The sequence below is a fragment of the Magallana gigas genome, chromosome 7, assembly GCF_963853765.1.
Source record: "Magallana gigas chromosome 7, xbMagGiga1.1, whole genome shotgun sequence".
In the NCBI taxonomy this organism is placed as follows: Eukaryota; Metazoa; Mollusca; class Bivalvia; order Ostreida; family Ostreidae; genus Magallana; species Magallana gigas.
In genome coordinates this window covers 19,027,949-19,315,448 of record NC_088859.1, presented here as the reverse complement: position 1 = coordinate 19,315,448, position 287,500 = coordinate 19,027,949, and the positions used below count along the sequence as shown (strand labels likewise).

At 33.1% G+C, this 287,500-nt stretch overlaps 11 protein-coding genes, 4 long non-coding RNA genes and 1 other non-coding gene across 76 annotated transcripts in view; 5 read left to right on the top strand and 11 right to left on the bottom strand.

Moving 5' to 3' along the window:
• Nucleotides 1–3,254, bottom strand: part of LOC105342352 (very long chain fatty acid elongase 4) — a 4,339-nt gene extending 1,085 nt beyond the window's left edge. The window contains exons 1-4 of the mRNA XM_011449274.4: nt 2,870–3,254; nt 1,628–1,815; nt 1,310–1,390; nt 892–948 (exon numbers count right to left, since the gene is read on the bottom strand). Of these exons, the coding sequence (XP_011447576.3) occupies nt 892–948; nt 1,310–1,390; nt 1,628–1,815; nt 2,870–2,924 (381 nt within the window). The 5' untranslated portion in view covers nt 2,925–3,254. The remainder of the gene's footprint in view (nt 1–891; nt 949–1,309; nt 1,391–1,627; nt 1,816–2,869) is intronic.
• A 1,482-nt stretch (nt 3,255–4,736) lies between these two features.
• LOC105342353 (uncharacterized) lies at nt 4,737–12,056 on the bottom strand. 3 transcript variants are annotated; one of them, XM_066066352.1, is made up of 9 exons: nt 11,700–12,056; nt 9,866–9,953; nt 9,117–9,159; nt 8,468–8,740; nt 7,570–7,791; nt 6,890–7,430; nt 6,486–6,576; nt 5,941–6,100; nt 4,737–5,697 (listed from the first exon to the last, which is right to left on the bottom strand). In XM_066066352.1, the coding sequence occupies exons 2-9, from the start codon at nt 9,929–9,931 to the stop codon at nt 5,438–5,440; spliced, it is 1,656 nt and encodes a 551-aa protein (XP_065922424.1). In that variant the 5' UTR covers nt 9,932–9,953; nt 11,700–12,056; the 3' UTR covers nt 4,737–5,437. The 3 variants fall into 3 exon arrangements, with proteins under 3 accessions (XP_065922424.1, XP_019928556.3, XP_011447577.3); XM_020072997.3 differs by having other exon boundaries at nt 11,708–12,056; XM_011449275.4 differs by having other exon boundaries at nt 4,740–5,697; nt 11,704–12,053.
• A 499-nt stretch (nt 12,057–12,555) lies between these two features.
• LOC105342354 (uncharacterized) lies at nt 12,556–47,257 on the bottom strand. The gene is made up of 23 exons (XM_066066313.1): nt 47,097–47,257; nt 46,449–46,577; nt 34,544–34,726; nt 30,662–30,868; nt 27,861–29,501; nt 25,394–25,499; nt 25,163–25,263; nt 24,814–25,067; nt 24,597–24,684; nt 24,188–24,264; nt 23,915–23,951; nt 23,735–23,835; nt 23,491–23,607; nt 21,717–21,865; nt 20,312–20,447; nt 19,879–20,028; nt 19,529–19,628; nt 19,040–19,104; nt 18,706–18,837; nt 17,609–17,737; nt 17,080–17,234; nt 16,562–16,697; nt 12,556–16,335 (listed from the first exon to the last, which is right to left on the bottom strand). The coding sequence occupies exons 1-23, from the start codon at nt 47,152–47,154 to the stop codon at nt 16,261–16,263; spliced, it is 4,326 nt and encodes a 1,441-aa protein (XP_065922385.1). The 5' UTR covers nt 47,155–47,257; the 3' UTR covers nt 12,556–16,260.
• Nucleotides 47,258–58,020: 10,763 nt separating this feature from the next.
• LOC136270057 (uncharacterized) lies at nt 58,021–58,725 on the bottom strand. The gene is made up of 2 exons (XR_010707694.1): nt 58,397–58,725; nt 58,021–58,119 (listed from the first exon to the last, which is right to left on the bottom strand). It is a non-coding gene; the product is annotated as an uncharacterized lncRNA (long non-coding RNA).
• A 3-nt stretch (nt 58,726–58,728) lies between these two features.
• LOC136270058 (uncharacterized) lies at nt 58,729–61,201 on the top strand. The gene is made up of 2 exons (XR_010707695.1): nt 58,729–58,884; nt 59,280–61,201. It is a non-coding gene; the product is annotated as an uncharacterized lncRNA (long non-coding RNA).
• A 15,495-nt stretch (nt 61,202–76,696) lies between these two features.
• LOC105342357 (multiple epidermal growth factor-like domains protein 10) lies at nt 76,697–160,849 on the bottom strand. Of its 18 annotated transcripts, none has more exons than XM_066066354.1 (9): nt 138,397–138,781; nt 136,969–137,097; nt 132,160–132,342; nt 131,881–132,084; nt 128,255–129,965; nt 127,917–128,024; nt 127,675–127,779; nt 125,922–126,041; nt 124,244–125,769 (listed from the first exon to the last, which is right to left on the bottom strand). In XM_066066354.1, the coding sequence occupies exons 1-5, from the start codon at nt 138,452–138,454 to the stop codon at nt 128,890–128,892; spliced, it is 1,650 nt and encodes a 549-aa protein (XP_065922426.1). In that variant the 5' UTR covers nt 138,455–138,781; the 3' UTR covers nt 124,244–125,769; nt 125,922–126,041; nt 127,675–127,779; nt 127,917–128,024; nt 128,255–128,889. The 18 variants fall into 18 exon arrangements, with proteins under 18 accessions (XP_065922432.1, XP_065922427.1, XP_065922426.1 ...); XM_066066353.1 differs by having other exon boundaries at nt 127,675–127,766; XM_066066368.1 differs by lacking the exons at nt 124,244–125,769; nt 125,922–126,041; nt 127,675–127,779; ... (4 more) ...; nt 136,969–137,097; nt 138,397–138,781 and adding exons at nt 150,847–151,169; nt 151,318–151,438; nt 152,043–152,110; ... (4 more) ...; nt 159,664–159,792; nt 160,552–160,849.
• On the bottom strand, nt 76,857–97,890 carry LOC136269737 (multiple epidermal growth factor-like domains protein 10). Of its 7 annotated transcripts, none has more exons than XR_010707686.1 (8): nt 97,752–97,890; nt 97,110–97,238; nt 83,150–83,332; nt 82,706–82,912; nt 79,661–81,295; nt 77,906–77,955; nt 77,396–77,592; nt 76,857–77,237 (listed from the first exon to the last, which is right to left on the bottom strand). XR_010707686.1 is itself a non-coding variant. In XM_066066314.1 (7 exons), the coding sequence occupies exons 1-7, from the start codon at nt 97,807–97,809 to the stop codon at nt 77,485–77,487; spliced, it is 2,370 nt and encodes a 789-aa protein (XP_065922386.1). In that variant the 5' UTR covers nt 97,810–97,890; the 3' UTR covers nt 76,857–77,484. The 7 variants fall into 7 exon arrangements, 5 of the variants coding, with proteins under 5 accessions (XP_065922386.1, XP_065922388.1, XP_065922387.1 ...); XR_010707687.1 differs by having other exon boundaries at nt 77,396–77,548; XM_066066314.1 differs by having other exon boundaries at nt 76,857–77,592.
• A 12,126-nt stretch (nt 160,850–172,975) lies between the features above and the next one.
• On the bottom strand, nt 172,976–202,383 carry LOC109620461 (multiple epidermal growth factor-like domains protein 11). Of its 33 annotated transcripts, XM_066066329.1 has the most exons (12): nt 201,301–201,408; nt 198,600–198,760; nt 197,951–198,079; nt 179,748–179,930; nt 179,229–179,441; nt 176,637–177,701; nt 175,391–175,482; nt 175,054–175,096; nt 174,185–174,252; nt 173,740–173,901; nt 173,447–173,566; nt 172,976–173,298 (listed from the first exon to the last, which is right to left on the bottom strand). In XM_066066329.1, the coding sequence occupies exons 2-7, from the start codon at nt 198,655–198,657 to the stop codon at nt 175,445–175,447; spliced, it is 1,686 nt and encodes a 561-aa protein (XP_065922401.1). In that variant the 5' UTR covers nt 198,658–198,760; nt 201,301–201,408; the 3' UTR covers nt 172,976–173,298; nt 173,447–173,566; nt 173,740–173,901; nt 174,185–174,252; nt 175,054–175,096; nt 175,391–175,444. The 33 variants fall into 33 exon arrangements, with proteins under 33 accessions (XP_065922401.1, XP_065922418.1, XP_065922400.1 ...); XM_066066346.1 differs by adding exons at nt 175,605–175,717; nt 175,985–176,039 and having other exon boundaries at nt 173,740–175,482; nt 176,203–177,701; XM_066066328.1 differs by having other exon boundaries at nt 175,054–175,482.
• LOC136270193 (uncharacterized) lies at nt 180,489–189,473 on the top strand. Its single transcript, XR_010707933.1, has 4 exons — nt 180,489–180,841; nt 185,651–185,731; nt 185,992–186,074; nt 188,756–189,473. It is a non-coding gene; the product is annotated as an uncharacterized lncRNA (long non-coding RNA).
• LOC109619064 (uncharacterized) lies at nt 190,414–194,255 on the top strand. The gene is made up of 3 exons (XR_010708034.1): nt 190,414–191,064; nt 192,076–192,358; nt 193,077–194,255. It is a non-coding gene; the product is annotated as an uncharacterized lncRNA (long non-coding RNA).
• Nucleotides 202,384–208,779: 6,396 nt separating the features above from the next.
• On the bottom strand, nt 208,780–215,421 carry LOC105342358 (tubulin alpha-1A chain). Its single transcript, XM_020072999.3, has 3 exons — nt 215,280–215,421; nt 213,044–213,266; nt 208,780–210,007 (listed from the first exon to the last, which is right to left on the bottom strand). Exons 1-3 carry the CDS (start codon nt 215,280–215,282, stop codon nt 208,878–208,880), a joined length of 1,356 nt encoding a protein of 451 aa, XP_019928558.2. The 5' UTR covers nt 215,283–215,421; the 3' UTR covers nt 208,780–208,877.
• Nucleotides 215,422–221,495: 6,074 nt separating this feature from the next.
• Nucleotides 221,496–241,681, top strand: LOC105326245 (dynein axonemal assembly factor 6). 4 transcript variants are annotated; one of them, XM_066067255.1, is made up of 7 exons: nt 221,496–221,706; nt 237,276–237,386; nt 237,861–237,933; nt 238,736–238,835; nt 239,156–239,252; nt 240,436–240,521; nt 241,491–241,681. In XM_066067255.1, the coding sequence occupies exons 1-7, from the start codon at nt 221,677–221,679 to the stop codon at nt 241,615–241,617; spliced, it is 624 nt and encodes a 207-aa protein (XP_065923327.1). In that variant the 5' UTR covers nt 221,496–221,676; the 3' UTR covers nt 241,618–241,681. The 4 variants fall into 4 exon arrangements, with proteins under 4 accessions (XP_065923327.1, XP_034313027.2, XP_065923329.1 ...); XM_034457136.2 differs by lacking the exon at nt 221,496–221,706 and adding an exon at nt 236,366–236,512; XM_066067257.1 differs by lacking the exon at nt 221,496–221,706 and adding an exon at nt 236,392–236,435.
• On the bottom strand, nt 232,009–233,979 carry LOC117684541 (heat shock protein 68). The gene has a single exon (XM_034457137.2). The coding sequence runs from the start codon at nt 233,953–233,955 to the stop codon at nt 232,072–232,074; it is 1,884 nt and encodes a 627-aa protein (XP_034313028.2). The 5' UTR covers nt 233,956–233,979; the 3' UTR covers nt 232,009–232,071.
• A 1,549-nt stretch (nt 241,682–243,230) lies between the features above and the next one.
• Nucleotides 243,231–247,299, top strand: LOC117684540 (uncharacterized). Its single transcript, XR_010707811.1, has 4 exons — nt 243,231–243,339; nt 244,533–244,728; nt 245,080–245,187; nt 247,187–247,299. It is a non-coding gene; the product is annotated as an uncharacterized protein (transcript).
• A 4,302-nt stretch (nt 247,300–251,601) lies between these two features.
• Nucleotides 251,602–260,288, bottom strand: LOC117684539 (bone morphogenetic protein 10). The gene is made up of 3 exons (XM_034457133.2): nt 259,053–260,288; nt 255,557–256,245; nt 251,602–252,661 (listed from the first exon to the last, which is right to left on the bottom strand). The coding sequence occupies exons 1-3, from the start codon at nt 259,519–259,521 to the stop codon at nt 252,425–252,427; spliced, it is 1,395 nt and encodes a 464-aa protein (XP_034313024.2). The 5' UTR covers nt 259,522–260,288; the 3' UTR covers nt 251,602–252,424.
• Nucleotides 260,289–274,693: 14,405 nt separating this feature from the next.
• Nucleotides 274,694–280,820, bottom strand: LOC105337391 (DCN1-like protein 3). Its single transcript, XM_011442099.4, has 2 exons — nt 280,636–280,820; nt 274,694–277,870 (listed from the first exon to the last, which is right to left on the bottom strand). Exon 2 carries the CDS (start codon nt 277,833–277,835, stop codon nt 276,957–276,959), a length of 879 nt encoding a protein of 292 aa, XP_011440401.1. The 5' UTR covers nt 277,836–277,870; nt 280,636–280,820; the 3' UTR covers nt 274,694–276,956.
• Nucleotides 280,821–287,500: the final 6,680 nt, after the last annotated feature.

Genomic DNA, 287,500 nt, shown 5'->3' with positions numbered 1-287,500 from the left:
TATCAATATTATTATTGATTACTGCTGTTTGAGAAATAAAACACAAAAGGCATAATTTTTTTTCAGTTGAAAAACAAAAGGCGATATGTTGGGTTTTTTAAAGGTTTTGTTTTTTTTAAATTGACCATCAACTAAAGCGATCTCTACGGTAGAAAAAAAGAAAGCATCTCATATTTTGGTAAATATTTTTTAAGGGGTGGGGGAGGGTTGGGTTAGTACCGTAACGTTTCTTTCATTCAGAGTTTAATACCAATGATGTATGAAACACTCGAACGTGAAATGTACTTTATCTATCAATTGAATTTTCTATTATGAAAAATAGTTTATCGTTCTTATATTGTTTTACATTCAAATTGGACGTGTAAAATAATTGTGACACGTTCACAAGTACATGTAAAATCAACACCAAACGCAGAGTATCCGACACGTGTGTGACCTACATGGTAGAAAACGTATACCTAACACATTTTTGCAGTGAAGTCCGTAAGGAAAAAATCGATACCATGCATTTATACCTGGAGCTACCATTAACACTCTCCAGAAAAACAGATCAGTTACATATTCAATGTAAACAGAAGGACTATTCCATATTAATCTATAAAATTATGTTTCATATGTGTAAACCTGCATATCGTATGTAATTCTTAAGCTTATAGTCATATATATTTAATCATTCTTATTAAAGTTTGAACAACAGAGCTTCGAGCAAGCATTGAATTAATCATTCTTATTAAAGTTTGAACAACAGAGCTTCGAGCAAGCATTGAATTTCGCCGAATACACCAACGTACTGAGATGAACATGAAAGATGTGTATTTCCGTTTGCCAGAAAATTCCGAAAAGTGGTGACTGATTAAGAAAACACAACCACGTTGAAATCATGTTACGTACCGTGTCAAGAAGCTCTATGATTTTGGAGAAGAAATACCACCAACATACACTAGCCATCTGTGAATAAAAAATGTAATAATTTGTCTGAGGACTTCACCCGTAATGAATGAATGAATGTATCACTGAATAAATGAAGAAATGAATGGATGAATGAAATAAATGAAGAAATGAATGGATGAATGAATGAAAGAACCAATCAATCAATCAACAAATCAATCAACCGATCAATTAATCTATAAAGTAAGACAACAAATGGCTTTTAAGAATAGTTTGTTTCCTTTGTATAAAGTTTGTCACTTAAAATTCTTCAATAGATCTTCACTTTTATCAAATGTTCTTCGGTTACCCATGAAGCTTGGGCGTTTTTGCTACAACATGGCTTTTTTTTACCTCAATTTCAAGGTATTCATTTCCTTACCCTTATAGCTAAAGGATCTTCTGAGTAGTCGACAGGCTGACATCGCAAACTGTAGGAGGACTTTATGGCCGTCACTAGAAACTAAGAAAGGAATAATTTTACAACTTGTCATAAACATCTTGTTATGAAACGTAATTATAGATATCACGCGCTAACAATTTAATTTCAAGCTGAAACACGTTTGTTAACCTCAAATTGAAGTGCTTTTTAACTTGTACATGTATGATTATCATAATACTTCTTGTACATCCTATACCCCCTCTCCTGCTTTTAAATACATTCCTCCATAATCACACAAGTCCCAGTCATGTAACTGACCTCTTCAAACATGTAAACTGAGAGGCCAACCAGAGCTAGATTGTAGATGACCAGCCATCCTTGTAATTGTAAGGGTTTGTATTGTTCCATCCAGTGCGGCCCTTGCTTGACCAACAACAGGTATAGGACAAATATTGTCAGGATCGGCACGGGAGACTCCATTAGTAGCCATTTTTCTACCCTAGAATCTACAAATATAATATGCAGAATAAATATCCTATATCATATTTCACATGGAAATATCAATACGGCATCTCTCTCTCTCTCTCTCTCTCTCTCTCTCTCTCTCTCTCTCTCTCTCTCTCTCTCTCTCTCTCTCTCTCTCTCTCTCTCCATTATACCCAGGAATGTCATTTGAATTATAAAATAAGTTTTTGTCAATGAAATGTACCATTTTTTCACAAAAAGAAAAAAAAAAATCTTGATGTGTCTCAAAGCCTTTCGTTGTCTGTTTCATGAAAGAAAATACATAATTATTGATCCGAAACTATTGAAATCATTCAGTAAGATTGAACTGGTATCTAGGAACGTATTATACCTGGAAATACCTTTGTACACAATAATTGAAAGAATTTAAACATTTGTATTGTCTGTCTGATAACGTCTTTGTTCTGACCATTGTTTACATATTATATTGACTTTCAGATTAGTCTAACCTTGCGATTAACTTGACCTACAGGGGTGGGGCTTTAAGTTTTATTCATTTTTTTTAAGCAGCTATTATATGACTGTCATTTCTCAAAGGCACTTGTTTCTGTGATTAAATTTAGCCCATAATGTACAGTCCCACGGAATTATATACCTTGTGTTATTCTTATGTATAATGGCACTATGGGTAAACTTTGTCACAGAAACAGTTGTTTATAGAAAGAAACTCCATTCGTGTCGGTTCTTCTCTCACTCAATAACCCCCGCTCTTTAAAAATAAAGAAAAGAACATATATATTCCTAACATAGCCTAATCAATGCAGAAATTGCAGCAACCTTGGGGTGATTTAATTTTTGTTAGATGTTAATTGTATATCTGTCGCAAACGTGTCGCTACATGCACAATTGAAACAATTTTTGTATTAACTATAAATTCTGTACTATATGAACTATTATCTCTGCAACAACTAGATTCAATTTTACAACTCTAACAGAAATAATACACAATAATATCTAAGATATTCACAAATCATTGAAAAAGTTATTTTCAATTAATTGATTAAAAAAACCAATAGAATTTCATAATTTCCTTACCTCCTTTAGAGAGGAAAACTTCGTACGATCTTTTCAACTCTGCGACCGTCAGCATGGCTAGCCTCTATATTTCCTTAAATGCAGTGAACCGTGACACGTTCACCCGAGTATATCCTGGTCAAATGTAAGTATGTCAAGCTATATAACAACATTCACCTTTGTAGATTCTTAACGAATGCCAAAAAAAAAAATGCACCAGTTTGCGTAATATGGAAAACACGTGTCTTCAAATTGCACATCACGCGTGTTTAAAGTTCCACTCGTGACCCATTGCTAGCTACCTGCACATACGACTTCGTTATAAAACGGGTAACACCACAAGCTAAAGGTTTAAAGCGCCCCATGTCGTTTAAACCTTTCATATGGACCATTGAACCGCTCTGTTTACGTGTGTGGACTATTTAGCTAGTGGACAATACGTATTATCTATGGAAGAGCAGAACATGTACCTTTTTTTAAATAACTTATGATTATATTAGGCTGCATCATTTTATGGTGACACGTGTTAATCATTTGGTACGAACACAATGACTGCAATAATCCTTATTAAAAAAACAAAGAAATTTTCTTAATACATGTATATACAGTGTATCGTTACACGTATCATACTTAATTGTCTTCTTAATTATCTAATTAAAGAACCTCGATCTAGCCACCTTTTTTTTGGGGGGGGGGGGTATGTATACCCACATCCTTTTCAATGCATCGAAGTATTCCACAAATAATTTTGGCAATGCGGCATCATTTCATTTTACATTTTATTTGTTGTGAAAAAGTTATTAAAACTTACATTTTTTATCGCGTTTTTCCCCATCGTCTCCCAAGTGTTTTGGTCAATAATAATTCATTCGTGAGAGTATTCAGTTGCTTTTTGCTTTGCTTTTTTTCTCTTTTCCAAACAATATTATATAGCATGAGAAGAATTGCCAATTCATATGCGATAAAGAGCAAACCAATAAAAGCCCAAAACCGAGTACTTACAAGGTAAACTTCTACTATTCCACCTACCTTGCCACACCCATGTATCGACCTTAACCTTTTATAACGCATATGGTGAAAACAAAGTCTTACCTGAAAATTAGTTACAGTACAGATTCCACTTTGCAACAGAATCACTGATCAAAAACGTTACTTTGAATTAAACTACATATAATTGAACTATGACCGATGTACATGTACATGTATATTATATTGACGAGCATACACATAAAAGTGTACAAGATCCAATACACATCTTCATGTATATGACTGAAGAATTCCAATTATCTCAGCTCTACGCACGTCACCTGTGGAAATTACTTGGACACGCGTGCGAAGATGCTATAGAGCGGTACGTGGTTTTAGCTGATCAATCATTGCCAGAAGTTACCATAGATATCGATATCAGTTGTGGGTATAAATCTTTGAAGATTTGAATTCAAGGAATTAATTACTTGACATGTCCTAATTTTTAAAATTATCGTTTTTAACGACTTATTATTCATTCGCAAATATTTCACAGATTTTTAAAAAGAAATTTAATACTAATAAACAATATAGTTTCTTTGTTCAAAGTGTCGCTCTATATTTCCCATTCGAAAAGAGATAAGAAAACTGTCAATTTTTGAGTGATTTTGATTACATTTTAACAATTGCGCAACTTCTAAAGTCATAAACTGCCATTGAATGCAAACAATTAAAATAAATGGGTAAAAAAATGTTATATCAACTTTTCTAAAATAAAACGTAACAGTTTTGATTTACTTGAAACACTTTTAAAAATGGCGAATTGTGGGGGCCAAATTTGACCGATATCATATATAGTTCATTGGATGACATGGTCAAAAACTTTATCCATTTTATCTTAAAGTACGTGCATTCAAAGGTTCCATGCTGACCTATAAATATGCTGAATATTTTTTCATTGCCGTAAAAAAATATTTAAAAATAATTAATAAAATTTGCGTGCATCAATTTCTTTATTTTCAAAAGAGCACCATTCAGAAGCAGTCATAAGCATCAACTTTAACATTTATTAAAGAATTTGTTAGAAATAGCAAAGAACATTTACTCAATGGGCATACGAAGGCAAAAGTAATGTTAACAGTACTGCATGAGGTAAGAACTACTGGACCCTAGAAAGTCATGGGCATGGGAGGGAACATTTAACCGTTGCGTGTAGATCTAATACAGTATACAGAGAGGGAAATATTCGCCCCCGTTTTTTTTTTCGCCCCTTTCGCCCTCGTTGTCAGCGGGCTAGTTTTAGACTGGGCGAATTAACAACAATTTTTTCAAATAACTGTATTAATTATTAAAGAGTATCTTTATTTTTGTTTGTGTCTGGGCGAACTTAAGACCGTGTGAAACAATTTGCAAGTGTAGAAAGGCAAATATAACACGGCAGGGCGAAAACAACCCTGTATACAGTATGCTAATGAAAATCACATCAAAGTAAAGATGATACAACGTTAACATAACAATGTAATCAATAAAATGAAATATGGTACATGTATATGAAAAACTGTGTAAATGAGCGAGGAATGAAATATCCATTTCAACTAATATTATTCCCGTGGAGGCGCCTCTCTAGAAATGAGTATTATCGTCATCTGATTCTACATCACTGTCCTCCATAGGAATATTATAATTGCTTTGAATCACTCGGATTAAGTCATGTCTCTCCATGTTCAGAAGAATGATTTTTAACATGTCGTGATTACATGCAGGCACGGACCTCCTGCGTTGATCCTGGAAATACCAATGGGAGAACACCACATCCATGATGACAATTTTCCTTGTGTAACAGAAATGCTGGATTAATTCTATTTCCAAGGTCTTTTTGATTCCTGTTAGATATTACAAAAAAAGAGAAGAAATATAACTCCCAGGTTTCCTTGTAAACGTAACAAAACTGAGATCAAATTAAAAAAGAATAATCTTATAAAATCATTTCATTATTATCAAGTGAAAAATGCATTTTAAAAATTTGTATATTTGTGATAGTGATATATCAGAATCCGATATCATTGTTGGGATCGTTGTTAATTCAAACATGCACGAAATTATCATATTAAAACAGAATTTGGTACCTGTCCATTCTGCAAATTCTGTCCAGTCTCTTGCTCTAGGTCCATTATTTCTCAAATCTAATTTCATGGACAGCTCAAGATATTGATTATGAGTGATGTTCAGAATACCCCACATCTTTGGTACTCGGCCCTCCAATACTCTTTGTATACTCAAATACAGCTGAAAGGGATATCTTGATTTTAGAAATAGTTGTAACATCACGATACTTATTCACCGTTTTGAAAAAAAGATATTCGGTTATTGATCCTCTGAATAATTTTCACGAAACGTGCATATAAGATATTCGGTTATTGATCCTTTGAATTATTTTCACGAAACGTGCATGCAAAACACACACACACACCCACCCACCCACCCTCTCTCTCTCTCTCTCTCTCTCTCTCTCTTTGCGTTCATGCATAGATTTTTTATATCAAAATTGATTTTAAAAATCTCAAATTGTTACTGAGTTGAGGAACTAAACTGATAGCCATAAGGAATACAATCGTACAATGATGCTGTTTAATTAACTGCAGTTACTGTAAAATAAATATTATTTACTCACATCTGATTCCCAGTATTCTTGAGCCTCATATACCTCACAGTCACTTCCTGTTGGTCTTGGGTCATCATACATTGGAACCGCGTTACATATCCTTAAAATATATAGAGGGTATTCTTTGTTATTTGTTATGTTTCTCTTTCACATCAAATTATTGTTCTTTTTCGGTAACGAATTATTATCATTTAGAATTTTCAATAAAAATGCATCTGAGACAAAAGGGCATAACTTTTACATTTGCATGTATAGTACATGTTTGTTCTTAACCATGAACTACTAGTATTTTAAAAGATGAATCTACAAGAGATTAAAATGTCTGTATAACATAGGGAACTTGTAAATTGTAAAACTGATATTTTATATATAGAATTTATATAAATATGCTATTACATAAGTATAATGCATACTTTCTATATGAATGATCAAATGATCGATGCTGGAACTGATTATCAAAATATAACCAATGCTTGGATGCGGTTTCTTCATCAACTTGTTCTAGCTCGTCACTCAGACGGTTCCAACGGTCAATCTTATGCTCCATTTTTATACGGAGCGGATTTGGGAACCGTTCGTTAATGTACAATCTGTCATCAGATTGGAAAATGTTTTCGTAGAACACATAACTGTGGGACCGTTTGCTGTTGTCGTCACATAGCGCCATGCATGCTATGCTCTCCGATCGAATCAAGTAGGTTTTACGACAAAGTTTCGGCGGCCGTTCTAATAGAGGACTGGGAGGACATACTGGACAAAGAGAGGAAATGGGACAGGGTGGAGGAGGGGACTCGTGCGATGATGACGTCATTCTTGCAGATGGAGCATCCGGGTGGAAATCAAGCATATCAGCTACCGGATTTCTTACCAGACAGCGTCGAACCATCAGTTTTCTTAGGTCATCAGCAAAGCTGCTATTTGCTTTGAGATGAATAGCACTTTCATATACAAAATCTGATGAAAGAAAGAAAAAATATACAAGAAGGTGAACAAGAAATATAAAAGACTTGTGTAATATATATTTTGCTCAAAAATGTTTGTTTTTTGGCTACTAATTTTGAAAAAAATAATAAAAATAATTTCTATGCTTTACTTGTTTGGTAAACGCCATCATCAGTGTAAACTTTAAGTTCCACCATGTCTGTTTCTATATCAAATGATACTTCACACTTCACCATCCTAAACTTATGGTCGTGATAAATATTATACGATGAGTCCAACACACAAAAGTTTGCCCTAGTCATGACGAACCGTAATCTCGAATTTTCAGATTGACTGATTTCTGGAATATTTACGAACCAACTTCTTATTTCGCCTGTAAAAATACAAATGTTAGGAATCATGACCATTACATTGTTCTGAAGAAAAAAAAATGAATTGTCACACTTTGTTCACGTTCGAATTGTGACGTCTGACAGAGTACGCATTGAGTCAGTAAAGACGACAACCAAGTCTTCCATTTGAAATATATTGACATAGAAATTAACTTAACAGTTGTATGCATCAAACGTGAACATATCCATGTGATAAAACAAAGTTTTATATTCTAAATTTCAACAGGAAACACACTGAAATTCTCAATGGTTCTTCATAATAATATAAAAGATCAATATTTTAGTATGATGTGTAATACATGTACTTTGATATTTTTTTTCTTGGATATTAGGTAGCGACAACCTTAAGTGCATCTACATGAAGTACTTAACTTGCACAGAAATACTGCAAAACAATTTTTACACAAATTCAAGACATGTGAAAATTCGAATTCATAACTTGAATACTACATGTAGTATCTCTATGTTTACAGTATTTTAATACGGAATTGGTTGAAAAGACACCTTAGCATTAGCAATGCAATGGGGGCATTCACGGACATTTTTTTTTTACCCTAAATAAATACATGTAAATAAAATGTTTAAGAAAAAGCTGAAAAAGCGTTTGGCGTGTTAATTCATTATTGTGACTGTGAGCTGACTAACGTGCAATCTTACCAAATTCTCTGCGGAGAGCATTCCACAATGTTCCTATAGACCTTTCACGTAAGTGCATTTGAGTTGGACCACACAAATTGATACGATGGATCAAATCATCAGTCTTTATAAGAAGCGTCACGCTTAGGCACTGTTTGTGTTTTGAACATGGTATCCTTGTTGATAAGCATGACAGAAAAGCATGGCCTGTCTTGAGTTCAATTTCATCTTTTTCAAAGAAATATAGATCCTCCGCGGAAAATATCACCACCTCTTTTCCAATTTTCAGCTTATCTGTTCAAATACATGAAAACATTTATCAAATCGCGCAAATTTGTGGGATTTTTTTTTAATCTTAAGAATTAAAGTGCATTTACACGGATACAAGATCTGATACGCTTTGTTACAACGCACTTTGAAAAATTACGCACTTTGAACAAAATTTCAACAAAGTGTGTTAACTTGGTTCCAAATTTAACGCACTTTGAATTTTTTTTTCAAAGTGCGTTGCCACAACGCTTTCAACAGATATCCAATATTGTTATTATTCTTCTATTTAAATATGTGATGATCACTCCCCGTCTCGAACTTGTCATTCAATGAAATGAAAAAAAAATGTTATGAATTTTTGAAAAGTCAACCCTAAAATCTTAGATCTATTTTAACTTACACTTAACACAAGGAATAGTGGTCTTGGTGAGGGTAACTTTAACCTGTGGGGAATAGAAAAGAATCAAAAACATTAACATAAACGCAAAGTTAGGACCGTCCTGTTCTCGGTCTGACATCAAATTTCATTTTTTTAAATACATGTATAAATCTTACTATTGTATTTTTTTCATAATTAACCAAAATTTTAATGTTAAAGGTCAAGTTACTAGATAAGATAAACTGACTAGATTAAACGTGTACATAAAAATATATTATCAAAAGAAAAAAGCAACATTTGTTTCAAACTTATACAAGACAATCACAAGACTCGAGCTTTGTTTACAAAACAAATCTCTGTATCTTCATTTCAAGTATATTTCAATCTCTGTATCTTGCATATGCATGTACATGTAACTCAATGCTTTCAAATTTTAGTGAAGCATTAAGCATATGGTTTATTATTTAATTGGGAGTATATTACATTGATTAGGCATTATCGAATCCACTTGTTAAAAAAACATTGATGTCTCCTGACAAAATTTTCGCGATTGTAATAACACCCACCGCTTCGCAATTTTGTATGTTGCTGTGTTATATATCATCAACATAAAGGCGAATTTATTATTATTTATCAAATGAATCTCGACCGGGCATATATACAACTAAAGTATAATATTTGATACATAAAAAAGTATGTTTTTGGGACACCTTAATTTGACAAAGAATGATTTTTTGCAAACATTAATTAACAAATTATCAATTGTTTACCCTTCTTCGCTGTCGTAAATATAAATATCCCTGGAACAGTGTGATTTCAGCTATAGTAGGTTCCATGGCTGCCCCGTTCTCTCTTTCTCTACATATAAAAAAAAATGAAAAGATTGAAACACATACAAAATAACGTTCGTTAAGTTGGATCGGTTTTCAAATTATTTTACAGTATCTTATTATTATTATACATTATTATATTATATATTATAAAATATTATTTTACATAGTTTATAATGAATTTCTATGTGCATTTTTAAAATTTATTTTGCGTGTCATTTTTAAACAAATAACATATATATATATACTCAAAAAAATATTTTTAAACGCTCGTTTCTTAACAATTCCTTTACATTTCGATTGTATCAAGATGTTTTCATATTAGAACTGATTTTATAGTTAATTTCATTGGTATTAATGGAAATATCATATATATTTATTGTAGATTTACGTACATGTATAATTTTCATGTTACCGTTTCTCTGAATACAATCATAATATAGTCAGCAGTTAAAACATTTTAATAATAATCACACATGATATTCACATCATTCTTGAAACTGTCACAAGCTCATGTAATCATTCTGTATCTCTAACATAGAGATGTCTGTTTGATTTATAACTTTGTTTTCAGTAATAAAAATAAACATTTTATTTTGTGGGTCATTGAATGATTTATTAAAGCAAATGTACACACATTTCTTCTTTTAGATATGCGCATAGCCAGTTTATATCACTTTGTTTCGCTTTATATTTTCATTAAATTGAAAAATGTGTGTAAAAAAATGCGAGATACATTCAATTATATATTCCGGATTTTAAATTTCAAAATTGCGCAACAATAAAGCGGTGATGTAGCTCATGATTACTCTTCGATCAAACTTTCGAATTCAACAGGGAAGTTTAAAGGAGAGAAGTTTTCAACAACGTATTAAATAAACGTTTGGCATTATGTTAACATATATGTGCAACCACTTTTATATATTATTTTTATATTTTATTCATTCTAACAGGTTAATATGAATGTAAGGAAATATCACTCCATTTGATATGCTCCACCAAAGTTACATTTTAGTCCAAAAATACATTATTTACAGAGTAAGTACCAAATTGATTTTGAATAGTACATGTATGTATGTTTAAGACTGTAAAAAATGTTGATTATGAATTGAGAAGTTAAGGTTGCAATATTTTTTTTAAAATACACTAATTCTGAATGAAATTTATAGACGTTTTTGTTAAAGATATGCAACTTGATTTAGAAATACTCGCATTCCATATTATGACACACATATTTCGATGTTTATACATAGTCAACAGATTTATCAGCAGGTCATATATTCACGCTTGACTGCATTTAACCTTCTCAGGTAAAAATTTAGGGCTACAGAACAACTCTAAAGCTTATCGATCTTTGGGAATTTTTCACACAGAATCTTTTTTTTTTTAAAAAGCCAGGAATTTGAAAAAATACATGCCAAATACGAGCACAAGGACTGTAAAACATAATGTACAAGGCCGCTGTACTTGCAGTTTTAAATTGAAAAACAAAGTAACGAGGATTTTATCATTAAAATTTCACGTTAATCAGAAACAAATTTTCTCTATAAGTAAAGATTAGATTTTATCTAGAATCTTTTCTAAACGATCTAATGCAGTAGAACATTAAGATTATCGAATCCAAACTTGATGTGTTTTTTTTTCCAGATCTATTTTTATCGTTTGTAGATGATAACGTCAATTAACCCGGACCCGAGTCCATGTATTTACTTAGCATGGAATTTCCATGTCAGAATTAGTCATCATACAAATGAATAAGTCATTTTCGTCATACTTACTAACTTGTCATGTGGATTTTCAGAATCCTCTTTGGCACCACAGATGATAAAAGAGGTTTTCTACATTTCGCAAAGTTTCTCTTTAACTTCCGGAATCTATTCACTCAGGTGTAGATACCAATAACATTTTGTGGAATTTAATTTTGGCAATAACTAAAACACGGACTGGCTCCCTTTATATTTACCCGTATGTTGCGTATATCTTTAACAAATTTGCTATCGATATGCATATTTTGTCATGATGAACTATGGACGTAAAATTCACTCAACAATTACCAAAGTTAATGAATATCAATCGGACCAGGTATTTGTATTTTATTTTAATTTGCTTACGAATCAATCCAAAATTTACATCATAACATGTAAGTATCTACTTTTTTAATCTTGTTTTAGCCAATTGTCTCTATCGGCTGAAATTTCTGGAAAGATTTGAACTTTGATAAAAAAAAAATTAAATTGTACATTTTTTTGTTTATATTATCTATTGATCATAATATAAAAAAACTCCAATTTTTTCATTCTTAAAGATTACCGTGAATAAAGTTTTGTTTTTGTATTTTCAGATATTCAACTTATGAACGTCTTCTTTCAATTACATTAGACAAGGTAAAAATGAAGGTAAACCAAGAATTGTTGTTTTTCGGCCAAGAGTTTTATACATCTAAGAAAAGTCAAATCACATTATATCATAATTTAATAATAAATTGTATAACAATAATCGAAATTTGAAGATTGTCACCTATTTGTTGTTTCGTATTAGCATTATTGATTCAAATTCTAAATCAATTGCAACTTTTAAAATAAAAAAAAAATTGTCAGCATGCTGTGGTTCGTTCACACAAACATAAAACATTTACTATTTCATTGTTTTAATATGCTTAAATATACAATGTAAGAAACAGATTTACAATAACACATGTAAATGTATAACTATATTGAACAAAAAAGGATTTATAAAGAAATGATAAAAAATATATACACAAAACAAAAAAGACAAATTGGGGGGGGGGGGGGGAGAAAAAATTCCAGTTGCTTTGCTACAATGTAGCGAGAACTGTAAAAGATTCAATAAAACTTTTGATTTGGAATATCTATGTAAAAACCATTAGATTGAAACATCCTTTCAAAACACCTGGAGCAGGAACATTGCATAAATACAAGAGTTAATTCATTCACCGTGACCCATGTGACCCATAAAACACAGTAAAACAAGCAACATAACCTATGACGTAAATTATAGTAGAATTATTTATTTGTATTTATTTATTAACATTATGAGTAGTCTTATTTCTAAATATTATAAAGTTTATATATTTCATAAAAAATGTTTCTGAATGATTTTTTTCAGGTTAACCCATTTAATTTTCTGGAGAAGGTATGTATGTATTTTATTAGTAAATGAGATATAAAATTACGGTTTCGGGAAAATAGCGATAAAATTTGCCCCCCCCCCCAAAAAAAAAACCCATAGAGATACAAAAAAGTATTATTCATCAGCTACCATTATACATTTGGGTATTAATAGCAAATTAAAATAAATCACAAAATAATGTGTTATGCCTGATTTTCTTGAAAATATGACGATACCATCTACCTTACCCGCACTGCACAGAAATGTACATGGGTATAGGAAAGAAAACAGAATCTTTTGGGCAAGCATATAATGTTATAATATAGTAATGGCAATTTCAAAATTGGATGCATATAATTTCACCTGACGATTAAAATGTGTCACGAATATAATGATATACAGTGAAAAACTGTAGCAAACCATTTTCCAAGCATTTCTTTATTTGCAATTGATAAATGCATCATTTTTAGCCGGGCTCTGCTGAAAGCAGTGTCCTGGCTGTAGACAGGCAAATCGTCAATGTTACTATAAATAGCACAACTTCGAAAGTAAACAAAAAAACCAAACAGCGACAAAGTAAAAGCTTCCGCTATACCAAATAGTTACACAAAGAGCCACGTTTTGTCAAAAGTGTTGGCATTTTGTTTCTTTTTTTTAATTTCGAGAGAATTGTCTATCTTTTTTAGTTTTCTTATTAATAACGTGTTTTAAAAAACAAGACTGTGCATATTGGACACATACAATGCGCATGGATTTCCATGAACTACTTTGCTGAAGGTTGAAGAAATGGGGATTGAATATAAAACGCTTGTTGCAAAATTCAAAACAGCAACTGTTTAACTTTTTTCTACTAGACAGACATATTTTTGTTTATAGCCGCTTACAAAATTTAGTCGCTCTCTGACGCTTTGCCGACATCTAAAGCATGAGAGAGAGAGAGAGAGAGAGAGAGAGAGAGAGAGAGAGAGAGAGAGAGAGAGAAGAGAGAGATAGATAGATAGATTTTCAGTCTTTACAACACAAAATGCACAGACACACCAAAAGAGCCCGACTTTCAGTACTTCAGTACTTTGATTTCTAATAGTGACCTTGAACATACACAAATCGGGTCAAAATCATGACAAACCCTCAGGTCATAAACAATTTTTAAGTGAAGTACTTGTAGTATAATTTAATTTTAAATCATAAAGAAGATATAGATTAGACACGATTGCACAGACGAACAGCAGGTGGACATGAGGATTCGGATTCCTTAACCCCCAAACTTTGTTTGCGGAAGGGGAGGGGGGGGGGAGTTAATGACAAAAAAGCACCCATTTCTAAGTAGATTTTAAGCGACTCTCGTACGTAATTGAGATCGCGTTCTTATAGTGTAATTTAATTTGTGTGGTGTAGTACATTTAAAAAACCCCAGTAGCAAAATGGCAGGATTCATGCGATGGGCATGTGGTAAAGAAAAAATACGCAAAAATAATATCAATAGAGAGTCAACAAAATATAAATTTGAAATCAGCTGCACAAAAGATACGAAATACACCTAAGTATAGGAAAATGTTCAAGAAACGTGTACATTACTTAGTCAATACAGCAAGGCCATGTATTTATTAATAAGTGTTACTCCGAAATCTTGTAAGATTGAGTGACAAAGTCATTCAAAAAAGTAATACGGACGTTAAAAGCCTCTCACAGTTTAAAGATGATGCACATTGAGTTAACGTGTTCAAGCACTGTTATTTTGGACATCGATATACATGTATATGATCATGAGTAGCACGTGAATATATTTGACCGTTGAGTTGACACATGTTAACGCATGGTGATAACAGTTGAGTTAACACGTGATATAATTGAATCTTAGGTTTGCAGACTGACGATTGTAGTGAGTCAAAAAAAAAACCTTGCATTTAAAGAAAGAGTATCCCCCAAAAGATACGAAAAATTGAGGGGAAAACAGGGGATTTATAACAACATACGGTACTTCCTGGTTCTCTAAATTATGCTGTAGAATTTACCTCCGCTTTGCTTTGACTTTTCGTCATTGAAAAGCGGAAGGAAAAGAGAAACTTGGGTCCAACAATCAATCTTTTATCAAACTTATCTACTTATAAAACTATATAAGACGTGATAGACAACGTGAATAAAGCACATCATATTTACATTTTAACAAATGCTTATTAAAAAAATCAATTTTCATATACAAAACTATTGAGTAAATAAAAGTAAAAACACACCATGCAGTTCATTTCTCAAAGCTGTGATATCTTTTGTCTGAACGTGTCATAGCGATTTGATAGTATTTGACAGCAAGTATTTGCTAGGTTCACCATGAAGAAACTACAAATAAACCTTTAAAAAATTCTTTTAAAAATGTTCAAAACGCGACTACAATGTTATTGCCACAAATGAATGATCAATGATAGTCATTGTTAATAGATCAAATTGACATACTAATATTATGTAGAAAATTAAGTACCATATAGGGATTTTTTGTTGCGAGTGTTGTAAGGACAATCTATGTACACTTGATTCTATTATTCACCATTTACACACTTATGAATAATATAACCAGTTTCATAATGCATACGCAAATTAATAATCAAATAAAATCGGGTTTCATGTGCATTCAGAAAAAAAGTCATATTGCACTATACATATGTTACCAATAGACTCAAATGAGATATCCATAATTACATCACAATGATACTTTGGGACGACAAAAATGTAAAATGCTTATTAATTCAAGTTACAATTGAATATATTGTATGTTTCATGGACCGATTCATGCAGAAAGTTCCAAGGTTTACACTATAAATTTATATCATTTCTCAACTGCAATCACCGTTTTAAAAACTTATATATTGCGTCAAATCAAATCTGACATTGAAACTGTATATACATGTATGTACAGTAGTGACGAAGAGTTTTTGTTTACTTATGGTAGTGAGGTGGTGATAGGTACAATACTGGGGTGAACAACACGTAGTCTGAAGAGATAAACTAAGAATCATTTTCCGTTACTCTAAGTACTAACACAACTCAGCTAGTATACTTTATTTCCTTTTTTAAACAAGCCCGTTTCCTCCCACTTATAAACCTAAGGGGAGAAAAATAGGTCAAAATTATACGCTTTCGTTACTTATAATTTCTGGAAACAGTTTTTGTTATCTCCTCTGGTGATTTTTATATTGCGTTTCCTGTGGAAAATCTCAATTCACATTAGAATACGTATTGAACATATTCAAGTAGGCACAGACAGCATCATAACAGAACATCAGCTGCTCCTAAAAATGACAAACAAAAGATCTATGATTAATTTTCATTTTCAGCATTATCTTGTAAAACGGTGTATACAACGTACAATGTAACTATTTATTACTATGCAAGTTGAGTGGGTTTGTAAAAGATCATACCAATCACTTAAGTGCATTTATTTCAAAATTTATAATTGTGAAACACCGGCTGTTAAATTTGTTAGTAACTCTGTATAGCAGCCAAATATACACTCACTTTACTGGCCACGAATTGGGGGCGCCGTGACCTCATCTGTACTACAGTTTGCAGGACACTTACTTCCTGTTCTGCGCGAAGTCTTTCAATTATGGTGGCGATTGTGCAATACAAACCACTTTTCTTTGCACCATTCCTGAATTGTTTAAAGCAAAATCAACATATAAGATAAACGATACAAGTTTAATTCTATAAATAAAATAATGACACTAGCATGAGACATTCTTTAAGCTAAAATTTACGACATTCCCGTCAATCCTCTTGTCGCTAATTACTATCATATCAAACCAGTGTTTTTATCTTTGTTATACACATATCTGCTTAAGAATTTATACAATCTTTTCCAATATTGATCACTTTCAAATAGTTCAACTCTGGGAAATCGCAAAAGTTGTCGCTAATAAAAAAAAAGAGCTATCCACATAATATAAGGATGAAGACTGAAATACGAAACACGTGTTTAATAACTGTTGACTAATTATTTATAACTGTTGTCATTTAAAACTAATTAATCATACATGCAATGTACAACGATGGTTGGATTTTGAACTTGACGTTGCCAGGCATTGACCTCCTCAATCATCTCCAGCATAGGATCTGGTGATTCTGGAACAACGGCATCCTCAGACCAGAACTTACATTGAAATTGTTTCACTATCCTTTCCTCTTTTGACTACAATTATCAAAGATATAATATTAACTTCCGTGTTTTGTTTGTTTCTTACAGATTCATAGTTTATTAAAAAAGAAATCACACTTAAAGTTTATTGCCAAAAAAGTCCATTTTACAATAAGAGCAAACCTTTATAAAAATGAAATCGATAACAGACAGAACTACAGTTATTTCCCTTTAACTGTATAGCTTAGTAATGTTTTCGTTTTAATTAAAAGTTTATGTACAGTAACGAAACGACGAAAAGAGGCAAATACAATTGAATGTGATTGGAAATTTTTAACATACTTAGTCTATATGATTAGTGAAAAATTCCAACTTTATTCACATGTGAACGGGCATATATAACGCGGAACAACGGAAACAAATTATACCTTATTATTTACCACCTTGAATTCTAAAACATCAAATGAGCTGTTTCTAGTTTCTGCTGCTAATAGGGTGATTGCAACTGCTCCGAAACTGGCCTCCTTTGTATTGACTGGCCAATAAATCCCGACAGTCTACAGAGTTTATAGTTATGTTACAATGTAATTATGAAAATAATGTAAGATGTTGTGAAGTATATTTATACAAAATGTTGTGTGTTTAATGCTACACAAATATTTATATTGATGATGACAATGATGATGATGATGATGACAATGATGACAATGATGATGTTAAACTGTTTTCGGTGTGATAAAAGATTTGTTTGTCTCTTAACTTTACTTCTTCCTGTTTATGTACGTCAAATTACTGCTGAAAAAAACTTAAAAACACCACATAAATAAGAGAATGCTGTTCTCCAAGGTTTACGGAAGGATGTGGCTCGAATATCAAGATAAATTTTAAAATAAGCAAAGGGCCGGAAACAGAGCATTGAGGAAGTTAAAGCGTCTAACGATAAACATGTACATGTATTTATAAGAGCATTTCGTTGAACCTTTATAGTTTGTCACAAAACGTAGTACATATCATCTTAGTAAAAAAAAAGATCGACTGATTTTATTCAAAATTCCTTTTTCTGATGAAATGAAATCTGTGCAAATAGGACATTACCAATTACTTTTTGAAAAAAAAAATGATTTCTTTGTCCAAAATATATCATTTAAGGCCCTCTCACAATTGGTGCACAAGCATATGGAACGCCAAATTAACATATATTCAAATATTTGTACCCATCTTCAAATAATTGTACCTATCTTCAATTCAATTGTACCTATCTCTAATTCAATTGTACCTATCTTCAACTGAATTGTACCTATCTTCAAATTGAATTAGAGATAAGTACAATTCAATTACACCTATCTTTAATTCATTTGAAGATAGGTACAATTGATTTGAAGATAGGTACACATATTTGAATATATGTTAATTTGGCGTTCCATACAAGCACTTTAAGGTCCCTTTACGATAAACTGTTTAGAAAAATCAGACTATCTTGTAAAAATCAGACTATCTTGTAAACAACTTTTGAGAGTAAATGTACCTTGTCTTTCTTGAAAGAGTTCATCATAACAATGGTGGACACATCCTGCTCAAGAACAAGGCACCAAAAATCCTGGACGGTATCGGCCAATGGCATTTGGGTAATTGCATAAGCATTTCTGCTTTTGTATCCCTTGATTGTGAAAACGATAATTATGATAATAGGAGTAGCAGTTAAAAATAAAAACTCTCTACATCGTTTCATGAATTTTTGTAATTAGATACATAATTTTTGAAAAAAAAATACTGTATCATTGAGATTCGTGTGTATTAATATTGGTTACTTTAAAAAGAATATCACAGTTTTATAGTTTGTCGAATTTTCAAAAACTCACTGGTGCTTGTATGGCATTGATATAGTTGCTGTCACCACTGGTGATGAAAATTCGGTAACTCTCAGCTAGATTTTACCAAAAGATATATTAACTAAAGTTGAATTTCAAAAATCTGAATAAGTGTGCTATTTACATGATTGTAGTAAAATGTATCTATAAAACTATTCATCAATATATGTTATCAATTTTGTTTTAAAAGTGAAGTTTCAAGAGTAGTTTCAATTTTACATAAATGACCAATAAAGATATGCACGTTTTTAAACTTGTTTTGTTTTTTGTTCCTGACTTAAAAGTGAAACCAAATTTCTCCATTTTCTGTAAATATCGGCTTCAGTATTTAAAATTTTGACTAAACAAAACACTAAGAACAATAGAGATCATTGTGGTTTTGTTTTCTTTTTGTAAAATACGCATCAATTTTGTAAAACACAATTTTAGGGGCATCCCGGACGGTAAAAAACTGGAAAGAAGAAGTAATTTAAAACTCACCAGGCAATATATTGCTGTATCGGTTTTTACTTCTGTTTTCCTTCAGTTTTGCTGTTTCAAACTGCTTGACATCAACAGTTGTCGATAACTTGTTGATAAGCTGGAAAACAAAGTTAACATTTCTATTGTTATAAAACCTATCAACAGTAAAAATTTTAACTATGAAAATTGAATTGGTCCTTTGTATAAAATGAAAATAATAAAAAAAAACTTAAAAAATTATTCATTGGTAGGACTTTGTGTTAAAATTAATCTACTATTATATTCACATAAGTTCTGAAATTTGCTGTTAATATAATACATTTTTTATAAAATCATAGATTTATTCCATTAAAAGATCTTAATTCTACCTGAAATTGCTCCAATATTCCACTTTTTTGTGTAGCAGGGTTTAGATGGTTTAAACGTTTGTAATATTCCGGGAACTCTGCGGCTGTAACGTTACTGTTTCCCTCCGTCAAACCTTCCACCAAAGCATCATGGAGAAACACATACTGCTCCTGCATTTAAAAAAAATGACCGTTAAAAAGAGCTATATAGGGTTTTATTACTGCGCATCTATAAAGTTAAGGCCCTTCAAGATTAAATTTTATGGTTGTTTTTTCTTTAGCGAACAAAACAGACACAATATAATCTCTTCTGTTTACTTACTTAAAACATAATGGAAAATTTGTGTATCAATAACATATCCTTTTCGATAAACGCATTTCTTTTAATTCAACATTTATTATAAATGCATGTATGCCTGCATGTACTTTTTTTTTTTAAAAAGCGGTTACATACCACTGTTTGCACTACGTGGACTCTTTGATGGCGCATTGAAGCTACGCAACTAATGACGTCAACAAATCCTTCTCGTTCACCTTGCTTAATGAGGAAATCTAGGGCCATAAAAGTCCCAGTTCGACCAACACCAGCACTGAAATATACAAAAATTAAAAAATCAGATGGTCTTCTAACCTTGTCTTCGATATTAAATCTATACAATAAAAGCCATAAACAAATTTTACATTCCAAGAAGTTTATTATGCAGTATTTGTTTTAATGATGATGATTTACTGTAAATTAGTTAAAATATCCTTATTTATTAGAGCCTAAAATACAATGGATGATTAATCAATTTCTTAATATATCCAAAATATTCCTCACATATTAAAGTTCCGTTTCATTTATTTATTTCATTTCATTAATTTTAATAATAAAAAAGTTCCATTCATTATAAAAAAGAGCTAACTCTGACTCTATTAATACTAAAGCCTTAGCGATAGGTGATATAAATATCAGTATTTAATTTTGCAGATCAATATTGCACATCAATGTAACAGCAAACCGGTTTTTCTTCTGTATGAATGGTATCTATAATCCATTTGTTAATTAAAGAGAAACCATTTCAGAAATTAGTTTGTGTTTAGACTGTTTTGCACATTGAACAACGTAGGCCTTACGATTTTGAATTTATATATATATATATATATATATATATATATATATATATATATATATATATATATATATATATATATATATATATATATATATATATATCCTCTTAGCCCAGTGTTTGCTACATGACAAATAAATAATGATGCAACTTCTTGAGATATGCTTTCTGTTAAAGACAAACATGAAAAACTAACCAAGAAGTTGTTTACAAACTAGGCCAACGCAATATGATTCAGGAAGTAAAATGGGATTACCATATTAGACGCACACTTTACTTATCATCATTCTATTACTATGTAAATTGTATGACAAACCACTTCATCTATGTGTCATCATGTTATTCATTCATTATCAATACTCTGCTCCTATACCTAAACTTACATTCGCTCGCCGTCTGTAAAAATTTCCTACATATAAGAAAGTGACTACTTCCGTTTGATAGCCACACTAACGTTAGCATACAGTTTTACTTTGTGGTATTGTTATGAGTACATAATATTATTCTCGAATACAGAAAGCTGTTTTTTCCTCTTTCAATAAAAAAAAAGAAGGGCTTGTGTAAATGACTAAACAAATTTAGCAGAGGAGTCAAGATTACAATAAACATGTCTTGATCATTAATAGTTAAATACAAGTATGCATTTTGTTAATCATATAAGCTACAATCTGATTATTTTATAGGTGGCACAAGTATTGGTGTTAATTGCAAACAAATTTATTTTAATTTTTAAAAACAAAGATGTACCTGCAGTGAATAAGCAATGGACCTTTTAAATCATCCTCATAGTTGACAACTTTGTTTCTGAAATCTACAATTGACGTCACGTTTCTAGGGACACCTTTATCTGGCCATGCAGTAAAGTGGAAATGAGTGACTGTCTTCGCTTTCCCGCTCTGTGGTAATTAAAAGCACAATCTTTCATCAAGGTGCAAAAACTTAATCTGTTTCATCTCTGAATATTAAGTTAGATTTTTGTAATAATGTTGGTATCATTACAAAAAGCTAAAAGGACCTGAACAGCCATCTGAGTATCATACAATCATGCTAAAAAATCACACACTGGCATTTGATAATTATCTGATTAATTCACAGTAAAATAAATAAGGCTTATATATCATGTTGCCAAAAAATATTTAGAAGCGATGACAGATCAAGAAACTAATAGTATTTAATATTCAATGGGGTTTAAATTATTTGATTCCGTTTAATAACAAGTATTAATGGAGGATTAAGAATAAATCATGGATTTTACAAATTTAGGAGAGGCTTCCTTGCTCATCATAACGATGAACTGAGTTTGCCTCCTAAGCAGTAGACAGGCAAATTCTATTTTCTATATGTTCACAATATGACCAAGAATCCAACCATAACAACAGAACATTTGACCCTGGGGCCTGTGATTTCACAATTATAGCAGAGGTTTCCTTGCTCATCTTTACATTGCACTAATAAGTTTGCCTGCTAGATCTCATAAGTTAAATTTGTTTTAATAAGAAACATATAGTCACTACATTGCCACTAAGCCACAACCTTTGCTCAAAATCCGTTGGGCCATAAATTTTATAATTTTGGTAAAGGCTTCCTTGCTTATCAGATCCATGTGCATACAGTTTCTCTCTGCTTCACTGTTTTAATTATAAATCTGTTAAATGTTCACTGGTAAAAAAGAAGATGTCATAAAATTACCAGTGTTTAACCGAAACTCTATAGTCCCTGGGTGTTAGGGTAATCTTACTACTATGTTCTATGTATATTGAATCTATCTTTACCAAAAAGAATTATACAAAATCAATACAACTGAAATTTTCAAATATAGAAGAGTAATAGATGTACATGTATGTCCTTAACACATCAACAACATTTAAATGCATACTTTTGCAAATTAACTTACTATACTCTGTCCCAAGATATTTTGGATTCACGTTTGGCTTAATTGTTTGATATTTATAAATACCTCAGGATCCAAACGATGTTCATTCAAAAGTATGAAAAATTTCCAAGATTTCTCAGTCAAAACGCCCCTGTTAGCTTATCAGGTTTCAATACAATGCTAAAAAATGTGATGTCTACGGAGATTTTTCATTGCAGCAAGCCCGGATGATAACGTTGAAATATTGCGCGATGTATTCCGAGTGTATTCCGAATGGAGAAAAGATGTAAACATTCCCCATTATAAATCTCCGTAAGGAATCTGTTTTCGTTCCTGTGAATTTTTCCGAGTGAAAGATGATAATGTGTCAATGAAATTATCTTGGAAAATATCCCTTTCAACTATTTCAATTGCACTTCTTTCACAGGTAAGTGTATTTTTATTAAAAATCGTCCAAACGTGAATCCAAAATATCTTGGGACAGAGTATAGTAGTTTATTCAATATAAGTTAACGTCAACTGTTAACGATAACTGTTGTTGAATCAAAACTGACGTTCAATTCTACAAAAACCCCGGGCTGCCAACATTTAAACCATAATGTCAGCTAAACAAATAATATTGTATGCAGCGAAAAGTTGGTGTCTTACCAAAGAAATGTGAAATGTTCGCACTGTGTAATTAGCAGAAGTTTCTTCCTTCTCCATTTTGACGTGATAAATACCATACATATCTTCGGTGTCTGGCCAATACTTATTACATTTCATCTACAAAGGAATAAGGTAATGTTACAAGTTTTAAAATACTACGAATTTTCTTCTAAATTAAACTTTTAGATGGCTGAATTGTATAGGACAAGATTTAAAATGTGTTCATCTTGATACTTGTTCATACCACGCCATTTTCCTCAACGTTAGTCAACATTATGATCTTCGCACAGTTCTGTTGCCATATCATTCTCCAGAAATCACACACAGTCTCTTGGGTAAATGGACCTATCAAGGACAAATAAACTGAATGACATTTCTTACTGATACATTTATTAATTAATTCGTCTTTTGGTATGAATCATACCTTGAGCAGCAATGTATTCATTTTTCTTAGCGAACCCCTGATAAAAAAAAAAAACATTTTGAAATTGATGACAAAAAGTTTTGAATGTTGTTTTTATTTTGACATATAATTTGACACATTTTAAAAATAGCGATCATAAATGATTGGGGTATAGTATTACAAATCTTTTTTAAAATGGTTTGAAATGGATGAAATTTTAAAGCGGGTATGTTTTATGTTCACAAGAAAGCCATACTCTACTGTGAATGTATGTGAAACAATTGTAAAACCTACCTGAACATAAGATGCATTGATATATTCACTGTTATTAGTCCCTTCCTCCACTTTAAGTATAACTCTATTTGCATCATCTGGAAGAAAAAGTTGTTGACTCGTATATTTAATGGCATACGTTTTCATAGATAACTGAAATGCATTTTATTGTTGCTGTAGTGTCGTTGTATATAAAGTTTCGACATTAAATAAGATAGATTTGGTTTCATTAATGTTTTTATGCACAAAACAATACCCAAAACCTATTTGTTTTTATACTCTGTCAGTCAAAATTTCTGTGCAGTTTCAGTGTTAATCCATTATTTCTTAATATAAAATAACTCCTTTAAAACGAATATACTTTTGTGCAAGTCATGTGCGCCCACTCCCTTATCACTAGAGAAATGCAAAAAAACAAACTATAACTTACATGGATACATTTTCTTGTATCTATTTCTAGAGCGGTTTTGTTTTTTAATTGCCTCTTTACATGGTTCTAACAACCCATTTGGAATACTCTACAAAAGAGGAATAAAACTGCATGTAAAACATCTCTATATTAATGATATTTTTTGGCAACTGACTGAGAATTAAGATAGATATACAATATTATAGTTTGATCAAATTAGATTATTAAGAACAAAAACCTCATATTCCATTTCGAGCTCTCCTTTAGATCGCTTATTCTGAATGGTCTCCCAAAGCTGATCTACTGGAATCCTGGTCACTTTAACGTTGTAATATTCTGATTCCTGCCTATTTGGTAACTCAACCTCATCTACCTCATTGGGATCAAGTTCGATGAGGTATGCTTGGGACCCCCGCAGGTTGTAAGGAGAGTCGTCTCTGTACAGAGACCTCTTCTGAATGCCTAAGTTGGAAGTAATGTCAGGTGCATTTTCTGTTAAAGTATATATTATTTTATTACCATAATTAATTAATCTTTGAAAGAAATAGATAGCTTAAGGATATTTTAAAACATCGGATATTAAATACCATTATTCGCGTAAACATGATTTTCGTCTTTCAACAATTCGGTCAATTTTAGATCTTTCTCTACATTTGTTGATAATTGTTTTTGTTTCTCTGCAAATTTTCTAAAAAAGAAAAGCAATATATGTAATATATTTCAAAAATAGCATTTAATATGTTTATATTTTGATACCTTGAGCATTGGTCAAGTCGTAAAGCAGAAGATTAAATATATTAAAAAAACACTAGACTTACCTTTTGAAACAGAATACAAAAATGACCAATATTATAATCAAAATGAAAGTTCCAATTCCTATCAGGATAAAATATGTTTTCATAGAGTCTTCTCTGGTATTTGCATCTGAAAAAAAAAACATATTTTGTCTGCAACTGTTAAGGAGGTAAAACAAATTGTTGAATATTCGTATACTTTTATTAAAAAATCTGTAATATATTTCCTTGCTGATAACTTACGGTTTATGGTTAAGGTTCGTTTTATATATCAATACTAAAGTTACTCTTCTGGTGTAAAATTTACGCCTTTTGATACAGGTCTGCTTAAAGTTAAGTAGTCCAACTATCGCACTACATTACAATGCGGATTTTATTATATTGATTTGACTTTTACATTGCGTTTTAAATATCTAGTATTGATTCAATCGCAGCTTCTCGGGCCTTTCCGGCAGAGCTCGGTAGCTCTGCATTCCGGAGGGGCCCAGAAAGCTGTGATTGGTGTTGGTTTTGCCCTATGTAGCTTCTGTGCGCAATGTCAAAAAATAAACAAATTAAATGGGCATTAATTTGTAAAAGAAGCGATAGAACAGATTGGTGTTAAAGTAACTCGATAATGTTTAAAGTTAAATGAAATTTTTAATAATAAAAATGTACCCTTTATCAGGTAAGCTTTCACTTCAAATTTGAATTGGAGCAGCTGTGAGCAGGCAATTTGATAGCAGTAGGGGAAAAATCGTAGCATAATGCTAGTCCTAAGCTTTTGTATTATTATTTATTACATACTTAGTAATAAATACATGTTTTTTTTGCATATGTGATACAGATGACATCATAAAACACATATCGGCCTCCGGGACTGATATAGGTTATCAGTTCTAGGGCTGATACGGATTCGAATCACATCCCGTGCAGAACCCATCTGCCTTTTTCCGTTTGTGCATGTTCACAGACGAAAAATAAAACATTTCTAACTGTCGACATTTCTGAATGCAATTGAAAACTTCAGTTTTGGATAACTTAATTTTAAAACACGAGGAAATTCCGGTTCTGTAGCTGCATGTAAGATCTCATATTTTTGTACAGACTACTTTCAAATAATATTTAAAATCGATTTGTTCAAATTGATGCTTTGCAAGAATTTCCTTACCAAGTAAATGTATGTAATAAATATAATTATACATACCCTTTTCCATATCACAGCCTGTATCAGCCCTCGACCAATATCATGCCTCGGGCCTTCGGCCCTCGGGCTAATATTGATGTCTCAGGCTGATATTTGCTGTGATATCGAAAAGGATATGTATTATTCTCTATTAATAACACTGCAGGAATGCTTGCAATAAAGGATACTTTTTGTTACATGTACTATATAACTACACCAAACACCAACACCTAGTTTACCCGAAGCTTAATCATAATCAGACTTGATCTGTAAATGTCGTCTTTAAAATATATATATATATATATATATATATATATATATATATATATATATATATATATATATATATATATATATATATATATATAATCAATAATCAATATACTCATCAATAATCTAGTGGATTATTGATGAGTATACGGGTTTAAGTGTATTTGCGCGGAACAGAAAGTTAACCTGTGTCCAGGTGTTAGAAAATTAAAATCATTCGGGGCTCATTGCTTTACGTGCAACAACACCCCCCCCCCCCCCCCTTTACGTTCACTGTATATCTAATTTAATTAAATCAAATTTATATTTTTTATCTTGTCGAATGTTGATAATGCAATCATAAGATTAAATTTGAATTACATGTAAATATGAGGTCTGTTGCACAACCGCAGGCGAACCTGTTCCGACATATGTTTTTAATTTATAAATGATTTTAATAATCATAGTTGTTTGAACTGGTGAATAAGAGCATGTTGTTTGCTTTCATAATAAAATCAATTAGATTTTTTAGTCAGAAGCTATTTATTATTTGTAAATTGTTATTCATCAAAATAAATGTTTAAGACATGTCCATAACCGTTTAAAGACTTTAGAAAAAAATGTTACCAACTGGAATTTTTTACGGAAATTTTAAGTATGGTTAACTTGGCTAAAAGCTAATAGCGTTAAAGATATTTCATTCTCTGTTTTTATATATTCAATATTAATTTCTTGAAAATTGATAATAATTGAAAATAAATAAACGGACGTCTTGCAATTCATTAATTACAATGATTTACACGATGGGTGTATATTGCTAAGAGATAATTACAAACAATTCTGCATGTAAATATATACTTTTCTTATGTCTATGCATTGTTAAAATAACATCTATCCCTTAAAACCCAAAATTTCAGTGAGTCTAATTAGTGCCAAGTAAAAGAAAACCTTATTCAACATGTAGTATATTCGACAAATATAAATATGATACATCTTACATTAAGGCATTCAGTTCAGTTTTGTTAAATATATTAATCATAGACAAATCTATTAAACATATCTTTGTGAATAACGTACTGATTTTAGTGCATTCTTTTCCATCGAAGCCATCCTCGCAGCCATATAAACATGCACCGGTCATATTACAGGTGGTTCCCAAACACGACCCACTGCATCTCTCAGTACAGTTTATCCCATACAGTCCTTTAGAGCACTCTGTACAGTTGCCAGACATTTGTTCACATTTTTGACAATTCTTCGAAGGACAAGAAACATCACAACGTTCCCCATAATATGAACCGTTACACCCGCTCTGGCAGATTCCATCGCCATCGCAATCTTCATTTATGCAGTTTTTGCTACATTGGCATAAACGTCCGGACCAGCCGTCCCTACAGGAAGTACAGGACTCTCCTGAGTCACAGGTCAGACATTCTGGACGACAATAATTTTGACACCAGTCACCGTAAAAACCAGGTTTACAGGTATCACAGTCGTAATATGAAGTACAATTGACACATTGAACAGGGCATGTTCCTCTACAAGTTAAACCGTAAATGTAGAATCCAGGTAAACATTTTTCACAACTATCTTTGTTGTGACAGTGCATACAGTTAAGACTACAATTTTCGGAACATCCAGCACCATACTTGGAATTATTGCAACCAATAGTACAGGTTCCATTAATTTCGCATAAACCATCGACACAGTTTTTGTTGCATTCATCATTGCACCTTTCCCCATAAAAATTTGGTTTGCACCGAGTGCATTTTGTTTCGTTTTCACAAGTTATACAGCTAGAAGGACATTTCATACAATTCCCATACGTGTAATCCACATAGTAACCCATATTGCATGATGCACAGGAAACAGCGGACGATCTTAATATACATTTTGCACAGTTTTCTATCAAACAATTTCTATTACACAGTGGACCATACCATCCATCAACGCATCCAGAGAAACATTTACCATCTCGTTGACACACAGTAGGATTTATACAATTTTGACTGCAGTGTTCGGTGCAATTTGGACCGAACATTCCAGAAGAGCACTCAATACACTGACCGCCTATCTTAAAACAAGATTTATTACCACCGCATGTGTTTGAACATGCATATTCGCAATATGTACCGAAGGTACCAACTAAGCAGGAAATGCAAGGATCATCAGTACTACAAGTTGTACAGTTGGCTCTACAACGCGTTTTACAATTATCGCCCATATACCCGTTTATACATCCATTTAAACAGGTTCCAAACTTGTTATCACAATTACGATCTCTGCAACCTTCTGAGCATGTTTCCTTGCAATCGTCACCATAAAAACCAGTTGAACATTCTATACATCCATTTACAGGATCACAGTCAATACAATTTTCACATGTCAAACGACAGTTTTTTCCGTATGTTTTCTTGGGACATTGATAACAATTTGATCCGAAGTATCCCGCTGCGCAATCTGTACATCCCTCATATCTATCACAAGATGATTCGCATTGTTTGGGACACTTCATATCACACATGGTTCCATACCAACTAGATCTGCATCCCACGGAGCATGATTCTGAAATTAGCTCACATCTATAGTCAAGACATGTTTCGTGCCAGCCAATGTTGCATCCATTTTCACAGAACCCCGTGTACTGATCACACCTATTGTCTATACAGTTCTTGCATTCAAATTCACATTGATCTCCATAGGTACCTTGGCTACATTCTGCAATTATACAAAAACTTTGATAACTATCAATAAAAAACCCCACTTTCTTTCCAAAATTTCATCAAGCCAAATTAAAGCATACCTTTAAACAAGGAAAGCTATGTTGTACATAATCATTATTATAGAAAAAATACTTGCTGATGGAATTTATACAAAACGGTCTTTATATGTATTTTTAATCTTGAAAATTAGAAATAATACATATATTTCGATTCTATGCATAATTATGTTAATGACACAAATCATTGCCTTCTTATCCTGATCAGAATTTTATTGTGTAATTTACGACTCAACCCAACCTGAGGTCATGAAATTGAAGTTTTAAACTTTCTTATCCACACTTTACAGACTGTCATCTTAGGGGAAACACAAAGATTTCGCACAGAAGTAATGTAGCTGATCATTTTAGTTTTGTCTTTTTTTTTTTTTTTTTGGTGTTTTTTTTTTGGGGGGGGGGGAAGGATTTTGGTTTAGGGGGGGGGGGGGGGGGTTTGGTTTTTTTTTTGGTCATTTGAAGACAAAAATCTGTTCTGTCTTGTATTTGTATTGCACCAGCATGGGGCGATCTGCACATCTAAGGAATAGTGTAAAACCAAATCAATATCAAGACAGAAAACAATTTTACAAAGTGTAGATTGGGCCGTAGTTTCACAAAGTCCAGCCTACCTCAAATAAGAGTTTAATTTTCTATCAAGAAACTGATTTTTCAAGGATGTAAAAAATTCTTAAAACTTTTTTTTTCAATTTTGATATCATTACTGTTACACAAATTTACCTCATATCTTCTATAGATCGATTTTGCTACTTTAGAAATGTTGTCTGTCTGTCTGTCCGCTTTCTTTCTTTCTCTCTCCCTTTCTCTCTCTCTTTCTCTATGTCTCTCTCATATGAAAATTTTCTGATAAAACATCAATAATTATGAATCAGGATTGGCGTCGGAACCGGAGAGGGGGGGGGGGGGTTATGCCACTTTTTGCAAATATTGACATAACTATATTCTTCTTTTTTTTTCAGTGATTATCAATATTAAGAATAAGTCTTCCCCCTATCCCCCATCCTCATTAACTATTTACTTATTTCCGACGCCGCTGAGGGTCGTACGTAATGTTTATATTGTACATTATTGTGTTTTTAGTATTTCATAAAAAGTAACTTACGATAAACTTGTACTTCGAAGAAGTATAAAGTTCCCTGGGTTTGGACTGTCTCAATGACAATCTGGTCACCAGTTAAGATACTACTGCAGGTAACATTTCTTTCAAAATAGTTTTTGGCAGACACGAAGATCCTGCTGCAGCTGTTGTCGACAGATAGTTCACGTGACTCCGGGTTTGTAACGAAAGTATAAAAGGTGGTATTCTGGACTGTAAGCGAATAAAATGATTTTTGCAGCTTACTTAATTTTGAAAAAAGGGTTTAAGACTGCTGAACATAAAATAGAGTCATGCATCATTCAAAGCATACAATGTTTGCAATTTCCACTTATGTACAACATCGATGGTGTCTGTGAAAACTGTTACTTATTTCAAATCTTGCATGTTTGATGTATGGACATACACTTCAGTCGATACAGCAAAGCGTTGAGTGAGGACACTATTCGGTTTAACATTTAAACAGGTCGAATCACTGATTGCAGTTTATAAAAGAAGCGTTTTAATTGGCCGATTGGTACCATCCCACTCTTACGCGGTATTGATACATGTATTTCATTCACCAACTGCCAGTTGTGACGTTTAACTTTGTATCAGGACTGCACAATCTAAAATCACTGCAATAGATGGCCACAATTTTGTTTTGTTTATGATGTACAACAAAAACACACTGTTGTCCATATATAGATATTATAAGCCGGATCCCCATTTCATTTTTCAGCATAGTGCTGCATTGCTAAATTCGATCATTTTTACCATCAATCTATTTTGAGGCAGTATTTATTTTTATTGTAGCTTATACCAAATAATTCACACCAGATACTGACAATAAAATATTACATAAAATATTACATACATGTAAAATGTATTTTATTGAACTTTAATCGATCAGTGGTACACTTACTTATTACAAGTGTGAATGTGTATTCAAACATACAAAACTGGCAATTTACGGCGCTAACTTGTTTAATTTGGGCTGATATGTGATTTAAAAAAAAGCTTATTTTGTAACTCACTCTATCTGTAGGAGCATTAATTTACCTCAGCATTCATTAGACAATATTTACTATTGATGTGGTCAATTTACTTGTCGCTGACTTTCTTTCAAACACGCTAATCGACCTCGGATTGCTACATTCATGCAGATCGAGACGCCATCTAACACAGTTTTTATACATTTATATTAACAAAACACACGTCTTCATTTAACGGAGCTGATAACGATGTTTCAAAGATTTTCCGTTTATGTGTATTGTAAGTAAATAAGTGCATGTTAAATGTCTAATGGATTTCACTGAATGTCAACCCGAATCTCAATAGAATTTTCTATCGCTAAAATGCCAGATGTCCAACGGACCCGAATCCCGTAGATCTACATTTTGCACCAATTAGCACTATTACAGTCTGTTCAACTCATGCGATATTCCATATATAGAGGATATCTATATTGCGTGATTTTATATTTGCTTTATGCAACGAGTTGAAATGGTGTATATATTCGCGAGCTTGCCGAGCGAATATAACCATTTCAGCGAGTTGGATACAGCAAATATAAAATCACACAATTATAGATGTTCTATTGATCTCTTACAATTTGATTTATATTATGAAGCTTTTGACACAGTCCCTTGTATGACCCGAATTGGGTTTTTTTTCAAAGATTAAAAACGATGATGCAATGTTGTGTTATGCAATATTGTGACCTTGCGCAATACAATTTAGCAGGCACGTAGCATCGTTTTTGAAAGTGGGGGGGGGGGGGGCAGACTCATCCAAAATATCTTGACAAGCAAAATAAAAAGAAAAAAAAAAGGAAAATTTAAAATTTCCCAAAATCTTCAAAAAAAACAAGAGGGGGGGGGGGGGGGGGGGGAATAGTATATAACTCATTTCCTTATTTCCAAAAAAGTGGGGGGGGGGCACCTCCATCATTATTCAACTTTTTACATATATAAATTTTAAAAAAATTGTTGCTGCGAGAAAAAGTGGGGGGGAGGGGGGGGGGGGGGCTTGCAACTCCATGAATAATCATGGAGTTGCCCCCCCCCCCCAACACTTTTTTTGGAGGATGTAATAAATTGAAATAAAAATATGGAAATTAGGATAGAAAGTGAAGTTATCTACTACGCCAGCCCCCCACCTCCCCCCCCCCCAACGGATTAGGATTTTGAAGATTTTGAGAGTCTTATTTCCCTTTTTTTTTTTTTGCTTGTCAAGATTTTTTTGGATGAGTTCCCCCCCCCCCCCCCCCCACTTTCAAAAACGATGCTACGTGCCTGATTTACACGTGTACATAAACGCTCCGTTTGTTCTCCAGTTAACTCTGAGATTTTTAACTTGCAAGCACAACTTTAATTGAAGTTTTCTTTCTTTGACATTTGTTTCTACGTGTTAGATTAATGTCCACTGCATTTGACAGATGGGCGGGTCTACAAAAATGCACCAATCAGAATCTTTGTAGTAAATCGCAATTGAAACACCGATTCGAAAGTGTCATCATTCAACGCATCGCTATATCGGGCGAAGTCTATACATAAATGCTAGAGTTGCGATGAAGATTTCTCTACATACTTCGAATAAATTTTTTTGCACACAACCTTTCAATAAACTTTACAGAATGTTTTCTTCTGGAACTCGAGTTCGGTATCTAGTCGCCAGTTTTTGAGATAAACAGCGAGAGTTTAAATCCGAGTTTACACCTAGTCCGACTCGATTTCGATCTAAAGAGGGTAAGGACTCTCCAACATGGCGGGCACGGATGCATCAGGCGCCTTCAAGATTTTAAATTTACGTATAATATCGATGAGTACATATGTTATTATAAAAATAAACACGTAAGCTGCATAGTTAAAGAATAAATTGAAACTCATATTTTTACTTTATCATTTGTTAAAAGAAAAATCTTTCAAAAAGTGTACAGATACCGAGCAATGTATGACGTTTCTATGTCCAGTTTAAATATAAGTTATTGATTCTTAAAAAAAATTCAAACCTATTATTTTTTTATTTTGATTATTGAAGATACGTTTATTACTGACACCTGATGTTCCTTTTTAATGTTAAAAAGGGGAAACAACTTTCAAATATTATATTGCAAGTGTAAACACAACAATATGAAGTAAAATATATTTTTTTGTTGTTTCTTGTGGGAAAATTCATGAAAAAGAACATACGCATTTCATTTTCATTCGAAATTTTAAATTTCTAATTTACGGTGCATAATGTTATTGACAACCTCTATTTTGGAGAGTACAGAGAGTTATGTTTTCTGTTCGTCTTAATTTGTGCGTGCGCATCAAGAGGTTGGTATCTTAAATGAAAACTGGAGTTCCGGGAGAAAGCGCTCATAAAGGTATAAAAAAATCACTTCATATTCAGGTATTTTAAGGGCCGCTCTGGGTACAACCACATGTAGCTTGATAGATATCAAGATAGATAGATAGATAGATAGATAGATAGATAGATAGATAGATATCAAGATAGATAGATATCAAGATAGATATCAAGATAGATAGATATCAAAATAGATAGATATCAAGATAGATAGATAGATAGATAGATAGATAGATAGATAGATAGATAGATAGATAGATATATTGTAGATGTTAAAGTTATTGACAACCTCTATTTTGGAGAGTACATAGAGTTAATTTTTCTGTTCGTCTTAATTTGTGCGTGAGGTTGGTATCTAAAGTGAAAACTGGAGTTCCAGGAAAAAACGCTCATAAAGGTATAAAAAAAAATCACTTCATATTCAGGTATTTCAAGGGCCGCTCCGGCTACAACCACATGTAGCTTGATAGATAGAATCAAGATAGATAGATAGATAGATAGATAGATAGATAGATAGATAGATAGATTGATTGATTTTGAAGATTCATTTCTTACATGCATATAAATAAAAGAAAATATGTTTGATGTTGAAGATATTGGACAAGGTTATTGTAAGCTGAGGATTCTTTAATCCGTCTGTCGAAGCGTACGATCCAGTCTTCTCGTCTACAGCATTTCTCACATCGGAGTTAGAATGAATTGCAGCAGAAGTCACTTTTGCATTGTATGCGACGTTCCCTGTATGATAAAAATTACATGTGTAAGTTGTTTAAAACAAATCTGAGCAGTTCACGGGTGACATATGACCTGTTAGAGGGGAAGGAAAGTCATAATATGTTCACATCGGAATTAATAAGTGGTTTAAATGTAGCTGCAGGTCTGTAGCCTCCGGTCTGTATGGACAACCTGGGATTTGGAGCTACAGCGCCACCCATTGAATAATTGTATATTTGTTGCGCACAAAACTGTGCGCTAATTTTGGACTTATTAAGCTTACTTTTACGCAAATTCTGTACCTTTAAATTCTTCATGCAATTTACTACTATTATCGTCTCTTTACTTGCCTCAGACTTTTTCCGGAACATACTACCGACCTCGAAAAATCAAGTATGTCAATTTAACATCGAGATCAATAGTCGTCATTTTTTACATTTAATCAAACTGCACCAATTCAATTTACATAGCTTATTAAGGTTAATAATTCCAGAACTAGCGCACATTTTTGTGGGCAATAAATATAGAACAATTTTAACAAGACCTTGGACTTTGGGTAGATGTGTAAAACAGCAATGTGACGTAGGCCTCTCTATTTCATCGCTGTCCACTCAGCCAAGGCTCTTTAAAATCGACAAGATTTGTCTGGCTTTTGAGCTAAAACTACGCAATCGGTGCATATTTCACTTGATACCGCGTTATTTTTAACATGTAATGACTCAAGAAATAGATAGCTACGTCCAACCCAAAGTCCAAAGTCTTGTTAAAATGGTTCTACAATTTTTTTTTTCAATAGGAGGCACTGTAGCTCCTAGGTCGTCCATCCATTTTTTTTCAGACCGGGAGCTACAGACCTTCAGCTACTTTAAATGTTAACAGTTGTTCATTCTGTTTTGCAGATAAAATTCATAACTAATCTATAATGCTCGTTTTATGTAAGAAAAATTGCTATTTATTGGAGACTGACATGATGAAAAACTCTTTTGTAATGACAACCAAACAAATCAATTATTTTGACGTCACACCATCTTTTCCGATTTACCTATACATGTAGGTCTACAATGTACATAGTGCTATGAAGTGAACTCTAGATTATGCCTTTCTAATTCTCAAGTAATCAACTAAATCAAAATTAATGAGTACATGTATGTCTATGTTTATAGCGACAGCAAGCACTTTCTTCGATGCTTGGCATCTGTTTACAATTCCTACGGCTAAGGGGAGATTCTTCTAAAACACTATGACCATATGCACAAATGTATTTGTCAAGTCAACGAACACGCTGTTTGTCATTGGTTTGTTATTTAGTAGACAGTCCAGGCAAAAGCTCAAATCAATTTTGTTACATATTTAGAACAACCTGTTTGTTTAGAGCGAATATCAATTAAATTATTTTTCTCTCAAATCTTTAAAATACAATGGTGCATGAGTACAGAGTTGTGTTATTTGCGTTAAATTTTAATGTCAAGGGTCTATTAAATTGCATATAATATTTTAACACAACATAGTAATACATACGTCAAAAAACATAAGTAAGAGAAAAAATAGTAATAATACAGAATGTGGTAGAAAAAGTGGATGATCATGTAGAATACATAGTTTCATTCATATTAAATAAGCGGGGAATAATAGTAAATCATCAAATCGTTTTATACTGGACAGCAGACTTGTTCCTGGATGTTCAAAATAAAGTGATTAATTTTTTCAATGCTTTTAAGTTTGATGTCGTCAAAAGTTCCCCAAAGTTTAATGTATTTGGTTTGTGACAATACCCGGTACATGGAAATTGTTCACGTAAAGTTGAGGGGGGATTTGAACTCGAGAATAAAATGAAAATCGTCCGCTTATTTACCAATATTACAGAGTGTGCAACTTCTGTCATTTATAGGAATTCCACACCATCCATCAGTTTCAATTATTCACGTATTGACTAAATATTTATAAACAGTAGACACAATATAATTGTCTTGATCTTGGATCATTTTTGTCCAGTAAGAACTTTTTCGAAAATATAAAGTGACATACAATGCGTGACGATCTGATTCACCATAGACCATATTTGATGGCGCTTTACTTTTCAAATATAAACACATTTTGAAAATTTCAAATGGATGTTTTCAATAATATCTTTATTTTCTTAAACCCAAGTTTCACAACCATAGAGCAATATTGGTACTACTACTTTATCAAACAGATCAAACGCTTGTTCTAAGAGTGGATTAATGAGTCTTATTTTTCTTATAATACCGTACATAGATTTCTGTGCTTGCTCGACTTAGTCCTTTTTAGCGTTATTAGAAGATCCACTTCTGGAAAATACAGTACTCACAAGTACTCAAATATTTGAATTCACTCACAATTTCAACAATGTTATTATTATAATAAAAATATTTTTAGGGTTAGGGCCTTTCGAAAAAAAAATAATATCTTTTTGGGAGTTGATTTTAATCAACTCTCCTATGCAGTTACTCTGGCAAACCGAAAGTGAAACAGTGTTTGGACCTAAGCACAAATCATCACCGCTGAAAAGACTTAGTTCTTGAAAATAATAGAAAAATTCGATGTAATGTATGCTGAAGCATTGTTTTTCAAGAAAACTTATCTATAAACACTTTGAAAATAGTCAGAGTTTATATAATACGAACAATTTAGATATTTTTGTAGTCTTATGTATTCCTACGCCAGAGTTTAATATAGTCTCGTTCAACGGCTGTCTCTGTAAATCTCCGACAAGCAGAGAGACAGCCGAGCGTTAAACGAGACTAGAGTTCGATATCAATAGTAATTTTTAGAATTGTTTTGATTACTAATATATAGTTTGAAACCTATCTTTAAATATTACACAACATGATTCATATAAAGTTTCTCGAAATTCTTGTTTGAAAAGTCTAAAAATTCATATTATAAAAAAGTGCGCAATTCAAATACAGACTAGAAGCTAATTGCCATGCAAAATAAGTTGATTTTAAGATAAATGATAATCGATAAAATCAACTCCCGTCAGTACTTCAGTACTTTGATTTTTCTTTATTGACATATAGTTTCGGACAATACACATTGAATTCATCTAATGCTTTCTGAAAATCATCAGCTGTCTCAGATATGATAATGGTATTGTTATTGATTAAAGTTTCCAAATGATTAAACTGTCGACCATCTGATACTTAGATTATCCTTAGTGGATTGTGTGTTGTTGACACATTCATTCTTCACAGTAAAGAATTTATTGAATGCACAACTAATTGGAATAAATTATTCAATTGATTTCAAACTCTTAATAACAATGCTCAAAAGTATTTTCAATTGTGTTGTTATCGCTAGTGATATTGACCTTTTTAATGATAAAACTAGACTATTTCTATCCCAATAATTATTTCTTTCTTCTTTAAAGGGATTTGGACACGATTTGACTTAAAATTTTCAAATTCTATTTTTCCATTTTCAATTTTTATACTGATAAATATAGAAGTTTATAATGCTATGTCCAAATTTGAAAGTCAAATATCAAGTTATAAGCAAGATATCGAGTTCATAATTCTTTGTTTATAAACAAAGCTCGAATTTATTTTACATGTGTTGTATTGGTGTAAGTTTCAATTAAATATATCTTTCTTTTGTTGATAATATCATTTATGAAAATATTGAATTAGTTTAAATTGTTTTTTACATGTCATTTTGTCTACGAAATGGTAATTCTCAACATGACATTTTTGTAAACAACTATAAAACTCGAGCTTAGTTTACATAACAACCACTTCTTATCTCAGTATCTTGCTTGTAACTTGACTTTAACATTCAATATGTTGGTCAATCATTTAAAATGCACCAGTTAACCATTTTATATATAAAAAATAAAAATGAAATATTTGATCTCAAATCATGTCCAAGTCTCTTTAAATTAATTTCTAATCAGGTACAATTCATGCAGTTCTTCAACTCACCACAATTTTAAAAGTAAGCATAGTAATGCAAAGTGATGCCTTGTAATGATAGCATTACACTATATTTTGGAAGGTAATACATTGCATTACCATTAATTGTAATGCTGTAGAAATACATATTTTTTACAAGCATTTGCATTACTTTAAAAACACGCAATGCACTGTAATGCATTACCATTACATTTAGCATTATCCTAAACTTACTAGTAAATCATACTTTTCCCCAGCTTCGTTCATATGTTAAATAACAAAAACGATGTTGTCGTTAGTGCCATTGAGAGTTATACCAGATGAGTATCTTATAAACACGAACATTACTTGTAACATTTTTAATAAAAACACAATATTGAAATGTGTAATTTTGCACCAAGGACTGCATAAAAAATCAAACGTTGCTCAAAGTTATATACATTCGCGGATTAAAATATGGTGCGATTGACAGTGAATAAAGCATTATCTTATAGGACATTATAATTTTAAGAGCATTCGACTATCGCTTCATAAAAGCATCAAATTATAAAATTACGCTGCCCGAGCCAAACTATCTATTTTAAACACTTCCTTTGTGAATCATTCTTTCCAAAACCAAAACACTCAACAAAGGGTAAATAAAAATTGGCTTGATATATGTGCACTCTGATGTTGAAAAAGATATTGCGGAAGTAAATGTTTGTTGATTTTTTTTAGGAATAAAAGGTAAAGTTTGTATTGGACACCTCCATATTATGAGGTACTTCCTATCGAAATAAACAATGATACATGTATAAAGTATTATTTATTTATAAAAAAAAAAACGCTTTCCCAAAAGTGTTACCTAAAAACGTAGTGCAATGGGTTAGAAAGTTGACTACGAGTGTAAATTAAGAGTTCGAATCCCGTTTGGGATTTTACAATTTTTACCTTTTGAAAAAAAAAATTAAAATATATTTTTTTGGTCATTCTTAAGTATTTTAAAAACTTGAAAATTCTAGACAGGTGAAAGTTTTTTGTGCAGGATTTACTTTTATCCACATAAATATCGACAAGTATACCATTCTACTTTAACTATCACTGGGTTTTAAACTTTTTTATATTAAAATTGTATCGATTGGAACCCCCTGAATTGTATAGGGGGGTCAGATCCCTAGACCCCACGCTTCCTCTAGATGTGCGCATGGAACTGCCCATCCGCTTTTATTAACACCTTTTAAACGCTTCGTTTTTAGCTCGCATGAGTTGAAAGCTCAAGTGAGCTTTTCTGATCACATTTTGTCCGTCGTCCGTCCGTTTATCCGTCCTGCACATGTCCGTCTATAAACTTTTTACTTTTTGAACTTCTTCTCTAAAACCGCCTAGTCAATTTCAACTTAATTTGGCACCAAGCATACTTTTGGGAAGGCAGATATAAATTGCAAAAATAAAAGGCAATTTCGCTTAAAAAGCGGAGAAAATCTCGAAACTGTAAAAAAAAAAAAGAAGAAAAAAAGGGGGGGGGGTGCATTTTGAAAATCTTTTTAAGAACTATTGAGTCAAATGAAATTCAAAATCATTTAAAATTAATTATCCCTATGGAAAGGAAAATTTAAATTGCCAAAATTAAGGGCTAATTTTGTTTCAAATTTGATTATTGGTTATTACGAAAATAATAAAAAAGGAAATGGGATAGTTCAATCAGTTTATAACTTCGGGTTCGGTATTCCATATTTTGAAAACAAAGTTCTTTGCTTAAAGCAACCATGTTGGACGTAACTACATGTATGATAAACGGGTCGGTCCCACAAAGAGGAATTTTCTTGTTTTGTAACAGTTCGCGTGCAAATGGAATCTTTGAAACATGCAAGATACATTGGTGCCGATGTTGTGAAGTAAATTGAGGATAACTATTTCAATGCGTCGACAGCTTTCACTTTTGACGGTGGTGTTAGCTTGTTTTGATTTTTGTTTAATTTTCATTATTTATGCTATGTAACCTGGGGAACTATCGCCTGTATTTTGTGATTTTTACGTATCAAATCAAACATAGACATCGGTAAAATCAGACAGTTGACTGCTTACCTGCGCACAATAAGCAACAATTCATTTTATTGGTAAATCGGTATGATCTTTTGCGTTATGGTTGATTATTGAAACGTGTTTTGTTCAGACGCTCAGCATTTTCTCGAGTACATTCAATTTAATAAGAGTTTAATATCGCTGACGGAAATATGTAGGTATATATATGATTCATTTTAAAAATAAATAGTGCCCTGTATTTCTTTTAGGGCATGTTTCTTTATTTTTGATTTTTAAACAATTTTCTAATTATTAACCATATTTGAGTGTCAAGCTTCAAATTATGAGCAAAATACAGATCTTTGCTCACAATTCTATGTTCGTACATGTCATGTATGTATTCACGAAATTCAACTGAAAAATATGAATGAAGAGCCTAAAGGAAACTCAGCTGGAAATGAAAGCGAAGTGAATCAAATTGAAGCAAAACACCTTCACAGAGGATGACAGTGTGAATATTCTTTATTCCTGGGAATGATTAACCTAGATGTGAACATAATAGAAAACTGGACCACGACTTTACAAGTAGGAGACACTGAAGTACAGTTTCTTATGGATACAGGTGCAAAATGTAATGTACTCACTAGAGACACTTATCACAAATTAAACATTACTGCGCCACTCGAAAAACCTGAAGCATCACTTACTTCATATTCATGACACAGCATCGCAACTGATGGCATGGTAACAATACCACTATAAACAATGGCCACGTTAACCCTGTGAAATTTTATGTTATTCCCATAATATTTTGGGAGCCGATACATGTCGTAAACTTGACTTGGTGAGATGTATGAACACCATTAGCAAAGCTGAACAAGTTAAGAATCACAGTAATTCACCTGCAAATGACATTTTTAAGAAACTACAATATGCAGAATTGTTCAAAGGCTTGGGATGTCTACCTGGAAAGTATTCTTTTCGCTGAAAGGTAAAGTTCATCAATAACTCCAAAGAATGGAACAACGGAAGTCATTGAACATCAGACGGAACCAACAGAATGAGTGAACAACACGACAATAGTGAATTAGGGATCCAAGATTCAAATTTGCATTGATCCCAAGGATCTGAATGCCATACAACGTGAACACTTCCCACCGAAAACTGTCGATGTCATAGAAAACATGTCTCAGACAAGGTTCTTCATGAAACTTGATGCAGTGGGTTGTTAATGGCAGATTCAGCTAGATGAGTCAAGCTACAGACTATGCACGTTCAATACACCATTTGGGCAATATAGATTCAATCAGATGCCATTTGGTATAAGGTCGACGTCTGAAGTTTTTTGGAAGATCATGTCGCAGATGTTGGAAGATAATATTGGTGCGGAGGTTATCATAGATGATATCCTTCAATGGTGTTCAACTATTGAAGAACATGACCAGAGACTTCGCAGTTTTGCAACGCGCGAAGGTGTATATCTGAATCTTGGCAAAGAAAATATTTGAAGATCGAAGTTAACTTTGTAGAACAAGTATTCACCCATAATGGAGTGAAACCAGATCCAGAAAAGGTTAGAGCTATTCTAATGATGCAGAAACCGAAAAACCGACAAGAATTACTTCCCTTTCTAGGACTAGTGAAATATTTCGGAAAGTGATTGTCTGATGAAAGTGCATCACTACGCAAGTTGACAGAAACATCGTCAGGCTCTAAATGGAAGTGGACTAAGGAACAGTATGTCAGTTTCAAACTTTACAAGACCATGATCACAGAAACTCCAGTCTTAGCTTTATACAATCCAAAACTACCATCGAAACTTTCTGGAGATTCAAGTTCAAAAGAACTGTTTACCACCATTCTTCAACAAGGTAGAATAATCGCATATGCTTCATGAGCACTGACATCATCACAAGAAACTACGCACAGATAGAAAAAGAGGCCTTAGCCGTTGTCTTTAGATGTCAAAAGTTCCACCAGTACATTTATGGTAGAACAGTTACTGTAGAGTCTGACCACAAACCCCTAGAATCAATCACTCGTAAACCACTACTTTCAGCTCCTCTGTGCTTACAGAGACTATTACTTGCCGTCCATAAATACGTCTTAAAGATTGAATAAAAACCTGGAAAAATTATGTTTGTCGCGGATGTCGACAATATCTCAATTACACCAAGAAAACACTGGTACCGGAAGCAGAGGTTAACAGCATTACACTCAACCAACACTTTCCTATAACATCGGACCGCTACAAAGAAATTTAGCGTAAAACTTTATGTGACTCGACCTTACAGAATCTTCTTAATACCATAGTGTTAGGCTGGCCTGAAAACAAACTAAGCTTACCTTCGTGTTTACTTGGACATTTTGTGATGAGATATCTCACGTAGATGGACTATTATTCAAAGGCAGCAAACTCATCATTCCGAAATCAATGCAACAGAAAATGGTAGATATAGTTCCTGAATCACATCTTGGAATCGTAAATCGCAGAGCACGTGAATATATGTACTGGCCCGGCATGGCAACGCAAATTGAAGACAAAGTATGCAAGTGTCATATTTGTGCAGAAGTTCAAATTCACTACCCTAAAGAACCTTTGATATGTGTGGGGTTACCAGACCGTCAATGATCAAAGATTGCATCTGATATATTTGTGTATCAGCAGAATCATTATCTACTTATAGTCGATTACTACTCAAAATGGTTTAAGATCATGATCCTAAAGAACCTGTCATCGCTTCAAGTTATCAACTCACTGAAAAGCATTTTCTCCAAATATGGAATTCCTGATGAATTAATATCTGACAATGGTCCTCAATATGCAAGCGCAGAGTTTAGAGACTTTGCTAAGGAATACTGTGGAATCATCAGATTTCGTGGGGGCAAATTTTCGTGGATTGCGGAATTTTATAGGTTCGTGGGGACGTTATTTCGTGTATTTTCTTCAAAACGAAATATGACTTTATAACCCTAATATATAATTCGTGGAGGATGTTAATTCGTGGATGAGAGGTACCCACGAATTCCACGAAAATTGAGCCACCACGAAATCTGATGATCCACAGTATGCATTTGTGCACAGAACGTCAAGTCCTGTATATCCTAGATTAAATGGACAGGCAGAGAGAATGTTACAAACTGCCAAGCGGATCCTCAAGAAAAACACAGACCCTTACAAAGCATTATTGGACTATCACAACACTAAAATTCAAGGGGTTGGAAAATCACCAGCGCAGATGTTTATAGGACGTCGTCCGAAAACAAACGTACATGTAACCGCATAGCTTCTTCACCTGGTAGGGAACAACCAGCATGCCAAACTACAAGCCCGACAGATGCAGTACAAAGAATTCCATGACCACAGAGAAACAAAGAATCTTCAATTCCAGATCTGCACCCAGAAGACAATGTTATGTTACAAGATAGCAACACATGGAGACACGCTACCGTGGAGTCCAAACTTCCGCTTCCAAAACCTTCTTGGTATCGTGTGATGGAAAACAGTGTAGGCGGAATTGAGGTATGCTGATACCGATTAAATCAGAGAAACCTAAACGAAAAGTCAGTGAGGATTTTGATCTCTGGATTCCAGACAATGATGGCCCCACAGACATTCGTTCGAAACCTGTACAAGGGTCCACAAGTGCAAGCGCTAAGAAATCTGAGGAATCGAGACAAACTCGTTCTGGACGTACCGTTAAAATTCCTGGCAAATTTGCAGACTTTGTTACTTAAACAATTAGCCATTGCGTCGTTTTAAAGTGTTTACAGCAACATTTTCAAAGATATTGGAAATGTTTATATTGTCAATGTTGTTCTATTACAAATGCTTCTTAACATACCCCAATTCATTATTATGCTCATAATTGAAGTTTAGGATTGACATGATTGGCAGTAACGCTATCTTTTTAAAGAAGGAGGGTGTCATGTATGTATTGTTATACGGATTTATATGTGTTACACAGTACACATAGCTGGTGCCATTTTTTGTTTACATTTTAGGTGCTGAATAGGAAATACCAAGTTAAAAAATCTTAAGTTGAATGTAATAAACGCATGTAAACAAAAATGATTTAAACCTAGCAGAATTGTGAGCTATGTATCTTGCTTATAATTCTACAATTGACACTGAAATTTTGATTGATCATTAGAAATGTCTCGCTAAACTTTTTATACTGGTACAAAAAATTACAAGGATGATATGTTGTAACTACGTTCTGTGGCCCCCTCCTTTTACGATGATTTATATAAAATCTACATCAATTTAGAAAGTTTTTCAGACACGAGTAAATAAAAAAGACTCTATTAAAACAGTTTCCATGTAAACCCCGTGTTAACTTTCTGGGTTTACTTTGGGTTTACTCCGGGTTTACTTTTTGAAAATTTGGGTCCACTTTGGGTTAACTTTAGGTTTACTCGGGGTTTACTTTGGGTTTACTCGAGAATTGATTTTTGGGTCAACTATACGCACTGAAGTGTTAAGCAGACCTGTATTTTATCTTACCATCTTACTGTCTGTAATTCCTGCCCCATGTATATTCCGAATACACATGTAGTGTCTGCTTTCAGGGATTTACTTCTGATCGGTTTACTTTCTGTGTCCACTCTGGGTTTACTTTGGGTTTACTCTGGGTCCACTCTAATAAACATGTAGTAAACCCAGAAAGTAAACCCAGGGTTTAGTTGAGGTTTACTTTCTATTCAGTTGGGTCTGATCGGTACTCTATATATCCTACTTATACATACGAACTTAACCCAGATCAACCTTTTTAGATAGCTAATGAAATCGCCGCTGAAAGAGTTTGGTTGATATTTAGGAAATTAGTTCCCTATTTTAGACGATCTAAATGCCATAAAAGTCTATCTATCTATCTATCTATCTATCTATCTATCTATCTATCTATCTATCTATCTATCTATCTATCTATCTAAATATATCGGAATGGTATCTATCTATCTATCTATCTATCTATCTATCTATCTATCGGAATGGATGAGTTAAAACCCATTTTAGCTATGTAAACCTAAACAGACTACTAGTGCATTTTTTTTTACAATATCGAGCCTAGCTTTTTAAGATAACTTTACATTTTTATACAGTCGTTTTGTTTTTAAAGAGCGTTTAAAAGTAGCATAAAAACATTGAATTCATGCTTTGGTGAATTTAGTTAAATGTTTTTGCAAATTGTCTTTAAATTAAAAATTTTAACAAGTTCTTATTTGTTTTATATATACAACCTTTAAACTACTTGTATTTCAACATGCATAAATAATTTTCTCCTTAGGGTTGCAGTTTTTAAATTAAACATTATGGTGATTTTTTAAAAGTGTGCATATCTACATTAAAGGTCATCTGCATCAATTCTTCACAATGTTCCATATTCTAATTTTCTGTAAGTGTCATTACAAGTGTTAGATATCATTTTCAAATATATTGCTTTAGGGAACTAATTTTGTTCATGTTACCTAGGTGATCACGTTAAAATTACTAATATTGATATTATATGGTGTGAGGGCCAAATTGCTTTTACTGTGTGATTTCAGTGCTACTATCTGTTTTATTGACAGTTTTTCCCAAAACATTTTATGCAATACCATTAATAAATCATTTTGTTTACATGAAGATTAGTAGGTGATTAATGCAAATATAAACTGTATTAATATCTACAGTGTATCTATTTATTTATATATTTATCTATCTATCTATCTGTCTATCTGTCTGTCTGTCTGTCTGTCGGTCCGTCCGTCCGTCCGTCCGTCCGTCTGTCCGTAAATCCTTATGTTATAAACATGTTACATAGGTAATTTTTTAAAAAAAACATTCTTCTTACGTCTTTGACAGCCATTGTTTGTTGTGCCGCTCCATCCTTTAGCGCAAGAAGTGCAGTAGCGAGAACCCCAGCATACGGTGGAACAGCACTCACAATGGCAATCACAGGTCGTACTGCCTATACACTGACCTTCAATATTTAAAAATACACACTTATAGAACGTTCTACCGACAATAACATAATTTCTAACACTGAAGATAAAATGTTATTTTTATTAAACTATCAAGTAACAAAGAGATATGTATATTTCGTTCGTATATTCTATACATTTGCTATATAAACAAACATAAAATTCAAGAGCAATAAACTTAAATAAGTTAAACCTTCTTACTGAATCAAAGCATGTATATATGCTTAGGAGTTTGATTGCAGTTTTTATTCATAGTAATCGTACTTTGAAATTGTAATTCATATATTTCGTTATTTTTGTACATGGACATTACTATAAAACAAAGAGCAGTACATTGAAATACGCATGATATTATACACTTTCTCGACAGGAGACAATTATCATTTACAGATACACACTTGAAGATCTATTTACTTTATTTCGCCAAATTTTCCGATTTATAAGTTAGATCAGAGATGTTATATTGTTTCTATACTAATACATGATTACACCTTACAGACTTTATATATTATACTTACTCGCAACACATTTGACAGATACAAGGATCACTACCATGTATATCCACAGGGACTTCATTTTGAAAGTTCCATTTGTAATATAAACACACTTAAAATGTCTTGTTTATATTACTTCCTGGATCCTTATATCCTGTGATGGATGATAATCACATGGTATGAGGCTAGAAAATGAAAAAAAAAAATTAACATCCGTTAGAGGTACTAAACTAGCATTGAAACAGTCTAACAATATGATTTATTACTAGTTAAAGGGGAAGGAAAGTCAAAAACATAATTTATTTATTTTAATAAAGTGGTGTAAATTATCACATGTGGTCATGCTGTTTTGAAAATAAAATACGTAATTAAGCTTTAATGACCGTTTGAAGTTGGAGAAATCGTATTTACTGGAGGCTGACATGATGTAGAACTCTTTTGTATTAAAAACCCAAAAAAATAATTATTTTGACGTCACACCATCTATTCCGGTTTGGTTTACATATACAAATGAATGTACACAGTGCTCTGAATATAATTAACGCTGGTTTATGCCTTTCTGTTACTCAAATAATCGACTAAAAAATTGATAATGTTTGAGTTCATACGTCAATCTAAAGAATAAATACATGTTTCATTGTATGCATATATGCATTTTCATAAGTAAATGACAGCTGTTAATCTGCTATCATTCAAAGTTGAAAAAGACCTCGATTAAACTTATTTTGGCAATGTTCACGTTACATGAAGCTTAAATGATAGAAATAATTTACTTCCTCTGTATTAATGCGACGAGACAAATGGCTGGCTATGAAGAAGCTGGTGTGCATGACAATCAATTATTTGGAATTTCAATGAATTTGAACGAATCTTACGTTAAGATATATAATAAGAAATTGCATGTAACTTGGAAAACATAAAATATTTGAATTGTATGTGCCCGAATCTTATGTGCCTATTTCGTCAAAAGTAGGCGTTGCATCCTCTCCCCATTCCTCTACATCATGCTTATTTCCGCACATTATATGGCTACATATGCAAACACTTCGCCGATCACCACCACCCCCAAATTACTGCAGATTGAGGGTTATAACCAGATTGAAAGGAGGCCACACCAGACAATGAAAACTCAGGTGAAAAAAAAACTTTTTCGATGATAAGAAAATATTCAATGTATTGTCATTTCTGTCAGGGAGTCTTAGGCCATACAATTTGCAAAAAGAAAAGAAATGAGAGAAAAATGAAATTCTATAAACATCGGTATTTTTACAATCAATTTGTTGTGTCACACTGTCAGTAAATCAATAAAATGTTGTAGACTAAAACATGTGACCATGAATCAGTCGACATTAAAAAAACCCTACTATTTTGAGCAGATTTTACAAGATTGAGGATAGGTTGATATCAGGAATAAAACATGTCCTATAACACACGTTCTTTCTTCTGTATAGGCCAAGATTTTTATTTAAAATACAATTTAGGTCAGGTTATCCTACATGTATAAGTATATAATTTTAATGACATTGAATATAGTTTTTGTAGGAGTCCTTTTTGGATTACAGTTCTTCAATAGCAAACCTGTGGGTATTATATCAGTAACACGTGTGGTGTTAGAAAAATGCAAGTTCACGGGACTCATTGAAATGTCGTTTTTGCATGTTGATTTGTGGTTTTTCTTCCGTATTGTACATTTGCAACTTAAAGCTTCGAAATTCGTCTGTACATGAGTACATTATATACATGTATATACACTTTCTGGAAAATTAAAAAAAGTTGCTAATTAAATATTTCTGTCTCCGGAATCGTATTTTGTATCATAATAACCTTCAATAATTTTTTGTCAATTAATTCATTTTACGTGAATACTAATACTATAAATAACAATTTATGAGAAAAAATAATTATTACACGTAGTAAACAACTCATGATTCGAAGCAAACGAAAAAAAGGACAAAAAAAAATGTTATGTGCCAAAAGTTCTATAACTCGTGATCTGAGTTGGAAAGATATATACATGTAGATATCGGTATTGTATTATACACGATAGAGGTAACTGAATTGGTCGTTGATTACATTTCATATGTTTAGAATTCAACACTTTTACATGTATTAGCAAAACATTTGTAAATAGCGCACAATAGCTTGTCAAGATAGCTAAACGATTAAAATCACATCACACACGCCAGTATATTTTAAGAAACAAAATCATAAAGTCTACATTTTGTATTATAATATATTTCTATTTAGAACAACATGAATAAAACTAACACTTTCTTGTATAGGTGAATCGAACTTTCTGTTTGGATAAATCATTATTGATTAGTTTCCTCTCTGTTTTTAATTTCTCGTTTTGTCTAAAAAGAGATGAAAAGAATGGACGAGCCTTTGTACAATAAAACACATTTTATTCTGTGTATTATTGTCCTTTATATCATATATCAACTGGTATATGTAAGAGACAAACTATTACAATAATAGGTCATATTGTTAATTACGGAAGAGGACAGATACTGAATTTTGTTTCTAGATTTTAATTATACATCATTATTTTTTTATTATCATCGTTTTTAACGATAAATTACAATACAAATTATGATATAAATAGATGACTTCATACTATATTTGTTGATTCAAGTGCTTATCAAATTGCCAATTATACACGCAAATGTTAAAAACATTAAAACCTTTCCAGTAACGCGTTTGATAGTCATAATCTTTAGGAGAGTCCTATGTCATATCTGTGTGATTTTAAAAGCCTCCATTTATACAACCAATCTTTCAATCATAATGTTAGATTAATTGTTATTATAGTCGTTTCTATTTTCCGTTTCTGTCACTTTTTGTTGATTTCCTGAACATACATACCTATTTTAGGGAATCCAGGATTTCCTCTTTCATATTTCTCGTTTTTTATCTCGAAGAAATTGATAGTGAGAAGGAAAACAATGCTATAGCCTGGAATTAGACTCTAATGTTATTGTACAGTTGTTATGCACTATGTCAGCTCAAAAATTACATTGAATAGTAATTTTATCAAATTTAAAAGTAAAATGGCTGGATATTTTGTCGTAACAGTCCAATGTTCAATTTACAAGAAGGAAATTTAATATGCTGCTAAACATTGGGGATTCTTTTGATGTAATCTAATTTATTTTAATTTTTTTTTTACAAACTAAGATAAAGTCATCCTTGGGCAAAAGATATAACCTAAAACGGATTTTGATTTTTAAGTTAATGAATCTTACAAGCCCTTGAACTACAAAGACTACTTAATCATAAATCATAGTACCCCCCCCCCCCCCCCCCCCCGCCCTCAACCTAGTTACGTTCCGGCAACATAATTTGTGAAAGAAAATAATTAACAATGCTCATAAAATTGCATCTTATAAAGACCGATCGAGATGTGAACAGCAAATCGTGGAAATACTGGTTATCAATGATGTATGGAAATTCAAACATTAAATAATTTTTGGCCTCTTGGTTTACATAATATTATGTTGTAAATCAAATGTGGTTACTTTTTCGAAAGAATTCTTTAAAAATGTTGAAAAAATACAGAACCTTAGAAATGTTAGAACATTAATACAAAATAAAACATACCTAAGTTTGAATATTTAACTGTTATTTCAACAAACCATAAGCATACCGTTTTTCAACTCTACTTACTCGTCCAATTGGCTTTAGTCGAGCTACCTGCCAATAAGCTACCTGCCAATAACAAATCTTAGCGTATTTTTATCGACTATTTTTAGAGACGTCCGATCCCGATTGCATTGTATAATAAGATTAAAGGGCGCCAAGCGCCCAAACTAGGAGGTGTGCCATCTAGCTGAGACCGGTTCTTTGGGGGTACGGGTGTCCCCTTACGGAATCCGGTCTCAAATGAGGCGATATAAGCACAGATTTCCGGCGCCAGGGCGCTGAGTTGACCCTATCATACAGGTTCCCTACATTATTGTAGGGTCTCTATACAGGGCGCCTGGCGCCCAAACTGGGAGGTGTGCCATCAGGCCGAGACCGGATCCCCGGGGGTACGGGTGTTCCCTGACGGAATCCGGTCTCAAAAGGGGCCCAATTAACACCGATTTCCGGCGCCAGGGTGCTGAGTTGACCCTATCATACAGGTTCCCTACATTATTGTAGGGTCTCTATACAGGGCGCCTAGCGCCCAAACCAGGAGGTGTGCCATCTAGCTGAGACCGGTTCTTTGGGGGTACGGGTGTCTCCTGACGGAATCCAGTCTCAAAATAGGCGATATAAGCACCGATTTCCGGCGCCAGGGCGCTAAGTTGACCCTATCAAACAGGTTCCCTACATTATTGTAGGGTCTCTATACAGGGCGCCTGGCGCCCAAACTGGGAGGTGTGCCATCAGGCCGAAACCGGATCCCCGGGAATACGGGTGTCCCCTGACGGAATCCGGTCTTAAAAGGGGCGATATAAGCACCGATTTCCGGCACCAGGGCGCTGAGTTGACCCTATCATACAGGTTCCCTACATTATTGTAGGGTCTCTATACAGGGCGCCTGGCGCCCAAACTGGGAGGTGTGCCATCAGGCCGAGACCGGATCCCACGGGTGTTCCCTGACGGAATCCGGTCTCAAAAGGGGCCCAATTGACACCGATTTCCGGCGCCAGGGTGCTGAGTTGACCCTATCATACAGGTTCCATACATTATTATAGGGTCTCTATACAGGGCGCCTAGCGCCCAAACCAGGAGATGTGCCATCTAGCTGAGACCGGTTCTTTGGGAGTATGGGTGTCCCCTGACGGAATCCAGTCTCAAAATAAGCGATATAAGCACCGATTTCCGATGCCAGGGCGCTGAGTTGACCCTATCATACAGGTTCCCTACATTATTGTAGGGTCTCTATACAGGGCGCCTGGCGCCCAAACTGGGAGGTGTGCCATCAGGCCGAGACCGGATCCTCGGGGGTACGGGTGTCCCCTGACGGAATCCGGTCTCAAAAGGGGCCCAATTGACACCGATTTCCGGCGCCAGGGTGCTGAGTTGACCCTATCATACAGGTTCCATACATTATTGTAGGGTCTCTACACAGGGCGCCTAGCGCCCAAACCAAGAGGTGTGCCATCTAGCTGAGACCGGTTCTTTGGGGGTACGGGTGTCCCCTGACGGAATTCGGTCTCAAAAGAGGCGATAAAAGCACCGATTTCCGGCGCCAGGGCGCTGAGTTGACCCTATCATACAGGTTCCCTACATTATTGTAGGGTCTCTATACAAGGCGCCTGGCGCCCAAACTGGGAGGTGTGCCATCAGGCCGAGACCGGATCCCCAGGGGTACGGGTGTCCCCTGACGGAATCCGGTCTCAAAAGGGGCCCAATTGACACCGATTTCCGGCGCCAGGGTGCTGAGTTGACCCTATCATACAGGTTCCATACATTATTGTAGGGTCTCTATACAGGGCGCCTAGCGCCCAAACCAGGAGGTGTGCCATCTAACTGAGACCGGTTCTTTGGGGGTACGGGTGTCCCCTGACGGAATCCGGCCTCAAAAGAGGCGATATAAGCACCGATTTCCGGCGCCAGGGCGCTGAGTTGACCCTATCATACAGGTTTCCTACATTATTGTAGGGTCTCTATGCTGGGCGCCTGGCGCCCTAACTGGGAGGTGTGCCATCAGGGCGAGACCGGATCCCCGGGAGTACGGGTGTCCCCTGACGGAATCCGGTCTCAAAAGGGGCCCAATTGACACCGATTTCCGGCGCCAGGGTGCTGAGTTGACCCTATCATACAGGTTCCATACATTATTGTAGGGTCTCTATACAGGGCGCCTAGCGCCCAAACCAGGAGGTGTGCCATCTAGCTGAGACCGGTTCTTTGGGGGTACGGGTGTCCCCTGACGGAATCCGGCCTCAAAAAGGCGATATAAGCACCGATTTCCGGCGCCAGGGCGCTGAGTTGACCCTATCATACAGGTTCCCTACATTATTGTAGGGTCTCTATACAGGGCGCCTGGCGCCCAAACTGGGAGGTGTGCCATCAGGCCGAGACCGGATCCCCGGGGGTACGGGTGTTCCCTGACGGAATCCGGTCTCAAAAGGGGCCCAATTAACACCGATTTCCGGCGCCAGGGTGCTGAGTTGACCCTATCATACAGGTTCCCTACATTATTGTAGGGTCTCTATACAGGGCGCCTAGCGCCCAAACCAGGAGGTGTGCCATCTAGCTGAGACCGGTTCTTTGGGGGTACGGGTGTCTCCTGACGGAATCCAGTCTCAAAATAGGCGATATAAGCACCGATTTCCGGCGCCAGGGCGCTAAGTTGACCCTATCAAACAGGTTCCCTACATTATTGTAGGGTCTCTATACAGGGCGCCTGGCGCCCAAACTGGGAGGTGTGCCATCAGGCCGAAACCGGATCCCCGGGAATACGGGTGTCCCCTGACGGAATCCGGTCTTAAAAGGGGCGATATAAGCACCGATTTCCGGCACCAGGGCGCTGAGTTGACCCTATCATACAGGTTCCCTACATTATTGTAGGGTCTCTATACAGGGCGCCTGGCGCCCAAACTGGGAGGTGTGCCATCAGGCCGAGACCGGATCCCACGGGTGTTCCCTGACGGAATCCGGTCTCAAAAGGGGCCCAATTGACACCGATTTCCGGCGCCAGGGTGCTGAGTTGACCCTATCATACAGGTTCCATACATTATTATAGGGTCTCTATACAGGGCGCCTAGCGCCCAAACCAGGAGATGTGCCATCAGGCTGAGACCGGTTCTTTGGGAGTATGGGTGTCCCCTGACGGAATCCAGTCTCAAAATAAGCGATATAAGCACCGATTTCCGATGCCAGGGCGCTGAGTTGACCCTATCATACAGGTTCCCTACATTATTGTAGGGTCTCTATACAGGGCGCCTGGCGCCCAAACTGGGAGGTGTGCCATCAGGCCGAGACCGGATCCTCGGGGGTACGGGTGTCCCCTGACGGAATCCGGTCTCAAAAGGGGCCCAATTGACACCGATTTCCGGCGCCAGGGTGCTGAGTTGACCCTATCATACAGGTTCCATACATTATTGTAGGGTCTCTACACAGGGCGCCTAGCGCCCAAACCAAGAGGTGTGCCATCTAGCTGAGACCGGTTCTTTGGGGGTACGGGTGTCCCCTGACGGAATTCGGTCTCAAAAGAGGCGATAAAAGCACCGATTTCCGGCGCCAGGGCGCTGAGTTGACCCTATCATACAGGTTCCCTACATTATTGTAGGGTCTCTATACAAGGCGCCTGGCGCCCAAACTGGGAGGTGTGCCATCAGGCCGAGACCGGATCCCCAGGGGTACGGGTGTCCCCTGACGGAATCCGGTCTCAAAAGGGGCCCAATTGACACCGATTTCCGGCGCCAGGGTGCTGAGTTGACCCTATCATACAGGTTCCATACATTATTGTAGGGTCTCTATACAGGGCGCCTAGCGCCCAAACCAGGAGGTGTGCCATCTAACTGAGACCGGTTCTTTGGGGGTACGGGTGTCCCCTGACGGAATCCGGCCTCAAAAGAGGCGATATAAGCACCGATTTCCGGCGCCAGGGCGCTGAGTTGACCCTATCATACAGGTTTCCTACATTATTGTAGGGTCTCTATGCTGGGCGCCTGGCGCCCTAACTGGGAGGTGTGCCATCAGGGCGAGACCGGATCCCCGGGAGTACGGGTGTCCCCTGACGGAATCCGGTCTCAAAAGGGGCCCAATTGACACCGATTTCCGGCGCCAGGGTGCTGAGTTGACCCTATCATACAGGTTCCATACATTATTGTAGGGTCTCTATACAGGGCGCCTAGCGCCCAAACCAGGAGGTGTGCCATCTAGCTGAGACCGGTTCTTTGGGGGTACGGGTGTCCCCTGACGGAATCCGGCCTCAAAAAGGCGATATAAGCACCGATTTCCGGCGCCAGGGCGCTGAGTTGACCCTATCATACAGGTTCCCTACATTATTGTAGGGTCTCTATACAGGGCGCCTGGCGCCAAAACTGGGAGGTGTGCCATCAGGCCGAGACCGGATCCCCGGGGGTACGGGTGTCCCCTGACGGAATCCGGTCTCAAAAGGGGCCCAATTGACACCGATTTCCGGCGCCAGGGTGCTGAGTTGACCCTATCATACAGGTTCCATACATTATTGTAGGGTCTCTATACAGGGCGCCTAGCGCCCAAACCAGGAGGTGTGCCATCTAGCTGAGACCGGTTCTTTAGCGGTACGGGTGTCCCCTGACGGAATCCGGCCTCAAAACAGGCGATATAAGCACCGATTTCCGGCGCCAGGGCGCTGAGTTGACCCTATCATACAGGTTCCCTACATTATTGTAGGGTCTCTATACAGGGCGCCTGGCGCCCAAACTGGGAGGTGTGCCATCAGGCCGAGACCGGATCCCCGGGGGTACAGGTGTCCCCTGACGGAATCCGGTCTCAAAAGGGGCCCAATTGACACCGATTTCCGGCGCCAGGGTGCTGAGTTGACCCTATCATACAGGTTCAATACATTATTGTAGGGTCTCTATACAGGGCGCCTAGCGCCCAAGCCAGGAGGTGTGCCATCTAGCTGAGACCGGTTCTATGGGGGTACGGGTGTCTCCTGACGAAATCTTGTCTCAAAATAGGCGATATAAGCACCGATTTCCGGCGCCAGGGCGCTAAGTTGACCCTATCAAACAGGTTCCCTACATTATTGTAGGGTCTCTATACAGGGCGCCTGGTGCCCAAACTGGGAGGTGTGCCATCAGGCCGAGACCGGATCAATATCCGAATAAACAAACATTACATTGCGTACTATATTTTCTCTTAAAAAATCCTAAAGCAAGGTGCCCTGTATAGAGACCCTACAATAATGTATGGAACCTGTATGATAGGGTCAACTCAGCACCCTGGCGCCGGAAATCGGTGTCAATATGGCCCCTTTTGAGACCGGATTCCATCAGGGGACACCCGTACCCCCGAGGATCCGGTCTCGGCTAGATGGCACACCTCCTAGTTTGGGCACTATGCGCCCTGTATAGAGACCCTACAATAATGTATGGAAGGGTCAACTCAGCGCCCTGGCGCCGGAAATCGGTGCTTATATCGCCTCTTTTGAGACCGGATTCCGTCAGGGGACACCCGTACCCCCAAAGAACCGGTCTCAGCTAGATGGCACACCTCCTAGTTTGGGCGCTAGGCGCCCTGTATAGAGACCCTACAATAATGTATGGAACATGTATGATAGGGTCAACTCAGCACCCTGGCGCCGGAAATCGGTACTTATATCGCCTCTTTTGAGACCGGATTCCGTCAGGGGACACCCGTACCCCCAAAGAACCAGTCTCAGCTAGATGGCACACCTCCTAGTTTGGGCGCTAGGCGCCCTGTATAGAGACCCTACAATAATGTATGGAAGGGTCAACTCAGCGCCCTGGCGCCGGAAATCGGTGCTTATATCGCCTCTTTTCAGACCGGATTCCGTCAGGGGACACCCGTACCCCCAAAGAACCAGTCTCAGCTAGATGGCACACCTCCTAGTTTGGGCGCTAGGCGCCCTGTATAGAGACCCTACAATGATGTATGGAACCTGTATGATAGGGTCAACTCAGCACCCTGGCGCCGGAAATCGGTGTCAATATGGCCCCTTTTGAGACCGGATTCCGTCAGGGGACACACGTACCCCCGAGGATCCGGTCTCGGCTAGATGGCACACCTCCTAGTTTGGGCACTATGCGCCCTGTATAGAGACCCTACAATAATGTATGGAAGGGTCAACTCAGCGCCCTGGCGCCGGAAATCGGTGCTTATATCGCCTCTTTTGAGACCGGATTCCGTCAGGGGACACCCGTGCCCCCAAAGAACCGGTCTCAGCTAGATGGCACACCTCCTAGTTTGGGCGCTAGGCGCCCTGTATAGAGACCCTACAATAATGTATGGAACCTGTATGATAGGGTCAACTCAGCACCCTGGCGCCGGAAATCGGTGTCAATATGGCCCCTTTTGAGACCGGATTCCGTCAAGGGACACCCGTACCCCCGAGGATCCGGTCTCGGCTAGATGGCACACCTCCTAGTTTGGGCACTATGCGCCCTGTATAGAGACCCTACAATAATGTATGGAAGGGTCAACTCAGCGCCCTGGCGCCGGAAATCGGTGCTTATATCGCCTCTTTTGAGACCGGATTCCGTCAGGGGACACCCGTGTCCCCAAAGAACCGGTCTCAGCTAGATGGCACACCTCCTAGTTTGGGCGCTAGGCGCCCTGTATAGAGACCCTACAATAATGTATGGAAACTGTATGATAGGGTCAACTCAGCACCCTGGCGCCGGAAATCGGTGTCAATATGGCCCCTTTTGAGACCGGATTCCGTCAGGGGACACCCGTACCCCCGAGGATCCGGTCTCGGCCTGATGGCACACCTCCTAGTTTGGGCGCTATGCGCCCTGTATAGAGACCCTACAATAATGTATGGAAGGGTCAACTCAGCGCCCTGGCGCCGGAAATCGGTGCTTATATCGCCTCTTTTGAGACGGATTCCGTAAGGGGACACCTGTATCCCCGAGGACTCGGTCTCGGCTAGATGGCACACCTCCTAGTTTGGGCGCTATGCGCCCTGTATAGAGACCCTACAATAATGTATGGAAGGGTCAACTCAGCGCCCTGGCGCCGGAAATCGGTGCTTATATCGCCTCATTTGAGACCGGATTCCGTAAGGGGACACCCGTACCCCCAAAGAACCGGTCTCAGCTAGATGGCACACCTCCTAGTTTGGGCGCTCGGCGCCCTTTTATGTTATTATACAATGCAATCGGGATCGGACGTCTCTAAAAATAGTCGATAAAAATACGCTAAGAATTGTTATTGGCAGGTAGCTTATTGGCAGGTAGCTCACAGGGGCTCGTCACGAAGTTTTTTCTATCTTTTATATATACCACCTCTATACTATAAAATACACAAGGGAGGAATCAAAACTCGAAAAAATCGCTACCTCCCGATTTCGGTCGCCTCGTATTAATTCTTCTCGGACGTTAAACCCTGCACTCTAGGTATCATTAGATCGGGAAAGGACCATAGTTTTTAGGAATACCTGCAAAATTTAAACATCGGTAACAATTTTAGAAGTTTTCACGCATTTTCTTCCAGTTTACTCTCCGGTGACACTTTCTTCGATCAGATGTCGCGCTCTCATTGGTCAATTCAATGTTGCTCAAGATAACTCGTACGCGGACTTGTATTTTAGAAGGATTTTCAAACGATATTCAAACTTACTTTGATGCTAGAAATACATAGTCACGTCCTACCGAATGTCCGAAGTATGGTTAAAATATTTCTACATAAATATGAAAATTAATAAATATACTCACCACGTAATAAGAACTTCTTCACTCATCATTTGAATATCCCTCTAAAATACGAGTCAACGTACGATTTATCTTGATCAACAAAATTAACCAATGAGAGCGCATGAATAAATTTGGTGCGCGACATCTGATCGAAGAAAGTGTCACCGGAGAGTAAACTGGAAGAAAATGCGTGAAAACTTCTAAAATTGTTGCCGATGTTTAAATTTTGCAGGTATTCCTAAGAACTATGGTCCTTTCCCGATCTAATGATACCTAGAGTGCAGGGTTTAACGTCCGAGAAGAATTAATACGAGGCGACCGAAATCGGGAGGTAGCGATTTTTTCGAGTTTTGATTCCTCCCTTATGTATTTTATAGTATAGAGGTGGTATATATAAAAGATTGAAAAAACTTCGTGACGAGCCCCTGTGGGTAGCTTGACTAAAGCTTGCATCCTCTGTTCGGTGATTCGGGTGAATGTTTTGACCAGCTGGACGATGTGAACGCAAGGTATTGGTTTGAAATTGATTATTTTCACCATTAACTTATACATGTGTTGGATGTTTATAATTTACTGTAGTAATTTTTGGGAAATCCAGGTCTAAGTTCTTGAAAAGGAGGTTGATGGGGGGGGGGGTGAAACACACTTATTGTTGATAAGTTTTTCCATTGTTCAACAAACAATAATTGAATGAAAATAACATAGCTTCAAACATAAAATGAAACATTTTAGACCAGATACTACTGTAGTCATTACATGACATAGTTTAAACAGCAACTGGCAACTGCATATAGTAGCTTCTGTATTCAGAATTTTATTCAGAATGCTTTTATTACATGTTAGGCTGAATGACTTATGTTTATTGTTTAAAAATCTAAATGAAACTTTATTATTCATGTTTAAGATAATTAGAACAGACATAAAGTACAGCCCAGTGAAAGGAACAAGTTCATCGCAAGAAGAAGAATTTTAATGCTACCACTGTCCAGAACTACTAAGTCTGCTGTAGCTATGATGTGATCATATGAGTGCTTCATCGGTCTGGACAATGCTCGAAAGTCCCCAAAAAAGGCCTATTTCCATAAACTACGACTCGGGTTACATCAACAACAGCCAAGGACACTCCTTATTGATTCGAATGGACACATCTCTACGACCCGACTAAACCTCTGCAGAACAAGACTTTTTAACTGTAAAGTATTCTCATTTCAAAAACCTATAAACTATAAAAGTATTTTTTTTATATGATCAAATACCAGTATATTACAATGTCTGTCTGTAAGCTAGAATCTTAGAAAATCACATGGTTTTGACTTATTAAATGATTGATTAGACCTTGCAGATATTAACTTTCATTTTCTTAAATAATTTGTTATATTTGCAAATATTGCATAAAATATTAGACTCCATGTAACATATATTCTCACACCTCCAAGTTAATAAGTGTTAACTACTTTTTTTTCCATTTTCTTTGTTTAAACATTTATTGATAACTTAGTTTTTATTTGCAGCAATATATGAAAAATTAAGAAACCAATCTTAAATGTAAAAACACTGCATTAGGAGATGAATGCATGGGTCATAGAAATGATAAAATACACCAAACAATATTCAATTATGTCGTATATGAAAATATATAAAGACAACATATACCCCATGTATTACAATTTTTATATAACAAAATTACATGGATGGAAAGTTGTTTCCATGTGGGTTTTATTTTAATCTGTGTTATGTAACTTATATATAATTGGAATTAGCTTTTATATCACATTAAGTAAAATGCTGGTATTGATGAGAATTGTAAGGTGAATGATCTGTGTGATACTTTGTATTTTATACATTCATGCTACAAAAAGCAAGTACATGTACATGTAGTAATACTTGTCATATATAAACAATGTATATTTTACTTCATGTCTTGGATTTAAAAATATTAATGTAGGTAAAGTAGTGAAATGAAGGAAGGTAAACCATGTGTAAAGAAGAATATTCATCAGGAATGAAGTGTGTTGCAATCAGCATAATTAATTAAATGTGTACATCATATTTTTGCACATGATTTGACAGACTGCACCATTGTTAGCTTTTTATTGGCTAACAAGCTTTTCATATCCCACTCTGGGTCATCTATTAAATACTGACAGGCTTATGATATTAAAATCTGATCAGTTGGTACATCATGGGTGGAAATGAAAATTTCACTTTGGACTTAATGGATTATCAAAAAAATGATATCAAATCCTGTTCTATTGTAAAACATTAGATTATATTACTAACAAAGAAAAGGTTTATTCCAACTTGTAAGTGGGTCACTTTGACCTCATTTTGGAATTTATTGACATATTCAAATCAAATCTGGGTCATACCTCTATAGTCAACTACTATCTTGTAGTGTATTTTTTTTTTTTTAAAGATGGATACTTTAGACTTTTGAGAAATATTTTATGGTGTACATATTCATTGTAGTTCAAAACAAATTGAGACAAGTGTATCATGTTCATGTAACAGTGAAGTTTTCTTTGTTTATTCATGTACGTGCAGTTATTTTGTAAATTGCATTCATATTTTTTAAAAAGTAAGATCTTTGTTGCATTTTTAAAGGGAGATTTGATAGGCATTTAATCGAGATGAAAAAAAATACAAATGTAAAGATTTCTATGGGAGTTTTTTTTCTTGTGCAATTTTATCATTTTTTAAATAAAAGTCCCTAATAAGGGAATTGCCATATGGATGTTTCTCCATTATTGTATCTTGGCTGTATTTTATTTATTATTGGAAACAATTTCAGATTTTTGAACAAAATAAATTTGGAACTGTTTGAAATTGTTTTGTTTTTACATAAAGTAGAAACCTTGCTCAGCTTTTGTGAAAGCAAAAATATAAAAAGTTTCAGTAAGTTTCAGTTGCGGAAACCCTTTGTAAACAATATGTTTCCCAATTGTATATGGAGGTTGAAACTATGCAGAAACTTCAAGTTTCAGTAAGTTTCCGTCGCGGAAACCATTTGTAAACAATATGTATCCCAAACGTATATGGAGATTGAAACTATGCAGAAACTTCAAGTTTCAGTAAGTTTCCGTTGCGGAAACCATTTGGATTCATGGACAGCCTAAGTTTCAGCACTGCGGAAACTTAATGAAACTTGAAGTTTCCGTGCTGAAACCTGTCGGAAACTTAAAGTAACCTTAAGTTTCCGCAGTGTTTCCAAAGGGTTTCCGCAGCGCTGAAACCAGATATTTCATCCAGTGTTGGTGGACATGCTTTGGCGGATCCAAGTCAGTGGAAGTAAGCTTTAAAATATATCCTTGCAATGAAATAATTATTGACATAAAATGCAATGTTTTTACTATATTATGGAATAAGGCTTTAAACAGAGGAAATTCGGACTAAATTTTTCATATTTTGTTTTCCATTGAAATATTTATGGTACTACTCTAATATTCAAAGTTAAGATTTTATTTTTTAGGCAACATGATTTTGAATATTTTTCTTTGGTTTAGTCTCACTTTTTCTTTAAAATAATCGTACTATACATACTACAGAAATATTGAAAAATGCTTAAAAACGATAAAAGACACCATATCTCAAAATTGTGATCATTGACCTCATATAAATTTTATGCCAGCAGAGTTTGGTCAATATACTAAGTTTAAAACTATAAATGTTTTAGTATTATCATCATTCGGATTTTTGTTAAATTGATTCAAATATAAGTAGGAATTTGAAAACTGACAGAGGAAATTCGGACTGAAATATATATAAAACCTGTGAATGAAAACTTGGTGTTTTCTATTTATTTAGTGCCACTGCTACTTATAAACTGTATTTTATTTTTAAAAGAGTTTAGAAACTCGTATTATCTTTACAATTAAGAAAATCTCAATCATAGTGTAAAATTTTTTATTTTTCATTATCATCAGTGGATTTTTTTTCATTGTGAGTATAAACGTATACTATACCTTAACCTGCCAGATTGCCTTAATTTCATTTTTCTCCATTGAAGCCTCCGTGGAATCTCTTTTCTTAGCGTGTAGTGAGTTTCATTATTGTAGTATGAACATTTCATAGGCGCTCCATTTTCTCTGCCCAAATGATGATAATGATTTAAAATATTGAAGTACAATAAGTGTTACGAATTAGTTTTTTTTTGTGGTCTGAAGATTACGCGTACCAAATTTAAAAGGAAGCGCATTAGAAAATTGCTCCATTGATTTTAATAACATACTGCTATACAATATTTTTTTCATAAGAACTAGACCAAAGCTATCTACAACTCTCTTATTCATGTATTTGAAATGCTACGAATATCCAAAACTTAAACTGACTATTTTTTTAACTATCATACCTTACTAAGCAATTGGATGGACTTCTTCTCTGGATCTTTTTGGTTAAAGTAATTTCTTTTTATTTGATAAAACAATACCTTATAAAAAAGCTATAAAAAATGTTAAGAAAGTCATAACCTCTATCACTTTTATTCATTGATTGATTAAAATGAAAATTGGTGTGAATATGTTACAAAACTGATATTTCAAAACTTTATATTTTCAAACTTATCTTCAAAACAATTTCTTTACTTTAGAATATCAAATCAAATGTATCCCTGTTGCAACTGAAGTGCAAAAAAAAGCACTTAACAAGCTTTCTTCCACGCCCAATAGAACATGTATATGTATATCACTCTATAAATTACATCTCGAAAAAAATCACTTAAACATTTAAATTAATGTGAAACTAACACATACTTCATTTGCTCTCTTTAAAGACATTGGAAGTCTTTTTAGTAGATACTTCAAAATTACAAAACGGGAAATTCTGAGATCCACTGTAGATATAGAGTGCATTTATAAATCTTGTGTCTAAGTGTGAACATTTAACAGGAATTCAAAAATTCTAAAAACTTTGTTTATCACTTTTGCTGATATATAAGTACGTATCCTGGCTCTAAGGACCTGATGCTGACTCACTTAAAACATTGCAAATGTCTTCAAGTTGGTCTCTTTTCTGAATAAGTTTCAATTTACTCATACACGTTTACTGGGTAAACATGAAACAAGTCTCTGCATAAAAGAGATGAAATAACTTCCTTGCAAACAAAAGGTTCAGTAGATGAAATTAATGACTTATTACTGTAACATGCTAGGATAAACACATCAGTATCTTCGCAATGAATTGTTTCATGTAACTTTTCCTTATGAAGCAGCTTAAAACTGATACCAACATTACAAATCATATTTGCATAGTAATCTACTACTTAACATCAATGTTTCTCTTTACAATATGATACAGTTGACTTTTTAAAATCTTCTTTGAAAGTGGCATTCAGAAGTTGAAGTTCTATTTGCATTTTGCTATTCACTATTCGAAAAGCGAATAGAATTCTGTTGTCGGTTCGCTATTCAAATTACCGTAAATATGCTAATAAACGTAAATTTCATATAAACTTCCCTTTTCAATTAAAAAAAACAGTTTTATAGTAAAAATTATTACTTGATGACCTAACCTGAACATTGACATAATAAACACGACCAGTAACAGGCTTAGCTAGCCTGGCGAAAATGCGACATTTCGTATAATACAGTTATAGTGGGATTTCTTTCAAGGGGCTGGCTCACACCCTGTTTCCCATATTTGGGCCTTTGTATACGGTGAGGATGGGGCCCCGGGACAGCCCAGTTGACCCTAAAAAAGAATTGGGTTTACACGACTAGTAACAGGCTTATATTAACAAGCCTGGCGAAAATGCGATATTTCGTATATTACAGTTATAATGGGATTTCTTTCAAGGGGCTTGCTCACACCCTGTTTCCAATATTTGGGCCTTCATATTTTATGGGGCCCCGGGAAATCTCAGTCGACCCTCATAAGGATTGGGTTTACACGATCAGTAAGAAGATAAGCTAGCCTGGCGAAAATACGACATTTCGTTAAATACAGTTATAATATGATTTCTTTCAAGTGGCTGGCTCACATCCTGTATCCCATATTTGGGCCTTCATTTTTGGTGAGGATGGGGCCTTGGGACAGCCCATTCGACCTTCAAAAGGAATTGGGTTTACACGACCAGTAACAGGCTTAGCTAGCCTGGCGAAAATGTGACATTTCGTATAATACAGGTATCATGGGATTTCTTTCAAGAGGCTTGTTCACACCCTGTATCCCATATTTGGGCCTTCATATTTGGTGAAGATGGGGCCCCGGGACAGTCCTTTTTTGTTGTTGTAGCAATTAAAAATAAATCGAAAATTAGTAATTTACATCTTATATTACACGTTGCTTTGTTATTTGAAATTTGTGTATTACATAGTTATGTCTAATTATTTCTTCACTCTTTGCTGAAATGCGAGATATTAATTCATATTAATTTTAAAGATGAAGATGAAAATGTTTCTATATGTGGAGGAAAGGTAAAGCTGATTCTTGTTGTATTTCCGGTTTTCTGTTCCGTTGATTTTTAAAATATGTTTCAACTCGTTTATATATATGGGAGACATGATCAGGGCTCATTTCAGACATTGCGGAATAAAAAATGTACAACTTACATAAAACATTTTTTTAGATTAGCCTGGGTCCATTTCAAAATATGTTGAAGAATTGTCCCTTATTCGCTTTTTTCATATACGTAGGTCCAATTATACTCTCTTGTCCCTGGCGACTCCCATAAACTACGATAGGATTTGCAGCCTAATGTTTATTAATTCAAATATTCAAGAATTGTTTTGAAATTATTCACGTTCCATTCGAGTGAGAGAGAGGCACCCCCTTTTTTCCACTGTAAAATCGAAAGTGAAAACTGAGGGCACAGTTTCGCATCTAAAGTGTCATTTGTCAATGATAAAGACATAAGCCCTTGATCCACAAAATATAAGAAATAAATATTTTAGAACATTTTTTACCCCTAAAATAACCCAAACCTCATGTTTACATTTTTTGGGTAAAATTTGACGGGATCTTTCCTGCGAAACCAACCCATGCCACCATCCAAGTAAACAAAACGAGAAAGCGTATCAGTTTGTTAACCTGAAAGTCAAGGTTGCCCTCCCTCTATATTTAGAAAAAACGTGCAAGACACAAAAATGCCTAATCGTGTTTATTTTATAATCAACACTATGCATCGGATCCAAATTGGTTTTTATGGAGCAATGACCCCCCACCCTCCCAAAAAAAACCCCACCCCACCCAAACACCTGGAATATGCCTCTGCTTCGCCTAATAACTCAATGGGTTACAACATTTAATGTAAAGGAGGCGGTGTGTATATGACATTCAACAGTCAACTGGCATTATATATATTTTTATAGGTACCAAAGAAAACCCCATTTTACAAAGAGTTGGGAATTATATGTGTAGATCTAGAGGGAGGAAGTCAGACACCCCCCCCCCCTCCCAACAACATTATATTTCAGCCCCCTCCTTTTGGGTGAATTTTTCTAGATCTTGAAGACATCTTCTCTATAAATATTATACAAACACATTCATCATGGATAAACATGTGTGAAATGCTTAGTGTACGGGACGATGCCCGGATTCAGAAAAGGACTATGTGCGGTTTTATGCAATTTTTGCCCCCCAAAATCAAAGTTTCAGAAAGAGCTTTAAAATAAGGTGAAAGATAGTTAAAATCATATTGGAAATAAAGGTGTAAAAGGTTATCACCACAGTGACGTCATAATGTAGAAATGACGTCATGAATATTGCATTATTTTGATAAATTGATGTTTTGTAGCAAAATATGGGTGTTTTCCGATGGTTTTTCGACTGGGAAACATTGAGCGCAGGCTTGCTCAAGTACCATTTTATAGTATAATATGTATAACTATCTGAAGAAAAACATATGTTAAAATCGCACTTGAGCAGACCTGCGCTCTATACTTCCGAATGCAAAATATAGAGCAAAAATGAGAATATCTTCATTTGTTTGCAAATTTGCGGGAATTAGGTCATTTAAGTGACGTCATAGATAAATAGCGAGTGAGCAATGATGACTAAAATCAAGATTACAGTTATAGGCATCTTCTTTACAATGATTTGTGAAGATTTCATTTTTATACGATACTATTTAAAAATTGGTTGAAATCGGGGGAAGATATTTGACCATACCGCACATAGTCCTTTCCCGTGAGGAAGGAGGCTCTGAGAGATAATTTTGTTTGACATGAGGTGGGCGACTCTCTCCTCTATGTCCATGCACGGACTTCTAAGGTAACTATATGCTAAGCCGGAACTAAGGTTACCACTTTTATCGACTTGCAAAATTGTGATAGATTTAAGAGAACTGAACCTAAATTCCGGCAGCAAAATGTCAGATATTCTATAACTATAAATGACCATATAGTACATGTATGCAGATATGTGTACATAACAATTTATTGTTTGAAGAAAAAAACAATCCAGGAAAGGTGTGGCTTGACTACAGCCCCCCTCCCCCGCTGTACATACCAAAACATATTTTAAAGAAAAAAATTGGTGTGTAAATATTTATTCCTTGATCTTAATCAATGTTGCACTATTTATTTAAATCAATATCGATGTTATGAATCTATGTTTCTTTTACAACCACCACCACCTCGCTTGGGAATCCAAAGTTTTTGCGTACATTTCAGTCAACACTGATGCGCTGTCCTGTGCTATACTGTAAACGAACTACCTTTGGCTGTGGTTTTTTTGCATTTTTTGGCGGAATGCAGCAACCGCTAAATCAAGTACATTGCCAAATTCACTGTTTCACTTTCCGTTTGTCAGAGTGACTGCATAGGAGAGTTGATTAAAATCAACTCCCAAAAATGAATAAAATTTAGATATAACCAAAACAATATTATACACTCTATAAAACTTTTAAGTGTCCATCCAGTATGATGTATAATATTTAATTTAACTTAATTTTCAAATAGTTAAAAACTATGCTTTGAACTTGACACTGGTTGCGACCCGAAACCTTGACCTTTGCTTTATTTCACAAACACTTCCGGTTTTGTTGATTTTTGCTCAGTGCTTTTGGATTGTTTTAATTTGCCGATTGAAATGACGTCACACTTAAACAGGAGAAAAATTATTACAAAATAACGTTTCCTTCAGATTGCTTGATATTCAAAAAAAATGCCGAGGACAAAATAAACATCAATTTAAGTTGGTACAATCTGTCATAGAAACAATGCAGACACCAATATTCCAACAGGTCTGGCTGTTTTCTTTTTGGTCATTTTGGTCATGTTAAATGTTTTTTTTATACTATTGCAAAAGACTAATATCAGTCACAAAAAATTAAACGCGCAGAAAAATACCAATTTAATGTTTTGACGTTTCGTCACGGGTAATTGATTTCAGTCGGTGTTGTCTTTAGTTATTATATCAGTGCTAGCTATTGATGAAAAGACATATATCAATTATGAAATGTTGAAAATTTCACATTCTTTTATTTCGTAATTTTTCAAATTAAACTATTTATCAGGGTGAACACTTAGTAATTTTGTTAAGTGTATATTTATAAAAATTGAAATGAAATTAAAATGTGTGTAGATGAAAAATAAGATTAAAGTAACACTTCACTTCATGTATATTGGATTCAGCAACAGTTACAAATCGTGTTGTTTCATGCCATGGAAATTGATTATTTGAAGAAGTCAAACAAATATTTATTGTTAGAACTATTATTTAGTTATGATTTCAATACAGTATGAAGTTGAACACATGTAGTGACTATAAAAGTAATGCCTATGTCAAAGTTTCAAAAACCTTGCTTTACTGGTGGTTTCAAATGCCAGTACATAATGAATACAACAGGAAATGTAAAGATTGTTGCAAAATTTTGAAGTAATTAAATTGTAGCGCAAATAAAAAATATAATCGTAATGCCAACTTTCCTAATCTAGGCATACAAATAGACACACATTTAATGTCTCATAAAAAAGTTTAAAAAAAAAAGGTAGGGGTCACATTTCCAATAATTGATATATGACATAAAATAAGCCAATTTTGGGCAAAAATTGGAGTTAATATTTTCTTGACTTCTACGAATAATAAGCTAGATATGCACGAATAATAAGATAAATATGCCAAAATATATCGATAGAAATATCAAAATATTGTTCAAAAATGTTTTTCAGAACAAAATGAATTTATCGTAATACACAAACTATCTGGAATTTTAGTTTGCGTTAAAATTTTGGAAACTAAATAACAGTACTATAAAGATATTGAGTTATGACAATTCTTCATTTTCTTTTTGAAAACTTTCCGCCACAAAATATAGTCCCTTACTAAACTCTGAAAATATATAATTTTCTTGTGACACTTTAATTCAATGTGGTTAATTTGGCATTGTGTTCGAGGAGGTCTAATATATTTCAGAAGAATTAAAAATGTTGCAAGAATAGAGGATCAAAACCTACTGCATTAAATACTACAATTTATTTGCAACAATGTCCTCCAAATCGGCGAATTTAACAAGTTTCAACCTACAGGGATTCGTTAGATTTATTGTTTAACGTTATAACTTCCTTCAGATTCTGTTTCCAGCTCTTTGGTTTTTTTCCCTTCCTTTTGGTGGTATGAAACACTTCCATGTTGTGACGTTTTATTTGTCGAAGTAAACAATAAAATGAGATGTAATTAAAGAAACGGGTTCTTTCCCAATTTTGTCATCTAACAGCGTAGCGCAGTGGGTTAGAGGGTTTACTGCGAATATGTAAGTCATGAGTTCGAATCTTGATCGGGGTTATACAACTTTTACCTCTCCAGATATTTTTAAAAACTTTTTTTTGTTAAATATTGTAAAATCTGAAAATTCTAAACCGATTAAAGTATTTCAATTATAATATATTTAATTAAGAAATAAAGTGAAGTTTTCGTGAATGTTGCAATATAACCTTCGAGGTCGAGAAATGCTGTTTTGAAATATAAAAGCCGAGGCGTTAGCCGAGGCCTTTATATTTCAAACAACATTTCGAGACCGAGGAGGTTTTCCTGCAACATTCATGATAACAAGAACTTTATTTATATTCTTTAACAGCCCAGTATTTCTACAGATCGTTTCTCCTATAGAGAAACGATTTAGGTCATTTTGACGGCAGTTCCGTGTAACACCAATGGTTTTGTTAGTAATGTTAACGTGTGTATCGATCAAATGAATCACATGCAGACGTAAGGAATTTTTATTTGGATTTTTAATACTCTTTACTTATTTATAAAATATCTTTGAACCATGTTCCTAATATTTTAAGGGCAATTTAATACGATTATTACTACTACACGTTATATATTTTATGTAAAAACACGCAGTGAAAATGTGCAAGGGAGGTCACAGAAACAGCCGCATTGATCTCTTAAAAATAAACATTTGAGGCAATACACATCGTTTTGACTGGAACTAACACGTGAAATTGACATAGTTTTAAAACTTTTTACGGTTTGAAGTTGTACTTTCATGGTCAGTGCGAGACAAATAGGTATTTCTGATCTAATAATTTACTGATGACGTTTATGGTATATTGGAGAATAATGTCCGCGGCATCTCTTTGATCTCGGCAATAAATGTTGTAGAATCTACATTTATATCGACAAATGTCCTATACCACCTTAAACCTTAATTGGGCGAACAGATTTCTCTTTAATTTGTGGTGTTTTAAATGGTTCAGTAATTAAGTTGTAAACTATTCATCTGTTTATATAATACATCGTGAACTCTATGACATTACCTTTTCTGATACAACTGTCAGCTATAATATTTCTTTTTTTTAAAACCAGCAGCTGACTTTTAAAAGATAATACATATTAAAGTAAGGAAAAACCTATCATCACACTAAAAACAGTAAACAGTATTATCATCATCATGATAAATCTTTGTGTAGTGCTAAACACAAATTGCCTTTTGCATGAAAATACTTTACAGCGTCTTACATTTCTTTCATTGTAATACTATACTTATAAATTAAGACATTTCGCCAATTAAACTACAAAACGCCTACACCAGAGTAACTGCTTAGACCTTTAGTATTTCATAACGTAGGATATGATGTCGGTAAGCTGTAACTGATTTTTACCTGTTACATAATTATTGAAAAATATTTACATTCAGTGAAAATTTCCCCTTATGTTTGCATTTGAAATCTGCGACGTTCAATTTTTTACGAATACACTTTGGTAATTCATGCGCCATGAGCACAAATATAAACGTCATCACGTGTTTTGAGTATACATATTTTTGTAAGATAAAATGAAGCGTTCTACCTTACTTAACCAATCTGATATATACTTTTGAAATTAATCATTAAATTATGTCTACTTCTTGATAAAAAAGATTTTTCTGTACAAAGTTTCTGGCACTGTATTTTTAGTCGCGGAAGCGAACTAAAAAAAATGTTAATATGGCTGTTACATGCATCTTTCATATCCCTGACTGAGAGCGTATATAATGGGTCTGAAGCAACGCGTCATCGAAAATTTGTGGACACAGTATTTCCAAAAATGAAAAAAATTGGTTCTACATATTTAGCATCGTATCATTTTAAAGAGTAATTTGTTAATTCCCGCGCTTGTGCGGGATATCATCTAGTATCTTTATTTCTAAAGACGGCCAGGGATTATTGGTCAGTAATTGTAGTTTTGGTGTAGTTTTCTTTAACCTTTTACCAGCAGAAACTAAAACACCTAAGTAATAATAAACAAACGTTTTTCTCATAATATCTGCTATGTTCACATTCTACTTTCTTGTTGTGGAATGTAATTTTTAAGCAATTTATTTCTGGAGTGTTTCCGTTTTTAATCAACTGTGCAAGTACAGCTGTACAAAACAATACTTTGCAAATTAAAATTATTTGGATTGAACTCATCGAAGTTAAATCGGTTTATCAAAGCTAAATATCTTCACCATAATGATAACCCTCCAACCCTTGGGGACTTTACGCATATTAGCTGGTCATCGCGTGCACTTTGGGATATTAGCTTGAACTTGTGACGTCACAGACTCCCTGCAGAACATCCCATCAGTCGCTGCTTTGAATTTGACCAACCCATCTCTCCCCTTCATATATCCGGTGGCCCTATAGGATTTTATGTTATTTAAATTGAATACAATTTCATAGTTCGATGTTTTCTGGCTCTGCAGATTAAATTTTTCAAGATGAAGCTGCCACCATAAGAGTCGACCCCATTCGTCACGGCTGCCTAATCTGTGGGGACAACTGCTGAGCTTGCCAGCGAATATTTCAGCTTACCAGTAGTGCTCAAATGGACTTTTAATGGTTTATATAATATGTTTAAGTATTAATGAATAAGGTATAATTTTTTACGGGTGAACAGCTGATCCCAGGTTTCACCTTGTATTCTGTATTCATTTTAATATCAAGCAGCCGTGGCCATTATCGCCAATAAATCTATAAAACGCATGTATAGTATTTTGTTGTTTATTTGTTTGATCATTTGACATCTACTTAAGCAATGTTTTGTCTTTGATAAAACTTTTTGGTAACTCTAGTCATTAACTAAGGCCTGCAAAACAATTTCAGTGTAAGTTCTGGTCCGAGGATGCCGTTGTTCCAGAATCACCAGATCCTATGCTTGAGATAATTCAGGAGGTTAATGCCTGGCAACGTCAGGTTCACGACCCAACCATCGTTGTACAGAGCATGTATGACTGATTAACTTAAACTGACATCAGTTAAAATACTTAGTCAACAACTACGTGCTTCGTAATTTAGTCTACATCTTCATATTACATGAATCGTTAAAGTAAGAAGTTTTTTTGCGACATTTTTCTGCAATTTCCCAGTGTTACATGTAATCTAGTTCATAGTGACCAAATTTTAACCAAAAACTGTATATACTCTAAGGCATACATGTTTATTAAAGAGATAAAAACACTGGTTTAAAAAGGATAGACTCAAACTTCGCAAATTTTCAACCAACGCAAATGAAAAGAATGCCTTATACTTGTGCACATATTTAACTATATTAAGCTTCAAAAGTGTATATATAGTATCGAGTAATGATTTTTGTAATAAACATTTTAGGAATCGTACAGAGAAAATGGTCTTCACTGGGCATTTGCCACCATAATTTAAAGAATTTGCGGAACAAGAATTAATTTTCCTGCAAACTATTGTTTAGATGCGGCCACGGCGCCTTTAAATAAGTGAGTAATCGGCTTGGTATATAAACTTACTAACAAATTTACCAAGCGGTGATTTACAATTATTAATTTTGAAATAAAATTGTTCTTTAATGATTGAAATATTCTTCAATAAAACAATTAACTTACACGGTCATAACTATGATACATAAGGAAGGTTAAAACAATCATATATACTCTTTCATTTATTTGAACAATTGTTTTATGCTACTTTTTTGAAGCTTCATGAGCCTATTAAAATTTATTTTATACCTATTCCAATGAGAATTGAGATTATTCACAGAAGATGTGAGCAAAATCGCTAGAGGAGATAACATAATCTGTTTTTGGAAATTGACGGATTTCCCAACTTTCGTTTCAAAGTAAAACGCCGGGTTTGTTAAGAAAAACCTGTTTTCCTCCACTTAAGTTTATCCGTGAAAGGCAACGGGCTAGTTTGGAAAAGAAGAAGTATACTAGCTGAATTGTGTTAGTACTTAAAGAAACGGAAAATGAGCCTTAGTTTATCTCATCAGACCACGTCCTGTTTATCCCAATAATAGTCTTGTTATCATCTCACCATCTTCGGTAAAAACAGAAAGCTTGATCATTGTCTTTTATGTATACAATTCCAAAGTCAGTTTCGATTTGACGCAATATACATGCAGAATTTCAAACGGTGTTAACAGTTGACAGATGACATACATAAATTGTATAGAATATCCATTTTGACATGAAGTGGTCCATGAAACATGAATGATGCCTTTATATAAAATCCTCTTAATGGTAAAGAAGCTAGCATTATTCTTTTTTCGTCCCAGATTATCAGAGTGATATAATGGAGATTGCATTTGAGTTATTTGGTAACATTTGTACACTGCAATATGACTTGCTAAATCCCATTTTTTTGGGTTGATAACTGCGCATGCACTATAACACTCATTATTTTATGGAGTGTGTAAACGGTGTTTAAGGGTACATAGAGTGTCTTTAACAAAGTTTAACATACCCATGTAAAGTAGATGAATAGCAACGTTTATTGTTTTGAACACATTTTATTGATTAAAAAAAGAATTAGAAACAGGTTCTAATACTAGTAGGTTCTAACAACTTACAAGTTCCTCTCCTTTTAACGTTTATACATGTAAATTAGTCAAACCACATTCCTGAGCAACCCATTCTAGAAAATAAATTCCATTAAAATTAAAATCGCATCAAATTCTTCCGGGGTTTTTTTCTGGGTTTTTTTCATTAACCAAAGAGTCCCATCCAAGGTATGACTGTCTGCCCGCGATGCATGACCAACCCGTCCTACATTTTTCGCCATGACGTTTATTAGTTAAACCGTGTTTTTGGTAACCCCCTTCTGGAAATTTCTATTTTTTTCGCTCGTGAGAGGTCGCGCTTTGCTAGTTTCAATCTATTATGACTAAAATTGCACAATTAAGAAACGAATTACCTTATTTCATTTATTCAACATTTGTAAAATCTTATTTTCTATGTATAATCTAATTAAGTTCCATATTAATTTATTCATTGTTCATTTAATATTTCATTGCAAGCATATATTTTGATGATAACTCCCACTGACTTGGATCCGCCAATGCGTGTCCACTACCTTACTCTCATACTAGTGTATCGAAAATGAAAGTAGGTTTTTTAAAATATTAATTTAACAAAAATTACTAATCAGGTACAATTAATTCAATAATAGCTTACGGAAATCATCTCACATGTGTCGAAATACCATATGTAAAAGTACTAACACTGGTGCAGGCATTTCGTAGTTTATTTACAAAAAGCCTTAATTTATAAGTATAGATGCTAATTGGATCTGACCAGCTCGCAGTCATGGGTCAACTTCGTTTGTGTGAAAGCGATTTTAAAAGCAATCATGTTCGAAAATTACTCCATTATTTGTAACAAGGTATAATACTGCAAATAGCATTTTCATTGAATGTATAAGGGGAATACCATTGTCTTATACATATCCAAAACTTAAACAAGGTTAATTTTATCTTCAATGGAAAAAAAATCACAACATTACGTGATTAAGCAATAAGGAGGGTTCCCACTCGATATCATTTAGTAAAATTACGTTTTTACCTGAATAAAAAACATCTTTTTCAATATAAAAAAAACTACAAAAATGCATGTTTTAATTAGCAACTTTTTTATCGGTCTCTAGATAATGAATGTATACTCCCTTCTTTACATAATTTTAACAAAGTCATTATTTGGCTCTCATACAAATTTATTGAAGTAGAACAAGTTTCAAATCTATTTGTTCATCACCACATTTCAGAAAATATTAAAAAATGTCATATTTATTATTTAATTGGTTTAATAAAAGGAAGATATATGAGAATATGTTATAAAACTGATATTTTAAAATTGTACATATCGAAGTTATAATGATCTTCCTTAACTTAATATCAACTTTATTCCTGTTGCAACTTATACATAAAATGACACTTTAAATAAGCTTTGTTTTTACGCTCTATAGAACATACTTAGATCATTACCACTCAATGAATAAGTGCTCGAAAAAAACCCACAGAATAATTTTTACAAAAAATAACACATACACCTTATTTGTTTGCATTTTGAACACCTTACAATGCAAGTCTCTTTGTAGAAGATGCACATGTATTAAGTACGAATTGATTTTTCAAAACTTTTGCAATTAGCAGAACACATAATTATATACATATATTACAAAAAACGTCTAAAGTATCATTGGAGATCTAAACGTAATACCGACATTATTCGCACTAAACTGATTCTATTCAATTCAGTATCATGAATTCACAAACGACATTCACAAAATTTAAACTACATCTACGTACATAATAATGATAAATGTACATGTATAACTCAGATCTATGTCCTGTTAAAATTACAAAACGGGACGTACTGTAGATACTCTTTCTATATATAGAGTCCATTCATAAACCATGTGTTCATTTGAAAACATTTAATATGAATTCTCGATCAAACATTCTAAATTTTTTTTTATCACATTTGTTAATCAAGAAATACGTACCCTTTAGGGCATGATAGTGACTCACTCAAAACAGTGCAACATGCCAATAATGGTGTCTCGTTCGTAAATAAGTTTCAATTTATTTATTTATATACACATCTTTACTGGGTGAAAATGAAACAAGTCTCTGCACAAAAGAGATGAAATTACTTTCTTGCAACAAAAGGTTCAATTGATGACTGATGACTGCAACAAGTTAAGCTAAATAAATCAGTATCTTTATACTGGATTGCTAATTCTTCCCTATATAGCAGCTTTAAACTGATAACAAAAAACATATCATTTTTTGCATCGTAATCTATTCGTAAACAGAAAACAATAACATTTCTCGCTTATAATTTGATACACTTGACTTTTTAAACATTTTTAATAGTCTATATATGTCATTAAATCTTGCACTTTTATCCTTGAAACTTTCAATAAGATTAGATCTTAGATTTGTGTATTGTGTATAGGATGATACAATAAAAATTGACAATCTGATTTAGTCTCTCATCAATACTGGCTGCCCACGCCGCCTCAGAATGCTACCTTTAAATGTGAATCCTGTTTGATTGTTTCCACCTTCACTTATTTCACTGATTATGCTCATATGAAAAAAAGGGACTTGTCCAAAAATTACAGGTAACTGCATGCAAAGTATCTGAAGTTCGTTCTATTATAAAAAAGAAAAGAATGAACACATATTTTATTATATAAAAATGTGTATGAAATTAGAAAGTATGTTAATGAAAACCAAGATTAAAGTTATCCTTTACTTTATGTTTACTGGTTTCAGCAACACTTACAAAATCCGTGGTTTTTTTTTGTCAATTAACCTTTTTGGTGATGTCTTTAAATGTTATAATATGATGTCTTTCATATCAGCAGCATCATTGAGAGGGTTTATATAGGCTTTGCCTGTTGCCCAATCCATTTGATTACTCAATAAAATATGTTTAAATTAAAATATCAGCAGCATCATTTATGCCTTTTTTGCATCTATATATTTTACCTATAAAAGAAAACAGAAGATAAACATTCAGGAATGACAACGTGAAGACTTTCATGTACATGAATTCACTGCTTAAAGCTGACATGAATTCATGAAATATGCATTACTTTCCTATTATCGTTTGACAAGCGGCTAATTAGTTTTACATGTATAGGCTGATAAATTAAAATTTACCTTTTTAAAACTAAGTGTAAAGCATCTTTGGAAAGGATCTCTGTCATAGCTCCAAACGCCTTTTTTCATTGATTGCTTGTTTTGTTGTAAGCTTTATCTTTTCAGTGTGATGCCTATCTGTCTGTGTGCTTTGTTGTGAAGTATCCTGGCGAGACAGCCAGCTTTTTTTAAAGATGTTTGAAGAAATTATTCATTTTTACACATCACCATATTTACATTATTCAGATAGGTGTAGAAAAGCATAAAATACTTGCATCATTAAAATCCAAATTATCAATTTTAGTAAGACTAGTACTGAAAAAAATAAAAATCAACATCAATATAAAGAAATTAGAAGAGAAAAAAAATCATGTTAACATAAATGTGCAATAAAAAGTGTACTATTACAAATCCAGCATGCTTCAATTAAGGAAAGTGGCAATAATGAATGATCCATCTTCAACTACAAACCTGTTTTCTACCTTTGTTTCATATCTGTAATAATAACCATCGTTCTTTTGCCACATAGTTGCAAAAACACGTTGATGTAAATTCTTTAAGGCTAAAACAGACCCCCACATTATGAATAATACACTGCATGGAAATTGTACAAAAGCGACTTTTCAAGTCGACCTTTAAAAATTGACTGTTCAGAAGACTCAAGAATATTTCGTGTTCGCTTAGGGAACAAAACTGACGAAGTGTATCTGGTGTACCTACATTTGCTTTTGGTGCTTTCATTGAATACTTCTCGTACATATTCTCTACCGTTATATGAAGTAGACTGCACGACAGTGGTTTACTATATTTTATGTTTCAGGGTTTATAATCTGTTTTGACTCTTGTATCAGGTACCACAAAAATGATTTTCTCCTGAAATTTAAATATCTTTTTCTTTGCATAATGTAAGGACGATCCTATAAATTTAAAGAAATTCATTGATATATAAATGTTTCTTTTTCAGTAAAAGTGTCTAATCATATAATGGCGTAACAATATTTTTAAGATCTGTTTCAAGCTAAGAAGGATTGCAAGTAATGTCTAAACTCCATTATTTACAATGATGGAACATGCAAAATTAGATAAATAATTTGAATAATTCATTGACACAGTTAAAATTTGAACTTTTTTTGATCATTTTCATATTTGATATACAGAAATGAGTTGCCATAACCCTAATATTCTTAGGATTGTTTAATTCCATATTACATGTCAGCTGGTTCAACTTACTTGTGATCCATTGGGGCGAAAACGGCCATATACCGGTATCAATCCTGCAACTTACAAAAACTTACAAGGAAAATATCATTAAAATTAAAGGATATTTACCGTAAGTATAATTTACTCGAGAACAGTTCTTAATTCAATCAATTTTAATTGAACGTCATGAATTCATTTTACATTTCACATATGACCAAAATATGATTTCATATCAAACCAACCGGGTACTTAAGTCGTACAACAATACTCACATCTGACGCTCAGTTAGTGATTGTCTTAAACTGGTTATGTCACCGTCAAATAAATTTCGGTACGTACAAAAAACAAAGACGGAATCCGATTCAGTTAATTCTCGCGACATATCAGGATGATAATTTATACAAAGAGCTAGCATAATGAATTTATTGAAAATGTTTTTGTTTTATTTGTTTACAGTGTATCGATCGATCGATCGATCGAGAGAGAGAGAGAGAGTGAGTTACTAACTTAATCATTTATTTCAAAGCTAATATTTAACAACTGTATGTGTATGTTAAGAACTGTTCATTCCACTTTTTATTTATAGGTTAACAATGTGCAACCCATTAAATAGTGCTAAGTATGAGTTTGATGACTCTAAAATCTAATTAATAAAAATTAAAAAAAAACTAAAGAATATTATAAATGGTTTGATCTACCTAATACTTACATTCGGTACAAAATTGTCCAGCAAATCCATCCTCGCAGCCTTGCAAAGATGCGCCATGATAATGATAATGTGTGAATGAGGTTATCTTGGGGGTTTTCCCTTTCATCGATTTCAATTGCATTTCTTTCACAGATATGGGTATTTTTATTAAGAATCGTTCATATGTGCAGCAAAAATATCTTGGGACAGACTATAGTTAACCTGTGTCTAGGTGTTAGGAAATTAAAACCATTAAGGGTTCGCTGCTTTACGTGCAACAGCCCCCTCTCCCCTCCCTTTACATTCACTGTATATCTAATTTAATCAAATTTTTATTTTTTATCATGTAGAATTTCAATAATGCAACCAGAAGATAATAAATGTACTTGTTGTCCAATTTGAATTACATGTAAATATGAGGTTTGTCGCACAGCCGCTGGCGAAACAGTTCCGACATACTAGTATGTGTTTTTACAGTGTAGTTTAAGAATAATTTATATTTGTTTGATCTGGTGAATAAGAACATAATGTTTGCTTTCATTATAAAAACAGTAAGATTTTTGTAAATTGTTATTCATCAAAATAACTGTTTAAAACATGTCCAACATCGTTTATAGACATAAGAAAAGGTGTTACAAACTGTGATTTTTTACGAAAAATTTTTTTTATGGTTTACTGGGCTAAAAACTAATTGCGTGAAAAGTATTTTGTCAACATTATTATTTAATTAATCAAATCTTTCTTCTAAGATGATTCATGTAGTTTGTGGAATAAATATCAAAGTATTTGCACAGCTTTGACTCAAAACAAGTTGTTAAAAATGATCTAAACTCACATATGCAGCACATTTACATGTAAATATATACTTTTCTAATATCAATGCATTGTTAGAATGTACATTTATCACTTAAAACCAAACTTTCATTGAGAGAGTCTAAATAGCACCAAGCATAGGAAAACCTTATTTATCCGAAAAAAATCGAAATATGATACATATTTTTGCAAATGACTTACGTGTACGGCATTCAGTTCAGTTTTGTTAAATATTTTAATCATAGACAAATCAATAATAAAACATATTTTTGTTTATAACTTACTGATTTTAGTGCATTCTTTTCCATCTAAGCCATCCTGGCAGCCACGTAAACATGCGCCGGTCATATCACAAGCACTCCCCAAACACGACCCACTGCATTTCTCAGTACAGTTCATCCCATACAGTCCTTTAGAGCACTCTGTACAGTTGCCAGACATTCGATCACAACTTTGACAATTCTTCGAAGGACAGGAAACATCACAACGTTCCCCATAATATGAACCGTTACACCCGCTTTGGCAGATTCCATCGCTATTGCAATCTTCATTTTTGCAGTTTTTGCTACATTTGCATAAACGTCCGGACCAGCCGTCCTTACAGGAAGTACAGGAATCTCCTGAGTTACAGGTCAGACATTCTGGACGACAATCATAACCACACCGGGGTCCAAAGAATCCAGGATTACAGACTTCACAATTGGAATTTGAAGTACAATTAAAACATTGACCAGGGCATGTTCCTCTACAAGTTAAACCGTAGAATCCAGGTAAACATTTTTCACAACTATATTTGCTGTGACAGTGCATACAGTTAAGACTACAATTCTCGGAACATCCAGCACCATACTTGGAATTATCGCAACCATTAGTACAAGTTCCATTAATTTCGCATAAACCATCGACACAGTTTTTGTTGCATTCATCATTGCACCTTTCCCCATAAAAATTTGTTTTGCACCGAGTGCATTTGGATTTGTTTTCACAAGTTATACAGTTAGAAGGACATTTCAGACAATTCCCATACGTGTAATCAACATAGTAACCCATATTGCATGATACACAGGAAACATCAGACGATTTTAAAATACATTTTGCACAGTTTTCAACTGAACAATTCCTATTACACAGTGGACCATACCATCCATCAACGCATCCAGTGTAACATTCACCATTTCTTTGACACACAGTAGGAGTTTTACAATTTTGACTGCAGTGTTCGGTGCAATTTGGACCGAACATTCCAGAGGCGCACTCAATACACTGACCATTTATCTTAGAACACGATTTATTACCACCGCAGGTGTTTGGGCATGCGTATTTGCAATATGTACCGAAGGTTCCAACTAGGCACAAAGTGCAAAGACCATCAGCAATACAAGTTGTACAGTTGGCTCTACAACGCGTTTTACAATTATCGCTTATATACCCGTCTATACATCCATTTAAACAGGTTCCAAACTTGTTATCACAATTACGATCTCTGCAACCTTCTGAGCATGTTTCCTTGCAATCGTCACCATAAAAACCAGTTGAACATTCTATACATCCATTTACAGGATCACAGTCAATACAATTTTCACATGTCAAACTACAGTTTTTTCCGTATGTGTTCTCGGGACATTGAGAACAATTTGATCCGAAATAACCCGCTGCGCAATCTGTACATCCCCGATATCTATCACAAGATGATTCGCATTGTTTGGGACACTTCCTATCACACATGGTTCCATACCAACTAGAGCTGCATACCATGGAGCATGATTCCGAAATAAACTGACATTTGTTGTCAAGACACGTTTCGTGCCAGCCAATGTTGCATCCATTTTTACAGAACCCCGTGTACTGATCACACCTATTGTCTAAACAGTTCTTGCACTCAAATTCACATTGATCTCCATAGGTACCTTGGCTACATTCTGTAATTATACAACAATTCTGAAAACATTCAATTAAACTTATTTTTCGTAGCTCCTTTTCAAAAATTCAGCCAGCCCACATGATGCATTTAAACGGCAGAAGCATTGTTGTACAAAATCATTATTACTGAAACAGAAACGCATTGTTCGAAAATCTGCTAAAAGATTAAGTATATTTGTTTAAATCTTGAAAAGTATTTATACACATAAATTATCTTGATTCTATGCATATGTTAATGCTAAAAATGATAGCCTTCTCATCCTGATCAGAAATTTATTAATATGTAAATTACAACCCAACCCCAACCTAAAGTCGTGATTCAAACAATCTTACAAATGTAAAACCTCTGGTACTTCTGATTTCAACCATTGTGAAACTGTTAATGTGAAAAAGATTGGGTGTCTATCTCTGTAGCGTACTGGGTATAACTTCAGTCTACTACCCCGCAGGTCCCGAGTTCGAATATAGCAGTTACGTTTGTTTTTATGAAAAGTAATAAATTTTTAAAAGTTGATTTTCACTCGAAACTGAACATTTCTCCGTCATTTTCAAGTCTAATGTATGCTTGAATTTCATATCTTTAAGGAATATAGAAAATCAGACTTGTATTACAAACCTTTCTAGAGGGTGTGGAGGACCCTTACAGGGGTGTGATCACGATTCTGGTCAAAATTAAATTTTTCCGCCGTTTTTGATGTTTACATTGCTTTATTAAGGTATTTCTGAGTTTTAGTCTTCGAGTTATAAGATACAGAGCTCTTTATTCTTTACAATACAAACAAAACAGGTCTTTTTTGTTTACATTTTGAATGTTGACAAGAAAATTCTAGGATTAGACCTCCAATGAATGTGGGGAACGTTAAGAATTGTTTATTCAAAACGAATTAGCATATAGAAAAATAAGCTTAAAAGGAACTTTTACCGGTATATTGAACCAATGTAAACAAAGACATGACACGAACCTTGTTTACATAATACAGAATTGTAACCTCTGTTTCTTGCGTATAGCTCTACAACCAGACACTCAAATTCTGGTTGATATTAGAAATTGATTACTAAAGCATTGTAAACAATAAAATAAAATATAAACTGACCAAAACCGTGACCCTTTAGTAACAGTTTTTACCTCTTATAACATTTCACGAAATTGAGTTATCAGTAATGTAAAACTATTATCATTGGCATTGATTTATTTTTTTTACTGTTTTTCAATTTGATATTATAAATAACTCGCACTTAATTTAGATTGATTTTGCTACTTTGAATGCTCTCTCTCTCTCTCTCTCTCTCTCTCTCACATATGAAATTTTTTACGATAAGACTTATAGATCAGTATAGGCGTGGTACTGAATTAGTTTACAATGCAATGTTTAGAGTGAATGTTAGAAGAAAATGAGAAAATGACTTACGATAAACTTTTACTTCGTATACCACTAAGGTAGCTAAGGTTGAGACTTTTTGAACGACAATCGTATCACCAGTTATAGTTCTGTTGCATCTAACACTATCGGCATAATAGTCCCGTTCATCCACACGGATCTCGGTGCACTTGTCGTTACTAGCTGGTACATTTGACGTAGAGTTTGTGACGAAAACATGGAAAGAGGACGTTTGGTCTGCAAGTGCATATAATGAAATTTTTAGACTATTTTATTTTTAATAACTTGATAAGACCGCGGGAGATTCATTGAGGTCTAGCAAGATTCAAAACGGAACTTTAGATCTATCTATTAGATATATCTAGATATACAGATAGATAGATAGATAGATAGATAGATAGATAGATAGATAGATAGATAGATAGATAGATAGATAGATAGATAGATAGATGTCGTTAGTGATTCATATCTTACATGCATACACTTTTAAAAAAATATGTTTGATGTTATAGATATTGGACAAGAGTATTGTCAACTGAGGATTTGCTTCATCGTTTGTTCTAGCATACGTCCCAGATTCCTCATCTATAGCCTTCCACGCATAGTTGCTGCCAAAAGTTGAGGAAGAAGTCGCTGTCCGATAGTATGCGACATTTCCTGTATAATATAATAAAACAAATCTGTCGTGAGTATTTGTTAACTGTCGTATGATATAACCTATAAATGCATTTCGATTGAATGGCACAAATAGCTTAAAAAAAGCTTCATAAAGTTGTTTTTCTCTGAAAGTTAGGTTAAAATCCTGAAAATAAAAATTTATTCACCCGCAATAGACCGTATGTCTTGTCTATCACCCTTGACCCGAATGATTTTAAATTGTGGAAACGCTTTATAATGTATACATGTACCCATATACAGTCATATCAATGAAGCAACATACACTTCAATGCATCATCACCTATGGTTTAGAAAGGGTCCAAATTATAGTGGATGGGTGTGACGCCAGGGGAAAAACAAAACAAGAGGCCCCTGAGCCACATCGACCATTAAAGCAACAATAGGTATGATAAAATTAGCTTGATTAACAGAATCTTAATTCAAACTATCTTGGCAATGTAGTATAATATATGTAGATCCTGTAGAAGTAAGAGTTCATTTTTTTACCCTGGATATTCTTATGTTTATAATCAAGTCCCTTTTCTAAAAGGATGATTTTAGAGTCATATCACCTTTTGAACATTGCAGTTCCCAAATAATCCTAAACAATTGTTTAAATAAAGGATATAAACCTACACCAAACTCTGAACCCCTTGTGAGGCCCAAGAACCGTCCAGGGGCCAAAGTCTTAACAAATTAAAAGAAACAGCAATGTGTCAAAATGCTTGCATATAAGTAAGGCCATATATCATAACAATTTTATTTTTTGTGAATAATCAAAATATTTTCCTTTGTAAAATTGGAATCCCAATGTGGCCCCACATTGAAAGAATTTAAATCTACATTATCTGAGGTTGCTTTCGGTAAATTAACAGCTTCTCTGGGCAAATGGTTTCTAGAAAAATATATTTTAACACCCAACACCCCCCCTTCGTGACCATGATATGAACAAACTTGAATCTACTCAAACTGAGAATGCTTCCACACAAGTTTCAGCTTTCCTGGCTGATAAGTTTCTGAGGAAGAGATTTTTAAAGATTTACACTTTATATTCCAATGTAAAAATTCAACCCCCCCCCCCTCATTGTGGGTTCAGCTCATGCTAAAAACTATATAGCTTAAAGCAACATAAACGTGCTTTAAGGGTTAAGGACATGAAACGGACGTCTTCAAGATATTTAATATTTATTATCGTCTTCCTTGAAATAATTTACAGTCTCCGGGCTGTGCGCTGCCTCTCCTTTCTGATTGGTTGAAAATACATGATGTGAAATTCAAATTTATTTCATTGGTTGAAATACAGTTCTGTGCGAGATGATGAAGAGATTTTCTGATGATCATTTTTACGTACGACTTAACAATGCTCGCAGATTTCGAATCTTAAAAAGTGAAAAAAGGAGAAAAAAAAACAATAAAAATTGCTATGAATGAAATTCAGACTTTATTTTTTCACTGCAACTTGTTGAAAGCAATATTCTATAATATCTTTTGAAATTTTTTGTTCTTCTCTTTTTGTATTGTTAATGCAAATTTAAAACAATGTGAACTTTTGATACAGTATGGCTAATATCAGTAAACAAGTTTGCACTTTATATACGGTAAAACTAATATCAGTAAAACAAGATACTGTGGTATTAACTTTGATTTTTTTTAAAATAATACGACCTTTTCTAAGGTCTCTTATATCTACTATAGTCGATGTCAATCAAAAAACACGTGGCACGCATTTCTCCATTTCAGGCCTCCAGAAAAGAAGAAAGTCAGCATTTTAAATGGTTTATAAAATTGGAAGTGATTTTCAAGCCTCCAGAGATCATAGATCGAAAGTGACTGTATTTTGCTTTAAAATTTGCATATTTGTCCTTTCTTTAGGAAGAATGAAATGGTGTAATGGATTAGAAACTGTCTTATGGATTGGACATTGTCCTGCATATCCATGCAAACTATAGTTCATTGAATGGTTCAAGAACACAGCCAAGAGGAGGGGATATGGATGTTGAGCACTTCTCAAAACTTTAAGTTCTTTTGATACTTAGATTATCCTAATCACCACTTGAAGTAAAATTTCAAATGATTTCTCTTCATATCAACACTCTTAAAACGATATTCAATTTTGTTGTTATGGCTAGTAATACTGACAATTTAAAAAATGTTTTTTTTTAATAATAAGACTTAACATTTCTATTTCAAGAATTTATTCTTTCTTTTTTTAATCAAGTACACCCCTAATTGACACTCAGATTATCTTAGTAATCCGTTAATTGAAGTAACTCTTTATATTTACTTTTCTATTATTCTCTATTGTTAAGAATGTTTTGTTATCTAAATGTAATTGTTGGCCATGTTTAATTATTCGGCAGTTTGGAGAGCGACGGTCAAGGCGCTCGTACCAACGACTCTCGACCTCGCAGAATATTGTAATAAGTTGCGGAGTTTAAATAAATCTTGTAAAACGAATACCGATCAACTTATACATTTACCGTGGGTCACAATACAAACATTTATATCATCAAGGGTTGAATTTGCACTTTTAATGATATAATACTATACCTTAATATATCTAAATGAAGAACACTGGTCTACAATGAACGTACGACTTGTTGTGAATGTCTTTAGTGGTTATTGAATCAATAAAATGCATTCTTTAGGGATTCATTCGGGATGAATACATAATGTAATTTTTTCCTGCAATGATCGCTACCTTCATAACCTGCATGAATCATCAAAGAAAGCATTTTATTGTTTATATTAACATCTCTCTTTCAACTAATTAATAAATTGATTACGAAAAATAAGTACAAATCAATAAATTATTGTTAATGTACATAAGTACGTTAACTTAGCTAGAAGAAACAGCCAAATCGTCTCCTGTGAGACTTTGAGTCTGACATCATCATGATTACTTAGAGCAGTCCGTGATATTTTGTAGGTCGCTGAAGGTTTAGACTTATCGATAAACAGGGCGTGTCAATTTCAAACCTGTCAATATCTTCTCAGTTTCAGTCGCTGTAGATTTCGACCAATCGATAAACGGGGCATGTATATTTCAGTATGGCTGTATCTATAGAGCTATGATTTAACTATAAGTTTTCGTAAGAAATAGAGGGAATAATACTTGGTAGATGTAAATATAATACAATATAAGTAAACGTTATACAAATTTATAAAACTCAATCAAAATCGCATTTTATATCAAAGAACTTATCCCCCACTTAATAATAATGCAATATTAAATGGTACTGTACATGAATACATGCACGTGTGTATGTGTCTTTGGGCTGTTACTAAAATCTTTAGTAAAGAGAACATCAAACATTAAATTCATTTAAAAACAATTACAATGGTACATGAATGAAATTGAAATGCGTATGCCTATAAGTCTAATTAGAATACTAATTCCTTTAAACAATACTTTAAACGGTAGAATGTATTTAAGTAGAGATAAGTTAAAGCAGGTGTTTTTTTTTTAATTTAATGCACATTTAATGCACAGTGATTTTAAAATAGCATTTTTATGTTTCTAAGAAAATAAACAGAGATGTAATCATTTTATACCCGTTAAGTGGTAGCACCAATGATCAATTTAAACCCAATCTTAATCTAAAAATACTGGAACAAGTTGCCAAATAGCAATCGATGTTGCAGAATAACAAATTTGTTTTGATTTCAAAAATTACATAAGAAATGAGTGTCCTATCCAGAAGAAAAATATTGTCCCCAAGCCCTTTGATATAAATTAAATATATCATTAGAGGTATGATACAATGCAAAGCTCGCAGAGTTAGAGCCACGTAAAGTAATATCATGCGCATACTTGATTGACGACTAGTAGTTTCATCAACAAGGAAACAGTGGCGGATCCGGGGGGGGGGGGGGGGGGGAGGGGGGGGGGGAGTTTGTTCCTTCCCTGTCTCTGGGACAAATGATTTTTTTTTTTACAATTTGAAATGCTAATTTAAAGGCAATTTTTTCCATCTGAAATCTAAATACTATAATTATCTAACTTAAAAGCTTTAGAAATCACTTAATATCTTAAAAATGTTTGTACAACCGACCGTAATTTTTTTTCTTATAAACAACACCCTTTCGATATTTTATTGATGTAAAGTAATCTTTCGCAGCATCCGGTGTTTATTTCTTTGATTAAGCATGTTGAATGTTTTTTAAAAACAAGATATCTGTGAGCCAATGCTCACTAGTGATACCCCCGCTCTGATGTGAATATGCAAAATAAGCAATGTCGACATTTAACAGAAAGCTGGCATCCGATTGGTACAGAAATATATCCCACAATATGGCATGCCTAAACAAATATTAGTGTGTTAAAATTTCAAGCATCTGCGATAAATAGATGCTGAGAAATTTTTGAGGAAAATTTGTTTGAAAATTTTGGCTAAAATAAACAAAGTACTCATTTAACAGGAAGTTAACGTCCGATTGGTACAAAAATATATCCCACGATAAAACATGCCTTAACAAATACTGTGTAAAAATGTCAAGCATCTGCGATAAATAGTTGCTGAGAAATCTTTGGCGGAAATTTGTTTGAAAATTTTGGGTAAAAATAAACAAAGTACTCATTACACAGGAAGTTGACGTCCGATTGGTACATAAATATATCCCACGATATGGCATGCCTATACAAATACTGGGTAAAAATTTCAAGCATCTGCGATAAATAGTTGCTGAGATAAATGCGACAGAAATTTTTGTTACGGACGAAAGACAGACGGACAGACAGACGGACAGACAGACAGACACACAAGGGTAAAACAGTATACCCCCTCTCCTTCGGAGCGGGGGTATAAAAAAAACTACATGAAACATCATTGCTAAATACACACATTTTTAAATATTCACCAGATATTTTCTTCTTTATTTCCTAAGAAAATCGATTGGACACACCAGAAATCTGCGCGATCAAGTAGAACGACGTTTGCATATGAGCACGAACTTCACGGACTTAAACGGACTGATCCCACGGCGAGACCTCCAAGTAATTTCTGATACATGTCCTATAATAGTAACCACATATATGCAGGAACTAGCTGTTCCATCTGTGTAACGTTCTGTCGACTATATTGATAATTTACGTATTTTTGATAACTCTTTATTGGTGATTTATTAATGATACAGAGGGAGATGTAAAAAACAATAAAATGATTTGTTGGCTTTTCATACGGGCTATAAAGATGCATATCAAGATTTTTAAAAATCGGCAATGCTAGTTATTTTCATACCCGCATGAGATACGAAAAACAGAGCATTTTAATGTTTAATTGTTTACAAGAATCGAAAATCTATTGCGGGAAGACTGTGATAAAGGTTTACATGTTACATGTAACCATGATAAAAAAGTACATTTTTTAAAGAAGTTTTCCAAGTATGATATTGCATTGCATCTGCATCTGCATCAGCTGGATGATGTTGGGCACCCATTTCAGAGACCATATCTAGTTCCTGTGGACGGCAATTGTATTACATATGTACCCTCTATCTAACAGTTAAATTATCCCCAAGTTTGGATATACATCGGATCATATATAGACCTTTATTTAAATGGTTAATAGACAGACTATCAAAACTTAAACAAATTTTAGAATAATTGAAACTTTAAAGAAAAAAAAATGCAAAAATGATCCATTACTATAACAGCTTTAAGGAGTTTATCGGGGGGGGGGGGGGTATCATGTGACCTTTTCTATTAAGCACAGACGCGCGTTCCCATGGTTGGAGACATAATTAAGACTAGAAATTGTTCAAATCATCCTTTACAAAACCAAAACACTCAACAATGGGTAAATTAATATCGACTTGATATATACATGTATGCACTCTGATGTTGAAAAAGATATTGCTGAGGTAAATGTTTGTTGATTTGTTTAGGAATAAAATGTAACGTTTGTATTGGACATCTCCATATTATGAGGTACTTCCTATCGACATAAACAATGAAATCAAGAATTTTTTTTTTTTTAAATTCTTTCCGAAAAGTGTTACCTAAAAGTGTAGTGCAATGGGTTAGAAAGTTAAGTTCTACGAATGTTAGTTAGGAGTTCGAATCCTATTGGGGATTTTACAATTTTTACCTTTTGAAAAAAATGTAGATACATTTTTGTTGGTCAAGTATTTTAAATATTTGAAAATTCTTAAAAGGTGAAAGTATTTTGTTTAGGATTTACTTTTATCTACATAAATATCGACAAGTATCCCTCACTACTTTTACTATCACTGGATTTTAAACTTTTTTACTGTAACATTAATTTTATCGATTGGAACCCCGTGAATTTAATAAATGTAAATTTTTGGGGGAGGGGGTCAGATCCCTAGACCCCACCCTTCCTCTAGATGTGCGCATGGAATTGCCCATCCGCTTTTATTTACACCTTTTAAACACTTCGTTTTAGCTCACCTGAGCTGAAAGCTTAAGTGAGCTATTCTGATCACATTTTGTCCGTCGTCCGTCCGTCCTGTCCGTCTGTAAATTTTTTACATTTTGAACTTCTTCTCTAAAACCGCCTGGCCAATTTCAACTTAATTTGGCACCAAGCATCCTTATTGGATGGCATATATAATTGCAGAAATAAAAGGCAGTTTTACATTTAAAGCGGAGAAAATCTCGAAACTGTAAAAAAAAAAAAAAAAAAAGGAAGTGGGTGCATTTTGAAAATCTTCTTTTCAAGAACTATTGAGTCAAATGAAATTCAAAATCATTTAAAATAAATTATCCTTATGGAAAGGAAAATTTAAATTGCCAAAATTAAGGGCTAATTTTGTTTCAAATTTGATTATAACGAAAATAATAATAAAGGAATGTGATGGTTCAATCAGTTTATAACTTTGGGTTCCGTATTCCGTATTTTGAAAACAAAGTTCTTTTTTAAAGCAGCCATGTTGGACGTAACTATGATAAACGGGTCGGTCCCACAAAGTGGAATTTGTTGTGCAACAGTTCGCGTGCAAATGGAATCTTTGAAACATGCAAGATACATTGGTGCCGATTTGGTGAAGTAAATTGAGTAAAAACATTTCAATGCGTTGACAGCTTTCACTTTTGACGGTGGTGTTAGCTTGTTTTGAATTTTGTTTAATTTTCATTTTTTATGCTTTGTAACCTGCGGAACTATCGCCTGTATTTTGTGATTTTTAAGTAACAAATCAAACACAGACATCGGTAAAATCAGACAGTTGACTGTTTACCTGCGCACAATAAGCAACAATTCATTCTATTGGTAAATCGGTATGATCTTTTGTGTTATGGTTGATTATTGCAACGTGCTTTGTTGAGACGCTCAGCATTTTCCCGAGTTCATTCAGTTTAATAAGAGTTTAATATTGCTGACAGAAATATGTAGGTATATATATGATTTATTATAATTTCTTTTAGGGATATGTTTCTTCATTTTTTAATTTTAAAACAATTTTCTATTTATTTACCATATTTGTGTGTCAAGCTTCGAATTATGAGCAAGATACAAAGCTTTGCTCACAATTCTATGTTCGTACATACCATGTATGTATTGTTATCCGGATTTATATGTGTTTATCATGTTGGACTCTAAACTTAATAAAGTAGTTGTACTTCCGGTATATAAATGGCTGCTTCCATGAGACACAGCATGGTGTCAGAAGTTGAACGAAATCGCACTTAACACTAGCAATCGATTCTTATAAACTCGATAATCTTTGACCCAAACACTCAAAGAAGAAGATATGGAATCTTTTATTGGTGCTACGCCGAAAAGCGGTGCTCTTCCTTGGGTATGGAAGAAATTCAAAGCATACGCAGAGTTTCTGTTCAATGGACCGTTAAAAGAGCAAATCAGAGAAGGAGAAGTGTAATTATCTCATGATTTGGGTTAAAAAAAGGCAGGGATGTCTATAATCCCTGGCACATAACAAATGAAGGGAAAAGGAAACACTTGAGACATATTACACGTAATTTCAAGCATATTTTGAACCCAAAAGCAACAAAGTATTCACGAGATACAAATTTCAGTGTATGACTCAAAATGAAAATGAAACTTGTGAGGAATTTGTCACAGCATTGAACGTGTTAGTGAAAGACTGTGCTTATACAAATCCTGATGAGATGATAAGAGACAGGGTAGTGTTCGGGATACGCTCAGCGAAAATCAGATAGAAGTTAATTACGACAGGAAGTGACTTAACCTTTACTAAAGCAATAGACATTGCAAACCTATATGAACTTTCTAGAATTCAACTGAAAACTATGAATGAAGAGTCTAAAGGAAACTCAGCCGAAAATGAAAGCGAAGTGAATCACATTGAAGCAAAACACCCTCACAGAGGACGACAGCCTGAATTTGAAACCTGTAGAAATTGTTGTCGTAGAAAACATGAACGCAGTGAAAAGTGTCCAGCAATTGGTGAAAACTGTTAAGGATGTGGAGAGAAGAATCATTTTGAACGTGTGTGTGAATTTATGCAAGCAATTACGGTGCAAACAATTACAGCAATTACAAACCGAAGCGAGGTGAACCGAGCAGATTCAGAGGGAAATTAGCTCAGCGAGGGAGATTTCAAAAGAAACATCCAGGAAAACCAAAAAGGCAATCTGTGAATATGTTAACTGAATCTAGTGAAGATGACTTGGAGTGTGAAAAGTCTTTATTCCTGGGAATGATTAACCTAGATGTGAACACCATAGAAAACTGGACCACGAATTTACAAGTAGGAGACACTGAAGTACAGTTTCTTATGAATACAGGTGCAAAATTTAATGTACTCACTAGAGACACTTATCACAAACTGAACATTACTGCGCCACTCGAAAAACCTGAAGCATCACTTACCTCATATTCAGGACACAGCAATGCAACCGATGGCATGGTAACAATACCATTACAAAACAATGGCCAAGTTTACCCTGTGAAATTTTATGTTATTCACAGAAAAACACCAAATATTTTGGGAGCCGATACATGTCGTAAACTTGACTTGGTGAGATGTATGAACACTATTAACAAAGCTGAACAAGTTAAGGATCACAGTAATTCACCTGCAAATGACATTCTTAAGAAACTACAATATGCAGAATTGTTCGAAAGCTTGGGATATCTACCTGGAAAGTATTCTATTCGCTGAAAGGTAAAGTTCATCAATAACTCCGAAGAATGGAACAACTGGGAGTCATTGAACATCAGACGTAACCAACAGAATGAGTGAACAACATGACAATAGTGAATAAGGGATCCAAGATTCAAATTTGCATTGATCCCATGGATCCGAATAATGCCATACAACGTGAACACTTCCCACTGAAAATTGTTGATGTCATAGAAAACATGTCTCAGGCAAAGTTCTTCATGAAACGTGGTGCAGTGGGTGGTTAATGGCAGATTCAGCTAAACGAGTTAAGCTCAAAACTTTGCACGTTCAATACACCATTTGGGCGATATAGATTCAATCGGATGCCATTTGGTATAAGGTCGGCGTCTGAAGTTTTTTGGAAGAGCATGTCGCAGATGTTCAAAGATATAATTGGTGCGGAGGTTATCATAGATGATATCCTTAAAATGGGGTTCAACTATTGAAGAACATGACCAGAGACCTCGCTGTTTTGTAACGCGCGGAAGAGTTTTTCTGAAACTCAGCCAAGAAATATTTGAAGTGAGGAAGATCGAAGTTAACTATGTAGGACAAGTATTCACCCAGAATGAAGTGAAGCCAGATCCAGAAAAGGTTAGAGCTATTCTAGATGCAGAAACCTGAAAACCGACAAGAATTACTTCCCTCACTAGGACTAGTGAAATATTTCGGAAAGTTTCTCCCGAGATTATCTGATGTAAGTGCATTACTACGCAAGTTGACAGAAACATCGCCAGGCTCTAAATGGAAGTGGACTCAGGAACAAGATGTTAGTTTCAAACTTTTCAAGACCATGATCATAGAAGCTCCAGTCTTAGCTTTATACAATCCAAAACTACCATAGACACTTTCTGTGGATTCAAGTTCAAAAGAACTGTGTGCCACCATTCTTCAACAAGGTAGAACAATCGCATATGCTTCATGAGCACTGACATCATCACAAGAAACAACGCACATATAGAAAAAGAGGCCTTAGCCGTTCTCTTTGGATGTCAAAAGTTCCATTAGTACATTTTTGGTAGAACAGTTACTGTAGAGTCTGACCACAAACCCCTAGAATCAATCACTCGTAAACCACTACTTTCAGCTCCTCTGTGCTTACAGAGACTACTACTTGCCGTCCATAAATACGTCTTAAAGATTGAATAAAAACCTGGAAAAATTATGTTTGTCGCGGATGTTGACAATATCTTAATTACACCAAGCAAACACTGGTACCGGAAGCAGAGGTTAACAGCATTACACTCAACCAACACTTTCCTATAACATCGGACCGCTACAAAGAAATTTAGCGTAAAACTTTATGTGACTCGACCTTACAGCATCTTCTTAATACCATTACCATTAATATCGTTAGGCTTGCCTGAAAACAAACTAAGGTTACCTTCGTGTTTACTTCCTTATTGGACATTTTGTGATGAGATATCTCACGTAGATGGACTATTATTCAAAGGCAGCAAACTCATCATTCCAAAATCAATGCAACAGAAAATGGTAGACATAGTTCATGAATCACATCTCGGAATCGTAAAGTGCAAGAGCAGAGCACGTGAATGTATGTACTGGCCCGGCATGGCAGTGCAAATTGAAGACAAAGTATCCAAGTGTCATATTTGTGCAGAAGTTCAAATTCACTACGCTTAAGAACCTTTGATATGTGTGGAGTTACCAGACCGTCCATGGTCGAAGATTGCATCTGATAAATTTGTGTATCAGCAAAATCATTATCTACTTATAGCCGATCACTACTCAAAATGGTTTAAGATCATGATCCTAAAGGACCTGTCATCGCTTCAAAGTTATTAACTCACTGAAGAGCATTTTCTCCAAATATGGAATTCCTAATTAATCAATATCTGACAATGGTCCTCAATATGCAAGCAAAGAGTTTAGAGACTTTGCCAAGGAATGTGCATTTGTACACAGTACGTCAAGTCCTTTATATCCTAGATTAGATGGACAGGCAGAGAGAATGGTACAAACTGCCAAGCGGATCCTCAAGAAAAACAAAGACCCTTACAAAGCAATAACGGCCTATCGCAACACTAAAATTCAAGGGCTTGGAAAATCACCAGCGCAGATATTTATAGGACGTCGTCTGATAACAAACTTACATGTAACCGCAGATCTTCTTCGTCTGGTAGGGAACAACCAGCATGCCAAACTACAAGCCCGACAGATGCAGTACAAAAAATTCCATGACCGCAGAGGAACAAAGAATCTTCCAGAGCTGCACCCAGAAGACAATGTTATGTACAAGATTGCAACACATGGAGACACGCTACCGTGGAGTCCAAACTTCCGCTTCCAAAACCTTCTTGGTATCGTGTGATTGGAAACGGTGTAGGCGGAATCAAAGTATGCTGAAACCAATTAAATCAGAGAAACCTAAACGGTAGTCAGTGAGGATTTTGATCTCTGGATTCCAGACAGTGATGGCCCCACAGACATTCGTTCGAAACCTGTACAAGAGTCCACAAGTACAAGCGCTAAAAAAATCTGAGGAATCGAGACAAACTCGTTCTGGACGTACCTTTAAAATTCCTGGCAAATTTGCAGACTTTGTTACTTAAACAATTAGCCATTGCGTCGTTTTAAAGTGTTTACAGCAACATTTTCAAAGATATTGGAAATGTTTATATTGTCAATTTTGTTCTATTACAAATGCTTCTTAACATACCCCAATTCATTATCATGCTCATAATTGAAGTTTAGGATTGACATGATTGGCAGTAACGCTATCTTTTTAAAGAAGGAGGGTGTCATGTATGTATTGTTATACGGATTTATATGTGTTTATCGTGCTGGGTTCTAAATTAAACTTAATAAAGTAATTGTACTTCCGATTTATAAATTCCTGATTTCATGAGACACAACAGTACACAGAGCTGGTGCCATTTTTGTTTACATTTTAGGTGCTGAATAGGAAATACCAAGTTAAAAAATCTTAATTTGAATGTAATAAACTCATGTGAACAAAAATGATTTAAACCTAGCAGAATTGTGAGCTATGTATTTTGCTTATAATTCTACAATTGACACTGAAATTTTGATTGATCATTAGAAATGTCTCGCTAAACTTTAAATACTTGTACAAAAAGTTACAAGGATGATATGTTGTAACTACGTTCTGTGGCCCCCTCCTTTTACGATGATTTATATAAAATCTACATCAATTTAGATAGTTTTTCAGACACGAGTAAATAAAAAAGACTTTATTAAAACAGTTTCCAAGTAAACCCCGGGTTAACTTTCTGGGTTTACTTTGGGTTTACTCCGGCTTTACTTTTTGAAAATTTGGGTCCACTTTGGGTTAACTTTGGGTTTACTCGGGATTTACTTTGGGTTTACTCAAGAATTGATTTTTGGGTCAACTATACGCACTTAAGTGTTAAGCAGACCTGTATTTTATCTTACCATATTACTGTCTGTAATTCCTGCCCCATGTATATTCCGAATACACATGTAGTGTCTGCTTTCAGGGATATACTTCTGATCGGTTTACTCTCTGTGTCCACTCTGGGTTTACTTTGGGTTTACTCTGGGTCCACTCTAATAAACATGGAGTAAACCCAGAAAGTAAACCCAGGGTTTAGATGAGGTTTACTTTCTATTCAGTTGGGTCTGATCGGTACTGTATATATAGTACTTATACATACGAACTTAACCCAGATAAACTTTTTTAGATAGCTAATGAAATCGCCGCTTAAAGAGTTTGGTTGATGTTTAGGAAATTAGTTCCCTATTTTAGACGATCTAAATGCCATAAAAGTCTATCGATCGATCGATCGATCTATCTATCTATCTAAATATATCGGAATGGATGAGTTAAAACCCATTTTAGCTATGTAAACCTAAACAGACTACTAGTGCATTTTTTTTACAATATCGAGCCTAGCTTTTTAAGATAGATTTACATTTTTATACAGTCGTTTTGTTTTTAAAGAGCTTTTAAAAGTAGCATAAAAACATTGAATTCATGCTTTGGTGATTTTAGTTAAATGTTTTTGCAAATTGCCTTTAAACTAAAAATTTTAACAAGTTCTTATTTGTTTTATATATACAACCTTTAAACTACTTGTATTTCAACATGCATAAAAAAATTCTCCTTACGGTTTAAGTCATTATGGTGATTTTTTAAAAGTGTGCATATCTACATTAAAGGTCATCTGCATCAATTCTTCACAATATTCCATTTTCTAATTTTCTGTAAGTGTCAAGTGCTATATATCATTTTCAAAAATATTGCTTAAGGGAACAAATTTTGTTCATGTTACTTAGGTGATCACTTTAAAATTACTTATATTGATATAATATGGTGCGAGGGCCAAATTGCTTTTACTGTGTGATTTCAGTGCTACTATCTATTGTATCGACAGTTTTTCCCAAAACATTTTATGCAATTACCATTCATAAAAACTTTTGTTTAAATAAAGATAATTTCGTGATTAATGCAAATATAAACTGTATTATATATCTATCTATCTATCTATCTATCTATCTATCTATCTATCTATCTATCTATCTATCTATCTATCTATCTATCTATCTGTCCGTCCGTCCGTCCGTCCGTCCGTCCGTCCATCCGTCTGTTCGTTCATCCTTCTGTCATAAACATGTTACAGTTACATAGCTAATTTTTAAGAACATGACACATTCTACTCACGTCTTTGACAGCCATTGCTTGTTGTGCCGCTCCATCCATTAGCGCAAGAAGTGCAGTTGAAAGATGTAAGGCATACGGCGGAACAGCAAAAACAATGGCAATCACAGGGCTCACTGCCTATACACTGGCCTTCAATATTTAAAAATACACACTTATAGTACGTTCTACCGACAATAACATAATTTCTAACACTGAAGAGAAAATGTTATTTTTATTAAACTATCAAGTAACAAAGAGATATGTATATTTCGTCCTAATTCTATACATTTGCTCTACAAACAAACAAAATTCAAGAGCAATAAACTTAAATAAGTTAAACCTTCTTTCTGAATCAAAGCATGTATATGTGCTGAGGAGTTTGATAGCAGTATTTATTCGTACTTTGAAATTGTTTATTCATATATTTCGTTAGTTTTGCACATTGACATTACTATAAAACAAAGAGCAGTACATTGAAATACGTATAATATTATAAAATTTCTCGACAGGAGACAATTATCATTTACAGATGCACACTTATAGATCTAATTGCTGTATTTCGCTTTTCTGAATTTATAAGATAGATCACAAATGCTATATTGTTTATATTGTTGTTTTACTACTACATGTTTCGACTTAACAATCTTAATATATTATACTTACTTGCAACATATTTGACAGATACAAGGATCACTAACATGTATATCCACAGAGACTTCATTTTGAATGTTCCATTTGTAATATAAACACACTTTAAATGTCTTGTTTATATTATTTCCTGGATCTTTATATCCTGTGATGATTAATAATCACATGGTATGAGGCCAGAAAATGAAAAAAAATTAACATCCGTCAGAGGTATTAAACTGGCATTGAAATAGTCTAACAATATGATTTATTACTAGTTAATTAACAATTCTTTAGAACCTGGAAAAGTTACATTTGAAGAGAATTAATTTGTTTTGAAAAAAATGAATCATTTGCAAAAACAAATTACTACAAGATATATATATATATATATATATATATATATATATATATATATATATATATATATATATATATATATATATATATATATATATATATATATATATATATTTATATATATATATATATATATATATATATATATATATATACAATGCATTTCTTAGTAAAAATTAATAAAATACAATGTATGTCATGAATGGGATTTTTCTATCGTGGTTGGTAAAGTGAAGATTTTTTTTTTTAAATAATGTATCTTAGGACAAAAAAAAACAACAACAAAGTATTGATATCTTTGCAAGTTGTTTTGACGTATTGTACTTAAATAAACCCTTTTCTTGACATTTGATTGTTAAGATAAACTTATTTTGGCAATGTTCACGTTACATGAAGCTTAATTGATAGAAATAATTTACTTCCTCTGTATTAATGCGACGAGACAAATGGCTTGCTATGAAGAAGCTGGTGTGTATGACAATCAATTATTTGGAATTTCAATGTAATTTGAACGAATCTTACGTTAAGATATATAATAAGAAATTCCATGTAACTTAGAAAACATAAGATATTTGAAATGTATGTGCCCGAATCTTATGTGCCTATTTCGTCAAAAGTAGGCGTTGCATCCTCTCCCCATTCCTCTACATCATGCTTATTTCTGCACATTCTATGGTTACATATGTAAACACTTCGCCGATAACCACCACCCCCAAATTATTGGTGATTAAGGGTTATAACCAGATTGAAAGGAGGCCACACCAGACAGTGAAAAATCAGGTGAAAAAAACATTTTTCGATGATAAGAAAATATTCAATGTATTGTCATTTCTTGTCAGGGAGTCTTAGGCCATACAATTAGCAAAAAAGAAATTTTATAAACATCGGTATTTTTACAACCAATTTGTTGTGTCAGACTGTCAGTATATCAATAAAATATTGTAGACTAAAAAATGTGACAATGAATCAGTCGACATTAAAAAAACCTACTATTTTGAACAGATTTTACAAAATTGAGGATAGGTTGATATCACGATATGTTCTATAACACACGTTCTTTCCTCTGTATAAGCCTAGATTTTTTATCAAAAATACAATTTAGGTCAGGTTATCCTATATGTATAAGTATATAATTTCAATAACATTGAATATAGTTTTTGAAAGGTTCCTTTTTAAATCACAGTTCTTCAATAGCAAACCTGTAAGTATTAAATCAGTAAAACGTGTGGTGTTAGAAAAATGCAAGTTCACGGGACTCATTGAAATATCGTTTTTGCATGTTGATTTGTGGTTTTTCTTCCGTATTGTACATTGGCCACTTAAAGCTTCGAAAATTCGTTTGTACATGAATACATGAGATATATCGGGTTAATGTGACTTTTTACAATGGAAATTAAAATAAACTTAATTGCTCATTAATTTTTTTTTGTCTCCGGAATCGTATTTTGTGACATATTAACCTTTTATAATATTTTGTCAATGAATTCTTTTTACGTTGATAATAATACTATAAATAACAACAATATATGGCAAAAATGTATTTATTACACGTAGTAAACAACTCATGATTCGAAGCAAACGAAAAAAAAGGACAAAATTGACAATGTTATGTGCCCAAAGTTCTATAACTCGTGGTATGAGTTGGAAAGATATATACATGTAGATATCGGTATTGTAATATATACGATAGAGGTAACTGAATTGGTCGTTGATTACATTTCATATGTTAAGAATTCAACACTTTTTCATGTATTAGCAATACGTATGTAAATAGCGCACAGTCACTTGCCAAGATAACTAAACGATTACAATCACATCACACACGCCAGTATATTTTAAGAAACAAAATCATAAAGTCTACATTTTGTATTATAATATATTTCTATTTAGAACAACATGAATAAAACTAACACTTTCTTGTATAGGTGAATCGAATTTTCTGTTTGGATAAATCATTATTGATTAGTTTCCTCTCTGTTTTTAATTTCTGGTTTTGTCTGAAAAGAGATGAAAAGAATGGACAGGCCTTTGTACAATAAAACACATTTTATTCTGTTTATTATTGTCATTTATATCATATCAACTGGTATATGTGAGATACAAACTATTACAATAATAGGTCATATTGTTAATTACGGAAGAGGGCAGATATTGAATAGTGTTTCTAGATTCTAATTATACATCATTAATTTTTTATTATCATCGTTTTAAACGATAAATTACGATACAAATTATAATATAAATATTTGACTTCTTGCTATATTTGTGGATTCAAGTGATTATCAAATTGCCAATTATACACGCAAATGTTAAAAACATTAAAACCTTTCCAGTAACGCGTTTGATAGTTATAATCTTTGGTCATATCTGTGTGATTTTAAAAGCCTCCATTTATACAACAATTTTTCAATCATAATATTAGATTAATTGTTACTATAGTCGTTTCTATTTTCCATTTTTGTCACTTTTTGTCAATTTCCTGAACATACATACCCATTTTAGGGAATCCAGGATTTCCTCTTTCACATTTCTCGTTTTTTTAACTCGAAGAAATTGACAGTGTGAATGAAAACAATGCTTTATCCGGGAATTAGACTCTAATGTTATTGTACAGTTGTTCTGCACTATGTCAGCTCAAAAATTACATTGAATAGTAATTTTATTAAATTTCAAAATAAAATGGTTGGATATTTTGTTGTAACAGTCCAATGTTCAATTTACAAGAAGGAAATTTAATATGCTGCTAAACATTGGGGATTCTTTTGATGGGATCTAATTTGTTTTAATTTTTTTTACAAACTAAGATAAAGTCATCCTTGGGTAAAAGATATAAACTAAAACGGATTTTGATTTTTAAGTAAATGAATGTTACAAGCCCTTGAACTACAAAGAAAATAATTAACAATGCTCATAAAGTTGCATCTTATAAAGACCGATCGAGATGTGAACAGCAAATCGTGGAAATACTGGTTTTCAATGATGTATGGAAAATCAAACATTGAATAATTTTTGGCCTCTTGGTGTACATAAGATTATGTTGTAAATCAAATGTGGTTACTTTTTCGAAAGAATTCTTTAAAAATTTTGAAAAAGTACAGAACCTTAGAAATGTTAAAACATTAATACAAAATAAAACATATTTAAGTTTAAATATTTAACTGTTATTTCAACAAACCATAAGCATACTGTTTTCAACTACTTACTCGTCCAATTGTCAAAACCGGAAACAATGCTGCTGGAGAAATTTCAAAAACAAAACGAAATGTCTGAGAATTCCGATCCAACATTCTCTGCTACATGTCTTCAACATACTGTACAGCATGACTGTTTTGTTCTCGTTGGAAAATTTAGGTCTTTATACTGCAATGCGCATAGCACATTTCTTTCCATAACATGAATTTATGGGTATGAAAAAAAAATGGGAAATCAACCCTTCTCTATACTCCGGCATCAAAATATGAGTTATCTTTCTTGGGATGCTGTTTTGAGGTATAGAAATAGCAAAATGGGTTTTAGAGATAGGATGTGTCACAGTGGTAATATAGTAAATGTGTGTTTTTTCTTTTAAAAAAATCCTCTACCTATGGGAATCTAGCAGGCAAACTAAGTGTAATGTAAAGATGGGAAATGAAAACTTCTACCATAGGCACGTAGCATCGTTTTTGAAAGTAGGAGGGGGATGCAGACTCGTCCAAAAAAAAACTTGACAACCAAAAAAAAAAAACGAACAAAAAAAGGAAAAAGGTGACTTTTCAAAATCCTGAAAATCCTAATCCCGGGGGGGGGGGGTATACTTTTCACTTCAATTCACTGCTTATTTCCTTCTTTTCAAATCAATTTATACATGGTCACAGAAAAGTGGGGGGGGGACTCCATGTTAATTCAATTTTTTGTATGTAAATTTAAGAAAAAATTTTGGTGCGCAAAAGAAGGGGGGGGGGCAGGCCCCCTGGCCCCCCTGATACTTCGTGCCTGTACCATGATTGTGAACTCGAAATTATATTTCCCAGGGTCAAAGGTTCCCCGAGTGTTGAAGTGAAGTGATTGTTGGTCTTATGATGAACATATAGCAGTCACTTTTAGCAGTCAAGCTCGGTACATGGTTATATGTGAAATTGAAGATTGGTAACATAGTGACAACAGCTGCTCTTTGTGCCGAGTAACGACATTTTATTTAGCCTTTTGAACACACATAAGCTACATTATAAAAAGAAATATGAGCTGTGATTCTAGTATATGAGAACACTATTCAAAATATTGATTTAAATTTCAATGTAACATGAAAGAGCATTGGAATTGCTTTAATTGAAAGTAAAAATTTATTTTTGAAAATCAATAATACTATTTTTTTTATATGGTAATTAAGCCTTAATATATCGAGATAGTGATAGATAAATGCTCTTCAACGAGTTACTCTAACCATTGATAACTAATTAATGTTGTTTTGATCCAAATTCTTTATCAATCCTTTTTATTGGAATTAGAGCTTCTGAAAAATACAGCATCATTCATAATTGTAATAAATTGTAAATAATGTAATAATGCTGACAAAGCAGAAAACAACATTGTTTTTGTAAGGCTCAATATATAAACTGTATTTTAGAAGAACTTAGATTTAATTCGACAAGTGGCAATCCTACTTTTACTCATAGCTCATTTTTATGGAGGAAATGTTTCAAACTCATATCATGTCAGTTTTAAATATTTTCAATATTCCTGACAATAAAAGTGAATTTGAATTACCTTACTTCTATTGGATACCTAAACTTCATAAAAATCTTAACATACAAAGATACATAGTAGGTTCCAGTAAATGTTTCTTCACTCCTTACTAGAATATTAACAACAGTAAAGAAGAGACTTTATGAGTATTGTACAACATAATATTCAAGAAGCGGTGCAAATCAGATGTGGGTATTTAAAAATTGTAAGGAACTTTTAGAAAATTTGATTTTTTTTTTACTAAAATCAATAGCATCAAAAGTTACGACTTTTTTTTTTTTTACACTTTATACAACCATTCCCCACGATAAATTAAAGTTCATGCTTTTTGACATCATAAATAGTTGCTTTTACAATGGAAATGGATCTCGTAATTTTATTTACCTTGTCATCGGTTATTTACAAAATAATTTTGGTTAATAACCATTCGGATTGCGTACACAAATACTCTAAAGATGATATAAAAAGATGCTTGCTTTTCTAATAGACAACATCTATGTAGTTTTTTGGAAATCAGGTCTTCCAACAATCCTGAGGTTACGGATTGCGCATCATTGTTAACAGACCTATTTCTATATTCACATAAAGCAGAATTTATTCAAAGACTTAAACCATGAAAAGAAAAAAGAAATTACTCGCTGTGGATTCCAACTCGATATGTAGGTATATTTAAGGTGACGTTCCTTACTGTGTGCATGTTGCACTATCACATATCAGAAACTTACCGGTGTATAGTTTACTATGTCCCAATCGCTTACTTTTCGTGTTCTTTTACCTCCCGTCTGTAACTTGCAATATCACTTAGTAAAGTCAACACAACAGTCATAGCCGCAAGTTCTGCATTTTCCCTAAGTTTTTTCAGTATTTAACACTAGGGGCCTACATATTGCAAATAAATTTCAACAAGAGACGTTCTAACTAATGATAATCATATAAAATAATTTCATGAGTTTTAGCAACATTCATGAGCCTCAAATAACTGCAAGTCTCAATTTAACATTCGACCTTTAGGTCGAGGTGCGAGAGTGCGATATTGCGCAGGCGAAAGTACGAAGGTGCGACGGCGAAGGGGCGAAAGTGCGAAGTTGCGATGGTCGAAGTGGCCACATCGGAACACCGTACACTCCTATATGGCACCTGATTCTACCTCTAATTTTGATTAGAGGTCCATGTTTGCTTTGATCCAGTTTTGTGTTTTTCCTTTAATTTTGACTTTTGATTTAAACACTAGATAAAGTTATGTTCGTTATCACCAGATTTCATAAATTGAATATCTCAAAGCCAAGGTTTTAAGAACATCCAATTTGTGGTTAAAAAATTTCAATGTTGATGTTTGTCGAACTAAGACCTTTGCGGCCCAAGATTTCCCCATTAAGCAAGGTGAACGAACGAGATTTGTTGACCTTAACAATTTTGCAGCGTCAATGCGTCATCAGAGAGTTCACATTGTCACGTAGTGCTGGCAATCGTATGTATCTGATCTGACAGTTGAACACTTTTACATGTAGCTTACATGTATATATATCAGCTTTGATAAATTATGAATGTTGAGATAAAAGAGGTACATGTAACGGAAAAATGTGTTAAAGCTGAATATTTCTCACATTGAATTAAATATTTACTGTACAACATATAAAATATGTGTTTTGTCAATCGAAAAAGGCCTTTAAGGTAAAAAGGTAGCTCACTACATCGAGATTTATATTTTTTAAGTCACTACGTCACAAGATGGTGATGTAAATGTTTTGTTAGATTGTTTTACTAATCGATTGTGTCGACAACGCCAAAGCTTAGTGATTAAAGTAGCGGGCTTGTCGACCGCAGATCATGAGAAGTTCGAATCCACCTGGTTTTTTTGTTCCCATCTACTAAATTAGAATTTTGAAAATGTAATTTTTTATTCAATTTTTTTTCATTCTTTCGCATATATGACATAAACTTTTTATCTTACATGCTTTATCATAATCAAGTAATTTTCTACTGATTTGAGAAACTATTTCCAGGTGTAGTGAGCGATCTTAATAGAATCTAATGGAACACATTAACTGTATATTAAGTACCCAAGTAATCTAAACATGGCCTTCATTTTTAAAATCTGTTTAATCATGTGTCATGTACTTGTTCATTGATAATGACATGTAGTAGTTCATTTATAAGGAGTAGTCTGTGTAAAAATTCCTTCAAACTTTGGTGGAAGGTTTGACGGAGGTAAACAGTATAGTTACAGCATCATAATTCCCTGAAACATCATCTTCACAAAAAAGTTGAATATGGTAGCAATTTTAGGGTATACTTTAAATTTATATAATAACATATCCATAACATATGAATAACATAATCCATAACATATTGAAGGCAATTGTTAGAGATTATGTTAAAATACTAAAACATGTACACACATGTATAAACTATGTTCAGAAGTTAAAATGATCTTGAACCAAATTTCTAAACAGAATTATCTTTGTTTTGCCCGTATCAACATTCTCTCTCTTTGGTCCAATCTGGCATATACCTTACCCACAGAGTCCAATTGGTCAAATGGTGTTTAGTGATCCTTATTGACTTTTTTTGGTCAAACGTTCATGTTATATCCCATCACTCAAAGATCTTCTTTTCAGAGCACTTACTTTCCTTTAGCCCTATCATATGGGTTAAAATTTAGATTTTTTATAGAGATTTTCTTTATGAGTTCAATATAGTCTAAAAATGGCCACAACAATGGAGCCCTCTTAAACAAAGTTTTCTAGGTCTTAAGTTAAAGTCATAACGAAATTATCTAAAAATCTTTGTCTTTGTCATTCATGTTCTCTCCTTTGTTCAGTCACACTTCACCTACAGAGCCTCTTTTGTCAAATGATCTGCAATACTATCTAATAACGTTCTTTATAAAAGATCAAGGTCATATCATATGCCTGTTGGTAAGAGGTAATAACCTGGAATTGATATCCTATGGCAATCTTAAAGTTTCTAAGTAATAAACAAAGATCAAAGCAAAATCCTTTAAAATGCGTTTCATCCAATTTAATAAACAGAAAAGCGAGACTCGATCTTTGAGAGTGTATTCATCTTCATGATGTCTAGTTAAGATTGAATCGTGTCTTGTTAAGACAGAGGTAAACATGTCTACTATACCGTGAAAATAGTTCTAACAGAGTAGACATTTGAATTATAAACTGTTTAAAGCGAGACCATTTCTTCAACGGTAGTGAGTAATGTCCAACTGGTACATATTTAATTTAATCTTAATCTGAGTAAACAATTTCGAATTAAATCAATAGATATTTATTTCATTTCATTTCATCATGTTATTTCTTAAGATAACATGTACAGTAAAACTTGTTTGATCTAGATGTTGTGCCTTCCGGCATGTCCCTTGACATTGTCTTTTTTTTTTAGGTTTTAAAATTTGTTTGCAATCCGAATATTGTCTATTCTGTTAACTGGCTGCGATGAAAAAACCGACTGCTTATAATTAGTAAGAGTTATCTCCCATAACCCTAGCTACAGATCTGTAGCTTCCGGTCCATCCGAATTTTATCAGTCCGGGGGCTACAGACCTCCAGCTACCGTCATCAGGCCACTTATCGATCGGCCTTATGCGGGTAATAACTGCTCAATTATCGATCAAATTTACTGTCCTTGCTATTGATTTCAACAACTGTGATAATAAATTTCCTTAGAGTACACACTTACGAGTGTGAACCTTACCCAAAATAAACGGATCTTTCCGGTATTTTTGTGATTCCTAAGTATTTGTTTCTATCTTTGCATTAAACTCTTCCCTTTTTCAAAAACAGGAACTGCTCACTATAATCACCAAAGATATATGGAGGAGGTGAACTTTCAGTTTTCGTAATAGTGCCGGTTCTGACGCTTTCCCTGATATGTATAATATCACAATCGTCAAAAGGGCAAAGCAAAAAAGTCAAATATTATGCAATCATGTTTTGTTTAAAAAATGTTGTGCAATCCGGATCTTGTCTATTCTGTAAACTGGCCGCAATTAAAAGAACTGACTGCTGTTATCTTCCGTAAACCGGCCACTTATCGATCGGCCTTACTGCTTAATTATCGACCAATTTTACTGTCCTTACAATTGATTTAAACAAATGAACAAGCCTATCATCAAAGTAAAAACAGTAAACAGTATTATCATCATCATGATAAATCTTTGTGTAGTGCTAAACACAAATTGCCTTTTTTATGAAAATACTTTTCAGCATCTTACATTTCTTTCATTGTAACATCTATACTTATAAATTAAGACATTTCGCCAATTAAACTACGAAACGCCAACACCAGAGTAACTGCTTAGACCTTTAGTATTTCAACACGTAGGATATGATGTCAGTAATCTTTAACTTTTTTACCTGTTACATGTACATAATTATTGAAAAATATTTACATTCAGTGAAGTTTTCCCCTAATGTTTGCATTTGAAATCTGCGACGTTCAATTTTTTTATGAATACACTTTGCTGATTCATGCGCCATGAGCACAAATATAAACGTCATCACGTGTTTTGAGTATACATATTTTTGTAAGATTAAATGAAACGTTCTACCTTACTTAACCAATCTGATATATACTTTTGAAATTAATCATTAAATTATATCTATTTCTTGATAAAAAAAATTCTGTATAAAGCTTCTGGCACTAATTTTTTAGTCGCGGAAGCAAACTAAATAAAATGTTAATATGGCTATTCCATGTATGTTTCATATCCCTGACTGAGAGCGTATATAATGGCTCTGAAGCAACGATACTGATATATTTCATACAAACAGACATCAGTGTGAATATAGATATAAGCATTGAATGCTTATATTTTTGGATATCGTCGGTCCTATAAAACACCAAGCGGCGGAAAGTGAAGGGCGAGTTAACAGGTTAACCATTAGGCAGATACTTCATAGGTTTAAAATGTGCAAATAAATATGCATACACTAGCGTTTTTAATTTCTTACTTTTTTAACACGACAGATTAAATAATGATAAAGTGATAAAAAAGTGATAAAAATTATTGTGAAATTTGACCTAAAAAAACAATATTTAGAATAAAGAATTTTAGAATAAATACCCAATCAGTGGTTTGAAATAAAACAAGAAAAGTGTGCGTTTTTCCTGTCAGCGGCAACAGAGGAAAAGGACATGAATTTATAATCATCCACGTTAGTTTAGATTTTTCATCCTTGCTCGCTCATCTAAATATCCAGCCATGCATTTTTTTTTAATTTCGATTTCATAGAATATGTCAAGAAAGCAATTAAGAAAAGAACAAGGGACGTTATTGGCCGAAATTTGCCGTGTTTCAAATATGCACAGCATCAAACATTTTAAAAAGCCTTGAATTGATCAAAGCCAATGGTATATAACTTATATATCATGAAATGTATACTGAAAACTGTTCCCTTTTTATCAAGACGTCGAAATTTTAAGTATACCTGTGTTGTAAAACATACCGGTATCTGTGCATGAGTTTCGGGCTTGTGAACCGCAGATAACAAGTTTAAATTTGCATGCGTTTCATTTCAATTTCATTAAACTTTTAAATTATAAGTGTTTAAATACACAATTGTTTATATTTTCGCCTATATGACTTACATGTATATACTTCTGATACATTATGCCACATTGCATCATTTCTAATCAAGACCATTTCTGTTGATTTAGACACTATTCCAAGGTGCAGTTAGTCAGTCACATGTAATTACAAGTACCTTACGGCTTCCATTGGTATACACTAAAGTACAGGAAGCAAAAGCTTTAATAATCTTTCTGATAACAAGTCTTAATTTTAAATGCATAAACAATGAACTTGAAGAAGATAGGGGGAAAGGGGGAGGAGGGTCTTCGGCTCTCTGAAAATTGAATAAGCAATCTCAATTAAAAGAGAGAGAGAGAGAAAGAGAGAGAGAGAAAGAGAGAGAGAGAGAGAGAGAGAGAGAGAGAGAGAGAGAGAGAGGGGGGTTTACACGTGTAGTTTTCTGCTTAAACAACGTAGTATGTCAACTTTCACACATAGAGTGTGTAAGAATCATATTATACATTAAAAACACTATAAAATACTTTATTGTTAAACATATAAATATATATTTTCTTCGGTCTTGAAAAAAATTATCACGGAAAGAGCACATGGTGCAGCTCGCGGGCTGATTCGATTGACAGGTGTAGTACGTGGACTGAACCTGCTTTGTTGGATTCTATTACAATGTGCATTACTTTAAAACAAATGAAATCTCTCTCCCCTCTCTCTCTCTCTCTCTCTCTCTCTCTCTCTCTCTCAGTTTCTTCAAATAAATGATGCCTGAACAAAATATTTAAAGTGTCCGATAGAGATAAAGTGTCAAAATTTTAAGACAAGATCACATAAGAAACTATTTTTAAATGTTTAAATTGTCTGATAAAGATGAAGTCGAAAATTTTAAGACAAGATCATGGAAGGAACTCTCTATCTAAGTGTTTAAAATGTTTGATAAAGATGGTGTCAGAAACCTTAAGACAAGATAATGGAAGGAACTTTATCTAAACGTTTAAAGTGTCTTATAAAGATTAAGTCAAAAACTTTAAGACAAAATCACGGAAGGAACTTTATATACCGATCCACTGATTCTACGATTCCTTCTATAAAAACGAATATACCACATGCACAGTGTAGGAACGGAAGTGTACAGTTATGATCAGCGCTGTTTGTCGAAGCAAATAAACAAATAGAAGTAGCTCTGCGAACAGTCGAAGATTTTAATCAAACAAATTGATAAATGGATGTAAAAAAACAAAAACAAAAAACTTCCTTAACAATTCAATACATTATGGTAATAAACTCGCACAAGTATAAACAGTTGTATTCCTTGTGCAACATAATTTTCAATGAACTTTTTGACAATCAATATCCAAGGTCACATTCCAAAATTGAAATGATTATTTTGTACGAAATACAATCATTAATATATTACGACCTTTGCAGCCCAAAATTTCCCCATTAAGCAAGGTGAACGGACGAGATTTGTTGACCTTAACAATTGTGTAGCGTCAATGCGTCATCAGAGAATTAATGTCTATATATCAGCTTTGATTTATTATGAATGTTGAAATAGAAGACGTACATTTAACGGAACATGTGTTAAAAATGAATATTTCTCACTTTGACTTAAATATTTACTGTACAAAATACATAATTTGTGTTTTGTCAATCAAAAAGACCTTTATGATATCTCACTACACCGAGACTTTATTTTTATTCAAGTCACTACCTCACAAGATGGCAATGTAAATGTTTTGTTAGATTGTTTTACTAATCGATTGTGTCGACAACGCCATAGTTTAGTGGTTAATGTAGCGAGCTTGTCAACCGCAGTTCATGAGAAGTTTGAATCTACCTGGTGTTTTTTGTTCCCATTTACTGAATTAAAATTTCGAAAATGTAATTTTTAATCCAAAATATTTTGCATGTTTTTTCGCATATATGACACAAATTTCTTATCTAACATGATATCTATCATAATCAAGTAATTTTCTACTGATTTGAGAAACTATTTCCAGGTAAAGTGAATCTAATGTAACACATTAACTGTATTTAAAGTACCCAAGTAATCTAAACATAGCCCTCTTTGACCTTCATTTTTTTAAATCTGTTTAATCATGTGTCATGTACTTGTTCATCGATAATGACATGTAGTAGTTCATGTATAAGGAGGAGACTGTGTAAAAATTCCTTCAAGCTTTGGAAGAAGGCTTGACGGAGGTAAACAGTATAGTTAAAGCAGCATAATTCCCTGAAACATCATCTACACAAATAGTTGAATATGGGAGCAATTTTAGGTATGATTTAAATTTATATAATAAATATTTGTTATATTGTAATGAAAGAAATCCATAACATATTGAAGGCAATTTTTAGAGATTATGTTAAAATACTAAAACATGTACATACATGTATAAACTGTGTTCAGAAGTTAAAATGATCCTGAACCAAATTTCTAAACATAATTATCTTTGTTTTGCCCGTATCAACATTCTCTGTCTTTGGTCCAATCTGGCATATACTTTACCCACAGAGTCCAATTGGTCAAATGGTGTTAAGTGATCTTGAATGAGTTTTCTTGGTCAAACATCAATGTTATATCCGACCACGCAAAGATCTTTTCAGGGAAAACTTACTTTCTCTTAGCCCTATCATATGTTTTATATGTCTTTTCCTAGAGATTTTCTTTATTAGTTCAATATAGTCTAAAAATGGCCATTAAGATGGGGCCCTCTTAAGCAAAGTTTTCTAAGTCTTAATCAAATTAAAGTCATAACGAAATTATCTAAAAATCTTTGTCTGGGACATAAATCTTCTCTCTGTTGTTCAATCTCACTTCACCTACAGAGCCTCTTTTGTAAAATGGTGTGCAATACTATCGAATAACGTTCTTGGTAAAAGGTCATATCATATCACACACTAAAAAAATTCAGAGCATGTATCCTCTCTTTATAGACTTATCTGGCTCATGCTCCACATTCATAACGCTTTAGGGCAAGGGGTTGGCAATGACTTTGAAACAAGTTTCAAGGTCTTTCGTATAGGTCATAGCCGATCATTTTACAATCCATTTGTCGACCATCAATTATTTCTCATTCGCTCAATGTTGCTCATATCAAACCATAAATGCCTGTTGGTCAGAGGTAATAACCTGGAATTGAATTTCTATGGCAACTTTAAAGTTTCTAAGTAATAAACAAAGATCAAAGCAAAATCCTCTAAAATGCGTTTCATCCAATTTTTTAAACAGAAAAGCGAGACTCTTTAAGAGTGTATTCATCTTCATGATGTCTAGTTAAGATTGAATGGTGTCTTGTTAAGACTGAGGTAAACATGTCTGCCATACCGTGAAACTACTTCTAACATATTAGACTTTCGAATTATAAACTGTTAAAAGCGAGACCATTTCTTCAACGGTAATAAGTAATGTCCTATTTGTACATATTTAATTTCATCTGAGTAAAGAATTTCGAATTAAATCCGCAGATATTTATTTCATTTCATTTTATCGTGTTATTTCTTAAGATTACATGTACAGTAAAACTTGTTGAATCCAGATGTTGTGGATTCCGGCATGTCTTTTGACATTTACTTATTTTTTTATGTTTAAAAAATGTTTTGCAATCCGGTGTTGTATAGCAGTTTTTCCCCCATAGTAGCTTCTCCCCCCGGAAAACCTACTTTATAGTAGCCTTTCCCCCTGGAGGGGAAAAGCTACTATATAGTAGCTTTTCCCCCATAGTAAGGTTTCTCCCTCACGCTTATACAAAATATTTATGGAAACCCAGTAAGGATTAAAATCAATGTTTCTACACTCCAAGGCTGTATCTGCATTCATCTGTACAGGTTAAGTTTCGTTTTGCCGATTTATTATTTTTATAGACAATGCCGAAAATTGAACGTGTGTGTAATGGAATAATACGTAGAACTTAATTAATTTAGATAATTAATTGAAAAAAGTACATGGTTTCACAAGAATTACACTTACATGTATATGCATAGTTCTGTGTTCTTAATTTTTAAGTGAAAAATGTTTTGAGAATATTTTAATAAATCTATCACTCCGTCTGTCTGTTTGTGCAATACACACTCACTTATATATTTCCTTATCAAAATGGTTAGAATTTACGCTTAATTCTGCTTTTTTTTTTAAATTGATCACGAACAAAAATATTTTTAAAAAAAGGTACGCGGGTAAAATCATTATTCTTCAAAACATTTTATCAATTCATAAGATGACTAATGATATAATAAATAACTAAATAAATAGATGAATAAATTTTAATTCATAAATAAAAAATAAAAAAATAAATAACCAACAAAAGCACACTTGATATACGGCTTTTTTTACTTGCCAATTGATTAGAAGAACAAGCTTATATTAAAAAAAAAAAGTCAGCTCATCACAAAAAATGTGTTAGTTTTAATTTTGAATTACCCTTGTTTCATTATTCGAAGAAATAATATGATATACAAGTAAATCTTTATTGCAAAAATATGAAATGAATAGTGTGATACGATTTTTAGGTAAGTGAATCGTACATCTTTTTTTCATATGGCATCGTTTTCAATATATTTATAAATCATGTTGCAAAATAAAAAGCGGAAAAATTAGCACCCGATGAATGATAATATATAAATAAGGTTAGTTCAGGCTCCATTTAACATTTTCCAAAGTAACCAGCAAAGATACCGATTGGTTGTAAAGTTACATTAAAAAAAATGTTTACATCATAACACCTCGCGTTTCGTAAAAATGTGCTTAAAGACATGAATATGAATATGCGTGAGCGTCTCAGAGAAAGTCACGCAAAACAGTCCACAAGCATTGTTGATGTATCGATATCAATTTTGGTGTGCAACATAGTATTAATATGCCATAAAATTTGCCAATATGTTTTTGTCATGGTTGACTAAACCTAATGTGTTTTCACCCATTTTCATGAACAGATAGGTCAAGCTAAATTAAAATAATCTCATGGTTCCTTCTGATGGAAAATGATAAGGTCATAATGATCAAATAACTTCTTTTCACCCCATTGTCATAAATTATGTTTTCAATGTGACCTCCATTTGGCGTCTCTTCACTTTTTTAACCTCCTCTGCCTAGAGATTGTATCAAAGGGGAGATAAATCTTACAAATCATATTTCACAGCCAAAAATTAATTTACAGGTTTGGAGAGCAATAATATCAATATAACAAATATTTATGACAAGAAAATATCAATTTTGAATTAATTCATTCTTTCAAAATCCATTTAATAACTTATTTTTTGAAATATAAATATATTTAATAATGTGCTAGAATATGCTTATTTTGATGGAATGTATCAGTCAATATATTATCATTGCGTGTTATTCTTTGAGAGTCCAAAAGTGGATTTTTGAGAAATTTACACTTATGCCTTCGTCTTAAAAAATCATGATAAATTTTGAAGATGCAGGCGTTTACAGGTGTATTTATACCTCTATCAAAGTTGTTTATTTTTATACATGTAGCAAAATTGGCAAAATGCTAGTTTTCAAAATCTCTATTTCATGGTTCTATGGGCAGTTTTTAATTATTTAAATTGGTATTATGAAAAATGAAGTTTAAAGTAACATATATAATAAAACAACTGTGAGAAATTTTCTATTATTTTCTTTTCTTAGTGCTCAAACTGCATTGTTTCCATAATTTTTCTTGGTTTTTAATCCATATTTGGCCCATTATTCAAATTAGGTCACAGCTAAAAATAGAACGACACCAGCAAGCAATTGAATTCAAAATTTGGACTTTAATGGGATAACACAGGATGAATCTCTGCCATTCAGTTAACTGAAAGGTGACTGATAGGTAACTGAAATGTGGCTGAATGGTATAGCTATGCCATTCAGTCACCTTTCCAGACCATTCAGTTATCATTCAGTTGACTGAATGGCAGAGGTTCATTCTGTGTAATCTTTCAGTTTTAAACACTTTTTAAAATATCTAAGATGTACGCTGGACGATTTTGGTAATATTGCATGACTTTCTCCGAGACGCTCAAAATTGTAAATACTAACTTTACACATGCCTTTAATACATTATTTATTATAATACCCTTTACCCATGATTTAGAACCCCATCAATCGAAGTAAAACATTTCAGTTTCTCATCATATCATTGCACCCTTTCTCTCGTTTGATATTTAGAAGTACAAATATACGATTATATTTAAGATCGTCATTTCTAACAGTATCAATTTATTCTTATTCCCTTCCTCTACAAAATTAAGTAAAGATTGGTCAGTTAGTTTCCTGGGAGGAGCTCATACATAGATGATGATACATGGGAAAATTAGAGTTCCAAACCGGCATATTTTAACTCAAATGTTTTCTGACGTGTTCTGTGAAAAATGTCAATGTCATAACGTCGAAGTCAAAACTGTAGATAAGCATCGATTATAGATAAAAAAGATTCGAGGTATTCCGAAATCCGTGTAAAAGGTGTTCCAAAAAGGTGTAACAAAAGGTGAAATAAATGGTGATGACACAGACATGTTATGAAGGCGTGTGCCTTTGTTCATATCAGGGGTGAAAAAACCATGTATTTTATTCTATGTATTAATAAACGCCATAATTATCCTTTATTATGAAAAATTAAAATCATATTAGTTATTGCAAATTATTGCCACGAATGGTCCGCCATTAACATGACCGGAATTTTAAAAAAGGGGGGAAATCTACTATATAGTAGGTTTTCCGTGGGGGTATTCTGGCTATAAAAAGGGGGAAAATCCACTATATAGTCAGCTTTCCGTGGGGGAAAAACTGCTATATAGCCATTTTTCCGGGGGAAAAACTGCTATATAGCCATTTTATCGGGGGGAAAGATGGCTAGGGGGAAAAGGCACTATATAACACCGGATCTTGTCTATTCTGTAAACTGGCCGCGATGAAAAGAACTGACTGCTTATACAAATGTAATTAGTAAGAGTTAACTCCCATAACCCTAGCTGCAGATCTGTAGCTCCTGGTCTGTCCGAATTTTTTCAGACCGGGTGCTACAGACCTTCAGCTACCGTCATCCGGCCACTTATCGATCGGCCTTATGCGGGGTAATTACTGCTCAATTATCGATCAATTTTACTGTCCTTGCTATTGTTTAAACAACTGTGAATTTAAACCCAAACTAGCAACTCATTTCAGTTTATACTGGTAAGCCTTGTTATAAATAAATACGCTTTTTCTTCAGCCAAAATTAAATTAAAAGTTGGGGTCCTGTATTATATCTCACCCTAATTTTTTTTCTGGCCGTGATTCTAGATACCACGGATGCAACACTGCCTATATCGTTTGTAATGCGCGTTGTATTATTACACTTACAGAGTTACATTTTATTCTGTCAAAATGCTCCATTCTTAAAGTTTTTTTAAATTCCGGTGTATTTGAATATTGATCAATTGTTCCATGCACCGAAACAGTTCTCGCCATTTAGTTATCAGCCACCTGTTGACTTGTCGTAAATAACTTGTGATATACATGTATACCCACATGATTTCCTTAGTGTATACAATTACGAGTGTGAACCCTACCAAAAATAAACGGATCTTTCCGGTATTTTTGTGATTCCTAAGTATATGTTTCTATCTTTGTATTAAACTCTTCCCTTTTTTCAAAAACAGGAACTGCTCACTTAAATCATTAAAGATATCAAGTTGGAGGAGGTGAAATTCCAGTTTTCATAATAGCCCCGGTTCTGACGCTTTCCCTGGCATGTAAAATATCACAATCGTTAAAAGGGCTAAAAAGTCAGATATTTTGCAATCATGTTATGTTTAAAAAATGTTGTGCAATCCGGATCTTGTCAATTCTGTAAAGTGATTAAAACGATTAAAAGAACAGACTGCTGTTATCATCCGTAATCCAAGAAAACAAATGTGAATATACATGTTAATTCAAAATAGTATCTCATTTCATTTATACCATTAAGCCTTGTGATGGATAAATTCGCATTTTTCTGCCAAAGTTATATCAAAAGTATAGATTCGCAATTTTTTTCTGCCAAAGTAATATCAAAAGTTGTGGTTGTGTATAATACTTCGACCCAATTATTCAGGCACTTGTCTCGTGTCTAATTTCTCAGGTTAATCGGGTGTTTGAAAATTTATTAATAATTTCGAAATTTTTATTTTTTAAAGTACTTTACGTTTTCCGTTAGCAATAATTGTTTTCCAATTCAAAAATAAAAATAAAAATCGGCACCGTAATCACGACCAATGTCTAATATATTTCAGAAAAACTAAAAATGTTGCAAGAAAAGACGATCAAGACCTACTGCATTAAATACTACAATTAATTTGCAACAATGTCCTCCAAACCGGGTGTTGCCTAATCTGGCCAAATTTTTCAGATCCATCCTCCGCCAGACAAGTTTTTGTTTCAATCTATAGGGGTTCGTAAGAATTATTGTTTAACGTTACATCTTCGTTCAGATTCTGTTTTCAACCCTTTGCTTTTTTTGTATGTCACGTTCTTTCTTAAGGTGGTACGGGACACTTCCATGTTGTGATGTATTGTTTATCAAAATAAACAATTAAACGAGACGTACCGTAATTAATTAAATAAGTTGGTTCTTTCCCAATATTGTCACCTAACAGCGTAGCGCAGTAGGTTAGAGGGTTTACTATGAATCTGTAAGTCATGAGTTACCATAGGTACCATAGTAGTCAATTATTAAATCTAGAGGTTTATTGATTTTAAACTTTATCTTCATTAATAGGTGGATAAAATGTGTTCTAGAAATAAATAAAAAAATACAAAAAATAGTTTTTGTCTGCTGTTGCAACAATTAACATGCTAAGTAGATATCCTCCCTGAGGATTAGTTTTCGATCCGCGCCTGACCTAGTAATAGCATCAATAGTGAAACAGACTATACTATTTTATGCAAAATCTTCCTTGAAAATGACTCGATATACAAAGTTTTTATGCAAAACAGACATCCATTATTTTTTTTAAAACATGGTATTGCACACCACAAGCATCAAACATGGATATGATTTTATTAAGCCACGCAATGTTTATATTTTCAACCACTCAACATGTGGTTAAATACGAACGATTACTCTGTTCTGAATATTATCGTTTAATATAAAAACCGCTAAATGGTGAAATGAAAAGAAACATATTAAGAGAGTTGTTTTAACAAAAACCAAAGTAGGATACGATATGAAAATCTTACGTTTTTTTGATTGTAACACTTATACTTATAAATTAAGACATTTCGCCAATTAAACTACGAAACGCCTACACCAGAGTAATTAACTGCTTAGACCTTTAGTATTTCAACACGTAGGATATGATGTCGGTAAACTAAAACTGCTTTATACCTGTTACATAATTATTGAAACATAGTTACTTTCAGTGTAAATTTTCCCTTATGTTTGCATTTGAATTCTGCGACGTTCAATTTTTTATTAATACACTTTGCTAATTAATGCGCGATGAGATGGATATAAACGTCATCACGTGTTTTGAGTTTACATATTTTTGTAAGATTAATAAAACGTTTTACTTTGCTTAACCAATATGTTATATACTTTTAAAATTAATCATTAAATTATTTTTACTTCTTGATAAAAAAGATTTTTCTCTACAAAGTATCTGACACTATATTTTTAGTCACGGAAGCAAACTAAAAAAAAGTGTTAATATTGCTGTTCCATGTATGTTTCATAACCCTGACTGAAACGTATATAATGGCTCTGAAGCAACGATACTAATATATTTGATACAAACAGACATCAGTATGAATATAAATATAAGCATTGAATGCTTATTTTTGGATATCGTCGGTCCTATGAAACACCAAGCGGCGGAAAATGAAGGGCGAGTTTACAGGTTAACCATTGGGCAGACACTTCATAAGTTTAAAATGTTCAAATAAATATGCATACACTAGCGTTTTTATATTTTCATACTTTTTTAACACGACATATTAATGATAAAGTGATAAAAAAATGATAAAAGTTATTGTGAAATTTGACCTAAAAAACATCATTTAGAAAAAGAAATACCCATCCAGTGGTTTGAAATAAAATAAGAAGAGTTTGGTTTTTTACGGTCGGTGGCAATAGAGACATACGGCATGTATAGTCATCCATTTTAGTTTAAATATTTCATCCCTGTTCGCATATCTTAATATTCAGCCATGCATTTTTGTTTATTTCGATTTCAAAGAATAAGTCAAGAAAGCAATTAAGAAAATTTGTGGACTCAGTATTTCCAAAAATGAAAAAAAAATTGGTTCTTCATAGTTAGTGTCGTATTATTTTAAAGTGTAATTTGTTAATTCCCGCGCTTGTGTGGGATATCATCTAGTAACTATTAATTCTGAAGACTGCCAGGGATTATTGGTCAGTAATTGTAGTTTTGGTGTAGTTGTCTTTAACCTTTTACCAGCAGAAAGGAAACACCTGTTCGGTAGTTTGTATGTTCAAGATACTGAGTAATAATAAACTAACGTTTTTTTTCTCATAATATCTGCTATGTTTACATTTTACTAACCAAAAGTAGACTGAATATATCAAGCATGTCCAACTTAAGTAACGTCTCCTTTCATAATCTTTGTATTTATCTGTTTATTTCAACAATATTGAGATATACAGTTTGAGGAAAATCACTGTAGCCCAATTTGTTTTTGATTCTATTTTTAAAGAGTTTTAATTGCTCTTGTTGTGGAATGTAATTTTTAAGCAATTTTTTTCTGGAGTGTTTCCGTTTTTAATCAACTGTGCAAGTACAGCTGTACAAAACAATACTTTGCAAATAAAAATAATTGGATTTAACTTGTCAAGGTTAAATCGGTTTATCAAAGCTAAATATTTTCACCATAATGATAACCCTCCAACCCTTGGGGACCTTTACGCATATTAGCTGGTCATCGCGTGCACTTTGGGATATTAGCTTGAAATTGTGACGTTACAGACTCCCTGCAGAACAACCCATCAGTCGCTGCTTTGAATTTGACCCACCCACCTCTCCCCTTCATATATCCGGTGGCCCTATTGGATTTTATATTATTTAAATTGTATACAATTTCATAGTTCGGTATTTTCTGGCTCTGCAGATTAAATTTTTCAGGATCAAGCTGCCACCATAATAGTAGACCCCATTCGTCACGGCTGCCTTATCTGTGGGGACAACTGCTGAGCTTGCCAGCGAATATTTCAGCTTACCAGTAGTGCTCAAATGGATTTTTAATGGTCTATATAATATGTTAAAGTATTAATGAATGAGGTATAGTTTTTTACGGGTGAACAGCTGATCCCAGGGTTCACCTTGTATTCTGTATTCATTTTAATATCAAGCAGCCGTGGCCATTATCACCAATAATCCATAAAACTCATATATAGTATTTTGTTGTTTAATTTTTTGATCATTTGACATCTACGTAAGCAATGTTTTGTCTTTGATAAATCTGTTTGGTAACTCTAGTCATTAACTAAGGCCTGCGAAACAATTTCAGTGTAAGTTCTGGTCCGAGGATGCCGTTGTTCCAGAATCACCAGATCCTATGCTGGAGATGATTGAGGAGGCCAATGCCTGGCAACATCAAGTTCACAACCCAACCATCGTTGTACATAGCATGTATGACTGATTAACTTAAACTGACATCAGTTAAAATACTTAGTCAACAACTACGTACTTCGTATTTTAGTCTACATCTTCATATTACATGAATCGTTAAAGTAAGAAGTTTTTTTGCGAAATTTTTCTGCAATTTCCCAGTGTTATATGTAATCTAGTTCATAGTGACCGAATTCTAACCAAAAATTGTGTATACTCTAAGGCATACATGTTTATTAAAGAGATAAAAACACTGGTTTAAAGAGGATAGACTCAAACTTCGCAAATTTTCAAACAACGCAAATAAAAAGAATGCCTTACACTTGTGCAAATATTTAACTATATTAAGCTTGAAAGTGTATATTATATAGTATCGAGTAATGATTTTTGTAAAGAACATTTTAGGAATCGTACAGAGAAAATGGTCTTCACTGGGCATTTGCCACCATAATTAAAAGAATTCGTGGAACAAGAATTAAGTTTCCTGCAAACTATTGTACAGATGCGGCCACGGCGCCTTCAAATAAGTGAGTATTCGGCTGGGTATATAAAGTTACTAGCAAATTTTACCAGCGGTGATTTAGAATTATTAATTTTGAAATAAAATTGTTCTTTAATGATTGAAATGATCTTCAAATAAACAATTAACTTACATGATCATAACTATGATACACCGTTTTGCAATATAAGCAATGTTAAAACAATCATATATACTCTTTCATTTATTTGAACAATTGATTTATTGATACATTTATGAAGCTTCATGAGCCTATTAAAATTTATTTTATACCTATTCCAATGAGAATTGAAATTATTCACAGAAAATGTGAGCAAAATCGCTAGAGGAGATAACAAAATCTGTTTTTGGAAATTAAAGTATACGAAAGTGTATAATTTTGATCGGTTTTCCCAACTTCCGTTTCAAAGTTAAAGAAAACACCGGGTTTGTTAAGAAAAACCTGTTTTCCTCCACTTAAGTTTATCCGTGAAAGGCAACGGGCTAGTTTGGAAAAGAAAAAGTATACAAGCTGAATTGTGTTAGTACTTAAAGAAACGGAAAGTGAGTCTTAGTTTATCTTATCAGACCACGTCCTGTTTATCCCAATAATGGTCTTGTTATCATCTCACCATCTTTGGTAAAAACAGAAATCTTGATCATTGTCTTTCATGTATACAATTCCAAAGTCAGTTTCGATTTGACGCAATATACATGCAGAATTTCAAACGGTGTTAACAGTTGACTTATGACATACATAAAGTGTATAGAATATCCATTTCGACATGAAGTTGTCCATGAAACATGAATGATGGCTTTATATAAAATACTCTTAATGGTAAAAAAGCTAGCATTATTCTTTTTTCGTCCCAGATTATCAGAGTGATATTATGGAGATTGCATTTGAGTTATTTTGTAACATTTGTACACTGCAATATGAATTGTTCTGAAAGCACGCTAAACCCCATTTTCTTTGGTTGATAACTGCACATCCACGATGACACTCATTATATTATGAAGTGTGTAAACGGTGATGTTTAAGGGTACATAGAGTGCCTTTAGCAAACATATCCGTGTAAGGTAGATAAATAGCAACGTTTATTGTTTTGAACATATTTTATTGATTAAAAAAGGATTAAAAACAGGTTCTAACAGGTTCTAACAACTTACAAGTTCCTTTCCATTTAACGTTTATATATAGAGGGAATTCGACACATACTTAATTTTACCTAATACTAAATGATATCCCGCCCAAGCGAGGCAATTAACACTTTACACATTAATTGAATAATACTAAATTGTTAAGCAAGATATATATATATATATATATATATATATATATAAGAAGCACTAGCAAACCAACAACACTCGTTATCTAAAGTGTCGGATCAAAAGATACACGGTTATAAGATGAGATATAAAAAAGCACTAAAAATAACCAACGACACGAACAATAAAGTAAAATATTGTCAAATTTTCGGGCCAACCCGTCCCTTCTTCAGGACAACAAAATAAAAACTACATAAGAAAGAAGAAAAACATCTACAAAACTAGCACTAAACTAAACTAAATAATGTATAAAAACTAGATAATGTTTAAACACCGGATCAAAACGTGGCAGCTACATCTACATCTGCAGGCGCATCAATAATCATCGTTCCACCATCAAAACTAAGAAAATTAAAGAACCCGTCGGGGAACATTTTAATTTAGATGGTCACAAATGGGAGGACATGATGGTTTTGGTCATTGATCACAACCCTAACTGGACAGATGCGGAGAGAAAAAATTAAAAAAAAAAAAAAAAAATTGGATGCATAGACTGAAGTCATTCCGCCCTGACGGCATTAACAAATTAAGTGACTTCACCAAAATGAACATCAACTAAGTACTGATTTGTTTTCGTAGCAATATCACCATCTTCATCTTTTTCGGTCCATGTACAAACTATTAATCATGTTATTTATTCAAATTATTAGCTATTTCCTTAATCGGTTTTGTTCTTTTTCTTTATTTCACTTCCATTAGTTTTTACATTCATAATTATTTATGTGGTCTTTTACAGGGCCAATCTTCCCTACAAACTTTCACTACGAATTATCTTACTAGTACAACTTAATTAACAGCAACCCCCAATTAGCAAGTTAATTCGTTCGCGTTATCTTTCAGCACTTCTTCACAGACCGTCCGCTGCGTCGGACGGGATTTTTCTTTCTCGGGCTCGAATTCTTAAATATAAAGATGTAGCTGCCACGTTTTGATCCGGTGTTTAAACATTATCTAGTTTATATATATTATTTAGTTTAGTTTAGTGCTAGTTTTGTAGATGTTTTTTTCTTTCTTATGTAGTTTTTATTTTGTTGTCCTGAAGAAGGGACGGGTTGTCCCGAAAATTTGACAATATATATATATATATATATATATATATATATATATATATATATATATATATATATATATATATATATATATATATATATATATATATATATTGGAAGAAATACATTTACTGGCCTCAATTCTTTTTGTTGCAGCTGATTGGAAAAAGATAACAAAGAATTTTTTTAAACCAGTTAGTGGGTATTTAGGACGTCATTAAATTGTGTTCTTTAGATCAAATTTCACAATATATAACAATCCCAAATGAGATTTTCATATAAAAACTTGCGGAAAGGTGGTCACCCCCCCCCCCCCCCCCCCCCCGATTTTAATTTCTCTGTTTAATTTATATAGACATGCTTATTTATTTGCATATCTTGAACCAAAGTTATAGATCCAAAGTATCTGCCCAATGTTTAAGTCACCCTACACTTTCCGCCATGATGTAAATTAGTCAAACCGCATTCCTGACCAACCCATTTTAGAAAATAAATTCCATTAAAATTAAAATGGCGTCAAAGTCTTCCGGGTTTTTCTTTCATTAACCAAAGAGTCATGATGCATGATACATGATGAACATGTCCTACATTTTTCGCCATGACGTTTATTAGTCAAACCGTGTTTTTGGTTACCCCCTTCTGGAAAGTTCTATTCAATTCTCTCGTGAGAGGTCGCGCTTCGTTAGCTTCAATCTATTATGACTAAAATTGCACAATTAAGAAACGAATTACCTTATTTCCTTTATTCAACATTTGTCAAATCTTAATTTCTATGTATAATCTAAGTAAGTTTCTTATAAATTTATTTATTGTTTACGTAATCATTTAATATTATTTCATTGCAAGCATATATTTTGATGATAACTCCCACTGACTTGGATCCGCCAAAGCGTGTCCACTACCTTACTCTCATATTTGCTATTTCGGGCAAATGTATCGAAAATGAAAGTAGGTTTATTTTTATTAATTTCACAAAAATTACTAATCAGGTACAATTAATTCAATCATAGCTTACGGATATCATCTCACATGTATCGAAAAGCCATATGTAAAAACAGTAACACTGGTGCAGGCATTTCGTAGTTTATTTGGAAAAAGTCTTAATTTATAAGTATAGATGCTTATTGGATCTGACCAGCTCGCAGTCATGGGTCAACTTCGTTGTGTGAAAGCGATTTTAAAAGCAATCATGTTCGAAAATTTCTCCATTATTTGTAACAAGTTATAATACTGCAAAACAGCATTTTCATTAAATGTATAAGGGGAAGACCATTGTCTTATACATATCCAAAACTTAAACAAGGTTATTTTTATCTTCATAAGAAAAAAATCCCAACAATATGTGATTAAGCAATATGGAGGGTTCCTACTCGATATCATTTAGTTAAATTACGCTTTTACCTGAATAAAAAACATCTTTTTCAAAATTAAAAAAAACTACAAAAATGCATGTCTTAATTAGAAACTTTTTTATCGGTCTCTAGATAATGAATGTATACTCCCTTCTTTACATAATTTCAACAAAGTCATTGTTTAGCTCTCATACAAATTTATTGAAGCAGAACAAGTTTCAAATCTATTTGTTCATCACCACATTTCAGAAAATAATAAAAATGTCATATTTATTATTTAATTGATTTGATAAAAGGAAGATATATGAGAATATGTTATAAAACTGATATTTTAAAATTGTACATATCGAAGTTATAATGATCTTCCTTAACTTAATATCAACTTTATTCCTATTGCAACTAATACTAAAAAAACACTTTAAATAAGCTTTGTTTTTTACGCTCTATAGAACATAATTAGATCATCACCACTGAATGAATAAGTGCTAAAAAAACTAATTTTTATAAAAAAAAAAATAACACATATACCTTATTTGTTTGCTTTAAGAATCTCTTTTTAGGAGATAAACACATGTATTAAGTACGAATTGATTTTTCAAAACTTTTGCAATTAGCAGACCACTTAATTATATACATATATACTAAAAACGTCTACAGTCTCATTGCAGATCTAAACGTAATACAGACATTATTTGCACTAAACTGATTCTATCCAATTCAGTTTCATGAATTCACAAATACATTCACAAAAATTAAACATTATAATGATAAATGTACATGTATAACTCAGAACTATGTACTGTTAAAATTACAAAACGGGACGTACTGTAGATACTCTCTCTCTATATAAAGTCCATTCATAAACCATGTGTTCATTTGAAAACATTTAATATGAATTCAAAAATTCTAAATTTTTTATCACATGTGTTGATCTGGAAATACGTACCCTTTAGGGCATGATAGTATCTCGCTAAAAACAGTGCAATGCCAAAAGTGGTTTCTTGTACGTAAATAATTTCAGTTTACTAATATATATTTACTGGGTAAAAATGATACAAGTCTCTGCACAAAAGAGATGGCATTACTTTCTTGCAAACAAAAGGTTCAATTGATGACTGATCACTGCAACAATCTAATCAAAACACATCAGTATCTTCATACTGCATTGCTAACTCTTCCTTATATAGAAGCTTTAAACTGATAATAACAAACATATCATCTTTTGCATCGTAGTCTACTCGTAAACAGAAAACACTAATATTTATCGCTTTAAATTTGATACAGCTGACTGTTTAAACATTTTCCTTGATAGTTATATATGTTCATTAATTCCTGGATTTTTATCATTGAAGCTTTCAATAAATTAAGATCTTAGATTTGTGTATTAGTGTTTTTAAAGTTGTCTCCAATTAAATATGGTTTGGAGGATGATACAATAAAAATTGACAATCTGGTTTAGTCCATCATCAGCACTGGTTGCCCTTGTCGCCTCAGAATGCTACCTTTAAATGTGAATCCTGTTTTATTGTTTCCACCTTCACTTATTTAACTAATTATGCTCATATGAATAAATAGGGACTTGTCCAAAAGAAATGGCAGCTAACTTCATGCAAAGTTTCTGAAGTTCGTTCTAAAATAAAAAAGAAAGGAACAAAATTAAGATTTTACAAAACACATATTTTATTATTATAAAAATTTGTATAAATTTGGAATGAATGTGAAAAAAAAAACAAGATTAAAGTTATCCTTTACTTCATGTTTACTGGTTTCAGCAACACTTACAAAATCCCGGGGTTTTTTTTCAATAAGAACTTCTCTCTGGTGATGTCCTTAAATGTACAATGATAATGTATGTCATATCAGCAGCATCATTCATGCCTATTTTGCATCTATATGTTTTACCTATTAATAATAAAAGAATACAGAACATAAACACTCAGGAATGGCACCATAAACACTTTCATGTACATGCACTGCTAAAAGCTGACATGAATTCATAAATATGGGTTACTTTCCTTTTTTCTTTGACTAGCGACTTATTAGTTTTATAGGCTGTAAAACCAAAAGTGTAAAGCATCGTTGGAAAATATCCTGTCATAGCTGCAAAAGTCTTTTTTCATTGATTGCTTGTTTTATTGTAGGTGTTTTCTTTTCAATGTGATGCCTTCATGTATCTGTCTGTGTGCTTTGCTAAGAAATAACCTGGCGAGACAGCCATCTTTCTTTTGAGATGTTTGAAAAAATTATTCATTTTAGCAAATCACCATATTTACGTTATTCAGATACATTGTAGATGTAGGAAAATAATAAATACATGCACCATTAAAATTAAAATTATTAATGTTGGTAGGGCTGGAAAAATAAAATTAAAATCAACATGAATATAAATATTTTTTTAAAAATCAGGTTAACATAAATGTGCAATGAAAAATGTACTATTACAAAACAAGCATGCTTCAATAAAGAAAAGTGGGAGTAGTGAATGATCCTTCTTCAACTACAAACCTGTTTTCTACCTGTTTTCTACCTTTTTTTTTACATCCCTGTAATAATAACCATCATTCTTTTGCCACATAGTTCTCATATGCTAAAACAAACCTTGCATTATCAATTATACATTGCATGCACATTGTACAGAAGTCGACCTTAAAAGGGGCATGGTCACAATTTTGGTCAAAAATTATTTTTTTAATTTTAATGTATACAATGCTTCAGTGAGGCATTTTTTAATAGGCAACCAAAATTTGAGAGAGATTCTTTTTTGTTATAAGCGAGTAACGGATCTTAAAATTCTTTGTTATGTATCAGAAGACAAAAACATTTCTTTCAATTTGTTAATTGTTAACTTTTAAGAAATTATTTTACTAAAACACGAAAAACATTTTTAAAAATCTTTAAATATACCTATAGTATCACTATCATCATTTTCGTATTTGATAAGTATCTGTTTTATGGTCTTTTATTGAATATTGGAATAAATTGTGGGTGTATAGAGCCGACTTAAAACCAAGAATAAAAGTGTTAAACGTTAGGAACTATTTATGAATGCTTAAAATGATTAAGAAGATAGACAAATCGTGAAAAATTTTTTTACTGGTATATTGAAACTGTGTAAACAAATATAGGGCAAGAACTTTGTTTACAGGACAAAGAATTTTGAGCTCTGTATCTTCCTTATGACAAAATGACTGATTCTTAAATTTCATTTGATCATTAGAAATGCATTCTTAAAGCATTGTAAAAAATAAAAACAGAAAAATAGAATTTGACCAAAATACTGACCATGGTCCTTTAAATTGACTGTTCAGAAAACTCAAGAATATTTCGTTTTCACGTTTGTTAATGTGACACTACACATTTAAAATACTTCTCTTATAACTTAGCTCTATTCTCGTATAATAATATTTATTCAATATGAAGAGAGCATCCGGTTTATCTAATACATAGTTCCTATTAAGTTCACTGTTCGTTAAGGGTTAACGTTACGCATGCGTTTTGTGCGTGTTCTACATTAACTAACCAACCGCCAACTTACACATGTACGCCCAGCATCTGCTGACCAGTTACAAGTTCTCGCTCTCCGAACGCTTTACTGAAGCGTTTGCTCTCTGCTCATCTGGGAATTTACTAGAAACAGAACCTGATAAAATCACTTTAAAAATAGCAAATGTCTGTTAAACAATACTGCAGAGAGAGAGAGAGAGAGAGAGAGAGAGAGAGAGAGAAAGAGAGAGAGAGAGAGAGAGAGAGAGAGAGAGAGAGAGAGATCTCACTTACTATCATAATAATTCACATACATGTACATGTATGTAGTAAACCTAGAATTTTTTCCTCGTCAACATGTACGCTCTGTTAGTATTATTCTGAGCTTCACTGCGTGACTGTCTACGTCGGTTTAATAATATCAATATTATTAATATTTTTTGAAATAACAATAAAATTATTACAGTTTAAATTTCTTAACTCCATTGTTTAAAAAATGGTGGAACATGCAAAATTTGATACATAAATTTAATAGTTCATTGACACAGTTTTCAAGAATTGAGAGTTGCCTGAATCCTTATATTGTAAAGGTTGTTTAAATAATACTCTACATTTTAGCCGGTTCAACTTACTTGTGATCCATTCAGGGCAAAAACAGCCATAAATCATTATTGCAACTTACACAAACTTTCAAGAAAAAATATCAATACAAAATGGTTCTCCACAGTAAGTATGATTTACTCGAAAACATTTCTTAATTCAATCAATGTTAATTCAATAAAAAAAAATATTTAACATCTCATATTGGTCAAAACCAACCAGTGGTACAATAATACTTACATCTGATACTCCGTAAGTGTTAGTCTTAAACTGGTTCTGTCACCGTCAAATGCATTTTTGGTCCGTACAAATAGCCGTACGCGTGACGGAATCCGATTCAGTAAATTATTGCGACATTTCAGCATGATAATTTTTAGATAAAGCTAGCATAGTGAGTTAAATGAAAATGTTTTTGTTTCATATGTTTACATTGTTTCTCAAGAGAGAGATAGATGTTATCGGTTAATTTAACATATCAATTATGTCAATGCTTACGTTTAACATATTTATGTGTATGTTAAGAACTGTTCATTCCACTTATTATATCTAAGTTCCATGTAACAACGTGTAACCGATCGTTTTGCATTAAGTATAAATGAGTTTGATGGGACTAAAATGTAAAGATAAAACAAAATTTTAAAAAAGATTATAAACTGGGTGTATCTACTTAATACTCACATTTGAAAAGATCATCGACGCAGTTTATGGTGCATTCATTTTCACACTGGTATCCAGTAAATTTTGGTATGCACTCGGTGCATCTTAAATCGCTATTACAACTAACATACCTAGACGGACACTTTACACACTTTCGAATTTCTTGTACATTGTCTAAATAGTAACCAATATTACAAATTTCACAAGAAAAATCGCTGGAGTTGCATTTTTTGCAGTTTTCAATTGGACATTGTGTATCGCATTGTGGACCAAACCATCCGTCCACGCATCCACTGGTACAGGTTCCATTTCTGTCACAAACACTCGGTATACCAGGTAAACACTTATTACTGCATTGCTGTGTACAATTTGGACCAAACGTTCCAGGATTACACTCCGAACACACTCCACTGTTCTTGTCACATGTTTTACTTCCGCCGCATGTTCCTGGACAACGGTTTTCACAGTTTGTACCGAACCTTCCATTTAAACAAGAGATGCAAAGATCGTTGGGACTGCAAGTTGCACAGTTATCTTCGCAACGTGTCTCACATTTAATACCTGCATATCCGTCTTTACATCCATCTACACAATCTCCTGATTGCCGAGAGCATATGTAATTTCTACATTGCTTTGGACATACAAGATTGCAAAGATCACCGTGAAAGCCGTTCCGGCATACTCCACATCCATTAACATTATCGCAGTCATCACAATTTTGACAAGTCAAGCTACAGTTTTTGCCGTACGTATTCCCGTCACATGGATTACAGTTCGGTCCATTATAGCCTATCTGGCAATTTGTACATCCTAAAGATCGATCACAAGACGTTTCGCACTGCGATGGGCACTGTTTATCACATGTTTCTCCGTACCAATCAGGTTTGCATCCTTCTGTGCAAAACCCCGTATAGCGGTCGCATTTACTGTTCTTGCAATTAAAATTACAAGGTATGTCACAGTTTTCCCCCTGCCAACCAATCTTGCAGCCACGTTCACAGACTCCTGTATACCCATGACATATATTGTCTACACAGTTTCTGCACTCACGGTCACATAGATCTCCGTAGGTACCTTGAGCACATTCTGTAAGAATTCAATTTCGTATGTAACCCGCTTTCTGATTTGCTGAAAAATCAGCTTATATCGTAAAAAGAATGTTGCTTACGTCCAAGACAGGCTAAAGTCAAAACATATCAACCCGCCTGACGTTACGTTTGAATTTTGTACAATTGTCCAATTGAATTTAAAATCTTTACAATATATACAAACTTTGGTGTAAGTATCAATTGGATTTCTGATGCAGTGGTTCTTGAGAAGAAGATTTTTTAAGACACACCATATTTTCACTGTTTTGGGATTATCTCCCTATTAAAAAAGATTTCGTCTTTTTTTTAAAACAGTTAAAAATCCCCGCCCATAAGTCGCTGTGTACCAAGTTTAATTTAATTTGGCTCAGTCGTTCTAGAAAAGAAGTAAAAGATATGAAAAGATTACTGACAGACGGACAGGCAGGCGGACACAGAGACTGACAACTTTTGGTTCAGTTGAGCTAAAATACATGTAAATGTTAATCAGTATGAAAGGGTGTAACCTCAGCGAGATTCGTCTAGGCTGAAAAAAAATTCACTTCCGAATTTCAGATCCACAATTTAATTTCCAATCACTATAAAACGTTAGTTTCCCTCCTTGAAAAAGGGAATCAATCCCCCCAAAAATGTAGTTGTTGATTTTTCAATTTATTTTGATAATTATTCAGACCTTCAATGCTAAGTTACTGGAACTCTTGTCCTTTTTTTTTCCCTCTATGTGCACGTTAACATTTAATCAATTAAAAAGTATGTGTTGAATAGTAGGACTTAGAAATATTGCTTATTTTTATTATAAAAGCAGACGACACAATTTTAAAGGAGACAGGTCAAGGTTTACAATACATGAAGGGTAAATACAAGCATAAATGGAATATAAAAGTAAACGCAGATAAATCGCTTTAAGGCAAATATCTTTATTTAAAAGCGTAAAAAATAAAAAGCAAATATGTATAGTAATGTATGTTAAGTATGTATTTGGAGACTGTTCTTTTTGGGAGTTGATTTTAATCAACTCTCCTATGCAGTTACTCAGACAAACCGAAAGTGAAACAGTGTTTGGACCTCAGCACAAATCATTGCTGGTGACAAGACTTGAAAAAAAAAATGATAAATTCGATGGATGTAATGTATGCTAAAGCATTGTTTTTCAAGGAAACTTATTTATTAAATACCTTGAAAATAGTCAGATTTTAAATGGTACGAACAATTTAAATATTTTTGTAGTCGTATGTATTCCTACGCCAGGGTTCAATATAGTCTCGTTCAACTCGACCCTCGGCTGTCTCCGTGAATCCTAGGCCTTGACGGAGATTTACGGTGTCAATCGAGCGTTTGGTTGAACGAGACTAGAGTTCAATATTGCTTGGATCCATACAGTTTTCGAGAAATATTTCTATTACTGATACATAGTTTAATTGAATTAATTTTATCTTTAAATATTATTAACATGATTCATATGGGGGTTTCTCGACATTCTTGTCGAAAAAGTCAAAAAATTCATATTATAAAAATGTGCGTAATTCAAATTAGAAACTACATGTACTTGTCATGCAAAATAACATATCATTGATTTTAAAAAAAGATATTCATCGACAAAATCAACTTCCGTCAGTTCTTCAGTACTTTGATTATTATCGTGTTCTTCACTTTATAATTGAATTTCTTGTTTGTTAGATTGTATTCATTTCACCCCTGTCAGTATTAAATACAATTTTTGTACAGCTGTAGTGGAAAATGTCACTGTAATAAACCATCTCTATCCCGCAATCACTCAGTGTAATCATCAAGTCATGCATTTACATATAACAATATAAACATTATAGTTAATTAACAGTAATAAACAATATATATCCAATGCCGTTCATTCCATTAGGATTTTTAAAGTAAAAAATAACGGAAAATTTACATACCATAAACTTGTATTTCGTACACCACAAGACGCCCATATGTGGAATTTGTCGTGATGACAATTTGATCACCAGTTAATGCCTTAGTGCATATTAAATTTCGAGTGTTCTTATAACCTGTTGCATAGAAAAAGTTACACAGTGTGACGTCATTCAGTTCCGCTAGAGTTGAGGTTCTGATGTAAACAGAAAACCTGGTAGACTGATCTGTAAAAAAAATTGATGATATAAAATAACGAGATAGATAGATAGATAAATAGATCTTTTTTTTATAGACCTTACCTTCTTGTAAAATTAAGTGTATCCCTTTAATTGTAAATATATCGGACAAGGTTACTGTCAGTGAAGGATACTCTTCTGTTTCTGTCAGAGCGAATGTCCAAGGGTCTGCGTCTACAGCATTCGTTGCAACTTGTTTTTTTAAAGTTGAGGATGAGATCGCTGTTGCTTCGTATGCCAAGTTCTCTGAATGATATGAATTTAGTCTCTTAGTCTAATTTTAATTTCATCATACAACTTTTCTTAGTATACTGCCCACAGACTTTGAAAGAGGAAAGCATAGATTGTGTTTAAATAATTATTGTACAAAAAATCTTTTCCATTTTTATAACTTCGAAAGCATTTGCACATTGATTTAAAATTCTTGAAATGACATTTGGTTCAAAATATGTTACATGTATTACTTATCAATAATTCAAATGACATACTGCTACCTGTTTTCACTCTGTCAACAATTTTTTAACATTTTCAGTTTTTCTTTATTAACTATTGAGTCAATATTGACAAAATTAATTAAGTGTGTATTAATGTAGGAAAGGGGAACGGGAATTGTGGAATTCAAGAGACACACAGTGAAATTTTTTTTTTTATTTATAGCTGTACATATATGAATATTATAAGCACTCGCCTTATTCTAATTTTTTTTTATATACAAATTTTGGCCTTTATTAGGGTATGTAAACAAACTCGATTATTATAAACCAGACTACTACATGTTTTGTTCGTCCTGTTTTCAAAGAGAAGATGTAAAAAAAAAATGTAAACATTTACAACCGAACACATGGATAGACAAATTGACAAAACGGATGGGTGAATGGTCAAAACAGGAAATCTTCACTTTTTGTTTTGATTGAAGATCTTTGGTTAGAAAGCCTTATAAATAATGAACAACTACACTGTAATATTCTTTATGTAAAACGGGAATTACTGATATGTGCTTTAATGATCTTTTTCTAAAAAAAGGAATGATTGTTAAAGAGACAGTACGGCGCCGATTTGAAAAAAAATTCCGATCGGGGTCGGTATTTTTGTACTACTCATAAATGTATAAACTTTCAGAAAATTACGAAGTTTTTCCATAAAATCAATCTAATTATTTCATTAAAAGAATAATAATTAATTATAATCCATAAATATATGCATCGCAACGTGTTACGGGGTTCCGCCTTCTATACTATTAAGCATGCGTATTTACTACAAGGTTAGCTTTTTAACCAGAGGCCCATGGGCCACATCGCTCACATGAGCAACAATAGGCAAGATAAACTCAGCTTCATGGGGTCATAATACAAAATATCTGGACAATGTGGTATGATACATGTAGATCTCATTTTAAAAAAAATGTTTCCCCCTGGATATTCTTTTATTTATTATCAAGTCCCTTTTCTAACAGAATGATTTTATAGTCATATCACATTCAGCATTGCAGTTCTCAAAAAGACCCTTAACAATTGTTTATATACAGGATATAAACCTACATCAAAATCTGAACCCCTTGTGAGGTCCAATAATCCTCCAGGGACCAAAGTTTAAACAATTTTAAAGAATCAGCAATATATAAAAATGCTTGCATATAAGTAACAGCATATATAATAACATTTCAGTTTTTGTGAATAATTAAAATATTTTCTTTTGTACAACTGAATCCCCAATGTGGCCCCACACTACTCCTTAAGATTGTGATTTGAACAAATTTGAAACTACGCTATCAGAAGTTGTTTTCACTTAAGTTACAGCTTTTCTGGGCAAATGTTTTTTAGAAAAAGATTTAAAGATATTTTTCTATATATTCCTATGTAAATATTTCTCTCTCTCTCCCCCCCCCCCCCTTGTGACCCCATCCTACCCTCCGGGAACCATGATTTAAATAAACTTGAAACCTCACTACCTGACGATGCTTCCACACAAGTTTAAGCTTTCCTTCCAAATGGTTCTTGAGAAGAAGATTTTTAAAGATTTACTCTATATATTCCGATATAAAAAGTCGACCCGTCCATTGTGCCCCCACCGAACTCCCCGAGGGTCATGATTTTCACAACTTTTAATCTACACTACCTGAGGATGCTTCCATACAGCTTTCATGGCTGATTGCTTTTTGCGAAGAACACTATTAAAGATTTACTCTACATGTGTTTATCTTCCTTATGTAAAAAGTTGACCCCCCTCCATTGTGGCCCCACCCTACTCCCGAGGGACATAATTTTCACAACTTTGAAACTACGCTTTCTCGTAAATTTTCAATAATTCCTAATTATCTCCCTTTGCAATATGGCGGGGTCCATAGTTTTCACAACTTAAAATACCCTTAGCCTAAGGATGCTTCTACACAAGTTTAGTTTATATTGGTTAAGTGGTTCTTGAGAAGTTGTTGAAAATGTGAAAAGTTTACAGACAGACAGACAGATGGACGACAGACATAATGTGATTAGAATAGTTCACTTGAGTTTTCAGCTAAGGTGAGTTAAAAAGCTAAGAAAGTCCGCCAACAGAATATAACTTTTAGGTAAAACGTGAATATACAATCTATTTAAACACAAGTTATCAATATAGTTTTAAGAACAATAATCTAAGTGTATATTTAGTTTGCACGCTTCTTTTTATGACTGTGTGTACATGTGCGAAGATAAGCTTGTAGCAATGTACATGCAATGTATGACTGCAAACCTACTTATTACTTAAAAATGTATGTCTCTGAATTTTATGGTTTTGTCGCAAACCACTGACAATATATAATCTTCCTCTCCAATTTCACTAAGAGAATCACTAAGAGAATCGGGAAAAAAAAATATATATATATATATATATATATATATATATATATATATATATATATATATATATATATATATATATATATATATATATAAGAAGCACTAGCAAACCAACAACACTCGTTATCTAAAGTGTCGGATCAAAAGATACAAGGTTATAAGATGAGATATAAAAAAGCACTAAAAATAACCAACGACACGAACGTTCGTGTCGTTGGTTATTTTTAGTGCTTTTATATATATATATATATATATATATATATATATATATATATATATATATATATTTTATCAGCTTTACATCTTCTATAAGCTCTATAATGCTAAATTAAATAAATCTTATTCATGGTGTCATTTTAAGTTACATGTGTATATTAGCAGAGATATAATCTTGACAAATATTAAATGAAGTCTTGCCTCAATCGAGACATCTAAATATATCTTTTCTAAATAAAAATGTGACAAAAAGAAGTGTATAAATCAATATATTTATTGTTATCTAAGTAGATTTCCAATTTTGAAATAATAATAATTGCTACATGAAATTTGCAGCTTCTGTTGCTTAAAGACAATTATAATTATTATCTTACATGTAGGATTTGAAAATATTTATGTACTCGAACTATCACAATCAACGTTATTTCTTCTTTCCAAACGATACAATGGATAAATCTGAAGTTAAACATGCATGGTTTTTAGCTGAACTGTCTCTTTAAATATTTCAACATAATGTAAAAATATTGTATTCTGGTTTCATTCGTATTTGTTGACCACAATGTTCGTGGATTTCATGGTTAATATGATACTCAAAATAAAATGTTTATCAAATAAAAGAATTAATATCAATTATTTAAGTCGCATGACTTTTTATTGTCAAAAAATTAATCTATCCACCAAACTCATTTTTTTTCAATCAACGAAAATGGTTGTCGACGAAAATTAATGAAACCACAGTTTATATACTGAAATGGAATTATCGAGTGATTAAATGGTATTAATATACTAATAATAGTTATAACGTTAACACCTATTCGCGTCCTATAAAATGGCGTCCAATTATGCAATGCCTACATGTATGTATTCCTATTGTACTGAACAAATCAGTACATTGTATATCTTTATAACATTTTCAGTAAAAAAAATAATCACCTTTCATGCACGTTTCGTTCAATTTTTAAAATTATGTATGATGCAATGTTATAAACAGTGAATTTAGATATTTAGTTAATATTGTAACACAGATTCAGGAATTTGATTATATGTGAAAGCTAATGATGCATTGTTGTTTCAAAGGAGAGTTTGGATATGTTAGTGAGTAAATCATTAAGTTAACATGATCTATTTAAAAAAAAATGTTCTGCGTCATTCTGAAATAATTTTACAGCGCTTATGTAAAAAAAATTATCTGAGAAAAAATACGATGCTATTGATCATGAAAAGAATAGTAAAAATACAAATAGCACGACCTGATCATTTTTTACATGGCATGTGTTCAATGATTCAATTCACAAATTGATGACAACGTTATAGATTAAAATATTTTTTTCATTTTTCAACGCTTCCATTAAATGTCATGCATTTAATGAGTGCCTGCTGGTATGAAATTCGCCATGTGCATGTAATATTCTTTAGCTGATATTGATACGTCCTTAGATGTCAGGTAAAGTATCACTGAATGAAATATTGGTTGTTAAATTGAATGGAATTGAATATGACATTTTTCTACATTATTGTTTGAGAAAATCATAGCTACTGTGAACTATGATTCAGGAAAAACAGAAAAATTATATTTATATACACCAGTTACGCATCAATGTATTAAATTAGATGTAGATAGTTTGCCGCTCTTTTTGACCAACTTTTAAAAAGTATTTTATCATTATTGGTAGTTACATTCTATAGATATATAAGCAATAAAGGCATTTGGTACATTTAAAATAATTTAGACTTGCGTATCGATTGATCGATCGATCGATCGTTCGTTTGTTCGTGAAGTATTGCGGATTGAAATCTTTTAAATAAAACGATGAATTGTTCTTACTTCTTTGGCAACGAGTGTTTATTGTTCCACTCCATCCCGGTTCACAGAACTCGCAATAAGAGTCACGAAGACCACCACAAACGTTACAGCATGTGCAATGGCATTCACATGTTCCGTCTATACACTGGGCTTTGGAAGTAGAAATTTGTTTAAATTATTTTAAGCATCATTCAAATTGTATTATAATCTACTATGTAAGATAAAATAGCAAAGTTGCATTGCACTGTGAAATAATGAAGTAACAATGTGTAATTTTCATCCGCATAAATGACTGAATAACATAACAGCAAATATTTAAGAGATTTTATAATACATCAACTAATGTACCAAAAATAATATATCTAATACATAATAATTTTGACGATATAAATTTAACATTACGTTCTCCTTTAAAACCCATTTATTTCTGATACGAGATTAACAACACATTAAATGGACTACCAACGACACGTATTGTTCAGCTTTAAGTATATACTGATACAAACAATATAATTTAAATTTACATCAACATGAAGTTGTAAGTTGGACACATAAAACTGAAAATTATTCAAATTTTAAATGTGCTTCCTGCTCTATCAATGTGTCGCCCTAAACTGAAATTACTTGATGGAAAACCGGTTCTATTGAACCGCATGACTGAACATACCTGTAAAGGTATTAGAATTGAAAACTTTATATTTTCGGAATACATTTATAACAAATTCCAAGTGGAAATTAATTGATTTCTTTCTAATTCGTTCCTCAAACGAAAGAAATCACATTTTTATTATAGGTCTGTGTATATTTACGTAAAATTACGACGAATAAACATGTTTAAAAATGTTCTAAAGTCTGTCCAAAGTTATTGCTTCCATCAGTTTTTTATGATATTTAATAAAAATACACATACCTGTGAAAGAGATACAGTTGAAATCGATGAAAGGGGATATATCCAACATATCTTATTGACAAATGATCATTTTTCACTCATAAAATTTCACAGGAACGAAAACAAATTTCTTCCGGAGATTTATAATGGGAAATGTTTACATCTTTTCTCCATTCGGAAGTACTCGGGATACCTTGCGAAATTATTCAACGTTATCATACGGGCTTATCAATGGCTGATGCAATGCAAAATCTCCGTAGACTTTCAATTTTGGGATGTGTATTGAAACCTGAAGCGGTAGAGGGGCGTTTTAAAACAATTAATCTGGACATTTTTCATATTAGTGGATGTATGTAGTTTGAGCACAAAGGTATTTAATATTATTGAAATATCAAACAAAAAGTGGTGGAAGCAAAAACTCGGGACATAGTATTATAACTATTCGGACAAGTAGAAAGTTCAAACGCAGCCGAGGATAATAGTTGTTATCAAGATGGATAATGACCTTGCTATTGTTCGAAAAGTCAGTGTATATTAGGTATATGATAAATCATACTTACTGGAAACAAACTCGACAGAAACAAGAATCACTAAAATGTATATCCCCAGATACTTCATTTTTAATGCTCCTCTTGTGAGTTAAACACAATTTAATGTCTTGTTTATAAACTTCCTGGATTGTGTTATCCTGTGACGGATGATAATCACTTCGTTAGAGGATAAAATAGAATACATACAGTCTTCATGTGTCTTCTCTGATGTTCTCAAATAGTCAAATCCGGAGTATATAGTTTCGACTTCATTAACTCGGCATGTCAGGGTTCGTGTGTTAAGTGGTCGCTCCAATTAATTGACAAATAATGCACGATAAACCAAAATCACATCTCCTCCCGTCGACAATAGAGTATAATTATCGTTTTGAATAGCTAACTATATTATAGACTGCCCGGTGCAATTCACTTATCTATTTATAAAAAAGAAGTATCATGAAAAGAGTAAAATGTTGTAAACATTGGAATTTTTAAATCAACTTTGTGCGCGGATCCGAAAAAGTTTCTCACTGGGGGGGGGGGGGATAATTGTGTTTGCCGGGGGAGGGGGTGTCCTATCAAGGCTTATTTTCGGTAACTTACCTATATGAATTTAAGAAACTTGAATTAACTAATGCCATGATAAACTTTTGATAAGAAATTATTTATTACACACAGTAAACGACTCTTGTTAAATATTACTTGATTCGGAGTAAAAGAAAAAAGACAAAATTAAAATTTACGTGTCCAAAGTTCTGTAACTCGTGAATTAAGTTACAGAGATATATAGTTATCTTATATATACACAACAGAGATAACTGAATTGGCCATTGATCAAATGTCATATGTAACTTACATTAATCAAGGATTGTGAATAGCACACAATAAATGTAAATTGTCAAGATTAATATTGCTAAACGATTAAAATCATATTGCATCTGTCAGCGCCAATACTTTCTACGAACCAAAAATGAAAAAAAAAACATATTGTCTCAATTTTGTATTATAGCTTTATTTCTTTATGTTAAAACAGCATAACTAATACTGACACTTTCTTGTATAAATGATTCCAATCGTTGTTTGGATCAATTATTATTGATTGGCTTTCCTATCTGTTTGTAATTCCTTGTTTTTCAAGGAAAAGAGATGATCAAAATGGACAAACCTTAGCACAATAAAACATATTTAAAATTTATTATTTTCATTCCGATCATATCAACCGGTATATAGATGTATCACGTACAATACAATTTCTCTTTTTAAGGCCTACTTGTTGATTCTGGAAAAGGGCAAATATTGAATATTGTTTATAGATCATAGTTATATATCATTATTTTTTATTATCATCTTTTTACGGGTACCGATACATATAATACAAATCATAAAACATTGCATTAATATTTTGCGACTTGCTAGTTATTGATTTATGTGATTATCTAATTTCTAATATACACACAAACTTTTCTAGTATTGCATTTGATTGTCTTAATATGTAAATGATTCTAATGTCATATCTATGTGATTTTAAAAATATTTATACAATTTTGTTTTCAAACACAATTTTAAATTAAATGTTATTTCAGGTTTCAGTTTCTGTCACTTTTTGTTGATGTTCTAAACGTACACAAATATTTTAGGGAATCCCGGATTTCCCCTTCCACATTTCTCGTTTTTTAACTCTAAGAAATTGACAATGAGAAGGAAAACAATGCTATATTTAAAATGGCAAATTTGACTCTGATGCTATTTTACAGATGGTACACGATGTCAGCTAAAACAATCACATTGAATGGTAATTTCATCAAATTTCAAAAAAGATGGTTTGATTTTTTTATGTTACGGTCCGATGTTCAATTTACACGAAGAAGACAATTCAATATGCTTCTTAACATTTGGGATTCTTCTGATGGGATCTCATTTGTTTTACTTTTTTTTTTACAAACTAAGACATGGTCATCCTTGGGCAAGATATAAAAAACTAAAATGGATTTTGTTAAATGACAGTTACAAGTCCTTAAACTACAACGACTTCTTTATTACAAACCTTAACAACCCACACCCACACCCATCCACCCCACCTCCCCCCCCCCCCATATATCCCTCACCATGTGTGCGTTTCAGCAACATAATTTATGACAGAAAATAATTAACTATACTCATAAAACTGTATCTTATAAAAACTTATCAAGAAGTGATTATTAAAATATTGGTTTTTAATGATATATCGAAAAAAAGTATTATTTTGGCATCTGAGTTTACATTATATTATGTTGTAAAATGATTTAGTTTTGGAAAGAATTCGTTGAGAATTTTAAAAAATACAGAACCTTACAAATGTTAAAACATTAATAGAAAATAAAACTTATTCAAGTTTGAATATATTACTGTTATTTCAACAAACCAAAAGCATACTGTTTTTCAACTACTTACTCGCCCAATTGTCAAAACCGGAAACAGTGCTGCTGGAGAAATTTCAAAAACACAACAAGATGTCTGAGAATTCCGAACCAACATTCTCTGCTACATGTCTTCAACATACTGAACATCATGACTGTTTTGTTCTCGTTGGAATATTTATGTCTTTATACTGCAATGCGCATAGCTCATTTCTTTCCATAACATGATTTTATAGGTATGGGAAAATCAACCCGTCTCTATATTCCGGCATCAAAATATGAGTTATCTCTCTTGGGATGTTGTTTTGAGGTATAGATCTTGTATTTATTAAATAGTGAAATTGGTGTTAGAGAAAGGATGTGTCACAGTGGTAATATAGTAAATGTTTGTTTTTTCTTTTAAAAAAATCCTCTACTTAAGGGCATCTTGCAGACAAACTAAGTGTAAAGTAAAGATGAGCAATGAAAACTTCTACCATAATTGTGAATTCGAAATCCTATTCCACAGGGTCAAAGGTTTCAGGAGTGTTGGTGTGGGATTGTTGGTCATATGGTGAACATCTAGAACTTTTGGCAGTCAAACAGTACATGGTTATATGTGAAATTGAAGATTGGTAACATACTGACAACAACCGCTCTTTGTGCTGAGTAACGACATTTCATTTAGCCTTTTGAACTCCCATAAGCTACATTATAAAAAGAAATATGAGCTGTGATTCTAGTATATGAATGTAAGAACACTAGTCAAAATATTGATTTAAATTTCAATGTAACACGAAAGAGCATTGAAATTGCTTTAATTGGAAGTAATAATTTATTTTTAAAAATCAATAAATACTAAATTTTTATACGGTATTTAGCATTAATATATCTAGGTGGTGATACATCATAATTAGCGGGTTGGGGTGATTGGCGCTCTTCTTGAGTTACTCTAACCATTGATAACTAAGGTTGTTTTGATCCAAATTCTCTATCATTCTTTTTTTATTGGAATTAGAGGTTCTGCAAAATACATCATCATTCATAATTGTAATAAATAATGTAATTATGCTGACAACGCAGGAAACAACATTGTCTTTGTAAGGCTCAATATATAAACTGTATAATAGAAGAACTTAGATTTAATTCCACAAGTGGCAATCCTACTTTTACTCATTGCTCGTTTTTTTATGGAGGAAATTAAAACCATATTATGTAAGTTTTAAATATTTTCAATATTCCTAACAACAAAAGGGAATTTGAATTACCTTACTTATATTGGATACCAAAACTTCATAAAAATCTTGATATACAAAGATACGTAGTGGGTTCCAGTAAATATTCTACCAAGCCAATTTCTTTACTTCTTACTAAAATATTAACAACAGTAAAGGAGAAATTTCAAGAGTACTGTGCAACCGTAGAAGCGGTGTAAATCAGATGTAGATAGTTAAAAATTCCATGGAACTTTGGAAAAATTTGAAATCACAAAATGTTACCAAAACCAATAGCATCTAACCTTACGACTTTTGTACACTTTATACATCCATTCCCAATGATAAATTAAAGTCGAGGTTTTTTGACATCATTGATAACTGCTTTATCAATAAAAGTTTATTTACCTTATCATCGGTCATTTACAAAACGATTTTGTTAAAAACCATTCGAATTGCGTACACATATACTCTAAAGATGATATCAGAAAGATGCTTGCGTTTCTGCTTGACAACATCTATGTAGTTTTTGGAAATCAGGTCATCCAACAATCTGCTGGAAAGCACGTGGTTACCGATTGCGCGTCATTGTAAGCAGACCTATTTCTATATTCATATGAAGAAGAATTTTTTCAAAGACTTCTGCATGAAAAAAACTCACAGTGGCCTTCAACTCGACATTTTGGTATATTGACGACGTACGTATAATCAATTAACAATTGTTACTTCCATAATTACGTCGACATATATTCGATATATTCAAGTGGACTTGAAATAAAAGATCCCAGAGAGTCGGGGTCATCGGTTTCATATTTAGATATTTTACTAGGAAAAGACATTCGTGGTAACCTAACAACAAAACTTTATAATAAACGTGATGACTTTAATTTTTCCTTACTTATGTAGCAATATACCTTCAGGTGACAGGGGGAGAGTTTTTTTTAAAATACAATTCATTTTAACCAGAATTTCCTCAGCTCCAACTCAGCCCAAATACCTTTAATCTACTAGCTATAACGCCAATCACCAATTTTGGAGGAAATTTACAAGTCAGAACGTGTAAAAATCTCTACGTAGGGTTTTTCTTAGATTTCTTAGACCCTGAAAATGGTTGACCTTCCTACCGTTCTCATGTTGCACCATCACATGTCAGAAAGCTTACTAGTGTATATTTTACTATGTCCCGTCCACCTACTTTTCGTGTTATTTTACCTCCTGTCTGTAACATGTAATTTCACTATGTCCAATCAAAACAACACTCACAGCCGCAAGTTTCGCATTTTACTTCTGATTTTCCTGTACTTAACATTAGAGAGCGACATATTTCAAATCAATTTCAACAAGAGACATACCTGTAACTAATGATTATCATTTAAAATCTTTTCATTTATTTTAGCAACACCCATCAGCCATCAAGTACATGTACATCAACGCTCATTTTTTTACAAAAATAATGAAGGTTAGTTTATTCGAAACTGACCCTTCCTACCATCATCACCTGCATATGTATATTTTGTCTCTCATTTGATTCGATACGCATGGACATGCTCTATGTATGATCAATTTTTAAAACGATGCAAGCTACTGACAAACAAATTGATAAAATTTTACAAGACTATCAACGGTCTCGATTTAAGTCATCATTTGGTAAATTCTATGGCCCTATGGTCATTACAACGACCTTGTCAGCAAATACAATCTTCCGCTAGGTCGAGTGTGACTAACGTTTTCATACTTTTTGCGGGGTTTTTTTCCTCCGATTTCCCGATTGCAATAAAAACCACAAGGCGGGTGTGAGAAGATGCTCAATCCTCCTTGGAATCTGATCCTACCTCTTATTTTTTAAGAGGTCTGTGTTTGCTCTAGCTGCTTCTGTTTTTTATTTTTCCTTTTGGTTTTTGATTTATTTTGAACACTGATCGTTATAACCACATTTCATAAATTGAATATCTCAAAGCCAGTGTTTAAAAAACATCCAGTTTGTCGTAATTTTCAGTGTTGATGTTGGTCGAACTAAGACCTTTGCAGTCTTAAATTTCCTCATAAAGCAAGGTGAATGAGCGAGATTTGTTAACCTTAAAAATTGTGTAGCGCCAATGGTGTTTTGTTTTGTAAATCGAAAAAAAACTTACTAGAATTATATGTTGAAAGCCATTAAATATATAAGTGCCACAGTAATATAAACACGAACTTCTTTGGCCGATATTCCTAAAATCTGTTTAATCATGTATCATGTAATTGTTCATTTGTAAGGAGCAGTATGTGTACCTTCAAGTTTTGGTGGAAGGTTTAAAGGATGGAAACAGTATTATTATACCTCAATATGATTATACTATATAACAGGTCATCTAATTGGTCTAGATAGTCACGCGACAGGGCGAACAAAACGACGTGTCTCCCGGGGAATAAATATCGTGTCTCTCTTCTTCGGAAGTCTCGGGATTTTTATTCCAAATGTATGAAAACGCCAATATAAGCTTACGATGTTGACAAATATTACCAAATATAAATATTTAATGATTTGAATTCTCTTTACATAAAAAAACCCAAATTTACTATATTTGATTCGAATCTATAAAAGAAAAGAGAGAAAATTACGAAAATACCCAAACAATCACGACGTAATTGCTTTCGAGAAGTCGAAAAATTATTAGGAATCGACGTATTTTATGTAATCATAATTATGTTGTTCGGTATAATAAACCTTACATTGCATGAATGTTTCGGAAATATAAACTTAAGATTTATATTCCCCCAGAGGGCCAAGCACTCGGGAATATATTTTTTTCTTAGGAGAGTAAATCTTCATATTTCCCCCACCATCATGCAATAAATGTATCATGTTACAGCAGCACAGTTCCTTTACTATTATAAACTTATTAAACATCTTAACCCTTTACACAAGAAAGAGGAATGTAGGAGCAATTTTAAGTAAAAAATAAAGAAGAGGGGCGTAAAAGGTGTTGCATATCCCCCTCTCGGAGCAATGAAGACGAAAGAATTTCAATACAAGTTAGAATATTAATTTTTGACTTGTATGCATTGTTTTCATTATAAATTTCACGATGGAAGTTAATATTGTGCTTTCATTCTATAAACACGACATGAATTGGTTTCCAAATTAAGCTGCACATCGTTTTTTGCCTAAATCTTGGATCATTTACTGTTCTTAATTGCAAAATCAGGTATGAATGGGTCCTGACTCCATCCTAAAAGTACTTTTATTTAAAGAATAAGTTTATTTTGATTTTTATTATTGATTTATTAAAATGGAGCCTATACCCATAATGGGTCAAATTTGCGATTTTCGCCAAAAACGTTTTACTTAAGTAATTATTGTCAAAGAGTTAAATTTTTTCACCCGTACTTTAATGTGTGAACGTAGCTCACTGTGATAGGCGGAAGCTCGTAGTCTATCCTTCTCCATGGAGAGGGTGTTCGAATCGTATAGACGGCATTTTTTTTAACTCATTTGCCTTCTAGTAAAACGTGTTTTGCTTTTTTATTGATTATGAGAAAAATATCTAATATTTATATAATGACAACAATTACGTAATGTTCATGTTCTTTACATACAATGTCGGATAAAAATAGCGCTAGCACATTTATGAAATCATGCTGCAATGCTTAGAAAGCATCAAATAAAACAAACTTTAAGGAGATAGGTACCAAGTACATGTATTATTGTATATTATTTATTTGTCACAGAATTCTATATTATACATGTACATGTACTGATGCACAGTTTCAAATGTAATGATTTTTTATATGTTCATATGCCATTTCAAAATCCTGGATACGGGGGATTTGTCAGGCCTTGTACGCTCTTGTCCTTTATATGGTAAACATTTGTTACATGTATATTGTAATAAAAAGGCATTCTTCAGAATTGAAGATACTAGTACGTGTATTAACTGTGTATATATGTTTTCTAAAACACAATGGTCGTAACGATGCATACTTTCCAAAGTTGGCGAGTATTTTTATTTTATTTATTATATAGGACCATTTGAATTCGCTTACTTTTATTACGTACCCGTCATCGGGCGACCTATAGTGATCAGTATGTCTGTCGATCTGTCCACTCATCCAATTGTATATAGATATTATAGATTGTTCACCGATCTCTGGTTCTCTAAATATCCAGGCATATTTTAAGGTTTTTTTATTTAAATTTTAAAAAATAAGTTAAGAAAGCAGTTATGAAAGAAATCGGATACAGTATAAACAACAATGAACAAAACAGTTTTCATATTTATATGCAGGATATCATCTAGTTCAGTCAATGATGATATAAGGAAAAAAAGAAACCGTCAAACATTAATTATTTACTACCTTGAACATAAAAACTACAAATACGTGCTTTTAGTTTCTGCAGCTAAAAGGATTGAGAGAACTACTCCAAATCGGTATTAATTGACCAATAAATGTAAAGTATTTTCATACAAAAGGTGTTTTGTGTTAATTACTTCACAAAGATTTTTCAGGATAATGATGATACTGTTAACAGCTAACTTCCTTAATATTAATTGAACTCTTTTTTACGTCATTTGCTGGTTTAAGAAAAAGAAAAATAAGAGCTGACAGTTGTATCAGAGAAGATAATGTCACAGAGTTCACGGTATATTTCATTTACAGATGATAATGGATTGATTACAAGCTTATTACTGTACCATTTGAAACACCACAAAATAAAGGGAAATCTGGTCGCTCAAGGTTAAAGGAAGAACTAAACGACTAAAAAAAACCAAAGGCCTTGAAAAACAATTTGAACGTAGTTATAGCGATAAAAAACGAACTATTAAAAGATCATTTTGTTGAAAACCCTGTATGTTGAAACAAAAAAACGTATATAGTATATGGTATTACTAATATGCAATCATATTAACATTAACTTTTGTTGATTCTCATTTGATTTGATTGTGGAGCTGGATAATTCATGGGCCTCATAAAAGGTTCAAAGTTTGATGTGGGTTTATATTTAGCTGATTTTATTATGTCTAGTGTTGCTCAGTGTTGCTATGTGGCCCATGGACCTCTTGTTTATTCATCTATTTTTTAAACAAAAGCATTACTAGGATATACAGTTTAAGGAAAATTTCTGTCGCCATGTTAGTTAATGAATTGATTCTTAAAGAGGTTTGCTCTTGCTGTGGAATGGAATTTTTAAGCAATTATATTGGGCGTGTTTCCCTTTTTAATCAATTGTTCATGTACAGCTATACAAAACAAAACTTTGCAATCATATTTTCTATAAGTGTAGTCATAAAGTGAGAGGATTGTGAAACAATTTCAGTGTAAGTTCGGGTCCGAAGATGCCACTGTTTCAGAATCACCAGACCCTTTGTTGGAGATAATTGAGGAGGTTAATGCCTGGCAACGTCAATTTGACAACCCAACCATCGTTGTACATTGTATGTATGACAGATTAACTTAAACTGACAACAGTTAAAAATACTTATCAACAATTCATAACCATGCATACGTGGTTTGTATTTCAGTCAACATCTTCATATTACGTGAATTGCAATAATTTTCTTATATTTTCGCGACATTTTGGGGCAATTCCCCAGTGTTAAACTAGTTCAAAGTGACCAAAATTTAACAAAAAATTGTAAATACTCTTAGGCGTACATGTGTATTTAAAGATATAAAAACATTGGTTTGATATTGTAGTAATTCAGAGGATTGACTCAAACCTCGCAAATGTTCCACTAACACAGATAAAAAGTAGTCTTAAGAATGCCTTATACTTAATTGTGCAATTATTTTATCCTATATTTAAGCTTGTAGGTATATATGTAGTATTGAATGTTGATTTTTGTAAAGAATATTTAAGGAATAGTCAAAGAAAAGCAGTCTGTATTGAACATTTGCCACCATAATTGAAAGAATTCGCATGGATCGGGTAAGTTTCCTGCAAACCGTTGAAAAGATGCGGACAGGACGCGCTCAAATCTGCGAGTATTCGGGTGGGTACATGTTTATAGAGTTACTAACAAATTTAACAACCAGTGTTTCACAATTATTAGTTTTGAAATAAATTGTTCCTCATTGATTGGTACGAACTTCATGAAACAATTAACTTATGTGGTCATAACTAGGATACACCGCTTTGCAATACTGTAGATTCCTTATTTTACGCGAGTACTTAATTCCGCGATTCAACGATTCTCCATCAAATCGCGAGAACATGAATTCGCGAATGCCGAAATTTTATCATAGTTTCATGTAGTTTACATGATTAAAAGCGAGATTTTAAAATTCGCGAGACGAGCTTCTCGCGATTTTACGCTGATATTAATTCCTTGCGTTTAATTAGGAATTTACAGTATAAGGCAGGTTAAAAGCAATCATATAATTATGCTTTGTCATATATTGGAGCAATTGATGTTCTACTACCTGAATGAAGCTGTATGAGCCTATCAAAATATGTTTATTACCTATTACAATGAGAATTGAGATTATTCACAGAAAATGTTAGCGAAGTCTCTAAAGGAGATAACAAAAAAGTGTTTTCGGAAACTGAAGGATACGAAAGTGTATGATTTTGATCGGTTTTCCCCACTTCCGTTTAAGAAGGAAAAGAAAACGGGTTTGTTCAGAAAAATCCGTTTTCCTCCACTTAAGTTTATCCGTAAACTGCAACGGACTTGTATGGAAAAGGGGATGAAGTATACTAGCTGAATTGAGTTAGTACTAAGAGAAACGGAAGATGAGTCTTAGTGTATCTCATCAGACCACGTCCTGTTTATCCCAATACTGTACCTGTTACCATCACATCTCACCACCATCAGTAAAAAAAGAAAGCTTTATCAATGTCGTATATGTATACAATTCCAAAGTCAGATTTGATTTGACGCAGTATATATGCAGGCTTTCAAACGATGTTTACACAGTTGACATATGACATACACAAAGTGTATAGCAAGGCTATTTCGACATGAAGCGGTCCATAAAACATGAATGATGCCTTTATTTATAAAATACTCTTAATGGCAAAGTACATGTAAATACATATAGCATTATTTTTTCGTCCCAAAGTATCAGAATGATGTTATTATGGAGGTTTCAATTGCGTTAATATATATGTATCATTTGTACAGTGCAATATGACTTGTTCTGAAAGCACTTGAAACACCTTTTATTTAGCTTATAACTGCGCATGCATATTTAAACTCAATGTATTAAATACGTGTGTATACAGTGTATATAGGTGTACATAGAGTGTCTTTAGCAAACAAACACTTCTAAGGTTTATGTATAGTATCGTTTATATGTAGCGGAAATCTTGTACACTTGTATATATTTTTACATAATATGTAAATTTGATCTTACTAACAGTTATAGGCCATATTCGTCTGTGTGGAAACGATTTTAAAAGCAATCATATTCGTAAATTGCTTCATTATTTGTAACAATGTATAATACTGCAAAACAACATTTTCATCAAATGTGTTAGGGGAAAACATTCTTTTATACATGTCTTTAAATTGCTACGGATATCCAAAACTTAAACATGTGTATTTTTTATTTTTATTGAAAAAAGAAATCACGATAGTTCGTAATAAAGCAATAAAGATGGTTCCTTTGAGATTATTTCGTTAAATTATGCTTTAACCTGAATAAAAAATACATCTTCTTCAATTAAAAGTTACCAAAATGCTTGTCTTTATTTGCCAAGTTTTTAATCGGTTTCTATATAATGTATGTATACCCCATTCTTCACATGATTTTAACAGTCATTTTTGTCCCACATACAGATTTATTGAAGCAAAACAAGTTTCAAATCTATTTTTTCATTACTACATATTAATGAAAATAGTAAACACTGTCATATTTATTAATTAATTGACAAACAGTAAGATATATGAAAATATATTTAAAAAAACTGATATTTTAAAATTGTTACAAAATTATACATATCGAACTTATAATGATCTTCCTTATCTGCAACACTGTTGTTTACGTCAGAATATCGACTATATTCCTGTTGCAACTAAGAATAAAAACAACACTTTTAAAAGTTTTGTTTTTACGCTCTACAGAACATATTTAGATAATCACCACTCGATGAATTAGTGCTCGAAAAGAAATCACAGAATAATTTTCATCATATACCTTATTCGTTTGCTCTATGAACACCTTTAGTCTCATTTTAATAGATAAACACATGTATTAAGAACAAATTGATTTTGCAATGAACAGTACACATACATACATATACAAAAAAAACGTCTGAAGTCTCATTGCAGATCTAAACGTAATACAGACATTATTCGCACTAAACTGATTCTTCATCAATTCAGTATCATGAATTCACAAACGATATTCACAAAATTTAAATCACATGTACATAATAAAGATAAATGTACATGTATAACACAAAACTATGAACTGTTAAAATTACAAAACGGGACGTGCTGTATATATTCTCTCTATATATAGAGTCCATTCATAAACCCTATGTTCATTTGAAAACATTTTTATTAATATGAATTCAAAAATTCTAAATTTTTTATCACATTTGTTGATCTAGAAATACGTACACTTTAGGGCATGATGGTGACTCACTTAAAACAGTGCAATATGCCAACAATGGTTTCTCGTACGTAAATAACTTTCAGATTACTAATATATGTTTACTGGGTAAAAATGTTACAAGTCTCTGCACAAAAGAGATGAAATTACTTTCTTGTACATAAAAAGTTCAATTTATGACAAATCACTGCAACAAGCCAAGCTACTGGATTGCTAACTCTTCCTTATATAGCAGCTTTAAACTGATAACAAAAAACATATCATCTTTTGCATCGTAGTCTACTCGTAAACAGAAAACACTAATACTTCTCGCTAAAAATTTGATACAGTTGATTTTTTTATCCTCTTCCTTGATAATTACATATGTTCTTAAATCCTGGGATTTTATCCTTGAAACATTCAATAAGATTAGAACTTAGATTTGTGTATTAGTGTTTTAAAAGTTGTCTCCAATTAAGTATGGTTTGGAGGATGATACAATAAAAATTGACAATCTGATTTAGTCTATCATCAGCACTGGCTGCCCATGCCGCCTCAGAATGCTATCTTTAAATGTGAATCCTGTTTTATTGTTTCCACCTTCACTTATTTAACTTATTATGCTTAATGAATAAATAGGGACTTGTCCAAAAGAAATGGCAGCTAACTTCATGCAAAGTTTCTGAAGTTCGTTCTAAAATAAAAAAGAAAGGAACGAAATTAAGATTTTACAAAACACATATTTTATTATTATAAAAATTTGTATGAATTTGGAATGAATGTGAAAAAACAAGATTAAAGTTATCCTTTACTTCATGTTTACTGGTTTCAGCAACACTTACAAAATCCCGGGTTTTTTTTTTCAATAAGAACTTCTCTCTGGTGATGTCCTTAAATGTACAGTGATAATGTCTGTCATATCAGCAGCATCATTCATGCCTATTTTGCATCTATATGTTTTACCTATTAATAATAAAAGAATACAGAACATAAACACTCAGGAATGGCACCGTGAACACTTTCATGTACATGAATTCACTGCTAAAAGCTGACATGAATTCATAAATATGGGTTACTTTCCTTTTTTCTTTGACTAGCGACTTATTAGTTTTATAGGCTGTAAAACCAAAAGTGTAAAGCATCGTCGGAAAATATCTTGTCATAGCTGCAAAAGTCTTTTTTCATTGATTGCTTGTTTTATTGTAGGTGTTTTCTTTTCAATGTGATGCCTTCATGTATCTGTCTGTGTGCTTTGCTAAGAAATAACCTTGCGAGACAGCCGTCTTTCTTTTGAGATGTTTGAAGAAATTATTCATTTTTACACATCACCATATTTACGTTATTCAGATAGGTGTAGGAAAATGATAAATAGGTGCACCATTAAAATTAAAATTATTAATGTTGGTAGGGCTGGAAAAAATAAATAAAAATCAACATGAATATAAAGACATTTTTAAAAATCAGGTTAACATAAATGTGCAATGAAAAATGTACTATTACAAAACAAGCATGCTTCAATAAAGAAAAGTGGCAGTAGCTAGTGAATGATCCTTCTTCAGCTACAAACCTGTTTTCTATCTTTTTTACATCCCTGTAATAATAACCATCATTCTTTTGCCACATAGCTCTCATAGGCTAAAACAAACTTTGCATTATCAATTATACATTGCATGCACATTGTACAGAAGTCGACCTTAAAAGGGGCATGGTCACAATTTTGGTCAAAAATTATTTTTCCAATTTTATGTATACAGTGCTTCAGTAAGGCATTTTTGATAGGCAACCAAAATTTGAGAGCCATTCTTTTTTGTTATAAGCGAGTAACGGATCTTAAAATTCTTTGTTTTGTATCAGAAGACAAAAACATTTCTTTCAATTTGTTAATTGTTAACTTTTAAGAAATTATTTTACAAAAACACGAAAAAACATTTTTAAAAATCTTTAAATATACCTATAGTATCACTATCATCATTTTCTTATTTGATAAGTATCTGTTTTATGGTCTTTTATTGAATATTGGAATAAATTGTGGGTGTATAGAGCCAACTTAAAACCAAGAATAAAAGTGTTAAACGTTAGGAACTATTTATGAATGCTTAAAATGATTAAGAAGATAGACAAATCGTGAAAAAAATTTTACTGGTATATTGAAACTGTGTAAACAAATATAGGGCAAGAACTTTGTTTACAGGACAAAGAATTTTGAGCTCTGTATCTTCCTTATGACAAAATGACTGATTCTTAAATTTCATTTGATCATTAGAAATGCATTCCTAAAGCATTGTAAAAAATAAAAACAGAAAAATAGAATTTGACCAAAATCGTGACCATGGTCCTTTAAATTCACTGTTCAGAAAACTCAAGAATATTTCGTTTTCGCGTTTGTTAATGTGACACTACACATCTAAAATACTTCTCTTATAACTTAGCTTTATTCTCGTATAATAATATTTATTCAATATGAAGAGAGCATCCGGTTTATCTAATACATAGTTTCTATTAAGTTCACTGTTCGTTAAGGGTTAACGTTACGCATGCGTTTTGTGCGTGTTCTACATTAACTAACCAACCGCCAACTTACACATGTACGCCCAGCATCTGCTGACCAGTTACAAGTTCTCGCTCTCCGAACGCTTTACTGAAGCGTTTGCTCTCGGTTCATCTGGGAATTTACTAGAAACAGAACCTGATAAAATCATTTTAAAAATAGCAAATGTCTGTTAAACAATACTGCAGAGAGAGAGAGAGAGAGAGAGAGAGAGAGAGAGAGAGAGAGAGAGAGATATCTCACTTACTATCATAATAATTCACATACATGTACATGTATGTAGTAAACCTAGAATTTTTTCCTCGTCAACATGTACGCTCTGATAGTATTATTCTGAGCTTCACTGCGTGACTGTCTACGTCGGTTTAATAATATCAATATTATTAATATTTTTTGAAATAACAATAAAATTATTACAGTTTAAATTTCTTAACTCCATTGTTAAAAAATGGTGGAACATGCAAAATTTGATACATAAATTTAATAGTTCATTGACACAGTTTTAAGTGGTATCTTTTCATATCAATTTCATATTTGATTTCAAGAATTGAGAGTTGCCTGAATCCTTATATTCTAAAGGTTGTTTAAATAACACTCTACATTTTAGCCGGTTCAACTTTCTTGTTATACAGGGCAATAACAGCCATAAATCATTATTGCAACTTACACAAACTTTCAAGAAAAAATATCAATACAAAATGGTTCTCCACAGTAAGTATGATTTACTCGAAAACATTTCTTAATTCAATCAATGTTAATTCAATAAAAAAAATTATTTAACATCTCATATTGGTCAAAACCAACCGGGCACTTCAGTGGTACAATAATACTTACATCTGATACTCCGTAAGTGTTAGTCTTAAACTGGTTCTGTCACCGTCAAATGCATTTTTGGTCCGTACAAATAGCCGTACGCGTGACGGAATCCGATTCAGTAAATTATTGCGACATTTCAGCATGATAATTTATAGATAAAGCTAGCATAGTGAGTTAAATGAAAATGTTTTTGTTTCATATGTTTACATTGTTTCTCAAGAGAGAGATAGATGTTATCGGTTAATTTAACATATCAATTATGTCAATGCTTACGTTTAACATATTTATGTGTATGTTAAGAACTGTTCATTCCACTTTTTATATCTAAGTTACATGTAACAACGTGTAACCGATCGTTTTGCATTAAGTATAAATGAGTTTGATGGGACTAAAATGTAAAGATAAAACAAAATTTTAAAAAAGATTATAAACTGGGTGTATATACTTAATACTCACATTTGAAAAGATCATCGACGCAGTTTATGGTGCATTCATTTTCACACTGGTATCCAGTAAATTGTGGTATGCACTCGGTGCATCTTAAATCGCTATTACAACTAACATACCTAGACGGACACTTTACACACTTTCGAATTTCTCGTACATTGTCTAAATAGTAACCAATATTACAAATTTCACAAGAAAAATCGCTGGAGTTGCATTTTTTGCAGTTTTCAATTGGACATTGTGTATCGCATTGTGGACCAAACCATCCGTCCACGCATCCACTGGTACACGTTCCATTTCTGTCACAAACACTCGGTATACCAGGTAAACACTTATTACTGCATTGTTGTGTACAATTTGGACCAAACGTTCCAGGATTACACTCCGAACACACTCCACTGTTCTTGTCACATGTTTTACTTCCGCCGCATGTTCCTGGACAACGGTATTCACAGTTTGTACCGAACCTTCCATTTAAACAAGAGATGCAAAGATCGTTGGGACTGCAAGTTGCACAGCTATCTTCGCAACGTGTCTCACATTTAATACCTGCATATCCGTCTTTACATCCATCTACACAATCTCCTGATTGCCGAGAGCATATGTAATTTCTACATTGCTTTGGACATACAAGATTGCAAAGATCACCGTGAAAGCCGTTCCGGCATACTCCACATCCATTAACATTATTGCAGTCATCACAATTTTGACAAGTCAAGCTACAGTTTTTGCCGTACGTATTCCCGTCACATGGATTACAGTTCGGTCCATTATAGCCTATCTGGCAATTTGTACATCCTAAAGATCGATCACAAGACGTTTCGCACTGCGATGGGCACTGTTTATCACATGTTTCTCCGTACCAATCAGGTTTGCATCCTTCTGTGCAAAACCCCGTATAGCGGTCGCATTTACTGTTCTTACAATTTAAATTACAAAGTATGTCACAGTTTTCCCCCTGCCAACCAATCTTGCAGCCACGTTCACAGACTCCTGTATACCCATGACATCTATTGTCTACACAGTTTCTGCACTCACGGTCACATAGATCTCCGTAGGTACCTTGAGCACACTCTGTAAGAATTCAATTTCATATGTAACCCGCTTTCTGATTTGCTGAAAAATCAGCTTATATCGTAAAAAGAATGTTGCTTACGTCCAAGACAGGCTAAAGTCAAAACATATCAACCCGCCTGACGTTACGTTTGAATTTTGTACAATTGTCCAATTAAATTTAAAATCTTTACAATATATACAAACTTTGGTGTAAGTATCAATTGGATTTCTGGTGCAGTAGTTCTTGAGAAGAAGATTAATTTTTTAAGACACACCTTATTTTCACTGTTTTGGGATTTTCTGCCTATTAAAAAAGATTTCGTCTTTTTTCAAAAACAGTTAAAAATCCCCGCCCATAAGTCGCTTGTACCAAGTTTAATTTAATTTGGCTCAGACGTTCTAGAAAAGAAGCAAAAGATATGAAAAAATTACTGACAGACGGACAGACAGGCGGACACAGAGACTGACAACTTTTGGTCCAGTTGAGCTAAAATACATGTAAATGTTAATCAGTATGAACGGGTGTAACCTCAGCGAGATTCGTCTAGGCTGAAAATAAAATTCACTTCCGAATTTCAGATCCACAATTTCCAATCACTATAAAATGTTAGTTTCCCTCTTTGAAAAAGGGATTCAATCCCCCCAAAAATGTAGTTGTTGATTTTTCAATTTTTTTTTGATAATTATTCAGACCTTTAATGCTAAGTTACTGAAACTCTTGTCCTTTTATTTTGCCTCTATGTGCACGATTTTAACATTTAATTAATTAAAAAGTATGTGTTGAATAGTAGGACTTAGAAATATTGCTTATTTTTATTATAAAAACAGACGACACAGTTTTTAAGGAGACAGGTCAAGGTTTACAATACATGAAGGGTAAATACAAGCATAAATGGAATATAAAAGTTAACGCAGATAAATTACTGTTAGGCAGTTAAAAATAAAAAGCAAATATGTATAGTATGTATTTGGAGACTGTCCTTTTTATTATCGTGTTCTTTACTTTATAATTGGATTTCTTGTTTGTTAGATTGTATTCATTTCACCCCTGTCAGTATTAAATGCAATTTTGGTACAGCTGTAGTAGAAAAATGTCACTGTAATTAAACATCGCTTTCCCGCAATCACTCAGTGTAATCATCAAGTCATGCATTTACGTTTAACAATATAAATATTATAGTTAATTAACAGTAAGAAACAATACATGCAAAACGCCGTTCATTCCATTAGGAATTTTAAAGTAAAAAAAACCCGGAAAATTAACTTACCATAAACCTGTGTTTCGAAGACCACAAGACGTCCCAATGTAGAATTTGTCGTGATGACAATTTGATCACCAGTTAATGTCTCAGTGCATATTATATTTCGAGTGTTCTTAATCCTTGTTGCATAGAAAAAGTTACACAGTGTGGCGTCAGTTAATGTTGAGTTTTTGATGAAAACAAAAAAGGTGGTATACGAATCTGTAAAAAAAAAACCTTGATGATAGATAGATAGATAGATAGATAGATAGATAGATAGATAGATAGATAGATAGATAGATAGATAGATAGATAGATAGATAAATAGATAGATAGATAGATAGATAGATAGATAGATAGATCGATAAATAGATCTTTTTCTTATATTTTACCTTCTTGTAAAATTAAGTATATCCATCTAATTGTAAATATATTGGACAGGGTTATTGTCAGCAGAGGATTCTTTTCACTTTTTGTTAGAGCGTATGTCTTAGGGTCCTCGTCTACAGCATTCCTTGCAAAATTGATCCCAGAAGTTGAGGATGAAGTCGCTGTTGCTTTGTATGTTAATTTCTCTGAATGATATAACTTTAACTTAGAGTATAATCTAAATTTCGCCTGATAAATATTCTGAGCATACTTCTCACATACTTTGAAAGAGGAAAGCATAAATTGTGTTTAAATATTAATTGTACAATTTCTTTCCCCATTTTTGGGAGTTGATTTTAATCAACTCTCCTATGCAGTTACTCTGGCAAACCGAAAGTGAAACAGTGTTTGGACCTAAGCACAAATCATCGCCGCTGACAAGACGTAGATCTTGAAAATAATAGATAAATTCAGTATACGGTATGCTGTACCATTGTTTTTCAAAATAAAACGTATTTATAAATACTTTGAAAAGAGTCAGATTTTATATAGTACGAACAGCGAACAATTTAGTTGTTTTTGGGAGTTATATGTATTCCTACGCCAGAGTTCAGTATAGTCTCGTTCAACCAGACGTTCGACTGTCTCCGTAAATCTCTGACAATCAGAGAGTCGCTCTTGGTAGTCGGAGATTAACGGGGACAGCCGAGCGTCTGGTTGAACGAGACTAGAGTTCAATATTGCTTGGATCCAGACGTGTACAATTGTAGAAACAGTTCAATTACTGATACACGATTACTGATACACAGTTACATATCTTTAAATATTACACAACATGATTCATATGGGGTTTTCTCGGAATTCTTGTCGGAAAAGTTCGAGAATTCATATTATAAAAATGTGCGTAATTCAAATACAGATTAGAACTACTTGCCAGGCAAAATAACGTATCGTTGATTTTAAAATCAACTCCCGACAGTACTTCTGTACTTTGATTATTACTACGAAAGCACATTGGTTTAAAATCCTTGAAATGACATTTAGTTCAAAATATTTTACATGTATTACTTATCAATGATTCAGGTGACATACTGCTACCTGTTTTCACTCGGTCAACAATTTTTTAACATTTTCAGTTTTTCTTTATAAACTATTGAGTCAATATTGACAAAATTAATCTAGTGTGTATTAATGTAGGAAAGGGGAACGGGAATTGTGGAATTCAAGAGACACACAGTGAAACTTTTTTTTTTATAAAAAAAACTTATTTATTTATAGCTGTTCATAAATTGTATTAATAATATAAACACTCGCCTTATTTATTTATTTTTTTTTTTTTTTTTTTACAAATTTCGGCCTTTAATAGGGTATGTAAACAAACTCGATTACCATAAACCAGACTACTACATGCTTTGTTCGTCATGTATTCAAAGAGAGAAAGTCAAAAATGTACACTTTAACAAACGCACACATGGATCGACAAATCGACAAAACGAATGAGTGAATGGTCAAAACAGGAAATCTTCACTTTTTGTTTCGATTGAAGATCTTTGGTTGGAAAGCCTTATAAATAATGAACAACTACACTGTAATATTCTTTATGTAAAACGTGAATTACTGATATGTGCTTAAACAATCTCGGTTTAATGATCTATTGCTAAAAAAAAGGAATGATTGTTAAAGAGACAGTACGGCGGATCTTATTAAAAAACCGACTTGAAAAAATTTTCCGATCGGGTTTGGTATTTTTGGACTGCTCATAAATGTATAAACTTTCAGAAAATTAGTAAGTTTTTGTTCTGCCTCATTCTGAAATTATTTTACAGTGCTCATGTCAAAAAAATAAATAATCTGAGAAAAAAATACGATGCTGTTGAATCACGAAAAGAATTATAAAATAAAAACAGCACGAACTGATCATTTTTAAATGGCATGTATTCTATGATTAAATCTGCAATATGATGACAACGTTATAGATTAAAATATTTTTTTCATCAACTAATTAAAGCATCAGCGCTTCCATAAAATGTCATGCATTTAATGAGTACCTGCTGGTATGTTATTCGCCATGTGCATGTAATATTCTTTAACTGATATTGATACGTCTTTGGATGTCAAGTAAAGTAACACTGAATGAAATATTGGTTGATAAATTGAATGGAACTGAATATGGCATTTTTCCACATTATTGCTTGAGAAAATCATAGCTACTGTGAGCTATGAATCAGGAAAAACAGAAAAATTACACTTATATACACCAGTTACGCTTTAATGTATTTAATTAGATGCAGATAGTTTGCCTTTCTTTTTAACCGACTTTTAAAGAGTATTTTATCATTATTGGTAGTTACTTTTTATAGATATATATGCAATAAGAGCATTTGGTACATTTAAAATAATTTAGACATGCATAACATACACAGTTTTTTAAATTCCTTTTTATTGGATGATTAACATAAAGCTGTTGTTTGTTAACTTAATCAAATGGCATCTATCTATCTATCTATCTATCTATCTATCTATCTATCTTTCTATCTATCTATCTATCTATCTATCTATCTATCTATCTATCTATCTATCTATTTATCTATCATCTATCTATCTATTTATCTATCTGTCTATCCATCTATATATCTATCTATTTATCGATGTATCTATCGAGAAATATTGCGTTATGGAATCTTTTGAATAAAATAATGAATTCTTCTTACTTCTTTGGCAACGATTGTTTATTGTTCCACCCCATCCGGCTTGACAGAACTCGCAATAAGAGTCACGAGGATAAGTACAAAATCTACAGCATGTACAATGGCAATCACATGTTCCGTCTGTACACTGGGCTTTGGATATAAGCATAATTATTTTCATATCATTTAATTTAAATCATAATATTTAACATACGAGGTAAAATACAATGTACCAAAATTTACATTGTGAAATAATGAAGTAAAAATGTATAATTTTCATCCGCATATATATTTAACTTAACAAAAAATATCTAAGAGTTTTTAATATATCAAGTTATACATGTTATAAAGCAGATGATTATACACAAACACGGGGTTAAAAGTATAAATGTATAGTATTTTCATTTGGGATAGTTACTCAATTTTGATTCTAATTCCAACATGATAAACTTCCCAAATATAATATGTGTATAAATATATTTTGAAGATTTTAATCTAAAATTACGTTTTCTTAGAGGTCTGTGTATTTTAACGTAAAATTAAGACGAATAAACATCTTAAATATTTTAGACAAGGTTGACTTTGAAATGGATACCGCTTCGTTATCCATGATGAATAGTCATCAACACTATTCACCGACAGCAATCAATTTCTTTTTCGTTTGATTTCAACTTGTTGGTGTTATATACCTTATATTCAGATTATGATCACTTATTTGGCAATCAACATCTGAGTTGCCGATTAAGAGATAAAGCAAGTCTTCTTCACAGGGTAAAACTCCTTTTTACTCACAATTTGGAAAAAGTAGTAATTTCGAATGCAACTGAGGAAAACAGTTGCTAGCGAGATGGATAATGAACTTGCTATTGTCCGAAGTCAGTGTATATTAGGTATATAATAAATTATACTTACTGGAAACAAACTCGACAGAAACAAGAATCACTAAAATGTATATCCCCAGATACTTCATTTTGAATGCTCCTCTTGTGAGTTAAACACCATTTAATGTCTTGTTTATAAACTTCCTGGATTGTATTATCCTGTGACGGATGATAATCACTTCGTTAGAGGATAAAATAGAATACATAAAGCTTTTTATGTGTCATCTCTGATGTTCTCAAATAGTCAAATCCAGAGTATATAGTTTCGACTTCTTTAACTCGACATGAGTTCGTGTGTTAAGTGGTTGCTCCAATTAATAGACGATTAATGCACGATGAACCAAAATCACATCTCCTCCCGTCGACAATAAAGTATAATTATTGTTTTGAATAGCTAACTATATTATAGACTGCCTGGTGCAATTCACTTATCTATTCATAAAAAAAAGTATCATGAAAAGAGTAAAATGTTGTAAACATTGGAATTTTTAAATCAACTTTGTGCGCGGATCCAAAAAAGTTTCTCACTGGGGGGGGGGGGATAATTGTGTTTGCCGGGGGAGGGGGTGTCCGATCAAGGCTTATTTTCGGTAACTTTCTTATATGAATTTAATAAACTTGAATTAACTAATGCCATGATAAACTTTTGATAAGAAATTATGTATTACACGCAGTAAACGACTCTTGTTAAATATTACTTGATTCGGAGTAAAAGAAAAAAGACAAAATTAAAATTTGTGTGTCCAAAGTTCTGTAACTCGTGAATTAAGTTACAGAGATATATAGTTATCTTATATATACACAACAGAGATAACTGAATTGGTAATTGATCAAATGTCATATGTAACTTACATTAATCAAGGATTGTGAATAGCACACTTTAAATGTAAATTGTCAAGATTAATATTGCTAAACGATTAAAATCATATTGCATCTGTCAGCGCCAATACTTTCTACGAACCAAAAATGAAAAAAAAACATATTGTTTCAATTTTGTATTATAGCTATATTTCTTTATGTTAAAACAGCATAACTAATACTGACACTTTCTTGTATAAATGATTCCAATCGTTGTTTGGATCAATTATTATTGATTGGCTTTCCTATCTGTTTGTAATTCCTTGTTTTTCAAGGAAAAGAGATGATCAAAATGGACAAACCTTAGCACAACAAAACATATTTAAATGTATTTATTATTTTCATTCCGATCACATCAACCGGTATATAGATGTATGACGTATAATACAGTTTCTTTTTTTAAGGCCTACTTGTTGATTCTGGAAAAGGGCAAATATTGAATATTGTTTATAGATCATAGTTATATATCATTATTTTTTATTATCATCTTTTTTACGGGTACCGATACCTATAATACAAATCATAAAACATTGTATTAATATTTTGCGACTTGCTAGTTATTGATTTATGTGATTATCTAATTTCTAATATACACACAAACTTTTCTAGTATTGCATTTGATTGTCTTAATATTAAAAAGATTCTAATGTCTTATCTATGTGATTTTAAAAATATTTATACAATTTTGTTTTCAAACAGAATTTTAAAATAAATGTTATTTCAGGTTTCAGTTTCTGTCACTTTTTGTTGATGTTCTAAACGTACACACATATTTTAGGGAATCCCGGATTTCCCCTTCCATATTTCTCGTTTTTTAACTCGAAGAAATTGACATTAAGGAAAACAATGCTATATTTAAAATGGCAAATTTGTCTCTGATGCTATTTTACAGATGGTACACGATGTCAGCTAAAACAATCACATTGAATGGTAATTTCATCAAATTTCAAAAAAAGATGGTTTGATTTTTTATGTTACGGTCCGATGTTCAATTTACACGAAGAAGACAATTCAATATGCTTCTTAACATTGGGGATTCTTCTGATGGGATCTAATTTGTTTTACTTCTTTTTTTTTACAAACTAAGACCTGGTCATCCTTGGGAAAGATATAAAAACTAAAATGGATTTTGTTAAATGACAGTTACAAGTCCTTAAACTACAACGACTTCTTTATTACAAACCATAACAACCCACACCAACACCTATCCACCCCACCTTCCCCCCATATATCCCTCACCATGTGTGCGTTTTAGCAACATAATTTATGACAGAAAATAATTAACTATACTCATAAAACTGTATCTTATAAAATCTGATCAAGAAGTGATTGTTAAAATATTGGTTTTTAATGATATATCGAAAAAAAAGTATTATTTTGGCATCTGAGTTTACATTATATTATGTTGTTAAATGATTTAGTTTTGGAAAGAATTCGTTGAGAATTTTTAAAAATACAGAACCTTACAAATGTTAAAACATTAATAGAAAATAAAACTTATTCAAGTTTGAATATATTACTGTTATTTCAACAAACCAAAAGCATACTGTTTTTCAACTACTTACTCGCCCAATTGTCAAAACCGGAAACAATGCTGCTGAAGAAATTTCAAAAACACAAGAAGATGTCTGAGAATTCCGAACCAACATTCTCTGCTACATGTCTTCAACATACTGAACATCATGACTGTTTTGTTCTCGTTGGAATATTTATGTCTTTATACTGCAATGCGCATAGCTCATTTCTTTCAATAACATGATTTTATAGGTATGAAATAAAAATATGGGAAAATCAACCTGTCTCTATATTCCGGCATCAAAATATGAGTTATCTCTCTTGGGATGTTGTTTTGAGGTATAGATCTAGTATTTATTAAATAGTGAAATGGGTGTTAGAGAAAGGATGTGTCACAGTGGTAATATAGTAAATGTTTGTTTTTTCTTTTAAAAAAATCCTCTACTGAAGGGCATCTTGCAGACAAACAAAGTGTAAAGTAAAGATGAGCAATGAAAACTTCTACCATAATTGTGAATTCGAAATCCTATTCCACAGGGTCAAAGGTTTCCGGAGTGTTGGTGTGGGATTGTTGGTCATATTTTGAACATCTAGAACTTTTGGCAGTCAAACAGTACATGGTTATATGTGAAATTGAAGATTGATAACATAGTGACAACAACCGCTCTTTGTGCTGAGTAACGACATTTTATTTAGCCTTTTGAACTCCCATAAGCTACATTATAAAAAGAAATATGAGCTGTGATTCTAGTATATATGAATGTGAGAACACTAGTCAAAATATTGATTTAAATTTCAATGTAACATGAAAGAGCATTGGAATTGCTTTAATTGGAAGTAATAATTTATTTTAAAAAATCTAATAAATACTTAATTTTTATACGGTATTTATAGCATTAATATATCTAGGTGGTGATACATCATAATTAGCGGGTTGGGGTGATTGACGCTCTTCTCGAGTTACTCTAACCATTGATAACTAAGGTTGTTTTGATCCAAATTCTTTATCATTCTTTTTTATTGGAATAAGAGCTTCTGAAAAATACAGCATCATTCATAATTGTAATAAATAATGTAATAATGCTGACAACGCAGGAAACAACATTGTCTTTGTTCGTATGGCTCAATATATAAACTGTATTTTAGAAGAACTTAGATTTAATTCCACAAGTGGCAATCCTACTTTTACTCATTGCTCGTTTTTTATGGAGGAAATTAAAGCCATATTATGTCAGTTTTAAATATTTTCAATATTCCTAACAACAAAAGTGAATTTGAATTACCTTACTTATATTTGATACCAAAACTTCATAAAAATCTTGATATACAAAGATACGCAGTGGGTTCCAGTAAATATTCTACCAAGCCTATTTCTTTACTTCTTACTAAAATATTAACAACAGTAAAGGAGAAACTTCAAGAGTACTGTGCAACCGTAGAAGCAGTGTAAATCAGATGGAACTTTTGAAAAATTTGGAATCACAAAATGTTACCAAAACCAATAGCATCTAACCTTACGACTTTTGTACACTTTATACATCCATTCCCAATGATAAATTAAAGTCGAGGTTTTTTGACATCATTGATAACTGCTTTATCAATAAAAGTTTATTTACCTTCTCATCGGTCATTTACAAAACTATTTTGTTAAAAACCATTCGAATTGCGTACACATATACTCTAAAGATGATATCAGAAAGATGCTTGCGTTTCTGATTGACAACATCTATGTAGTTTTTGGAAATCAGGTCCTCCAACAATCTGCTGGAAAGCACGTGGTTACCGATTGCGCGTCATTGTAAGCAGACCTATTTCTTTATTCATATGAAGAAGAATTTATTCAAAGACTCCTGCATGAAAAAAATCACTGTGGCCTTCAACTCGACATTTTGGTATATTGACGACGTACGTATAATCAATTAACAATTGTTACTTCCATAATTACGTCGACATATATTCGATATATTCAAGTGGACTTGAAATAAAAGATCCCAGAGAGTCGGGGTCATCGGTTTCATATTTAGATATTTTACTAGAAAAAGACATTTGTGGTAACCTAACAACAAAACTTTATAATAACGTGATGACTTTAATTTTTCCTTACTTATGTAGCAATATACCTTCAGGTGACAGGGGGAGAGTTTTTTTTAAAATACAATTCACTGTAACCAGAATTTCCTCAGCTCCAACTCAGCCCAAATACCTTTAATCTACTAGCTATAACGCCAATCACCAATTTTGGAGGAAATTTACAAGTCAGAACGTGTAAAAAATCTCTACATAGGGGTTTTCTTAGATTTCTTAGACCCTGAAAATGGTTGACCTTCCTACCGTTCTCATGTTGCACCATCACATGTCAGAAAGCTTACTAGTGTATATTTTACTATGTCCCGTCCACCTACTTTTCGTGTTATTTTACCTCCTGTCTGTAACATGTAATTTCACTGTGTCCAGTCAAAACAACACTCATAGCCGCAAGTTTCGCATTTTACTTCTGATTTTCCTGTACTTAAGGTAGCTCGCGGGTTTACCTGCTTGTGAGAAAACCTTCCTTGAAAATTTGACCACGTGATCCATAGGTTTTATAGTTTTATTTCTAAAATTTATTTAAGATTCGTCTGCGCGGTAATAATGTTATCGTGTTTCAAATACAGTGTCATTAATAAAATCAAGCAACGCCATTTCAATGAAATATATAGTAAAATGCACATTTTAACCGAGAAACGCATTACAAAACTATGCTCCAAACTTTTAAACGATTTAGACGAAATTAATCATACTCAACACAAAAACAGAGGAGATAATTATGAATCAATTCATAAAAGAATATCAGTATGTGTTCTCGGCCAAATTTTGGCAAAAAAACTTTTAAGATTTAAAAGATTTCTCAAAACCTTATATTTTCATTACGACGTTAGCCTGACGTCAGCATTTCCTTACTTCTTAGAACACCAAAATTGAAATGCATTTATTGACAAGACTAGCTGTTTAACACATTTTAGAACATGCAAATGTTTATTAGACATTATTGTGAATGTTATCAAATGCAATTAATGTAAGGCTGGAAAGATACAGAAAATTGTTATTTTTGTTTTTAGGAAACTCCGAGTCAATCAATGCAAAAATAAAATGCCAGGCAACTACTGACATTATAAGAAAGAAATCGAATAAAACAGTTATCTCAAGCCAAAAGAAATTTAAGAATTTAATCGGTAGTACAGATTACGGAAGTTATAATTGTAAAAAAAAAAAGCGAAGTTAATGCATACATTCTATTTTAAAACATGACTTTAAATGGAAGAGTTCTATTGCACACTCATTCTTTATCTTTATAGAACAAAATGTGACAATGTATGTGACATCTTTAAATTTTCAGCACTTGATATTATAAATCTTTGTATAAACAGTCATAAACCGCATATAAGCTTTTTAAAATATTTTCTTTTATACTTCTAAATATCTCATTTGTCATTAAAAAAAATTATGAGTTTACTATGACGGTCAACTCTTTACGTCGATTCCTATTGTGACGTCAGCAAACCCGCGAGCTACGTTAACATTAGAGAGCGACATATTTCAAATCAATTTCAACAAGAGACATACCTGTTACTAATGATGATCATTTAAAATCTTTTCATTTATTTTAGTAACACCCATAAGCCATTAAGTACATGTACATCAACGCTCATTTTTTTTACAAAAATAATGAAGGTTAGTTTATTCGAAACTGCCCCTTCCTACCATCATCACCTGCATATGTATATTTTGTCTCTCATTTGATTCGATACGCATGGACATGCTCTATGTATGATCAATTTTTAAAACGATGCAAGCTACTGACAAACAAATTGATAGAATTTTACAAGACTATCAACGGTCTCGATTTAAGTCATCATTTGGTAAATTCTATGGCCCTATGGTCATTTCAACGACCTTGTCAGCAAATACAATCTTCCGCTAGGTCGAGTGTGACTAACGTTTTCATACTTTTTGCGGGTTTTTTTCCTCCGATTTCCCGATTGCAACAAAAACCACAAGGCGGGTGTGACGGGTCAGTAGAAGATGCTCAATCCTCCTTGGAATATGATCCTACCTCTTATTTTTTTTTTTAGAGGTCTGTGTTTGCTCTAGCTGCTTCTGTTTTGTATTTTTACTTTTGGCTTTTGATTTATTTTTAACACCGTTCGATATCACCACTTTTCATAAATTGAATATCTCAAAGCCAGTGTTTAAAAAACATTCAGTTTGTCGTAATTGTCAGTGTTGATGTTGGTCGAACCAAGACCTTTTCGGTCTTAAATTTCCTCATAAAGCAAGGTGAACGAGCGAGATTTTTTAACCTTAACAATTGTGTAGCGTCAATGGTGTTTTTGTTTTGTAAATCGAAAAAACTTACTAGAATCATATGTTGAAAGCCATTAAATTTATAAGTGCCCCAGTAATACATGTATAAACATGAACTTCTTTGGCCGATATTCCTAAAATCTGCTTAATCATGTATCATGTAATTGTTCATTTGTAAGGAGCAGTCTGTGTACCTTCAAGTTTTGGTGGAAGGTTTAAAGGATGGAAACAGTATTATTATACCTCAATATGATTATTCTATATAACAGGTCATTTAATTGGTCTAGATAGTCACGTGACAGGGCGAACAAAACGTCGTGTCTCCCGGGGAATAAATATCTTCATTGAATTTCAATTCAAGCTAGAATATTAATTTTTGACTTGTATGCATTGTTTTCATTATAAATTTCACGATGGAAGTCAATATAGTGCTTTTATTCTATAAACACGGCATGAAATGGTTTTCAAATTAAGCTGCACATCGTTTTTGCCTAAATATTGGATTATTCACTGTTCTTAATTGCAAAATCAGGTATGAATGGGTCCTGACTCCATCCTAAAAGTACTTTTATTTAAAGAATAAGTTTATTTTTATTGTATTATTGATTTATTCAAATGGAGTCTATACCCATAATGGGTCAAATTTGCGATTTTCACCAAAAACTTTTTACTTGATTAATTATTGTCAAAGAGTTAAATTTATTCACCCGTACTTTAATGTGTCAACGTAGCTCACTGTGAGGCGGAGGATCGTAGTCTATCCTTCTCCATGGAGAGGTTGTTCGAATCGTATAGACGGCGTTTTATTTTTAACTCATTTGCCTTCTAGTAAAACGTGTTTTGCTTTTTTATTGATTATGAGAAAAATATCTAATATTTATATAATGACAACAAATACGTAATGTTCATGTTCTGTATATACAATGTCGGATAAAAATAGCGCTAACACATTTATGAAATCATGCTGCAATGCTTAGAACACATCAAATGAAACAAAGGAGATAGGTACCAAGTGCATGTAGTATTGTATATTATTTATTTGTCACAGAATTCTATATTATACATGTACATGTACTGATGCACAGTTTCAATTGTTAAGATTTTTGATATGTTCATATGCCATTTCAAAATCCTGGATACGGGGGGATTTGTCAGGCCTTGTACGCTCTTGTCCTTTATATGGTAAACACTTGTTATATTGGAATAAAAGAAATTTAAAACATTAAAGACATTCTTCAGAATTGAAAATGCTAGTACGTGTATTAACTGTGTATATATGTTTTTCTTTAAACATGGTCGTAACAATGCATAATTTCCAAAGTTGGCGAGAATTTTTATTTTATTTATTATATAGGACCATTTGAATTCGCTTACTTTTATTACGTACCCGTCATCGGCCGACCTATAGTGATCAGTATGTCTGTCGATCTGTCCACTCATCCAATTGTATATAGATATTATAGATATTTCACCGCTCTCTGGTTCTCTAAATATCCAGGCATAGTTTAAGTTTTTTTATTTAAATTTTAAAAAATAAGTTAAGAAAGCAGTTATGAAAGAAATCGGATACAGTATAAACAACAATGAACAAAACAGTTTTCATATTTATATGCAGGATATCATCTAGCTCAGTCAATGATGATATAAGGAAAAAAAGAAACCGTCAAACATTAATTATTTACTACCTTGAACACAAAAACTACAAATACGTGCTTTTAGTTTCTGCTGCTAAAAGGATTGAGAGAATTACCCCAATTCGGTATTAATAGACCAATAAATGTAAAGTATTTCATACAAAAGGTATTTTGTGTTAATTACTTCACAAAGATTTATCAGGATAATGATGATATTGTTAACAGCTAACTTCCTTAATATTAATTGATCTCTTTTTTTTTACGTCATTTGCTGGTTTAAGAAAAAGAAAAATAAGAGCTGGCAGTTGTATCAGAGAAGATAATGTCACAGAGTTCACGGTATATTTCATTTACAGATGATAATGGATTGATTACAAGCTTATTACTGTACCATTTGAAACACCATATAATAAAGGGAAATCTGGTCGCTCAAGGTTAAAGGAAGAACTAAACGACTAAAAAAACCAAAGGCCTTGAAAAACAATCTGAACGTAGTTATAGCGATAAAAAAACAATTCTAACTAACTATTAAAAGATTATTTTGTTGAACCCCTGTATGTTGAAACAAAAAAACGTATATAGTATATGGTATTACTAATATGCAATCATATTAACATTTGTTGATTCTCATTTGTTTTGACTGTGGAGCTGGATAATTCATGGGCCTCATAAAAGGTTCAAAGTTTGATGTGGGTTTATATTTAGCTGATTTTATTATGTCTAGTGTTGCTCAGTGTTGCTATGTGGCCCATGGACCTCTTGTTTATTCATCTTTTTTTTAAACAAAAGCATCACTAGGATATACAGTTTAAGGAAAATTTCTGTCGCCATGTTAGTTAATAAATTGATTCTTAAAGAGTTTTGCTCTTGCTGTGGAATGGAATTTTTAAGCAATTATATTGGGCGTGTTTCCCTTTTTAATCAATTGTTCATGTACAGCTATACAAAACAAAACTTTGCAAATTAAAATCATATTTTCTATAAGTGTAGTCATAAAGTGAGAGGATTGTGAAACAATTTCAGTGTAAGTTCGGGTCCGAGGATGCCACTGTTCCAGAATCACCAGACCCTTTGTTGGAGATAATTGAGGAGGTTAATGCATGGCAACGTCAATTTGACAACCCAACCATCGTTGTACATTGTATGTATGACAGATTAACTTAAACTGACAAACCTCGCAAATTTTCCACTAACGCAGATAAAAAGTAGTCTTAAGAATGCCTTATACTTAATTGTGCAATTATTTTATCCTATATTTAAGCTTGTAGGTATATATGTAGTATTGAATGTTGATTTTTGTAAAGAATATTTAAGGAATAGTCAAAGAAAAGCAGTCTGTATTGAACATTTGCCACCATAATTGAAAGAATTCGCATGGATCGGGTAAGTTTCCTGCAAACCGTTGAAAAGATGCGGCCAGGACGCCCTCAAATCTGCGAGTATTCGGGTGGGTACATGTTTATAGAGTTACTAACAAATTTAACAACCAGTGTTTCACAATTATTAGTTTTGAAATAAATTGTTCCTCATTGATTGGTACGAACTTCATAAAACAATTAACTTATGTGATCATAACTAGGATACACCGCTTTGCAATATAAGGCAGGTTAAAAGCAATCATATAATTATGCTTTGTCATATATTGGAGCAATTGATGTTCTACTACCTGAATGAAGCTGTATGAGCCTATCAAAATATGTTTATTACCTATTACAATGAGAATTGAGATTATTCACAGAAAATGTTAGCGACGTCTCTAAAGGAGATAACAAAAAAGTGTTTTCGGAAACTGAAGGATACGAAAGTGTATGATTTTGATCGGTTTTCCCACTTCCGTTTAAGAAGGAAAAGAAAACGGGTTTGTTCAGAAAAATCCGTTTTCCTCCACTTAAGTTTATCCGTAAACTGCAACGGACTTGTATGGAAAAGGGGATGAAGTATACTAGCTGAATTGAGTTAGTACTAAGAGAAACGGAAGATGAGTCTTAGTGTATCTCATCAGACAACGTCCTGTTTATCCCAATACTGTACCTGTTGCCATCACATCTCACCACCATCAGTAAAAAAAGAAAGCTTTATCAATGTCGTATATGTATACAATTCCAAATTCAGATTTGATTTGACGCAGTATATATGCAGGCTTTCAAACGATGTTCACACAGTTGACATATGACATATATAAAGTGTATAGCAAGGCTATTTCGACATGAAGCGGTCCATAAAACATGAATGATGCCTTTATATATAAAATACTCTTAATGGCAAAGTAAAGTCCCAAAGTATCAGAATGATGTTATTATGGAGGTATCAATTGCGTTAATATAAATGTATCATTTGTACAGTGAAAAATGACTTGTTCTGAAAGCACTTGAAACACCTTTTATTTAGCTAATAACTGCGCATGCATATTTAAACTCAATATATTAAATACGTGTGTATACAGTGTATATAGGTGTACATAGAGTGTCTTTAGCAAACAAACACTTCTAAGGTTTATGTATAGTATCGTTTATATGTAGCGGAAATCTTGTACACTTGTATATATTTTTACATAATATGTAAATTTGATCTTACTAACAGTTATAGGCAATATTCGTCTGTGTGCAAACGATTTTAAAAGCAATCATATTCGTAAATTGCTCCATTACTTGTAACAATGTATAATACTGCAAAACAACATTTTCATCAAATGTGTTAGGGGAAAACATTCTCTTATACATGTCTTTAAATTGCTACGGATATCCAAAACTTAAACATGTGTATTTTTTATTTTTATTGAAAAAAGAAATCACGATAGTTCGTAATAAAGCAATAAAGATGGTTCCTTTGAGATTATTTCGTTAAATTATGCTTTAACCTGAATAAAAAATACATCTTCTTCAATTAAAAGTTTCGGTTTCTATATAATATATGTATACCCCCTTCTTCACATGATTTCAACAGTCATTTTTTGTCCCACATACAGATTTATTGAAGCAAAACAAGTTTCAAATCTATTTTTTTATTACTACATATTAATGAAAATAGTAAACACTGTCATATTTATTAATTAATTGACAAACAGTAAGATATATAAAAATATATTTTAAAAAACTGATATTTTAAAATTGTTACAAAATTATACATATCGAACTTATAATGATCTTCCTTATCTGCAACACTGTTGTTTACGTCAGTATATCGACTACATGTATATTCCTGTTGCAACTAAGAATAAAAACAACACTTTTAAAAGTTTTGTTTTTACGCTCTACAGAACATATTTAGATAATCACCACTCGATGAATTAGTGCTCGAAAAGAAATCACAGAATAATTTTCATAATGTTCATCATATACCTTATTCGTTTGCTCTATGAATACCTTTAGTCTCATTTTAGGAGATAAACACATGTATTAAGAACAAATTGATTTTGCAATGAACAGTACACTAAATACATATACAAAAAAAAACGTCTGAAGTCTCATTGCAGATCTAAACGTAATACAGACATTATTCGCACTAAACTGATTCTTCATCAATTCAGTATCATGAATTCACAAACGATATTCACAAAATTTAAATCACATGTACATAATAAAGATAAATGTACATGTATAACACAAAACTATGAACTGTTAAAATTACAAAACGGGACGTACTGTATATATTCTCTCTATATATAGAGTCCATTCATAAACCCTATGTTCATTTGAAAACATTTAATATGAATTTAAAAATTCTAATTGTTTTATCACATTTGTTGATCTAGAAATACGTACACTTTAGGGCATGATGGTGACTCACTTAAAACAGTGCAATATGCCAATAATGGTTTCTCGTACGTAAATAACTTTCAGATTACTAATATATGTTTACTGGGTAAAAATGTTACAAGTCTCTGCACAAAAGAGATGAAATTACTTTCTTGTACATAAAAGGTTCAATTGATGACAAATCACTGCAACAAGCCAAGCTACTGGATTGCTAACTCTTCCTTATATAGCAGCTTTAAACTGATAACAAAAAACATATCATCTTTTGCATTGTAGTCTACTCGTAAACAGAAAACACTAATACTTCTCGCTAAAAATTTGATACAGTTGATTTTTTTCATCCTCTTCCTTGATAATTACATATGTTCTTAAATCCTGGGATTTTATCCTTGAAACATTCAATAAGATTAGAACTTAGATCTGTGTATTAGTGTTTTAAAAGTTGTCTCCCATTAAGTATGGTTTGGAGGATGATACAATAAAAATTGACAATCTGATTTAGTCTATCATCTGCACTGGTTGCCCTTGCCGCCTCAGAATGCTACCTTTTAATGTGAATCCTCTTTGATTGTTTCCACCTTCACTTAATTTACTGATTATGCTCATATGAATAAAGAGAAACTGTCCAAAAGAAATGGCAGCTAACTTCATGCAAAGTGTCTGAAGTTCGTTCTAAAATAAAAAAGAAAGGAATGAAATTAAAATTTTACAAAACATATTTTATGATATAAAAATTTGTATGAAATTAGAAAGTATGTAAATAAAAACCAAGATTACAGTCATCCTTTACTTCATCTTTACTGGTTTCAGCAACACTTACAAAATCCATGGGGTTTTTTTCAATAAAAACTTCTCTCTGGTGATGTCCTTAAATGTACAGTGGTGATGTCATTCATATCAGCAGCAACATCCATGCCTTTTTTGCATCTATATATTTTACCTATAAAAGAAAACATAAGATAAACACTTAGGAATGACAACGTGAAGACTTTTATGTACACGATTTCACTGCTTAAAGCTGACATGAATTTATAAATATGCATTACTTTCCTTTTATCTTTTGACAAGCGTCTTATTAGTTTTACATGTATAGGCTGATAAATATGAATTTACCTTTACAAAAACTAAGTGTAAAGCATCTTTGGAAAGGATCTCTGTCATAGCTCCAAACGTCTTTTTTCATTGATTGCGTGTTTTGTTGTAAGCGTTATCTTTTCAGTGTGATGCCTATCTGTCTGTGTGCTTTGTTGTGAAGTATTCTGGCGAGACAGCCATCTTTTTTTTTTTAAAAAGATGTTTGAAGAAATTATTCATTTTTACACATCACCATATTTACATTATTCAGATAGGGGTAGGGAAATAAAAGATACATGCACCATTACAATTAAAATTATGAATGTTGGTAGGGCTCAAAAAATAAAAATCAACATGAATATAAAGATTTTTTTTTTAAAATTCAGGTTAACATAAATGTGCAATAAAAATGTACTATTACAAAACAAACATGCTTCAACAAAGAAAAGTGGCAATAGTGAATGATCCTTCTTCAACTACAAACCTGTTTTCTACCTTTTTTACATCTCTGTAATAATAACCATCATTCTTTTGCCACATAGCTCTCATAGGCTAAAACAAACTTTGCATTATAAATCATACATTGCATGCACATTGTACAGAAGTCGACCTTAAAAGGGGCATGGTCACAATTTTGGTCAAAAATTATTTTTCCAATTTTAATGTATACAGTGCTTCAGTAAGGCATTTTTAATAGGCAACCAAAATTTGAGAGCCATTCTTTTTTGTTATAAGCGAGTAACGGATCTTAAAATTCTTTGTTATGTATCATAAGACAAAAACAATTCTTTCAATTTGTTAATTGTTAACTTTTAAGAAATTATTTTACTAAAACACGAAAAAACATTTTTTTAAATCTTTAAGTATACCTATAGTATCACTATCATCATTTTCATATTTGATAAGTATATGTTTTATGGTCTTTTATTGAATATTGGAATAAATTGTGGGTGTATAGAGCCAACATAAAACCAAGAATAAAAGTGTTAAACGTTAGGAACTATTTATTAATGCTTAAAATGAATAAGAAGATAGACAAATCGTGAAAAAGGTTAAAAAAAATTTTTACTGGTATATTGAAACTATGTAAACAAATATAGGGCAAGAACTTTGTTTACAGGACAAAGAATTTTGAGCTTTTTATCTTCCTTATGACAAAATGACTGATTCTTAAATTTCATTTGATCATTAGAAATGCATTCCTAAAGCATTTTAAAAAATAAAAACATAAAAATAGAATTTGACCAAAATCGTGACCATGGTCCTTTAAATTGACTGTTCAGAAAACTCAAGAATATTTCGTTTTCGCTAAGGGAACAAAACTAGCTGACATAGTGTACTTAGTGTACTTACATTGCTTTTGGTGCTTTCATTGAATACTACTCGTACATACTCTCTAAAGCAATATAAAGTAGATTGAATGACAATGTTAACCATATTTCAAGTTTTAGTAGTGTGTGAAGTTGTTACCTTTCCGTCATATTAATGTGTTTGTTAATGTGACACTACACATTTAAAATACTTCTCTTATAACTTAGCTTTATTCTCGTATAATAATATTTATTCAATATGAAGAGAGCATCCGGTTTATCTAATACATAGTTTCTATTAAGTTCACTGTTAGTTATGGGTTAACGTTACGCATGCGTTTTGTTCGTGTTCTACATTAACTAACCAACCGCCAACTTACACATGTACGCCCAACATCTGCTGACCAGTTACAAGTTCTCGCTCTCCGAACGCTTTACTGAAGCGTTTGCTCTTTGTTCATCTGGGAATTTACTAGAAACAGAACCTGATAAAATCACTTTAAGAGTAGCAAATATCTGTTAAACAATACTGCAGAGAGAGAGAGAGAGAGAGAGAGAGAGAGAGAGAGAGAGAGAGAGAGAGAGATCACTTACTATCATAATAATTCACATACATGTACATGTATGTAGTAAACCTAGAATTTAATTTTTTCCTCGTCAACATGTACGCTCTGATAGTATTATTCTTAGCTTCACTGTGTGACTGTCTACGTCGGTTTAATAATAATATCAATATTTTTAATACTTTTTGAAATAACAATAAAATCAGTACAGTTTAAATGTCTTAACTCCATTGTTTAAAAAATGGTGGAACATGCAAAATTAGATACATAAATTTAATAGTTCATTGACACAGTTTTTAGTGGTATCTTTTCATATCAATTTGATATTTGATTTCAAGAAATGAGAGCCTGAATCCTTATATTCTAAAGGTTGTTTAAATAATACTTTACATTTTAGCCGGTTCAACTTACTTGTGATCCATTCAATGCAAAAACAGCCATAAATCAATCTTGCAACTTACACAAACTTTCAAGAAAAAATATCAATAAAAAATGGTTCTCCACCGTAAGTATGATTTACTCGAAAACATTTCTTAATTCAATCAATGTTAATTCAATAAAAAAAATTCATTTAACATCTCATATTGGACAAAACCAACCGGGCACTTCAGAGGTACAATAATACTTACATCTGATACTCCGTAAGTGTTAGTCTTAAACTGGTTCTGTCACCGTCAAATGCATTTTTGGTCCGTACAAATAGCCGTACGCGTGACGGAATCCGATTCAGTAAATTCTTGTGACATTTCAGCATGATAATTTATAGATAAAGCTAGCATAGTGAGTTAAATGAAAATGTTTTTGTTTCATGTTTACATTGTTTCTCAAGAGAGAGATAGATGTTATCGGTTAATTTAACATATCAATTATGTCAATGCTTACGTTTAACATATTTATGTGTATGTTAAGAACTGTTCATTCCACTTATTATATCTAAGTTCCATGTAACAACGTGTAACCGATCGTTTTGCATTAAGTATAAATGAGTTTGATGGGACTAAAATCTAAAGATAAAACAAAATTTAAAAAAAGATTATAAAGGGTGTATCTACTTAATACTCACATTTGAAAAGATCATCGACGCAGTTTATGGTGCATTCATTTTCACACTGGTATCCAGTAAATTTTGGTATGCACTCGGTGCATCTTAAATCGCTATTACAACTAACATACCTAGACGGACACTTTACACACTTTCGAATTTCCTGTACATTGTCTAAATAGTAACCAATATTACAAATTTCACAAGAAAAATTGCTGGTGTTGCATTTTTCGCAGTTTTCAATTGGACATTGTGTATCGCATTGTGGACCAAACCATCCGTCCACGCATCCACTGATACAGATTCCATTTCTGTCACAATCACTCGGTGTATCAGGTAAACAGTTCCCACTGCATTGCTGTGTACAACTTGGACCAAACGTTCCAGGATTACACTCCGAACACACTCCACTGTTCTTGTCACATGTTTTACTTCCGCCGCATGTTCCTGGACAAAGGTATTCGCAGTTTGTACCGAACCGTCCATTAAAACAAGAGATGCAAAGATCGTTGGTACTGCAAGTTGCACAGTTTTCTTTGCAAAGTGTGTCACATTTAGTCCCTGCATATCCGTCTTTACATCCATCTGTACAATTTCCTAACTGTTTATAGCATTTGTTATTTTTACATTGGTTTGGACATTCAAGGTCGCAAAGATTACCGTAAAAGCCGTTCCGGCATTCTCCACATCCATTAACATTATTGCAGTCATCACAATTTTTACAAGTCAAACTACAGTATTTGCCGTACGTATTCCCGTCGCATGGATTACAGTAAGGTCCATTAAAGCCTATCGGGCAATTAGTACATCCTAGAGATCTATCACAAGGTGATTCACACTGCGATGGACACTGTCTATCACATCTGTCTCCAAACCAATCAAGTTTGCATCCAACTGTGCAAAATCCCGTATCTTGGTCGCATTTATTGTCCAAACAATTTGTGTTGCATTTTGTTTCACATGTCGCTCCTTGCCAACCAATGTTACAGCCACGTTCACAGGCCCCTGTATATCCATCACATCTATTGTCTTTACAATTTAAGCATTCACGGTCACATTGATTACCGTAGGTACCTTGGCTACATTCTAAAATCATAATCAAACTCTCTCTTTAAAACAAAATTATTTTGATTCCATATGATATATCGAATAATAGTCGACTCGTGTATACTAGCATTCACATGTAACACTTTTGAGTAAAATCACTGAAGTCTCTTTCTGCGAAGCGCTAAAATAGTTTTGCATCTATATATCAGGCATTTCTCGTGAAAATCTATATTACTGACTTTTAATGTAAAAATGTAATATTTAATAGGTTTTCCCTCTAACGGTTTGAACTCGTAAAGCAGCTATTTTACAGATTTAAATTTGTTAATTGCTTCTATGCTCAAATGATGTAATTGATGGACAACAGACGTGCGCATTTTGAATGTTTTGTATATTTGCATGACTTTTGCCGTCGAGTATTATCAATATTTAAAGTCCTTTAGAAACACTATGGATGCATTGATGTTAGTTAAATATTCTCAAATAACATCTGATTCTGAAAAAAAAACCATGTGTGGTGCGTTTCCGTCAATGAATGAATGTAAAAAAAATCATTATGAATTTAAAATCAAATAAATCCTTGGGTCTGGATGGAATACCAAATTAATTTTATCAATTTTTGTGGGATCGATAATCCTCTCATTTATTGAATGTATAATGAAAGAACGTTTGAAAAGCCGATTCATAAGTATCAATGACCCTTTTAGTTTTAGATATTTTTGAATATTGTGAAATGTTCCAAAGCGTTCACTCTTTCCAACATACGTAATTAAAGGATGGCTAAGATACAGTTTTCAGGCCTGTCAAGTGCAAAAGAATCATCTCATGGACCATCCATGCAATTTTGATGAAAAAGGGTCCGTTATAACTTGAATATTGTCATCAAAGGGCACCTGCTCAAAAACATTTAACTAACTCTTAATATCTTAACCTCAACCAGCGTAAAAATATATAGTTCTGATTAATTAAAAAACTCTGTTTAGGTCTCAAGAATGGCGGGATTCACGATTCACCATCTATACAAGTTTTGTGAAATTAGAATGTTTAGTAGCATATTAACTTAGATATTGGACCTGTTCCAAATACTTGATGGCATACATAAGTATAAGCTCACATGGTCCTCGTCTAACTTTGCTGAATAGGGGGACTTTAAAAAAAACAATTGAGATTGTTCCTACTTCTTTTTGGAATGATGTGTACACTGTAAAAGTTTATGGTTAATATTCCAGGAGCCCCGTTAAGTTTCACAAGTATTCAAACCAATTTAAACAATTAAGATATTCCAGCCAATTATAAAATCAGATCTAGAGATATGCCTTCAATCTGCTTAACATTCCCTAAACAGAAATAACAATTCATTCTTCCAGTACATCTATCTCAAAAAACTTTATGAAGCCAAATAATAATAATAAATAATAATACAATAGTAAACAAAGTGATAAAACTCCACACTTTATTGCTGTCTTTAACTAATGATATATATTAATGTAGTCAAATTGCTTATTTGAGTAACGTGTAGCAGACATGCTTATAAATTAAGAGATCTCATTAAGAAAATATACTTACGGTATACTCGTACATCGCGTACCTCAATACGTCCCCATTTCGTGATTCGCTCGATGACAATTTGATCACCAGTTAAAATCTTGCCTGCCAGGCAGCTGATACCAATGCAGTACAAAGCACTCACAGCCTCATAGATACGATTGCACATATCGTCGATTGATAGATATGCTGATGTTGTTTTTGTGACGTAAATATTGTAATATTTATATCTTTCTGTAATGAAATTTTCCATCACATAACTTAGCCAAAATCTCCTTTCCTACATTAAAAAAATCAACCTACCAAACAAAAACCTATGTACTACAACAAAAGCAAAAACAAAAACTAAAACCAAACATACTATAAATTTGCATAAATTAAAAAAAAAATCAATTATTTTAAGAAAACTTTGGTTTCCATTAAAATCAATATTATAGAGCTTTTTTATGAAAGCATCGATTTTAATTTTCTATAAATAATTTTGAAAAAAAAAATCGGATATATTAAAAAAGTGTTTGAGATCTATTTGATATGTCTTACCTGCATAGATGCAAACATATATACTTTTAATGTTGAAGATTTTCGACAAGGTTATTATAAGTTGAGGATCTTTTTTTGTGTTTGTGTAGACTAAAGTTCCATTATTTTCATCGACTGCATTCTTTGGATTGTAACTAGGTTCAATTGAAGAAATTTCCACTGACGTATCATATGCAACGTTTTCTAAAAAAAAAAATCAAATGATTTTTTAAAAGGATGTTTGCTGGCAAAATGGGATTTTGCAATAACACTGTGGAAAATGGAAGAAGCTACCGATAAATTATTAACGCTGGATATATATATATATATATATATATATATATATATATATATATATATATATATATATATATATATATATATATATATATATATATATATATATATATTTAAGGAATGAATTTAATTTCTACCTATGTTATACGATATAACATAACTTGGGGCAGTTTACGCGAAGCGGTTTATAAAAAAGCGTAAGCTGTTCCAAGTTATGTTATACTCGTATAACATAGGTAGAAATTAAATTCATTCCTTATAATTTAATTTTCTACTATTTGAATTAGATACTAAGGCCCATTTATTAGTTAAAATATGTTAATTTGTACAAAATTTAAACGTAACGTCAAGCGGATTAATACGTTTCGCTCGCGCGTCTTATTGTGACGTAGGCAAGTTATGTTATACGATATAGATGAATTTGTTTAGCCAATCAAATGAGGCGTTACAATGAGAATTAAATTTTATATATATATGTGTGTGTGTGTGTGTGTGTGTGTGTGTGTGTGTGTGTGTTTGTAAGCACCTGAATACCACTACACGAGTATGAATACACACGTTTTATCCCACTACATTTTTTCTTCCCACTACATGCACCCGTGTAGTGGGAAGTAAAATCGTTCGGAAACGTTATTTCTCATCGTACTTGATTCAAAAAATATAAAATCGTACTATGTTTGGGTTTCCGGTGTGTATGTGAATTTTTTGACACGCATCGTGGAGTCCATAAGAGTACTTTACACACTTTCCTCCATTGGATATAAATAGCGCATGCGCAATCGGAACTTTCTACTCGAAGATGGAAATAATTGTTTACAGTAAGTATCATTTTTTCTTCGATATCTAGGGAATAATATCATTCTATTCTAATCGATAATTTGGTAAACGACTATAACAAGGTCAGGCATTGTCTTTCCTGTTAAGTTCTTCACCGATTAGAGAACACGAGATCTAATTTTGACATCATGCGAATGCCATATTCATAATCAAAGAAGGGATCGTAACTTATTTAGAATTAAAATCTGTCTATTTTATTTCAAGATTTATTTAATTATGGAACAGATTATTACTTATATTTTAAGGGATATATCAGTACCTTCTTAGTAGCCGAAATTCGGCCCCATTCCTAATCAGAAATAGGTGATATTTCCTCAATTTAGCGGTATTTTTTCCCAACTGGTTAACACTGAGTCTATATTTAATTCTTTTAAATAAATAATATGTATTAAAAGCAAAATATGTTATCTTTTAACCTCAATCAGCATAGCTTTTATCATAATACCTGTTTAAAAACATTCTGTAAACAATGCCAACTTTTAATCCTAATTTCCTCTATCTTTCTAAAAATCATAATGCTGTGTTCTGTGGAATCGTTATGCTGTTTCCACATACATGTACTTGATTGATATACCTTTTCAATTGTACAATTTCATAAAAAATACGGATGAATTACGTTACATAATTATATTAATACAAACATATTAGGAGAAGTTACTTTAAAAAGTGATTTAGTAGGAAATACTGATTTTTATCATTAAAATGAAAAGTATGAGTTTTCTCATGGGGTTAAATTTCAAAATAAATGATATTTACTTAAGCTAATGGTGATTATTTCTTAATATTAGTACGATCTGAGATAAATTTGGGTACAGATAATGATCCAAAAAGATTTAGAGGGTTTCCTAAGTGATTAAGTGTACAGATTGATTTTAGAACGTTAAAATGAAAAGTACAGGTTTCCTCATTGGGGTCTAAGTTCTATAGGAGAGGATTTTTACTTAAACTATTGATGATTATTTCTTAACATTAGTGTAGTTTAGGATAAATTAGGGTACAACTATTGATTGAAAAAGATTTAGATGGTTTCCTAAGTGAATAACTATACTGAATTCATAACGTTAAAATTAAAATTATGGGTTTCTTCATGGGAGTCTAAGTTCAATAAAAAAGGATTTTTACTTAAACTAATGGTGATTAATTCATAGTATTACTGTAATTTAGGTAAAATTAGGGTACAAACATTGATTGAAAAAGATTTAGGGGGTGTCCTAAGTGATCAAGTATACTAATTGTATAACATTAAAATGAAAATTATGGGTTTCCTCATGGGATTCTAAATTTAACAGAAAAGGATTTAACTTACACTAATGGTGATTATTTCTTAGTTTTAGTGTAATTTAGGATAAATTAGGGTACAAATATTGATTGAAAAAGATTTAAGGGGTTTCCTAAGTGATTTAGTATACTGATTTAAGAGCGTTAAATGAAAAATATGTTTCCTCATCAGGGTCTAGGTTCAATAGGAAAGGATTTTTACTTAAACTAATGGCGATTATTTCTTAGTATTTGTGTAATTTAAGATAAATTAGGATACAAATATTGATTCAAAAAATTTAGGGGGGGGGGTTGGTTTCCTAAATAAATACTATACTGATTTTAGAACGTTAAAATGAAAATTAGGGGTTTCCTTATGGAAGTCTAAGTTCAATAGGAAAGGATTTTTACTTAAACTAATGATGACTAATTCATAGTATTAGTGTAATTTAAGATAGATTAGGGCACAAACATTGATTGAAAAATATTTAGGGGGTTTCCTAAGTGATCAAGTATACTGATTTTATAACTTTAAAATGAAAATTATGGGTTTCCTCATGGGAGTCGAAATAAAACAGAAAAGGATTTAACTTACACTAATGATGATTATTTCTTATTATTAGTGTAATTTAGAATAAATTAGGGTACATATAGTGATCGAAAAAGATTTAAGGGGTTTCCTTAGTGATTTAGTGTACTGATTTAAGAGCATTAAAATGAAAAATATAAGTTTCCTCATCAGGGTCTAAGTTCAATAGGAGAGGATTTTTACTTAAACTAATAATAATTATTTCTTAACATTAGTGTAGTTTAGGATAAATTAAGGTACAAATATTGATTGAAAAAGATTTAGACAGTTTCCTCAGTGAATAAGTATACTGAATTTATAACGTTTAAATTAAAATTATGGGTTTCTTATTGGGAGTCTAAGTTCAATAAAAAAGGATTTTGACTTCAACTAATGGTGATTATTTCTTAGTATTAGTGTAATTTAAGATAAATTAGGGTACAAATATTGATTTAAAAATTTTTAGGGGGGTTTAGTAAATAAATACTATACTGAGTTTAGAACGTTAAAATGAAAATTAAGGGTTTCCTTATGGAAGTCTAAGTTCAATAGGAAAGGATTTTTACTTAAACTAATGATGATGAATGCATAGTATTAGTGTAATTTAGGATAAATTAGGGCACAAACATTGATTGAAAAAGATTTAGGGAGTGTCCTAAGTGATCAAGTATACTGATTTTATAACTTTAAAAAGAAAATTATGGATTCCTCATGGGAGTCTAAATATAACAGAAAAGGATTTAACTTACACTAATGGTGATTAATGCATAGTATTAGTGTAATTTAAGATAAATTAGGGCACAAACATTGATTGAAAAGATTTAGGGGGTGTCCTAAGTGATCAAGTATACTGATTTTATAACTTTAAAATGAAAATTATGGTTTCCTCATGGGAGTCTAAATTTAACAGAAAAGGATTTATCTTACACTAATGGTGATTATTTCTTAGTATTAGTGTAATTTAGAATAAATAAGGGTACAAATATTGATTGAAAAAGATTTGGACGGTTTCCTAAGTGATTTAGTACCGGGTATACTGATTTAAGAGTGTTAAAATGAAAAGTATGAGTTTCCTCATAGGGGTCAAAGTTCAATAGGAAAGGATTTTTACCTAAACTAATGATGATTATTTCTTAACATTAGTGTAGTTTAGGATAAATTAGGGTACAACTATTGGTTGAAAAAGATTTAAGGGGTTTACTAAGTGAATAACTATACTGAATTCATAACGTTTAAATTAAAATTATGGGTTTCCTCATGGGAGTCTAAGTTTAATAGGAAAGGATTTTTACTTATACTAATGATGAATATTTCTTACCATTTGTGTAATTTAGGAAAAATTAGAGTACAAATATTGACTGAAAATTTTTTTAAGGGGTTTCCTAAGTGAAAACATACTGATTTTAGAACGTTAAAATAAAAAGTATATGGTTTTCCTCATGGGGGTCTAAGTTCAATAGGAAAGAATTTTTACTTAAACAAATGATGAATATTTCTTAGCATTAGTGTAATTTAGAATAAATTAGGGTACAAAAATTGACTGAAAAAAAATTTAAGGGGTTTCCTAAGTAAAAACATACTGATTTTAGAACGTAAAAATGAAAATTAAGGGTTTCCTTATGGAAGTCTAAGTTCAATAGGAAAGAACTTTTACTTAAACTAATGGTGAATATTTCTAAGTGTTAATGTAGTTTAGGATAAATTAGGGTACAAATATTGATTGAAAAAGAATTAAGGGTTTCCTTAGTGATTATGTATACTGATTTTATAACATTAAAATGAAAAGTATGAGTTTCCTCATGGGAGTCCAAGTTCAACAGGAATGGATTTTGACTTAAACCAATGGTTATTTTTTCTTGGTGTTTATGTAATAAAGTATAAATTAGGGAATAAATATTGACTGAAAAATATTTAGGGGGTTTCCGAAGTGAATAAGTATACTGATTTTAGAACGTTGAATGAAAATTAAGGGTTTTCTCATGGGAGTCTAAATTTAACAGAAAAGGATTTTACCTAAACTAGTGGTGATAATTTTTTAGCATTAGTGTAATTAAAGATAAATTAGGGTACAAATATTGATTGAAAAAAATTTAAGGGGTTTCCTATGTGATTAAGTATACTGATTTTAGAACGTTAAAATGAAAAGTGTGGGTTTCTTAATGGGGGTCTAAGTTCAACAGGAAAGGATTTTTACTTACACTAATGGTTAATTTTTCTTAGTATTAGTGTAATTTAGGATTAATTAGGATACAAATATTGATTGAAAATGATTTAAGGGGTTTCCTAAGTGATTTAGTTTACTGATTTTATAACGTTAAAATGAAAAGAATGATTTTCCTCATGGGTGTGTAAGTTCAATAGGAAAGGATTTTTACTTAAACTAATGGTAATTATTACATAGTATTTGTGTAATTTAGGATAAATAAGGGTACAAATATTGATTTAAATAAATTTAGGGAGTTTCCTTAGTGATCAAGTATACTGAATTTATAGCGTTAAAATTAAAAGTATAAATTTACTCATGGGGGTCTAAGTTCAACAGGAAAGGATTTTTACTTAAACTAATGGTGAATATTTCTTAGTGTTAATGTAACTTAAGACAAATCAGGGTAGAAGTAAAGATCCAAGAATATTTATGAGGTTTTTGGAGTGAATAAGTAAACTGAATTTTTAACGTTGAAATGAAAAGCATGGGTGTCCTAATGGAGGTCTATTTAGTTCAATAGGAAAGGATTTTTATTTAAACTATAATCTTATGGTGATATAGGTTTTTTTTTTAATAATCAATTACATGTACATAATGTATACTGATTTTTTCAAGTTAAAAGCAAAAGATATTGGTTTCCTCATGGGGGTCCAATACTTTACAAAAGGATTATTTTATATACTCACAGTGATTATTTTGTTGCATTAATGAACTCAACATGTAACCAATATTATTCTTCTTTTTTACATTTTCTTTTAGAGACTCAAAACCAAAAATTTTGTTTGCAAATAGTGACTGATGTGCCTTATGATGTAGATGTTGGATATTGTGCTTTTCCAGGTAATGAACAATTTTTTTCTTACTGTAAACAAACACATGCTTAAGGGAAAAAAAAGAAAGAGGAAGAGAAAGAAGCTTTATTTGTACTTTAGTGTCTATGAGTAATACTTTTACATTTGATCTAAGTGAGCTGAATTAAATTCTTTATATAATTATATATTACTGTATACAATATATATGATTATTAAGAAATTAAGAATGAACAATTAATTGTGAATGATACTATGCATATCTGAAATTTTTCTACATTTTCTTTTAAGAGAAATGGCCCCAAATGGAAAGCACCTGCAGACAATGACTGATATGTTTTTTGATGCAGATGTTTAAAATGATGCTTTTGAAGGTATCAGTATAATTTTTGTTACTTATTGTAAACAATTAACTATTACAAATAATAACAGAAAAAGAGAAATGCTATGTGTGTGTGTGCGTGAGAGAGAGAGAGAGAGAGAGAGAGAGAGAGAGAGAGAGAGAGAATTAGATTGAAGGGGAGAAATAGTGAGATGACTTAATACAACTAATTTGTATAAATGAAGTAATTTTTCTATTTAGATATTTTACCTGAATGTCACTACATGCGTGTAAATAACTAAATGTGATGTCAATTTGAAAGAGAGAGAGAAGTCGATAGACACTAAGTTTGATTTAAAGGAATTAGATCGGAAGAGAGAGAAGAAGAGAGAGAGAGAGAGGAATTATTGAAAAAAAAACTGAAGCATTTTTTATATTTGGATATAATACATGAATGTTACTACATATGTGTAAATACCTAAATGTAATGTCTATTTGAAAACAAGTCAGAAAACTTGATAGAAATAAGAAACAAAGGAATTTGATTGGAAGGGAGAGAGGAAGTGAGGGGACTTATTAAAACTTTTTGTTTTAAGTGAAGCAATTTTTTTCGAAGGAGATACTTTACCTGAATGTCACTACAAGTGTGTAAATAACTAAATGTTATGTCAATTTGAAAAAGAGAGACAGATAACTTAATAGAAAATATGAAAAAAAAATTTCTTTAAAAATGTTTGCCTGAATGTCACCACATGAGTGTAAATAACTAAATGTGGTGTTAATTTGAGAGAGAGAGAGAGAGAGAGAGAGAGAGAGAGAGAGAGAGAGAGAGAGAGAGAGAGAGAGAGAGAAGTTGATAGGAAATAAAAGTTGAAAAAATTAGAGTACAGGGATTAAGATAGGAAGTGAGATGACAAATTTCAACTTTTTGTATAAATAAAGTAATTTTTCTATTTAGATACTTTACCTGAATGTCACTACATGCGTGTAAATAACTTAATGTGATGTCAATTTGAGAGAGAGAGAGAGAGAGAGAGAAAGAGAGAGAGAGAGAAGTTGATAGAAACTAAGCTTGATCTAAAGGAATTAGATCAGAAGGGAGAGAGAAAGGAAGAGGAATTATTAACATTTTGTTAAAATAAAGCATTTTTTTTTTTCAATTTAGATATTTTACCTTAATGTCACTACATGTGTGTAAATAAGTAAATGTGAAGTGTATTTGAAAAAGTCAGAGAAATAGATATAAATTTAGAGATAGAAGAATTAGATCAGAAGAGAGAGAGAAAGTGAGAGGACTTATTACAACTTTTTGTTTAAGTGAAGCACTTTTTTTCTATGGAGATACTTTACCTGAATGTCACTACATGTGTGTTAATAACTAAATGGAATGGCAATTTGAGAGAGAGAGAGAGAGAGAGAGAGAGAGAGAGAGAGAGAGAGAGAGAGAGCTTAATAGAAAATAAGAGAGAAAGAAATCAGTTCTGTAGAGAGAGAGAGAGAGATAGATAGAGGATGTATTAAAACTTTTTACTCAAATGAAGCAATTTTTTTCATTTGACATTTTTAGCCTGAATGTCACTACATGAGTGTAAATAACTAAATGTGATGGCAATTAGAGAGAGAGAGAGAGAGAGAGAGAGAGAGAGAGAGAGAGAGAGAGAGAGAGAGAGAGAGAGAGAGAGAGAGAGAGAGAGAGAGAGAGAGAGAATGAGAAAGGCGTCAATAAGAAATAGAAGATAAAAAAGTCAGAGTGGAGGGGAGAAAGGAAGTGAGATGACTTAATGCAACTTTTTGTATAAATGAAGTAATTTTTCTATTTAGATACTTTACCTGAATGTCACTACACACGTGTAAATAACTAAATGTGACGTCAATTTGAAAGAGAGAGAGAGAGAGGTTGATAGACACTAAGTTAGATTTAAAGGAATTAGATCAAAAGGGAGAGAGGAAGGGAGAGGAATTATTAACATTTTGTTTTAATAAAGCATGTTTTTCAATTTAGATATTTGACCTGAATGTCACTACATGTGTGTAAATAACTAAATGTGATGTCTTTTTGAAAAAAGTCAGAGAAATAGATATAAATTTAGAGATAAAGGAATTAGATCGAAAGGGAGAGAGGAAGTGAGAGGACTTATTACAACTTTTTCTTCAAAGGAGTTAATTTTTTGTTGTTAATTGAGATACTTTTACTGAATGTCAGTACATGTGTGTTTATAACTAAATGTAATGTCAATTGGAAAATAGAGAGAGAGAATTTAATAGAAAATAAGAGAGAAAGAAATCAGTTCGGTTGAGAAAGAGAAAGATAGAGGAAGTATTAGAATTTTTTGGTCAAATGAAGCAATTTTTTCTTTTGAATTTTTTTTGCCTGAATGTCACTACATGAGTGTAAATTACTAAATGTGATGTTAATATGAGAGAGAGAGAGAGAGAGAGAGGAGAAATATAAGATAAAGAAATCAGAGTGGAGGAAAGATAGGAAGTGAGACTTAAAACAACTTTTTTGTATAAATGAAGTAAATTTTCTATTTAGATACTTTACCTGAATGTCACTACACGTGTGTAAATAACTAAATGTGATGTCAATTTGAGAGAGAGAGAGAGAGAGAGAGAGAGAGAGAGAGAGAGAGAGAGACTAAGTTAGATTTAAAGGAATTATATCAAAAGGGAAAGAGGAAGAGAGAGGAATTATTAACATTTTGTTTAAGTAAAACATGTTTTTCAATTTAGATATTTGACCTGAATGTCACTACATGGGTGTAAATAACGAAATGTGATGTCTGTTTGAAAAAGTCAGAGAAATTGATAGAAATTAAGAGATAAAATAATTAGATTGAAAGGGAGAGAGGAAGTGAGAGGACTTTTTACAGCTTTTTCTTCAAAGGAGGTAATTTCCTTTTTATTTATTGAGATACTTTACCTGAATTTCACTATGTGTTTGTAAATAATGAAAAGTAATGTTCATTTAAAAGAGAGAAAGAAGTTGATAGAAAATAAGTTAAAGATAAAGAAATTAAAGCGGAAGAGAGAGAAGAAGTTAGAGGACTTATTAAAACATTTTGTTTAAATCAAGGGATTTTTGTTCTATTGAGATACTTTACCTGAATGTCACTACATGTGTGTAAATAACTAAATGTGATGGCAATTAGAGTGAGAGAGAGAGAGAGAGAGAGAGAGAGAGAGAGAGAGAGAATGAGAGAGATGTCAATAAGAAATAGAAGATAAAAAAGTCAGAGTGGAGGGGAGAAAGGAAGTGAGATGACTTAATGCAACTTTTTGTATAAATGAAGTAATTTTTCTATTTAGATACTTTACCTGAATGTCACTACACACGTGTAAATAACTAAATGTGATGTCAATTTGAAAGAGAGAGAGAGAGAGAGGTTGATAGACACTAAGTTAGATTTAAAGGAATTAGATCAAAAGGGAGAGAGGAAGGGAGAAGAATTATTAACATTTTGTTTAATAAATCATGTTTTTCAATTTAGATATTTGACCTGAATGTCACTACATGTGTGTAAATAACTAAATGTGATGTCTTTTTGAAAAAAGTCAGAGAAATAGATATAAATTTAGAGATAAAGGAATTAGATCGAAAGGGAGAGAGGAAGTGAGAGGACTTATTACAACTTTTTCTTCAAAGGAGTTAATTTTTTGTTGTTAATTGAGATACTTTTACTGAATGTCAGTACATGTGTGTTTATAACTAAATGTAATGTCAATTGGAAAATAGAGAGAAAATTTAATATAAAATAAGAGAGAAAGAAATCAGTTCGGTAGAGAAAGAGAAAGATAGAGGAAGTATTAGAACTTTTTGTTCAAATGAAGCAATTTTTTCTTTTGATTTTTTTTTCCTGAATATCACTACATGAGTGTAAATTACTAAATGTGATGTTAATATGAGAGAGAGAGAGAGAGAGAGAGAGAGAGAGAGAGAGAGAGAGAGAGAGAGAGAGAGAGAGAGAGAGGAAATATAAGATAAAGAAATCAGAGTGGAGGAAAGATAGGAAGTGAGACTTAAAACAACTTTTTTGTATAAATGAAGTAATTTTTCTATTTAGATATCTGAATGTCACTACACGTGTGTAAATAACTAAATGTGATGTCAATTTGAGAGAGAGAGAGAGAGAGAGAGAGACTAAGTTAGATTTAAAGGAATTATATCAAAAGGGAAAGAGGAAGAGAGAGGAATTATTAACATTTTGTTTAAGTAAAACATGATTTTCAATTTAGATATTTGACCTGAATGTCACTACATGGGTGTAAATAACGAAATGTGATGTCTGTTTGAAAAAGTCAGAGAAATTAAGAGATAAAATAATTAGATTGAAAGGGAGAGAGGAAGTGAGAGGACTTTTTACAGCTTTTTTTTCAAAGGAGGTAATTTCCTTTTTAGGCGGAAGCGCCTATTGCAATTGCTTTCATGACCTTCTACGTCATAGGTCAAATTCCTGCCCTTTTTCATGGTAAACTATCGGATGTTATTTAAACTAAGGGCACACAACTCTATAACCCCCCCCCCCCCCCCTACTGTTCGACCCCCGTTTAAACATCGTTTCTGATAATAGAACTGTGGTATGTCTCTAAAGTTTTACTTCATCGTTTTTAATTATCCATTGAAAATGCCTATAGCAAAGATAGCTAGTGGTAGATTTACGTTTTTGATAGTACAGGAACGAACGATAACTCTTGCGATGGTATGCAACATAAACAAAGGATAAGCACGGAGTCTGATGCCTGTAGATGAAATTCCGAGGGAAAAAAATAGTTCAATTTGAAATTGCGTGTTTATGAGTACAGAAGGAAAAATTGATAGGGAAACAGGTAATGAATGCTTTTTTAAAAAAAACAAGGGTGTGTATAAATCTATTTAAAAAAGATTATTAGAATGATACAATGCCTATAAATTATTTGTAAACATACCAACGGTTCGCGTAGTAATCTCAGACAATACTGCATAACGTTATGCAGTGTAAAAAATTTGTCAACAAACCCACGTTGAGAACAACTGGTGACTGTCCATCTTCTACATACGTAAGGTAAGTTAGGTAATTAATGTGTTACTAGTATTTCTCATTGTATAAACGTTTGCCTCATCATTTTAGATTTTCATGTTACAATAATCTTGATCGAGGAGCTGGTACATTCTTAATCCGATATTCCTCTGACTCTAATCCCCGCTTGTATATTGTGACGTGCGGAGAAGACATGTCACAATATAAAAGTGGGGGTTTGAATCAGAGAAATCTCAGATAAGTACATAAATTTTATGAAAGAATTTATATTGTTTGTGTTAGGCATTCATCGATAATTCTGAAATGTCGGTCTTATGTTATGATTACTGTACAAGGCGAGGCCTACAGGATATCTTTAAAGATTGAAATTTAGCACAATGGAATCGCATACAAAGGAAGATTATAATTAACATTTCCTTTTTTTAAATTTTTATTATTTTGTGACATCTTTGCAGATCTATATGTTTATTTGGTAATTTTATAATATGTTAAGAACTGCACTGTATGATATAGGGTTCATTCATTTTTCTTACAAAAAATTACAATATTCAGCTTGGTTTAAAAATGACTCATGAATAATGCAAATGAATTTTCTCTAAAAATATCTCAAATATAGCTTATAAGTATCATACAAGATACAATTCATTGGTTGATACAACAAATATTCCAGATAGGCTATTACAAAGATATTTAATTGAACATTTAAAAAAAAGAATATGATTTATCCTTTTACCTACTGTATTTACTTGTATCTCAGAATTACCTTATCATTACTCTATAATGAAAGTGACTAAAATTTCCTATGGAAAATTCTCTACATCATAATTTATATGATAATTTTGATGACTGCATCTTTTGTTTTTAAATTTTAAAATTTTCAGTTCATGAAAACTTGGACTATATACCGGTATATCTTTGATCTACCATGTTCATGATTAATTGCAATTCCAAAAAGACTCAATTATATACCTGACAATGATTATAGATAATAACCTAACATATATCTTTTTGTTCTATATGTATATGTTCTTTCAGATGAATGTCAAGAAACTGATTAACATTAACTGACAAGAGGAGACAGTGAGAGCTCAACATCATTCTTCATCTCTGGTGAAGAGGAGAGTTGCTAAATTTGGGTGCACAGCTAAAGTCAAGCAAAACAAAAAAAAGACAGATGTTATACAAATGTGGTGTTGGCTTCCCAGTTCAGCACTTTTAAAGAGGGACAAACATTGCATGTTTGCAACTTCTAAATGGAAGCAGGGCATCTGAAATATGCTGGAATCCTCATCTTAATGGCCTTAACGCCATTTTCAAGGTTAGTAAATACAACTAAATTTAAATACGATATTCTCCGTGGTTTTCTTGTTTACGTATGAACTAATTATACCCATGCTCGGAAGGAGAGGGGGTATATTGTTTTACCCTTGTGTGTCTGTTTGTCTATAACACAAATTTTGTCAAAGATATCTCAACAACAATCGCAGATGCTTGAAATTTTTAACTCAGTCTTTGTTAAGGCATGCCATTCAGTAGGATTGATTTTTCAAAATATTTGATGTCAACTTCCCATTACATGTAATGTTAACTATGCTTTTTTGTATACACATCAGAGCAGGGGTATCACTAGTGAGCATTGACTCACAGATATCTTGTTGTCATATCTTTAATAATATAATTAATATTCTTGTACTAAATGCAATTGAAAACTGAAGGATTTTGGAGAAAAATTTTTAACTTTCATTTACAGTTCAATCACTATATTTTCCATTACTTGTATGTAATATACCAAAATAACCTTACAATTATTGATAATTCATATCGTGTGATCTTCTTATATATCTCATCCTTTATTTGCAAAATACATGTATACTTTTGAAAATAAATTATTTAAGGTAAAACACAAATAAATTCAAAATATTTTATAGATTAATTTTTTTTAAAATCCATGTTTTCTTTATTGGAGGTCAAGTATATTGTAATGAAATATTGCTTGATAACATATCCATTATTCATTTTTCATCAACACATTTTAGAATATCCTGCTGAAAAAGACAGTTGTCATTGGTATAATGGATGCAAGACAACACTAGTGAATTGAAATTGTTGTTACCACAAATGGCACACTCCAGGATTACACGCTTTCCAAAAACACCATTACAGCATGCAGCCATAAAGGGATTCTTTGAAAGTCTATGTTCTGTAATGGTGGAAGTTTCCGTGAAGATTCCATTAGTATTAAAATAAAAATTTAAAAGTTAAAAGTGCAAATGTCTTCAATACTAGAGACCTGTGATTTGACAGTACAACATGGAGCAATTGTAAAGGACACATAATTTGTACATTATTGAATATTAATATATAGTTATCCATAAATTACTGGGCTTTTACATTGTATTGTAATTCTCAACATTTGCATATATGTTTGATCTTTGTAAAATATGTTTGGTATACAGTACACTAAGTAAATACATTCTTTCTAAGTTTTAAACATTTTTCAACAAAATATATGAACTGCAATCTGAGGATCAATTAGAGGTCTGCAATTCTCCACATATAAAATGACTTTGAAATCATCCTGTTACTGTTAAACTTGAGAATATATTAAGAAAACATCAAAATCTCTTTATTGAATACATTTTTTACAACACATTGTCCAGATATTTTGTGTATTATTCTATGAAGCTGATTTCTCAATGGCTATTGCTTCTCAGGTAAACAAAGTGACACACATACATGTACTACTTGATTCTGTAAAATACTGTAATCAAGTGATGTACAAATGTAACTTCTGAATTTTTGTAAAACATTATTTTAAAGAATAAAATACTACAGTTTCAGAAGTTCAGTTTACTAAATTCTAATACTATAATATTCTTTCATTATTATGATGTCAAATGAACATTTTTGACAAATCGGCATAATAAATGAAAATGTATTCCTGTAATTTCAGCTTGTATATAAGTATCAACTGTTATACGAATGTACTTCACAAAATAAATGTTTTGATGTTTCAATTGCTCTTCTCATTGAATCTTTATTTAAGGCATGATCCAGACTAATCTGGTGCAGTAACAGAGTATTTCCACATTTACTACATGTATATACCTTAATTGACATATTAGAATAGTGTTTTATGTTATCAAACTAATTCTTAAAAAGAAAATAGTTATAACAACACTATGACATTGACAACTTGCATTCATGCTTCCGCCTATCAGTACTTTCAGTACTTTGATTATTTATTGAGATACTTTACCTGAATTTCACTATGTGTTTGTAAATAATGAAAAGTAATGTTCATTTATAAGAGAGAAAAAAGTTGATAGAAAATAAGTTAAAGATAAAGAAATTAAAGTGGAAGAGAGAGAAGTTAGAGGACTTATTAAAACATTTTGTTTAAATCAAGGGATTTTCGTTCTATTGAGATACTTTACCTGAATGTCACTACATGTGTGTAAATAACTAAATGTGATGGCAATTAGAGAGAGAGAGAGAGAGAGAGACAGAGACAGAGACAGAGACAGAGACAGAGAGGGAGACAGAGATACAGAGAGAGAGAGACAGATAGAAAGAGTGAGTAGTGATACCTTTTAGTATTGCATAAAATCTGAAAAAAGTACATTTAAAAGTCTTGCTTTACAGAGATGAAACACATTCTCAGAATTTATATTTTGACAAGTATTTTTGTGTTGCAGCACCAGTGATCAGACATAGGTTAACTTCCTAGATAGACGATTGAGGACCAATAGTGTCAACGGAAAAAAATCTACGCCATGAATATTGCTTTAATCAATACTGGTTTAGAAATGAGAATGAAACTCTGGTACATTTTTTATTGATCGTGTGGTTTTCATGTATTCTCCCAAAAATGAAGATATGAGAGAATTAATAAACTGTTTACGTGTACATGTACGTGTAAATTCAGTAGCATTGAAAGTTGGGTTATACAATGTACATATTTTGCTGTTTTCATGTTCCTAAACGATCATATTGCCTTGTTCATATTAATATCTAAATGTTTTAGTAATACTCAATAAAAAGTCAGAGTCTAATGTAATGTCTTAATTACTTTCATAATCATTGATATTCATTTTTATTTAATGTATCAACATCACTACGTCAAAAAATACATGCGCGGATCCAAAAAGAATTCCGGGGGGGGGGGGGGGTCGGACGGTTATTTGAGTTTGTGGGGGGGGGAAGGGTCCGAGGCATATTTTTGGTAATTTTATAATGTAATTTAAAGAAATTTTAATTTTCAGACCCCCCCCCCCCCTGACCTCCCTCTAGATTCTAGCATGAAATAAGCTTAGCTAATGCATGATCTTGTTTTTGTATATGCCTTGCAATATTATGTAGAAATGATCAATGTGATTGAGCATTTTGGTGTGAATAATTGCATGAATTTTTATATCATTAAAACTAGTGCTCTACTCAGAAGTTGTGCCGTCATTCTGTCTTTAAATAACCTTACAGCTTTGGCTGAAAATGAAAGATGATGGATGCTTGTATATGCGTGTGATATACATGTACATGTAGGTAGAAGGGGCCTGTGATAGGATTTCTCTTTCAATAACTAAACTGCCACGGTCCATTAGTTGTTCGTATAACAACATTCGGTTTTAGCTATTCAAAAATCAAAAAAATAATTGAAAAACAAATAATTGGGTTTATTCAAAGATTTATTGGTTTGTTACATGCACTTTGAAATATTTCGCACTTTGAAAAAAATTCAAAGTGTGTTACTAGTAATTTTGGAACCAGTTAAACGCGCTTTTATTTTTTTTTTCAAAGTGCGTTGATATCGTCGATATTATAAAAAAACTGTTCAGGATTTGGTCCAAATAATTGATACTTTTATTGACAAACAATAACTGATTGTTTTAACCTTGGTTTGATATTGTTTAGCTCAATCGGATATATTTAAAAAAAAAAAACCAATGCATTCTCAGCTTACTTTATAAACAGTTTCTCGATTAGAATTTTTTTCTCATAAGCTTACGTAGTTTGACAATTTACACAGGAACAAATTAGGAGTTTTAAATTATCCAAATATGACATAAACTGCATCGCGTAGCAATTGCCTTTTTTCCTTTTTTGTCTATGCAGCAAAATTAATGTACTTCTTATCTGATACATTGGGCTATGTCAGAAACGTTTACTTCAAGTTGCTGAATATCATACGTTTTGGATAGAAAGATAAGGGGTAGGCAACATTCTTCCTGAAATCAATTACTAGTAAATGATGCACTGTATGATTGGTTAATCCACACCCACCCCCGTTCTCAAAGACGGTTAATGAGATTTACTAGTGTTAACAATTCATCATACAATCAGCAAATTAGAAATTCAATTCCAGATTTTTCTATTTTAACATATTTTTTTAAAGTGCGTTAAGTGTTTCGATAATAAAAAATGTTGAAGTTCCTTCATAACGCACCTTGAATTTTTTTTTCAAACTGCGTTAGCTTAGTCCTAAGTTAAACGCGTTTTATTTTTTTTTTAAGTGTGTACTTTTCTCAAAGTGCGTTGCCACATACGTTATTTAAAATCCACTATAAATCACAAAACTTGTGTGCTATAATTCTTTAGAAACTGTACAAAGAATGTATGGTGTATCAAATCATTTCATAATGAGAAGATGGGATAAATAAGTAAAATTAATGTAAGTAGTCAGTTTCATGTGTGTATTTCAAACCTGACAATGTAGTGAGAATCATGTGTGTCTAACTGGTGGGTCACGTGGTCTGATGTAGTGGAGTTCAGGGGAAAACCCAAATTTTTAATATAATGAATTTACGAATTATCAGCCCCCTAGGCTAATAAGAGTAAACAGTCTTTTATAAATTTGCTCAAATTTTTTCTTCACGACCCTTAGAAAATAGTGTAGTGACTTTCTGGTGAAAAGTCATGTGTAGTGAGTTTCATGTCTTTACGAGTATGTGTGTGTGTGTGTGTGTGTGTGTGTGTGTGTGTGTGTGTGTGTGTGTGTGTCTAGGTAACCTGGTCTATTTGTATGCGTGAAACAGTATGCGTAAATGTTGCAGCATTAACCAGTTTATCCAATTAAGGATAAAGGATTAAATAGCTATCTATCGAAATGGCTGAGTTAAAACCCATTTTAGGTATGAAAACCTAAACAGACTACTAATGCATTTTTTTTTCAATATCGAGCCTAGTTCTTTAATATAACTTTACATTCTAAAAAAGTAGTTTTGTTTTTAAAGAGCTTTTAAGAGTAGCATAAAAAGATATTCATACTTTGGTGATTTTAGTAAGATGTTTTTGCAAATTGCTATAAAACTAGAATTTTTATTAAGTTCTTATTTGTTTTATATATACAACCTTAAAACTACATGTATTTGAACATGCATAAAAAAAATCTCCTTACGGTTTTAGTTTATGGTGATATTTTAAAAGTGTGCATATCTACATTAAAGGTCATCTGCATCAATTTTTCACAATGTTCCATATTCTAATTTTCTGTAAGTGTCAAGTGCTATATATCATTTTCAAATATATTGCTTTAGGGAACTAATTTTGATCATGTTACCTAGGTGATCACGTTAAAATTACTACATAAATATTGATATAATATGGTGTGAGGGCCAAATTGCTTTTACTGTGTGATATCAGTGCTACTATCTGTTGTATCGACAGTTTTTCCCAAAACATTTTATACAATTACCATTAATAAAAACTTTGGTTTAAATAAAGATAATTTGGTGATTAATGCAAATATAAACTGTATAAATATCTATCTATCTATCTAGCTAGCTAGCTACCTAGCTACATTGTATCTATCTTTCTGTCTGTCTGTCCGTCCGCCCGTCCGTCTGCTCGTTCATCCTTCTGTCATAAACATGCTACATAGCTAATTTTTAAGAACATGACACATTCTACTTACGTCTTTGACAGCCATTGTTTGTTGTGCCACTCCATCCTTTCGCGCAAGAAGTGCAGTAGCGAGATCCAAAGCATACGGTGGAACAGCAAAGACAATGGCAATCACAGGTCGTACTGTCTATACACTGACCTTCAATTTTCAAAAATACACACTTATAGTACGTTCTACCGACAATAACATAATTTCTAACACTGAAGATAAAATGTTATCTTTATTAAACTAGCAAGTAACAAAGAGATATGTATATTTCGTTCGTATATTCTATACATAAGCTATATAAACAAACATAAAATTCAAGAGCAATAAACTTAAATAAGTTAAACCTTCTTACTGAATCAAAGCATGTATATATGGTTAGGAGTTTGATAGCAGTATTTATTCATAGTAATCGTACTTTGAAATTGCTTATTCATATATTTCGTTAGTTTTGTACATGGACATTACTATAAAACAAAGAGCACTACATTGAAATAGTATGATATTATACACTTTTTCGACAGGAGACAATTATCATTTTCAGATACACACTTGAAGATATAATAACATTATTTCGCCAAATTTTCCGAATTTATAGGTTAGATCACAGATGTTATATTGTTTCTATACTAATACATGATTACACCTTACAAACTTTATATATTATGCTTACTCGCAACACATTTGACAGATACAAGGATCACTAACATGTATATCCACAGGGACTTCATTTTGAATGTTCTATTTGTTATTTCAGCACACCTAAAATGTCTTGTTTATATTATTTCCTGGATCCTTATATCCTGTGATGAATAATAATCACATGGTATGAGGCTAGAAAATGAAAAAAATAACATCCGTCAGAGGTATTTAACTAGCATTGAAACACTCTTTAAAACTTATTATTGGTTAATTAACAATCCTTTAGACACTTAAACAGTTAGTGGGAAATTTTTTATTTATGTTTTGAAAAAAAAAATAATTATTTGTAACAACAACAAAAAAATAAATCAAATGCCTTAAATGGGAGAGGGGGGGGGGGGGGTCGTGGTTAGTGAGATTTTTTTTTCAAAAAGTAATGTTACTCAAGATAAAAAAAAAATAACAAAGTATATCTTTGCAAGTAAATCTCTGCAAATTGTAATGTCGTCCTTAAACAAACCTTTCTCGTGAAATTTGCTTGTTATGATAAACCTTTTTTTTTTTGGCAATGTTTACGTTAACATGAAGCTTAATTATGTGACGGGACAAATGCCTTTTTGTGTCACATATCATTTTAAAATAATTTTGATTCATCAGTTTATTCATTTTACGTTAAAAAGTAATGCTATAATAATTAACCATAATTGACAAAAAATAGTTTTGACACGTTGTAAACGACCCCTTTTAAATATGACTTGATCCAGAGTAAAAGACAAAACAAGCCCGTAAACACTGTGCCGAATAATTATGCCAGTGCCAAGGTGGCATTTTTGCACCCGCTTAAGATGCAGTTTCGGGAAAATCCATATAGACCAAATGATAGACCATTGCCCAGAGAGTATAAAGTCACTTTTGTTTTAAGTGTGTTTCACCTGACAGGTGAGATATTTACCCTTAAAAATTAATATCCCATAGGAAAATGATAATTCCTATAGGAGAATTGATTCTCCTACAGGAAATATTGACAATCCTATATGATTTTTTAAAAGTCCTATAGGAATTATATTTCCTATAGGAGAATGGTATTTCCTGTAGGAATTTGATTTAGACATGTAGTTTTGCTATAGGATAGTAAGAATTCCTATCGGATTTTATGAAATCCTATCGGAATTGAAATTCCTATAGGAAGTTCTTGTATTCCGATAGGAATTTTCAAATTACCTATAGGAATATTGTTTTTCCTATGGGAAAAATTATTTTTCTATAGGAATTTATTTTTGAAAGGTAAATATCTCACCTGACAGGTGAGATACAATGATAACAAAGGTGGTTGTTAACTCTTTAAGCAATGGTCTATAATATGGCATATTTGAATTTTTCGATATATGCAGCTTAGACGGGTGCAAAAATGCCACCTTGGCACTGGCATAATCATCCGGCACAGTGTTCGAAGCATCAGGGGGGCTAGGAAACACTTTTCTTAAGCTGACTTTAAATTGATTTAAAAAAGTGGATTAACATGGAGTTGGCTCACCCACATGTTGGTGAGCATGCAAAAAATTGAAGTAAAAGAAAGGTAACAAACAGTAAAATTGGAAATAGAAGTTATATGTACAGGTACAGTACTCTCTAAAAAGGAAGAAAATTTCAAGGTTTTTCCTTAACAAGTGGCAGCTATTATCTGTCTGGCCCATTTTTGAAACCATAATACATAATACATAATAAATTATTTCAAACAGTCACGTGGATTTTCTCTAGGTAGTCTTTTCAAATGTGCTTACTGTAAACTACTGGCAGGTTTTAAATCGCTTTCCATCAACTTTGTGTGGTCAGGAATGTTTGTTTGGTCACTATGGTCATATGCAACTTCAAAGCTTTAACCGATTTGATTTTTTTTTTTTGTTCAGACGCATAAAGCGACCAGACTGAAGCTAGCAGCCACTAACAGAAGCCACTAAGCCCGTAGAAGCTAGCAGCCAATAAGGAAATTCATCAAAGTACTGAGAGTACTCGAACAGAAAATTATATTTTACTTTATCATCGACATATTTTAATTAATATCACAGTGATTAATGCTCAGTAATTTGTACGAGCACTGACAACTTCCGAAGCACTAAAGCTCGCCTGGATAAGAATTATAAATGCAAAAGATGGAACAGCACTCACAATGGCAATCACAGGGCTCACTGCCTATACACTGGCCTTCAATATTTAAAAATACACACTTTAAGTTTATTTAACCAACAATAACATTATTTCTAACACTGAAGATAAAATGTTATTTTTATTACACAATCAAGTAACAAAAAGATATGTACATGTATATTTCGTTCGTATATTCTATACATTTCCTCTACAAACAAACATAAAATTCAAGAGCAATAAACTTATGGATCTTAAATCAGGTAACCTTTTTACTGAATCAAAGCAGGTATATATGCTTAGGAGTTTGATAGCAGTTATTATTCATTGTAATCGAACTTTGTAATTGTAATTCATATATATCGTTGGTTTTGCATGGGCATTACTATAAAATAAACAAAGAACAGTACCATGAAATACGTATATACACTTCCTCGACAGGAGACGATGATGATTTACAGATACACACTTGAAGATATAATTACTTTATTTCGCCAAAGTTTCCGAATTTATAAGTAAGATCACAGATGTTATATTGTTTCTTTATTTATACATGATTACACCTTACAAACTTTATATATCATACTTACTCGCAACACATTTGACAGATACAAGGATCACTAACATGTATATCTACAGGGAATTCATTTTGAATGTTCTATTTGTTATTTAAGCACACTTAAAATGTCTTGTTTATATTAATTCCTGGATCCTTATATCATGTGATGAATAATAATCACATAGTACGAGGTTAGAAAATGAAAAAAAAATAACATCCGTCAGAGGTATTAAACTAGCAGTGAAACACTCTTTATGACTTATTATTGGTTAACTAACAATCCTCTAGAAACCTAAACAGTTCATAGGGAATTTATTTATTTATGTTTTGAAAGAAAAAAATTATTATTTGTAACAACAACAACAAAAATAAATAAAATGCCATAAATGGGGGGGGGGGGGTCGTGGTTAGTGATTTTTTTTTCAAAAAGTAATGTTACTCAAGATAAAAAAATAACAAAGTATATCTTTGCACGTATATCTTTGCAAATTGTAATGTCGTCCTCAAAGAAACCTTTTTCGTGCAATTTGCTTGTTATGATAAACCTTTTTTGGCAATGTTCAAGATATGTAATTTCAGTTCGTATATTCTATATATATACATTTACAAATAAACATAAAATTCAAGAGTATTAAACTTATGGAATTTAAATCAGTTAACCTTCTTACTGCATCAAAGCAGGTATATATGCTTAGGAGTTTGATAGCAGTTATTGTTCATTGTAATCGAACTTTGTAAATGTAATTCATATATTTCGTTGGCTTTGCATGGACATTACTATAAAACAAACAAAGAACAGTAAATTGAAATACGTATATATACACTTCCTCGACAGGAGACAATTATCATTTACAGATACACACTTGAAGATATGATTGCATTATTTCGCCAAATTTTCCGAATTTATAAGTTAGATCACAGATGTTATATTGTTTCTATACTACATGTAATACATAATTACACCTTACAAACTTTATATATCATACTTACTCGCAACACATTTGACAGATACAAGGATCACTAACATGTATATCCACAGGGACTTCATTTTGAATGTTCCATTTGTTATTTAAGCACACTTAAAATGTCTTGTTTATATTATTTCCTGGATCCTTATATCCTGCGATGAATAATAATCACATGGTATGAGATTAGAAAATGAAAAAAATAACATCCGTCAGAGGTATTAAACTAGCATTATTGAAACACTCTTTAAAACTTATTATTGGTTAACTAACAATCCTCTAGAAACTTAAACAGTTCATAGGGAATTTATTTATTTATGTTTTGAAAGAAAAAAATTAATTTTTTGTAACAACAACAACAACAACAAAAATAGATAAAATGCCATAAATGGGGGGGGGGGGGGGGGGGGGCGTGGTTAGTGAGATTTTTTCTTCAAAATGCATTGTTACTCAAGATAGAAAAATAACAAAGTATATTTTTGCAAGTATATCTTTGCAAATTGTAATGTCGTCCTTAAACAAACCTTTTTCGTGAAATTTGCTTGTTATGATAAACCTTCTTTGGCAATGTTTACGTTGATATGAAGTTTAATTATCTATGTGACGGGACAAATGCTTTTTTGTGTCACATACCATTTTAAAATAATTTTGATTCGTCAGTTTATTCATTTTACGTTAAAAAGTAATGCTATAATTAACCATAATTGACAAAAAATATTTTGACACGTTTTAAGCGACCCCCTCTAAATATGACTTGATCCAGAGTAAAAGAAAAAACAGGCCCGTAGCATCAGAGGGGTGGGGGGGGGGGGGAGGAAACATTTTTCTTAAACTGACTTTAATTTGATTTAAAAAACTGGATTAACATGGAGTTGGCTCACCCACATGTTGGTGAGCATGCAAAAAATTGAAGTAAAAGAAAGGTAACAAACAGTAAAATTGGAAATAGAAGTTATATGTACAGGTACAGTACTCTCTAAAAAGGAAGAAAATTTCAAGGTTTTTCCTTAACAAGTGGCAGCTATTGTTTGTGTGGCCCATTTTTGAACCCAAGTATGGAATAAATTATTTCAAACAGTCATGTGGATTTTCTCCACGTAGTCTTTTCAAATGGCCATGAATGTTTGTTTGGTTACTATGGTCATATGCAACTTCAAAGCTTTATACGATTTGATTTTTTTTTTTTCAGACGTAAAATAATGCATAAAGCCTGCATATAGATCAGAAGAATCCATCAGTGCTTAAATGTTATGGGAAAAAAGCAAATTTGTTGATATTTTTTAACATAAAAGCGGCACTGAAATCAAAGGCCTGAAAGCCTGAGCGGCGCATCGCATTGAAGGTAGCTAAAAACGTCACTACAAGTTGTTAAATATCGCCAATCTACACATGGGGAAGTGGGCGCGCTTTTCCTCATTCAGTTGGACATCGTCTTATTCGTTTTATCAAGTGATAAAATACGAAACCTGTTTCTAGCTATAGGAAGACAGCAACTTACTCTCATTTTAATATAGATATTTTATATACGAAATTATTTCATTTTTTTTACCTCCTATATTCGAACAATTAACGTCGCCGCTTTTAAATTGAAGTACAAACTGTTGTTATGCAAATTATCTCATCGGTTGACTGGTCCTCTGTCCCTATCGTACGTACATCGCATTGCAGGCATTGCCAGTCTCATCTGCGTATTAATCTTTGTTTTGTTCTTTCATTGACGTTGATGTTTTTTCAATGTGTAAACGAGATATCTGTTGTAATGATTTGTTGACATTTTTAAAACGAATACTGAATATATGTTCCTAGTTGAAAATACGTAACAATCAGAACAACACTATATATTTTTTGGCGCATTGGTACTTGAGTTCTATGACGCCGCTTGTATATAAGCCGAGAGAAGTGAGCTGACAGCAATGAGGCCATATCGCTGATAGCGATGCGCCTCAAAAAGGGTCCATTCTCTATACATGTAGCTCAATTGCACTGTCCAAAGTTCTATAAGTTGTGAATTGAAATACAGAATACAGAGATATATATATAACAATGCTATAAACGGGAGTTTGAGTCTGGTGCTTTTTTACAGATGGTCTGCACGATGTCAGCTTAAAACAATAACTGTGAACGCTTATTTCATCAAATAACATTGAAACAAAATAAAACTTATTTAAGTTTGAATATATGTGTGGTACAGTGGCGTCGGAAACAAATGGGGGGAGGGCTAGACTAATCATCGGAAATCTTGACAAGCAAAAAAACAAACAAACAAAAAAAACAAACAAACAAACAAACAAAAAACCTAATTCCCAAGATCACGTAAATCCTAATCCGTGTGGGAGTAGGGCATGAGAGTACCTACAATTTTTTTCCCCCAAATCATGAAATTCCTAAACGGTGGGAAGGGGGGAGACCTATGATTTCAATTTTCAATATTACTATTAAAATTTCAACCTTTTTAAAGTAAATTTAGGAACAATAATGTTTGCTGCGAGAAAAAGTGTGTGTGTGTGGGGGGGGGGGGGTGGCCCTCCCTGATTTTATGTGCCTAATGGTTATGGTCTACCTTTGCAACAAAAGTGGAAGACGGTATGAAGAGTTGAAATAATTTACAGTCTTCGGGTTGTGCACTTCTTCTCCTTTGTAATTGGTAGTAAATACATGATGTGAAAATTTACATTTATTTCACTGGTTGAAATACTGTTCGGCGATAATTTTCTAAAGATCTTTTTCACGTACGACCAAATCTAATTAAAATTAGATCCTTCACGCTCTCTAGCTGCAGAACTGTAGCTCTACGGGGAAAAAAATATTGACAGACCGGAGAGCTACCGGTGATGGTGTTTAAAAAACTATCCGAGGCAAATGAAGAGACGATATCAGTAGAAAATTGCATGAAGAATTTAATGGTACTATTTGTTTTCACAGAATTTGCGTATAAATAAGGTAAATCAGTCGAAAACTAGCGCACTTTTTTCTGCGCAATAAATATACAATTTTTTCAATGCGTGGCCCTGTAGCTCTCCGGTCTGTCAATATTTTTTCCCGGAGAGCTACAGTTCTGCAGCTACACGCTCTCGTATTTGATATGTCGCTCACAGCGACATATTAAGTACGAGAGCGTGAAGGATCTTTTAATTAGATTGCGTACGACCTAACTACCTAACATATTTCGTAGATTTCAAATCCTACAAAAGTGAGAAAACGAAAAAGCAATACAAATTGCTATGAATGAAATTCAGCCTTTGATTTTCAGGTATAACTAGTTGAAAGCAATATTCTATATAATATCTATATATTTAAATTATTTGCTTTGATTTTCTTTTTTTTCTTTTTATTCAAATACAAAAATGTAAGAAAAATTTGATGCGGTATGGCTAAAATCGGTAAAGTTGTTTGCACCTTAGATAGATTAAACAAATTGCTGAATGCAGCAGTAGAACTTTTATAAAAATAAAACGAGTCTACGACCCTTCTTAAGATCTTTTTTACCCCAGTTTAGTCGATCTTAACTTACAAGCTCGGGTACGCATTTCTCAATATTAGACACGCAGGCTTAAATAAATAGACACATGACATAAAAATGTTCCACACATGTATGTAGAGTAAGGTGACTTTTATATAAAAAAGAATTAAATTGTCTTTGTTAACTAATCGCTCTAAAGACGGTTAGCTTTTTTTTAAAGCTAAACTTGTATCAACAAGTCAAATTGTCAAAACCGGAAACTATGCTGTTGGAGATATTTCAAAACCAGAATGTCTGAAAAAACCAAGCCAATAGTCTCTGTTACTATCTTCAACATGTACAATATGAATGGGTTTTTTTTTTCTCATTGGGAAATCTAAGTCTTAATACTAAAATAGCTCAATTCATCAGCTCTTTCCATAACGTGAAGTTATTTATTTGAATAAAAGCTGCAATCATTAAAATTGGGAAAATCAATCCTGCTCTATGTTCCTTTACCAAACTATAAGTTATCTTTCTTGGGGTGTTGTTTTGAAGTAAAGATCTAGTGAATCAATTTTTAGTGTCATGTTAATGCTAGATTCAGCATGATCTCATGATTAACAACAAATGAATTAACTTGAAATTTAATATTATAAAATATCAATAACTTGGCGAGGGCTTCTCACAATCTATTTATATTTAAAGAGTGATTGAAAATACCACAGCGGACTACCTGCCTACAAGGATGATCTCCTTTGCGCCTGGCGCAATAGCGCCACACAGGCCACTGTAATGGCGACGCGCCTCTTTTTACCTCCACCAATAACTAATATCCACCGGTTATTTAAATCAAAACAATTTCTGCACAACTGGACAAATAGCAGGCAAACTACTTACATAATTTGATTAATGGAGAGGCTCTCTGTAGATTTCTGTAATATATGGCCCCTTACATGGCTACTGATGACGTTTTGGGAAAGGTGCTTGATTTATCACAAAATAAATATGTAATTCTTTAAAAGTTTTATAACAGGCAAGTTTTTTTTTTAAATCTGAATAAAGTTGACACATTTTCATAATACTATTTCATAATATTATTTAAAGGGGCATGGTCACGATTTTGGTAAAAAATTATTTTTTCGATTTTAATGTTTTCAATGCTTCAGTAAGCCATTTTTAACAGGCAACCAAAATTCGAATGTCATTTGTTGAGTTATAAGCGAGTTACAGAGCTTGAAATTCTTCGCTATGTAAACAAAGCGTTTGTTTACATTTTGAATGTTGAAGTGAAAATTCCAGTTTTAGACGTTAGGAACTGTTTTTTATGCCTAAAATGAATAAGAAGATAGACAAATCAGCTGGAAAAAGATTTTTACAGGTATATTGAACCTATGTAAACAAAAACAGGGCACGAGCCTTGTTTACACGACGAAGAATTGTGAGCCCTGTATTTTGCTTAAAACTCATCGATAGGCACCAAAATTTCATTTGATCATTAAAAATACATTGCTGAAGCATTGTAAATAATAAAAACAGAAAAATTAAATTTGACAAAAATCGTGACCATGCTCCTTTAATGCATTATGTTTCTTTTAAAAATGTACGATTCAACATACATTTTGCACGCAAAACGGTAAGAAAAAAGATATACATGTATTAATTTGTGGCGGACGGGAGTCTACATTTTCTAGAAAATGAATATAATTTAACTAAGCAATCAACTTCGATGATTTATTTTCAGTTAAAAAAACTTAATGTGAGTAAATGCTTTGTTAATCTTAATATCGGTTTCTCTCTTTATAGGTTATTTAATATATTCGTTGCTTTATTTATCTTTTTATCTATCTATCTATTTATTTATTTATTATCTTGCTCTTATCAATCTATTTATTTCATATTAAAAATGATGGAATGTCGAGTTTCGGTAAAAATCATAATCACTACTTATTATGATTATGTGAGAGAGTTGTAGCAGTCCACAAGTTTCACAAAGCCAAGTTCATTTTTACATTTGTTTGTCACCCCCCCCCCCCCTTTAAAAAAGAAAGGACTAGAGAGGACTGTACCGCCTTCGTTTTGCAAACCTTTAAACAATCTGAAAACAATTTTGTATAAAATCTCAATATCTTTAGTACTGTTGCATATTCTTGGGGGAAAAAACTAAATGGATTAGATGATTTTCTTTACATTCATTTTATTAAAACAATTGCAGCAGTTTATTTAAAAAAAAATTCATTAATCTTAATCTGCTTCTTTTTTTTTTACATGTATTGCGAAGACAATAATTGTGATAAATAAGATGTCTATGTATCAGGTGAGTTCATCTCTCAAAACGGTTTTTACTCAATTTGCTCTTTTTACGAAGGCATTGAAATAAAGAAGCGGTCTATACAAGTAGTATTTATCCATGCATTAATAACTTTTGATACTATTTGAAAGCATCCGATTTTTCCGTTTTGGTTTTAAAATTAGAGTAAGTAATCAAGCTTCAGTATGTTTAAATGCTCTGCGTAAAAAAGTGCAGATATCCGATTTAATTATGAGAATTATAATATCTGACAGAGAAAACGGTCAGTTTTTGAAGTTTTAAAAAACTAGTACATGTATATCATTTTCAATTGATTTTACCTCAGTTTGCATGTTTTTCTGCAAGTCAGCCAATGGAGAGAACATAAGTTTGTAGACTCAATGTCTTAATTACACATTTTAAGATTATTTAGTTTATAAAATATAGGAAATATTATGACCAGAGATTGATGCAAAAATGATTTCCAAAGATTTTAAAAAGTGATCTTTATTGTTTGACAAAGTCTTACAACAAAAACAAATCTTAAAACAATATGATGGACGGAAATCAAAGTAACAACAATTCAACATATCTTTTCACAGAATGACTAACGAAAAACAGCATAATTATATTTAAAAAAAGCAGCACCAAGCTGTTTCTCTTAGATGTATAAAGATGCTATGATATATACAATTGTACAACTTGATCTCTATCATAGTCACATTATCAATATGAAAATTCACGAAAATTCCTTTATGTTTTCCTTATATAATTTTCATTTTTCCCAGTGTGAATACTCTCGCTCTAAAAAACGTATTGGCTTTCCTTAGATTTTTATTTCAATATTTTTGACATCTTTTAAATTAAAACACTACCCGCTACAAGCAATGTTAATTTCATCAGAAAAGCATAGCTTAATACTCTTCTCCTTCTTCTTCCCCTTCTCCCTCCACGGAGTCCACGCCCACTTCCTCGTAGTCCTTTTCCAGGGCAGCCAGATCTTCACGGGCCTCGGAGAATTCACCTTCCTCCATACCCTCTCCCACGTACCAGTGGACGAAGGCTCTCTTGGCGTACATCAGGTCAAACTTGTGATCCAGACGAGCCCAGGCCTCAGCAATGGCGGTAGTGTTGCTCAACATGCACAAAGCACGCTGGACCTTGGCCAAGTCACCACCAGGAACCACGGTGGGTGGCTGATAGTTGATGCCCACCTTGAAACCAGTGGGACACCAGTCCACAAACTGGATAGTACGCTTGGTCTTGATGGTGGCAATGGCAGCATTGACGTCCTTGGGAACAACGTCTCCTCTGTATAACATGCAGCAAGCCATGTACTTACCATGACGAGGGTCACACTTCACCATTTGATTGGCTGGTTCAAAGCAGGAGTTTGTGATATCTGCTACTGTCAGTTGTTCATGGTAAGCCTTTTCTGCAGAGATAACAGGGGCATAGGTGGCAAGTGGGAAGTGGATACGAGGGTAGGGCACCAAGTTGGTCTGAAACTCGGTCAAGTCCACGTTGAGGGCACCGTCAAAACGGAGAGAAGCAGTGATGGAGCTCACAATCTGACCAATCAGACGGTTCAGGTTAGTGTAGGTTGGGCGCTCAATGTCCAAGTTGCGGCGACAGATATCGTAAATGGCTTCATTGTCCACCATGAAGGCGCAGTCCGAGTGCTCCAGAGTGGTATGAGTTGTCAAAATGGAGTTGTATGGCTCTACTACTGCAGTGGACACTTGGGGAGCCGGATAGATTGCAAACTCCAGTTTGGATTTCTTTCCATAGTCCACGCTGAGACGTTCCATGAGCAGAGATGTGAATCCGGATCCAGTTCCTCCTCCAAAACTGTGGAAGATGAGGAATCCCTGAAGTCCTGTGCACTGGTCAGCCAGCTTACGGATTCTGTCCAGGACCAAGTCCACAATCTCCTTCCCAATGGTGTAGTGTCCACGGGCATAGTTGTTGGCTGCATCTTCCTTCCCCGTGATCAACTGTTCTGGGTGGAAGAGTTGGCGGTAGGTGCCGGTGCGTACTTCATCTTTTTATGAAAAGAAAATTGTAAAAACAAATGAACTCAGTTTTCATAAAAACGATGCACAAAGGCTTCTGGTAAAATCATTTCAAGTTGGTATGGGGCACCTCTATTTCATGACGTTCTTTCTTTTGAACAAATACACAATAAAATCAGCAAAATATCAATATTTTCTTTCACAATGTTGAAGTCTAGAGTGTAGAACAAGCGGTTAAAGCGTCAGATGCATGCAAGTTGCATGTTCTGATAAGTTCATCTTTGCTAGCCAAGAGTTTTCGGTCCACTCCGCTTCTCATAAACCCTCATGATCTTATGGAACGCCATAGCTGCCTAATGTGACTATTTTGTAAGAATATGTTGCTTTATTATATTATTCTGTGGTTATTTCATGTGACGAAGGTGCTTTTTGGAATATGGAGCTTTATTACATGAAGGTGATGCTTTATTATATTTAAAGTGGTTATGTGAAGATTGTGCTTTATTATATGAAGATGGTGCATTATCATATGAAGATTGTGCCTTTTTAGGTGATGGTGCTTTTTTATATGAAGGTGCTTTTTTATGTGATGGTGCTTTTTGCTGTGAAGGTGGTCACTCGAAACTTTATTTTCAAAGACTGAGTTAAACATTTATTACCTCAAAATTTGAATCTAGAACAAAAATTGATACAATTAAAATTCATTTAATACACCATTGCTAGTTCCTCTTTTTTTAGCATAATAAGTATTTTAGTTACGGAATGAACTGCACGACTTGATCTTAATTGATTGGAAAAATACGATTAATAGAATAAAAGGGCATTCTTTGAGCTACATATTATAGTATAGTAGACCTTTCCTGTGACCTTTCCTTTATACTTTCTCTTCAAGTCAAATCCTTTAATCCTTTCCATTTATTCAGGGCATCAATCTGTTTAAAATCAGATCCTCGATCAACTCCTTCATTTTTTATAACGTTTTGTTTTGAAACCACTCAGAGTGTGAATTATTTTTCCAACTCGCCACTTAGGGTTGAGAGGAACGGTCATCAATGACGATGGCCGGCTAGGCGGTGACAAGAACAAAATTAAGAGCGGATCAATGAATTGATTTTCATCATATTGCAAGGGCATTTACGCCTCATCGAATAACCTGTTCTTCGCTTAAACAAAAGTAATTACTAGTAATAATTTCAATTTTCTTCCCTTCAAAATTCAGAATAAAGTTTATACTAAGTTTTAATTCTTGTAATATTCCGTCATTTTATAGCTGTCACTTAATAGATGTAAGTTCGGTTTGGGGAAAGTCAAACACAGATCATCTTGCTAGCTGATATACTAATTGTGCTAGAAAAAAGAGGAACTAGCAATGGCGTATCAAATGAATTGCATCAATGTTTTGTTTTACTTTCAAACTTTGGAAATAATAAATGGTAAAATCAGTATTCAAAAATAAGAGGAGTTCCGAGTGACCACCTTCACATATTAAAAAGCACCAACATATAAAAAAGCCCCATCACATAAAAAAGCACCTTCATATAAAAAAGCACCATCTTCACATAAGAAAAACACCTTTACATAAAAAAGCACCATCGCATAAAAAAGCACCATCTTCATATAAAAAAGCACCAACTTCATATAACAAAGCACCATCTTCATATAATAAAGCACCAATTTCACATAAAAAGCCCCATCTTCATATAATAAAGCACCATCTTCATATATAAATAAAGCACCATCTTCACATGAAATAACCACAGCATAATATAATAAAGCACCATCTTCTTATAAAATAGTTACATAAGGCAGCCATGGGATTCCATCATATCATTATGAAAGTATTCACATTTCATAATGCTCGCTAGATAGCAATGCATCTATAGATAGTGATGCAGTACATGTACTTAGCGCTATCTAGCGAGCAACTTGAATTGCGCCCCTTGCATATTTACAGTTTAATCGAATTATTCAACGGGTTATATACACGCTACGTCATAAACACAATTTAAACACATGTTGATTAGCGAGTATTGGAACATAATTAAGGACGTTATTTGATAAGATTGAAGATATAACCTAGAAAAGGCAAGAAATGTTTTAATTATTTACATTTGTTTATTGGGACATAATAGTCAATGAAAGCATTCATACCATAAAACCAGGAATCGTCATCGTAAATATTGCAGTTAAAAGATATTAAATAAAATACAGATCATTGAACATTTAAAAGCAATAATCACAAGTAGGGACGTATATACTAACGGGAAAGGCAACTTCTACATTCGCCATGTTTAATTCCCATACTATCAGGCTAGCCTTGTTTGTAAATCTCTGTTCAATCCCTTAAATGCAGTAAAATATATCGTTTTTAGGCAATCTGTTAAGACCATCGTTTGGGAGGCAATGTACTCGAGCACTTGTGTCTCACCTTGTTTAAAGCACTGAATATGTTCCCAAATATCTCACGTGTGTTTCTTAAGTTTATTTACAAGCGCTTGTTGTTTGGATTAGCAACTCACCGCTGCAGCCAGTCTAGAAACAGAACTTGTCACCTACATTTAATTTGCCAAGGGTTTATGGGGAGCGGAGTGAACAAAAAACCCTTGACTAGCGAAGATGTAATGTCATGTGTTTCAAACCTGCTAGCGCTGTTTTACTTTCAAAATAAATATCGATATATTTTACGGTAAAATATGGAACAAATTGAAAATGTTTGAATGGTTATTATATTTTTTAAATTATGTACTTTCATTCACATCAATATCGTCAGATAAGACGGTTGAAGACGGATGTTTAAATTCATAAAGCGCTTGTGAGTAGAAATTTGGAACTGTTCATTTTCTTTTTTGATTATTTATACTGTGTGATATCACCTTTCACTCAATTCACTAAATTGGAGCCGTGCTTTATGTATACACTAGTAACTAGTATCTAAATCCTTCACTATGGGCAGGTATATGTAAAATTTAAAGTTATTACAATGTTTGTGCTATTGAGAGATATAATATATATGCAGATACCTACATATATACAACAATCAAAATCTAAACTAACAAATGACCCACCTACAACGGTTGGCTCTAGGTCAATAAATACAGCCCTGGGGACGTGTTTGCCTGCCCCAGTCTCACTGAAGAAGGTGTTGAAAGAGTCGTCCCCTCCTCCGATGGTCTTGTCACTGGGCATCTGACCGTCCGGCTGGATTCCATGCTCCAGACAGTACAACTCCCAGCAGGCATTGCCCATCTGGACTCCGGCCTGGCCGACGTGAACACTGATACATTCCCTCTAAAAATGTAAAAGAAAATTATCAGAAAACTACGATAAGTTGACAATTTACACTTGGACGTTCTCTTGCATACCTTCGCACCCTTTTCATACCATAAACAGGAGCAGGTCTGTTCGCCAGAATGGCGAAAGGATGGACGTAGTGACATGTATAAAAAGGTCGATAACTTGTGTTAGGTATAAGCTATCACCATTTGGTTTTCAGTTTTTTAATCTATAGCGACAGGGCTATCTAAATATGTAAAAACTTTTTTAAAAGTTACATGTTTGATACATAAAACCTTGACCGGAATAAGCTATGGTCGCAAAAATCAGCTGCTGGAATGACGAAGTCGACTTCATAAAACATCTAATATCTCTAATGTAAGATCGCTGAAATATGCAAGTGGACATAACCATCCAAGGAGAGGCGATCGTGGACGAAAATAGTTGATACGACGACAAAGTAGAGTATGAATAAGCGACTTTTTTAAACGTTGTGGTAACTAGATAGCCAGTGATGTACTTAAATCAGTAAATGGTGGATCTGCCGCTTGGAATGTGCCGAAGGAGTTGATGCATTACATAGCTTTGCTTTGCTTTACGATGCTTATTCTGATGAATGATCATGTAAGTGTGTTAATTTAAAAATCATCGTTACCAAATTTGAACAGCCGTGGTACCGTGAAAGTGTATGGGCCTATATGTTCGTTATAATTATTCTGGAAAAGGAATAGCCAGCCACGCAGTAATGTTGATTGATCTCAAGCAGACGAAATCGTGAGAAGACGCTTAATTTTCTATTTCATGAATCAAATTATGTGTTTTGTTTATATTTGAAGGTTCAAATTTCAAATTTTTATGTTTATAAAGTTGTACTTAGAAACTGCTTGTCCGTGTAAGCCGTGATAATTAGGATCGGGTGATGATCTAATTGTTTACATCAAGTTGAATAGGAATGTACAAGAGCTAAATTATCAATCATGCAGCAAAATGGGTTAATTTTTTTTTATTTGTTCAACAGTTTCCAGGTCTTTATAATCCTTTTTCTAGAATTACAAACAATGCATTTGAGAGTATCAATAATGTTTTAAAATTGCATGTTAATGGTATAAAATAATGTAGATGCTTCAATTGTTACAGTACAGGTATTTTTACAATATTCAATGTGGATTAGCAGGTATTGGGCAATATAACTTATTAGATATGTTTTCTTGTATAAAAATACCAAAGGATGAGATTGTAATTCCCGGCAAGTTACTAGAGCCTGGTGAGATTATTGATTATGTGCGTGGTACTTTAGAAAACTTAGAATCACTATGTAAATGTTATTGTAATTCAATAATTCAAATATATCACAGACATGTTTGACTAAAAAAATCACAAGGCTTTCATCGTTAACGATAATAACAAAAAATACGCAGTAACATTATTTCCAAAATATACACTGGAATCAAAGAAAACAATTAATCTAAGCAGTTGTCGAAGAATAGTTGACTGCACAATTACAGCTTTGAATTTCTATTTTAACGAAAAATTCCCATTCCGGTCAAGGTTTTGGATACTAAGTCTAAAGTCTAATATTTTCACATTTTATAGGTCAGGTTGTTGTGATAAAACAATTTGTGTCGGAATGAAAAAATATTAAACACTTTTTGAGATATTAGATGTTTTATGAAGTCGACTTCGTCAGTCCTGCAGCTGATTTTTGCGACCATAGCTCATTCCTGTCAAGGTTTTATATATCAACCTATCTATCAAATAAGTTTTTACATATTTAGATAGCCCTGTATCCACAGATTAAAAAAACTGAAAATGGTGATAGCTTATACCTAACACAAGTTATCGACCTTTTTATACAGTCATGTCACTGTCTATTCCGTCGCCATTCCGGCGATTAGTGAATATGTTAAGTAGTTTCGTTACGTTTGCTCACCGGCCAAAAAAATATTTATCCTAGTGTAGTTATAAAGTCAACGTCGTTGAATTATTCTTTGAATTTATATTAATCAATAAAAGATAAGATTAGCTTACCATGGTTTAAACTAAAGCTGTCGATGAGAAAAGCTAGGTAATCCTCAAATAGAAGTCCTCGTCAGTAACTGCGCAATGAGTCTAGAGGAAAGTAATGCGGTCGATCATGCAGCTTGCTTTTATACCCCCTGAGGCCCCGATCTTGCACATTTTAAAATAACTAGCTAAGATTTGAATAATCAAAAATTTGAAGATAGGGCGATGATCTATCAGATTATCGTTTTAGTGCAAATAATAAAACAGATCGATAATTCTGTTTCATTTTCTTACATAAATTATGACACTATGACTGTGCCTATTAATCTCCTTGTCGACGTGGTGCATTTTTTTGCAATGCGCATTTCTATAATCGATTGAAACAAGAGGATTGTATAGTATGTTCAGGATTAGCATCTCCCGGTGTTTTGTGCGCAGTAAATTGCAGATTTAACTATGGGAGGCACTGTAGCTCCCTGGTCGTCCATCCGAATTTTTTCAGACCGGGAGCTACAGACCTGCAGCTAGTTCAGGATGTAATTAAAAGGTGAAAACCTAATGAAAAGGGACAACTTATAGTCTTTGCTCGAACAAATGTTTTGCAAGTTTAATGTCATTTTGGTGTCAAATCTCGGAGACTTACAATTAATTATACATGTACATTTCCATGTACATGTATATATTTCACTGGCGTCGGAAGCAAATTGAAAGTGTGGGGGGGGGGGGGGGGGGCTAAATTTATCCTCAGAAATATTGAGAAAAAAGTAATTCCCAAAATCATGGAAATCCTAATCCGTGGGGGGGGGGGGGGGGGGGGGGGGCTATACTTCCATAAGAAAAAAAAAATTTACTTACCCAAATTATTTTTCCCCAAAATCATGAAATTCCTAATCCGGGGGGGGGGGGGGGGGTGGGGTGGGGGGGGGGCTTGTATGCTTATGCTTCTGAATCCAACTTCTCAATCTTTCAAAGTAAATTTAGGAACAATAATCTTTCCTGCGAGAAAAAGTGGGGGGGGGGGGGCTGAACCCTCTATCATGCTATGTTTCTAATGGTTAGGTATAACTTTGCAAAAAAAGTGTATTTAGTTATACTTATCAACATATCAAACTGGAATATATACCCCTCAAATGGTAATAATTAAGCCTCTCCATTCTTCCCACGTACACTAGTATAGATCTTTAACGATGTCCTTAACGTGGACTTGACCGAGTTGCAAATCAACTGGGTACCCTACCCTTGTATCTACTTCCCACTGGCTACCTACGCCCTTGTCATCTCGATCTCCAGAAAAGTAACCTTGAACAACTGTCTGCTGATATTATCAATACTTGCTTTAAAGCAGCATTTGCTGGTAAAGGCCTAACATCATGGTAAGGTTCATATCATTACCAAGAACCCCCTTCGGTTTGATGAAATGTGTCCAGCTGCATACAGGTGGGCTTCGATGTGTGTCTTTCGCCGTCGTCGCGATTGTTGTTTTTTTGGTAGTGGGCAGTAAATAAGCCAGGGTAAAGCGTGCATTGTGCATTTTGTTGAGATATATGGTGGTTTGACCTGATATCGGGTATACGCTCATTCAACCAAATTTCGTGCATTTGTACTCGAGAAAGGCAATGGAGTAAGATAAATACTTGATGATCTGTTTGTCCTGGAGAAGGATATTGAATAGCTGGACATTGAAGAAAAAGAAGAATGTAGCATTCCTGTTCAGAAAAATAAATTACCAAAAATGAAGAGAGAGCTTGCCTTTGAACAATGAGTATAAATCAAGCATTTTGGTAGGATTTTTTGTTAACTTACTGGGTATTTTGCTATAGATGTCATGACAAGTAACAAATAACAATAATATTTAGACCATAAGGGTGGGGTCACAAACTAAGCTAATGAAATTCCAAACTTAGAACATATATCTGTGATCTAATTTGGCCTTATATAAAATATTCATGAGCTTCACCAGTCATTTTTGTTCGGTAAATAAATGTGTGGCTTTTTTAGATTCATTTTCAAAAAGAAGGAAAAGGCTTTTCGATCACTGGTAAACTTTCATGTACATTAACAATCAAATGGATCAAACCACAAGATAAAATCGGTCTACATTTTTAGTGAATGTTTAGGGGGTAAGTAATGCAACACTGCAGAATGTGTTTTCATGCAAATGAATTCTACTCTCACCATTAAAAAGGGTCGGCGTTATTACATATTTTATCAAAGGAATCCTTATCCTGCCTAAGAATTTTTTTTTACATGGCGGGGAAATATTCACATCATATTCACCTCATCTATCCAATGGAACCGTCACCATAGTTCACCCACAATAAATCAATATAAACAGCCATTAGATAAATTAATCATTAAGAACCGGCGTCGTTACATTTGAGTGAAACTATTCATACAACATCTGCCGTAAAAAACCGATTGTTATGTTGTTGTGATGCAACATGTTAATGCACAGGTTGCTGTTTGTATCATTTTGAATATATGACAAAGGTGTTGCTATCATCACAAAGTGTTTGGTTTGGCTTACATTTATAAATGATTTATGCATACATAATTGACATTTTTTTTCTCAATATAATGGGCGAGATAAATATACATTGTCGTCAAGGTGGCATCTTGTATAGTATGAATACACCAAAATGCAGACACTTGTATTTATATGAATGATAATAAAATTATCGTAAGCATTAATGTTCTTCAAATATAACTATCTTGTTAGGCCTTTATGAATCAACAACTGCAAATAACAACAAAAAACTAGTTCTTTTTCCCCGAAAATCGTTCTGTGAGGACTCCAAAATATATATTTAACGAACTAAGGTAGATACAAGAGTACTTGTCGTGATGTAGATTCATGGATTTGTAATTAACATTGTATCTGTATATACGATATACAGGGTATCTATTAAGAATTTAATATTTTGTTTAATTTACAATGGAGCATCGACTATTTATGTCATGAGAATGTTTTGGTTTTTTTTTTTTAAAAAGACATCATCCGTAAAGCACGCCACGACATTTGCAAAACTAGCTCTCACAAATGTGTTTGATACTGAAGAGGAATGTGATGCATATTGGAAATCTATTTAAAACGTCAGGAAACGGGTCTGCACAGCAATCGATCTAAAGTATAAATAATGCACCACCAAAATGAAAAAAAACACAATTTTTCTCTTGGTTGATTAGAGAATACGAAAACAGCTTATCATATATTAATACATATTTTTCCGAATACACCCAAGGTCGTCGAAGTAGTGTCAAGTAAACAAGTTAAAGCTCATTCATGCTTAACCGCATAATGCGAGCTAACAGATAAAAAAAAATGTTCAACCCGGTTTGTTTCCCTTGTTTGTTTGTTTGTTTATTTTTGGTCATTGCTTTTTCTTATTCCGATAAAACCGGTGCCATTTTAGTATGTTTAAGAACAGACACCATTGGACTCATTCGCAACTTCTCAAGCTTTTATGACAAGCAGAAAAACAAACCACAAATGTATCGCGTAGGCGTCTATTAATGGCAACTTCTTCTCTTTCAAAAATCTTAAGTTTAACATGAATTTAAGCAAATAATGAATTATAGATAAGCTAGATACTAAATCTGATGGATGAACATTAAATATACCATGGAAGAGCTACATCAGGACTGTCCAGCTAATATATTAGCGGGGAAAAGAAACGTTGCATTATAAAATTTAGTATAATTTTTCTATATCTATTGTTTGTATTTATGAAATTTAAACAATCGATAATGGTAATGTTTTTGACAATATCGGATGGTAACCGTCTAGGTGCACGGACTCTTTCATGGTTAGTGAGCACCTGTTGTTTAATGAAGAATTTGTATGCACGAGTTTTACGGGCCAATACTGTTTCGAAATAAGAACTGTAAAGGATTTGTTAAACTTTTTTTGTTAAGGAAATCACTTTAGCTTCAACAAAATTTACCCTTATGTCATGCCACGACTCAACGAAAACCAACGTAATCGTGCTGTTGGGATACTGCGAGCTGGAATGGCACAAAATACTGTAGCAAGACACTTTGGAGTACATCGGAACATCATCCAGTCATTATGGAGACGTTTTCAACAATCTGGCAACACTGGAAATCGTTTCCAGACAGCAAGTTTGACTGCCCGTAGTATTCCAGGGCTTCGACCAATTAGTCCAATAACTGTGCGTAATCGTCTGCGCGAGCAAAACACCAGACCAAGACGTCCAGCGGTGCGCCCAGTACTGCTTCAACGTCATCATATCGCCAGACTAGCGTGGTGCACACGACATCTGCGGACTGGGCCAATATTCTGTTCACCAGATTTCATTTGGATAGCAAAGACGGTCATTGTAGGGTGTATCGTCGCGTTGGGGAGCGTTACCAGGACGCTTGTGTTGTGCAACGTCGACAATTTGGTGGAGGTAGCTTTATGGTGTGGGGTGGAATATCAGCACGTGGAAGGACCCCTCTACAAATTGTCAATGGAAATCTCACCGGCGTATGCTATCGAGATGAAATTATTCAGCGTCATGTGATACCCTTCATACAGAGACATCAAAATCACACATCACTCTGCAGCAAGACAACGCAAGGCCACAAGTTGCACGTGTAGTCAGGGACTTGTTAATTTGTTCAACAGAATGTTGATGTCTTGCCTTGGCCAGCTGTTTCCCCCGATTTGTCGTCGATCGAGCACGTCTAGGATGAAATGGAAAGACGTTTACGCCGTTTACCAAATCAGTCAGTGACATTGGCTGATTTAGGCCAGGCTTTAACCAACATCTGGAACGACATCCCTCAAGCATTTCTGAACACCTTAGTGGCATAAATGAGGCGTCGCTGTCAAGCATGCGTGAACGCAAATGGTGGTCACACGCATTATTAATTTTGTTAATTCAATTTCAAATAACAGTGACTTTCGAGTGTGCTGAAATTGACGTTATTCGACGTTGACATTAATGTGTTATGAGATGTTGTTAACGAATACACGTGTTACTGTGGTGTCATCAATATTCGTTGAATACCAATTTTCGTGGATTTCGTTTTTAAGTTGATCCACGAAATTTAATGTTCATTGAAATGCAATTTCTATTGACATGTTGTACTGATGGGGTCATTGGCCATGTATTCACAAATCCTTGAAACTGTGATTTTCATTTTATCCACGAAAATTGATACCCTTGAATATTAATGAAACCACAGTAACAGTATTACAAAAAATAAAATTTGTTCATTGTAGTTTTTAAATGTTTTTTCATATATTAAATAATGCACAGTTTCTTTTTTCCGCTAGTATTCATAGTTCAATGGGAAGTGACTCCATATGAATAACATTTCAGTTCGAGGTGTTTTCCCACAAATTCTTCCAAAGAGCCCAAAGAAGTTGCAATTGAAATAGTCTAGGTTAAAGTACAGATGCTTTGTGATTGCATGTGTTTTGTAAGGAATTCAAGTGAAAAATATTTATTGAGCTGGAAAATTATGATATGCTAACCTGAGATTAATTAAAACAAGCTTTTTGTTATGATCTAAAGAAAAAATTGATCAAGGAGATGAAGACGCCCGGATGATAATGTTGAAAAATTGCGCGAGGTGTCCCGAGTATTTCCGAATGGAGAAAAGATGTCAACATTCCCCATTATAAATCTCCGTAGGAAATCTGTTTTCGTTCCTGTGAATTTTTACGAGGGAAAAATGATAATGTGTGAATGAAGTTCTCTTGGGAATTTTCCCTTTCATCGATTTTAATTGCACTTCAGTCACAAGTATGTGTATTTTTATTAAAAATCGTTCATATATGCAGCATAAATATCTTGGGACAGACTATAGAGGAAAGCAGTGTAGTATTTCATGCATCTTGCTTTATTTCCCGTGAGGCCCCGATCCTGCACATTTTGAAGTAACTATAGCGAAGTTCTGGATAGATATAGGGTATTGATCTATTAGAGTTTCGTTTTACTGCAAATTCTAAAATAGATCAATAATTCTCTTTCATTTTACAATATAGAGAATATGACCCACGGTTAAAAATTGTCTATAGTCTGTCCCAAGTTATTGCTTCCATCAATTTTTGATGATTTTTAATAAAAATACACATATCTGTGAAAGAAATACAATTGAAATCGATGAAAGGGAATATATCCAAGATATATCTTCATTAAACAATTATCCCTTTTCACTCATAAAATTTCACAGGAACGAAAACAATTTTCTTACGGAGATTTGTAATGGTAAATGTTTACATCTTTTCTCCATTCGGAATACACTCGGAATACATCGCGCAATTTTTTAACATTATCATCCGGGCTTATTAATGGCTGATGCAATGCAAAATCTCCGTAGACTTTCAATTTTTGGATGTGTATTGAAACCTGAAGCGGTAGAGGGGGCGTTTCAAAACAGATAATCTGGAAATTTTTCATATTAGTGGATGAACGTACATTGTAGTTTGAGCACAAAGGTATTTACTATTATTGTAATATCAAGCAAAAAGTGGTGGGAGCAAAAACTCGGGACAGAGTATAACTAATCCCTGGTCGATGTGAAATACTTTTTATTGTGTATCATTTTAACTTATTGCATAAATAAAACAAGGTGATTCATGATACAATTTAGAGGTGGAATCGTAATGAAAAGTGACAACTACATGCACTAGTTTGCTCAAAAGCTTTAGGGGGTTTTTTTTGGATGTCATATCTCTGGGACTTTTAAATAATTATAAATGTACATTTATATACTTAATAGCATACCAAATGCAATGTATACCCCAAAAGTGCATGGTAAAAATAAATCCAACTAATGTCTTTCCACTCACACTAGATTGACGTCCTCTGCTTTGGTGGTACCCTCCACTTTGACTTGACGGACTTTCAGACCACCTTGGTGCCTTATCCTCATACCCCCTTCCCTCTGGTTACCTTAGCCATTTTCTTCACTCCAGAAAAAGCTGAAAAGCTCACCATAAACAACTTATGTAGCTGTCTGCTGATTTAATCAATGCTTGGTTATGGAAAGGCCTGACATCAGCGGAAGGTCCACAGCAACACCAAGCACACCCTCCGGTTTGTGGATCTCGGTCTCACTGCTACAAGTGGGTGCAATGAATTGCCTTTCACTGCGATTTTTAGTATTTTTTGTAGCCAAGATGAAGCGTGTTTTGTGCACTCTGCTGTTATACATGGTCATTTATTAATAAACGCCAAACAAGAGTTCGTTCATAAGTATACATAGGACCCTTGCTATAGCGAGGGGTTAATTCAGGAAGAGATGTTTATAATTTTCATAAAGTCGGATATTAGATGAGTGGACTTTGAAAGATACGGAATGAAGAAGAAAGCATGTTTTATTATGCATAATATTCACTACAGTCTTGCACCACAATATCTTAGTGATATTGCTAACATTTGAAGAAAAGGTACCTCTCTATTCTGTACCTCTTCGAACTAAGTACAATACAAATAAAAACCATTATTCCTGATGCTATAATCAAATGGACCTCACTAATGTTGGATGCCAACAAAAGCAGCATCCATCCATTAATTTTAAAAGAACATTTCTAAAAATAAAAGTTATAAACCTTTCCGCAATTTCTCAAAATTCTTATCTGTTTGGGGGAGAAAAAGTGAGGGAGGACAAGAAAAAGTGTTAAACTTCAATTCCATTGGCATGTTATTAATTGATTGTAAAATATTTTACATGTTATCAAAAACCTAGTGGCGCTAGCTCCTTTAATATTCAATTTTCTACATGTTGATTAAAGAAAAATGTCTATTGTGAGAAAAATTTTCTGTTATGGCAAATTGAAGTTAACATTTCATCAGAAAGTTCAAATTTGAAAATAATAATAGTCTTGTTACGAAAGAGAATTAATAGCTTATTGTTTTCCCAAATAAATGTAGTGTTTACTAAACAGGTGTCAAAGAGCTTGCTGCAATACAGAGGGACATAAATAAAACAATTTTGGTATGTACTAAGTATATTTATCTGCTAGTTCGTGGTTAGAAAATTAATTAAGGTGGTATGGGACACTTCCATGTTGTGACGTATTGTTTATCGAAATAAACAATAAAATTAAGTGCAGTTATATAGGTAGTTTCTTTCCCAATATTTTCATCTAAAAGCGTAGCACAGTGAGTTAGAGGGTTTACTACGAATCCCACTGTGGGTTTTACAATTTTTACCTTTCAAAATATTTTTAAAAGCTGTTTTTTGGTTAGATATTGTAAAATTTGAAAATTCTAAACCGGTGAAAGTATTTCAAGTATAATGTACCTTAATCCACATTAATATCGACAGATGTCCCATACCACCTTAATTCGAAATCCACCCTCATCGCCAAATATTTTACAATGTACATTTATTGATAAAGCAATCCTTATGTTGCCTAAGTATATATTTTCTTTCATGGCGGAAAAACTTTTGAGCTCATCATATCGACCTTATTTATCCACTGGAACCATCACCATCGTTCACAATCTGTAAAAATAAATATGTATGTAGCCATTATACGGACTAATCATCCAGAACTGACGGCGTTACATTTCAGTGAAACTATTCAGACATCATCTGCCAAAAGACGATATATTATGCTGTTGTCATGCAACATGAAAGCTAGTGCAGACGTTGCTGTTTTTATTATCACTTTGAATATATATAATGACAAAAGTGTAAATTGCTATCCTTGCTAAGTGTTTGGTGTACACATGGCTTACATATAGAAACACAACGGTTCATGCATACATGATTAAGACGAAGAGGGGTGTCTACATCACTGGTGAAACTAATATCCATAGTCGTTAAGACAGCATTCATCTTGTTTATTTTGAATGCACTGTACTCTTCCTATCAAAGTTGCCATGCACTAAGTAAATTCAAATATTTAACAAAGTTAAATTCAAACTGAGTTATTTGGCTTTTTTTGGGGATCTCTCATCGAAAAGTTAATTTATTTTTTTTCTCCAAATCCTTACTGTCGGGACTACAAAAAATGCTATATAACTTAATATATAGATACGATTTAAGTAAACTTGTCATACAGATTTATGGTTTAGTATTCTACTTGGTATGCGTAGATTATACAATGCTCTTATTTACAATTTAAGAATCTTATTTAATTCAAATTGGATTAGCGAATAAGTCGTGATTGAATTTCTTTTTTCGGCGGGGGGTGGGGGGGGGGGGGGTACATCATTCATAAATCACCTTTGCGCTATGACATCATTATGTAAACCATTGACCTAATGGTGGCTCTCAGAAATGTGGGTTTTTTTTGTTATGACAAAAATCTACAACGCCAGGTGCCTGTGCAGCCAACGAAAAAAAAACCCCACAATTTTACTTTTTGGTTGACTAGTGATGAAAAAAGTATATAATTTATTCATTTATTGATTTCAATTTTTTTTTCTCGAATATACCCAGGGTCATTGAATGAAGTGTCAGGTAAAAAAGTTAAAACTCGGTCATACTTCACTGGATAATGCGAAGGAAAATTCGACCCGCTGCGGGTTGTCTCAGTTTGTTTCTTTTCAACTTTTCTTATGCCCCAGTCACACATTCACGGATTAAATGCCGGATTAGCTACGGAAGCGATCCGGAATCATTCGTGGCGATATGTATTGACCCGTGGCTTTTCCGTCTGTTATCGTACCCAAACGTAGCAATACATGTATAGCTGCGACAATTTTTGAACATGTTCAAAATTCCACTACGGATGAAACCACCGTAGTACCTCCTTAGAAAAACTTATTAAACCGTTTTAAAACGTAGCAGTCCGTTTTAACTCCGTATAAATCCGTAGTAATTCGTATGTATCAATTTGTATCCATTCCGTAGTGCATCCGTACTAACTCCGTATCATTAGATTTTCCGGTGTCAACCGTGGAAAATATTCCGTAGTAGAACCTAGGAGTTGATTCGTGAATGTGTGACTGGGGCATTAACGATTATTTGGGGCGAATGTATTGATCAAAAACTAGTTTAAGTTTTAATTCGGTTTTAAAAACTTTTTATTTATTTGCAAAACTGGTTTTGAACTAGTTTTAAACTAAAACTAGTTTTTGTATTTATTGGCTTTAAACTGAAACAAGTTTCCAGGAAACCTAAAACCACCTTCGAGTGCGGTTTCGGGGTTTTTAAATCCTTTCAAGATGGCGGAGATGTGTTCGAAAGAGAGTTGTTGATACTCAAGTGTGGCACATGTGTCAAAGAATGAACTCAGCGAATCATATGAGTATCGTTCTAACGTTAAACATATGTGTCTCAAAGGATCTATGATAGTACATATAGTACTGACCAAAATAATAATGTGAAAGAGAGAGAGATTCCATTAATACAAACACTGAGAATTACCCTTTGCAATTTACAACAAGCAAAGGAAAAACTTTCGAAGTGTTTGATGAAAAAAAAGAATTCATTGAAAGATATACTCATAACATTTTTTTAGTACACATTGTAATGCATTGCTGGCCATTCAACTACGGCTCTTTGAAATCAACAAGATTTGTCTGGCTTTTGAGCTAAGACCGCGTAATTAGTGGATATTTCACTTAAAACCAGTGTCATTTTTAGCTCACCTGAGCTGAAAGCTCAAGTGAGCTATTCTGATCACATTTTGTCTGTCGTCCGTCTGTCCGTCCGTCTGTCTGTCTGTCCGTCTGTCCGTAAACTTTTCACATTTTCAACATCTTCTCAAGAACTACTTGGCCAATTTCAACCAAACTTAGCACAAATCATCCTTAGGCAAAGGGGATTCAAAGTTGTGAAAATTAAGGGTCACACCCGTTTTCAAGGGGAGATAATAAGAAATTAATGAAAAATTTCGATAAATTTTCAAAAATCTTCTTCTCAAGAACCAGAAAGCCAGGAAAGCTGAAACTTGTATGGAAGCATCCTCAGGTAGTGTAGATTCAAAGTTGTGAAATTCATGACCCCCGGGGGTAGGGTGGGGCCACAATGGGGGGTCGAAGTTTTACATAGGAATATATAGAGTAAATCTTTAAAAATCTTCTTCTCAGAAACTAAACAGCCAGGAAAGCTGAAACTTGTGTGGAAGCATCCTCAGGTAGTGTAGATTGAAAGTTGTGAAATTCATTATCCCCGGGGGTAGGGTGGGGCCACAATGGGGGGGTCAAAATTTTACATAGAAATATATAGAGTAAATCTTTAAAAATCTTCTTCTCAAGAACCAGAAAGCCAGGAAAGCTGAAACTTGTGTGGAAACATCCTCAGGTAGTGTAGATTCAAAGTTGTGAAATTCATGACCCCTGGGGGTAGGGTGGGGCCACAATGGGGGGTCGAAGTTTTACATAGGAATATATAGAGTAAATCTTTAAAAATCTTCTTCTCAGAAACTAAACAGCCAAGAAAGCTGAAACTTGTGTGGAAGCATCCTCAGGTAGTGTAGATTGAAAGTTGTGAAATTCATTATCCCCGGGGGTAGGGTGAGGCCACAATGGGGGGGTCGATATTTTACATAGGAAAATATAGAGTAAATCTTTAAAAATCTTCTTCTCAGAAACTAATCAGCCAGGAAAGCTGAAACTTGTGTGGAAGCATCCTCAGGTAGTGTAGATTCAAAGTTGTGAAAATCATGATCCCTGGGGGTAGGGTGAGGCCACATTGGGGGGGGGGGTGTTAAAATTTTACATAGAAATACATGTATATAGAGTAAATCTTTAAAAATCTTCTTCTCAGAAACTAATTAGCCAGGAAAGCTGAAACTTGTGTGGAAGCATCTTCAATCAGTGTAGATTCAAAGTTGTGAAAATCATGATCCCTGGGGGTAGGGTGGGGCACAATGGGGGGTCGAAGTTTTACATAGGAATATATAGAGTAAATCTTTAAAAATCTTCTTCTCAGAAACTTATCAGCCAGGAAAGCTGAAACTTTTGTGGAAGTATCCTCAGGTAGTGTAGATTCAAAGTTGTGAAAATCATGATCCCTGGGGGTAGGTTGAGGCCATATGGGGGGGGGGGGTGGGGGTGTTAAAGTTTTACATAGGAATATATAAAGTAAATTTTTAAAAATCTTCTTCTCAGAAACTAATCAGCAATATGATTCTTTATAATTGTTAAAACTTTGGCTCCAGGACAATTCTTCGGCCTCACAAGAAGGTTCAAAGTTTGATGTACCTAAATATCCCATATATAAACAATTGTAAAGGATCTTTTTGAGAACTGCAATACTCAACATGTGATATGACTATAAAATTAAAGCAGGCAGCTATTTTTTCATTAGAATCTTTTTGTATTACTGTATTGAGTTATTGCCCTTGATTTATTGATTCTTGATTATTTTAATTAATGCATCCACTGTTAACCAATTATTATGATGATTATTTTTATACAATAATAAATATTCAATGTATATAAGTTGTTCTGCATAAGAAGTTTTTGGTTAGGCCGGATTAGTTTGTTTATTTTTGATTTCCAATTTTTAGATACTATGAATTATTTAAGGCTGGCACATATATAGGGACAGTGTCTATTGCCTTAAGGTGAGTGACTGTTTGGGGTTAAACTTAAAAAGGTATGGATAGATTGAGTGTGAGAACATCCCTGCTCTATCTAATCTACGTGTTTTCTAAACTTTGATACAAAGTGTGCGGTCATTCCTTTAATACAAGTGTGCAGTCATACGTGCTTGTATTGGTGGTGGTTGCGGCAGAGCACTAGTGTGGCGAGCACTAGTGTATGGTCATCCCTGCTGGTGTTCAGGCCTTTCTAGCGCAAGTGTGTGGAAGTCCTTGTTTGCGTTAGGTTGAGCTGTTGGCGTAAGTGTGCGGTCATCCCTGCCTGCTTGTGTAAATGTTGGTACCTGTTGAGTTGTGTAGTTGTGCGGTCACCCCTGCCTGCGTAACGTGTGCAGGAGCGGTGATTAAAGTCTGCTCTTGTAAATATTGGCGGCAATCAGGGCTATCCGAGTTCCAAGGGGGAAAAATGGATTTTATTTATACAGGATCTACATGTATTATTGTACATTGTCCAGATTGTTTGTATTTTGACTCCATTAAGCTGACTTTATCATACCTATTGTTCCTCAGGTGAGCGATGTGGCCCATGGGCCTCTTGTTAACTTGTTTCATACGCCTTGAGTGAACCAATTATCTCTATTGATATACGTGTAGAAAAATGAATATTAATATAGTTTTTCATAGCATCATTCACTTTTCCAAAATATTGATATGGTGTTTAAAGCCAATTTTGCAATGTGTTCGCAGAATAACCTAATATGTGGGTATTGCCATGAAAAAAATTGTCTGCACTGTTTAATAAAGACTATAATTTATATTTCAAGAACAAATCCAATAGGTATGCTAGTACAATGGCAGCCATTTTTCTAAACTAACTTTCCATTTAGTGCTAAACCTTAGAACCACCCAACTGGTTTCAAACAGATATGAAACTATTATCAAACCATAAACCTAAACTCGAACTAGTTTTTGATCAATAAATTCGCCCTTGATTTTCCGGTGTTAACCGTGGAAAATATTCCGTAGTAGAACCGTGGAGTTGATCCGTGAATGTGTGACTGGGGCATTAAGGTGGTATGGGACACCCTTCGATATTGATAAGAATAAAATTACATTATATATAGCCTAAATACTGTAAATACTTTCAGCGATGTAGATTTTTCAAATTTTACAATATTTCAGGCACATAGCATCGTTTTTGAAAGTGGTGGGGGGGGGGGGGCAGACTCATTAAAAAAATCTTAACAAGCAAAAAAAAAATAATTATAATTTCCCAAAATCTTCAAAAACATAATCCGTGGAGAGGGGGGGGGGGGTGTTGTAGTATATAACTTCAATTTCACTCCTAATTTTCTTATTTTCATACTATTTTTTTTTTACATACTCCCAAAAAAAAGTGTGGAGGGGGGGGGGGGCAACTCCATGATAATTCAATTTTTTATATGTAAATTTTAAAAAATTAGTTGCTGCGGGAAAAAGTGGGGTGCCAGGCCCCTCTGCCCCCCCCCCCCCCCTCCACCCCTGATGCTACGTGCCTGTATTTGACCAAGTTGAAAATATTTTTAAAAATTTTCGGAAAGGTAAAATTTCCAAATTAGATCATTAAATGATGAAAAGATTGGATATTGTTGCTGTAAATCATTTAATTTGAAGTTATTAAACAAATACAATGTACTTTAAAGTGTTTCAGTCCAGAATAAAAGGCGTAGCAAATTTTTTTTTGAAAGACTCAAAATTTGCTAATGTGAGAGGAATAAAAGAAAGACTTTAGTTGTTCTTAAGAATTAATGTTGAGTTAATTTACTTTAAAGATGTACATGTTGATTACATATCATAAATTTGTACCGGTATTTCGACTTGGGTTTGGTCTAAAACTTGACACTATTTTGGGCGCTTGAATCTGTTATAATTATAAATGATCATCTGCTATCGTACAATTATTTGTTGAAAAACATCTACCATTTTCTTGCGTCGACATTATCATGCGAACCTTTTGGAAGACAAAAATAAAGTGATTTATTTTAGCAATACCGGTAAATGTACAGTTAACACAATCAGTCCACGTAAAAAAAGCAATTATGTTGTATAACTGTTTAATTTGTACGAGTTAAAACCCTTATAACTTCATCGTAACGTTTGCCAAATAATTCAGGTGTCAGTGATAAATTAAATACATGTATCATCGCTGTGAACATTACATAAGGGACATTTTATCGCCCATTCTGACATTTACAGTCCAGTAAAGATGGATGGCGGGGGGGGGGGGGGGGAGCTGGAAAATCAAAGGAAACTATATATAATTTGAGTAAAATTTGGCCTCCATATAATTCGCCATTTTTTTAAGTGTTTCGGGTACTATAAATGTTATGTTATTTTTTAGAAGAGTTGGTATAAAACATATTTTTTACCTATTTATTTAATTTATTTGCACTTACTTGCAGTACCTGTATATAACGTCAGAAGTGACGATGTTTCTATAATTCAATAAAAATCAGTCAAAATTGTCAATTTTTAAAAATCTTATTACGAATGGGAAATATAGAGCGCATGCTTGAACAAGGAAAAGTTTTTTGTCACTTATTAGTCTTGGCTAGATACATCTCTGATTAAAATATTTTGTTTGTTTAAGCATGCGCTTTATATATTTTTTGAAAGAAAAACGGCTTGAAAACAAGCTGTTTTATGCTAAAAATGCAAAAATGGCGGGAAAAGGTTGTCTTTACAATGTCATATTTCTAAATTGTCGGCACTAGAATCAAACTAAACATTAAGTAAACACATATATATCTGTACAAGAAAACAAAGAATTACAGTAAAATGATAATATTCATTTTAGGGGGCCATTTAAGGCCCATAACATATATATAGTCCTTTATATAATTTTAATAACTTATAATTTACGTAACTTTTATTGTAAAATTACCGAAAATAATCACGTCACCCCCAACACCCCCCCCCCCCCACCCCCGAACATACTCAAATATCCGTCGGCCCACCCGTATGATAATTTTCAGGATCCATGCATGTCATCGTGATGTATAATTCCTTTTACAAGGAAAAAGTAAAACTCAATCTGATAAGAAAGATAACTCTTGCTGAGAAATGGCAAAGTTTTAAAGTATGCTTCATTATTGTGCATTTCAGTTACAATTTTGTTTTCATTGAATAAGAATCTCTCTGCAGCAAAATTTCAACATGCAGAGGTTAATAAACAATTTAAAAAGTATAAATATATTTTATTGTACGCAAACAGTATAGTAACTAAGATGGTTTTTGTTCTTGATTTGATCAATTTGATAGACAGTTAGACAGAGCATCATTTTATCACCTACATTTACATAGTATGTTTCCAAAAATCAAATTTATACTTACAAGTTTATAGAATGCTTTCCATACAAAGACAATATGGTAGATACAGTTATTTTTATGACCCTCTACGGTATAAAGACAATTCAGTCCCTAACTTGCCTCGTCTAGGGAGTTTTAACTCTCAATGAGAATCAGTCTTTTATATCATACAGTATTGTATTGTATTGTTTTAGTACCAAGAACCATACGATTCTTAGGTTTAACATAAATACATAAGTAAAGTGTACAAACATATGTAGACCTTTTTTTTTAATCCACAATCTTCAATTATAGTCTACGGGTGCACGTTTCAGCGTACAAATGTATATAGCAGTGTACATACATGTATGTACATTGTATTACAATGACAAAATGACGATGATAAAATTAAATATAAAAGTAGACAGGATAATGGAGAGTATATTTTCAGGACGAAACAAAAACAATATATTTCTATTGTAATTTTGAACATTTATAAAGGTATTTGTCCAAATTACACAACTCTTTGATATTCATTATTGAGAGTAATTGAATGAGAGTAGGCTTACTGTATGAAACTAGCGCCTGTGATAAAAAAAATTATGGAAATTTCAAAATAGTGCGATTGTTTGTGCTTTTTAATCCTACTTTTCATTATCTTAACGCATCTTTGACAACTTTTGGATCAACCCTCGTAGTTTGATTTTGTCTATATTAATTTTACAAAATTACTTTGGTCCTTTTATAAATTTTGTTTTTTTGGGTTTTTTTTTTTTGGGGGGGGGGGGGGTTGGTCTTTTAGGTATTTTTAGGTATCCCTTCTTTGAAATTAGTAAAAATGATCTAATCCTGAACATATTTTAAAAATTAACACATGTGTAACACATATATTGAATAACATAAAAGACTACAAGTTAAATATCGTCGTCATGCATGATTATAGGCCTAAGTAGTTTCTTTTCATATTAAACAACTCCGGTGACGTTGAATAATTCAATGAGTTAACGTGGTTTCACAAATAACACCTGATTAGTCAACTTCCTCCACTTTAGGTCCGCCCCCAGTACTCTCTCCTTTCTGATCACCGTGGAGCTTTGTCATCATTGGACTGCATGTGTCCTGTACCATTTTCAGTTTACTTTCATATTCTGACTTCTCAGCCTCGGCATTAAGGTCCAGCCATTTTAGAGCTTCCTCGCAGGCATTCAACGCTTCCGTTTTCTCTGAAGGTTCTAGTTTGCCTTTTTCCTCTTCCACTGCGCTACGGACGCCATACACGTAATGTTCCAGCTGATTTTTAGACTGCACGCGTTCTTTCTGGTTTTCGTCTTCCTCTCGGTACTTTTCGGCGTCCGAAACCATTCGGTCAATCTCGGCCTTGGTCAATCGTCCTTTGTCGTTTGTAATGGTTACCTTATTGGATCTTCCAGTGCTTTTGTCTACTGCAGAAACATTTAGAATACAGTTTGCATCTAAGTCAAATTCCACGTCGATCTGCGGAACACCTCTGGGTGCTGGTGGAATGCCCGTGAGATCAAAGTTCCCGAGTTTGTGATTGTCTCGGGTCATGGCGCGTTCGCCCTCAAATACCTGAATATGGACAGCTGGTTGATTATCTGAGTACGTTGTGAAGGTTTTGCTAGTTTTGCATGGAATTCGACTGTTTCTATCAATCAGATTCGTCATGACGCCGCCAGCTGTTTCTATACCTAAGGATAACGGTGCGACGTCGATTAAAAGCACGTCTTTTATAGCGTCACTCCGGTCCCCCGACAAAATAGCGGCTTGGATAGCGGCGCCGTAGGCCACAGCTTCGTCCGGATTGATGGAGCGGTTCAGCTCCTTTCCTCCCATGAAATCGCTCAGTAGTTTTTGGATCTTGGGTATTCTCGTAGATCCACCAACCAGCACAATGTCGTGTATTTTTGATTTGTCTAACTTTGCATCCGTCAACGATCTCTCGACGGGCTCCATCGTACTTTTAAATAAGTCAGAACACAGTTCTTCGAATCTTGCGCGAGTTATTTTGGTGTAGTAATCTACTCCGTCGTACAGAGAGTCGATTTCTATGCTAGCCTCTGTGCTGCTGGAAAGAGTTCTTTTGGCTCTTTCACAGGCAGTACGTAGCCTTCTGAGAGCTCTGTTGTTGGACGTTATATCCCGCTGGTATTTCCTCTTAAATTCTTTCACAAAGTGGTCCACCATTCTGTTGTCAAAATCCTCTCCTCCTAAATGCGTGTCTCCGGCCGTAGACTGCACCTCAAAAACCGAGCCTTCGTCGATCGTGAGAATCGACACATCGAAAGTACCCCCTCCTAAATCGTATATCAAAACGTTTTTCTCGCCAGATAAATTCTTGTCTAAACCGTAGGCTAGAGCCGCGGCCGTAGGCTCATTGACTATCCTCAACACATCTAATCCTGCGATGACGCCTGCGTCCTTTGTCGCTTGACGCTGCGAATCGTTAAAATAAGCAGGGACCGTAATGACGGCTTGTGTGACTTTCTCCCCTAGAAAAGCGTCCGCCGTCTCCTTCATTTTGATCAACACCATCGAGCTAATTTCCTCCGGACTAAAGGTTTTAATTTCGTTCTTATATTCCACTTGAACCATAGGTTTCCCTTGCTTGTTCAACACCTTAAACGGCCAATGCTTCATATCACTTTGCACGGACGACTCCTCGAATTTTCTCCCAATAAGTCTCTTGGCGTCAAAGATCGTGTTCCTCGGATTCATCGCCACCTGGTTTTTCGCGGCGTCCCCGATCATGCGCTCCGTCTCCGTAAACGCCACATAACTTGGTGTCGTTCGGTTTCCTTGGTCATTCGCTATTATTTCCACCTTTCCGTGTTGGAAAACTCCTACACAAGAGTACGTAGTTCCAAGATCAATCCCTATAACAGGTACCTTCATTCTGAAGCCTTCGATATTTGGCGTCTTTTTTTCTTTTTTTGGCTCGGTATTTTTAATTTGATGTTAACGCAGAGCTCGTTGAGAAGATACTACTGTGATCTCGCAGGAAAATCGGACTTGTCATTTTCCCGTACATCGCCTCTGCCCAAGGGGACAACAAACAGAGGTTTAATCTGTGAGTGAGTGTGTGTGTAAACCTTTGCTTGATATTCATTCATCTTACAACTAACGCCTTGAGTCAGTTTAATTAATCGTAAGATAAAGAGTAAAACTAGTGTACCGTGCTTGTATATTAGCATTTGTTGATTTACCATGTATAAATGTATGCCTGAAAATTATTTTTTAAAAAATAAATACTGATGTTTTATGTGGGTTTTTTTTTTTAATTTCTCTTTATTTATAAATCATTAAATATTATGAATAATCATAGAGGAAATGAAAAATGAATATGTCAGAATATGTAAATACAACAAAGAACGCATCGTCACAATCTATAGAATTTGTCCATACTTTTTCTCCGTACAATGGACACTTTTTAATTAAAAACCGTGAAATTCAATACATGTAGGCAATGTGTATTGCTGCCATAGCAGCCATATTGACTACTTTTTATGTCAGTGCCATGTATGGATCAAGAAGGGGTCCAGACTCTTACCATCTTGGATTTTTTTACTAATAGATTTTGACCATTTCCCCTTTCACACCCACACGCGTACATGTGCAGTCAACCCCCTTTAAGTAAGTTCTTAATTTCGGGGGGGGGGGGGAGAGAAAGAGAGAGGGTTTTATATTATGTAAATAATATACAGGAAGGAAAGTGTCTTGCCTTCTTAACTTGCATTTTCGCGTACTTTGTTGAAAACGTTTGGAGTTTCGGAGACTTACGAAGGAGGGAGGGGTGGCTCTACTCCCCTACTGTTTTAAATACAAGAACTGACTGGTTTTGGGGGTTTTAATTTTCTTTTGATAATATGTGGTAGAGTCGGGTATATGGCATTCCTACTACATGTCGCTCAAGTTATTTGGTTAAAACGTAAGCTCGATCGGTAGATTGTCGGACTGTCTTGCCAGAGGACTCAGGTTCTAATTAACCCAAGCCGAGCCAATAAGTGTGTCCTGTACTAATTAAAAAATTTTAATTGTCAATGAAGACAAGTGTCTCTGTCACAATTCAAATGATGCCTGCAATTCACAAATATATAAAAATAAAATTTTTAACGAACTGTTCTACCATTCACACCCCTGCGAATGTGTTCGGAATGTTTTCTTTATCGTTGCTAAGTAAGTAATAAATCCAGAGGTGCTCGAATGAAAGTTCACGAGACTTCACCAATATTTGTTCACTTCCTGTGAAATTTCGAGCGGAAGTGTAAGTGTTCGGATAATATTCTCAAAATACGTAAGTACTGGTCGTTTTTCATATCATATCCTACTGTGATTTATGTTAAAACGGGAAAAGCTTTCAAGATGTATGTCTTATTTTACCATCTAGCAGTTATTTATATTTAACGATAATATTCAGAACAGAGTTATCGTTCGTGTTCAAACACGTGTAGAGTGGTTGAAAATATAACCATTGGGTTGCTTAATAAAATCATAGCCATGTTTGATGCTTGTGGTGTGCAATACCATGTTTTAAAAAAAAATAATGGGTGTCTGTTTTGCATTAAAACTTAGTATATCGAGCCATTTTCAAGGAACATTCTGCATATTATGGTATAGTCTGTTTCACTATTGATGTTATTACTATTTTATAGGTCAGGCGCGGATCGAAAATTAATCCTCAGGAGGGATCTCTTTTAAGCATGTTAGTTGTTGCAACAGCAGACAAAAAAACTAATTTTTGTATAGTCACATTTATTTCTAGAACACATTTTATTCACCAATTAATGAAGATAAAGTTTAAAATCAATAAACCTCTAGATTTTATATTTGTCTACTATATTAAGAACCTAGATACATGTACTGTGAAATAGACTTTATACACGAGGTACGATTTTTACTGCGAAACTGAAAGGGTCAAATAAAACCACGTGGTCTAAAATTTGAATGACAATAACATTCGCAGGGGTGATTCAGAAAGTGAGAAAAAGACAGGGAAAGTTTATAGGCTGACCAATTTATAGATGCAAGGCATATCCCTCTCCCCACACGGATTGGCATTGTTTGAAACAATTTAAGTTACACCCCATGCACCCCTCCCCACTTTTAAAAACTATTCTGCGTGTCTGAGTTTCAGGATAAACATTTACATGATGGTGAATCATAAAGAAATTTAAAACTCCATGCCTTTCTTGTTGTAAAATAGAATTGTGTTTTTGTCTATTGCATGTCACGGATGTGTTTGTACTTTACATGTTCGTGTTACGAATATTCCGGAAAATATTTTGTTGTGTGTCGGGGGTTTTAATGTTTAAAATAAATTTTACCGGAAGTAAACAAGAACTTCATGTGGAAACGTGTAAACAACTTTTAACAAGGTGATAAAAATCGTCCACAGGCCACACGGATACCATTTGCAGGGATAGGAGGTTTTCAGTAATAACTTTCTTTAATCGTGAGTTGGGGATATCTTGATAATAATTGGTGATTGTGTTGAATAAGACGTTTACTGGCGATCCGCTTTTAAAGCAAAGATTTTTTAAAAAGCTGACACTATGCTAACAGTTTATATTTACAAAGACCCTTCGGTACATAATTTACGCATACATTGCCGTTTTAAAGTTATATGTATACATATATAGATGTTATTGAAATTAGAAATCAGAGTTGTGTACACCAGAAACTATTCTTAATAGTTACAGTTGTTTTAGATCAGAGAAGTGTACAGACATACATGTACATGTAGCTCTGTGTCCATGGTTTAAGGCTATGTCTGTCCACGTCTCAGAAAAGAATAGATAAACTTATAAATAAACACGCAATGTCATTAAAAGCTGCAGAGCTGTATCTTTGGGTTTGGAAATCTTTGTGTTGACAGACCATAGAGCAGAGCTAAGTTCAGTAGAGGCATTCATTGCACAAAAGGATGCACTAATTCTAAACTATTGTTTCCCTAATTCCTTAACTCCCCAGGGAGTTGTAGTGCTAAACGATCAAGGAAATTATTTTGTCAATTCAATCACTGAATGTAATTAAATAATATGAAATTGTTTTTACCAATTCGAGGTACAACTCTCTCTCTCTCTCTCTCTCTCTCTCTCTCTCTCTCTCTCTCTCTCTCTCTCTCTCTCTCTCTCTCTCTCTCTCTCTCTCTCTCAAGTCATGAGTTTGTGTTTTCCATTGTATTTATGAAAAAATCCATATTTTATATTTTGCAGAGCATAGCATTGATAGCAATGGAATTTACACCTGAACATATTAGTTCTTTGGCACATATGCTGAAACCTCCAGATGAGGACAGTGATTCAGACTGCGAACTCGATCAAAGGGTAAATTATAATGGACACAATTTTGTTAAAACTAATCTAACTTGTTAATAGATAGCAATATTATAAAAATAAACTGTTATTATCATCACCAAGGTGCAAATCGTATTTAAAATTGTAAAGAATTTTTGGAGCATCGGCTATTAAAATAGACCCTTAGCCAGCATATTTTCTATTCAACAAAGTGGTGTATATATATATTATATATATATATATTTATCATAAATATATATATATATATATATATATATATATATATATATATATAAACAGTGACAATCTTGAACATCTTTTGGTCTAACTCTTTTTTTGGGGGGTTCATATATTACCAGTTATCTCTCCTTCTTTAAGGTATACATGTATGTGTACACCTGTATACATACATCATTGAAGATTGTAAAATATACAGAATTTGTAATTACATGTAATGATTAATTGGTATCAATAAATAATTTTATGCTTTGTTTTTATTTGAAGCCTACATCATACGGTAAAATGGGACCAGGAGAGATAGGTCCATCCACTCAGAAAAATCAAAAATCAGAGAAAGGTATTGTTTCTTTTATTTTTGGAGGCATATCATATGAATGAAGAAATTATATAGGATAATTTATATAATGGATTGAAATTTTATTTCATTGACATCATAAAAAAAAAATTGAAGTTACTCATACAGTGATATATGTTAAATAAAAGGTCAAAATTTACATTAATTTTGTTGAATAATAAGACACCTTAACAGTCATAATGCAATATTCTTTCTATATTTTTTTTTTAATTGATTTTTTTTTTATAAATGAAAGTAAAGATTTTAATTTATAAAGTTGATGGCATACATTTGCAATTGTAGATATGTTCAGTGATACTTTCCAAAGAGATCAATTTAACAATGTTTTACACATTTTGTAAATTGTTTACACATTTTAAGAGTAAACAATTTACTAGAAAATGATGCAATATACCTATTCAGATGTTTCCTTGAAATGCACATGTAGGCATTCTCTTTTACTTCAGGATTAGATTATCTGTTCTTTGTTCATTGCTGATACACTTAAAACCGAATGCACACACTTAATTAAAATAAAAATAGTTTAACTAAAGGATGAGATGTACAGATGCAATGCAAGTACAAGTGAATTTGTGAAATGGTAGATATACATTGATTAGAATTAGAAGCAGCTGAAAAAATTCTCTCACACACAAACAACCACTGGTTGCTGTACAAAAGTTTTACTCTTATGAATTAACTTTCATATAATTTTTTCTATGAACTTTCATATGAACTTTCATTTTAGAAAAAATCGTTCTAATCACAAGTTCTAAAAGTATATATATATATTTGACTTTAAAAGCGCCAGAATCCAAAGGAAATCCTAAAGATATTTGGGGAGATGATGAAGTCCCAGAAGGATCTGAATTTGACACGACCTTTGACCCTCGACCTCAGCCAGAGTAAGGATAGTTACTAGAATTGATACAGTGTGTTATTATGAATCATGCAAATTTGATATTAGAAGAGAAATTTTAATTGGTAATGCTCGTAAAAAATGTTAATTTTTTTCTAGGGGAAGGGAGGGTGCATATTTTTTTTGTGTGCATCGTCAACTATAAATTTCTTAATTTAGATTTAAGAAGATTTTAATTGCTGTTATAATGTGTTGCCTGTTTTATTTGGATGCTGTTTCTTTTGACGCAAATAACTCACATTAGATTGTTGATTTGATTTTTATCTGAAAGAGAAACTCAACCAATATCATCACCCTTTTTTACAGGTATGATATTGTCTTCAAGCAAGCAGTTTCCTCAGAGGACATGTTCCTTCAGATGGGGAACAAAACCCCATCAACAGCTAGCTGTGAAGACATGGTGGTATGTTCTTGTAATTTACTGTAGATTCCTAATTAAACGTGAGGAATTATTATCCCCGTAAAATCACAAGAAGGGCATCTTTCGAATTTTGAAATCTTGATTATTATTTTTATGCAGAACTGTCGTTATGACATTCTACGTTCATAAAGAATTCTTTTTTAATGAAATACATGTTTTTTAGCCTATTAAGTAGCACTGCATATAATTTAACATCTTCCCAAGTCAAGGGTTTCTGATCCGCTCTGCTCTACATAAACCCTTGACCGAAAAGACAATACATATGCGGGTTAACGATTACGCCATCTAGTGAGAGTACTCATTTTTAAACCTTTGTGACCTCTTGTTCTGACCAATCAGAGAATGCTTTATAAACAAAAACAGTATATCAATGTGCCTGCTCCCATGAACAAAATCTAATTCGTAGAAAATATGGATTCACTCGGACTAAAAACCGATACATGTATCAGTAAGTCAAATACTTACTATTCCGTCTCCAATTTATTTGACAACGGTTCAACATTGATCAATTCACAATTAACATCATTATTGAAACAACATTTCTTATTGGATCATGCAAACTTGTATGACACCAACCAGCATGCAAGGTTTCTAACCCCGTCAAACTCTGCCTATTCAGTCAAGGGTTTATGTAGAGCAGAGCGGATCAGAAACCCTTGACTTGGGAAGATGATAATTTAAGAGAGATAGCTAACTCTCAATTTTTTTAAATATCATTATTATTCCTGAACAGAATTATTATAAAATTTTGTCAAATATTGCCTTTTCTAACAAATTTTAAACTTTAAAACGCATTGCCAAATATTTTATTACTTGGGACTTAGTTTTTTTTCCCTAAAAACACATTACTGAAATGTTTCAGTGTTGTATCAGATTTGAAAATGTAAAAGTGATACAAGTAGTATGACAAAAAATGCAGTGAAACTTAAATGTATTTTATGAAAAAAAAACAATGACTCATTTCCAAGTTCCTCAATTATAATAACTTGTATATATAAATTTGCTTTGGAGATCTTTTCTCTGGAATATTATCTGCATAGTATTTTGATTTTAGAAAAAAAATAATTTTTTGTTTCATGGCTTAAGCTCTTTCATGTGAAAGTAATTAAGCTAAAGACTTGCAGTTTTGTCATTATATTGTGTTTTCCCTTTGTTTGATTTGTAGATAAAAATCAAATTACCTGATACCAAAGCTGCTGATCTCACCTTAGATGTTAAAACAAAATTTCTTGACCTTCGAACTCCAAAATAGTAAGTCTTCATAAGTATACTAGAAAATTTACCTACTTAGTTGGAAAGATGAATTTTAGCTATTGTTTTAGGGTTTTTTTAAATTATCTAAAAAAGCTGTGTATTAAATGAAATCAAATAATAGCTTCATTTGTGTCATACTTTAATTTGCCTACTTTGTGATATGATATGGTAACGTGATACCTTATCCTTCTCTGTATGGAGCAGCATGCATAGAATGTACTTGGGCATAGATATTGTATATCCGTTTTTTTTCGCGTGTCACAAAATTTGCGAAAATGGGGAAAATCTGTTTTAATTTGCGTCAGTTATTTTTTTTGTTATTTAAACAGTTTCTTATAGAAAATGATACAGGATATAATTTCTGCATATTCATTTAATTGCGATTTAAAAGAGATCGCGAAAAAAGCGAAAATTAGATCATCATAAAAAATAATGGATATATCGTAATATCTTTTTTTATAACATGTCCATTTTACGAAGAATTTTTTTTTATTAGTTCCAGTTTTGTTCTTCTCAGTTTCACTAGAATATGTCTTGTCACAACATGTTCAAAATTCAACTCCATCTTAAGGCTACGCAAAAAAGTTTTTTTCTTAGGCAGAGTCACCTAGTAAGCAAAATGCTATGGAATTGTATTGCCATGTTGACAAGGGAGATAACTCGATTTTTTATTCGAAGTAAATGGAAAAATTTTGAGTTATTCCCCTTTTTAGAGAAGAATTTGATAATGAAAAGAGAGACAACTCCTGATATTTTTTTTAATATTCTTTTTATCAGCGCCTTTTTGGGAGGAATGGGGGTGTACCAGTATAATTTTTTGCATTGGTTTTATCATGTCTATTATTTTTGGTATGTGTTATTTCGTGAATCATTGGATCCCCAAAAGAGATTTTTCTTGTGTGAGTTTTTTTTTCAGTTTCTCTCTTATAATTATCATTCCTTATAAACTACCGAACTTCTTTTCAGTAAACTCGGACTACATTTACCTCATCCCGTCAATCACAAAACCGGAAAAGCCCAGTGGGACGGTGACAAGAAAATCCTAAATGTCACGCTACGCATGCAGAGAGAATACGACTTCATCAACTTTTAACCTTGGGATTTAGTTGGAAAACTTTGTGTTCAGTCGATTTGTGTTGAATTATCCGTCCAGTTTTTTTAAAATAAATTATTGAATTACACATGTAACATAATTGACTGCTTTTTACCGAGTTGTATTGATATATTCATGTGCGAAAAGGATCACATAGTCTCCATGGACCTGTATTAAACGGCCCAAAATTTATCATATGTTTAACGTCACTTCAAAATACACCTACATGTATGCGTGCGGGTTACGTTAAACGCAGAATTAACTTTGGACAGTCTTATAAAGTTTAATGCATGATTTCAATCTATGGTTGGAATTTTTCCCTCGATAAAACTTTAAAAATTCATGGAAATAAAATGTTCAAATCCATATAACTAATGGAGTGTGACTGAATAAGAGACAGGTTTCAGGTTCGAATCCATGTAGAGACCTAATAAATACACAGTCAAGATCAGTATAACGCAATTTTATTTACATAAAGAGCAGACGTTTGAAAGAATAAAACATACAGAATGTGACATATATAACGATCTCCGATCCTCAGCAATGTTCGATAACTCTCAATTATATGGATTTTTTTATTAGTACCATAAATCTGCCTTTTACATAGACAAATTTAATTAGTCTTGTTGTGTTTTTAAAACACTCAGCTATTCAACGAACTGCTTCGCTTAGTTGTTCCACGGATACCTACAACATAAAGGTCAAGGGGTTTGAGCCACTAATGCTTCGGTACAACTAGCTTTTATTCTAAAATTTGATCTCAACTTGTATATTTAATTCTATTATATCCATCGTGGCCAAAATTGCAATAACTTTGTAAAATGCTTGGACACTATCTACAAGTTTCTTTTTATTCTATTTTGTATATAAAGTTTGAAGAATAAATAACATTTTTATATAAAAATCATATATGATGATAAAAATACTTCGAGGCTGAGGATCGAAGAACCTTAAAAATAAGTATTAGTTTCATAATATGGTTACACCATTGCTTATTTTTAATATAGGAATCCTAAAGCTCTTGAGGTAGTTTACAGAATTTAATTCATTCGTTTCAAGATGACTATATAGAAAAGTTGTGTCAAACAGCAATTTTAAAGAAGCCATATGCATTCTATTCCATTGTTGATCATTCAAAAATAGACACATGACCGACATGTAAATCTGTATATTTCACTGAAGATTAGCATCAATTTTGATACTTGATTTTGTTTTTTGTATTATAGAGCAATCAATTTATATGATATTTGTTTTGATTGCGAAAGATTCATTTAATTGCTACATCATTTCGAAAATAGCTCTTATACGAAAACTTTAATTCATAGGCTACATGTTTACACACATGTGTTATATTAACTAATGCATTCTTTTCTTTCTTTCATTCTTACTTTAAAGCTTTATTTTATTTTTATTTTATTTTCTAAAAATGAACAAAGAATCCACAGAAAAAATATAAATAGCATTGAAGTATTTATAAAATATGATTTTTAATCATATTAATTTGAGATTTTATTAATTAGTTATCTTCTGTAATCGATCAAATGAAAAGAAGCGTCCTACAATTTCAGGGTCACATCTTCATTATATATTATATGTACACATAATTATTGATATTTAGAAACCCCGTTGCGGGGTTTCCCCGATAAACGGGGTTTTATTTTCAGATTGGGGTTAACCGCAAGCTGACCTTTCGTCGAGGAATGCTATTTTACATATACACAGGTATAATACTTCATGTGCATGTTCAAATTTTGCATATTAATAAGTCCTGATCAATTGAATAAGCATGCAACATTAAAACTTTAATAAAAGATTCTTAATCGAAATATTTTTAACAATTGATAGGTCTTCTACTTTCGTTTTCATCCCAATATAATTTCTGCAAATTTAAATTCGTTTAAAATAATGCGTACTTTTCAGTTTTTTGCCACATTTTTTTTACATCATTGCATTGACATTTTCAGGGTATTTGAGGATAATAATTTTATTAAATTGTTTGTAAACATTATACATAAATTAATTTAGTTCCCGCGTGAACTCACAACCGGAAAAGATTGAGAACATGTTTGAAATGCATACGAAAATTAAGATGGACCTGTGTTTTTGAAACGTAAAATAACTCGAAATACATGCATTCGCAAGAATGAATTCTGAATTCTTTGAGCATTCCAAACTCTAAGATATTTGCCACAAGCGTCCTTATCAGATATTAGGCCCACCAAATCTTTCCCCCAATAGCATCAAAGAACAATGCATTTGATAATTCAAAATAGAGACTATTGATTTCCAACTAAAATAGCTTACACATTTTCCCAATATACATAAGGCCGCTAACTTTATGACTGAATTCTTCAGATTTGAATTTCTTTCATAACTCGGTTGATTCGAATCAGCATTATGATGACTTTAATGGCCAAAGATCATCCTCCTTTTTGACACAATCTGATGCCCTCTGGCACAGATTTAACACGTCTGCTAATACTGCAAACTGTTTTACAGAAATATTAACGGCTGTTTTTTACTATTGCAATCGTAAAGAAAGAATTTTCTCTTGTCGGGTTTTTTTTTTTCAAACTTAGATACACCCTTAAACAACACAAGATATACTTAATTTATATTATGAACCAGTTGCTTACTACATGTACTATTTTAAATGTCAGTTATAAATTAGTTAATTTGCAAAAAAAAAAAGTTGCTGTTATGCCTCTTCACTATTCCAAATTTTGTTGATCATTTTTACCGTATTATTTGTTTTTAAACACAAAGGAAATAGACGTATAATAGCATACCTTTTTAAAAGTGTTTTTTTTCAAATTCTAAATTCATTAAGTTTTAATTTTCATCGAGTCATTTAAACCGAAAATGAGATGCTTGGAAGTGAAATGAGCTGGCGACAAATATAACCTTTGTTTTAGGGACAGGTTGTTCGAAGACATGAATGGCAGTAAAGACGGAAACGACCAACTTTTAAGAGCGTTCCAGGAAAGCTTTCAGTCTCAAAGTTTCCTGCCTCTTTTGAAAGAAGAGCTGAAATGCAAAATACAGTGCAGAAGATTGTCAAAAGGAGAGGGAGAAATGAAAGTACAATTCGAAGAACAAAAAGTATATCAGGTAAAATTGATAATATCAATCAATTCTATGGAGAAAAAAAACCCACAGCAGACAACTTGTTTTGGTTTTTTCTATGATTATTTTTTTACTCTTGTCAAAATTTATACAAATCTAAAGCATTTTGATATTATGAAAAAACACAATTGCAACCAACTTTTTTAATGGGTAAATTCAATCAAGTCCAAAATGAACCTGTCACCTAAAAGGCGACTGAAAAGGTGACCGAATGCCAATGGCTTTGTCATGCAGTCAACTTTTTTCAAGACCTTTTAGTCATAATTCAGTAGACTGCCTGACAGAGCTTCATCCTGTTCGTAATGTTGGTTTGAGAGCAAGAATACTTTCCTATAGTTGACGGACGAAGAAATAATTAAAAGACAGAAACGGCTTTCTCAGAACAGAAGATCAGCCATCAAGCGAAAGTTGAAGGAGAAACTGTATGAAGAGGAGTTATTAGCGGTAATATATAATACAAGTATTTCGTCTGAATGCTACACACACTTACAAATGTTGAATATAGTGCTAGATTTTTATTTCATTTCTATGTTTATCGATCTAGGCATTGCGTTTTTAACGTTCATGACTCGTTCCTTTACTTTTCTTTCTTAATTTTAAATCAAACATGAAGTGATTTGTTGTCTTGGATACAATAATCTAAGATTAACCAAATAGCTTTGAATGAACATTTTGTCTAATACATGTCCAATGTTTCGATTTCGGTGTAACTGATCGATTTAAAAAAAAAAAAAAAAAAGTGTCCAATTTGGGTTTGCGCATGGGCACACACACTAGTACCTCCTTGAAATGATATGATAATTCAAGGATATATTTCACAAAGATATGTATGTCAATTTGATAGAATCTTTGATAGGTATTTTAAATTTTAAAAAGTCTACAGACACAAATTATCGACAACAAAAATATCTCATCAGAAATTTTGAGATTTCATCTTGACACAGGGGATTTACTTAGACACGGGCGTCTATGGACCTCGCTGTGTTAAGAAAATATGGTATTTATGAACCATATCCCAACTATCAAGATAGAATATATTATACATTATGATTTTTATTACATACATATCTCTATTTGTTTTATTAAGATTACTATTATAGCAACCTTGAATATTATCTTTTTACATTCGTTTTGCAAAATTAAAGCAACCCATTTTTACTATTTTCATCGTTGCATAGATAAATGTAGGTCGTTTGCAGCAATAACTGTTAGATATTTTGTCAAAATTCAAATACCAAATTAAAAAAAAAAATTATAACATTATTTTTCACAGTTTGTAAAAACTATATGAACATTTTGTAACTAGCATCAATGTCTTTGAGGAACATGTAAAATGTAAACAAATGTGTTTATAGTGCATTTTACTTACATGTATGTACCATTGTGTACGGGTTTTTGTGTGTATATGTTTTTTCTTCTTAATTTCCTCAGCATAAAGAATTGCAACAAGACAATTTCTGTTTCTTAAGTAATCGCAAATATATATCAGACTAGAATTAGAATAACATTTATCTGATACAAAATAAACGTCCTGAAAAATGAATTAATATATTTGAATGCATCGCCTAGAAAATCAGATGTAGGGCATATATCGTCTGCATCCGATGTGTAGATTTCATCGATGCTAGTGGGTTTTAATTAAGTTTAATGAAGATCGAGAAGTTGCATGATTGCGTTGATAAACAAATGAGCAGACATGCACTCGGTGTTACAATCATTGCTGATGCAGAAGATGCACCTCTTGTGCTTCGTCTGAGAACTGCATGTTAAATAATGACATTCTTTGTGGAATTCAGAGGTTTAAATCTTGAATCTACATGTACAAATAATTACGTTTGAAGATATTGAAAGGAATTTATAAGTGTACTTTCGGCGTTTATCATTAGACTGTGTGCCACTTTTCGGAAAGAGGTGGCTTGCTCTAAGAATATAATTATTACAAAGAATGTATATATAATCAGGATCATTTAATATTGATGTGTTTATAAACCTCGTTTATGATCGAAATGAAACCACTACTTTTTGGAGTGGATAAGAGTATCAACAAATGTGCGTCATTATTCGATTCCAGCCATTTTGTAGGTGTTATAACGTTCCCACCCCCTAAACCTTAATCATCAACACCCACCACCACCCCTCACAAAAACCCTGAACATTTTTCGTCTTAGCTTCGTCACTGTGATGCTAGCATTTATTTCAAGTCTATGGACAAAAGGCTTAGTATAATTTTTTTTAATATACATGACTGTAATACCTATATATTTTAGAGCATAATCTCGACATAAATATTTTGCTTCGAGATTTTTTTTTTCAAAATTGGACGTTACTGTATCATTTGCTCGTGTTGATTTAAAAATAGTTAGAAGCATTTTTATAAAGCATTGATATAAATAGTTTACTTTTGAACAACACGCATTTAATCGCAGTATTTACTTTACTGCAGCGAATAAGACGACTGGAGACAGAGAATAACAAGAAAGAGGAAGAGAAGAGGAATCTCGCCCATCAAAAAGCTGCTCTGTGTTCTGTAATATTAAACCATAACTGCCGCCTCAATATGACTTTAAGACCTTCTAGTGGGAAATTAGTATCACTTCTGAAATAGCCCAGTCCTCATGGGTGTTTTTTTTTTATTAATTTTTAAAAGAATGACGTTGAAATAAGGAGGGGGTGGGTGGGTTTTTAAAAAATGTTTTATGGGCCTTGAATATGTTGAATATAATCAGTTAATAGCTCTTCTGCAATGATCAGAATGGTTTTTATCTGTGATAGATAATTTACTACGGTATTTTGTTCAATGACTTATCATTAGTATCTTCATTCAAGTCACGACTCTGGGAGACGAAGATCGTTGCTTTAATTTGTTTTAAAAGAAACTGTTACAAGTTTTATTTGGATTGACATGGAACAAGCAAATCGGATTTTTTAAGGTAGACATTTATTGAAAATTTCAATCACGTTTGCTACGAGGTTTTGTGAAAAGATATACATCGGGTGCTATTGCTTATCGCCGAAATGTCGGAACCAAATTGCATGTATACATGAAACACTTAATTGTTGATTAGATACCCGAGGGAAGGGCATACATGTGAAGTAATTTTTTGAAGGCAACACTTATATATGCTATAAAAATAATATCTGTACCATTTTTCACTCGAAAAAAGTGTCACAGACACTTAAGGATCCTCGATACCCCGTGACTTCTACTTTTTTATGACAGTACGTCACAACATAGCGATTGTAACGCATTGTGAAACAGTTAATTAAATCGACAATGTCTATCTCTGTGGCGCTATGGTTGTAGCTTAGATCTACCAACTCGCAGGTCCCGAGTTCGAATACCGCAGGGACTTTTATTTTCATGAATAGCGGTAAAATTTTAAAAAGTTGACACCCCCCCCCCCCCCCCCCAATTGAATTTTTTCCTGTAATTTTCCATTCTAACACATGTTAGTAATCCATATACTTAAGTAATTTAGAAGATTGGGCTTGAATGCAGAACTATTTCCATGTGTGTGGAGGACCCTCAAATTCATATTTGAACGATTATGATATCTATATGGTGTTCATATAATTTGTGATACTAGTACCAGTGTCTTTTACTAATTAACAAATTTAATTGTCAATGAGTTCATTACTTATTAAATTAGTAAAAGCATCTAGTATAGGAATTAGGTACATTTCACAATATTATTATGCCATCATGTTAAGAATTATATTGTTTACGAAGTTTGAATGTTTCATTTACTTCTAACATTTACAACCAGTACTTACATGTACAAATAAATTCGTTAAAGAGTTAACTGCTTGTTCGCTTTATTATCCTAAAGGTTTGGTTTACGTGTTTGGTGCGTTGTGCCCCTTACGTCGTCAAAAGAAAACAACCCGAAATAATGATCATAAAAATTATTTCTTACGACCTAAAAAAAGAAGTTTCCATGCTACTTACTCTTCAGATCAATGACTATGAGTGGAAATGTTTTAAAGAAGATGGGTGGATAAGGCGTGTAAAATGCCCATGCACGGTCGGACAAGATACTGAAAAATTAAAATATCAAATCAATCTTATATTTCTTAAAATATCATATAAAACAATATATATTTAACATATCATTGATTTAAAACCTATATATATGTTGAAGTTCAGTACCGGGAATATGTTGACTCAAACAGACGTATACGTATCAAAACATGCAAATAGTGTCATTTTTTTAGAACTTCAAGGCATTTTCTTTTATAGAGCCTGTGGTCCATATTTTTCTCATAACCTAAATAAAGTATAATGGAAAACAAACCGATTTCAATCAACAAAAACGTGGAGAGGTGACCCACTATACATTAAAAATATTATTTTGTATTTTGAAAAAATAATACAAGTCCGTAAATTCGAGGCCAAAGTGATACATAGTATTTAAACATCTTACTTGTTGTGTCTGAAATGGCTCAGTGGTTAGAGAACCCGACATAAGTTAACCTTATATATCTAGGGTTTAAATTATGTATCTTTTTGGTAAATATATCAAAAAGTTGTTATATTTAGAAATTGTACTTTTGCAAACTTGTACTTTTGCAAACTTGAATTAAAATATATTTGAATAGATTCAATTGGAAAAAAATATATTTCAAAAATGTATTTTACGACTAAACAGAATGGGCGTTTGCGCTATCTTATCTTCTTATCGAATCGAGAAACATCAGGAGTACTCAGATACAAATATTCTGTAGAATTTTTATTGACGTAAACAAGTTACGTACATGTATATTACGTAATCAAAGGCCGAATAAGCATTGGCGACGTTTTCAATAATTTTGCACGAAGGAATGCAACCTGCAGTTTCTATCAGAGTCTGCTTGAATTGGCTTTAAACACTAATCTTTTGATAGAAATAATCTCTATTTTAAAATACCAAGACTAATTTCACGACTTTCAAATCTGTATATTTTTTCACAATCGTAGCAATTGTTGTTGGCTTAGGAGCTGTATTAACAGATCATATAAACAAATCAATGCGAGAGATTTCCATTTTCCTATAGATCTAAAGGTATATTTACATAAAACCTATGAAGCATGTCAAAATGTGATTTCACTGCATCCGATGATGCAAGCAAACTTCATGATCCTGATATGCAGGGATACGTAGGTTGATAAAAGCATCAATTTTCATCATCACACGCTAATATATCTGCTTTCACAGCATACAACAGTCGATAATGTTATCAGTATGCAATATAATAAACAATGTAGCGTTTGTAACTGTCTATAGCAAAGGTCGTTCCTATGTTAAGAGATGTTCTAATAACGCACACGCAACTGCATGCCGTGTTTCTTCAGCCCTACTCCATAATGTTTCTTTTATATATTTTTATATATTTATTAGCGGCATTGGTGTCGGTATTTTTAGTTTTAATGCTTCCATTTGGAAGCTGCTATTGTTCTTGGTTCAAAGAGAACCTGCGCTTTAATATGCATTATTGTTCTTTTTTTATCAGTTTAATGAACTATTAAATATAATACAGTAATTAACTACAGCTTGGTGTCTTTTCTTCATCGAGGAATACGTTGTTTTAAGTTTTTTGCACACATTTCCACAAAAAATGGCGCTATTCTTGTAGGTAAAATGTGCTAAAAGTAATAGTTATGGTTTAAGATTAAAAAATAAAACAAATAGATTTAGCATATAAAGATTATATAAACGCAAATACAAAAATGAGTTGCGAAATTGTTTGTTAAAAAAAAATCCGATATTCATCATAAATCGGGTACATGTCATCTAATTGCAATTGGGTCAAAGACATGAGTTGACAATCCTAAGCGAACGTAAGGTTTCCTAGCTAACCTTTTCAATGAATGGTAAATTAACGTTCATTATCATAATCTTCATAATCTATACAATTATGTCTATCACTGCACAGTGCATTCTAAATCTTAATGTTTTCATCTTGTTTTACCGTTACGAGACAAAGTTAGCGGAAACAGTTTGAATTTTATCTTGAGAAGTTTGACTTTCGAATTTTAAATCCAACAGCTTTACTCAACCAAATTGCATTTTCCCTCTTTTACTGTCAATTTCAAAGAGATCTGGTTTACTTTTATTAAATGTGAAAAGATATATGAATTTTTTACATTGCTATCATTAAAACTTAACTATTTATGATTGCTCTACATGCTATTTTATCGCAAAAGTGAGTGATATTCCAGAAAAATATGATAGGTGGTGCTCGCCCTTGTCAAGGTATGCCAACTATTTCATTCATCAATTGAGTATACAGCAAGAGTTTTCATCTCCACCTGTTTTTGACTTAAAATGTATAAATATACATACACGATTTTAGAGATTTGCCCAATTCGTTATCAATATCCGCAAAAACGGATTTTCGATTACCACGCAATAAACCCAACAAGTGAAAGATAAGGTTTCTAAATTTTGATTTCATATGAAATTACTAGGAATTCTTGAAATTTCCAACACACCTGAAGAAATCTCACTCTGCCCTTTACAATAGGAAGTTTATCGCAAATACCTGTGGTTAAACAATACTTGGTTTATTGTAAACGCCTTTTTTGATTTATCAGATTTGTAAGAGTCACCTTGTAGTCTATTTCAAGTCTTCTTTTTCTGAAGATTTCTAAAACTGTTAAGGTCTTCGTAAAGATCAGAATCATTATGTTGCGGTAAAACTCTCGTTTTAATGTATTTGTACCAATATTGGTCTCAAATATAGGTCCTCTTTATTGTAAAATTATTTTCCTCTTGTTCTCGACGAAGAGATTGTGTCGAAATCCTAATCATACCAATCTTTTGAATAAGGCTTTTGTTTATGACAACAACAAAAAAGAGATACGCCTGATACAACATATATGGAAAACATAAAGAACTTTATTGAACAAATGTCAATATAAATATATGATAAAAATAACAACGGAAACATTCATTTCATAGAAGATACGTGTCTTTGAAAGAAAACATTCTTGTGCTTCTTCTTTTTTGAAAAAAATGATGTAGGTGGTCTTGACATAAGCGATTATGTCTGATAAAATTCTTCTGTATGCAAAGCCGCTGTTCATTCAAAAGATCCAAGAATGCTTTTTCGATGGGCGTGGTTTTTCCAGAAGTGACGTTGCTTTTTTTTGAAATTTTTACTGTTCTTTGAACATGCAACCGTTTCAAAGGGAGTTGTGCACTGTTTGATAAAAACATCAAATCGGGGGTCAGGGCAGGGCAGGTAGCATGGGCTAGCTCCACAGACAATTAATTCTCAACAGCTCCGACGCCCATCTGAGATCCGAACTTTTCGGCGAATGCAGATGCATGACTGTTAACATGTTTCTGATTAAGAGAGATAATTGCAAATGCATTAAACAAAGTTTGATCGACTTCTGCTCTATTTTTAGACTTTGACATTCTTACTTATCAAGTCATTTTTGTAGCCGAGTCGATAAATTTGGAAACGCACTGGTACTCGGTGATATTTTTTTTTTGGCCCGTTTGTTGTGCAAACGGTCTTCGATAACGAAACATCCTTGTACTCGCCCCTCAAAACTCCTTTCTCTCTCTTTCTCTCTCTCCACATTCTCTCCGGAAGGGTAGTGCCTACTGAACACGTTGTCGAAAAAAACGTGGCGAAAAGTGACTAGCCACGCAAGCGGAAGGTCCAATCAACGTCCACAAATCTAGCTCTGTTACCTACACCCACACTCTGTCACAACCATGCCGTCATATTTAGGTTTGTACGTCAGTACACCATACTCGTCATAGTACAATATAGATATGGAGTCCAGTTTAGTCGGAACACAACAGCTCTCTCGCGGGTATTCCTTTGGCATGGTAAGGTGCAATCTCGACTGAATTATAGCGTGTTTGGAAGGGGACAGTCGCTCATTCACAGGAAAATGGCATTTTCCTACGCATTCGTATGCCTGCAAAGAAGAATAGTAAAATAGTAAGACTCAACTAATAGAAATCACAAGTATTAAGGCAAAGTTCAAAAAATTGATATGATATATTAAAGATACTAATAGTTTTTTTTTCTGAAAGTATGTTTATTTTCATTTGATATGCGTATACTTGTACAAGAAACAAATGTGACGGTATTCTGTAAAACAGTTTAATTAATAATATGTATATCTGGATGCGTCATATGCAACAATTTTCACTCCCAGGTTTAAAAGATTAAGAGTTTCTCTTTGGATAGCTTTGGTAGTAAGCAAAAATTTCCAGGCTTAGATTTGGATAAACGTTTCTCAAAGGAACGCTACAACTCTAAGAGTGATACCGAATGGCAGACAATAAAACCGATTTACACCTTGTTGATTTGTTCTTTACATCTTATTATAAGTTCCAGTCGAGTTATTATTGAGATGTTTTGCTGTTTGCCGACTCTGTATAATTATACAATTTTGTAATGATACAATGCAAACCGGATTAGATTTTTTTTCTCCACCGTGGAACGTGCCGATATTCAGCTGTAGCGAACATTGTTATCTGTAAGGTGCGCTGGGTGTCATAAGTCTGACGCAATAAAAAATGTTGTTTCTTTAATTGCATTTTAATCACTGGGTGTCATCTCCTATTTATAATTGACATTATGGTCTTCCACCTTCAGAAGTTATCCGGTAAACATTCCTATAATTTTTTATTTTTTTTTACAATAATCACGCTTTGATTGCAGACTTTCTTTGTAAGGATCGAACTAACTTCCAGATTGCTCTCAAGTTTCGGGAAAATTATAGAAATAACGAGATGAAATTTCCTATCAAATTACTATTTATGGAAACGATTTGTAATTGGTATTTGGTTGTATTGGGTTTTTGAGCACTCTCTCAAGTTTCGGGAAAATTGTAGATATACCGTTATGAAGTTTCCTATCAAACTACTATTTATGGAAACGATTTGTAATTGGTATTTGGTTGTATTGGGTTTTTTGAGGATGAGTTTTCCCTATCACTGTAAAGTTTTGCAATAATGGGTTTTAATGCTCATATTCATGAATCAATGCCTATTACTAGTATATCATAATTTTAAAGTTTTTAGCGAAATATAAACTGATGAATAATACTTAGTCTTTTCTATTTCAAACTTTTAACTTCTCTTAATTCGCACATTTTTATTTCGAACAAGAAATGCTTCTTTTAAAAAAAATGATAAAGATATGGATGTTATTGAAACATATCTTTCTTTTGCAAAAATATGCAGTTTCCAACTACATGTAAGTTAGAATAAAAAGAACTTGAGGAAAACATTCAATTTCGACGAAGTACAATGGAAGGTTTGAAAAGATTTGCTTTTTGGAGAATGAAGTCGTTGTCCGCATTTTAAGACACGGTTCATCGATAGAAAGGCATTTTGCCGGTTTAATCTCTCAGACAAAAAACATTGTACTTGAACACGAGTTCTTTTTTCTCAAGATTAATGGCAAAATACCCATTTAGAAATTATTTTATCAGTAGAAAGAAAGAGACAAAAAACTTCTTTTAAAAATCGCAGTTTTGTGCATTGTGTAGAGAGGCTTAAATGCCCTCCATGTACTTTTCGTACGATTTAAAAAAAAAAAAGGAGGGGGGGGGGGGGTAAATTGGCCACCATTCGTTGTTCCCCCCCCCCCCTCGAAGAATCATATCGGATATTCTACCTACCTTAATGGTTATATGTTTCATACGATTTATTAAAACGATATGATATCGCAAAAAGGTTATCAAAAGTGTTAATGCAATCTATTAAATTTGCGGAATGTAATCGGTTTCTAAGAATATTTGACGTATGTTGGTGAACAATATTCAGATATTACTTCGTCATAGAAGAGCTTTTTGTGGTATAGATTTCGAATCAAATCGAAGACAATACTCGAATACCAAGATAAGAGTGTTTTGATTTAACAGATAATGAACGGTATTAGTTTTGCAAAATCATTAAAAGATTTAGCTTTAGCCACAACATGTATTCAAATCTATATACAAGTAGATATATAACTTATCAAACGCCTATCTTTTCATTTAGCGAAAATTAAATGCTTAGTCAGCAACAATGAGTATTTGACTTGAGATATGCGCGTACGTGCAGATTAACCCGTCTAGAGCAATTGTTTGATGATACTAGTATTGTTGAACATCGAACACGAAGTGTCAAACAGTATTTAAGTCATGTGAAAATATACTGAAGCTATGAACAAATTTTTTGCTTCCAACATTATAAATATTTGTCAAACGGAGATATATTGAACACAATGCAATCCAAATGCATTAGACACTGGAACACATTTTTACAATTATGAATGGATCAGCGTTATCTTCATCATAGAAGTGACTAATGAGAAAACTACCACATTTTTCTCCCAGTCTGCATAAAATCCTACATAAGTCTTGTTTATCCATGCGGCTTTAACCAGTTCACTATTAAATATGTCATACAGATCTACATTATCATCTGTGCAAATAAAGCGGTGATACTTTCCTTTCTTCGAGAATTAAAGGGTATGAAAATCCATCAATTTTGATTTGATTTGATTTTTGTTAATTTCATAGATGCTATTTTTTTTATAAATACCACATTCTGACTTTGAATCATGTAAACTAGGTAAGTTTACTTCGTTTAATGTTTTTTTCCTCAAGATCAATTGCAAAGCTCTAATCTCTTATCAAAAATCTTTTCTTTTTTTGGAGATTTTATAAAACTTTTCGAGCCTGTTGATAATGAAACGGTGTAGGTGTAAGAAAGGTATGCTCTTGGTTATAAGACAGAAATTCAAGGATCTATTTTCGCGTCGTTTTATCTGTAATGATATCAATATCTTGCATGCAAATGCAGCCTTCTCTTACTTCATACGATGACGGGGCCAGAATCCACGAATCCCACTGGATGTCTGCGAAGTTGACAGTCATGGGCCTTCTCCTACACAACCCTCCGCTTCTACGTCCCCTTCTTTTAACACGGCTGTGAATTTTATGACCTATAGTGTTTGTTTCATTTAAACTATTATTTGAATTTTTAGACCCGCTTAAGGGCGATTGAATATCGTATATACTGTCCTCACGAGTAATAAGTTCGTGTCTCTCTGTCTTGTGCAATTGTAATTTTTGCTTGTCTGTTGAAAATACCACTAGCAGAGGTTCGTTTTTGTGCTGTGGTTCTGTTAAGAAATCTAAATCCCCATCAGTTACACTGTGAAAGACACTTTCTATTCTAATTTCTAGGATCTGCAATGAACTTGGTTTTGTCACCCATCGTCTGACAGCGGAAGTGACGTCAAATGTTTCCCATCCACTGTCTCTACCATAGACATGTTGAGTGTCTATCACGTGATAACCCACGTTGTCGTCTGTGACTTCATATACTGACACTTTCCTGTCAACTCCTATGTACATATTTCTGTCTCTTTCGACCAGGGTGAAGAGTCTTAACTCTGCCAAGTCAATTTGCTCTTCTACGGAAATACTTGTGATGTTAAACACCATCGTATGAAGTCTGGTTGTAGAACCAGTACTGGAAGCCGGTGTAGTTGTCACACCTACAGAAATGAAGAAAAGAGAAGTTTGTATATGTATTGCTCATTTACTAATCTATAGCGTTCATCTAATAAAATATAACCCGATTATACTAATAATCTAATTTGGACAAAGACTGCTGTTTACGTATGATATTTGATTAAGGAAGTTTTTACTTAAAACCATGTTCAAGCCATTGAGTGGGTAACATGCAGTAAAAGGTGTTTTCATAGTAAGGCATTACACATAAAAATTACGTGTCGATGATTAATGAAAATGCATGATTTCCTACCCCACGCACCTAAATTCCCAACTAGGTTTTCTTGGAATTATAGGAGTCCAGATGGGATGTTCATTTTCGTGGAATTTTAGTATTTGTCAAAAAACCACAAAATCAAAAAAATTCTGAAATATTCGATATTATAATACTTGCAATTCTTATCTTGAACCAATATCTTTGTTTTGCAACCTTAATTTTTTCCTTCTTGCGTTTATCGTGATTTTGAATTTACTATAAATTTCTTCTCTTTAACTCCCTGATATTCTTGCGAAATATTAAATACAGAAAAACATATTACCATCATTCATCTTAATAACTTAAAACGAGCATAGCGTGTTGAAAGTGGAGACCTCAACAATGATTTGTTGTACATGGCTAATAGATTCTTGAAATATTGCAAAAGAAGTTTCTCACATAGCAGGAAAAGAATACTAATATTTGGGCGAGACATGCTCATGTGAAAACAAGAAGATTCAGACGGAACAGATGTTGTAAAGGGGCGATACTAAGAGGACAATTTTCACCCCTCCCATCTTTTTTCACTTACCATGAAATAAACGATAGATACCTAATTGTTAAAGACAGAATAAAGGCACTAATTAAAGGAAGTAATCATTACATTAAGCGCATTATATTCCATTGCAGTATGTCGGAACACCTTCCGCTAAACAACATTTCAACATGCAAAGAGAGCCGTTAGCTCAAAAACTACTTCAGATCAGCAAGTGGTGTAACACAACGTAATGGTGCAATGAATTTTGCAATTAAACTATCGGTAGACGCATCATCTTCATTTTCGAATTAAAAAAGAAACGCCAAATGCAGTCACTGCACATACTTGAGAACATTTGGAAGCACTTAATAGCTTATCTAAGGAGTATATATTTTCAAGACTTGTTTTACGATACACGAGCGACCTGGATCATTACATAATTGTCATGAATCAAGTATTCCACTAGATAACCGAATGTTATATTGGTAAGCTCTTACTGGCGCAGAGATTTTCTGAATGGAGAGAGAGTGTGGAAGACTTGGGAACTTTCTTGTTACGACTAATTGTTTGTGTTTTACGGTATTGTGTAAATCTTGCTCCAATTTAGCGATAGGTTACTCGTTTTGTTCGTATAGAGAGAAAAAAAACTATTGTCTTGCCATGCGCATATTGATAAATTAACCAATATAATGAAGAATTTTAAAAAATGGAATTTTTATATCATTTTTTAAAATTTGATTCATTGAACAATGGAGAACGAAATCAATATTTGATTAATGAAACTGGCACCAATTATCAATATGATAATATAAATCTTCAACTTAATGATAATTTCATCAAAATCTTAACGAAACGATATCTATTTAAAAATGTGTGTGTTGGGGGGGGGGGGGTTAAATTTTAATATGCGTTGAATGTTTTGCACTGAAATTCATAGTTAATCTTGCATTTCCCTGTGAACGCAGATTTAACGATGTACCCTGTGTGTTTAACTCGGCTCGTTCCAAGCCACTTAGTCTTTGATTGTCCGAGAAAACGTTAAATGTTCTGTAAACAAGGGTTTAAAAACGCCAGAACAATTTCCGCATTTGACAACAGGATGAGACGTGGTATAGATAATGATTAATATTTGAGGGTAATATTTTTACAACCACGACAACAACAAGAAACCAAATCACCAAATGAATCAAAACTAACTTGCTGAGATAAAATATTAAACTTATCTTAAAGCGGTTCACCGCTTCAAGGTCTGGGTTCAAAAAATGTTTTGTAGATCGCCACTCTACAATACTATTACAAGCGCTTCTATCGTTATGACCATCAAATCGATGTCCCTTTGATGCTTTCCGTATCATGCTGTTTAAATTGGTCTTTTCGAATGGAATCTCGATAAAAAGCTTCATAAAACCTGTTTTAATAATGGTCTTGTTTATAACAGCTATCGACAATATTTGACGAAAGCAAGACAGGTTGAAAACAACGGGATCTGTGTTTTGTCCTAGCGAGTACCCGTTGTTCGCTTACGCAGCAGGTCTACGCTAGCAAATTACGTCAAAATCTTCTTGCAAGTCTGCTCTTTTACCATAGGTATTACTGCATTAAACAAATATTATTTTAAAATAGCTAAGTTATCCTTGGTTTAAGAAGTTACACAAAAGAATCGATGTAGTTTATCTTTTCTGATGAGGCAATTTAATCTATTACCGCATATCATATACAAGGTATATATGCATTTACTATCTCCAGACATGATTTTCAGCAAGTTGTATTCAGTGTTCTTTTTCAAAATATCTTAACTTTTGATCAACTTTTCTCGTAAAAATATTCGCGATACAATCTTTAACGTAAATTCGTCTTTGCTTAGATAATATGAACACGTCTCAAGAATACGTCCCAAGTACATTTCTGCCTTCTTTTTTTCACTCGATAACCACACTATTTCTTTTATAAAAATGACATTTTTAAACTCCAAAAAATAATAAAAGAATTCAATAATTTTAATATTTTTTCTATAATTTCAAAAATGGGGATTGTCAAAAAATGAAGTTGTAACCCACCTGCTATATTTATGTTCATGAAACTCCTGACGATGTCGGAAGACGGCCGGGACACTTTTTTCTCCGAGTACGATTTATAAAGATCCATCATATACTCGGGGGCATTTTTCGTCGTTTCCTTAAGCAGCTGAATGTTATTTTTCACACTGGATGACAGGGGAAGATCAGGGGGCAGAAAAGTTTTCTCCAAAAGTTCCTTTCTGCTTTCCAGTATCTCTAATTCCAGATCGTTGTAATAATCATCGTAGTCGCTTTCCTGGAACTCTCTCTTGGATCTTTGAAGAGTGGCCATCATGTCGATTTCCGAAGTAGAGTTCAGCGTTGGTCTACCAAATATTGTCCGTAGATAGGAGGCCAGCAAGAGACCATAGAACGCAACCAGAATCTTCATTCTCAGAACACAAGACTCGCAGACCCTCAAGAAGAACAACAGCGATTGTGGTAGCTCTATCTCTTTACTCCCGGTCATATAGTGTCATAAAGGGGTTCAATGATATGTATTGAACACCGGTTTCAGATGCTATCGTACGTGTTTTCAGGCATTTGAGTGTTCTCAATGAAATGAAACAATCCCCGCCAGATTTCTCCGTGCACCGCTGTTTGTTTCGGACGCTAGACGATCTGTTAATTCTCCAACCATTTTTATCATTGGAACCCAAAAAAAAACTCCGGCGTAATTTTAAGACTGGGGGAGACACCACGACTTGTTAACTACTTGATAAAGAGTACGTCAGTAGGTTAAGATGTTTTTCCCTTATTTTATTTTTTACGTTAGCATGTGGCTCAGGGTTACACCCCTTTCTTGAAATATACGACTTCCTATGCGTTCTAATGGATGAGAAAATCTATATCTATTTTCTTATATCCCTTAACGCATAATTTGGCACGTATATAATACACACAAGCATTGGCGGAAAAGTGGCAAATCTTTCGCCCACAATGGGATGTAACTGCCTATCTGCACATCCTCCTTAAAGTCTTAAGGAATAAATCTGACCAAGGTTTTTTTACTACGATTTCCTTTCACATTAAATTTCCAACGGAACTCTGTTGAAAGAGAAAACTCTGAAACTGCTGAAAATAGATAAAAGTCTCTCATGTAGGTTCATAATATGAAATCGTTATAAAATCCAACGATCTATGTATGATTCATAAAACATTCGGCAAAAATGATACAGGCATGTAGAAAAATTAATTTATGAATAAGCGTTGTGTTTCATCGTCAGGTTCATGACAGTTCTATCATTCAATGATATAAGCGCACGAATTTACACTAAAGGCGTGAGACTAAGATAGAACAGGCTTGTTCATTGAAGCCCTCCTTGGTAATTCTGCCATGGTGTGAAAACCAAGTTATACATGTATTCCTAAATAATTGATAATAAAAACTGTTTTTATGTCTGTGCTCCATCAAGATTAGTCGAACCACAACAATCGTTATTTGAAAATATACTCACAAATAGAAAACACCGCCATTCAAAGGGTCAACGTACGAAAATTATCTTCTATATAGCTTTGCAATTTTCCCCATCCTCCCATAAGCATGTAACCAAAATGAGCGAGTGGTTGTTGTTTAAAATTTTATGGAAAAAAATATATATCCACGGTCTATAAAATTATTTTCTGTTTAAACTTTGACATTAAAAAAAAAATCACAGCCACAAGCTTCTTATCTTATCGAGATATAGTTGCTTTTAACAGCATTCACTACACCAAACAATAGTTGCAATGTTTTCCCCCATATTGTTCAATAATATCTCTAATGTAATTTTATCGTTATTGCATTGGTGAGATTTTTTTACTGCAGATTTAAATTCTTGTATACAAGCAATGTTAAAAAAGTGCTTGTCTTTTTATTTCAGACTGGAATTTGATATCGGATGAACGTGTACATGTAGTAACTAAGCTTGTTTCTTCTGTATTTCACGGCAGGTTTTTTTTTTACAGAATTCCAAAAATCTATTAGATTTACTAGTAATCCGTATTTAATTTTGGCCCCAAATCTAAATGCTAATTTAATCAGTAGCAATGGATATAAAAATTCAGTCATGATTAATCATCAAAATTAAAACATCCTCAAGTCCCATTTAAAATTAGATTTCAATTTTACATTCACGCTCTCAATCAGATAAGGTTTCAATTTTTGTATAATTGAAGCAGTGCAATCATCTCTGGAATTAAACGAATTCGAAAATCTAATGATAGTCTAAAATAGACATCAAACAATAAGATTGTCAAAATGCTAAAATATAAAGAGAAATACTCAGACTTGATTGTCATTCCCAAGTCGACGAAAGTGTCAAACAAGAAAACAATATCAAATGACAAAAAACGACTCAATTTTTTACTGACACGCCAAGTCAACATAATTATCTGACAAGCTGGCAAAATTATCTGACAAAATTATCTGACAGGTTGACACACTTTCTGATGAATAGTTACATGTATTTATCAAATCGACATAACTACCTGACAAGCTGACAAAATTATCTGACAGGTTGACACACTTTCTGCCAAATAGTTACATGTATCTATCAAGTCGACATAATTATCTGACAAGCTGGCAAAATTATCTGACAAAATTATCTGACAGGTTGACACACTTTCTGATGAATAGTTACATGTATTTATCAAGTCGACATAACTATCTGACAAGCTGACAAAATTATCTGACAGAATTATCTGACAGGTTGACACACTTTCTGCCGAATAGTTACATGTATCTATCAAGTCGACATAACTATGTGACAAGCTGACAAAATTATCTGACAGAATTATCTGACAGGTTGACACACTTTCTGATGAATAGTTACATGTATTTATCAAATCGACATAACTATCTGACAAGCTAACAAAATTATCTGTCAAAATTATCTGACAGGCTGACACACTTTCTGCCGAATAGTTACATGTATCTATCAAGTCGACATAACTATCTGACAAGCTGACAAAATTATCTGTCAAAATTATCTGACAGGTTAACACATTTTCTGACGAATAGATACATGTATTTATCAAATCGACATAATTATCTGACGAGTCATGTTACATCTGGTCGAATTGATAAATAAAAGATTAACATGTAGATGCATATGATAGCTATCCAATGTCTTGTCAGAAAAATAATGACGTTATATTATTGATTACGACCTTTAACAAATAATGATATGTAATGGTTGTAGATAATCATGTTGACTTGTCAGATAAGTATTTAACGACTTGCTATATAGAAAGGGTGTTAAGTTGTCAAGTGATTACGGTTAATGATGAGAACTTGAAGTTGACTTTTAAGACCGTCAGAAAATCTGTCAGCTGGATGGCACACAATCTTGGACACGTTTTCATGTTGAGGTGACACTTAAAAAAAATTGACGTAGTCAGAATGATCTTATACCTTAAGAGAGTCGGTAGCGGGTTCGATTTTCGGCCGTGACACAGAGATCCGAATCAACAACACAAATATTTTAATGCCTAATGATCGTTATCACGGCCAACTCTTAATATCAAGGCCGCAGAACTGTTTTAAAGTTTTTAAATTGTTTCCTAAATTAACATAAATTTCTGGGGGTTTTGGGGTTTCTTTCACATATAGTTTGATTACAGGTAAAAATGACCACTCTTGTTCTTTATAATAAGTAAACTGAAAGCACTTAACTTACATGGGTCTTTAAGAATTTGTGGTACATGTCTGTAAAGTGATATTTCTATGAATTTAGTTTAAAAATATATTCATCTCGGTTTTAGTGCACCGTGAAGTACAAGGATTTTTTTTTGATAAAATTTTTTTCCGTTTTATATTAATATATAAAAATCGTTGTCGTTGTTTTAAAGATTTCACCACAACCACTAGGCCAATATCAACCCATTGGCACAAAGCATCCTTTGGGGAAGAGCTTTCAACGGCCAGGTCCCTTTTGAAGGGGAAATAATTTAGAATGATTGAAAATTTGTTGGTGTTTTTCAAAAATCTTATTCTCAAAACTTTTGGTCAGAAAAGCTAAACTTGTGTTTGAAGCATCCTCATGTAGTGTAAATTCAAGTTGGTTTAAATCATGATCTATGGGGGTAGAGTGGGGTCACAGTTGGGGTGGATTTTTTTCATTGGAATAAATGAATAAACTTTTTAAATCTTATTCCCAAGACTCAACATAAAAAGGGCTGCAATGCTTAAAATTAATGATATATAGAGAATAATTTAAAAATCTTTATTTACAATATAATGTAACTTACTATAATGTCTACTTATTTTGCATTCGATGATCTAAAAACAGCCTTAAGCTTTTCCAGTCGGTTATTGCTATTGTTGTTCGGGTGAGCAACGTGGCCCCTGGGCCTCTTGTTTTAGTTTTTTTTTAATTTTTATCATTTTTATATTTTTTTGGCATGTACAGAACCGTATTTATAAGCTATAACAGCCCGAAGCTGATTGGCTACTGCGGTTACTATTAATCCGGATACTAATACATGTAGATCTAGTTGAGTTCCATATCACATCACACGGGGTGTTAGCACAATCAATTTCTGGGGAAAAGGGACCTCACTTATTCGTATGATATGTATGAAAGAGCTAGAATACATGCATCCCAAACGAATTAGGATTTTCGCTGTGAAGAATCATTTACTTCTTACTTAAAACATATAAATAACATGCGCTGATCCATGACTTTTTAAATGGAGAGGGTGTCATCCTTTCTACCCCTTCCACACCCCACTCCCTCCGGAGAAAAAGAGTCCTAGATTAGCGCGTCAATTTATTATTCATAATACTCTCTCTCTCTCTCTCTCTCTCTCTCTCTCTCTCTCTCTCTCTCTCTCTCTCTCTCTCTCTCTCTCTCTCTCCCCCCCCCCCCCACACACACACACACACACACACAAGAAAAATTGCTTAGGACGACAAACATGCATACAATTTCAAACATTTTTCAATTTACAAATAAAAAGCCCTACGTTTAAAAAAAAACTTTATCATAGAAATCAGTCACTTTCGCACATGATAAGAATATCTCATATATTTTAATGACTCCAATTGCACAAATGCCGAGCAAGCTCATTTTTGACAAAAACGATGATAAACGAAGTGCGAATTCAAATTTGTTATGTCATACAATGTTAAACTCGCTGAAACCTCAAGGAAAATTTCTTTTGAATTATAATGCACTTCTTTATGACGAACCTCTAATTGATATGTACCCGTAACTGTTGCAAATTTTGCTCCGTTACAATATCACTTTCTATTTACATCGCAAACAGTAAAAATGTTTACGTAATAAAAGATGCAAATCTTAGAATGAACGTTTGAGACTCAAGGCTGTTCATTTATTACAAAGCAAGATTCACAGCTCTTGAATACAACAAATTGAAAGTGCAGGTGGGCTTTTGTTTTCATGTAAAGTCTGAGATGGTGTATCTGTCTATAAAGAACAAGCAACGTTGCATAACTATTTCAGAAGACGAGATTGTCAAGGAAAAGGGCTATAAAGACAATATCCCATGGCAATACTAACAAATGGAAAAATAAATGAATTCGATTTTACTAAAAGGCGGTGCCGGGGTCATAATTCAAGATATAGATGATTAAGTAAGAAAATATCATGCTTTATATGCAGGCTGGAATTCGGCGTCATATCAAACCGATTTGTCAAAGTTGCAAAACCGACGGTTCAAATATTTTTCAGAATTTGGTAAAGATAACATAATCACTACATTGATCAATCATTACGGAACCTCTCGTTGACTCCTGCATTTAACCAAGTTCCATTTGCATTTATTTTTGTTGTTGTGTATAAAACTGGGGTTTAATTCCTTACTTCAATTCAAAGAGAATGAACCAAACATTGGCCATAGTTTACATAACTTCGAATTTCTATCAGATTGATTGTTGTTAAACTTCCTATCCGAATATTATTTCGCTAATCTTTTTAATTCACAAACGTCGGCTAAGAGATTCTTGTTTAACTTGTTAAATTGATCTTTAGAGACACTAAGGGAACTTTATATATACATGTTGAATCTGTACATCCAATCGCACCATTTTCGAGCATTTAATTTCCAACAGTTTGTGAGCTCAGTTGTTTTCCCGCTTGTCGAAAAGGACCGAAAAGTTCCGATTATCGTCACTTCGTGTATCGCATATTAACCGATTGTACGATTATATACATGTAATATGCACAATAGGAAGGCCTTGGGAATTTGAACCGGGCTAGTGTCGTGTGGATTCCTGACTTTCGTTATTCTAAAAACAGATCATTCGCCTGTGTTAAGTTGTAAATTTTGAATTTACTGGGTGGGTGTAAATACAAAATTTACAACATGACAACTTGTAAATTTTGTATTTAACTATTTACACCCACCCAGTAAATTCAAAAATTACAACATGACACCTGCAGACAAATGAACAATTGTTCGTTCATGTCGAGAAAATTTGTCGCGTTAGGCAATTGAAGATGAGTGAAAGAGAACCACCAAGATTCGACAGATCTGTTTTTTATTGACTTAATACCGCTAATTGTCCCCCACTTCAGATTTCATGTCAAAAGCATACACTTGAAATCCATTTGATTTGCTCATGTGTTTCACTTATCAACAATTTGACATGTATTTTCACGATGCGGATTTTTTGTACTCGATTTCACGAGAGCATATCAAATACATATCTATATTTCTAACATGAACATGTCTAAGTTGACGAGAAGGTTTTTTTAGTCTGTACTTTTAATGAAAGTTTGTTTGGCCCGGCTTTTCTATTCGTGTGGTCTCAATATAAAAGATGTTGTTACGTCATTAAAGCCGATGCCTACTCTTTTCGCACATTGAAGATAATTCTATATGTTTTGATGTAGTGAAATTGAAAATTAGAAACTTATCCCTTCATCAGACAAAATGAATCGAATTATGTGTTACGGTGGCTCAAAAGAGACGGGCCACAGAACAGCTCAAAGACCCTCTTTATCCAACCGATGGACCAGAGGATTACTTAAGCAATACCATGCTTTCTTGTTTGTTTCATACAGGTACAATGGTTGCGACCATTGCAAAAAATACCTAACATTTTATGCCACGATTGCAATTGTAATTTTTATTTTGATATGCCATGTGCGCGTAAATGGGAGCAGAGTGGACCGAAAACCCTTGGCTAGCGAAGGTGCATGTGCGTATGAAGCAAATTCGAGCATTGTAGAAAAGATACATGCATTAACTTTTACATGTAATTTGTATCGACGGCTTTTTTTTTTACAATCGCTATGGTTATTTATATGAAGAACCTGTTCGTATTTACAATGAACACTTCTTTTTGAATATTTGCTAAATCATTTGTGTTTAAAAAAAACTTGTTATATTTATAAGTTTAGAAATCTTTGATATTAAGCTTTTAATGTAATATTTATAAAAACAGCCGGATTGTCTTTTCCTTTCTATTTCTTTTTTATTAAATTTATTAACACGTATTTAAAACATACAAACTATTTTGGCTTCAATTTTCAATTCTACTTTTAAAATAATGGACATGAACTATCTGCATATTTTCGTAGAGAGCCAGACGAGTGATCTAAATCAGATTTAGAATAATCAGTAAGAATTAGAGATGGAACAGTTAGAACAACTGTTTAATGTTGCTATAACACTATAACAATTTATAAGGATCGAGGGGGGGGGGGGTATATACTTTAAAATTAGAATAAGACATAATTTTAAGTTTTCAACATCATTAGAAGAAATGAAATCAAGAGAATGCATTATAAATAATAAACGTAGTTCATTTTGACAGTTTAAGATTTGGTCCACTATACACATTGGCATCGGAACCGGGGGGGGGGGGGGGGGGGGGGGGGGGGGGTCCGGCCACCTTTTTTGCAAAGTCAGACCTAACCATTAGGAACATAGCATCAGGGAGGGTTCAGCCCCCCCCCCCCCACTTTTTCTGGCATCAAACAAAAGTGTTTCTAAAATTACCCTAAAAAAAGATTGAAATATTTGAAAATTGGAGTCATATGTATACTACCCCCCCCCCCCTTCCATGGATTAGAAATTTCATGATTTTGGGGAAAAAAATTCGTGTCAAGATCTCTGATGATAAGTCTAGCGCCCCCCCCCCCCCTTTTCAATATGCTTCCGACGCCATTGATACATAAGCAGGCAAATCGCAATTAAAATTGTCATAGATCAAAGTGGTTAAATTCCATTACGTACGTTTTTGACCTCCAGCACATATCCATCCAGATGGTCAGATATGTCGTACAGTTTGTGTAATAAATTTCAATTATTAATTATAAATGAAATTTTCCAAGTTTAAACTATTTGCTCTGGTTCTATCTAAAAAGATAGTTTACACTTTAAAAAAAACCCCTCACTTTTCTTAAGAGATATTTGATAAAAACTTAATATATAAAATTATAGATATGCCATCTTGTCACAGAAGGATTTCAAGATGATAATTCTAAGAGGAAAAGGTTAAGACTATTTAGATTGGAGGGCCCACAGTCGAAATCGCTCTTATCTATTATTTATGAATCAGTCTTGTTCTAGATAAAACACTTAAAAAAGAAAGTTATGAAGAAAACTTCAGTTAACTTTTAAATTGCACAATTCATAATTTTGGGAATATTTAAGATATATACGTACGCGTGTGATCGAGAGATAATTTTGCTTTGTCGTTTTTCAAAATTAAATAATTTCTTGCGTTTTTAGTTGGGTGCGAAGGTGCATGTAAGAGCATTGAAAAAGAAAGAAATTTAACCGCGAGCGCAGGTCGATCTTGAAACAAGTTATTTATCTGCAATCCTCACTATACAATCATAGAGTTTATGAACCACCAGAGAAAGCATTTTATTGTTTTTTATATTTCCATCACTCTTTAAACGTCAATTTATAGAAAGTGAATTAAGTAAAAAAAAAAAATATCTTTAGTGTCAATCAGATCGTAAAATACTGAGAAGAGCCAATATTTCCATCAGCTAGCAATATCGAATTCGGGATCAGTTTTAGTTGAGCTTTCTAAAGTGCGTCATTAATGAATATCAAATTATGCATTATCAAAGAGAAGTAACTTCTTTTAATTATTGATAAAGTACTGGTTTTGTATCGTTGGTTTTCCTGCATGGAAAATGTTATCAAACTACTTCAAAAAAAAAAGAATATTATCTTTAATAAGGAGACTCGGTACGGTTGTCACATCAAAATAAACTGTTAAAGTTCAGTTTGAATTGATAAATCAGTTTTAAATTTGAAAGTTTTTATATAATGTAACACATGTACTTCGGCGGCACATTATACACGTGAGGCACAATCACCGGTATGTACATGTATATATAGAGTATAAACTTTGCAATTGGTTCATTTATAAATTTGACTAAATACATTGTATATGATACAATTTGATTCAATTCAAGTCTTTGTTTAACTTAGTTTTAATGGGAAATAAACGGTCACTGAATTGAAAAGTAAACTTCTTTTGCTTATTCCCGATTTGCTGAGTACCGGAGAATAGTGTAGCTGAATAAGTTAAAGCAGCACATTATAACGACCTCCCCCCTTCCGTCCATCCCCCTTGGTTTTTTTTTTTAGCTCAGTAATGATTTTTTTCCTGCTCTCTTTAAAAGTACATGTCATTGTGTTCTATGGAAACTGATGACTGCTCATTTTTTATTTCTAAATTTCGTTGCTGCTGGCTTTTATTTAATTTGATAATAATTCATTGATATATGGTTATGGGCGTTTGTGAATAAAATGATGCCAATTTATAAAATAATGCGAAATAATTCGAATGTAATTTTTACGAAAAACCATTAAAGCAAAACCCAAGACTTAATAATAAATGCAAAACACTTTTTTGAAAACTGGCAAAAAGGGAGAGAATAAAAAAAAATCATCCTTTCTTGTGACAGTAAATTAATAAACCACGTACGTAGGAAGAAAATTTCGTCATTCACTCACCTTGTTCAGTCGATCTTACAGCGAATATTGAATTCTGAAGTCCTTTTGATTTTATTTCAAATATCCTTTAAAAAAGTGAATTATGCGCCATAGACAAGAGTACAAAGTGCGAGTCACGATAAATTTTAAATTTATCAATGTACATGTATGTTCCAGATTTTGTCCACTGCAATGTTCTATATATATTTTGCATTTGCTAATGAAGATGTTTGGTTAAGTGCAGGCTGATAACCCATTTTTCTCGTTAAAATTGCAGGTTTTCTTGGTAAAAGTAGGACAAAGGTGCATTGATGTGCATTTGGACTCGCTGGGAGTTCTTGCACAACAGGAAAATTTACCTGAATTTCATTTCCGATGATGCAATCTTCAATTTGCTGAAAGTTTAAACTTTTCAAACTTGAAATATGATTCTGATGTAGTTTTTGGTGTAAATACAAGTTTTCTTGGTTAAAGTATGGCATTTGTACATAGCACGCATGCGCGTTTTGCCTTAGTGTTGGTCTAAATATGGAATTTCTCTCCCAACGACGGAATTTGTCGATTTGATACCCAGTTATGTAATTCTGTTCGTTGCTTAAGATTTTAATGATCTAAATCATTTTAAACTAGAAAAACATTTTGATAAGGACAAGGTATGGCACGGAATTCTTCAGTAATTTTTTTTTTTTAAATGTCCCTACCCAATTTTTTTTTTTTATGAAATACAAATATTCATAATTCACGAGTCTAAATGATACGAGCATCGCTGGTGGTACAGCATGCATGTAATTAATATACAATATACCTTTCCCCTACGTTGCCCATATCAACGGAAAGGTGTCTTATCTTCACCACAGAATGCTGGAAATGTTGTTTTGTCAGAATTAGAGACACAAATACGTAACTATATATATGACAAATTTCTTTTACATATCTATTAAGTACATCGACAACCGTGTAAATTACTCGCAATCAAGATAAACATGGCGTTTTCAGATATTGATAATCTAGTTTCCAATTTTTCATTTTATTTTCTGAACATTAATTCCTTGAGCGCACGTCTCATTTCAGTTGGATCCACATTTAATTTAGCTTGTTAGGATTTTTTGATAGGAGTGCTGAGAATTAGAAGATTTATTACGACTAACCGATATTCCAAATATCACAATTGAAAAAATACAGTTCAAATTATTAGTTAATAATCAGATACGTTTTTTTTTATAAAAAAAAAGAAAAAAATGTCATTACTAATACAATAATATGTATGCAAATCTTAGATTGCTATTTTTTTTTTTATTCTTTCTGTCCCTCTTCTATGTATAATATGATTAATGTTAAAAACTAGCAACAATCTAACCTTATCATATCTATTTATAAATGTATATTGTCAATTATATCCTCCGATTTGTTTCGAAAAACATGTGTGCATACACATAAGAATCTGTTACATAACAATCGTGTTAAAAATCTTGCCTTACTTATAATATAGAAAGTGATAATCTATTACACAATCGCAGCTATTCGGGAAACCGAGCTCTACCGGAAAGGCCCGAGATATTGCGATTAATCTATTTCCAGACACGAAAAAGCTTATCACGTGTAACCTGGTCATGTCAGAGAAAACGACCTTAAAACACTAAACGTCGACATAAGAAAATCCCTGGACGTCATTCATTAAATCGTCTAGACAGCGCGTTATATGGGGTGATTACGTTTAATGAGATCACGTGTGCGCCATAAAGCGTCATGCGACTTGGTTTATAAATACCAGAAAATACCCAAATGCGGATCCTATATTTTTCCGCAAGAAGGGGGTGGAGGGGTGGGGTGCTGCAAAGGAGTATCGTGATTGCCGCAGAGGCGGGGGAGATTGGGAGGGGGGGGGTCTCTGAATTTTCTTCCCCGGCCCCCTTCTAGATTCGCGCATGAGACTTGCATGCATTAAAAGAATCCTTTATTCAACAACATCTACTTATTAAATTTTTTCTCCAAGATTTTTTGTCTACATATTGAAACATAGGTTATTTCTTTACAGGAAATATCAAAACACCAAAACAATCTTTCTTCGTTTTTTTTTCATATAAATTTACTGTAAAACACAGGGTTAAAACATCACATAAAATAATAATCATGATGCATTACCATTACAATATAATGATTGTACGAACAAAACAGAATGACAACTTCTCTCTCTCTTGATAAGTGCACTACAAACATATAATGACTAGAAGTATTATGAAAATCTTAAATCATATATAACAAGCATAAAATTTCTGTGGGTTGTTCATTTTTTACAACAAAATAAAACGCCCCAAAAACCTTCTTGTGTTTGAAAAGGCATAAATTCATCATCATTAACAAAATATTTTTAACTTCTAATCTATTTTTAAAAATGGTGAAAAAAAATAGGCATTGTCAAGTTGAATAATTCTTTTTAAAAATATTGTCCTTGAAAACTCACCATAAGATAATTGAAAAAAAAAATCACTTTTTCTATCTACATGCACATGTATGTATTTTTATTTCAATATCAAATTTTTTCTCTCGTTTATTTATGGCTTACATGAATGATCATCACTTTTCCATATTGCACAACTAGATGGCATCGTTCTAATACAATTATACCTCCAAGAATAATACTCTATTAAAACAAAAAAGCCTAATAATTAATGTATATTAATTGTTACACAGAAATGTTAATTATCACAACGTTGAGAAAAAAAAAAATAATTCACAGAAATATTAAATTCATCCAATAGCAAGCAAACATATATCACAAAGGTTGGTCCAGAATATAATACAATTGTAACAAACAATTCTGTAAGCTGCGCGACAAAATGCAAGTTTAAAACCGTGAGATTGCCGTGATGAAGATACATATATAGCACACATACTTTAAACTGATAGACGAATACAGGTAGCAGGTTGAAGCAAAAAATAAGCAATAAAAGCAATAGCTAATCTACTTCATTCAAAATGTTTTTTCATGTCCGATATACATTTTCTGTCCAATATATATTTTGTTTATAAATGTACACTGTTTGCACCTAGATAATTGTGTACCTAATTTGCTAAATGAACTTAAGTTCACATTATGAAAATATTTTATTTTTTGACAAAATTAACCAATTTATTTTCCCTGTAAGTTTGTTTTCTTCAAATTGTATTATGCTTACTTTGTATCAATCAAAAACTATTCATACTTTTACATCTCAACATTATAACCTTACACTCAAGCTTACAAGAATGAAATGTAAAAAAAAAAAAACCAAAAAAAAAAACCCTCCTCTATAAATATATAAATGTAAACCTGTTCACACTCATTAATCAATGACCAAAGATACTACTTTATAAATACATTTCTTACATTCCTAACACTTTGAAAGACTGAACATTAAAATTGACATTTTTTATTTAAATACAATGTACCATCATCACTCAATAACCGACATATTCTTCTTTTGTTGTCTTATTGTATTAAAACATAAACTAGCAAGCGCTCTCTTTGATAATCTTCTTCTCATGCAAGTACAAAATAAATAACTTTCAAACACACGGATCAATACTATGCATGTTATAAAGATCTCTGTTTCTCTTAGCACAAAACAAAATGAATGGCCCATAAATGACGATTTTTGCAATTACACAGCTAGTACATGAATTTTGGCCACAAAAAAAAAATCTGAAGGAAAAGATGACGAAAACTGATAAGTTTTCTGAGACTTAAGGCATTGCTGAAAAACAAAAAAAGGGTCAGGTTTTCGATCAATTTTTTTTCTAAAGGTTAGATGTTCCGCCAAAACAAAACGAGAGAGAAGGAGAGAAAAGTATGGCAGACAATTGCGCATGACATGTTTTGGTGTGTGGCTAAATTACTTTGATGTCAAGAAGATTTATTCATTTCCCAGTAGTGTTCAGTCAATGTATATTAATATTATCAGAGGTTATTACTACGGCAACTTTCTTATAACATGACAATATCTCTTAAAACCATGGAAAAGAAAAAAAACAAACCAAATCCAGAAGAAAATCAATTTCTGCTTGGAGGTGACAAGCTTTTGAGGAGAGTTGGATTACCATAATAGTATCCAGTCATTTTGGACAGTAAAAAAAACCAAACAAACAAAAAACAAATTAGTCAAATCGTTTTCATGTTTTTTCTAGACAGAATAAGTTCATCAAATCTTTTGAAGTTGATCATAGATTTTTAAAGTGAGAAGTTTTTCAAAAATAGATTTATAGATTTAAGGCCATCTTTAAAATATTTTGTGTTCCTCCAACCAACTCAAGGAAGATTACCCCACTAATGAACTTATTGAGCATTTTAATTCATGATCTAATCACATTTTTTTTTTTTTTGTAGAACTTTAAAATAATTTTTTCCAACCAAAATATTCAAAGTTAAAACCAGAAATCAGATAATGGCAAACAAACAATTTTTCAAAGGTGGCCTGATAATGGATGGGATAGTATTGACCTCCTTTGCAAAACCTTTGGATCAATAGTATTGGCTTTCTGGTGAATGATCAAAAGTTTTTATGTCCCTTATGAGAAAACGTTATAGAGATTGCTTCTATTTCTGGACTACTTGACCTACGATAAACTCTACAAACTTAAAAATAGTTTGGTAGGAGAGAGATTTGGAGGTCTCTATAACTATTATACAAGCTTAACACATCCAAGTAGAAATGGTTGAATGATGGGTTTGTCACTCCGATCTTTAATTTATTGTTGTTGGGTTTTTTTCACTTTCATTGCATGCTCTTTTAAAAGACAAATGACCAATAATGTGAATGCCTACAAGAGCTAAACTTAGTACATATGTACCAAAACAGGAGAGAAAAAATTGTCATTAAAGACCTTATACATAAATATGTATAACAGTTACTTAATCTTCCTTGTAATTTGTTAATTGTTATTTTGCTAATCTACATGTACATGAATATTCAGCGAGAATGAATTTCGACTTGTATTTTTCTCCGACTAGAATTGGTTTTTTGTTTTTTTGGACGGACATTGATGGAATCAGTAAGAATAAAATTCAACAATCAAATATACTACATACTCTTTTCAGATAGCAGTATAGTCTCAACTCCTTAAATCTGAAGTTTATATAATTGTAATAAATCACTACATGAAAATAAAAGAACTAATTTTTCTATCTTTTTATGATTTTGAGACAATGCTTTATTGATAGATGTAGATCTTATGTATTACTATCTCCTATTTATTCTATCTATATCATAACCTTTCATTATTTCAAGCTTAAGGTTGTAAAATAATGACATCACATCAAAATTTGGAACATGCAGTTTACATGTACCTCCACACCCCCCCCCCCCCCCCCAACTTCCCTTTCAACCCCTATGCAAGTCAACTAACAATTTTTTTGGACAGCAATATATACATGTACATGCTAGTCTGGTTTGTACAAGAAATGTTTCTTTATATACTCGAAGTGCATGTGCAAATGCAAAAAGCTCTGCAATTCCTTTGTATGAAGGGCAATAACTCCCATTTCAAAATCTAAAAGCATTAAAAATAATACATACACCTGCAGTATAGTGAGTATACTCATTCAAAAAAGGACGAGGAAAATTAATACTTCATTTATGATCCTGATTAATAACATAACATAATAATTTCTTAGTAAGCCTGCATGATAAGCCCTTAATTGACACCGCTCGCTAGATCTTGTGTCTGTGGATTTTAGATTGCATTTTCCCCCCCCCCCCCCCAATTTCCTTATAAAATTTCTCAAAATACCGAGGGAAAACCAGAAACCCTACATGTGCATGAACAAAAAATCTACAACAAATACATGCATGTGCTTGTACAATGAGCAAACATCCTTGGTTATGTAATGTGACAATTCCCCTTTGAATGTCATTAACTATTTGTATCCTTCCTTTTTTTCTGAAAATACATGTAACCCAGCCTCTTAAAAAAACCCTTGGAGTAATTCTAAAAATAACTGTTACAATTTACCCAGAACATGTACATCAGATACCATCCCTATATATGTAACAGTGTTTTTAACATGTGGAAAATTTTGAAACAATGTCCTCCAAGTTATCTTAAACCAGCATCTTCCCGAAGCACATTTTATTTCCTTCTTCAAAGAGTTGAGACAAGTTTGTACAAAGCCCTAGAGGAAAGAGAAATTGTTTGCAATTGCAATAGAGCACTATCAATACCTCCATTTAGGAATCTTATACTATTAATCCCGGCAAAAGCATTTTCTCAGCTTTCCATTTTCCTAAGACCTTTATCAAAGAATGCACAAAAAACAAAACAATTTAACCTTGAACATCAACATCCAAAACATAATTTACCATTGCATTGATTTTTCCCCCCAGATTCATAACTTGTTTTTAAAAAGAAAAAATAATCCCAATCCATACACAGACAATGATTTTTTTTTTCTTTTAATAAATCTGTTAAACTTCCCACATAACTGGAAACTAGGTGATGTTTGTTTCATGAAAACCTGTTTAAAAATTTCTGTGATCTAGGGCCCTAGTTAAAGCTGTCTACTCTCCATTACTTCAGTTCTTTGAATCCACAAATCAATAACAATGTTCAGAGTCAATCACAAAGAGCTGGCACAGTTACATCATAGTGGTGGTGCAATTCACTCCAAAACTTGTGCACTGAAAAAAGTCTGACAACTACATGTATCTTTTTGGTCATAAACTGGGAAGGGGGGGGGTCAAGGCAACAAACGAAGATTTAGATTTAGGGGGACAAGGGGGGGGGGGGGGGAGAGAGAGAGAGACAGGGTTGTCTCTGAGACCCGGGAGACGGGGAATTCCCCCGCCTATAATGCTTTAATTACCTAGCTTTCATTGCATTTCAACACAATGTATAAGTAAGACCCCCAGACCCCCCTTCTACTTTTTTGTTTCTTCCTTCTACTTCAATTTTTAGAGACAACACTGGAGAGAGAAAAAGCAGAATCATAACATATTGGAAGGGGAGTCCAATTCAAATAGATTAAGCACAGGAGGAGATGCAACGTATGGATGTACAAAGTGCATAAAGTTAACAATGTAATCAACTACAGTAACCACGGTAACTGACAAAATATGTGTGTGATGATAAAAATGAAATTACATGTACAGTATACATCCAAATAACTGTTGCATACAAATGAAAAATGAAACTCATATTTCTTCGCACTTCTTAATCAAAATCTATTTCAAATGTTTTCCGAAAAAAATAAATAATGCAGAGAGAGAGAGAGACAGAGAGAGAGAGAGAGAGAGAGAGAGAGAGAGTTATGATAAGACACAATGAGATTCAATGAGGTTAAAAACTCAGTTGTTAAATTCTCAAATAAGAATATGGCTTTTTTTCTCCCTGCTTGTTGTTTTGTCAAAATGGCAGTGAAATCATTTTTTGACTATATGAACAAACAAAAAGGCATCATGTTCCAAAAGTATTGTCTATACATATATATCAAACCTCATGGCCAGACTGAATGCAAAAGATAGGCATGTATATAAATCTATACAAAATGGCTACCTTCAACATATTTCAACTGAATTATCAACACACTGTTCAGTGTTGATGCTTCATTTATCTTGAGTGAAATTTTGATTTCACATCCAGAAACAATGGAGTTTAAGCTCCTGCTCAAATGAAAGATAATAGCAAATGTGAACAATAATCTTGAACGGTGAATGCCACTCATGTTTTCTACACATTCAAGGTATTCAATAACCAAAAAAAAAATCAATTCTTTTGTTTCTCTCTGAGAAAAATGACACAAACACTAAAAGTGTCTGCCCTTGCAAATGTTTGTGTTTAGGCTTACTGAACAAACAGAGCAATATCTGTACGTACTATGGTACTACATTTACTAACTAACTAATCTAAAAATCTAGATTGTATAGGTGTTCATTTCATGAACAAACAATGAAATAAAAAAAAAAAAAACAGATGAAAAAAAAGTATTTGGGACAAAGGGACCATACTTCTTTGTTTGTGAACTTACATCATTTTCACATTTTGATTCTGCCTATCATTTTCATACTCTACAAAATCATCAAACAAGCTAGGCCAAGCCTCCGTATCATCATATGCACTTAGGTCATTGGAAACCTGTTCTGTAAAATTGAGATACATATCCCAGGTGTCCCTTGGTATTCCTCGGATGCTCGGATGATCCTCCAGAAACTCGAGCCATCGACTGAGAAGTTTTGGTTCGTTCTGAGAGAACACAAGTTTCCAGAGACTGAGGGCCATATCAATCGGTAAAGTCCTCTGTCCTGTCTCAACGTCCAGACCAAACTTGTACGTCCATCGATAAAGATCCTTGAAGGTCTGTTTGTTTTGCACTTCGGTTAACAACTCTGTGAATTTGGATTGAATTCCTTTGATGGAATCAACCTTAAGGGATTTACAACCATGTAGAAATTCCTCCCGCGTAAATCTGCACATCATTTCGGCTTGGAATTTCCACGCTAGCACCAGAACAATAAAATCGTCAGGATTCACCTCCAGATCACAACAGAATTTTTCGACACCTTCCGCCAAGATTGCATCATCGTCTGCGTCTTTGTATTGTTCAAACAAAGCATGCACTTTTGATTCTGAAAAATCACGGGAAATGAAAGATAAACGTTTGCTTTCTCCATTTAAGCTGGGCTTCTTAATTGGAGGCAGTTTCGGATAAGGTGTAAAGATTTTTCGGTCTGATGCGACCGGCACTGAGCGAGACGAGGTCATCATTGGTACACTGGTGCTGGTGGACTCGGATTCTTTGCTGATGGATCGCGCTGTTCCCCTGGCTCTGTAATCCGAGGGATTGTGGTACCTTGAACCGGATGTCGGTCCTTTTGCCTCACAGCAAGATTGACACTTGCCCATTGGAGCAACCGAAGTCAGCGCTAAATCTCAGAGACCTTCAAATTAAAAAAAATAAAATAAAATATACATTTCTTTACTGAGTACAGATTGACACTTGCCCATTTGAATTTTGAGCAGAAGAAGTCTGTGTTTAGTAGCAAAGACCCAGAATTATGAAAAAGAAAAAAATAAATTCCATTTTATTAATGAGTACACAGTGTACAACATATTTGTTCATGCAGAGATTAAGACTCTTAGCTTCCATTTAATACCACCGTAACTTTTAGCTGAGCCACGCACCTTTTGTTCCAATTACATCATTTAAACGTCTGCTTAGATTAAAAGAACTTTGTAAAGTTTATTTATACCACACAAGTTCTCCAGACCGGGCAGTGATCAATTGTGTTTTTAATTAATAAACTAAATGCCCTCACATATGGTAATTAACAGCATTTTCTTCTTCATATGCCTATGATTCATCTGCAGATCTTGTCACGGCCATTTACAAACTAATATCATCTGTTTTAAAATAGCTCAATGATTATTTACACTTATCTTTTTCATACATGGACATCGGGGTCACCCCTTTGTTATACCAAAGTATCATAGTTGAGGATCTTTGTTTAATTGTTTTATTTATATTATGAAGTAATGTTTAAAACTTTGTGCCATATTGCACATGCTATTTCTCTCAGCAGTTTTTTGTTTTTGTCCAAACATCTAAAACCTACAATCCTATATCTCCTCTATACAATCCCCAGAGCAAAAATATAGGTAAGTACCGTAACGTATATTTTTTACCGGGTAACCATAAAAAGGAAAACTTTCATACATGTCAGTAGATCTCATATAATTTACAAAGCAGCGAAATTGTCTACATATTGTATCATTTGAAAGCCCTTTTCCTTCCCTCACCTGATATTACAGTTATTAATAAAGCCTGCAGTTTTTTCTGAAACATCTATGTTCATAACATCAAAGCATAATGGAAAGGCAGATTTTTCATTGATTATTATCTATATTTATATTCAACACTGATATTATGAGGACATCAAGTTACAGGTGCTTTTGAGCAGGTGTTAAATGATCAACAGGAAAAAATATCTGCTTGATACCTAGGAGCTGACCTTCGATGATGAAATAAAAGTTTGAATTTACCAAATAACAGGGAAATGGGGTACGTGAACAACTAAACACGTTGGAAAAGGAAAAAAAGGTTTAATAGTATATATATGTATAAAATATTTTTTTTTTATAAAGTGGGATATGCTCATTATTATAGGTTGAGTTGGTATTACTGTTGTGGAAATTTTTATTTGAAGATTTACAGATATCAGCATGAGGACAATGGCTGCAAACTACCCATCGAACATCACAGACTCTGAAAGCTAATTTTTGGGTCTGTAAAATTTGGGTCCCCTGGTCCCCCACAATGAAGAGAAACTTCTTACATGTAAACTGAAGCAGCTGTCAAAAACATATGTCCCTTAAACAGGTGGGATGAAGTTTCTTTCCTTTTTGCTGTTATAATAGGAAAAACAAGTCTAATCAAACTTAAAACTCTCTCTTTGTTCATCTACTGTTACTGAGGATGAAAGGTCTTGTTTTAATTATTTTGATGAAATTCAGGAAAACAATATGTAACCGGGGGTGGGGGTTGTTATTTTTATTTTCAAAACATTATTTAAAAGAAATTACGCCCCTATGGTGTATACTGCTACATGCACATACAACACACATTCTACAATTTATGGGCTGGGAAGTCATCCATTTTTGTTGCAAAAAAACAATAAAAAAAAACAACCAACTACATGTATATATATTTAGAGAGAATATAATTATCCTTACTATATATCACAGTAATAACTGTGATGGCACTTTGTATTCACAAGAAATAGTTAGAATTCAGAAAGTATTTAACAAAGAAGGGTGGATTGTTGCAAATTAAAGGCTAAATTGAAGGGTTCTTTGAATTCTTGAATGGGGCAGATTTTCAATTAAATTGTGTGGTTACCACAGTGTAATTATAAATAAATTCAGCACTGACACTTGAAAGCTAGCGGGCCATGCCCCCTCCTAAATCACAAAGAACTTACGGTTATGTTCTTAATGACCCCCAATTTCCCCTTAAAGAGCAAATATAAACATTCACGTTTCTTGAAAACTTCAAGGCATGCATGCACCATGAATGCCATATAGTGTCCATGTTAAGCCATTATCCATTGAGTAAATAGGGAAGGGAAGGTGTAAGCCAATGACTGCCATCCTTTAATGATATATGGCACTCCTGGTGTGCACTTCTATATATTGATATAGTGTAATTCCCGACAAAACATGTTTGTTAACCATTTGATTTTGATAGAACAGCACAACATAGTATGGATGTTACATAAACACTCCTTCTAATATAGACCTCGATGCAGTAATTTAATGGAAACATACGTGGGAGAGGTTGCCCAGGTTATTGCTTCATATATAATTAATATAAACGTGACGATCAGCTGATGACACCTAAGAAACGTCGTTACCATTGTGTAGTGCTTGGAAGGTTTCAACACATTTCACAACAAGGGTTCACTCGTTTATCGGTCAATTCGATTTTTTCAATTTTAGCACTCAGCAATTCATTAAAAATATTAAACAAAGAAAACTCACAGAGTAAATATTCTACAATTATTGAGTCTGTAAATAACCGATCATTCATAACAGAAAAATCAATACACGGGCGATCAACCACAGCTGTTTTGACCCCCTGTAATCGTAATGGTATTGTCCAATCTTATAACAAATACTGTTATTAAGAAAAGTAGTAAAAGATCACCGTTCAAGAATTTCCTTTCTCGTCCAGAAAGGCATCCCTTGATGTCTGATGAGACCCCCTGCCACCAAGAAGATTCTAGTTTTCACTCAGCGACATCAGAATACCGTGTTGGAGTCTGTTGATCCATGTCGAAGGCGATTTATGGACGACTTCCTGTTAGTGCTTGTGACGTCATGAAAGAAGAGAAATAACTCTATGTAAATAACTCTATGAACTGATAAAAATCTATACGCTGTACATATTTCTAAATATATAATAGTGCTTTTTTAAAGAGTTGATGAACCTTTTATGAAAGATAAAACACTGTGTTGGATTATTATATTGATTTATGTGCCATTTTTGCTCCCGCTTTTAAAGATACCAAATGATGGACCATTGTCTAGAGAGTAAATAACTTTTTAAAATCATGTTTCTCGCCTAACAGGTGAGATATTTACCTTTTAAAAGTATTATCCAATAGGAAAATAATATTTCCCATCGGAAAAATCATTTTCGTATAGGAAATGTTAAAAATCCGGTAGGATTTTCTAAAAATCCCACAGGAATTATTTTTTTGATTGAAGAAAAGTATATAACTCCTACATAAATTGGATACAGAACAGTAGTTTTCATATTCATGATCATCTTCCCAAGTCAAGGGTTTCTGATCCGCTCTGCTCTAGAGCGGAGCAGATCAGAAACCCTTGACGTGGGAGGATGTTTTCAAATAGGAAATTAAGAATTTATATCGGGTTTTTAAAAATCACGTGTGATTTTTTTTTTCAGATCCTATCGGAATTTGAATTCCTGTAGGAAGCTCTTTTATTCATGTAGGAAATTCCAAATATCCTATAAGAAAATTGTTAACGTTTTTTCTGTGGGAGATCTATATTTTCCTGTGGGAATAATATCTCCCTGTTGAAATTTATTTTTTAAAGTAAAATATCTCACCTGACAGGTGTGATACTTAATTTTAAAAATATATATTGTGTGTTTAGGGTAAGCCGACCTCACCTACAAAAATTCCCCGATCCTACCATTTTTAGTGTCTGCTTTCATCTGATTGTGATTTTCATATTATTTTCATTTAAACCCTGTTTTTAAATACATGCATTACACAAGCAAATATTCTTCGGATTTTATGATTGTATTTATGACCTCGAGCAAAAAAAAAAAAAATAGATGAAAAAAAAAATCCTACCTACCTAACCTAATTTTTTCATCGGTGTTACCCTATATAAACACACAATTTTTTAGGCCTAGCAAGGGTTGTTATAAACCCTTTGGGAAATGGTCTATCATATGGCATATTTGAATTTATCCATACATGCAGTGTCTTACGACCCGGGTGCAAAACTGCCACATTAAACACTGGCATAATTGTCCGGCACAAAACTTAGTATCGATGCGGCCAACATTTTCTTACAGGTATTAATCAAATCAAATCTTATACTAGTATACATATATCATAAATCAAATTATTGTCTACATTCTTATATATGATTTGATATAAGAAAAATCCATCAATCAATTTATTAGATTAATATTTTACAATGGCGTATGAAAATATGAAATTATATGGCTCGGCTATCAAAAGGTAATTAATTATAACTGCTTTTAATTGTTAAATACTATATATTCATTTTACAATAGTTTAAAAAAAGAAGTTGTAAATCTGCGTTTATATATATATTTTTATTATGCAACTTAAGAATTATTACTCCAAAATGGGCTTACATTAAAGTAATAAAAGGTTTGTCGAATGTTTTTACTATTACAAATGCCATTCTGTACTGTATCTAGAGTTTACATATCTTCATCGACGTAAACAGTAATGACAATAGTAATGTCCCTTTTATAAAAATATACATACCCCTACCTTTAAAATATATGCAAATTGTAGGGGGCATATATTTTTATTATGAGAAAAATATATTACGTCAGGTGCCTGTGGCGCCATGCAGCATATTTTTCGGACTCAAAGTCAGCACATTCGAATATCATATACAAAAAAATATGCGAGACAAAGTAATTACTTGCCGTTATTTTGACGTTAACATTGGAGTATTGAAATATGTCTGAAAATACATTTTTTTTTTTTGTTAAAAACACAATTACCATACATTACACTTTTAATTTCTTGGTTTTCCAATTTTAATTGTCAGTGAGTCCATGACTATATACATGGACTCATTGACAATTAAACCAATCGACCACATATGGCAATAGTATAACATATGGTATTGATCAGGGACCTAGACACGACTTGACTTTAAAGTTATAAAATTTTGTTTATTTATTCATTTCCATTTTTTAATGTCTAGAATGCTTGTTTTGTGTATTTTTAATGCTTTGTCAAGATTTGAAAGTCAAATATCGAGCTACAAGCACGATATATGTACAGAGTTTAAAATCTTTGATTTGCTCAAAGCTGGAGTCCGGTTCTTGTTTACATATGTGTTGTATGAATTGTTGTAATGCAGTTGTAACGAAGAATTTTGCTTTGGGTTTAAGAATTGACCCGGGGGTCATTTTTTAACGCTGTATATCAAGAGCAAAGGTGGCGAATAAAGACCATATTTCGTTCAAAATTGACCAGCATCGTAGAATATCATGAAACCGGATCTAAATTCAACAGCAAATAAACACATATTAAATAATTGATATTTATATCTTTGATTTATTTAATAAAAAAAATACAGTTAATTCAGATCATTTTGTGTTTTAACATAAGAATAATTACACGAAATTCATGTATATATAATTATAAACAGTAAATTTTAATATTATATTTACATCCTCCCAATAAATTTACAGCAAAATTTACAATACCGTATAAACTATACAATATGACAGTAGACTATTGCTATTGAATATCTCTAAAAAGAAAAGTTTAAGAGCAATCATTTTTTTAAAGTTCATTTTCCCATAATTCGTAATTTTAGTACATGTGTATTTTGGAAACGCTAGTGGCTGTATATACTCATTCCAGTACAATGCTATAGTATACATGTCACTATTATATCCATCTTGAAAACTGTTATTTTTCCGTAGTTTATTTTGTTGTAAAAATGTGCTATTATGATAATATTGCATGTTACTATAAAAAATCAAAGTACCAAAGAACTGACGGGAGTTGATTTTATCGATGTTTATTTATTTGAAAATCAATGATATGTTATTTTGCATGACAACTACAGGTAGTTTCTAATCTGTATTTCAATTACGCACATTTTTATAATACGAATTTTCAGACTTTTTCGACACAAGAATATTGATAAAACCGTTTATGAATTTAAAGATAGAATAAATTCAAACTATGTATCAGTGATAGAAATATTTCTGGAAAATTTATGGATCCAAGCAATTGAACCCTCGTCTCGGTCAACCAAACGCTCGGCTGTCGCCGTTAATCTCCGACAAGCAAGAGAGACTCTCTGCTTGTCGGAGATTTACGGAGACAGCCGAGCGTCGAGTAGAACGAGACTATATTGGAATCTGGCGTAAGAATACTTACAACTACAAAAAATATCTAAATTGTTCGTACCATTTAAAATCCGACTATTTTCAAAGTATTTATAAATAAGTTTCCTTGAAAAACAATGCATTAGCATACATTATTTCAAATTTATCAATATTATTCTCAAGAACTAAGTCTTGTCAGCGGCGATGATTTGTGCTTTGGTCTAAACACTGTTTCACTTTCGGTTTGTCAGAGTAACTGCATAGGAGAGTTGATTAAAATCAACTCCCAAAAATCGTTTATTTACTAGGAATAAGAAGTTCCGCATGATGGAATATTTAACAACCTTATTGTTGTACAGGACAACGATACAATAATTTCAATTCAATTCAAATAATAGTTTTCTTCACACGAACTTGACGAAACCTTTTTTTAAATAAAAAAAAAATTATACAAATTGAAGCTCCTATTGCTTTAACATAGATTACTATGCGTAGGAATAGTATTGGGCGCAGTCCCTCACTGAAGATTTTTAGACTCTAGAAAATTGCTAGTCTAGTGCTTCAGAAATGTTCAATACACCCTTAACACACCTCTGAAAAAATGGTCGAAATGTTTAAAGACAGTTCCAAACCAGTTGAAGTTCGTTTTCAACAAGGTCATTTTTCAACGGGTAAAGGTAATCATAGATTAAAAAAAAATTCAATCTTGTTGAAAAATGACCCTGGGTATTTTCACGACTTTTTGTCTCAATTTTCAACATTGAAAAAGTATCCCCGGGTCAATATTGAACGTTGAAAATAATATGACTCACGGGCCAATTTTCAACCGGGTCAATTTTAATTCTTCGTTACGGTTACACCGGCATATTATGAGTAAAGGCTAAAAATTAAATCAAATGTTGCTTTCTTTTGTTTAAAATGATAGAATTATAATTTATGAACATATTGAATCAATTTATCTTGTTTGTCACGACGTGTCATTTTATCAAAGAAATAATAATTTCTTTACACTATTTGTACACAAATATAAAACTCGATCTTTGTTAACAAAGCAATGAATTATTACCTCTGTTTCTCGCTTGTAACTTGAATTCTAGCATTCATATTTTGTTCAGTCTTTCAAAATGTTCAAGTAAACCATTTTATAAAAAAAAACAACAATAAATATTAGAATAACAAATTTTGATATCAAATCGTATCCAGGTTCCTTTCACAAAAAAATGTATTTTCAGACATGTTTTAATTTTGTATTCAGTGTTTGAGGTCAGACTACTAGTAATTGTAACAGAAAAAAGTCTGCTGCTAGTAATATATATCTATATCCCTGGCGAAAACATTATTTAAGAAATAAACAGCAAGTTAAACAGTTCATCGGGATATGAACTTGGTTGGTCACGTGATCAAATCCTGTGAGGCATTGCCATTTGCAAATTTAAATACATGTATTCTGATTTATACATTGAACAAGACCTTGTTGTTCAGCATAGTGTGTGTACCTGCATGATATTTGAGTATGCTGACTGCGCCACAGGCACCTAGCCTGACGTTATGAATTTTTCTCGCAACAAAAAATATATACCCATACATAGTTTTTTTCAGACCGGTAGCTAAAGATTTGAAATTATACTACTATATGACTAGATTTACCAAATATATAGATAAACAGCATTGAAATGATATTGTTGAATATTGATTATTATTTTAAAATCTTTTATATTTTACAATATATTCATGTAAAAAATAAATAAAACAATATTTTTCAGCATCATCCCCAGACAGCATTAGGTCTATAGAGTTATTGGGTTTTGTACATTTTGTTTTGTACATTTAAGTAAGATATACAATCAAAGTATTTTATCTTTCTTCGGCATTGTAAGGACACCCAAAGAAAGCTATTCTATCTGTGATAATTGTGGTTTTCATTCTAAAAATGCGAATATATAAAATTTTGGCGAAGGTCATCGTTTAGACAATCCAGTTAATTTGGCATTTAGACTGCTGGCACTTTTCTTATTCTTATATATATTTTGACAATGGGTGATATATATTTTCCACGTTACATGTACATGTAAACTAATTTTTATGAAATTTTTGTGCCATTATATCATACGTGTAATAAATACTTCGTACATTGTATGGATAAAAGGGTCATTATTCTTGCGCGAATCCAGTTTTCAATTGGAAGGGGGGGGGGGGGGGGTGAAGGAAAAGTACATCATCGTGAAGCCTACGAAGGTGGAAGAGGATAATTTACATTGTGCGCGGTTTGTGATGATGGAGGTTTGTAAACAACTTGATAGATCAACATTTCGCCGCTCCAATTAACACTGATTGCCGTTAAAAAATCGTTTTAGTCTTAATTTAAAACAAAAATTATTTTTGGCTCCTGTGCCAACGCCCTTGAAGTACAATACATGTAGGCTTACAGATTAATTTTTTTTGAAAAAAAAATATCTACAGAAAAATTTCAATTAATTACGGATTAATTTCTAGTCAAAACTCTTGTATATATATAGTACTCTTTTTTTTATATATCATTCTGACATCATTATAGCTATGGGTGCTAGGCAAGTTCCTACAATTAGCGTATCGTACTGCTATTTCAATTCAAAATCACAGTTTCTATCATACGAAATCCATGGCCAATGGTCCTATAAGTTTAAATGTTATTAGATAGTGCACATCAATGAACATCTAATTTTGAACATCAATTGCAACCATTCAAAGAATTCCCAAAAATTGGTTTTGGCATTTCAAATAATTTTGCTTATGATACCAAACTCTCCAGTGGCGTCGGAAGCAAATTGAAAGTGGGGGGGGGGGGCCTAAACTAATCATCAGAAATCTTGACAAGAATTCCCAAAATAACGAAAATCTTAATCCGTAGGGTGGGGGGGGGGGGGGGCTATTATACCTATGACTATTCCTTAAGTCTATTTAGGAACAATTTTGTTTGTTGCGTGAAAAAGTGGGGGACTGAACCCTCACTGATACTATGTTCCTAGTGGTTAGGTCTAATTTTGGGAAAAAAAGTGTGTGTGTGTGTTGGGGGGGGGGGGGGGGCTAACCCCCCCCCCCCGGTTCCGACGCCTATGTTCTCCTATATGTCAATTTTGGCCAATGTTGGCCAATGCATAAGTTTTGAACGGGGGGGGGGGGGCTAGATAGATATAATCATAATTAATGGATCAATTAATCTGCATAGAAGCATTTTAAAAGTACTTTGTACTTTTAAATTTGTCAAATCGCGGTGAAATTAATTTAACCCCCTCCTTCCTCCACCACGGATTCTAGATTTTGACGATTGGCGAGATTTGGTTTTTATAATTTCTCTCCGTACCTATAAAATTATGGGTTCAAAGTTAAAACTTATTGTACTTGAATTTTTTTTTCATTTTTCAAGGGGGGATGCAATCCCCGT

Excerpts from the sequence above, each read along its gene's own strand:
- LOC105342353 (XM_066066352.1), bottom strand. The coding sequence starts at position 9,931 with ATGGAACCTACTATAGCTGAAATCACACTGTTCCAGGGATATTTATAT. Across the intron at positions 7,792-8,467 it reads TGCTCTCCGCAGAGAATTTG|GCGAAATAAGAAGTTGGTTC; the intron begins GTAAGATTGCAC and ends GTATTTTTACAG. Across the intron at positions 6,577-6,889 it reads TTTGATCATTCATATAGAAA|GATATGTAACGCGGTTCCAA; the intron begins GTATGCATTATA and ends ATATATTTTAAG.
- LOC105342354 (XM_066066313.1), bottom strand. The coding sequence starts at position 47,154 with ATGAAGTCCCTGTGGATATACATGGTAGTGATCCTTGTATCTGTCAAA. Across the intron at positions 21,866-23,490 it reads GAACATTTCACATTTCTTTG|AGCGGGAAAGCGAAGACAGT; the intron begins GTAAGACACCAA and ends TAATTACCACAG. Across the intron at positions 16,336-16,561 it reads CCCAATTCGTGGCCAGTAAA|GAGCAGCTGATGTTCTGTTA; the intron begins GTGAGTGTATAT and ends TGTCATTTTTAG.
- LOC136269737 (XM_066066314.1), bottom strand. The coding sequence starts at position 97,809 with ATGAAGTCTCTGTGGATATACATGTTAGTGATCCTTGTATCTGTCAAA. Across the intron at positions 97,239-97,751 it reads ATCTGTCAAATATGTTGCAA|GCCAGTGTATAGGCAGTGAG; the intron begins GTAAGTATAATA and ends TAAATATTGAAG. Across the intron at positions 77,593-77,905 it reads TTCGCCCCAATGGATCACAA|GATCGTCCTTACATTATGCA; the intron begins GTAAGTTGAACC and ends TTAAATTTATAG.
- LOC105342357 (XM_066066359.1), bottom strand. The coding sequence starts at position 160,609 with ATGAAGTATCTGGGGATATACATTTTAGTGATTCTTGTTTCTGTCGAG. Across the intron at positions 132,085-132,159 it reads ACACTTAATTTTACAAGAAG|ATCAGTCTACCAGGTTTTCT; the intron begins GTAAGGTCTATA and ends TTTTTTTTACAG. Across the intron at positions 129,966-131,880 it reads GTACGAAATACAAGTTTATG|AATGTGCTCAAGGTACCTAC; the intron begins GTATGTAAATTT and ends GAATTCTTACAG.
- LOC109620461 (XM_066066323.1), bottom strand. The coding sequence starts at position 202,317 with ATGAAGTCCCTGTGGATATACATGTTAGTGATCCTTGTATCTGTCAAA. Across the intron at positions 179,931-197,950 it reads AAACAATGGCTGTCAAAGAC|AAAACGTTGCATATGATACG; the intron begins GTAAGTAGAATG and ends TTTTTTTTTTAG. Across the intron at positions 179,442-179,747 it reads ATATGTTTGCATCTATGCAG|AAAGATATAAATATTACAAT; the intron begins GTAAGACATATC and ends ATTTCATTACAG.
- LOC105342358 (XM_020072999.3), bottom strand. Across the intron at positions 210,008-213,043 it reads CCTAGAGCCAACCGTTGTAG|ATGAAGTACGCACCGGCACC; the intron begins GTGGGTCATTTG and ends TTTCATAAAAAG.
- LOC105326245 (XM_066067255.1), top strand. The coding sequence starts at position 221,677 with ATGAACGTACATTGTAGTTTGAGCACAAAG. Across the intron at positions 221,707-237,275 it reads ATTGTAGTTTGAGCACAAAG|AGCATAGCATTGATAGCAAT; the intron begins GTATTTACTATT and ends TATATTTTGCAG. Across the intron at positions 237,934-238,735 it reads AAATCAAAAATCAGAGAAAG|CGCCAGAATCCAAAGGAAAT; the intron begins GTATTGTTTCTT and ends TGACTTTAAAAG.
- LOC117684541 (XM_034457137.2), bottom strand. The coding sequence starts at position 233,955 with ATGAAGGTACCTGTTATAGGGATTGATCTTGGAACTACGTACTCTTGT.
- LOC117684539 (XM_034457133.2), bottom strand. The coding sequence starts at position 259,521 with ATGACCGGGAGTAAAGAGATAGAGCTACCACAATCGCTGTTGTTCTTC. Across the intron at positions 256,246-259,052 it reads CATGAACATAAATATAGCAG|GTGTGACAACTACACCGGCT; the intron begins GTGGGTTACAAC and ends TCATTTCTGTAG. Across the intron at positions 252,662-255,556 it reads TGGCCCCGTCATCGTATGAA|GCATACGAATGCGTAGGAAA; the intron begins GTAAGAGAAGGC and ends TCTTCTTTGCAG.
- LOC105337391 (XM_011442099.4), bottom strand. The coding sequence starts at position 277,835 with ATGGGCAAGTGTCAATCTTGCTGTGAGGCAAAAGGACCGACATCCGGT.